The sequence below is a fragment of the Erpetoichthys calabaricus genome, chromosome 3 (assembly GCF_900747795.2).
Source record: "Erpetoichthys calabaricus chromosome 3, fErpCal1.3, whole genome shotgun sequence".
NCBI lineage: Eukaryota > Metazoa > Chordata > Cladistia > Polypteriformes > Polypteridae > Erpetoichthys > Erpetoichthys calabaricus.
This window is the reverse complement of record NC_041396.2, coordinates 183813844-184102201: the sequence shown is the minus strand read 5'-3', so window position 1 is coordinate 184102201 and position 288358 is coordinate 183813844. Positions and strand designations below refer to the sequence as shown.

General features: G+C 37.7%; 3 protein-coding genes across 5 annotated transcripts; 1 reads left to right on the top strand and 2 right to left on the bottom strand.

The window, feature by feature from the left end:
- The first annotated feature begins 42996 nt into the window (after window positions 1-42996).
- ccn6 (cellular communication network factor 6) lies at window positions 42997-80691 on the top strand. The gene is made up of 5 exons (XM_051925253.1): window positions 42997-43487; window positions 62101-62380; window positions 73975-74217; window positions 79534-79727; window positions 80143-80691. The coding sequence occupies exons 1-5, from the start codon at window positions 43440-43442 to the stop codon at window positions 80422-80424; spliced, it is 1047 nt and encodes a 348-aa protein (XP_051781213.1). The 5' UTR covers window positions 42997-43439; the 3' UTR covers window positions 80425-80691.
- Window positions 80692-80741: 50 nt separating this feature from the next.
- On the bottom strand, window positions 80742-116739 carry tube1 (tubulin, epsilon 1). 3 transcript variants are annotated; one of them, XM_028797582.2, is made up of 13 exons: window positions 116598-116739; window positions 107190-107263; window positions 104670-104722; window positions 104189-104249; window positions 103982-104097; window positions 101463-101584; window positions 96629-96816; window positions 93989-94158; window positions 88927-89067; window positions 88175-88315; window positions 86012-86186; window positions 84184-84343; window positions 80742-81255 (listed from the first exon to the last, which is right to left on the bottom strand). In XM_028797582.2, the coding sequence occupies exons 1-12, from the start codon at window positions 116620-116622 to the stop codon at window positions 84185-84187; spliced, it is 1425 nt and encodes a 474-aa protein (XP_028653415.2). In that variant the 5' UTR covers window positions 116623-116739; the 3' UTR covers window positions 80742-81255; window position 84184. The 3 variants fall into 3 exon arrangements, with proteins under 3 accessions (XP_028653415.2, XP_028653414.2, XP_051781206.1); XM_028797581.2 differs by lacking the exon at window positions 80742-81255 and adding an exon at window positions 82090-84086; XM_051925246.1 differs by lacking the exons at window positions 80742-81255; window positions 84184-84343; window positions 86012-86186 and having other exon boundaries at window positions 88215-88319.
- A 22071-nt stretch (window positions 116740-138810) lies between these two features.
- lama4 (laminin, alpha 4) lies at window positions 138811-266010 on the bottom strand. The gene is made up of 41 exons (XM_051925239.1): window positions 265887-266010; window positions 265435-265673; window positions 225271-225372; window positions 215271-215395; window positions 213577-213657; window positions 211195-211409; window positions 206099-206199; window positions 204291-204471; window positions 201465-201557; window positions 197341-197492; window positions 197126-197236; window positions 196847-196955; window positions 194015-194179; window positions 193620-193813; window positions 188187-188303; window positions 184869-185017; window positions 184595-184736; window positions 182953-183049; window positions 182089-182205; window positions 181602-181787; window positions 177419-177558; window positions 176928-177089; window positions 175137-175282; window positions 174856-175018; window positions 172755-172888; window positions 169621-169789; window positions 168427-168558; window positions 166628-166770; window positions 165785-165914; window positions 164725-164862; window positions 162487-162620; window positions 158739-158897; window positions 153738-153891; window positions 153387-153580; window positions 151637-151826; window positions 150360-150515; window positions 146499-146658; window positions 146089-146219; window positions 145728-145821; window positions 144868-144987; window positions 138811-139429 (listed from the first exon to the last, which is right to left on the bottom strand). Exons 2-41 carry the CDS (start codon window positions 265537-265539, stop codon window positions 139284-139286), a joined length of 5637 nt encoding a protein of 1878 aa, XP_051781199.1. The 5' UTR covers window positions 265540-265673; window positions 265887-266010; the 3' UTR covers window positions 138811-139283.
- Between the last annotated feature and the right edge of the window lie 22348 nt (window positions 266011-288358).

Genomic DNA, 288358 nt, shown 5'->3' with positions numbered 1-288358 from the left:
TTTTGACAAACCATCATCAGTTCTGTTTTGGACTCAGTATAGAGAACATCTCTATATTTAAAAGACTCTTTTGCAGCTAGGAATAATATACGGGTGGCTGCCCCAAACCTTTTTAAGTGTGTTGAGTCAATTCATTTTACAATATATATGTATATATATATATATATATATATATATATATATATATATATATATATATATATATATATATATATATATCATGGCATTCGTAGTCTGAATCACAATCTGACAGACTGAGGACATCGTTCCTCTCCCAAACTATTTGACTCTTCAATTCCACCCGGGGGGTTAAACGTTAACATTTAACATTATACAAAGTTATTGTCTGTTTTTTACCTGCATTATTATCAATCTTTAATTTAATGTTGTTTTTTGTATCAGTAAGGTGCTGCTGGAGTAAGTGAATTTCCCCTTGGGATAAATAAAGTATCTATCTATCTATCTATCTATCTATCTATCTATCTATCTATCTATCTATCTATCTATCTATCTATCTATCTATCTATCTATCTATCTATCTATCTATCTATCTATCTATCTATCTATCTATCTATCTATCTATCTATCTATCTATCTATCTATCTATCTATCTATCTATCTATCTATCTATCTATCAAATGCTCAGCCAACCTGTTGTTCTGCAATTAAACTGTCACCATAGTAAAAGAATGCAATCCAAGGTGCCACAACCTTCAGAAGCATGGCACCTTCAATGAATCTTATCCACCACAGTGTCTGATGTAGAAAAATGGAATCTTTGATAGCAACTATGATCTCACTCGCAGATCACTAACTCAACAAGAAGAGCAACTGTCATGATGTGGCTTTTGTTTTTCAATTTTGCAGTTATTTCTTAGTCTCATAAAAATATTTAAAACTTTTTTGAGGGTTTTAGAGGCCAAAGATTCAAGCAGTTAGGTTTATTTTTGGCTTTAATGTTTTTAATGTTGTTTATAATGAAATGCCACTCACCTATCCCCTCATCCCAGCAAGAGTCCATCCAAAGTGGTACAACTTCTTGCTGTCGTTTGATGTCCAGCATATAGCTTGCCAACTTGTAGTCCTGGCAAGAAGAAAAATGGTGTTATTGAGGATTGCGCATGCTTACTATCACCAATATCAACAACTCCATTGCACAGGGTCTTCTTCCATTCATCTGTCTCATTCTTTTTTTTGTATTAAAGACCTATGGTCATGAGCTACAGACAGAGAGAACTACCATTGGGTGATGGTGTATGTTCTTCGCATTGAACCTGCATTTATGGCAGCACTGGTGTGATGGCTGTTCAGAGTGCCTTATCCATGTCCTGCCAGTGTGACTAGGCAGTCTATTTCAAGGATGACACTGCCTACTCCTTATAGGGAAGGGACAACAAAAGGTGTCCTAAACAAAGTTTGTCTCATCTGTGCTCAGCCAGATCTGATGAGATACCCCTCTATATGCGGTTGAAAAACCTCAGAATCTCTCATCCTTGCTTCTTGGGATGTCCACACATGGACTCTGTGCTACTGACCAACCACCTCAGAGAACAGCCCTTGTAGTGTCAGGGCCTCAGATCTCCAATGTTACAGAATGGACATCTGTGACTTGTCTTGCTGATCAAGGATTTATCACTTAAACCACCAGGTTTACATTCATCTGAAATGGCTTGAACCAGTCCAAATCCAGAGAATTGGGCTTGTTGTCAAGAATAAACTCCTCCAGTTTTGTGGTGTAAAAGTGTCCAGGAAAAACACTTCAACCTCAAAGGTTCCTTTTAAATTGGTGGAGAAGTTAATACTGGAAATGTCTAAACTACTACCCTTCATTCAAATAAGTCCTGCAAAAGTTACCTGCTCAACATTACCTCAGCACAGATAAGCTCAAATATGAAGCAAGAATATCTCAACACTGGTCGTGGCTGGGGCTAAAATCCACTCCACTCACAAGGCATCCCTGCTGGGATTAGCTTACATGTCGATCCGTCTTCAGATAGCTTCCCCTGAAAGAGCTACACTTCAGAATACCTTGGCAAAAGCTAGAAATGGCTACTCATGTCGGACTTTGTATTTCAATGGCTACCTTTGAAAGGGCTACACAATCTAACAGAAGCTAAGGGATAATCACTACCCCTGATAGTATGTAACATAAATGAATACAGTTCACTTCATTAATAATCATCGGCCATTGCTAAATGTCAGTAAGCAGCAGGACACTTCAGCAAAACAATACTCAAAATATTTCAGTCATTACTTACGCTTATTTAAAGAAGAAATCAGGTGTGAATGTTAGATATCATACAACCTAAACGATTCAAATCAGGCTCACACAGTAAGCTTCGTATCAGGTGGCTATAGCTGTGGTTGTTGCAGTCTTTGTTTTCTTAAACCAGGTGTGATGCTTGGGAGTGGAGTGGTGGTCTGTATGTAGCAAAGTCTGACCGAGTTGTTTTCTCTCTCTCTCTCTCCCCCTCCTTGTCTCGGCAGTTATGACGTCTCTCTGGCAGCACCTTTTAAAATACTTTGACTTTCTAGCGTCTTGCTGACTGTCCCTTTTCACAATAAAACCCTGCCTTATGTAAGATATTGTGCATGTCAAAAAATTTGGGACATCTGATAAGTTCCCATAGTCTAGCTGATTGTTGATAAAGTTACTTCTGGCTAGACATGAAACATGTTAATCTTAAAGTCCCAAACCTCCATTTCATATATTCTTCTTACAAGCATACACACACTGGCCACTTTATCTAAGCTTAAATATATACATTCTAATAACCAATGTCACTCTTTAACAATTTATCCTCATTTTCCCAGAAGTCCTGTCTATGTCTATTTTGCATACTCCCCAGAATTTTTATGTACGTTCAAAATTTGACACTCTTGGACAACTACCTCATGAATATTAATGATATAATGAGGTTATTTGTACCTGCCTGTCATTTCAGTTACAGAACGTTCTGATTACAGAATGTCAGTTTATAAGCTCAAAGACAAAGTCTTGATCCCACAGTTTAAGAACAATTATCTAAATAATTCTAAAATAAAAGCACAGTAAAATAAAATGCACAAAGTATATAATACAAGTCATATTTAGCACACTTGTAAAAGCACAATATTCAAACAGCATTACACCTCTCAAAAATCCCAGAGTCCCCTTGTCATAATTAGCTCACACTTAATGACCATACGCGTTCCACTGGTAAAAGACTCCCATTTGAAAAAACATCAGTGCTTCCATGTTGAACTAACCAAAGAAGAAAAGGAGGACGTCTAAGTTATCCTTGACAAAGCAGTCTGGAACGTTCCTGCTTCAGACAAGATCTCCATGCACAAACTGAAAGGAGCCCTGATTTCTGGAATGATAATTGGGAATCAAGGAACAAGAAACATGAATGCTAACAGGCTCCATCTTTTGTCCTTCTGCACAGAGCACCAACTATCCATTTCCAACATGATGTTTCAGCTCCCTGACAAACTCAAGACAACATGGACGCATCCTCGATCAAAGAACTGGCACCTTCTGGACTACATCATTACCCATCACAATGATGTTCAGGATGTCCTGATCACACAAGTGACGTGAGGAGCAGAATGCTGGACATGCCATAGTTCTGTTTGGTCCATACTCTACACTGTACTCAGATCACCTACTAGAAGGCCACCTCCTAAGTTCTGGCTCAGCGTTGCCTCCCTTGTGACCAGAGACGCATTGATAACTCATCTTCACACCCTGCTGGAACACATCCCAATCCCAACCACAGATGGTGACACCATGACTACTAATCTAGATGTTGATGAACTGTAGACCTCACTGCTCACAGCCCTCCAGTCCTCCTCTAAGAAAGCCCTTGGATTCTCCAAGAGGAAAAACCTAGATTTGGTTAGGCCCCAGAAAAGAATTTCCCTTTCTGGAAGCCAATAATGCAGCATTTCAAGTTCACCTGTGAATCCATCATCAATTTCTCTCCTGCAAATGTGAAAAAAAATTAGATCAGTTACGCAAGACAGGCTCTGTGAAATCCAGAATGACTGGTAGATCAACAAGGGGACCATTTTTTTGATGGCTACTATGTTGTTGCTAGGTAAGATCAACCAGAGTTAGGCCAAAGGTATAAAGGTCAGTGTTGTGGACTTCCTGGTTTTCTAAGTTTGTGGATACAACAACCAAAAAGACACAGCATTTTGATTAGCATTTCAATCTGATGTTTGCAATAAATTCTTTTGTTAACTGATGACTCATAGGACAATTTGGCTATGGTTACGTGAAATCATTCTGGTTTTTGACTCCTTGCTCTTTGAATTACCATCTCCGTGAATTGTTCATTAGATTATTTTCTTCACAGTTTTGATCTTTGCCTGATAATAAAGCCACAAACTATCTCTGGATTCCATTCTAATTTAAATTGTGCTTACACCTATTGCAGTCAGTAAAGGAACAAGTGCTTATCTTCAATCTTCATGGTTACTAATTTAGCACAATAAAGCTGAGAGTGCATTTAATGGACCTTGCTAGAGGTAATCAATGGTTAATGTTACTGAATCTGTGAAACAGGTACCTCTGTCAGCTGCAACTGCTACATGTTGTGTTCTTGCCTTGGGATAAAATATCCAATGTCAGGTGACAGATGATATCAATCAAAATGATGATATACTGTATCAGTAGACAGATTACATTAATCAAGATGATCATATACTGTATCAGTAGCCCAACAACATAGATGTGATGCCACTTTGTGTTTATATGTGATATTTTGATGGAGCATAATTGAGTAAGGAAGAGCAAGCTCCTTGGTGGAAGGTGGGGGGGTTGTTTGAATGGGGGCTGATGAGTTGAGTTCCTGCCCCCTATGCTCTAAGTGGCACTTCTGACCCATTGGTGCCCCTTATTTTGGATGGGGAGTGTCCCTGCTCAACCCACTTCTAGACATTGACTTTTTAAATGATGCATCCTATTTCAAAAAGGTGATTATTTAACTGTACCATTGTCAATGGTATGGTGCACACACTCTGTAACAGAAGTGGCAAAAACAATGAATTATAAATTTTGATTTGAACTCTCTCCAATTCTCTGTCTCTCCTGATAACATGATTTCAGCACTTGCCCTTTTTAAACTCTCTGAATGTACCTGATTTAAAAATTGCCACATATAGATTAAAACTAATTTTAATATAGGTGAGGATGGTTTAGGGCCAGAGAAAACTTGCATGTAGGATACTAAATGATGAATTTTGGAACTATGGGGTTCTAATCTGTCCCAGTCCATTTTGTTTGTTTTACCAAAAAAAGCCAAATATATGCTGGAATGTTTATCCAACACAGAAGAATGGTACAAGGAGAGGAATCTAATTAAATGGCATACTTCATAAACCAAAAGAATTGGTTTCTAACTAAGACACTGGTTAAAACAAAAGCCTGAAGCCACTGTGAGTTTCCCCCACCACCTATGGGCATTAGAACTGATCACTGGTAACAGCCGCACCTTCATCTCAAAACTGCTTGTTTGTGTTTCCTCATGCATTGACATGGCCACAGACATTAACCATTCATCCACACCTAACTTTCTCAATGCCACCTTGCCATTATCTAACTGCCTTACCTTAACCTTTCTTGTCTCTATTTGTCTGTTTTATTCTATTCTGTCTGTTATTAGATGCAACTGAGAAGGCAAATTTCATGTTTTTTTGTCTAAACATGACTAAATAAAGAAACCTTAAACCTTAAACCCTGTCAGATGCCCACAAATGCATAATGCAGCTCCTCTGCATTTGCCAGATGCTTTCCCTGCATTTACCTGACAACAATGAATACATCTGCTGTTTTCTTCCCAGGCATAAAACCAAAGTGGATTTTAATTACTTTGACTTGATCCTTGATTATTTTCTTTAGAACACTCAATCACTTTCATTATCTGCTCAAAAACCTTTATTACGCAATATAACCCACACCCCAGTGGATTATTCTCTCCTCTTTTTATGGTCAAAATATTTATTTTGAGTATTTTGAGTTCAGTAAGCAAAATAACAATAAAAAAACAAAAAATGCAGCAACAGTAGACAATACCCCTAGCCCCCCATTCTTGTTATTAGAATGAGCACACTTCTTTTCAAATCTTCAGGAATCGTACCCACACATAATCATTATGCGTAAGTCTGTCAACCATTCAACTCTGAAACCTTCTGCTTCTTTAGCGTTTCTACATCCACTGCTACATCACCTATCTTCATTTTTTGTGGATCTTTTGTGATATCCTCTTTTGAAAACTTACAGCTTGGTCCTCATTTTTCCTCTTAATAAAAATCATTATCCCATTTGTTCTCTTCATTCAGCAACTTCTCAATGTCCATCTTCTATCCTTAATCCCATTACTATTAATCACTATACTTCCTTCAACTGCTACGTCCTGTCTTTCGTTTGCCATTTTCTTGGCGATCCTGATCACCTTTTCCTTTTGTGACACACGTGCGCTTAGGAGGCAGTCAACAAGCCCAGAGGTGAGCGATTTATTATCAGACAGAGGGTTGTATTGTGGTACTGTTGCCTCTCTCTCTACTTTTTTAGAACCAAGGAAGAAAAATAACCCACTCACAAATCTCACCATGGAAAATGGCTTCCTATTCACTTCCGATCCTATTTTGATGACGTCACTTCCGTCCAGTCCGTATGATGCCACTTTCCGGTCCCTCTGTGATGATGTCACTTCCGTCCAGTCTGAATGACGTCACTTCTGGTCCCTCAACGATGACGTCACTTTCATCCAGCCCCAATGATGTCACTTCCAGTCCCTCGATGATGACATTACTTCCAGATGACGACATTTCCACATCCACCTAAACTTCCTGCCACATCAGTTCCTGCAGCCATTTTGTCCTACTGTATAAAATGAACTGCTCAGACCCATGTTTTTTGTCGAATGTATGATTTATTTTTGAATCGTTTTGATCATCTATTACATCCAAGCAATATACGGGAAATTCCCCAACACTTCATATTCGTTTGTGATCTTATTTCATCACACTTTCCTTACTTATTCAGCGGCTGACTTGCACACTCTAATCTCTTAGCTTCTTGCACCGTTTTGCTTTTCAAATGTTTCACTTTGCTTCCTTATAGTACAACGTGTCAACTTCTGCATCTGTTTTTTGCCAATGCCTATAATATCTCTTCTTTTTCTCAATTTCAGACTGTGCCACAGCATTCCATCATCATATTTCCTTGTGTCTTGACAGACTCTTGGTCCAACCACATTCTTCATCGCTTCCCTTGCCTTTCATACCTGATCATCCTGAAACCTCATTTACTCTTGCTACATATGTTTCAGCTCATTTACTTCTTACATTCTCCTTCAGCTTCCAGACTTTCAGCCTGAAGACATCATTTATTCTAAGTTTTCATGCTGCCAATTAAAGGATTACCTGAAACCAAGCACCGCTGTGATACAAAACCTCCAGGGATCACCTTCATAAATTTCACCATGTTCTGATCAAGTTCTGGTTCTGTCACCAAGACATAGCTTATTGTGTTCCTTACACCACCAAATTTATCCTGTATTTAACCAAATTGTTTTCCTCCTCTTTAAACATGGTGTTGCACACAACTGTTTCTAATGTATCATCTTAATTCTTCAATCCTCTCACCTTCAACATTCCTAGGACTGAAGCTTAGGCCTCGTGGACTCACTCATAATCATCAGCACAGGCTTTAACATGCTCATACGAGTCAATACCCATTGCAATCACCCCACCATGACACCCCAAATATCAATTCAACGAACCTGTCCCAAAACTCATGTTTGTCTGATTGATTTTGCCAGCCTGGGAGGCATATGCCAAGACAAAATTCACCAGTCCTTTACTAACAACCATCTTAACAAATAAAACATGCTCACTCAATCCTCATCACCTCCACCACTTTGTCTTCCCATTTTCCAGTACACCAAGTGTGGCATTGTTATCACATTTTCTCTGCTGGAAAAACTTATACTTTTCAACATTCCCATTGAGCACTCTCACTCCTTTACACTTCTGACTTGACTCCAGTACCCAGCACACATCTACTTTGTATCTGTCAGGTATTTCCATTTCACTCTTTTCCCCCAGTATTCCAAGTTACAATTAATGGCGGACCTACATTTTTGGGGCCCTGAAACTTGAAATGTTATGGGGACCCTTTGCCCCTATATATTTATAGCGAAACATCCTTAATTTGAACATTTTTTGTTTACAGTTAGCCTACAAGATACTTTTATAATCTATACATTTTTATTTTAACTATTATTTTAGAAATTATTTGTATTATTACTTTTTAAAAACCCTTTTCATACAGTAGACACCCAAAATATTTAAGTAATGTAGGCTAATATGATTTCTTTGCCCCCTCTGGGATTATGGGCCCTGAATTTTCATTAGTTTCATAGTGGATTCACTGCTGGTCTCAATCCTTATAAATTTCCCTTTATACGTCTTACTAACTACATCATCCTCATCTTTACTGCAACCAAATTTCCCACACTGCATCAGGAGTAGGGCTGTTATAAACTTGGTTCCCTTCTATCTCTGGTTTGGCAGGTTCCGCAACTTTCTGCATGATGTACACGTTGGTGCTCATGCAGTACTAATGACTGTACCCTGCTCATCATCATTAAATGGGTATTGGTGCAGATATTCTAAGGACAGATACCCTTCCAGATGTCAGCCTGCTTTTCAAGATGCAAGAGGGATGGTGACCTTATTCTAAGTCACAGGGGTAAGCACTGTCTAACTAAATAACTGTAAATGAAGAGAAGATGAGTCAGATATCATTAAAAATAATCTAGATTTGACTAGATAGTGCCAACAGACTACAGGAAGACTCCATCTTTTGTAGCAACCAATGAGTACTGTTAAAGGTCCATCTACTTATATTCTGTCAAAAGTGGTTGTTCGGGCCAGCCTAACATATGCTACCTGTGGTTAGGCATGGCTTGCCATTTGCCCAGTATATTGCATTATGCAGAATAATATACAGAAATCTACTTTAGTTGCAAGGATATGTTAAAGTTTAAGACTTAAGAAAACCTCAAGTTTCCAAAAAGCTGCACGGAAAACACTGCCCAAGATTCACATTCCACTTTTATATTCCTCTTTTATAGCTGTAATGAGTATGCACAATTGACACTGAAAAGAAACGTTAGGAGTGGAGGAGGGCTTGCTCCTCCAGTGCCATACACAAACTAACAATTCAAAAGAGGCTGAGGGATTTATAGTGCAGAATTCAACACAGCATTGCAGCTTCAAATGCCTTTTTTGTCTGTTAGGCAGCCTAGCATTGAAACTAACTGTCTCCTTTGTAATGAAAGAGAAAGTATCCTTCATTGTTTCTTTTCCGCAAATGAACTGCTTCAGCTGTTTCAATTTTTTTTTGTTCTGAAATATTTGTATATTGCAGCTACTAAAAAGTTTTATTTTTAATGTAAAGTGCCACAGTTAACCAAGAATAAGTCTAATTTTGACAACATTCCAGAGAAAGAAATATGACTGGCATTTAATATAAGAGTATAAAAACTAAACTGTAACACACTGTAATTAAGGTTAGCATAGTTGCCTCACAACTCCATGGAGTTTGCATATCTTCCTTGTTTTCATGTGGGTACTCCCATTTCCTCTCCCTTCTTCAAAACACGGAGGTTGGTTGACTGGTAACTGTTAACTGGCACAGGGTTTGTGTGTGTGTCTTGTCCACAATGGACTGATTCATGCAAGTTTGTTCCTACCTTATGTCAAAATCTGCTGAAATAGGCTCTGGTTGGGTCAGAACCTAGAATGATGGTTTGATGAATTGTTGTAACTAGAAGTTTGTTTTGTTTTTGTTTCTTTTTTAAATTCATTTTCATGTGGTATTGTTACTTTTCTGAAGGGATTTTACATGTAAAGTAGATTTCCTACTAGTAACCCCGTGATTCGCCAGCGAATCGGAAATCCTAGAATGGCAATCAGTTTCTGTGCCGTCCGATATGTGGATGGATGACATATCATGGAGGGCGGGTGCGTCTGGGGAAATGTCATTTAATCCAATAAGCATATCTGTACTAAAGCGGTTTCGTTTTGTGGAGACGTGAATCTGTTGCCTTCGCTGAAACCGACTGCTTGAACAGGTTGTGTTGTTTGGGGGCCACCTACTGACTCTGGGAAGCCGCTGCGTCTGACTGTGGGGCGAGCGCCACAGCGCAATATGCGCCTTGGTGGGAAGCTGCTGCGTGAAGACATATCATGAAAGGTATATGCGGTGGTGTGGGTGGTCGCGTCCGGGCGGCTGTACAACCCGGCGTGCACGCTTTACCCCAGGTGTAGTTCACAGGTCGTAGTCTCGTTTCTGTGTTTTCTTTGGTTTGAGCCATGACTCCTTTCGCAAGCACGTTGTAGGCGCGTGCGTTGTCACAGTTGGTTTGAGCCGTGACTCCTTTCGCAAGGACCTCTGGGGTTTCCGTACTGTAATACAACCTTCGAATCCTCTCGTTTCTTTTTTTGCTCTGTGGCTGGCAGCAGTGCGCGTGCGCCTCGATGTGCCCAGTGCCCTGCGTCCATATCCGGTTTACAACCTTTGGTTAGTAAGATGGATTTCTTTTACTGTCATTGTGCTCCTCAGAGTGTCAAGTTGAAGCACATTTCAGCCATGTATTAAACAAAAGACACAAAATTAAAAAAAAGGACAGTGACAATGAGATGACAGCTATCATTACTCTGAAACTACTTTAAATATAAAAAAAATGACATCAATCAAGCCATTTATTTTTCCTTTGCAGGTTTGCAGAAGACGGCACGGTGGCGCAGTGGTAGCGCTGCTGCCTCGCAGTTAGGAGACCTGAGTTCGCTTCCCGGGTTCTCCCCGTGTCTGCATGGGTTTCCTCCCACAGTTCAAAGACATGCAGGTGAGGTGCATTGGTGATTCTAAATTGTCTCTAGTGTGTGCTTGGTGGATGGGTGTGTGTGTGTGCCCTGCGGTGGGCTGGTGCCCTGCCCAGGCTTTGTTCCTGCCTTGCGCCCTGTGTTGGCTGGGATTGGCTCTATGCAAGAATCTACTTAGGATCAAGTATCAGTCTCAGGGCACTCACGTGCACAGACACAAAGTCAATTTACTGCCACCATTTAACTACGAATGCTCAGAGAAAAAACATTGGAATACACAGAGAACTTGCCAAATGGAACATGGCAGTCCAGGCACAGAATCGAACTACTGTGCTAATGGCTACACAATGGTGCTACACATACTTTGCTTTCGAAGTGAGTTTTGTATTGAAAATTTGAATAAACATTGAAACAACCTCTGCAGATTCTTTTCAGATAGAGGGAATTTTATTTGTCCCCAGGGGAAAATTAGTTTTTTTACGTAAGCTCTTTGACTAAATAAAGATATACAGTAAAGAGGTAGATAAATAATAAATATATATATACAGACACACTTTAGTCTGAACACACACCAGAATGACTAAAAAGTGAGAAAATTAAAAGATAAAGAACACTTCTGACTTGGCATTCACAGTCCCAGTGAGGCATTATGCAGACGTATTGCTGTTGGTATAAAGGAGCCCCAGTAGCGTTTCTTAACAAATGTCTGCTGAACAATTTGTAGACTGAAAGTCTTCAGTGTTAGTGTGTCAAAGAGAGGATGCACAGCATTGTTCATAATTTCATTCAGCCCAGCACACCACAGCGTAGAAAATGACACCGGCCACCCCAGAGGTAATGATAAATTAAATAAATAAATAAGTATTTAATTCCCTAATTACCATTTGTTGCATTTTTGCAAAACAGAAAAGATGTGTAACATTCAGAAGAGGTGGTATAGGCAAAAACATTCCAAAGCATCCCTTAAAGCAAAGAATGCAATACCAGTGAAACCTACTAACTGAAGAAAGACACACCATGTAATTTTCAGAAGCAGTCAGTCAGGCTTCAAGGAAAAAGACAACATTTTTATTTTTTGTGGTGTGTTTCATGGTCGACGCCATCAGAAAGCTCTTTCAAAAAGTGTGAATAGTAATAGTCTGCATTATATTCCATGTAACCCTAAAACTGGATGCAACAAGTTGGATGGATTTTATTTGCACATTGTCACAATTTTGCATTGTAAGAATACACTCATCGACCACTTTATTACATACACCTTGTTAATTCCTCGTGGCATAAATTCAACAAGGTGCAGAAAACATTGCTCAGGGATTTTGGTCCATATCGACATAATAGCATCATGCAGTTGCTGCAGGTTTGTTGGCTGCACATCCATGATGTGAATCTCCCGTTCCACCACATCCCAATGATGTTACAGCAGAAATTGAGACTCATCAGACCAGGCAACGTTTTTCTAATCTTCAATTGTCCAATTTTGGTGATCCCGTGTGAACTGTAGCTTCATTTGCCTATTCTTATCTGACAGGAGTGGCACCCTGTATGGTCTCCTGCTGCTGTTTAAGGTTTGACATCTTGAGCATTAAGGGATACTCTTCTGCATACCTAAGTTGTAATGAGTGGTTATTTGAGTTACTGTTGCCTTTCTATCACCTCGAACCAGTCTGGCCATTCTCATCTGACTTCTGGCATCAACAAGGCATTTTTGCCCAGAGAACTGCTGCTTACAGGATATTTCCCCTTTTTCAGACCATTCTCTGTAAACCTTAGAGATGGTTGTAAATGAAAATCCCAGTAGATCAGCACTTTCTGAAATACTCAGACCAGACCGTCTGGCACCAATAACCATGCCACGTTCAAAATCACTTAAATCACCTTTTTTCCCCCATTCTGACACTTGGTTTAAACTTCAGCAGTCATTTTGTCAATGTCTACGTGCCTAAATGCATTGAGTTACTGCCATGTGATTGGCTGATTAGATATTTGTATTACCAGGTGTACCTAATAATATAGATGGCAAGTGTATATATTATATGTGATTATAATAGGCACCCAATCCAAATTTGGTTCCAGTTTCCTTTGATACCACAATTTGATTAAGCAGTTTTTTTAAATGAATGAATGGACATATTATTACACATTTTACAGTGGTACACTGTTATTTATCATAATGATGATGTTGACAGCCAAAAGAAGATATCATTCAGCATCAGTATGCACAGTAACATCAAAAGCAGATGGAAGTGATTCATTTTAAGCAAGTGCAATCCCCATGTGGGACTATGAGCTCTCTGGCTATCATGCTGTCATACTGTTAATTATATCCAATACAAATACAGTCATTTGAAAAAGTTTGGGAACTCCTCTCAGCCTGCATAATAATTGACTCTACTTTCAACAAAAAAGATCACAGTGGTATGTCTTTCATTTCCTAGGAACATCTGAGTACTGAGGTGTTTTCCGAACAAAGATTTTTAGTGAAGCAGTATTTAGTTGTATGAAATTAAATCAAATGTGAAAAACTGGCTGTGCAAAAATTTGGGTACCCTTGTAATTTTGCTGATTTGAATGCAACACCAAATTGGTTGGATTAGCTCGTTAAGCCTTGAACTTCATAGACAAGTGTGTCCAATCATGAGAAAAGGTATTTAAGGTGGTCAATTGCAAGTTGTGCTTCCCTTTGACTCTCCTCTGAAGAGTGACAGCGTGGGATCCTCAAAGCAACTCTCAAAAGATCTGAAAATGAAGATTGTTCAGTATCATGGGTTAGGGGAAGGCTACAAAAAGCTATCTCAGAGGTTTAAATTGTTTGTTTCAACTGTAAGGAATGTAATCAGGAAATGGAAGGCCACAGGCACAGTTGCTGTTAAACCCAGGTCTGGCAAGCCAAGAAAAATACAGGAGCGGCATATGCGCAGGATTGTGAGGATGGTTACAGACAACCCACAGATCACCTCCAAAGACCTGCAAGAACATCTTGCTGCAGATGGTGTATCTGTACATCGTTCTACAATTCAGTGCAATTTGCACATAGATAGAAAGATAGATAGATAGATAGATAGATAGATAGATAGATAGATAGATAGATAGATAGATAGATAGATAGATAGATAGATACTTAATTAATCCCAATGGGAAATTCACATACAAAGAACATCTGTATGGCAGGGTGATGAGAACGAAGCCCTTTCTGCACTCACGCCACAAACAGAGTCGCTTGTTGTATGCAAATGCTCATTTAGACAAGCCAGATTCATTTTGGAATAAAGTGCTTTGGACTGATGAGACAAAAATTGAGTTATTTGGTCATAAGAAAAAGTGCTTTGCATGGCGGAAGAAGAACACCACATTCCAAGAAAAACACCTGCTACCTACTGTCAAATTTGGTGGAGGTGCCATCATGCTGTGGGGCTGTGTGGCTAGTTCAGGAACCGCGGCCCTTGTTAAAGTCGAGGGTCGGATGAATTCAACCCAATATCAACAAATTCTTCAGGATAATGTTCAAGCATCAGTCACAAAGTTGAAGTTACGCAGGGGTTGGATATTCCAACAAGACAATGACCCAAAACACAGTTCGAAATCTACAAAGGCATTCATGCAGAGGGAGAAGTACAATGTTCTGGAATGGCCGTCACAGTCCCCTGACTTGAGTATCATCGAAAATCTATGGGATGATTTGAAGCAGGCTGTCCATGCTCAGCAGCCATCAAATTTAACTGAATTGGAGAGATTTTGTATGGAAGAATGGTCAAAAATACCTCCATCCAGAATCCAGACACTCATCAAAGGCTATAGGATGTGTATAGAGGATGTTATATTTGCAAAAGGAGGCTCAACTAAGCATTGATGTAATATCTCTGTTGGGGTGCCCAAATTTATGCACCTGTCTAATTTTATTATGATGCATATTGCATATTTTCTATTAATCCAATAAACTTAATGTCACTGCTGAAATACTACTGTTTCCATAAAGCATGTCATATATTAAAAGGAAGTTGCTACTTTGAAAGCTCAGCCGATGATAAACAAAAATCCAAAGAATTAAGAGGGGTTCCCAAACTTTTTCATATGACTGCATGTCAGAGTTGCTATCTTGCTTTGCCAGGCCTACAGTAGCTTGCTAAAATATCTAAAATCAAACATGGATTATTAGCACTTCACTTCGTAGCTTACAAAAGAATTGAATAAATAAACTCTTTATTTTTGTTTATTTAAATTCAGTGCTTGTAAAAAAATAATACAGTAAATGCATTATCTTTGTTTTTACCTTTCTGGTGTGTTGATGACAATTAAGTTGTATTTTTAATTATGACCTGTTAGTATATCTAATAAAACCTAATGTTCCTTCATATTTAATCCATCTTATGTTATGAGACTAGTCAACAGCATTAGGCACAGTGCAGCAACAATTGGTTTTGAAGGCTCGTGTGTATTTTTTTCTTGCTATTACTTTTTCTGGAGGGTATTTTTTCAGTAAGAGATTTTGATATGGTTCTCACTGTTTCCATTCCAACTCAATTCTGTCCTTAAGTATGTGGTGCTAAGTTTTAAAAAGGAAATATGTTTTACAGAATGATGTGTAAAACAGGCTTCAAATATGACCATCCTCAACAAAGGTTCAGACTCACTGTAATGATGTCCATTGTGTGGCTGCTTACACCTACCTAATAATGAGTTGGCTGTCCTTTGCACCCAGAACCCAAATTATTTGGAACATAAACTCAGTAATGTGTTGACACAAGAATGCTGACTTATTTGGACACCAACTGATCCACAATCTCGTCCCAGTTTGCATTCAGGTTCAGGTTCTGACAACTTAAAATGTAGTATTAGACACAGACCTCTCATTTTTATCCATAATGCCCAAAAGAACCTACTTCTCCATCAACTATTGTGCACATACCAGAGAACTAGAGCAGCAGCACTCTGGTGATTTGGTTAAAAAGAAGTGAATTCATGAAAGTTAGAATTTGGCTGAGCTGGATGTGTGTATACACTGGCTGGTGTCATTTACCTGCAATCACAGAAACAACGCTAAAGCCAAAAGACAGGAAAACATATCAATGTCACTGTGAGAGCACACAAATTATTTTTTGCAAAACATGAATTCTGTTACTTTAAGAGAGAACATAAAGCAGAATAAAGCATAAAATGCATACTACACCTCCTAGATATTCTCTCAGGGCACTTTTAATCTATTGCAATTTAATAGAAAAAAGGCAATACTAAGTAATGATTAAGATCATAAGAAAAATGGAACTTGGAAAAAAAATCTAAACATTTAATTAGTTCATTAACCTTATCACTGACAAACCTATGGAAGCTCAGGGAACAATTAGCCTTAGCTGGTTACACATAACGAAAGACAAGGAGGAAAAAGACAAATTATAAAACTGTGAAAAACACGAAAAATATGTGGATAATGAAATGAAACTCTTAAGCAATGTATTCACAACATTTATTTTCCTTGGAGTATTGTAGCAGTAGAGGCCTTTGTCCACCTCTTGAACCCTCAGGTACCACTCCAGGCACCAGGTGAAAGTACAAGACTTCTTTATTTTACTCTTGTACAGTGCACAAAGCACCCTCCACTCCACACTACTCATATAATAAATAATTCTCTCAAAACTCACACCTCCTCTCCCAGACACTTAGCCACCCTACCTCCCAGCTCAGCTCAGCTCAGTGTCTGGGCTTTCCCAGAGTCCTTTTATACACCCTGACCCGGAGGTGTTCCTGCCCAACAGTCCACAGTTCCTTATTCCTTCTGGGTCAGGGTAAACAGTCCTTCTCTTCAACCCGGGAGCATGTCGTTTCTACCCGTCATGTGACCATGATGTACTCCCGGGTTATAGGGCACATAAGAGCCCACGAGCCCCCCTACAGCGACTCCTGGTGGCCCCCAAGGTATCCAGCAGGGCTGTGTGTAGAAACTACAAAGTCCATGAGGCCCTGCTGGAACTCGGGGCACGTTCCTGCTGTCCAGAGAGCTCCTCCTGGCGGCTTGGGGGTGGCGGCCGGAATCTGCGGCCGGCCATCCATCACAGTATATAAATCATCCATTTTGTAAACCTGTTCAGGGTCATACAGAGTTATAATCTATTCGGCTGAAAATTAGGGTACAAGGCATGAACCAACTGCCAATGGGGCGCCAAACCGCCACAGAATTACACTCACTTGTACTGGGTCAATTCAGAGTCTCCATCACTCAAGTTATATTCAGAATTAACAAAATAAGGAAAAGACGATGTTCTCGACTACTTTGTCCTAGAGATTTGCATATATATAAATTAATGGGCAATTTGGCAGATGGTACTGTTCTGCTGATTATTTGTTAAATAATAAAATATCAAATTGCACTAAAGTAGCTGTGTTACCGAACTTGTCCCAGGAAATTTCCTAAGACAATAGTTATGGTGCTGCCGGTTCATCAGATGTATCAGCAGTATTATGTAACTAAGTACTTTTTTTCTATAAAATATTTGAATCACCAGAGCTGCTTAGTTTTGAACATGCTACATATAAATGCCCATGAGTGAAACATTCTTGCCTTAGATCAATTGATACTTCTCCTCTTTTGTTGATGATCAATGTGAAACACAATTTTACAGGAAGCTGTATTCTTTTGAACTGAAATGGGTTATCAGCAGTTTTAATGGGAATGTTGAGTATCTACATCTGCCTGCAATGTGCCCTGTGCTTGCTGGGATAGGTTCCAGCTTCCCTGCAACCCTACGCAGTACAAGGATGGTTTAGAAAAGGTATGGCTGGATGATGCTGATTATTATTTTGATTATTATATGTTAATGATTTTTCATTTCTTTACATAACTAACTCATCCATTACTTTTTGTGTTTTTCATCAGTTGTATATTTAAGCTTCATTTGTTTGCGATAGCTATATCCAGAGAGTACACTTATAATACTGAATTGTGTTTTAATTTAAGTTATAACAAAAAGCAATGATGCCTACAGCCTGCACATTTAGGTGGCCTATGCAATGTATTAAATGTTTTAAATGCTTATATTACATACGGAAAACTCATGCATAACATACTGAAATGCACCCACCCCAACACTTGTTAACTCCTATTATTATATTTGTCACACACATGCACACGGGAGACAGTTTACAGGCTCAAATAATGTTGTGTCTCAGCTGAACCAGGGGCTGGAGCTGTCATCTGTTGCTTTCTCCCTTTGTCCCTTTGCAGAGCGGCGGAAGAGCCCTCCTAGTAAGGTCACTTCCGGGCTACAAACCCTGCCTCCCGATGACATCACTTCCAGCTCACAGAACTCTCCTCCTGATGACCTCACTTCCGGTTCTGGTCCATCATATCCCGCCTCTTCCTGTCTACTCCATATAAATAGAACAGCCATCATAATGTTAAGAAGTTCAGTTGTGGGCTTCTACCTGTAAAGACATGTTTTTTTTTTTTTGCATATATCTCAGTATACGGGCTGGCCGTCCCAAAGCCTTTTTCTGTCTCCAGTCTACTTTATTACATATGTGTATATATGTATTATACACATCTCAAAATCAAAGCATGAATTCCTAGCCACACTGATTTGGTGAATTAATAATTAGAATCCAGCTAATTTCAGTCAATGTTAAATGTTAATAATATTATCTCTTCAAACTTGCTAAATTCAAGTCAGGGTCACAGTAGGCCACTACCCATCCTGACAGCATTGGGCACAGGCACAGGAACCAGCACTGGATGATTTGCCAGTGTATCACAGATCCTGATGTTTCGTATATTGGTTGGCTTCAAGAGGTCTGCAAATGTAAATTAACTTGGAAATAATAAAACACATTTCATTCTTAGTATACTTTAGAGCTGACAACAATGGAGGAGAAGAAAACAAATATTCCCGAGTTAATTCTTGCCTCAACAGACTAAGAAAGTTAATCAATCATGGTTTCTTTTATATCTTGCACTTTACTGTGAACGCTAATAAAGTTCTTTGCAAAGTGTAATAATACATGTAAAGCTTGTAATAACACCACTAAAATACAAAGAGGAATTACACAGACGCATGAGCGTGAAAGGTTGAATGTTTGAATTATATCAAGCAGCAGAGAAAGGATGGCTAGGATGGCTATATAGGAGCAATAATCTGTATCACTAATTGGGAAACAGCACACAAGAATTAAATCACAAGAGCAGTTCTGTAAAGCTGTAGCAGGGTGTAATGACCTGCTTCAGTCTTGAATTAGTGAGTTCCTGGTGCTAGAACACAGTTGTGAATGAGCTGGAGCTGTTTCAGTATTTTCAAGGGATTCCTGACTTCTTTTTGCTGGATTTATCTAGGATGGGCTTCATAAATACAGCAGGCCACAGCTTTGTAGTGAGCCCCCTCTACTGGACACTTCTTGGTATAAAAATGAATAAATAATGAACACTAATTATTATGATAGGTACTCGTATATCTTTATAAATTCTAGCTGGCTGGCAGGCAGTGTAGTGCAGTAGCTAGGCCATTGGACTAGCCACATATCTGCTCATTCAATCTGACTAACTATAGATCACATAATCTGCTTGTGCATTAATAGCAAAAAAAAAAAGGAACACAAGAGTAACAATGTTTTTCATTCACAGCTTTTTTTTTTTGTAAATTTAAAGTAAAATAAAAGCATCTGTACTTCATGCCTCAGTACTTAATAAATTAATCTCTTTACTAAAACTGCCTAATGCAACTTCATGAATGAGGCACACTGCAGCCAACTCCAGCACCATTAAGCACAAGGCAGGATCCAAAACCTAAACCCACACTCACACAGGGTCAGATTAGAGTTAATGGTTAACGTAACCTGTGTGTCATTAGGATGTCTCACATGAATAAGAACACCGAAAGACAAACTGACACCGTGGAAAACAAGAAAACTCCACAAAGCCTGAGATCAGACCAACTCCAGTTCCCTAGACCAATGATGCACCTGTGCTTAAGTCCATGCCAATGGCTGTCCTAAACTAGGCAAGCCTATAAAGTGTGTTTTGTCTGTTTTCCACGTGAGTATTATTGTTAGAAGTGGGTAAAAATAGCACAACGGTACATGTAGCAAGGCAACACATCTGAACTCAGGCTGTAATTACTTCATAATGCAACATGAACATTCTCCCCATTCAGACTTGGATTGTCTTTATTATCCACCAAGTGTACATTTATTTGTTCAAGTTTGGCAACATTGAATAATAGCACAAACAATGGCTCATTTCAAAGACTTGCCACTAAACAGAATGGAGAAAATTGTTTGAATATTCTCCCTATGACAGATTGGTAATCCAATTAGATTAGATTGGTTCCTGGTTTGTACCTGTTTGTAAAAAAATTCTGCTTCTGGGAACTTTAAAAGCAGTGTGCTAAAGTATTATTTTAAACTCCCATATTTTCCATAGATGTCCTATTTATATGTACATTGTGTTACAGCCATTCATTTATAGTAGATGCACCATGTTTTATCCCATTCCACATTCTTGACTTTTCTACAACTTCTTTTCTGCATGTAGTGTGCAAAGTGATCCCTCTTTTTTAGGCTAACGCTTCTATCATAAATTTTGCTCAGTTATGTGCCTCTTTTCACTGATAATTGCATCAAATTTTTTCTACTGAAACAAATGGACCTGGACAAAATCTTAAAATGTCAGAGTGTAATTAAGCAATACATACCACAAATAATGAAAATGAAACAGCTCTGGATCCTGGTTGGCAACCCCCCAACACAAACACATGGTTCAGTCCGACCCCTTGGAAATGACCATCAATCTGCTGAAACCAAGTGTTACGTGGGTGTCCCCTTGGCCTGGTCCAGCCTCTTGGGTCCTCAACACTGAATCATCCTCAGGGAATCATGCCAAATGGCTGTAGTGCCGTAATTGATGCTCCCTCACAATGCAGGTAATGTGCCTCATTCAGGACTCCATGAGCTACTGCTCATTCGACACAGTCAAATCAGCGGTACCCAAGGATTCTCCGAAGAGACACAGTACCAAAGGAGTCCAGTTTTCGTCTCAGGTCATTGGATAGCATTCATGACTTGCAACCATATAACAAAACAGGAAACACCAGGGGCCTCATGTATAAACGGTGCATACGTACAAAAATGTTGCGTACAAACTTTTCCACGCTGAAATCGTGATGCATAAAACCTAAACTTGGCATAACGCCACGCACATTTTCATGGTAGCTCCAACCCTAGCGTACGCAAGTTCTCTGCTTGGTTTTGCAAACTGGCAGCACCCAGCGTCAAAGCAGTGCTACTGTTCTCGAGTGGTTACCCTTTCTTTTTTTGATCCACATCCCGGACACGGCTTTATCATATACACTGAAACTAATTGCATATTGTTTATTAATTTAAGGCATCTGATTGTAATTAACCTGTAACAATATAATGGTCCAGGGAATAGCCAAAGTATTCCAAATACCATAGTTGCTTTAGCGTTGTTACTCTCACTGCACCTTCTTTTTCTTCTTTCAGCTGCTCCCATTAGGGGTTGCCACAGCAGATCATCTTTTTCCATATTACTCTCACTGCACCACTCGGAGTATTTATATCACTGTATCTGAGTGAGGAATCACAGCTCCACAGAAGCTGATTGGAAAGACAATTATCGGTATGCAGCATCAAGCACATGCTGCCTCAGCCATGCTGTCTATTGAACTGCTCTCACAAGGCAAACGCTTCAAAGTCTTTTCTGTATGGACTTTGCAGTTCAGAAACAGTTTCATCCCAAGAACTATAAACGCACTCAATCAGTCATCAAGTGCTCCTTGTAGAACTGTTTGTACTTATAAGTACAATCGACTCACTGTAAACTTGCACTACAGTTATAATATTGCACAACGTGAGCCACTTTATAAAGCACATATTTACATATGATGACAATATCATTTTTAAAATGAAATGCAGCAAAATATGTTTATTACATTATACAGATAAAATGTTAACTTCATTTAAATAACCTATATTGTTAATAATTAAACATGTGAGGACACGGTGCCTCAGCGCTAGCGAGGAGCTGGCGCTCCATTCATGGATTGTTCCTGCCTCGTGCTGTATTCTTGCTGGCGCTGGCGCGACACTGGAAGGATAGATGGATAGAATAATTAAACACGTACTACGAAGATATTTCAATAATCCTTAAAAGTTTTGAAGAATCGGCGTTCTAAGCTTATAGATGGCTTAACATCTATTACAGAGCTGATTGTGTGGAAACTGGGTATTTGGAGAAAGAAAAGCAAGGACAGGAATTGGGGGTTAGTACATTTGAAAGAGACAGTACTGCTACAATAAAAGTATTTCATTGAAGGTCATGCATGGTGCAGCAAGCATCTTGCGTGAGACATGAATAATCACTGTGCCACCGTGTTCCCATGTTTAAAAACATGCTTTAACTCCTATCATCATGAAAATAATATCACGTATACATCTCAGCATTTTAATTATTCAGAGAGCTGTAATATTATGAATGTAATGGATTCTGTGTCCTGTCGGAGGAAGAGAAAGCCCAGAAGCACGTAGTGATTCACACAAATAGAACACATAGAAGGTCAAATACAAAACAAAGCATTTAACGTGCTACTTTAGTTACGATGGGATTTGAGAAACTAGTAAATTAAATGATTTTAAAATGAAGTTTATGATGTTCTACTTTAATGACAAAATAAACTACATGATTAAAGTGGAAATTTCGAGATTAAAGTTGACATTTCGTGCTTTTTTCTCACTGTGTGCCTTTTTTTTCCCTGTACTCTAATAAGCATTCATATGACACTCAGACGGTGGGCTATGACTTGCCTTTTCACTGCGACTTTGATATGTGACAACTTCTTTTTTATTTCAGACACTGTGCGACTTTGTGAACTTGAGCTTTCGAGTTTCTCCGACACGCTATGTTACTGATCAACTTCCTTTTGTTGTTTATACCACTGTTTAAACCAACAAATAGTACGTTTTTCCTTGCCTCCACTTGGTATTCGCTGAAATTCTTCTATTTTTCCTTGTGCTTTTGCCATTGTCTTTTCACAGAAGGCTGAGCTTAAGGGCTATTTATATTGATTTGCATATTCAAAGAGGTGTAATTCTGGGAGGAGTTGGGGCGGGACAGCAGGCGCATGCACGTGCATTACTTTTTACGCTGACCAGGATTTATGTAGCGGAAGAACGTGGAAGTTGGCATTCGCACAGATTTTTGCATCTGGATTTTTTTGTGCGTACGAACATTTCCTCTTTTGTGCTTACGCAATGTTATAGTGTGAGTTCTACGCACGCCGTTATACATGAAGCCCCAGGACTCTACAGACTTAGACCATAATCCAAGCCCAGACACTCTGACTCTTCGCTCAGTCTCTCAAGATCCTCAATCACAGCCTCCATTGACTCCACAAAGATCACAGCATTGTTGGCAAAATCAAGATCAGTGAATTTTTCTTCACTAACAGATGTCCCACAGCCGCTTGACCTCACAACCCTACCTAACACCCAGTCCATGCAAGCCTTGAACATAGTAGGAGCAAGAACACACCACTGATGAACCCCAGAATCAACTGGGAAAAACACAAAGTTTCTGCCTCCACTCTGCACAGCACTCACAGTACCAGTGTACAGGTCAGCCATGATATCCAACAACCTTGGGGGGATACCGCAAAATCCCACAGGGCAGCTCAATGAACTGAGTCGAACGCTTTACCAAAATCGACAAACACTGCAAAGAAATTCATGTTTGCTCTCCATGAGAACCCTCAGTGTTAGGATGCAAATGGTAGACTTCTTATGTGTAAAAATCAGACTGCTCCGGTCTCTGGTAAGTGAACAAGTGTCCTATTGAGGATGACCCTAGCAAGGAACTTACCCAGCACCAAGAACAGTGTTATCCCCTGTTGTTGCCACAATCCAGGTAATAACTCTTCCTTTTCCAGATAGGGATGACAAGTCCTGTTTTCCAGTCAGTTGGGATGACACCCGTCTTCCAAATGGAAGCAAATATTGCTTGCAATGCAAGGTGGTCAGCCTTACCACCAGCCTCGAGAAGTTCACCCTGGATACCACAGATTCCTGCAGCCTTCCCTACCCTCAGCTGGTTCACCACCTCTGCATACTCAGTGAGACTGGGTGGTTCACAGCTAATTGGAGGATCAGCCTCAAGAATCATGGACCCAGAGATGTACAAGATCCTATCTGGAGGATCAGCTTTAAACAACTGCTCAAAGCAGCCAGCACAGTGGGTCACAACTGCAGCGTCATCAGTAAGCATCATTCCACCACCCACCCTGACTGCGACTCTCCAATAAACAGATGCTTCAATTCCTCTGTAAGCAGGACATAAGTCCATAGATTATAGATGGTGTGTCATTTGCTCACAGATTTCTCTAACAAACACCTCCTTATCTGCTCTCGCAGCCGTCCTTCTCAGTTCCCGGTGGCCATCAAACCGTGTGCTGCGACTACTCTTGATGATATTCAGGGTGCCCTGTGAGATAAACATCTCCTTCTGGGAACACCGGCAACACCAAGACAACCCTCAGAAACCTTCAGGGTCTTGTCACGGAAGGTCTCCCACATCACATTAGGATCGGCAGTCATACCCAAATCTGAAAGTTCCTCACACAAACTGCAAGCAAACTCATTAGAAACAGTCTGGTATTGGGGTCTGGCAAAGTCCAGTCTCATTTTCCTGGTAGGTGGTAGTCTACTGGACCTAAGCTGAATCTTCAGAGTAGCAAAAACAAGTTTGTGGTTAGAATTTACAAAAAGGGCACTTCTGTAGACTCTGTAGTTCTGTAAGAGCCTCCAACGTCTGCTCACAGGGATGTGACCAATCTCTTTCACCACACCACCAGCACTGGAGTACCAAGTCCAACAATGCAGCTCAGGGTGCTGGAACCAGGATCCAGCAATCCGCAGCACGTGACATTTTGAAAAGTCAAGGAACATTTTTTTTTTTTTTTGTTCTTTATTTCGCCTTATACAATTTCTTGTATTAGGAATTTGGTAGTATTCGCATACCCCTTGGGGTCAGAGCGCAGGGTCAGCCATTGTACAGCGCCCCTGGAGCAATTACGGGTTAAGGGCCTTGCTCAAGGGCCCAGCAGAGCAATGGCCTTTTTGGCAGTGACGGGGATTCGAACCGGCAACCTTCGGGATACCAGCACTGCTCCTTAGCCTCAGAGCCACCACTCCGCCCAACATGGAGCCCATTTCCCCATAGTCACCAATCCCATGGAGAACGACACAATCCTCATAGTTAGCCCTGTCAGTGCCAGTGAATTGCACTGAAGTCACTCATGACCAGAGAAATGTCACCACACGGGCACCCATCAAACACTGAGTGAAGCTGTGAATAAAATGTCTCCATCACTCCAAAGCGGTCGGGGAATACACTGTATAAAGTGCCTTAATCCGAGTATCATAATACACTTGCTGAAAAGAGTGGCATCGAATACCATCGGAAGGAACCAATCTCCCACAGCAACAGCTACTCCCTGAGTATGACAACCATCAGAACAACCAGACCAATAAAGGGTGCACCCTCCTACAGAGATCTGGTTGATCACAGGTCTGCACACCTCAGGGAGTGCCACCACTGAAACACAGAGTTTATGAAGCTCCTCCAACAGCAGAGGAAAATGATCATCATGCCAAAGAGACAAGATGTTCCATGTGCCTAACACTTCTGCCCCACACCAGTTCTGATTCCTGACAGGCCTGGCCCCATTGGCTTTGAAGTTTTGACTCTTCCGGGGATAAGGCTCCCAAAGGCTTTCGCACATCCCCTTCATAATGCGAAAAGCCTTCCTATGGGCTGCTGCAATAGAGCTACTCCTGCAGAGAACAGAAAGGAAAGGAGTCTTGTTTTCCATTTCAGAGCTGCGTGAAGTTTTTATCATGACTGGAGTGCCAATCCTGCCACCAACCACCAAGACTTCCCTGCGAGTTGAAGAACCACTTGCAGGGCACATATCCAAATGTGGGCATTTAAACACTTTCAAATTATTTTAGCATTTATTATGAATATGTACATCATCATGATCTCTAGTTATTTTGGATCACTTCTAGGGTTTAATTTTTTTTTTTTTTTTACTTTTTATGTCTTTTTTGATATTTATTTTATATATTTATTTTATATATTTATTTATATATTTTTGTTGTTTATAGTCTTTATTGTCTCAGTGTTGATGACAGCATTTGGTTTATGTCACACTTTGCATCTACGGATGTTTACTCATTGCTATGGCATCAGACAACATTGCATTTAAAAGCAAGAGATGCACTAATTGTTCAAAATTTACTTAAAGAAAAATATAGATGGAAACCCATCATAAAATTCTAGCCATAATGCACAACTGTAATAATTAAAGATATTTGTGAAACAAAGTAAGGAATACAAAAAAAGAAAAATTAAGACACAAGAAACAAAACCACAAAAATCAAAAGCTGAGACATAAAACTGCAAAATATAAAAATATACAAAAGAAGTACAAAGAGTATCAAAAAAAAAGCAATCAACTAATTATTGAATCAGAAAGGTTCCAAAAATCCAAAACTTTAGTTCAAAATGAAATGTTTAAAAGACTGCTAAACTTATGCTGTAATGCAACTACAAAAAGCTGCTTTCAAAAAGAACCTTACATACTCCTAGGTGTTGTTCAAAGACTGACTAAAGCACCTGGTGCCTGTAATCTAATAAAGGGTCCTGCACTTTTGCCATCAAAAATAATAAATCTAGGTACAAGACACTGTAGGAAATGAAATGGACAAATTGGACTGCACAGTTGACAATTACAAAATGATTAACAAAAAAGAATAATATTTTGGTAAAAACAAAGAAAACAAAATACAATGAAAGCAAAAACAAACCTCAAAAGAAGACCATGACAGGATAGACACCTCCTCTGCCTGCATGATCCACTGTTCTTGACTATAATAATTTCTGGTATTACCCTACTGGGGAAGTTTGCCCTATCACCTGCTTGTCTTAACCCTTTGCGGTCGTTAGGCCAGAAAACTGGCCTTAGTAAAAAGTGCGCTATAGGTCGTCAGGCCACCGCTGGTGGCCCTGCAAGTTTCTGACCGATTTGCACAGTCGCCTGGTCGAGAAAAGTGGCCTGTGTTATTCCTACGTGCTTGAAAAAAATAACTGCTGTAATTATTGGCGTTTTTTCAATAATTAATTACGACTAATGTAGCGTGACGTTGAAAATTAAATACGACTGCAAAGGGTTAAGGTTAAAATTTCATTGTGCTTGTGCTTAAAATTTGGCCAGCCGTGACTTCCTTGATGGCCACATATATATTTTATACATATATATATGTATACAGTTAGGTCCATAAATATTTGGACAGAGACAACTTTTTTCTAATTTTGGTTCTATACATTACTACAATGAATTTTAAATGAAACAACTCAGATGCAGTTGAAGTGCAGACTTTCAGCTTTAATTCAGTGGGGTGAACAAAACGATTGCATAAAAATGTAAGGCAACTAAAGCATTTTTTTAACACAATCCCTTCATTTCAGGGGCTCAAAAGTAATTGGACAAATTAAATAACTGGAAATAAAATGTTTATTTCTAATACTTGATTGAAAACCCTTTGCTGGCAATGACAGCCTGAAGTCTTGAACTCATGGACATCACCAGATGCTGGGTTTCCTCCTTTTTAATGCTCTGCCAGGCCTTTACTGCAGCAGCTTTCAGTTGCTGTTTGTATGTGGGCCTTTCTGTCTGAAGTTTAGTCTTCAACAAGTGAAATGCATGCTCAATTGGGTTAAGTTCAGGTGACTGACTTGGCCATTCAAGAATTTTCCACTTGTTTGCTTTAATAAACTCCTGGGTTGCTTTGGCTGTATGTTTTGTGTCATTATCCATCTGTATCATGAAACACAGCCCAATCAATTTGACTGCATTTAGCTGGATTTGAGCAGACAGTACGTCCCTGAACACCTCAGAATTCATTCGGCTGCTTCTGTCCTGTGTCACATCATCAATAAACACTAGTGTTCCAGTGCCACTGGCAGCAATGCACGCCCAAGCCATCACACTGCCTCCACCGTGTTTCACAGATGATGTGGTATGCTTTGGATAATGAGCTGTTCCACGCCTTCTCCATACTTTTTTCTTGCCATCATTCTGGTAGAGGTTGATCTTGGTTTCATCTGTCCAAAGAATGTTTTTCCAGAACAGTGCTGGCTTTTTTAGATGTTCTTTAGCAAAGTCCAATCTAGCCTTTCTATTCTTGAGGCTTATGAGTGGCTTGCCCCTTGCAGTGCACCCTCTGTATTTACTTTCATGCAGACTTCTCTTTATGGTAGACTTGGATATCGATACGCCTACCCCCTGGAGAGTGTTGTTCACTTGGTTGGCCGTTGTGAAGGGGTTTCTCTTCACCATGGAAATGATTCTGCGATCATCCACTCGTAATATTGTAGCAATTTCTCGGATGGGTTTTTTTCTGTTTTCGCAGCTTAAGGATGGCTTCTTTCACCTACATAGAGAGCTCCTCTGACAGCATGTTGTCTGTTCACAGCAAAATCTTCCACATGCAAGCACCACACCTCAAATCAACTCCAGGCCTTTTATCTGCTTAATTGATAATGACATAACGACGGACTTGCCCACACCTGCCCATGAAATAGCCTTTGAGTCAATTGTCCAATTACTTTTGAGCCCCTGAAATGAAGGGATTGTGTTAAAAAATGCTTTAGTTGCCTCACATTTTTATGCAATCGTTTTGTTCACCCCACTGAATTAAAGCTGAAAGTCTGCACTTCAACTGTATCTGAGCTGTTTCATTTAAAATTCATTGTGGTAATGTACAGAACCAAAATTAGAAAAAAGTTGTCTCTGTCCAAATATTTATGGACCTAACTGTATGATAGAGAATGCACATGGGTGGCATGTCCCAGCCAGGAAGAAGTATGGTTCCTTAATTAGACAGGAGGCTAGCCCTATGTCTTCACAAGAAGATGGGCGAAGATCATCCTATCTCACCCAGAACACAGGCAGAAGATGCCTATGTCAGAATGGGTACACTGGCATCCAGGCTACTGGCTGGGATTAGCAGTGCCCTTGGATTAGAATTCCCAAGCGGACTCCCAATGGGCATGCTGGAACCTGTAGTCCCGTGATGCAGCCCTGTTGGGACCTGTGTGGGCCACCAGGGGGAGCTGAGGGGATTAATAATCCCTACTTTGAGGGACTGCCGAATGACCCAGAAGTGCTTCTGTCAGGACATGCCCTCGCACTGGAAGTACTCCTGGGTCCAAGATAAAAGGAACCGCCCTACCACATCCAGGCAAGTCAGAGTCGGGTGGAAGTACCGTATATATTCGCGTTTAAGTTTCCAGTATTATTTCCGGAATTTTATAATGTTGGTCATATAAATCGAATGTGGAAAACTCACGCTATTGATCCAGGAGATTACAATATGCTAATGCCCACCTGAGAGAGTAACCACGGAGCACACTGCCTTATTTTTCTATGTATTGTGCCTATGTGACCACACAGTAACACCCAAACTATTTGCACTGTTTTGTGTTTTTTATAACGTAAGAGCATCCCTTATCTACGATGGAGTGTTCGATCAGGAAAAAATATGAAGCTGGATTTAAATTAAAAGTCGTTGAAGTTCTGAAAGAAATTGTTAACTGTGCTGCTGCAACAAAATTCGATGTATCTGAGAAACTGGAGCAAGGCTGGAGAAAGTGAGATGTAAAAAAAAAAAAAAAAATTTTAACTGTCGTATTTTTGAACGGGCATATATATATAGTCACGCATGAGCGCATGGGGAGCAGTTTAAGGACCCAACATGCACCGCGACAAGTCGTGCCAGGGGACAATGGCAGCGTACTAACCTCTCTCTTCTTATTTCCTCAGAAAGAATGAGGCACTGCCGCCGTAATACCGCCCAGACGATCCAAAAAGCCGCAGCACTTCCGGGTTCCTTTCTTCCCTCTGGTCCCAGTTTGATGACATCAACCACCCATCCATCACCACAATTTTCCCAGCATCCCACGGTTTAATTCCACGGTTTAATCCCACGGTTTATATATATACAGTACTGTGCAAAAGTTTTAGGCAGGTGTGAAAAAATGCTGTAAACAAAGAATGCTTTCAGAAATATAAATAATGATTGTTTATTGTTATCAATGTACAAAATGCAAAGTAAGCGAACAAAAGAAAAATCTAAATCAAATCAATATTTGGTGTTACTACCTTTTGTCTTCAAACCAGCATCAATTCTTATAGGTACACTTGCACAAAGTCAGGGATTTTGTAGGATTCTAGTCAGGTGTGTGATCAACCAATTATACCAAGCAGGTGCTAATGATCATCAATGTCACACGTAGGTTGAAACACAGTCATTAACTGAAACGGAAACAGCTGTGTAGGAGGCTTAAAACTGGGTGAGGAACAGCCAAACTCTGCTACCAAGGTGAGGTTGTGGAAGACAGTTTCATGTCATGGCAAGATTGAGCACAGCAACAAGACACAAGGTAGTTATACTGCATCAGCAAGGTCTCTCCCAGACAAAGATTTCAAAGCAGACTGGGGTTTCAAGATGTGCTGTTCAAGCTCTTTTGAAGAAGCACAAAGAAACGGGCAACATTGAGGATCGTAGACCCAGTGGTCAGCCAAGGAAACTTAGTGCAGCTGATGAAAGACACATCAAGCTTATTACCCTTCGAAATCGGAAGATGTCCAGCAGTGCCATCAGCTCAGAACTGGCAGAAACCGGTGGGACCCAGGTACACCCATCTACTGTCCGGAGAAGTCTGGCCAGAAGTGGTCTTCATGGAAGAGTTGCAGCCAAAAAGCCATACCTCTGACGTGGAAACAAGGCCAAGCGACTCAAGTATGAATGAAAACCTAGGAACTGGGGTGCAGAAAAATGGCAGCAGGTGCTCTGGACTGATGAATCAAAATTTGAAATATATGGCTGTAGCAGAAGGCAGTTTGTTCGTCGAAGGGATGGAGAGCGGTACAATAATGAGTGTCTGCAGGCAACAGTGAAGCATGGTGGAGGTTCCTTGAACGTTTGGGGCTGCATTTCTGCAAATGGAGTTGGAGATTTGGTCAGGATTAATGGTGTTCTGAATACTGAGAAATACAGGCAGATACTTATCCATCATGCAATACCATCAGGGAGGCATATGATTGGCCCCAAATTTATTTTGCAGCAGGACAACGACCCCAGACATACAGCCAAAGTCATTAAGAACTATCTTCAGCGTAAAGAAGAACAAGAAGTCCTGGAAGTGATGGTATGGCCCCCACAGAGCCCTGATCTCAACATCATCGAGTGTGTCTGGGATTACATGAAGAGACAGAAGGATGTGAGGAAGCCTACATCCACAGAAGATCTATGGTTAGTTCTCCAAGATGTTTGGAACAACCTACCAGCCGAGTTCCTTCAAAAACTGTATGCAAGTGTACCTAGAAGAATTGATGCTGTTTTGAAGGCAAAGGGTGGTCACACCAAATATTAATTTGATTTAGATTTCTCTGTTGTTCATTCACTGCATTTTGTTGATTGATGAAAATAAATGATCAACACTTCCATTTTTGAAAGCATTCTTTGTTTACAGCATTTTTTCACACCTGCCTAAAACTTTTGCACAGTACTGTATATATTATATATACTGTATATATATATATATATATATATATATATATATATATATATATATATATATATATATATATTGCGATAAAGACGCTGTATAGCGCCCGACCCGGCACAGACTCACACAGAGGCATGTGTAAAATCCAACAAAGACTTTATTTTTCATCAGCTGGAGGGCACGTCTTCCCCGTGAACCCTTCAGCCACAACATAGTCCAAAAGCACTTTACACAAATCACCACAACACTCCCGTTTGGCACCACCACTCCTCCTTGGCAACCTTGTCTTCTTCCTCCCGATTCTGGCCCTGAGTGGTGGTTGCCGGCCCTTTTCATAGCCCACCTGCTTCTGATTGCACTTCCGGGCGGGGCTGTAGAGTTGTCCAGGCCAGCTCAGGGACCCATGCAACACCCCCTGGTGACCACCCCAGATCCCAACAGGGCTGTGGAAAACTCCATCTCCCATGGAACCCTGCAGGAAACTGAGGCACCACCCTCAGCCAGGGAGGCTGCCACCAAGTGTCCTGGGGGAGATATTGAGCAGTTCATGATTGCTCCCCTGGAACATGTGTAAAAGGGGCATCCCGGGCCTGCCACAAAATATATATATATATATATATATATATATATATATGTATATGCAAATACAGTATATGCAGACAAAAAACTGTATACTTCTATTCCTCTCCATTTGCAAGCAATGCATATTTCTAACTGAGTTCATCAGAGTTATAGCAGAGTGTTCCATTAACATGTTTCCTAATGGGGATAAAACAGAACATTACATTATATGTGTAGCTATCCAAAGCTAACATTTAATTCTAGTTAAGCAAATAAATTATAAATTTAACATTAACTTTATTAGTTCTTACAATGAGTGTAATGCAGCAGGTATGGTGGGTCTGGGTATAAACTGCAGTCTGCTTGCCTGGCTTTAGTTTGAACTGGAATTTATCAACCTGTTCAATCTTTAAACTTCTTTCATGAATCAAATCTCCTGAGCACTGCTAAATCGTCAGGAAATTAGCAATCCAGATAAAAAAAAAAAAAAACTCAGCCATCATTCTTTTTCAACTGTTGGAGCAGAGACTTGATGATATGTTGCCTTTCTGTGTCTTAACAGCTGTTTGTTTCAAGAATTACAATTAGCATTGAAAGTTAAGCTAAGTGCAACTGTTCTCTCATGCTTTGGTGTTTTTTCCTTCTTTTGTACAGTATGTGTGGATGGATTTGTTAATCAGCAAAGACTTCAAGATGAAAGAACCTGTTTCTTAGGGAGAGTGGTCCCCCTCCAAAATTCCAAAATAAAACAACATGATCAAAGCAGCTGTATTTCCTAAAGAAAGAAATGCATATGAAAAACTTTCTCCATGACCCATTAATCTATAAAAATGCATTATCTGAACCTCATCATCTACTGTACACTCAAATAAGGTAGACCCTATCGGAAAAAAATATTAGAACTTAATTCTTTATTAAAAAATGAAAGAAACACCTCATGACAACCCGGAATTATTTTTGTTTTGCAAATGCACACAGAGAAAACCATACCTTTTACTGCTTATTTTTGCTGGAAGCAAATGTTTCCTGTCATTCTTGATTTACTTTGAAGTCTAATATGTGGCGGGAGCAATCTGTGATGAAAGTGAAATAGCTGTCATTTTTTTTGCTATTGCTGAAACCTAATTTTTAATTCGTGTAATATCAAGCAAAACCATTCTGTGTAGAATATATTCTGTATTACTGTACTTTGAACATCATTGAATTTTAAGAATAGAAATTATTTTGGTAAAACTTCTTACAATCTATTTTTATCATAAGGATTACTATTTGAATATTTGGCCGATGACTTTTTTAATCAAAAATGAATTACATCAGCAAACAATGCAAATTTTACGTGCTTTTTAAAATGATTGAAGGACACGTGGATTAACTGACTAGCTAAGGGTCACATTGTGAATCAGAGTCAGAACTGGAAACCTGCAAGCTTGTGATTTAAAGACCCAGAACTGAAAATTGGTTGGCTTCACTGCAATATACTGGTCATGGAGTCCACTACTCATTTTTTGACGTTTCTGCTGTCCACCTACATGAACAAGATCATCTATATGCCACCTAGAAAGGGGCAGTGGATCCTCAGTCTTCCACATCTGCTGAAGACAGTGTACAGGATACATATAACAGCACTTTGTTTTTACATGCTCTGGTTCCATGCAACCCATAATTGAATTATACAAGTTTAGTGGATTCTAGAAACACAAATACATCACTGGATAAAAAAAAATGAGAACGCCACCATCCATTTTCTTAAAATGTTTTTTTTTTCAATTGCAAGGTTGCATGGGTGATTTTTGGCATAGCATATTCACTCAATAATATGGGGTCAAAACCTAACAAGTATATTTTTAGGAAATGATAGAATACTGGAAAAAATGACACATGGAGAATTGGATAATTTATAGATCAATGCAGAGACTTTGAAAAGCATGATTATGAGGAGATCATAACAGACTAGTTCTTTAAATAAAATTCTGGTCAAACTCTCACTTCTAAAATTTTCTTGTCAAGTTTGATTCACTAGTAGACTAGTATCATTTTACGCTGACTCATGTTTAATGGGCAGAACCAGCAGGTCGTGTGGGCAATACACTGGGTTATTTTGGCACACTTTAGATCTAGCAGATTGGCAGAAAACAAATGTTTGGTTTATTTTGGCTTACTTGTTCACATTAGCAGAATGGAGGCAGCAGTAACCTAGTGAAAATTACTATGCACAAAATAGAAGTCAACACATTAAGGCGGCAACAGGCCAATAAAAAAAGCAAGCATCCCACATGACATATTAATTTGTATGGAGTATTATACATGTCCTGTAACACACATGGTAAAAGAAAAAGTCCAGACTATGGGACAATAACAATGTGTTAAATCTTCTGAGCTTAAGCAGAATGAAGGAATGACAAGACAGAAGTGTTTAAAATTATGAAGGAAACACATAAGCTTCATGACACTTTTAAAAAGTCCTTCAGCTAGTATGTAATGGGAAACATTGAAGATGGTTCCAAGTAAGTTTTACACAAATGCCTGAAAATAGTAGTGTGGAGAACTTTAAAAACAAGGAACACTATGTTTGGAAGCAGCACTTTGGAGATATTCAAATTTTACTTAATTTTTGGCCTGTAACCCAGCCACAGGGGATGCACAAACCAGTGTGTTTCTTTGTACCGGTCCCAAGCCTGGATAAATGGGGAGGGTTACGTCAGGAAGGGCATCCGGTGTAAAATTTTGCCAAATCAATATGCGGACAACAATACAAATTTCCATACCAGATCGGTCGAGCCCTGGGTTAACAATGACCGTCACCAGTACTGTTAGCCAACAGGGTGCTGGTGGAAATTGGGCTACTGTTGGCCGAAGAAGAAGGAGAAGAAGAGTGGGGAGACTTGTCCGGAGGCAGGAGGAGGAAGGTAAAGAGAGTGGAACTGAGGGTAGGAACTTTGAATGTTGGTAGTATGACTGGTTAGGGGAGAGAGTTAGCAGATATGATGGAGAGAAGGAAGGTCGATATATTGTGCGTGCAAGAGAGTAAATGGAAGGGGAGTAAGGCCAAGTGAATCGGAGGTGGATTCAAATTGTTCTATCATGGTGTGGATAGGAGGAAAAATGGAGTAGGGGTTATTCTGAAGGAACAGTATGTCAAGAGCATTTTGTAGGTGAAAAGAGTGTTAGGCAGAATAATGATTATGAAGCAGGAAATTGGAGTTGTGATGATGAATGTTGTTAGTGAATATGCCCTGTAAGTTGGGTGTGCAATGGATGAGAAAGACGATTTTTGGAGTGAGTTGGATGAAGTGATGAACAGTGTACCCAAGGGACAGAAAGTGGTGATTGGAGCAGATTTCAATGGTCATGTTGCTGAAGGGAACATAGGAGACGAGGGGGTGATGGGTAGGTATGGTGTCAAGGAGAGAAATGAAGAAGGTCAGAGGATAGTGGACTTTGCCAACAGGATGGACATGGATGTGGTGAATACATATTTTAAAAAGCAGGAGGAACATAGGGTTATGTACAAGAGTGGAGGAAGATGCACACAGGTAGATTACATCCTATACAGAAGAGTCAATCTGAAGGAGATTGAAGACTGCAAAGTGGTGGCAGGGGAAAGTGTAGTTAAGCAGCATAGGATGGTGGTCTGTAGGATGACATTGGAGATCAAGAAGAGGAAGAGAGTGAGGGAAGAGCCAAGGATCAAATGGTGGAAGTTGAAAAAGGAAGACTGAAAGGTTGAGTTTAGGGAGAAAGTGAGACAGGCACTGGGTGGCAGTGAAGAGTTACCAGACAGTTGGGAAACTATAGCAGATGTAGTAAAGGTGACAGTAAGAAGGGTGCTTGGCGTGACATCTGGACAGAGGAAGGAGGAAAAGGAAACCTGGTGGTGGAATGGGGAAGTACAGGAAAGTACATTGAGGAAGAGGATGGCAAAGAAGAAGTGGGATAGTCAGAGAGATGCAGAAAGTAGACAAGAGTACAAGGAGATAAGGCACAAGGTGAAGAGAGAGGTGGCGAAGGCTAAGGAAAAGGCGTATGATGAGTTGTATGAGATATTGGACACTAAGGAGGGAGAAAAGGACCTGTACCGACTGGCTAGACAGAAGGACCGAGCTGGGAAAGATGTGCAGCAGGTTAGGGTAATAAAGGATAAAGATGGAAACATACTCACAAGCGAGGAGAGTGTGTTGAGCAGATGGAAAGAGTACTTTGAGAGGCTGATGAATGAAGTATAATAAAGGCGCTATATTGCGCCCGACCCGGCACAGACTTGACACGGGAGGCACGTATAAAATGAAAAGACTTTTATTTTTCTTCAGCTGGAGGGCACGTCTTCCCCATAATCCCTCCAGCCACAACACAGTCCCAAGCACAAATAAACCACAACAGCACTATCCTCTCTTCCACCACCACACCTCCACAAGCTTAGTCCTCCTCCTCCTGACTCTGGCCGTCAAGTGGTGGTTGCTGGCTCCCTTTTATCAGGTACCTGGAAGTGCTCCAGGTGGTTGATTGCTGACATCCGGCTGCACTTCCGGGTAAGGCAAAACCAGTGCCCAAAAGGGGGCAGCCACTCCTGTTGCAGCAGCCCCTGGTGGCGCCTGCGGAACCCCACAGAGCTGCACAGAACTCCAACCCCCATGAAGCCCTGGGGGAGTCCGAGGCACCGCTGCAACCCAGGGGTGCTGCCATCTAGCGTCCAGGGGAAGATACTGGGCTTCCCACCCTTGTCCCTCTGTCAGATGTGGTGAAGAGGCGTCCCGGCCAGGCATGGGCCCCGGCCATCTGTTACAGAAGAGAACGAGAGAGAGAAGAAGTTGGATGATGTGGAGATAGTGAATCACGAAGTGCAACAGATTAGCAAGGAGGAAGTAAGGACAGCTATGAAGAGGATGAAGAATGGAAAAGTCGTTGGTCCAGATGACATACCTGTGGAAGCATGGTGGTGTTTAGTAGAGATGGCAGTGGAGTTTTTAACCAGATTGTTTAATGGAATCTTGGAAAGTGAGAGGATGCCTGAGGAGTGGAGAAGAAGTGTACTGGTGCCAACATTTAAGAATAAGGGGGATGTCCAGGACTGTAGTAACTACAGGGGGATAAAATTGATTAGCCACAGGATGAAGTCATTGGAAACAGTAGTGGAAGCTAGGTTAAGAAGTGAGATAATGATTAGTGAGCAGCAGTATGGTTTCATGCCAAGAAAGAGCACCACAGATGCGATATTTGCTCTGAGGGTGTTGATGGAGAAGTACAGAGAAGGCCAGAAGGAGTTGAATTTCATCTTAGTGGACCTGGAGAAAGAATATGACAGGGTACCTCAAGAGGAGTTGTGGTATTGTATGAGGAAGTCGGGAATGGCAGAGAAGTATGTAAGAGTTGTACAGGATATGTACAAGGGAAGTGTGACCGTGATGAGGTCTGCGGTAGGAGTGACGGATGCATTCCAGGTGGAGGTGGGATTACATCAGGGATCGGCTCTGAGCCCTTTCTTATTTGCAATGGTGATGGACAGGTTGACAGATGAGATTAGACTGGAGTCCCTGTGGATTATGATGTTTGCTGATGACATTGTGATCTGTAACTATAGTAGGGAGCAGGTTGAAGAGATCCCAGAGAGGTGGAGATATGCTCTAGAGAGGAGAGGAATGAAGGTCAGTAGGAACAAGACAGAATACATGTGTGTAAATGAGAGGGAGATCAGTGGAATGGTGAGGATGCAAGGAGTAGAGTTGGCGAAGATGGAAAAGTTTAAATACTTGGGATCAACAGTACAGAGTAATGGGGATTGTGGAAGAGAGGTGAAAAAGAGAGTGTAGGCAGGGTGGAATGGGTGGAGAAGAGTGTCAGGAGTAATTTGTGACAGATGGATATCAGCAAGAGTGAAAGGGAAGGTCTACAGGACGGTAGTGAGACCAGCTTTGTTATATGGATTGGAGACGGTCGAGATTGTGTTGGTTTGGACATGTGCAGAGGTGAGATGCTGAATATATTGGGAGAAGGATGCTAAGGATAGAGCTGCCAGGCAAGAGAATAAGAGAAAGGCCTAAGAGAAGGTTTATGGATGTGGTGAGAGAGGACATGCAGGTGATGGGTGTAACAGAACAAAATGCAGAGGACAGAAAGATATGGCAGAAGATGATCTGCTGTGGCAACCCCTAGTGGGAGCAGCTGAAAGAAGAAGATGACTTAATTTTAGAGCTGTCATTTGGTTTGATATAGGATGGACATATAGAATGAATAGCCTATGCCTTCAAAACTTCTTCATATTATCCTCTCCACCCATACAGGAGACACAAATATAGGAATGAACCAGTTCAGTTCCTCTTACCTTCAAGTTTAATCAATTGATCTATTTTCTCCATTTCTACATCACTGGGACTTGAAAGGAAATAAAATGGAACCTCGGTTCACAAGATTAATCTGTTCCAGAAAGTGACTCATGAACAGAAATACTCGTATTCTGAATCGAATTTTTCCATAAGAAGTAATACAAATTTAATTAATCCATTCCACAATCCAGAACTGTTGATAAACATACATTGTATATAGTGGCAGGTACCCCTAACTCTCGACAAACTCCTCGAACTTGCCGTGTCTCTCAGCGGCTGCTTTATCTGAGCTTGCGACTTCACCGTGCCTTATGACATTGTGAATACCACTTCTTTTTTTAAAAACCATCCCCTGCTCGCTTTAAATGATTCCAGTTCTGAATCACTTGTTCCAGGGGTTTTCTTAATGTGATCAGCATGCAACTCCCTTGCTTTTTTACTTATGATCATCTCAGATACGCTATCACCCGCTAACTGTTTCTGGTTTATCCACACAAGCAACAACTTTTCAACATCATCAGTTGCGTTAGGTCTTTGTTTCATTAACACTTTAACACCTTTTGCTACATCAGTACTCTTGAATCTATCTTTCTCTTTAAGAATGGTACATATTGTCAATGTTGCTTTACCATATTGGCGTGCCAGATCAGCCACACAAACACCGTCTTCGTGTTTTTTGATGATCTCTTTTTTTCAGTTCTATGGTTATTTTCACTAATTTTTTCATAGATACATCCTTTAATGCTTTCTTTAGCCCCATGCTGGTTGTACACTTTCGTAACTCAACAGTAAAATACACAAAAAACCGCTAATGTGTTCACAATAAAATAACTCACGTATTAATTCGGCGAAGGGCAGACTCAGACTGACTCAAGATTCCTTTGTCTAACCGACGCCGCACAAACCATACATGTTTGATCATGTTCAAAAATGCTCGGTGTTCTGAGTAACTACTCATGTATGGAGAAAAATTTAATGAAGGAAAAATGCTTGTATACTGGATTACTCTTGAAGAGAGGTGCTCATACTGTACTCCATCAAAAATCAACAATTTTTTATATGCTACTTGTACTTTGTGGTGATGGCTGAGAAAATAACAATTAATCTTGTTTTCATTCAACAGTGAGATAACAAAGGTAATGAAAATCAAATGTGCTCAGATGGACCACAGAATTTGAATTGAAGACCCACCTCCCTGCCTCATTCATTGGTCAGGAATCTCAGCAACAGCTTGTTCATTGGTTAACATTGCTCTTTATCTGATATGAACAAAAAAGTATGCACTGAGAGACATGTAAAGCTGAAGATTAAAAATTAAAGAGAGTGAAAACTTATCAGGAAGAGAATACGTCTCATACCTGTTCATTTCCAAGATGTTGTAAAAAGCAGAAGGACAGTTCCCCTGTGCAACTTCACAGACTGCCGCTAAATACTCCCAAGGTACTATGAATATAAATGTAATGTCAGGATGCAAATCTACAATTCAAATGATCAGTAACATTCAATTTTCTTTCATGAGACCCTTTTCAGGGGGTGGTTTACTAATTTTAATAAAAATGTATGCTCATGCTGATGGCTCTCCTCTCTTTCTTTTGGGCTGGGGTTGAATTCTAGTTTGTTAAGTTTGATTTGATTGATTTTATTTGAAGAAACCAACAGTCCACACAATCAATCAATCAATCAATCAATCAATCAAGAAAAATACACGTGTTTGGGACATTGTTAGCGTATCCCTGGATATCTGGACATGTGCATTATGCGAATACAAGTAATGTATACGTTTTTAATAGACTTTTTGATAGTGTTTTCTGTTCACACAGACTCTTATTATATCAGAAACTTTGTTATCTCTGTTCTACATATAAATAAGAGTTTAAACTTTTTTTTCTCAGCCATAACTACAATTTACAAGCGGTAAGTAACATATGATAAATATCATGTTAGGGTGGAGTATTCCTTTACGGTAAAACATCCCATGAATTTGGTGTCTGTCCATTGAAGAGCACACACCTGCATAGCCAATATAGAATCACCAATACATTTTCACCAAAAGCACCAGGAACTAGGCGTAGTACTGACTCTCCTCTATGCTCTTTCTCTTCTCAGTATTCTGCTGTGGCACATCTGACATTGTTTGGCATGTACTTCTACCAGTCAGTCAGTCATTGTCCAACCCGCTATATCCTAACACAGGGTCACGGGGGTCTGCTGGAGCCAATCCCAGCCAGCACATGGCGCAAGACAGGAGCAAACCCCGGGCAGGGTGCCAGCCCACCGCAGGGCACACACACACTAGGAACAATTTAGAATCGCCAATGCACCTAACCTGTATGTCTTTGGACTGTACAAGGAAACCCACACAGACACAGGGAGAACATGCAAACTCCTCGCAGGGAGGACCCGGGAAGCAAACCCACCACGCTGCCTGTACTTCTACCAAAGCTGTGATTTTGTTTTTGTGTGACATTGTCTAGTTTAACTGACTCCTCACCTCCACTGTCAACTGACCATATCTTAATTATAATGGCATTTATATTGCAATGATTTGTTTATGCTAATCTAACTGAATATTCTACTCTATTGTGCAAGTAAACTAGTTTGACATTCACGTATGTTAATATTGTAAAGTTTTACTCTTATTGCAATAGAGCCTGTACTCATTGAAGAGCGCAAATAAAAAACAGCTTACACTGAATAAAACTGAATATAAGCTTTAAGCCTTAGGGATGTGAGAGGAAGGTACTAGCGAAAATTCAGACGAACATGGAGAGAAGCTGACATGAAGACACTGACCAGGTTAGGATTAGATCACTGATCTTTAGAGGTGTTAGCCAGCATCACACTGACCCACCATCCTAAAACAGAAAGTTTGGAGCGAGGACAAGCATATCAGCAGGCTTGCTGTCAAGCTATGCTTCATTTACTCAGGGAACCAAAGGAGCAATGACAGATTGTGTCGAGTCTATCTGCAGTGACAGCAGACAGCACATACTGCTGAGTATGACCTTAGATCCAGACAATAGAAAATTGTGCTAACTATTCTACTGGGATTACCTTATCTTTTACATCTAGAAAGAGCAAATTATGTGCAGACATTCAGTAGCTACAACTGTGGGATCTCTAAAGAGATGACGCACAAAAGTCCAAAGTGAATGATGCAATTGGTGTATTTGGTTTTTATTAGGTTATTCATGTCAGGTTGGTTGGAAATATGCTTTCTATTAAATATTTTTGGTGTCTACAGTCATTGTAGACAGTTATTCTTGAGGCATGCTAAGCTTTAGAATTTCCTCAATTACTTGGCATATACAGTAACAGTGTGCGTTTTATCAAAAGAATGGGCTTAATCTTCATCCAGAACTGTGTGAACAGATAATGTGAATAAAATTGGAAAAGGGCAAACTAAAAAATGCTAGGTTGAATTTCTAACTTCTAATTTCTAAGCAAAATAGAAATGAGCGCAAGTGAGGCCGACTATACTGGAGAGGAGATGAGAAAATGATAAAGCACATTAAACTACTAAGGGGAGATCCGCAAGAAATCTGGAAGACCCTGAAAGGCACTACATAAACTACACCTACTCCTCCAAGTGTTTCATTCTTTTTTCTTCCAAACTTCTATGCTAAGGGCAAGAGGGTGAAGTAGAAGAAAGGAAGAAGCAGCAAATGTGAGGAACAGAGCTTCTTTGTTCACAGGACTGTAATTGGATAAAAAAATGATGACAACCCAAGGTACACTCTAATATTGTTATTATACGTAGATTAGTTTGTTTTCTTGATAGGCTTCATCAGGGGCAATTTATTATTGCTGGACTCGTGGATAGATTTCCATGAAACAGGCTTTTAAAAGCTTTTTGTGGCCACCACAGGCTGGCTTTTACCATCTCCTTACAGTTTTTCTTATGTATGATTTTCAAAAATGTGAATAAAAACATGCATATATATTTTCAACTCATCTATTTTCCATCTATTCATTTATTATATAATAGTCTCAGTCCTTCTTAGTCAAGCTCAGAGCAAAGCAGGAACCAGCCACAAATGTTAGTCTATCATATAGCTTACTCATATGGATAACCAATAAATTAGAAACTAAAAATTAATCTGGGGAAGTAGGGCGGGTACCTGGAGAAAAACATGAGGACAGACAACAACCGGACATGGAATTCAAATTCAGGACGCTCTTTTTGTGAGCCTGCATCCCTAATTACTGTGCCAACACTCCATATTTATTTACTGATTCTGCTTACTCCTCAGCCTCATCTAGCAGAATAAAGTACAAGGCAAGAACCAACGATGGATTAGGCATAGCTGATCCCAAGAGATGTTCATTAACACAAGGTCTTGTTAGAGTCACCTATCAACATAGCTTGCAAAGAAACACAGGCAGACACAAGGAAGGGAACTGAACCCTCATCTACTTGGAATAACCTTCTACCTAGAATCCACCACCACATTTGCTCAGACTCTCTCGCATACACACACACAACCATGCCAAACAAATATAGAGATACAAATGAATCAAATGTTAGAAGTTTACTGCAAATGTAATACAGGCACACTATTTCACCAAAAGGTCACAAAGAGCCAGAGCTTATCACAGCAGGATCCACCCTCAGAAAGTCCACTATAGCACAATCTCACTCTTACAGAGCCAATTTACAGTCACCACTTAACTTCAAACTGAATGTGTTTGGCATAAGGAAGGAAACTGGAGTATCCAGAGAAATCCTATGGAGACTCTGGCAGAATGGGCAAACTAGCAAACATTCTCTCCATTGAACACTTTTGAGAAGGGCATTACTGTGAGTATGGCATGAAAAATGTGCAGCATGGAACTAGTGGTGGTCTGCTTATGAAGAGAAATATTTCAAGTTTGAATCTGTACACTGAGGAAAGGTGTGTTTGGAGAGGAGACAGAGGAGAGCTTTGTGCAGTTCCACCTCTTTAGCAAATCACTCCCCACCCCCCACCCTCTTTTTTTTTTTTTGCTCTCAGTCAAAGAAACACACAAATCTACTCAGCCCTCAGAAGCCTAACATTTGTAGAGAGGAAAGTAACATGCCAGCCCATATCTACTTTATTTTGCTTTTCATTTGGACGCAACAGGTAAGGCACACACTTTACTTTTGACTGCTTAACCAAAAGAAGACAGACAGATCAGATTTTGAAATTCAGCTCTTCCATGTGGATGGTGGCAACCTCAGCAGATCCCTTTTTCTAGCTGTGAGGATTGCAAGTTCATTAAGATAAACAGTAAATGGTCTCAATCTGATTTTACAGACTCAAATATTAAGCAGAGTTAGAATATGCCATGATTTTTATTTGCTAAATGTTTGTATTTGTTTTTAAAATGTGCTGCCAATAATTTTCGTAGAGCATGGAACAGAATGAGACATGGCATTGATGGAAGTGAAATAAATTTTCCATAGAACAGATTTTTGTTAAGCTTAAAAGCCAAATGAATAGAGACAGAAGTGAAGGGTAATTTCAAATAAGTGAATGAATGACAGTTCTAAATAAATTGTTTTAAATGTAATGTCAATATTCAACTACAGAATACATTTATCAAACCACACCTTTTAAAAAGTCAGTCGATTACACAGATTACCCAAATATACATACGACAACAATGGCACCACACTACTCTCAGCTGGGGTTTATATGTTGGTAAAACTGTAACCATCTGACTTTAAAATTCCTTGCTCGATGTATACACTATATAATACGATGGCATGGCGGTTCAGTGTTTAACACTGCTGCCTCACAGCTTCATGAGACTGGGTTTTAACTTATAGTCTTATCAATGTGTGTGTGGACTTGATATGCTTTACACACGTCTGTATGAGATTTTCTTCTACATCTCAGAGACGCCGGTTAAGTTACTTGGTTACTCAGACTGACCGCTTCTGACTGAGATTGTGTGTGGGTGCCCTAAATGGGGTCCTGTCCGTGGTTAATTTCTCTTTTGTGTACAATACTGCTAAGATGGGCTCTGGTCTCATCCTGACTCTCAGTATATTTAAGCATGTTCGGAAATCAATGATGGATGGATGGATAGTCACACACTGTAGCAAATGTCATAAAGTGCTTTAAATGTGTTATTAAAGCTAAAGGAGAAAGCATTTTGTGGATGCTACATTTTTCCCTTTTGTTATGATTAAATTATTATAGAAATAGCCTTCGATAATGAGCTATTGTTGCTGTGTTGCAATACTAAACGTCTGAGGTGTCAGCGATTGTAGGTATGTGTCTTGAAGACTGTTGCTCTCCCCAGCACTTATTCCTGGTGATTTGTGACAAATACTGTCTGGTTACAGGTCACAGGTGGCGCAGTGGTAGTGCTGCTGCTTTGCAGTAAGGAGACTGTGGAAGATTGTGGGTTCGCTTCCCGGTTCCTCCCTGTGTGGACAGCGCTTTGAGTACTGAGAAAAGCGCTATATAAATGTAATGAATTATTATTATTATTACATTCGAGCTGTACATATCTCTGTAATAGCAAAAAGCAGCATAAAGAAATAAATAATTGCTATGGTTTACATACACCTTTGACCATAAGTGTGCATGCTGTTAACATTAAACCTGCCAATCCTAGTGAGTTAATGTTAATATTAATTTCACATAAGCATTATTATAATGAAATATAAATTTTAGCTACAAATATAATGGAAGTTGCTTTTTAATCCCCCGTAACATAATGCTAATGGAATAGTCTTAGTATTCTGCTGTTATTTCCAATGTGACAATAGACTAGAGTCAGTTTGCAAAAGGAAATGTAGACAGTTTTTTGACCATGAACCGGAGCATAAATTTAAGAATATACATACATAAAGCAATGTAACTAAGATATAAGCCTTAAACAGAAACATCATAAGCAAGAAGCTATTTTATTGTTGTCTGGGTATTATCAATATTTCTGTTCATTTTTCTGTGAAGAGCTTTATTTGAATTTCACTAGAACCTGTAAAACAAAGAAACTTCGACTGTTGAATCTTTATTTATGCTTCCCAGCACATCTCCAATAGCCACAGAATTTTGGAAACATTAAAAACATGGCTACATGGTATGAGAGATCAATATGGACTGGTGTTCAAACATACAGTTAAGTTTTCAACATTGCTATATTCAGATCTACCTCTAGAGGGTTGCACACTTAGCTTGCACAAAAAAATAAATCAAAAAATTGGTCCATATAGTACTTCAATGTAGATTTCACTTCAGTACACCACTGGAAATCACTCAGTGGAATTTTCACAATATAATACAATCAAGTGTAATGTACAATAATATACAATCAAGGACATGAGCTTATATTTATTATATTGAGAAATAAATGTAGAGTAAAATTAACAAAACATTGAACAACTCGAGTCATTTTTAACTTAAAACTGAACACATTGGGTAAAATGAAATACACATGCTGCACAGACAGTCAGATTGGTACAGGAGTGGCTTAATGCCTCTGCGCATGTCAACCTTTACAGATCATTTGTGATGTGTGTGTGTGTTTGTGTGTTCATGTCTTTCTCTTCATCATCCAGCATGTGCTCTAGTAGGACAAACAGCTGTCAGCCGTCTTCATTTATGGTATAAATTTCTTTGAGTGTGTGCATACATGTATATTTAAATAAAATAACTGCCAGTTATCCTCACTTGCATATTTCTTTGTATATGTGAGTGTGTGTGCATGTTCCTCTGTGTGTGTACATATATACACTACCAGTCACAAGTTTTAGAACACTTAAGTTTTTATGATAATTCACGCATGTCTTAATGTTTCATGAAATCAAGGCACAGAACAAATAAACAGTGGCAAATAAAATAAATAAATAAATCAAAGAATCATTAAGTGTACAAAATCTTAATGAAATTTTTGATTCATCAAAGTAGCCACCTTTTGTTGATATAACAGCTAAACTCTGGTAACCCTTTTGATTCAGAATGCCAGTCGCTCTGTGCAAGTCGCCAACTCTGCCCCCAGCAAAAGAACCCTAAACCATCACACTTCTTTCTTCATGTTTGATAGTTGATGTCACACAATGAGGAACCGTCCTTTCTCCAAGTCGACAGTGTACCAACACCCTGCATAATGAACTGAAGATTTCAAATTTTGATTCATCTGTGAGTAAGACTTTCCTCTAATCTGCAGTAGTCCACAGCTGGTATTTCAAGGCCCTGTTTTGTCCTTTAAGGGATGGCTTTCTTACTGCCAATAACCCCGTCAAACCTGCAGCACAAAGTCTCCTCTTCACAACTGAAACTGAGACTTTATTTGTTTTCGACCAATGTTAAGCTGTGCTTGAAGCTGATGTGCTGTGAGGTGCCTATCATGCAAGCTGGTGACCCTCAGAAACCTGTCTTCTGATTAAGTTGTGACTTTGGGTCTACCAAAGTTTATTCCAATTGCCTTTGTATTCTGTAGAACACCATACTCAATGACACTTCGATTTTTTCTGTTTTTTGCAATTTCTCTAAATGAAAGGCCTGTATTTCTAAGGGTAATAATGATCTGTCTCATTTCATTTGTTAGTTGCCATTTTCTTGCCATTATCACTGGAATATTGTCCAAGTAGTAACACAGTCTGTTCCAACTCTGCTTTAAGACAGTCAGAGGGCTTTTAAGTAATCAACAGAAGTTGGGACACCTGTGCAAATTGTTTACTTCTATTTTCAAGGCTTAATTTACTTTAATTGCTGCAGAACATCTGTAGGTGTAACCTATTAGTTATTCCCTGATGAAGGCCCATTTGAATTATTCTGAAATTTCCTTTTCTCAGTTTTTGGTAAGATAAACTTTAAATATAAACTCTGGAAGTTTAATGCTTACCTTTTCACTATTTTAGGTCATTCATTGTATTTCAATTGAGTCTCATGGTGAGTTGTCTAGTATGCTTTGATATGGTTGATTGTCTTTGCAGCAAACCAGTCAGATTTGGTAAATTGATGTATAATACGCAGCAAAAAAAATCTGTAAATTAAATCTATAGAAATGCTTTGGTGTCATTTTATATTATTCACATAGCAGTTCTAATACAAAAATTCACAAGTGTCTAAAGGTTTTCATAACATGCTGTTGTAATTTTATTTTTATTTTATATTCAATATTTCAGTGAATTTTGCTTTTGCTGAGCCGCAAGGCGAAGCTCTCAATTTACCAGTCGATCTATGTTCCTACCCTCACCTATGGTCATGAGCTATGGGTAGTGACCGAAAGAACGAGATCGCGAATACAAGCAGCTGAAATGAGTTTCCTCCGCAGGGCGTCTGGGCTTTCCCTTAAAGATAGGGTGAGAAGCTCAGTCATCCGGGAGGGGCTCAGAGTAGAGCCGCTGCTCCTCCGCATCGAGAGGAGTCAGATGAGGTGGCTCGGGCATCTGATCAGGATGCCTCCTGGACGCCTCCCTGGTGAGGTGTTCTGGGCACGTCCAACCGGGAGGAGGCCCCGGGGAAGACCCAGGACACGCTGGAGGGACTATGTCTCTCGACTGGCCTGGGAACGCCTTGGGATTCTCCCGGAAGAGCTAGAAGAAGTGGCCGGGGAGAGGGAAGTCTGGGCATCTCTGCTCAAGCTGCTGCCCCCGCGACCCGACCTCGGATAAGCGGGAGACAATGGATGGATGGATGGATGGATTTTGCTTTTGTGTAGCAGACAGTAGTTGGCCTTGACCGGTTGGGACGCCTTATTAATGGAAGGACCAGGGAGAAAGAGTGCTCATGGCATTATCTCCCCCGGAATGCTAGATGGCAGCCTCACGGGTTGTTGCAGTACCACTGATTCCCCAAAAGGCATGCTGACAGTTGGAGTTTGGTTGCTGAGTCCTGTTGGGTTCTGGGGGTGCTGCTGAGCCCTACTTTGTCTGGCTCCTGCCTCACTCCAAAGGCTTATGGGACACTGGAAGCACTCCCAAGTGCAGTATAAAAGAAGTTAGCTGCCACAGCTCCAGGAGTCAGAGTTGGGAGGACGAGTGATGAAGCTTGCTGGAGGAAGGAGGAGAAGGAGGAGGACAGAGAAAGAGAGAAAGAAGAAAAGAAAAAGTGCATTGCTGTGTGATTATCACTTTGCTTATTGTACTGTGCTTTGGTGGTGGGAAATGATTGGGAAGAGTTTCCCACAAGAAATAAAAGCCATGTGTTGTGCTGGATCTGTGCTTGTGTCTGCCTGTGTCAGGTTTGGGGAGCTAAAATGCCCCCTTCAGGCCACAGGTGACAAATGACAATAGTTACACCAGCATGAAGCCTATACTGGAATCAAATATTCACATAATCTTGGTACACTACACTTTTGAAATATATCCATTTTTGGATATTAAAAAAAATACTGTTCATGAGGAATAAATGACAGATTCCTTATACCAATGCTGGGTGATGGACATATGGGTGACCAGAGAATGCCCTGCTCAACCCTTGGCAGACAATTGAAAGTTACACAGTATAGCGAAGGTGCAAAGATGGAGTAAAAGAAAGAGTATCCTTATTATGTAGTGGCAACTTAAAACAGAAACATGTCAGGTTATATAATTTGCATGAAGGGAAGTTTAGGAGATGTATTATTTTAATTATTTTTGAGCAAAAGCTGGACTAAAGCTTATGTAATAAATAAGTAGCATGATTCTGTTGTATACTGATGTATAATGATGGATGGATAACTAGAAAAAAAATCTCTCTTCTGCTTCCAAAATCCTTTTCTATGTGAAAGCATGAGGTACACTGAAGAGACTGTGAGGGGCATATATACATATTTAGTGTATATTCAGAGCATTTTCTAGGCAGTTATTCTGTGCCATGGCCAGGACTTGCACAGTATCTGGAAACACGTTTTATTATGAGACGATACCTGTGTCCTCTACTAACATGGTTAACTCTTTCAAACCACTAATCCAAAAAGGTGTCTTGTAAGCTGTAAACAAAAGATTTCTATTTTGACACGGGTTCATTTCGACAAGAATTATGCAGACTAAGACAGTAATGATGATGTTATTCATGAAGATGTTGACAGTGTTTTCTGTGGAAACGTAACTCAACAGCCTGCTGTTAAGTCTGGATTTCATTGTGAAAGTAAAAAAATCTGGCAGGAGTGTGTCAGGCTGCAGTTCTCTGGATTCTCATTCCTGATGTAAAGTGCTGTTTATTCAGATGGACGACAGACTGTAGAGATAGACTAAAGTCCTCCAAATAATAGTGTATGCAGGTTTATCAGTGGATATCACCTCTGCAGATGCTTTGATATATATGATTCGTTACATTATCATAGTTACAGAAACCAAATCATATGCAGATAAATGTATGTTTCAATTAGCTACCACAAACAAATCAAGATACTTGTATATTAATGTACACTTCATCATGGTGCTGGAGAGTAACAATATTGTTTCATATTGGTTGGATATGTAAGAGAGCATTTCACTGTACATGTAAGAAGTCTACTACTTGCGATTTGTAATGTATAAACCTCAGTGTAATGGGCATTAAAGAAAAAAAAATACGTAAGATACCACAATGCCCCAATAGTTAAAAAATAAAAATCTAACTAATGCAACGCTCAAGAATTATGTTTCAATGTGATGTACAACAAATATAAATGAAACAACCTATGATTTCATCTTTGCATACATTTTAAATTGTTATAATTAATTACATTTTCATTCACATTTTATGAACATAAATTTGTTTGCCAAGAAAAAAAATAAGTTTAGTGCTTAAAGTGTTAAATAAAAGACCTTCTGTCATTGATAAATCAGTGTCCTTTAATCCAGCAACAGTAAGCAGTAATAAAGATACATATAAAAAAGTATATATAAAACTTGAGATGCTAAAAACTATGCCGTGGGAAATTACCTTGCATAGGTCAAATGACACTTTAATTAATTTTGTTAAAAAAGAAAAATGTGTCAAAACTATCACAACTATTAACACCTCCTGAAAGTAATACATTCTGATCTCACAGAAAGGAAAGGTGCTGTCATACAATACACATCTTTATCTTTCTTAGAATATCTTCTTGGTGTTGTTTTTCCATTGGGCCAGTGCCACTAAACACACAGCTCCCATCTCACTGGAATGTCTATGTGAGGTTAGCACCATCCCCCATTTCCAACAAAGCATATGTGGGACATCATTCTACAGCCATCGCAGTCCACTACAGACCTTCTGCAGGTCTTTGCTACACCGGAGGAGTGGTTACAAAATACACAGTAAGGCAAACAGAAAATAAGGCGGTCCTCCATATTGTCAACTTTCTTTCTGTCAGTAATAAAAGTGTATCAAACCAGTTTGGGGGATATTTTTGTTGTTCTCTAAAATTAGAGTAAATGTTTGCTAATTAAAAAAGAAGTGTTTCCTTGTTGGGCGGCACGGTGGCGCAGTGGGTACCGCTGCTGCCTCGCAGTTGGGAGACTTGGGGACCTGGGTTCACTTCCTGGGTCCTCCCTGTGTGGAGTTTGCATGTTCTCCCCGTGTCTGCGTGGGTTTCCTCCCACAGTCCAAAGACATGCAGGTTAGGTGGATTGGCGATTCTAAATTGGGCTTTGTGTGTGTGTGTGTGTCCTGCGCTGGGTTGGCACCCTGCCCGGGATTGGTTCCTGCCTTGTGCCCTGTGTTGGCTGGTATTGGCTCCAGCAGACCCCTGTGACCCTGTGTTCGGATTCAGCGGGTTGGAAAATGGATGGATGGATGTTTCCTTGTTTTTAATGCACCTTATATTCCACCAGGAGAAGGGTTTCCTGTACCCCACGACACCCCCTTGTTACATTTCTCCACAAATGAAAAAATTGTATCCTCACTTAACCACATGACACCAAGTGCTATTGAAATAAGCACCCAAGTACATAACGCACCATGTGAAAACCCCAGAGTTGAAAATGAACATGCTCACTAGGTGATGTGAACATCACTCCACAGTTCTGGTCTCACACAGAAGGTTCTGCGAGGGTGATATACCCTGTATTTTGAAGGCATGCACACTCTTCAGGAAGAGTACCACAGAGGTGTAGCAATTTTTGGATGAAGAAGTTTAAGTCATATTATTGACTTTCTATCTCACAGATTTAGTGTCCTGGCTTGCTATTCAACTCTGAATCCATCCATTTTCTGAGATCATATATTGCAAACATGAATGGTCAGGAGCTGGAGTCCTCAGTATGTCACCAGCATCATGCACAAGGGAGGAACTGCCGTCAATAGATTTTAAAGAGCACACACAGACATCCACAGAGGGCTAACTTACAATCATTAATTAGTCTAACACACACTGTTTGGGATTTAATGGAAACTTTCTACCCTGAGAAAACTAATGCTGGAAAAAAAACAGTTTGCATACTACACAAGTACAAGGACATGTACTAATCCCAAGTCCAGGAGTTATGAGGCAACAAAGTTATCCACTGTGCCACCATGTAGCCCACTTGTTTATTACTTAACAAGTAGCTACACTAAGCCATTTTCTTAGTGCATAAGTTCTTAAAATATATTTCTGCACTGGTAGTCAGCAGGTGAATGTCTTGTGGTACAAACAAAGGAAAACTGCACATGATAGTTGAAATTTTAAATTGACAAAGACAAGGTGATTGCTCTGCCAGATAGCACAACCACGCAATGACAGAAAAAGTTCAAAATGGACCAAAACTAGGAGAAGGAAATCAAAATACCAAAGCCAAGTACACAAATCAAAATCCTTGTCAAAAATATGTGCAAGAGTCCAAACTCCCTAAAGAGATTTTGAATAACTAAAAATCTTTTGGCAACAATTTACAAGAGGATGCTGTCATGTTTACACTGCTGGTCCAATGACATCACACACTGCAACTTCCTGTCCTAACAACAAAAAACACAAACTACAGCCAAAAATGATGAACAAAATGGTGGTGAAAAGGCAAATACGATAACATTAAAATTAATAACACTTTGAGAAACAGAACAAGATGCATATAATGTTGAACAATAAAAACTTATTATGATTGATGTTCTTTATTAATTTTTATTTGCTTTCCTTAAGAAGTTCTTGGACCATCTTGATAGCTGTTCTGGGGTTTTTGAGGTTTAGGAATTTGATAGAAATATTTATTTCGTTGTATTTTAATTCCAGACAAATTTGAACGCCTTATCGCTCTGCCATTTTGAATACTGATGAGTAGTGCGATTATAGTAAGTTTTGCATCGATCATTGCCGAGGTAACCTCCCAGAATTCTCTAGGAGCATGGTAATGTGATGTCACCTGCGTGACCGTATATAAGGTCATATTATAGGCCATTTTGTTATTCTGTGTTTGAATAATTCTATAAGACTTTAAGTGTACTTCTCGGTATTTTTGTACTTTGGCTTATGATTCTGATTCATGTCTCATGTTTCTGACTTGGCAAAAGACTGGTTTGTCTCTTTGGTTTTGACCTCAGCAAATACTCCATTTTAGAGTATAAACAAGATGCACATAGAAAAAGATTGGCAGACACAAGTGGCTTAATGCCTTTGTGCAGATCTATTATGTCATCTGTGTGTGTTTGTATGTTCATGTCTTTCTTTTCATCATTCGTAGTGTGCTCTGGTTAGACAAACAAGCTGTCAGCGATCATCAAATACAAATTTCCTTGATTATGTGAGTGTGTGCGCCTCTGTTTTTGTACATATTGTCATTAGTCAAGGGTAAGACAAGAGTCAAGATGAAACGTTGGGGTACCAATTAGGCCACTCTGTTTACTCAAAACAATAAGTAGACTTAAATTATCAGCACTCAATGACGTGGAAAAATTGGCTCTGGAAAATTGGTCAGGCTTCAGGATCGGAGTTCTGGAGCACGGGTGGGTCATCTCTGGAATGAGATGCCCTCTTCCAGGAGCGCCTTGCTTTTATGGCTTGTGGAATGGAAGAGGTGGGGTCAGTTGCCCTTAATGGGCGTCTCTTCTGAGCTGCGGGTTACAAAAGAGACAGAAGAGTCAGTGATAGCGCTCCCTGGAGTCCAGGGATGGTAGTACTTACCTCTGATGTGCATGTAGGGCAATATGTGTTTAAATAATGTATTTGAAAAATTCTGTCAACTGATCACCACCTGGTGGTGAGTTGGCTTCGATGGAGGAGGAGGATGCCGGTCAGGCCTGGTAGGACCAAACGTGTTGTGAGGGTCTGCTGGGAACGTCTGGCAGAGCCCCCTGTCAGAAGTAGCTTCAACTCCCACCTCTGGCAGAACTTTGACTACGTTCCGAGGGAGGTGGGGGACATTGAGTCCGAATGGGCCATGTTCCGTGCCTCTATTGTTGAGGCGGCTGACCAGAGCTGTGGCCGTAAGGTGGTCGGTGCATGTCGTGGTGGCAATCCCCGAACCCGTTGGTGGACACCGGCGGTGAGGGATGCTGTCAAGCTGAAGGAGTCCTACTGGTCCCTTTTGTCCTGTGGGAGGCAGCTAATAGGTACTGGCAGGCCAAGCGGAATGCGGCTTTGGTGGTTGCTGAGGCAAAAACTCGGGCATGGGAGGAGTTTGGGGAGGCCATGGAGAACGAGTTTCAGACGGCTTTGAGGAGATTCTGGTCCACCGTCCGGTGTCTCAGGAGGGGGAAGCAGTGCAGTGTCAACACTGTTTATGGTGGGGATGGTGCGCTGCTGACCTCGACTCGGGACGTTGTAGGTCGGTGGGGGGAGTACTTCAAAAACCTCCTCAATCCCACCAACATGCCTTCCAATGAGGAAGCAGAGCCTGGGGACTTGGAGGTGGGCTCCCCCATCTCTGGGACTGAGGTCACCAAGGTGGTCAAAAAACTCCTTGGTGGCAGGGCCCCGGAGGTGGATGAGATACACCCGGAGTTCCTCAAGGCTCTGGATGTTGTAGGACTGTCTTGGTTGACACGTCTCTGCAACATCGCATGGACATCGGGGACAGTGCCTCTGGATTGGCAGACCGGGATAGTGGTCCCCCTCTTTAAGAAGGGGGACCAGAGGGTGTGTTCCAACTACAGAGGGATCACACTCCTCAGCCTCCCTGGGAAAGTCTATTCGGGGGTTCTGGAGAGGAGGGTCTGTCGGATAGTCGAACCTCGGATTCAGGAGGAACAGTGTAGGTTTTCGTCCTGGTCGCGGAACAGTGGACCAGCTCTACACCCTTAGCAGAGTCCTGGAGGGTGCATGGGAGTTTGCCCAACCAGTCTACATGTGTTTTGTGGACTTGGAAAAGGTATTCGACCGTGTCCCTCGGGGAATCCTGTGGGGGGTGCTCCGGGAGTATGGGGTACCGGACCCCCTGATAAGGGCTGTTCGGTCCCTGTACAACTGGTGTCACAGTAAGTCGAACCCGTTTCCAGTGAGAGTTGGACTCCGCCAGGGCTGCCCTTTGCCTCCAATTCTGTTCAGAACTTTTATGGACAGAATTTCTAGGCGCAGCCAAGGTGTTGAGGAGGTCCGGTTTGGTGGACTCAGGATTGGGTCACTGCTTTATGCAGATGATGCTGTCCTGTTTGCTTCATCAGGCCGTGATCTTCAGCTCTCTCTGGATTGGTTCTCAGCTAAGTGTGAAGCGGCTGGGATGGGAATCAGCACCTCCAAATCTGAGACCATGGTCCTCAGTCGGAAAAGGGTGGAGTGCCCTCTCAGGGTGGGTGGCGAGATCCTGCCCCAAGTGGAGGAGTTCAAGTATCTCGGGGTCTTGTTCATGAGTGAGGGAAGAATGGAGCGTGAGGTTGACAGGCGGATCGGTGCGGTGTCCGCAGTGATGCAGGCTCTGCATCGGTGTGTCGTGGTGGAAAAGGTGCTGAGCCGTAATGCAAAGCTCTCAATTTACCAGTCGATCTATGTTCCTACCCTCACCTATGGTCATGAGCTATGGGTAGTGACCGAAAGAACGAGATTGTGAATACAAGCGGTTGAAATGAGTTTTCTCCGCAGGATGTCTGGGCTTTCCCTTAAAGATAGGGTGAGAAGCTCCGTCATCCGGGAGGGGCTCAGAGTAGAGCCGCTGCTCCTCTGCATCGAGAGGAGTCAGATGAGGTGGCTTGGGCATCTGATCAGGATGCCTCCTGGACGCCTCCCTGGTGAGGTGTTCTGGGCACGTCCAACCGGGAGGAGGCTCCGGGGAAGAACCAGGACACGTTGGTGGGACTATGTCTCCCGGCTGGCCTGGGAATGCCTTGGGATTCTCCCGGAAGAGCTAAAAATAGTGGCCGGGTAGAGGGAAATCTGGGCATCTCTGCTCAAGTTGCTGCTCCCGCGACCCAACCTCAGATAAGCGGAAGAGGATGGATGGATGTACGGATGGATATCTGAAAAATTCTGTAAATCAATTGAACTGATCCTATGATTAAAATGGAGCAGACTGCAAAACTCCTTGTTAAACAATTTCTATGTTAATTATTGTTGTAGATACTATAGGTCAGATCATTTTTGAAGACTATACAAATAAACACACTGCACAACAATTTTTTTGACAAATCTTACTTACTGAAAAGTTTTTGCTGATTGTAACAGGTACCTACTGGGTATGCACAAATATAGTTTTGGTGTTACTGCATCACGTAGGAACTCTGAGAAATAGACATTTGTATGTTTACTGACATTAACGTATTTAGTCACGTTTATGTTTCGCATAAGCTATTAAATTCAACAAAATTAAAAATGTTTTGCTCCTGATTTTCTTTTGTATTCAATGTCTGGTGCATCACATTGCAGTGTTCAACAGTAGTCAGCAAGTATTGACGAATTCCGGTTGCCCTGGTATCGTTTCTCCATCGTAGCAATGTCCTGGTGAAACCTTTCATTGTGTTCGTCACTGACAGCACCAAGATTTGCAGTTGAAGAAGTCCAAGTGTGAGTGGAGGAAATGAATCTTGAGTGACATGTTGCACTTCATTGTCTTATATGCTTTGAGAAGTTTGTCTACCAGCTGAATGTAGTTTGGGGCTCTGTAATTGCCCAGAAAATTGTCAACAATGTCTTTGAAGGCTTTCCAGGCATTTTTTTTCGGCCCAACTAACAGATCTTCAAACCGCTTGTCATTCATAACATGTCTGATCTAGGGGCCAACAAAAATGCCCACTTTGATCTTGGCGTCAGTTTCTCTTGGGAACATCTGTCTTAAATAATGAAGACCTTCACCTTCCTTGTTCAGTGCTTTCATGAAATTCTTCACGAGTCCCAGTTTTATGTGAAGAGGAGGCAAAAATATATTTGCTGGGTCGACAAGCGATTCATGTGCCACATTTTTCTGTCCTGGAACCAACTTTTTATGGAGTGGCCAGTTCTGTCAAGAATAGTGTGACTCTTTGGCATGGCTGTCCCATTCACAGACGAAACAACAGTACTTTGTATAGCCCTAGTAAAAGAGCAATGACTAAGATCTCCACAGATATTCCAGTTGTACCTGCTATACTTGATGTGCTTCAGCTACAGTTCCATATTTTCATACATTTCTTTCATGTGTGCTGCGTAGCCAAGAGGTACTGAAGGATAAACATTGCCATTGTGTAGCAGAGCAGCTTTCAGGCTTAACATTAACGAATCGATGAAGAGACGCCACTCTTCCAAGTTGTGATCACAACCCAAGGCCGAGAACAATCCTTCATTGTCTCAACAGAAACAGAGACTGTCGACTTGTGCAAAAAATTTGGTTATATGATGATGTTGGCCTCGAAACACAGAAATTTTTGTACTTTGTGACAGCAAACACCATTCCTGCAGTCTCGAACCCAGCAGCTCGGCTTTTGCTTTTGACAGACCCCAATCTCTGACCAAATCGTTCAATTCGGACTGTGTTATCAGATGTGGATCACCTGATGAGCTGGGTTCAAAATCCGGGTCAATGTCACTGTCAGTACCTTGCATTGCAGTTTCTTCATCTGGTTCGTCTAAGGTCCAATCCTCTGGTGGTTTCGGAATTGGAAGACTTCATTTGAAGTTTATATAAAGTGAGCCACCCACTTGTAATCTAAAATTCTGTACTAATATATTTCCTGGTAAAGCGATTGGCAACTGATGGAGACAGACCCAGAACGGATAGTTAGACATTTCGACTGTGGGTTTAAATATACTAATGGTATATTATAATTTAGTCCTATCTTTCCTATCTGGGCTTCATTCTGCTAAAGGTACAGAACCTTCACGACTAATTTTCTGAAGGATGATCTAGAAAAAGTGCATTAAAGGGATATACAGTAATTCATAACAGTGTGAATTCATTCACACATCTAGAAGAGTAATTATTAGAAGAAATGAGATTTGCTGAATGACTCAGTCCTTACAAATAATCCAAGTGCAGTATCAGAGGTAAAATTACTCCGGCTTTAAACCACTGCCCCATCTCGAAGTTCAGGCCCTGACTCTGACACCGTGAGAGAGTAGAGCAAAATTCCCCTCTCTAAACTTGACAGAGAGGCTTTACATTTTAAAGCAGCATATAGGTCCTTTGAAGATTTTCGGAAAGTGCAAGGCTGTGGTAGACAAGAAATCCCTCACATGTCTCCTGGTATTTCTAGTCTGTAACACTTTAACCTCTGAGCTGAGAGCCAGTCACTCAGTCATATTCAAGCAAATAAATTACACTGAGCCGATTTTGTTAGAATTGCCTGTCGTGTCATTCCTTTGAAGATGTGTTAGTAAGACGGAAGTCATTTTAAGAGAGTTCAGCAAAATATTAATTCATAATAAACTCTGCTTATTCACAATCCTTAGTGTTTGTCTTTTATTCTGTAAAGTAAAGCCAAAGAAAACCTAAAGCAGTGGCACTCGAGTCAATGGTGGTACTGAAACAACAATCTGACACTGTAGGAAGGAGGGAGAGGGAAATACTGGAGTCATCAAAGTCAATCAGCCATTAATTAAAAACAACAAATAGAATAAGCTACACTCGGATGACGGGTTATCCTTATCTTACAATAAAAAAATCCTCAAATATAAAATAATGTTCAATAAGAATTAAGAAAGGATCATATTAGTGAAAGCACATAAAAAATAAAAAGTTCTAAAAATGTATATCACATCACATAATTCTAAATTTGCCCTTTGTGTGTGTTTGACTGGGCTCTTTTCATGGATTGGTGCCTGCCTTCCACTCTGTCCTGCTGGTATAGGCTTCCTGCAACCCTGAATTGGAATAAGCAGGTAAAAGATTGTTATGCTGTGTATATATAGTTAGAGAATTACTTCATTGGGTGACATGATGGCACAGTGGTTAGTAATGCTGCCTAACAGCTTTTGCAGGCTGGGCTCAGATCTTGTGCCAGTCAGTGCCCATGTGCTTATTCTCACAGTGCTTGTATGTTCTGTTCAGGTACTCCAGTTTTCTTCTAAACCTAAATATGTCTGACTACATTGCAATGATAATTTTGTTCTAGTATGACATGGTGATCTGAGTTTCTGCCCAGACGGTCCAGTTCCCACCCATGTCTCAGAAATATGCATAATAGGATAATAGTGAATCAGATTGGCATGTGTGAATGAAAGTGGGTGTGGGCACTGCAATAGACTGGCATCCTTACCCAGTATTGCTTCCTTCCCCTGAACCTGATGCTCCTGGGAGGGGCTCTCTATGACTATGATCTCAATTAAACAGGTTTGTTAATGGATGGATGTATCCCATAGATTTCTGTACAGCAACAACTATTTATTTCTTGTATAGCCCAAAAATCACATAAGGAGTGCCACAATGGGCTTTAACAAGCCCTGAGTTTTGACAGTTCCCCCAGTCTTGAATCCCTAAGAAGACAAGAAAAAACTCCCCCAGTTTCTCCAAAATGTTGCATCCATATGGGTCAGAGTTGCCGTAAATACAAGGTATGCATGTTCTCCATCAATTTTTCTTTTATGAATCCCAATTCCAATGTTTGTGTGGGAAGTTGCATACATACACTTCGAGCCTCTTTTTGTGCATACACAAATTTAACAATATTGTTTCATTTTATGCTTAAATGAAAAAAAATCTATTTTTTTAGCTATGAAGAAGATATTGCTGCTCATTTAAAAAAATGTGTTCAAGACCACAAAGGAGCTATACATATACAGTATATGTTTATTACACACTCACTGAAAGACTGCCATGTTATAGCACACTGGCCAGAAGTCATCTTCTCTGTCTTCTCCTCCTCCTGCTCCTCCCCATCATCTGCGGCATGTACAGCATAGACTGAGTCTGTTATACCTGAAAAAACAAGAGCATCTGGTGAGGTTATTCAAGAATGAATATAATCAGAATAAAAAATTGCAAACACGAGAAGGAGGCAGGGATGCAGTCATTAAAATAGGATACACAGGTTAAATTCTTACTTACCGGTACATGTGCTAATCAACATGTTACAAATGTATAGATGACAAGGCAAAAAAAAAAATCTAAACAACAGAATAAGAGAAATCTGTGAAATACTGTAGCAAAGAAACACATGAGATGTATGAGCCAAAGATTTAAGATCAGGATCCTGTTTAAATATACCGGTAGATACTACAGAAGAAAGGCCATTCTGGGGACTACCATATAACTGCAGCTGCAATATGGGAAGTGTGACCAGCGACACAGTGCATTTGGTGGGGATGGCTGTGGGAAGCTCAGAGCATGGGGCTTAAGAATGTGTTCATATTGAACCTGTTACTGTTAGCTCTCTAGTCATCCATACATGGTGTGAACACACATTTTTCATTGTGACTGTGAGAAACCAGAACCTGTAGCAGCAACACCAGATGGAAAGCAAGAAATAATTTGGGATGGGATACCTGACCATTGAAGGGCATTCATGTGCAAACATCCATATGGACCAATTACATATATATATATATATATATATATATATATATATATATATATATATATATATATATATATATATATATATATATATATATATAGGGTGGTCCAGATCTAACTATGCAACTTTTAAAGCAATGCAATGCAATAATTTCATAATTAGATCTGCACCACCCTTACAGTATATATTTACAGTATATATATATATATATATATATATACACACACACACACACACACACACATACTGTATATATATATCTTCATTATAACAAAAAATAAAAGATTATTACAAAATCAGAACAGTTCAATTATGGTGTGTAAAATGGGGAGGAAAATCATCTTAGCCTATGATTTACACATATACACAAATTTTAAATAAAATATTCGTAGTACTAGGGTGTTGTACCGTGTTAGCCATTATGAATGTAGAGAAAAGCCAAGCAAAATGACACCTTTTATTGGCTAACTAGAAAGATTACAATATGCGCTCGGGGGTCGCATAACTATTTAGCAGGAGGGAGTCTCGTTCGTTATCGGAATTAACCAGACAAATCGCTCCACCAACTAAGAACGGCCATTCTTAGTTGGTGGAGCGATTTGTCTGGTTAATTCCGATAACGAACGAGACTCCCTCCTGCTAAATAGTTATGCGACCCCCGAGCGCATATTGTAATCTTTCTAGTTAGCCAATAAAAGGTGTCATTTTGCTTGGCTTTTCTCTAAATAAAATATTCAAAATAGACATTGTAATATTTAAAATAAACAATTGCATAGAAGCTCTTCTAATTTTCTACAAATATTCTCCCATGTAACATTACAAATTGAGCTTTAGTTATTCATCATCAACTGAGCACAGCACCACCCCATACTTTTTCAAATTCTTCAGTATTACAAAATATCTTATGATAGATAGATAGATAGATAGATAGATAGATAGATAGATAGATAGATAGATAGATAGATAGATAGATAGATAGATAGATAGATAGATAGATAGATAGATAGATAGAAGACCTGGACATTAACTTACTGTGGCATTATAGTATTGGAGGTGCTGGAATAAACTGGCAGATCTAGAAAACAAAATGACGAGGACAAAGGCAGGAAAAAGGAGACAGCACATTAATGATGATCTTCCTAGAATCAAAGCCAGGTACTTGATGCAAACAGGAAGCAATGGTGACTTGTACACAACTGTAGTTTATAACTGTTGTCACACACGTGCACATGGGAGGCAGCTAAAAGGCTCAAAAGTTGGCAATTTCTCGCATACTCTCCCTGTGGACTGTATTATACACTGAACCCTGGGTTGGAGTTTGCGCCTGGTCCCCTCGACCCGCAACCCGTGCCCAGCCAGTCAAGTTCAGCACTTTCCCATCTGTAGGGTCGGAATTCTTTTTTCAGGTCCAGATCCTGATTCTTCATGGAGTCGTTCTTCCTGCCGACTACACCACTGTAATGATCCACACAACATGGAAAGGGGTTTGGGGGCAGCCAACCATATAATTGCAATTGGCTGCGAAAATGTAGCAAAGATGTGGGTCAAATTGATATAGATTAGTCCATAAGAAAGAACAACAAGGACAGGAAAACATAGCATTTATATGTAAGGTAGACAGGAGATTATGTCATCAGGCAGGAACCGGAAGTGACGTCCTTGGGGCTGGGGCCGGAAGTAACATCATCTAACCCAAGCGGAATTTCCCATGATTGGTCTGCTAATGGAAAAAGAGCAATGATTAGTGCACTTTGCCATCCCCTGGTTTGGCGAGGAATTACTGTCTTTTGAGCCTTTTAGCTGCCTCCCATGCACACATGTGTGACACTGTTTAATTATATTGCAATAGACTCGTGACAATTAGGAAAACTATAAAGCAAATCTTCAGTAAAGATCACCTGATAATTATTTTTTAATGTTGGTCTTTGGAATTTGAGACGGAGAATAAATGTTAATGCTATAATAAAATGAGGAAAAATAAAACATTGTTTAAATGCTTAGTTTTATATTATATCTTGAGATTTTCCTCAGGGTACACAGCAATGGCCAGCAAGGAGCACTGAAGCCTGGCGTGGGAAGCAGCGAGCGACGTCAGTTTTGTCACTGGCCCTGCAAGTGCCCTCCCAAACCCTTATGTGCACCAGGAATCAGCAGGGTCAAAGATGGCTGTGGATGTTGCACAATTTGTGCCAGACAAGTTGGTGAGAGCTGCAATGAGGCGGATATCTGTGATCCCCATAAAGGGATGTACTGTGACTTCTCAGCAGATAAGCCCCGCTATGAGGTTGGCGTGTGTGCATGTAAGTGCTAACCTATGAACTACCTTCTGAGATGTTTGATCAGCTGTCTGATAAAAACAGAGGATGGACAACTTTTTCTTTTATTAAAATCCATCATGATATTCAGCACATATACACATGATCTCCTGATAATTAAGTATTATTTTAAAGTAATAATTGTTTTTAGTAAGCTAAATTATGCATTATTACAGTATATTATTTAATGCAAAGCCTGTTATGAAGGACACATTTAAAGGGACCATGTAGAAAAGCGTTATTTCCACATTCTGTGATCGAAATGTATGCAAATACCTTTAAATCAAAGGCTGCAATGTGTAATCACATCTGAATTGTTTGATTCATCATTTTAAACTGTGAAGTAGAGAGGTTCATCAAGGACAAATGTGCCTTTGTCCCATACATTATGGAGGGCACTGTAATTGCAAGGTCAGCATCATTCTAAACACTGCAGATTTATTCACCGCTTGATTGTTGGGGTAAGAACTGGAGGATCAGGCTGGTGCCCACTTATTTGTATCCTTATAAACAAAGCACCAGAAGTGGGACAAAGGTAGCAACAATCCCAGTAAATGTTGCCAGGGAGTCGCTAAGCACACTCTCTCATCCACCATTATGTGAAAACTTGTGCTGCCAGTCCAATGGCACTGGAGATTCAATGTTATTGTCAGTGTTTACTTATTTGGTTTGATACAGTTTTGTATTTACATCTGATGTTCGTAAGTAGTTTGCTTTTGATGTGTCATTCTACCATCTCTTATATATATTTCTCTTCTGGTTCATCCTGCTTCCACTTCAAAACCGGTCCCGCCCACATGCAGCCGACACGGCACTTCTCGATTCCTGTTCGTCCTCCTCCAAACCCTTCCCCACATTCTTCCGGTGCGATTCTTGCAACAAAACTTTTCAAACGCGAACCTCACTTGCTAAACACAAGAAAAGGCATTCTTCCCAACAACTATATGAGTGCCAGAAATGCAATAAGAAGTTCACTACACAGGATTGTCTGACTAAACACAACAAAACTCATTCACAACTCTTGCAATGCAACATCTGCAAAGCAACGTTTCCAAACCAACGCAGTCTCAGCAGACATACACACAATCCTCTTCCCGTTACCACAGGTACTTCTTCACCTAATTCCTGTCTTCCCGTCCAAGAATACAACATTGGGACTCCAGACCAGCAGTGCAAACACTGTCATGTACTATACTGGCCTGCTGAGCGTAATACATCCAACAAGTACTCGAGGAGCTGCCGCAACGGTAAAGTAGCTTTACCACCTTTGCGGGAGCCAACTGTGTCTTTACAACAGCTTCTTACACAGCAAACATCAGAAGCTAAAAATTATCGTGAACACATTCGAGAATACAACTCTTCTCTAGTGTTTGCTTCCATAGCTGCACAGATAACTCAACCTCCTGGCCACGGACCATACTGTTTTAAAATACACGGGCAAATTTATCACCAAATCTCTCCATTATACACTAACACTTCTACCTCTCCAGGATATGGACAGTTGTATGTTTTTGACACAGCGCAAGCTACTGAAGTATGCTTACAAAACAAAGCAAACTCTGCATGCAGCAAAAATGTACTTCTCCAGCTAGATTCCATGCTCAGAACCATCAACCCCTTCGCTAAATCATACAAACACATGCGTGAAATCTCTCAGTCCAATCCAACAGCATCTGTATGAATGGTTTTCACGGAAAACCTTAGGCAGGATTTACGATGATACAATGCCCCGACATGTCACACCGATGTTGCAGTGATTTTTGTCGGAGAAGATGGCGAAACGCCTGCCGAAAGGGAAATTTGCATCTATCCCATAGGCAACTCCTGTAAACAGATTTCCACACTCAATATGAATTGCGATCCTGTGGTTTACCCACTTTTATTCCCTTACGGAGACATTGGCTGGCACAAAGATTTACAACATGTTCTTGATAAAAGAACCGGCAAGCGAATAAAGCTTACTCAATGCCAATTTTACGCGTACAGATTAGCAATGAGGAATACATTTAGCATTTTGCACTTCAGCGGCAAACTATTCCAACAGTACGTCGTAGATGCATATGTTAAAGCAGAGGGCGCGCGTCTCAACTATCTCAGATTACATCAACAAGATCTGCACATGGAACAATACAAAGGACTATCGGACGCACTGCAAGCAAACGCTGAAAATAACAACGTACGTGTAGGCAAAATGATCATATTACCGTCCACATTTCCAGAAAGTCCAAGATACATGCAACAAAACTATCAGGATGCCATGGCCATGGTACGTAAATTTGGAAAGCCCGATTTATTTATCACTTTCACATGTAATCCTGCTTGGCCGGAAATTCTACATGCACTGTCGGATACCCAAAGACCAGAGCACAGACCTGATATTGTAGTACGAGTCTTTTGGATTAAGCTTAAGGAATTACTTAGAGACATTCTACAACAACATCTTTTTGGGGTTGTTATTGTTTTCTAGGGTTAGATCTTTCGACTCATTATCTGTCGTCTCCACCAAAACACCTATTCACAACTGCGTCTTTCAAGAAGTATTTATTTCTTCTTGATTTCTGAATTCCTTTCTCACCGTTTTCCGTTCCTATTCTTACACCACTGTATGCTACGGCGGGCTTCAGCTAGTATACTGTACTGTATTGACGTATGTGTCAGTACCAGTTCAATTAGTAACAGATGCTGCAGGGTCATAAACTGATCATAAACTGAACAGATGCATTTATTAAGGGCATACACTTGTCAATGGGGTCAGAACATATTGATGTATTATTGTCCCTGCTCAACGGAATGGAACTACTATTTCTCTACAAAGATACTTCATGTCTGGCCCTATGATTACAGCCTGGACATAGCTTTGGTACTCAGGTTCAGAAACTCAAAACCCCCCATTTTTATTCTCAAACACATGATACAATAGAAGAATGTCCCCTTTCACTTCTTTTCATCATGACCATTGAACCGCCTTCTTTCTGCTTGCTTTCCATACTGGTAGTCCAAAGCAAATGTTTTCCAGTATGTACTCTAAATGATAAGTCACTCTTAGTCAGAGCAGACCATTCATAGGTGATGACAAGTTCAAGATAAATATGAGTAAAGTTGTGTAATTTTGTGTTAATTCTACAAGTAGTGCCTGTTAGTGAGCATTTGAACAGCTTGCTTTTAACTACAAATTCACATTATTAAGAATCACAATTATGCAAAATCTGTAAAACCCCAATTAAAGAAAAATGTCAGTCTCCTTTTGGAGAATACCAAGTGAGAAACCTAATAAATACCTCTCACTGTAAGAAAAGGTTATCATCATTCACATGAAATTCTTATCTCTTTTTAGAATTTAGAAATGTACACTCACCGCAAACTTTATTAGGTACATCTTGCTAGTACCGGGTTGGACCCCCTTTTGTGTTCAGAACCTCCATTATTGTTCGTGGCATAGATTCAACAATTTTCTGGAAAGATTGCTCAGCAATTTTGGTCCATATTAACATGATAGCATCACGCAGTTGCTGCACATCCATGATGTGAATCTCTCATTCCACTACATCCCAAAGTGCTCAATTGGATTGAGATCTGGTGACTGTGGAGGATATTTCAGTACAGTGAACTCATTGTCATGTTCAAGAAACCACTTTGAGATGATTTGAGCTTTGTGATATGGCATGCTATCCTGCTTGAAGTAGCCATCAGAAGATGGTCATGGACATGGTCAACAACAATACTTAGGTAGGCTGTGGCGTTTAAACAATGCTAAATTGGTAATAAGAGGCCCAAAGTGTGCCAATAAAATATCACCCAAACCATTACACCACCACCACCACCTGCCAAAAATGTTGATACAAGGCAGGATGGATCCATGCTTTCATGTTCTAGACCTCAAATTCTGACCCTACCATCCGAATGTTGCAGCAGAAATCAAGACTCACCAGACCAGACAACGTTTTTCCAGTCTTATATTGTCCAATTTTGGTGAGCCCATGCAAAGTGTAGCCTCAGTTGCCTGTTCTTGGCTGACAGGAGTGCCACTCTGTGTGGTCTGCTGCTGCTGTAGCCCATTTGTTACAGGGTTTGATGTGTTGTGCATTCAGATATGCTCTTCTGCATACCTCAGTTGTAACATGTGGTTATTTAAGTTACTGTTGTCTTTCTATAAGCTCGAACCAGTCTGCCCATTCTCCTCTGACCTCTGGCATCAACAATGAAATTTTGCCTGGAGAACTGCCACTCACTGGATATTTTCCCTTTTTCAGACCATTCTCTGTAAACTCTAGAGATGGTTGTGCATGAAAATCCCAATAGATTAGCAGTTTCTGAAATACTCAGACCAGACCGTCTGGCACCAACAACCATGCCACGTTTAAAGTCACTTAAGTCACCTTTCTTCTGATGCTCGATTTGAACTTCACCAGGTCATCTTGACAATGTCTACATATCTAAATGCACGGAGTTGCTGCCATATGATTGGCTGATTAGATATTTGTGTTAACGAGTAGTAGAACAGGGGTACCTAATAAAGTGGCCGGTGAGTGTATGATATAGAGTGGATTCAGAGAGTACTCAGACCCCTTCAGTTTCTGCAAACATTATTATGTTGCAGATTTAGGCTACATCCATACTACTTACACTTAAAAACTGTATTTTTAAACAAAAACTAGCATTTTTACATCACTTACAAAAGTATCCATACATCACACTAAAATGACTGAAAACACATATGATGAAGATATTCACCTACACTGGATATACGTGCATTGGCGTAAACTGGAAGATGAAGTGTTCTCCACACTAGACATTCATCTTCAGTTTGTGTTTACACAGAGATGACAGCAATGGTGAATATGAAAAAACAAAAATAAAAAAAAAACCACAATGACAGTGAGTTGGAATTGGTATTGAGTGTAATGCTTTAGTATAAGGCGAGCAAAGCAGCTAAGAATAAAGACTGGGAGTCATGTCAATGCGAGTACAGTGACATTTTATGGCATTATAAGGAGCCCCAACAATCACATTCCAATCAGGGAAGGGTCGAGTAATAAGCACAGACCACTCAGAGCGTGATTAAAGAGTCTGTGTGTTCAAAACTCTCTCCATTTTCAACCAACCATGCACTGCAACGCTGAGCTGCCATTTTCAAAAACATACAGCTCTGGACAGCGGTTTCAAAAGTCTTCAGTTTCATGATAAAGAACACCAGGAAAGTGTGGATAAAAGATAAAAACAGAGACGAATGTCTGTGTTTGTTAATAAAAATGTTTGGATGTAGTCTTCATTTTAAATGAATAAACTTGAAATTTTTGGCATTCAATGTACACTCAATAACCTATAAGGGCAAAGTGAAAAGATGTTTCCAGAAAAGTTTACAAATTTATTAAAAATCAAGAATTGAAATCTCTCATTTACTCAAGTATTCAGACCCTTTGCTGCGCCACTCCTGTTTTCTTGAATTCTGCTTGAGATGTGTCCACAACTTGACTGCAGTCCAACAAACAGCAAATTCAATTGACTGGACATTGTTTAGAAAGGCACACACCTGTGTGTATAAGGTGACACAACATGTCAGGACAAAAACCAGGCCAAGCAACTCTCTGTAGACCTTCGCAATCAAATTCTGATAAAGCACAAGGGTACAAAACCATTTCTGAAGCTTGGAGTGTTCCCAGAAGCACAGTGGCCTCAAAGACTGCATTGAAAGAAGTTTGGAACCACAGGACTCTTCCTAGAACTGGCCACCCACCAAAACTGAGTAACTGGGCAAGAAGGGCCTTGGACAGGGAGGTGACAAAGAACCCAATGGTCACTCTTCCAGAACTTCAGAAGTCCTCTGCTGAAATGGGAGAATCTATCGGAAGGATGACCACCTCTACAACACTCCATCAATTAGGCAAATATGGTAGACTACTTAGATGGAAATTTGTTTTGAGTAAAATACATATGACAGTTTGAAGGACTCAGAACAGGATGAAAAAGACCCTCTGTTCTAATGAGACAAATGAATTAAACTCTTTGTGAAGAACTCCAAGCACTATGTCTGGAGAAGACCAGACTCTGCTCATCATCTGCCTAATACCACCATCTCAATTAAGCATGGTGGTGGCAACATCATGCTGTGGGAGTGATTCTCGGGGGCTGAGGCAGGAAGACTGGTCAGAACTGAGGCAAAGATGAGTGCCACCAGAATGGTCCTTGAAGAAAACCTACTCCAGAGTACACAAGGCCTCAGACTGTTCACTTTCAGCATAAGAATGACCCAAAGCATACAGCCAAGACAACACTAGAATGACTTTGAGACAAGTCTCATTGCTGTTGTTAACAATATTCACTTCTTTGCATCTTAATATAACTTGGATAAGGCTACTTCTGTGAAAATATCATACCATACCATTTTCTAAGCCGGCTTAATACTGACTAGGGTTGCAAGGGGCTGGAGACCATCTTAGTAAGCTTTGGATGCAAGGCAGGAACAATCTCAGTCTATTGCAGGGCAAAGACTCTCTCACTCACACACACGTGCCAATTTATGTTGCTAATCCACCTAACCTACATGTCTTTGGATTGTGGGAGGAAACCAGAGCATAAGAGGAGAACATGTCAACTCCACACAGGGACGATCCGGGACATGAACTCTGGTCTCCTGACTGCAAGGTAGCAGAGCTACCACTGTAACAGCGAAAATATTTTAACATATTACTTACAGATAACAGTTTAAACAGTATTTTTTTAACCAAATGCCCATTCAACCATTTTCTAAGAGTACCATATAATAGTCTGACCCCAAGTTTGCATGGGGTCATGACAACCAGCGGCTCTCTGCAACCCTTTAGCTGGATCAAGCATTTTCTACAAATTAGATCCATGGATTTGTTTGCATAATTTAATATTGTCTGATTACTCATTATATTAATTTAATGTGCTTAGTAATATTGCAAAGCAGATGAACACCAAGCATACATTATCATTTACTACAATTTTAAAAAAGATACTCGGACATAAAATTTCCCTTGTTTCGTCAAGCCAGTACAATTTATTGACTGTACATCAACTTCCATACAGTTGAAGTCAGAAGTTTACATAAAATTAGGGTGAATTCTTTAAAACTCACTTTATAGCCCCTTCACAGATTTTATATTTCTCTTCTTCTTCTTCTGGCTGTTCCCATTAGGGGTTGCCACAGCAGATCATCTTCTTCCATATCTTTCTGTAGTCTGCATTTTGTTCTGTTACACCCATCACCTGCATGTCCTCTCTCACCACATTCATAAACCTTCGCTTAGGCCTTCCTCTTTTTTCCTCTTCCCTGGCAGCTCTATCCTTAGCATCCTTCTCCCAATATACTCAGCATCTCTCCTCTGCACATGTCCAAACCAACGCAATCTCGCCTCTCTGACTTTGTCTCCCAACCGTCCAACTTGAGCTGACTCTCTAATGTACTCATTTCTAATCCTATCCATCCTCGTCACATACAGTGCAAATCTTAGCATCTTTAACTCTGCTACCTCCAGTTCTGTCTCCTGCTTTCTGGTCAGTGCCACCGGCTCCAACCCATATAAGATAGCTGGTCTCACTACCGCCCTGTAGCCCTTGCCTTTCACTCTAATAAACTATAAATTTGGCATATCGTCTAAGACATCCACTTTGTGCAGGGCAGAACTAATTTTTTCACAAATGTTCCCAGACAGACTATTTCATTTTTTATAGACTATATCACAATTCCAGTGGGTCACAAGTTTACAAGCACATTGTTAACTGTGCCTTTAAACAGCTTGGGAAATTCCAGAATATGATGTCAAACCTTTAGGCAATCAGACAATTAGCTTCTTTTAGCCAATTAACCTAATTGGAGTTAACATGTGGATGTACGTGAAGGCCTAGCATTAAATGTCACTGCCTCTTTACTTGACATAATGGAAAATCAAAAGAAATCAGCCAAGACCTCAGAAAAAAAATCCACAAATCAGATTCATCCTCATTTGTTTGTTCATTTGGGAACAATTTACAAATGGCTGAAGGTTCCACATTCACTTGTGCAAACAATAATACCCAAGTACAAACACCATGGGACCACACAGCCATCAGGAAGGAGGAGCATTTGGTCTCCTACAGAAAAAAGTGCAAATCAATCCCAGAAAAACAGCAAAGGACCTTGTGAAGATGCTGGAGGAAACAGACAAGTACTTACCCAAAAAAGTGAAATGTGTCCTATATTGACATAACCTGAAAGGCTTCTTGGCAAGGAAGAAGCCACTGCTCCAAAGCTGCCATAAAAAAAGCCAGATTGCAGTTTGCAATGGCACATGGGGACTAAGATCTTACCTTCTGGAGAAATGTTCTCTGATCTGATGAATCCAAGATTTAACTGTTTGGCCATAATGACTATTGTTGTGTTTGGAGGAAAAAGGGTGAGGGTTGCAAGCCAAAGAACACCATCCCAACCATCAAGCATGGGGGTGGGAGCATCATGTTGTGGCGGTGCTTTGCTGCAGGGGGGACTGGTGCACTTCACAAAATAGATGGCATCAAGAGGAAGTAAAATTATGTAGATATACTGCAGCAACAGCTCAAGAGTTAAGCAAGGAAGATAAAGCTCAGTTTCAAATGGGTCTTCCAAATGGACAATGACCCCAAGCATCCTCCAAAGTTGTGGCAAAATTGATTAATGTAAACAAAGTCCAGGTATTGGAGTGGCCATCACAAAGCCGTGACCTCAATCCGATAGAAAGTTTGTGGGCAGTACTGTAGTACTAGGGTGTTGTACCATGTTAGCCATTATGAATGTAGTGAGATGTCAAGCAAAATGACATCTTTTATTGGCTAACTAAAAAGATTACAGTATGCAAGCTTTCGAGGCAACTCGCACCCCTTTTACAGGCAAGATGTAATACAGAAACTGAAATTCCCTGTCCTTATATAGACACCAGGACAGATACAACATTGTAAAACCTTTAAGTAAGACATCTTAAATGTAAAAAATGAATAGACCTCTTCAGGCTAAGATTTATTAAGCAAGAGAGGAGAACAATGTATAGGCAAGATCTTTGGATAAGATAACTGTCCAATGGAGTCTTTTGAAGTTTGTGATGAGTTTTTCAATACAATGTGGGTCTGTAGACAGGCTGTCTGTGTCAGTCCAAGAGATGAAATGTGCAATGTGCATGTGCAAGCAAGGAGACTTACAAACCTGTCCCAGTTACACCAGTCCTGTCTGGAAGAACGGGACAAAATTCCAGCCACTCATTGTAAGAAGTTTGTGGAAGGCTACCAAAAATGTTTGGCTGAAGTAAAACAATTTAAAGGCAATGCTACCAAATATAACAACGTGTATATAAACTTGTGACCCACTGGAATTGTGATATCGTCAATAAAAAGTGAAATACTCTGTGAACATTGTTGGAAAAAATTACTTTTGCCCTGCACTTAAACTATCTATATATATAAAATCCCTATGTGCGTCCAGGTGTCCATGTGTGGGTGTCTTCTGGTGAAGTGCGCATGCGCGGGGCACGGTGCACGCCTGTATTACCGCCAGAGAAAATTAAAGGTATGTTACGGACGTACAAGCCAGCAGACGTACAAGACAGTATCCTTCAATAAGGGTGCGCACAAAAAGGCGAGCCTCAAAAGGGCGACCTCAATTGGGCGCAGCGAATAAAGGTGCTCGTAAATAAAGATCTGCACCTTTGTTGCTCTTCACATATTCCAGAGCCATTTGAACTAAATTATCTACGAACGGCTTTATTCGCCGCGCTCAATTGAAGTGGTATCCGTCAATAAGGGTGCGCACATAAAGGCGACTTTCAAAAGGGCGACCTCAATTGGGCGCGGCGAATAAAAGCGCACATAAATAAAAGCAATCTTCAAAAGGGCGACCTCAATTGAGCACCGAATAAAGGCGCGTGTAAAAAAAGGCGAGCTTCAAAAGGATGACCTCAATTGAGCGCCGAATAACTGCACGCATAAATAAAGGAGTGCTTCAAAAGGGTGACGTCAATTGGGCGCAGCGAATAAAGGCAAACGCAACAAAATTATTACAGAAAATTTATTAGATAAAGGCAATGATTGAACGTATAAAAAGGTGAAAGCAAGAATATTAAAACATCCAGTTAATTAATGCATGAACTTCTAACGAACTACTTCTAACGAACTATTTCTAAAGCTCTCTATATTTCGTTGTTTTCAAAATTACAGAAAATTAGATTAAGGCAATGACTGAATGTATAAAAAGGTGAAAGCAAGTTACACTTGAAGCTGTAGATTATGTGCAATGCCAAGTAGATATTCGAGATGCGGTCTATTAGCATAATCAAGGACAATTAATTTAATTTGCTCTGAAGGTCATCCTTTTGAAGCGCTCCTTTATTTGCGCGCACATTTATTCGGCGCTCAATTGAGGTTGCCCTTTTGAAGATCGCTTTTATTTATGTGCACTTTTATTCTCCGCGCCCAATTGAGGTCACCCTTTTGTGCGCGCCCTTATTGAATAGAACTAATTGAAGTCACCCTTTTGAAGCTCGCCTTTTTGTGCGCGCCCTTATTGAATAGAGCCGTACAAGACAGTATTACTGTCACAGAAAATTAAAGACACACAATACACGGCGGCAGCCCACAAAGAACGGTCAGCTCAGCAAGTAAACATCAACAAAAGAAAGGCTGAAAGAAAGAAAAATACGACCAACAAAAAGAATGAGGTCAAAGTCCCTTGCCATTTAATATAGACTGTTCCTACTAATATTTAAGCACTACTGTTCTAGCGCCCGTTATTGTAACGGGCTAAATGACTAGTATGTCATATTTGCTGTTTGTTAGTATAAAATAAGTGGAGGGGTTATGAAGCGAGTTTTAAAGAATTCACCCTAAGTGTATGTAAATAGTTGTGACTTCAGCTGCATATGCAGCCTCCTGTAATAACTGGAGGAGCTGGTCTGGTTCAGCATCAACATTCATGAGCATCAACATTCATGAGTATTCACACCTCTTAAAGACTTCGGCAGCAGCTGGCTGTCGAAATGTTTGACATCTACTCATCAGAAAATGTATGTTCCTTACCAACAGGATGAATTCTCATGGCCGCTTAAGACCTTCACACTAAATTTTCCCTCAGAGTTGCTGACACGGCCATGTAGAAACAATCATATGTTACACTGAAAGGTTGAATCAGCAGAGAAAAAAAAGCTGAAAATGAATAAAAGGCAGAACTGAAACTAGACAGCTGAGCAGCACAAAATTACAGAATTATATTTTCTTTATTTATTGCCATGCGGATAATAAAGCTTGGAAGAGTTTTTTTTTTCTTCCCCGTTATAGCTTTATAAAAAACACCTCAAAACATACAGTATGACGCGTTAAAGGATGTTGTTAGGTTCAGAATGAGAATATGAGAATGTATCTGAATGGTATGCTTTGTTACGGAAAGGTCCCACCATGTACTCCATGATACCAGAATAAAGTCTTGCCACCATGACCTACTGGATTTAAAAAAATAATGGATGGATTTTATTTTAGTCAAAAATTTAAATTAATTTTCTTTTTGTAGAATGTTAAATTGCTGTAAGATAATCATTGCAAACTTCTTCCTTGTCCCTTAGATATGATGGCAGAAGGATGTGAACTCAAAGGTGAATTTTATCTGAACGGACAGGCTTTTCAGCCCAGCCCATTGTACAAATGCATGTGTGTTGCTGGTGCTATTGGCTGTACACCTGCCTTCACTCATAAACTCGCCATGATCCAGTATAACGCTCCTAGCGAGAGTGAAAAACCTGCCCATCTAATTGCTGTAAAGCAACCAAAAAAACATCAGCAGGATACAGCCTACAGAGCCATGCCAGGTGGGTACCTTCTATTTCTTGCTTCAGTTAGCATAACTTGTAATATAAAAATTGGTGACAGAAAGTTTGGATGTCACTCTCAGTACAGAATGTACAAAGAGTGGGATCCTAGTTCATTTGTTGACTCTGTGTGCGGTGCTTCTCCAGGGACACTCCTAGGTTCACTAGCAACATGTTCCCTCTGCAAGTAAACGTGACCTGGTGCTTCACCTAGTAGTGATTCCTACCTTGTGCCGCTGGCCTAGGTTTCCTTTCGCTATGGCAGGGTTCCTCAAGTCTGGTCCTAGAGGGCCACATGGTAGTTCCTAGTTGGAATTTTCAGCTAGACCATCCCCTTAAGTCAGATTTTCAACTCAGAAACTTGGGGTTCGTTCATCAAGTCTAAGTTTGTCTGGCTTCTATGACATCACTCCAAAATGACAGCATATACTGCAATCTTTAGTGAAAGCTGCAGTACTATACCATTTATTAGCACTTCTGTCTATTTGTGTCTTATATCAGTCATAAGCACAGTATTGTCAACCTTCTTTCTATCTGTGGACATGTTGCTACAGTTTTTGGATATGGAAAATATCATGTAATGAATTGTTATCAACTGATACTTCTTCCAATGGAGCAATCACAACAAAGGATGCATCCATATTGGTTTTCCGAAATATTTCACTCGAGTCAGTTTGGGTGTGATGTCATTCCAATCTCCGACATCTGACTTCCGAGGTATATGGAACACAACAGTAATTTCAAACCGATTCCTTAATTAGAAGTCAATTCTCTTTCGATAAAATAAGTTGTTTAAATTTTATGGCTTGTTAATGTTTTCATTATGCGCTTTCAGCCATTCTTATATTGTGATTTTGTTTTTTCTGAGAATATTGTCCAAATGATTTGTGGCCTGAAAGAAGATCAGTTTTTCTTTTCCATTTCTTTCCAAATATTTTATAAAACAGATACGCCAAGATGAGCATACATGTGTAAATTGGACCAGGTTAGATGGTGCACAGTAAATGCTTCATTGGTAACTGGCAGCTGGTTACAAAAACACGCAGTTAAAACAGTGAATGCATTTCTGGAACCTTCACGAATGAGTAACTAAAACGAGCCATACAAAAATGTCACTTGAGCAATAACTGGCTTCTAATTAAGCAACTGGGTTAGAACAAAAACCTGAGGCAGCCCTCCAGGACTGGAGATGGTGACCCCATCCTAGAGTAATGAAGTCTTTTCCTGTGGCATAAGGCACATATATTTGATAGCTAAATTAAGAAATACAGAATAAAAAGATGGGCATGATTTTATGAAAGCATTATTTTCATAAATACACAGTTTTACATGTTTCTAAACCAGTTAAATAACCTTAAAGCTGTAGAAGCAGTGGCACTGCTAGACCTCTCACCTACATCTCTGGACACTTGACACTTTTCTGCAAAGAATATGGTGGTTGAATGGAGGATAGACCACTGACGGGTTAAGCATGTAACTAGAATACTACAAATGTGCAAATAATAATGCTTATCACTGCAATACTATTAGCTAATGATTACATTTATATAGTGCTTTTCTAGCTACTCAAAGTGCTCTACATAGACAGTGGGGAGCCACTTTAACCACCACCAAAGTGCAGCATCAACCTGGATGATGTGATGGTAGCCATTGTTGTGCTAGAACAGACAAAGGGGTGAGAGAGATAGTCAATATTAGTAATGATGTACACAATCTTCTGAGCAGTTTCACATGTGATAAAAGATTGTTACCGTAAATTCTCTAATTTGACAGAAATATAAAATGTGGAACTCACAGTCATCTTATTCAATAATAATGTGGTTCTGTATATTTTAATGCAGACAATTCTAGCTTATTCATTACCTGGCAATCAATATGCCACAAACTTTTATAACTTCAATAGTGGAATCTGTGTCTGAAGATGGATTTCTAGTGGCTGGCGATCTTTTCTTTTTTAAATTTATTTTCTTTTTTAAAATTTTTTTCAGGCAGGATTATAGCCAATATTAATATACTTTGCAATTTGGCTTCCGATTGTATAGGTAATGGGGTCTTAGTTTTCCTTCCTGCAGTCCATAATTTCTGGTATGTTTTTGAACACATTTTGAGGAAACTCAACATTACAAATTAACACCAATGCACCCTGACAGGACTGCATAAAAATATTTTTATATAATACTAGGGGGCTTCGCCCCCTGCTTGCCAACCCCCGTGTTTGGTTTTCCGGATATACACTTTTAAGATTTGTTTTTCTTTGAATTGTTGCTATTTCATTAGTTTCACTTTTATTTCATAACTTCTGTAAAAACAATATTTGTAATCTTGCGAGTCCCAATATGCTGAATCTTTTTAATGAGGTCAGGACAAGTTTCTCTGTTTGGAATTTCAGCACAGACAAAACAATCTATATCATCAGCAGTTAATATTTTTTTTTTTTTTACAAAGTAAAAAAGTAAGTAGAGTTCTGCATTGGACTCCTGTCTGTAAAGTCGTGCTATTTTCCTCTCACCGTTCCAAAGGTACATGGGGTTACCAAGGTGATACCCCAGCTTTTGTCTAGGTTTTTGTACAAGGGCTAGACAGAACGTTTTTGACTCTTGGGGTAAATGTAGCTTTTTAAATAAGCAGACAGATAAATAAATATACACTAACAAAGTAACCAATAAATGCATGTGCGGTAAACTCCGTTTTTGAAATTCTCAAGATTCTTTATTTGTCACATGCATAGTTATACAGGACAACACGCAGTGAAATGCATCCTGATCTGCTTATCAAAAACTGCGCAAAGTTAGAAGAATATCAGTTAGATTAACAAAAAGTCATAGATTGAAAGATAACAGTATAGTAGAACATAATAAATAAGTAAAATTACGTGAATAAAGTACAATTAAGTGTTAAGGTGCAATAGTGTAGTAATTATTGTGCAAAACCAAAGTTAGACTGGTGCATAGTTAAATGAAGCAGTTTGTTTGTTTGCGCTACTGCGATCTTTACTTTCTTTTTTTATATTTTCTAATTTTCCTACTTTCATATCCTTTAACTTTCTCCACATGTGTATAGCTCCATTTTTTTTTTTTTTTGAGCCTTTCTAATTTCACTGGTTTCATAGTCTCTAACCTGCTCTGCATGTGTTTAGCGCCAACGTTTGTAAACGTCATTATGAAGTTCTACTTTGTCATTTTACTCATTGTCTTTTAATTCTGAGCCGTACAGTACAATACATAGAACAGAATAAATCCTCAATACAGTATAAAAATAAAAATTCTAGAAGTACGGAGTAGAGTTTCACATTAGATGATATCACATAATATGATTTGGATTTGTTTTAAGTCCTGGAGACCTCACTCATCAAGCTGCCTTCCCCATTTTGCCATTCCACATCTGAAATAGCGCTAATCGGATGAAAGGACCCCTCATTCCCACGTCCCCATTCATCAGGGATGACTTTACCTTAGGCAGGCAATCTACAATTTAAAGAGATTGTTATTTTCTTGTGAATTGTTACATATGCATTATTTTCACTTTTACTTGTAAAAACAATACTTGTTTCTTTATTTCCTGCCCCGCGCGAGGTTACATCTCTTTCTTCCCAGACGTATAATACTGCTCGTGCTGTGAAGGGTGTTGCGGCTGAACGTACGCTAAGGATATTCCTTTGGATCATTTGCTGTCTTTTTGCTGCTTGCTAGCTGCCTCTTCTGCCTGTCACATGTCGTTGTTTTAAGAGCTCCGAGCACATGATGCTTTCCTGCCAAAAGCAATCCAACAACTGCTAGCATAGAGGTCTGTTGACTTGTTTTAAAATGATGGCTCACTGCCTGGTCTCACGTGACAATGTAAAAGCAATACCTGTCTTTTATTTCTGGCCACGGGCGTGGTTGAATTCTTTTTTGCAGGATGTATAACGCTGCTCGTGTTCGGTTGGGGTAGCTGCTGTCGCAGCTTTCTCCACATGTGTATAGCACCGTTTTTTGTTTTTTTTTGAGCCTTTCTAATTTCACTGGTTTCATAGTCTCTAACCTGCTCTGCATGTGTTTAGGGTCACTTTTCTCTGCGCTTTTCTTTCTTCTTCGTTTAATCGTCGACGTTTCATTTCTACCCTGTTCATTTCTACCGTATTGACCTTATACACTTTCTATCTATCTATCTATCTATATGCACCGAGAGCCCTGTGTGTGCTGCATGACTGCCTTTACACTACTGATTTGTTTTTTTTTTTTGATATTGCTTGTAAGTAGGGTGTGTCTTGCAAGACTCTCGTTCTATGTTCCCATGAGACGCACCGTGGCAGGTCTCTTTCGTCTCGCAGGTCTTTAAATTATCTTCAGAGAAGATCACGTATCTTAGACTATCAGGACAGGGGACAGGATTTCTTTTTATAATAGAGAGATGAGTAGCCCCTTGATTTGTAACCCAGAACCATGACAACACATTTTTAATGAAAAGTAAACTGAACACTCCTCATTTGTATCTGTATATGAATCTGATAACATTTCCCTGTTTACCAAAACCTTGCTCTGAATTTCATTCTAGTTTATTGAAGTACTAACTCTGATTTGCATGAACTAAAAACATGAACATTTACTTTGAAGAATATACTGATTACACATTCCCATACATGTTTTGTAGCGTTGGTATCTCATTTGTTATCTACCCAAAGCCTAAGTTCAGGCTTTTTTCAAGTCTCCATGATGATGCAATGCCAGATGTAAGGTATTTGACTCCTTCCTTTGCTTTACAGTTTATGTAGAAGTTTTCAACATGTCTCTTTCATGGTAATAGAACTGATAAGACATTTGTAACACCACAGAACTATAAGTGAAGTCACATTTTTTCTTTATGTCTCAAATTTACTCTTCTGAATTTCTAAAGGACAGCAAGATTTTCATCTCAGATTCAGTCACAAGGAAGTAACAGTCAGAACAATTCTTGACAAGTAGACCTTATAAATAAAACAAACCCAATAAAGTAGAATGTTCCACTCATATATTGCTATTTCAAGTATTTTCTCAAAGGTTAAAGCTGCTACATTCCTGATGCTGGGGGTGACATTCTGCAGGGCTACTATCCACTCATCTTGAATAACTACACTGTGATGAATGCAGCAGTCTCAGCAGTTTTAGGCTGCCTACATTTTATGGTGGCACATTTAAAGGGTACCAATATTGTTAGTGCAAATTAATCACAAGAGATTTGATTATTAATACTTACCACGGGTCTTCAACACAGAGTACACCACTTATGTTATTTGGATATTTCTGAACAGTAATATGCAATAATTACTTATCAATTCTTTTTCCACCATATTGGTGGTAGCTTACAGGGATCGCCCTGTATCATGGAAGAGGACATGTCTTCTACAGAGCACACCCTGGAGTCCCTGTTCTAAAACCTGTGGCATGGGGATATCAATTAAGGTTGACAACAACAACAGCAAATGTGAAATGAAGAAGGATCGCAGATTGTGCTTTCTCAGACCCTGTGACAACAATACACTACGGAATATTAAGGTAAATTAGGTTCCCACATTACAATTAACAAGTCATCTCAGTCACGCCAACCATCAAAATGGCACTGCACTAGAACTCAATTCTTCACTTTGTGAGTGGTGATCTGACATGGCATTACCACTCAGGATATGCTAATTTGGAAAAGGAAATGGGAAAAGAAGTTTGCTTCAGACTGCTCAGCTTGTTGTCACTGAAGAAAATTGTCAGAAATAGGACAGATGCATTTACAGTGAATGTTATAGCATCTTAGGCCTTTTGTCTGACATGTTATGTAACACAATCATTTCACTAGATGAATTCTAGACTTTACAATCACCAGTGTACATTTCAATATAGTCTATATATTGAATATAGATAATATGCATAGCATACACTGTTAAACACTTGTTAATGCAGAATTTATTTTTTTTTTCAGATACCAAAAGGAAAAACATGCCAACCTAAGTTCCAGTCAAGTAAACCGGAGAAATTTGCATTGTCTGGATGTACAAGCATCAAAAACTACAAACCCACATACTGTGGCATTTGTACTGACAAGCGCTGTTGCATTCCCAACAAGTCTAAAATGATTCCTGTTGAATTCAACTGTACAGATGGTGGAAGCGTCAGATGGGAAATGTTGTGGATTACATCCTGTGTATGCCAACGGAACTGTTATGACCCAAGTGACATGTTCTCTGAACTTAGATTCCTATAGCAAACCAAAGGAGTACTACCTCAGAAATATGTTTTACTGACAGCATACAGTACCTCCGTCACCTTTACTACTGGCATATCTTTTTTACTTGATCTGTCAGAGTTTTCCGCTTCTTCCAGTGTTTTAAATGGGTTAAAATACTGTTGTCTGCATGATCTGCACTTCAGATATACTTCATAAACTGTTTTTAATGGAGATGTTCTGCTCTGAACCTAAATATTACCTTTGAAGAATCATTTCCTTTAAATTGTATTTTACACATTAGAATTTTTTTTTTACATATTATTTTTTATTCTTGTAAATATACCATAGCTCTTCATAAACATTAGTTTCATAAAGTATTACATTTCAGTGTTTGCTGCTATTAATAAAAATAAAAATGCATTTACAATATAAAAAATATTTTTAAAAATCATGTTTAAAATAATCATTGTACAAGCAACTGTAGTAATGTAAAATAATATTAGCACTCATTTTTTAAATAAAAAAAAAAACTCAAAATATTGAAAAAAATGAAGGCAAATCTATTTCAGTTAAGACAATATTGCTATACATTGCTTTCATTATAAGCAGCTCATATAGCTCCATATTCAGCACTGCTGCCTCACCTTCCCATGGGTATGGGGCAGCCTGGGCATTTGGAGTTTGTGTTTTGTTCATTAGTGTAGATTTTCCTTAGAGAATGTGCGGCTTCTCCCACAACTGAAAGGCACACATTAGATTAACTGGCAAGTCAAAATGAGTTCATATTGAAAGAGTGTATGGGAGTTTCCATTCTCTAGTTTTTGGCTTGCTATATGAATCTAAGCAGATCCCTTCATTGGCCTCCAACTACAAAAAAAAAAAAAAAGTAAACAATTTTACTATAATTCATTAGAATTAGGTTCTATTCTGAAAGTAACTTGTATATAAAATAAGGATAGCTTGAGTTTATATTTAGGCACCAGTGAAGCAAACAAAGATTACACAGAAAATGTACAATCTATATCTTAAAAAAAAAACAAACACACACACACACACACAAATATATTACATACACACACACACACACACACACACACACACACACACACATAAATTATGCTTAGAAATGACCTAAAAATATGCTGTAGGAAGGCATCAGTTTTAGATTTGGTATCTTTGTTTTAAACATAGCAAAACAATAGTAAATGTAATATCAGTTAACTAAAGTGTAATATTATAAATAAAGAAGTGAAGCTGTATAAAACAATAAATATTAGGGAGACTTCTAGTGGTGAATAACATCTTAGTGTATATCTGGAAGTCGGTTGTTTATTAATATAATTTTTAATATCTTACACTTTGCACACATCTTGTGATTTGTTTTGTTTTTATATCCTCCAGTGTCCAAGTGTGGGTGAATGTGCACAAATAAAGCTAATTAAGCAATTAAAAAAAAGATGTAAAAGTTTAGATTTCACAAGTATGACAGAGCTACTAAGTCAATGGAACAAATTAAGCAAGATATAAAGATGCGCACGTTGGAAATATCAGTCATATGTGCCCTCGATATGCTGAAAAGTCATCTTATTTCTTCCACTAATGTATACTATAAACCTCTGTCTTCAAAATGAGCCACAAAATTACATTTATATGCAAGGACTGTAAAAACAATACCAAAAGTCACAAAGTGAAATGTGAAAAAAATGTATTTTAACATAAAAATAATTTATTTTATGTAAAAATGTAAGCATACACATCAAAGCAAAATAAGCAAACAATATTGTTAAGGTAATCACTTTTAACAGCAAGAATACACACACTCTTCTAAACAAACAACATAAAAATGGCCACAATCCAAAAAAAAAAAAAAAAAATCTCGTTCAAATTTTGGTTCATTGGTCATGTAGCATTACAAAAGTTTTGGTGTATCACAGCAAATATACTGCAGTAATGAAAAAAACACGCACTACAAAAATATCACTTTCCTGGTTACCTGTTTGCATTTTAAATATCAATAAACAGAGTGCCAAAATAATAAATTCATTCAACATTTTTTCAGCAGCTAAAGATAATCTTTATGAAAATACTTTAGTCAGATTTTTAGAATTGCATCAGGTACAAATAATTGATGACACTGTCTTGAGTAAAACATAATCCCATTACCTTTCAATCAGGAAATTCCATTAGCTTCCTTTTTAATATAAAAATCACATTCAAATACTAACATGTAAAATTCTTACACTGCAGAATACAACATACATACATACAAGCCAGGCAAGATCTCTTGATGATGATCTTTTCGTACCATTGTAAATTGAAAAATGGAAATTTCCATAGGTTGCACCTGACCTTTGAAACTTTTTTCCTATGTTTCACTTAAAATGTTGAAATTTTATCTTGAAATTGTTATCCTTTTACGTAATTATTTTAAAATAATTTTTCCTGTATATACCCCAGAATATACACTCAATTCATTTTTCCCTATACGATTTCATACCAGAATACAAATCAGTGAATAGTTCTATTGTTTAACCATTATTTGTTATGTGTTACATTGTATTAATATATCCTTTTCGAAGTGCTTTTATAATGATGATCTCTGTGAAAGGTGCTACAAGAAATAAAGACTAACTGACAATCATTTGCATCAACAGCTCCAGCTGCAAATGCATATTTGCTAAATTTTGCACTTACTCAACACAATATTTGTAGAAAATAGCACTAACAAACAACAAAGCACATCTTGCATAAGAGAATTTTGAATAAGGCCTAGACATGTCTGACAGATTCACATGGTTTATCAAAAGCTATACATTTGTAACACTAAAAAAACTGTCTAGTTTATAATTCTTAATCCCAAGTAAGATGTATTTAAATGCTATTTCTTTTCCATTTAAAAGGAAATTCACTGCAATTTACAGGTACTTGCAGACCTTGCAAATGCCATTTAACATGCTTTAAAATGTTCAACATCAATCATTTGACCACTGGGAGGCAACCTTTTTTTGGAATGTAGACTTATTCAGTTTTCTTCTTGTATCATTTTTTCATGTAATATCAAGTTCGATCTGAAGTTGTGAGAACAAACTTCACCTCTCTGTTATCGTTCACTTGATTAAAAACAATTTTTAGAAAATGGAAGGATATTAAAATGACATCCTAATCATTTCGGTCACAGATAACAATGAGATCAGTGTTGCTTGTAAGTAAAATTTTGATATTCAAATCTGAAATAATGAAACATGCAACCTTTATACTTTAGTTATTTATGTTATAGTGATTTGATTTACGTTTACAAAACCGCTTTCAATACTGGGTTAATGAAAAATAGAATCTCTTTTAAAATCAGGTGTGGTTATTGATTTAATTAACCAATTAACTTTCCATCCTTATAGCAATGTACAAAAATGATGGGCAGCTACAATAACTCTGTAATGGGGATGGTTATTGATAAATATTCAGCAGAGGCTTCTATGACAAAAATGCTTAATCTTCAGCCAAACCATTTGTTAAGGTAGTTTTGGGATAAAAGTCATTAGGAAAATACAACTATGGATTAAAGTGCCGCTTCCTCTTTTTCACTTCCTTCTAATACAATCCAACACTTCTGGTGTTCTGGTGGTTTGTGATGGTCCAATGCCTTAAAAGAATTTACATCAAGTGTTTGTTTTACTTCATCAATTGCCCATACATTTCGCCTAAGAGAAAATTACAAGGAATTGAAATATCTTTTGTCCAAACGTTGTGTGTTAAAGAACTACTAGGTTTGCAAATAATCATAATTCACTACTGTACCTTATACAGCTATATTAAGTCTAGGTGCATCTTCCATTATTAACCCCTTTGTTGCATCTAATTGATCATATTCCTGTATAAGGGACGATAGTGATGAGACAGCTTCAGTGAAACACTCTTGCTCCATTCCATCCACATCTAAGTAATGGTGTAGGTGTGCCTGAAATTAAAATATCACCTGTTTTTAGAAAAAATGAATAAATTAACCTTAATCTACTTAATTCTCAATTAATTAGTTTATTCATAATCTTTTAAATACGCAGTCACCCAATTGATATCAAATAAAAAAAAAAACAAACAAAAAAAACTGTAAATTAAAAAAAATATATTTTTAATATAGTGCTGGAAGTGTGGCAATCAGGAAACTGGGTAATTGTATCACATACATACAGCTCAGAAACAGAACCAAAACTACATATTATTCATGAAAAAAAAACAAAAAAAAAAAAAAACAAACCAAACAGTGGTGATCCATTTAACCACAGAAAGGTTTCAGTTCACAAAGTGATATTTCTGAATTATTATTATTTGTTTTTACTAAAATTGTTTTCAGTCTATGACTCAGATGCCAATGCTATTTGAATGTTTATATAAAAAAAAATCAACATTGGTTGGATTATAAATATTACTGTAAAAAGTACACAAATCAATATAATCAAAAATTAAAAGGATCTTTTCAGAATTTTCTCTGTGGTTGTCCAAATTAAGGTACCTCTGACAGAGTATATAGTTCAACAGAAAACAAAATAAAAAAAGAATTTAAATCAAACAAGTCCACTTAAGTAGAAAATTAAAAGATGAAAAAGTCTGAAGGACTTGTTCTTTTCAGTCTCCTCAGAACCCTTATGCCAGAAAAGAAATTTAGAATGCATTTAAAGGAGTAGCTTTGAATATTCTGTTGTGGCCACAGAAAAATGGACCTCATCTTTAAACATGTAAAAATAACGGAGACATCACAGAAGTTTGTCACTCTTGCCTACACCTGTTTTTGGACCTGAGAAAGTTGATGAACCTCAGCCATCTTATAAGAGGTGCTACAAAGCTATGGAGTCCTATGACAGCTGCTACACTTGGGGTTAAATTTTTTCTGCTTGCAGATAATGCCCTTTTTGTCTCCTTCAAGTGTGATTTCTGCTGGACAATGGAATAGTTTACAGCAAAGTGTGAAGCAACTAGGATGAAAATAGTCACATTCAGATCTGTGATCTCTGATGTGTTCTTGAAAACAAGATTTACTTTCTGTGAACAGAGTGGCATCTGCCCTAATGAATACATTTAAATATTGCTAGAATCTTTCCTAAGAAAAAGTGGAGGAAATTGTGTGATTGATCAACAGACTGTTGGAAGTATGGTGAGTATTTTACTGCTAGAACTGGAGGTAAAAAAAAAAATCCTCAGGAGGGAAAAAAAAAAAGTTATGGTCCAATTACAGAACATCTTTTACCAGTATTAAAGGTTTTTGTCTGTAGGCAATAAGGACAAAAATGACACTGCCATGCAATGCTCAAAGGCTCATTCTCTAATTCAATGCAACTGGCTTGCAATTCTAGTAGGATGCTAGAAACTTGAGACTGACAGTAATTAGATACAAAGGTTTGTGCATCTAGCACATTGGGGGATTAAATATATCCCAGGTAATCTGCCAGTATATGGAAATTCTTAAGTAGGTAATGGAAATTGTTGCTAATGCCAATCTAGTGTATTTAGCACTGCTTTCCATTTTACTACAGACACCAAGAAACATAAATGTTAGATAAAATTATACATCCATTATACACTTTTAACAATAAGGAAAAGCTCATAGAAAACATTGCAGAAAATAACTTGCCTTTTTCTTGTACAATTTCATGAATCTCTCTTTCAGTTCCATGAAGGTGGGCTTGACACATGTATTGTTTGCTAAGGCAAGCAAAGAATGTGAATGTCCAACAGGTGGAATGGAACACAGTCCAGTTTTCCATCCTTCTTGATTCCATGAAACAAATGACAGAGAAGGCTTGAGTCTGCAATGGAATACCACTTAGTAAGAACACTGAATTTTAAGGCACAGCTTAAATATTATTATATTTATAATAATAATAATAATAATAATAATAATAATAATAATAATAATATAATATTACATATTATAGACAAAACACTTAAAACAGTTGAAATGCAAGACTGTTTAAAAAAAACATGGAGGTGTGAGGAAGAATCCACATCAATTTCTCATAGCATATTTTTTCATGAGATCTTGATGTGATACAGAGCATGAGAAACTGGAAACAGGAGGAGACATAACCTTTGGAATTACCCAGAAATTGTCCCGTTTTGATAAATTATTACTTTTTTAAAAAAACCCAAGGTACCATTAAATTGGCTTTAGAAATATAGTCAAGACATTACGAATGTTGTAAATGGTTATTACTGCTTGAAGTGAATAATTTATAATTATTCACATTCACAAGACTGCAAAACCCCTTTCTCAGCTGCCCCACCAGTGTCCTAATGGTAAACTCTCTTAGGTCATCCTAAATTAATTGTGTTTAAATCTTAATTGGCTACTACAGAAACCTTTATAACTATGTTAGTGTGACTGAAACCTGTTATTCAGTTTAATAGTGTAAAAGTAATATCTATCCATCTTCTAAGTAAGTTACCTTTCATCAAGTTACAAGACACTAGCCTCGATCAAATATGTCCAAAACGAAACAGCTTTCTTAAGAAACACATCAACCTGCTGTAGCTGAAGGTTACTTCATTTGAGATTTAATACCCACTGTCCTGTACTGGTCCCCAAGTTTTATTCCAAAGTAGGCGAAATAAGTTTATTTTAAAAAAATCTATAAAACTTTTTTCCTGTTTATATACTACAAGCTTTCCATAAGCACAGAAAAAACATCAGGAATGTTCACAAAATCTCCAGACAGCATAATATGAACTAACAGTACAGCAAAAAAAAAAAAAAACCTCTTCACTGATCATGTACAAGTGCACTGACTGTAGAAGTGTTAAAAAAAAAAAAAAAGGGGGTCAAATAAGGTATGTTGTGCAATAATTACATTTTTAGTCAGAACAGGTGTGGATGAGAGAATCTGTACAGTAGACGGCACAAATGCATTATCAAGTGGGATATGGACTGCCATGATGAAGAAGATGTAGAAAAAAAAATAATGAGTTAAGACAGTTTACCATCAGAACACTGGGGTAATGGTTGCTGAAAATAGGCTTTTGTAGTCATATATAAATAATAAATTATAAATCTTTTCGAATAACAATAGCCGTCTGCAACATTAATATCCTATTGCCAATTTTAATAAATCAATTTACACCTTATATCAATTTCTATCAAAAACATGAAAATTTCTGGGTGATTCCAAACTTTTGGACAATAATGTACATTAGTTAAAACTGCTGCTTTTTAAACAGGAACAATTTAAATTTCTGAGACTATTAATTTGGCTGGGAATGACTTTATAAGGCAAAATTAAGAAATCTCTGAAGTGAGCAGAACAACAGTTACGTAAATATACTCCCACCCATCCCAAACCATCAGATGCCCTACAGCATTTCCTTTAATCATAGCACTGTCACTTGTCTGTGTCGAGTTTACACATTATTCCTGGTTCTGTGAGTTTTTCTTCCTTCACTAGCCCCAAAAGACATGCAAGTAGCATTATCAGTGAGTATATGCATGAGTGTGTGTTGTTTTTGGCCTTGTGCACAAAGTTAATGTGATGGGTACCAGCTCTCCATGTCCTTGAACTAGATAAACAGGTAAGAAAATAGATTTATAATTAAAATGTCCATCCCTGTAATTCCTACCAGTAAATTCATCAGTGTAAAAACTTGCACAGAATTATTTAAAATGCAGTTTTTACAGACAAACTTTTTCAGGTTTCTAATCATTAATAAACAATGCACTTCAGTGATGATCAAAAACAAAGGAAGTTGAATTCCTGCATTGATTTCAAGATAAGAGTGTGAAAATTAAAGATATGCTCCTCACCTTTCAATATTCCTTCTGAGATCTGAGACCTGAACATTTCCTCGTACCATAAGTGCACAGGCCAAATACAAGCCATGCTTTGGGTTAGCATGAATTAGCTGGTGATCTTTGCTAAAGGCATCAGAAAACATTTGATCCAGCCTATCTGACAAATAGAGAGGCACCACAAATAAAAAATAGATTAATTTTTCACACTGAAATACTACATAATATCAGTGTTAAACGAGAGACAAATAATAAATGTTTCCTCTTATTACCTATTCTTTCATACACAGAATTAACTGATAGACAACTTACCATTAAAAATTCATATTTACAATGAAACCCCGTTTTACTAATACTTACTGAAGAACTTCAACTACAATTATTACAATTAAAGGATACAATAACAATACATTATAAAAGATATTTATTTACTTAAACATATGCAAAATATGAAACTATCTTTTTTTTCTACTTAAAATCCACATATTTTTTTAAACTATTAAAAGAGGTAAGTGATTTTTCCATCCTAGTACTTAATAACAAGGTTTCAACAGTATTAATTATTTTCTTATAGTGTATGTTTTAAATGCGTTTTAGGACGGATATGGAAGGAAATTATTTAAAAAATGCATGCTCTGCTTACTACAGCTGAAAGAGATCATTATTACTACCTGTGGAAAATATCCAAAATCTACGTTAATATCCTGTACCCATGAAAAAGCAAATACACATGCACATTTTTAAAAATAGCACAAGGTATACCTTACCTCCTAGAAGGAATATTAACATCGGCCAGTGTGTATAAGGGAGTTAAACTGGATACCAGATAGTGAAGCCTTGGAAATGGGACAAGATTCATAGTAATTTCATTAAGATCCATATTTAATGAACCTTCAAATCTGGCAGAACTGTAAATAGAAATTATATTTTTTTAGGAAACTACCAAAGTGTCATTTAGAATCAGCTAAATACCTTAAATAATTTTGCTTTAAACTCTAGTAGCTACAATTTTTCAATTCAACCAAATTCTTAATTAGTAGTAAGATCCTTTGGTTTATCGATTATATTTGCGACTTTAACTTATTCTGTTGTGTCACAAATTACATTCAGCCAATAATTACATTTTCTAAAAAAAAAAAAACAACAAAATGGAATGAAATGGATTTGAATCCTTTAATGTTTCAATTTTTTTCTTTTTTATTCAGAGTACTTTATTTAAATCAGCTACTATATATGAAAATAAGCAAACAGAAATGTGTAAAATTAATTTCAGTGCAGGAAAAAAGTCATGGTAACAATGTGTCTTTGAAATCTTCAAAAAGAAGCAAATGCCTCTTTGCTGTTAATTCTAAACCACAGCCAGAGATCTAGAATTAGCAATCTCATTAAATTAGGATTTTAACTGTCAATACGATTGACATTATATCAGCTGAAACAAAAACTGTAACCACATCAGGCCAAAAAGATTACTGGAGCTGAGCACCTGTGCTATAAAACTTTCATAAAAGACTGCTAAAGTGAGAGAAAAAACTGAAGCTGCAGATTGAAGAATGCAGTTAGATCAAGGAACAGCACAAATACAGTAATGGTATGGCTTGAGAATTTTGTGTATATACTACAAAGCGCCCATATTGATGTAACACAACCTCAAGTGTGTTAAACACACACTCCCCAATGTCACTTTTCATTGAAGACAGGATTCTTAACCAATGAATGAGGGGGAGAGGCAGATCTTTAATTCAACAGTACAGTATTAAGAGAAAATGTCATTTTTATTTATCCTGTACAAAGAATATGCCAGAAATAAGAAAATATTTGGCAAAAAACAAGCAATTCTGCATGTTTTGAGCATATGACTGGATAAAGGACACGTGGACTATGCAACACAAGTTGAGAATTTTACTTTCTCGTATATATAGTATAGAGAAAGTATAGGAATTGTGAAAAAATTCGACCTCAAGATTTTGAGGAATCTTGACGTTTTAGACCTTCCGGAGTCTGAAAATACCCATAATTTTTAAAATTATGTCTTGTCTGTGTGTTTGTGTGTAAACACGGTAACTCGAAAATGCTTTGACCTAGGTTAATGAGATTTTGTACACCTGCTTTATATCATAAATTATGAATCCTATCAACGTTTGGGCCACTTCTGGTTTACTTTAGCAAATTCTCAAGTAAACTATGGTTATAATTACAGATAGATGATTCAAATTTTGAAGAGATATTTATAATGATAAAAAGCAAACAGATATGAAATTTGAAAAAAATAACTTATTAGTAATACTAATTAGTAGTATTTTATTTAAACAACCATCCAAATTTTTTGAATTCAATATACAGTAATGCATATTCATTCAATAACTTATTAATTTTATTTTAATTTATACATCATCAGTTTAACAATAACTTATAAACATTGAACATGCCATGTACATATAAAGATGTAATGGGAACAATAAGCTGTTACGTCCTCGTCATGCTCCTTGTAATACATTTCATTTTATGATTTTTTTTTTTTTTTGCCATCGTTATCATAATTAAATGTAGCTAAATGCAGTTTTTTACCTACAGCAATTTATTGCAACAAATATTATACAATTTTAGGTGACTACAACTCTTTTTACTTTGCATATAATCTAGGTAATGCATATATAAATATGAAAAAATTCCACCACCGTTTTCGACCTACCTAAGTGTGAAAATGTCATTTTAATATAAAGTTTGATTACAGAGATAAATGATTGTGTACTGATATTATCAACTAGTTATGATGAGAAACAAAAAGAAAGACATTTGAGGAATATTGAACAACTGGAAGTGGCTCTGATGACCCTTCCTCTGTCTCAGTATATGAGATAGTCGAGGGGAGCACACTCCTGATTTTTTTTTTCTTTTTTCCATGGATGTTTTTCACATCAATCGCCATTGTTCTGCACTGGTCATATACTTTTTCCAAGAAAACAGAGCAAAACTTTTTTGACCACCACTACAAAATTACAAGGGGTAAGCAACATATTAAAACATTTTATATATATTTATACTGTATATATATAATTTTTTGGGATTGAGTATTCCTTTCATACAGTCAGTGGTTCATTGGCACATGAGGTTCAATGCACTATTGTTAGTGTTGATATTATATTCATGATATGTTATTTAACAGTTACCAAAAGTTTTACAGGATTACTAAGAAACAACAAAGGAGTTTTAAATACTTGAAACATATTTAACATACATCTATAAAACATAATCAGTTTGTTCTTTATGCACAGGTTTGTTTTTAAAAATACAGGCTTAAAGTATAGCACATGGGCACTTTTACCCTCAAGTCTGGTTGACATATAATTTCTGACATTGCCCAGTGGAGTCAGAGCAAGTTATCTACTGCAATTTAGAAAGAAAAAAAAAAAACAAAATTACAAAGAGAGATGCTTTCCACTGCTAAAAATATTTATGTACTAAATGCCACAAGTTTGTAGTTAACAAACTTTGCTGATAAATATAACTAATGTTTACCAAATTTCCGCTTTCTCACCCAGATGACACAGGGTAAGAATTATCTTATCTAGCCTGTACATATTTATATATAGCTAAAATCTCAAATAACAAACTTTACCACTTGTAATTTGAACATTTATATTTTTTATAAATTGCTACCTAATGCAGAAGAGGCCAAAAATAGTTTATTGCATACTGCAAATTACAGAAACAATACAATATGGTCAAAATATGCAGCTTGAAACAGGCAAAAAACAATGTAAAAATGCATTTAATTATCTATTCAGATCAAAATAAATTATAAAGTATACATAATGTTTACATGGTTGCCAAATGTTCTTTAAAATAAAATAATTTTGAAACATACAGTAATAAAAATGGACATGCAATTTTGTATTTCTATTCCAAATGCTTAAACCAGAGTGCTGCTTTTTGAGTATTATGTAAAGCCTAATAAAACAGTACCTTGCTCATTTAAAGATTTACGATCGTAGGAATGCTGTATTTGGCAAATATGTTTCCCTAAAACTTTGGACAAGACAATTTTAACGTTTAACTACATTTAAATTTTTCAGATGTATGATGTAAGAAAGAACTATGTACTTATAAGTTTCAAATTTCTGACATATAAAGGGAATTTGAAAGTATTAGCATAAATCACATTTCAATTCATCTGGATTCTAGTGCCCTCTACTGAACTTCAATGGCTTTATCATTTTAAAACAATGTCCAGATTTCCTACATTTAGTTCTACCAGTTATATCATTTATGCAGTTTATAATGCCTGAAAACAAAACAAAACAAAAAAAAAAAGACATTTGGATAAAGACAAGGTTAGGCAGTAGGGAATTCAACAATGACAGTTCGTCATTAAACAAATGTGTACAGTCAAAGAAATGGCAAAGACATAACATATATATTTTCATAATAAACATGTTAGTGTTACAGCATGGTGACTAAAAAAAATTGTACTTAATTATGAAAAATTGTACTTAGCTGTTAAATTAATACGTTGGAGATCTGTTATCTTTTAATCATAACAACCATATAATACTGACCTGTGTAAATAAAACATCTCATCACTATTGCTTTATTGGCATTTGTTTGTTTCATATCTTTCTTTGTTTATACTAGATTCAGTATTAAAATAAACACTCCTTCAACAAATATGCTGTGAAAGTTGTCAGATGAAATTACATCAGGACCAATAAAATTGTCTAGACTCACCCTTTCAACAAGTTTGATTTGTTGCTGGGTGAAATTAACACATTACTGTACTTTCAGTTTTTTTTCTTCACTCCCAAAATAACAAGAAATGCACGAATGCTCCCTTCAACCCAAATAAATTAGAAAATAATTTCTAAATGCCATGTACAATGTATTTGCTTGATGCAAAGAAATCAATATAGCAAATGTCTGAACTTCACATTTACATAAAATGTCAGCTGTGAGTTAATCAAAGTCCATGTACTTAATGAAAATGCACACAAATACGGTTCTATTTACTTGTTTGTAATGTTTTGATAATGGTTTAAAGTAGAATATAACCCTATAGTGAAACTAAAATATTCAGCATTATACATCATCTTACAATTTAGGCCTAAAAAGTGGCATAAAGGATGGTGGTGCTCTCTTTGAGCTCCAGAGACAGAGGATTTATGGCCCTCTACACTGTCTGGAGATTTCATGTTCTAACTCTATCCTTGTGGGCATTCTCAAGTTCCCAATTTTCTCTTATATGCCAAAAGACAAAGTGGAAGGGTGACTGTGATCTTTAAGCAAGACTGCTACATTTTCATGGGTGTGTATGTGCTAAACAAGGGTCTGCTGCCCTTTCCAAGTGTGGTTCCTGACTTGTTTTCAATGCTAAAGGCATAGGCTCCCAGTTATATGCCAGAAGAAAACAGTATCACAATAAGAAAGTTAGTTCAGTGTATTTAAAAAAAAAAAATTTATTATACTTTATTAATCCCAAAGGAAATTACTTTTTTTTTTTCGCATACCCCTTGGGATCAGAGCACAGGGTCAGCCATTATACAGCACCCCTGGAACAATTGAAGGTTAAGGGCCTTGCTCAAGGGCCCAGCAGAGTAGCATCTCTTTTGGCAGTGATAGGGATTCAAACAGGCAACCTTTGGGATACCAGCGCAGATCTTTAGCCTCAGAACTATTACTCCGGGTGAATAGATGGATCTTATTATATAAAACTGTTTCTTTAGATGGTCATAAACTGAGAATCTCTTTATAAGTCATCAGATGTAATTCAACATGCAATCTTTAAGAATGTTTCATGTCAAATATGTATGCATAAAAAGAAAACAATATTCATACCTTGTTAAACTGAGCAGTAAATTAGCAACTATGTTATTCATTGCATCAAAAGGTTTTTCCTGCACACTAACACCACCCTGTCCAGAAATTATTGCTGTCTCTTGTTTTATTGCTCCAACCTTTCCAGAATGGGACATGAGCTTTATTTTGTTGGCAATATCAACTAATGCCTAAAAAAAATAAATAAATAAATAAATTATAAGAAAACCTACATTATCAATATATGGAGCCCCTAATGGGATATGGTATGATTTTTTTTTTCTGGTGAACAAACTGGTGCACACCAGATCGGTAAGGTCACACCAGGTAATATTACAGGTGTTCCACATACCTTGAGATAAGCACCAAATAACATTGCATGCATACTTCATTGTATGTGAAAAGAACATACTGCTTCAGTAACAGTCTGATATTACATACAGTATATAGTTACACTGTACAAAAATAGATATTGACAACTTTATAAATGTTCACATTCAAACCTAGGTAGTTGGATCCATGAAGCTGCACTACTGTTTAGTAAATGGTAACTGAATTAGTTAGGTAACTAACTACTCACAACTACTTACTAGTTCACAGCCAGCTTCTTATTTGAACAAGTTATAAGAGTAATTCATATTTCACATTTTGATTGCACGTAACTTTTTCCCAGTCCAATACGGGTATGCTAAGCCCTGGAAAAGTTTATAATCTCTAATATCTAAAGTACAGGTGAAACTCTGCTGTTCAATGTTCAGTCAATGATTGAATCATGCTGTGTTATTTTAAAAGAGACTTCCACATTAAACTGCATGTTAATGTAGCCTAAAACTTAATAATAATCTTATCAAAAACAGGATATTAAAAACTGTTTTCAATTCGATTCAACTCACTGCTGTGACCTGTAATTACTGCAGTTTGTTCTGTGCAGTGCAATGGAGGATCAATGTGCCAGGTTTGCCAGTGGATTAGGATATTCAAGTTTGGTCAGGCAAAAATCTTCTCATTTTAACAAGGGCATGTCTCTTGTCACAAAACAGTGACAATTTTAAGATATTTAACCTTTTAGAATGCATGTTAAATACCATAGTCCATTGGCGTAGTAAAGCGAATGTGCCAAGTTTGCCAGAGAATTAAATTAGCCTATTGCTTCACAATGAGCAATACTCACAGGCAATAAAAATGTGGAATACGAATTGCTCTTGCATCTTGTTAGATAAGAAGCTGGCGGCAAGCTAGTAAGTAGCTATGAGTAACTAGCTAACTTAATTACCTTTTACTACAGAGTAGTGCAGTGGTTTGCACAACTGCTTCACGTATCTAACAGTCTGGGTTTTAATGTAAACTTGTTATAAACTTGATAATATCTATTTTTGCAGTATGCTCTGTTCATACAAAATGATGTATAGTCACAATAGCATTTGGTGCTCATCTCAAGGTACACGGTGTGGATGTAATATTACCTGGTGTGACATTAAAGTATCTGGTGTGCATGCGAGAATATGTGGTGGACACAAGATAGTACGTGGTGCTCACCAGCTTGTTTTCCAGAAGAAAAAATAAATATATATATATATATATATATATATATATATATATATATATATATATATATATATATATATATATATATATATATATATATATATATATATACACACACACACACACACACATACATATATATATTATATATATACACACATATACTATGTCCCCTCAGTGTCTTCTTACTAATAAAACAGTTGCCTCACATGTAAAAAAATCAATTAACTAGAAAGTAATTTAAAATACAAATCATTATTATTCCAATTCTTAAAAAAATAAAATATAATACATTGACATTACAATAGACACATTATTGGGATGGAGGAAACAAGAGTATGGGCCGTAGGTCACTACTATAACCTAGACTGCTTGCTTGAATTTTTTTTCCACAAAGAGTGTTTAGTTAGTCAAAAAGGTTTTTATCTGTTGAAAATACAGATTATGCAATAAAATAGCTTTAGCAAGCCACTTGCCGGTTTTGTTGAAAGTATGCAAATTCTATTACTGAATTAACATTTTAAAGGTGTGTAGAGTTGTAGAATTCACAGTGCTTCGGACAGATCTTGCATAAAACTTTTAATTTATACAGGCATACATCATATGTATTGTCTTGTAATGCATTGTTTACATGAGGTGACAATCATCCTACTTCAGTGACAAACAGAGATGACCTAATGACAACATGAGAAACAGGGATGCATTGTACATTCTAATTCCACTTTTAGTTTACAGATGTAATATAATGTCATTACAAAATGAAGAAAAGTGTTATACTAGGATAGCAAAAGTCTAAAATGGTCAATTTTTACAACTTAATTAAGTTCATAATGATTTTAGGATTCTATAATCCGGCCCTCTATATTTTAAACTGGGATCTTCGTGGACTTTATATATTTAAAATCTCTAAATGTGTTGTGAAAAATCTTGATTTCAATTTAATTTATAACTTGGACATATACAGGTTGAACTAATGCGCACACACTCAGAAATAGCAAGTGCCACGTTTAGCATGCACAGCTGACATGTTTCAGTTTGGAAAGGCAAAATTAAGGCACAAACACAAGGTATTGTATAAGTTATCTAGATGCCTAGTTGCTAAAAATATATACTCACTTGATTTTCAATTGGTAGGACACAATCTGCATGTTCTGTCAACTCTCTCATAGCAAGAACACTATTATAGGGTGATGTAATAACATCATCTTCTGCTGACGGATAAACTGAAGTAACAATCCTATATACTTCAGGAAACTCATCTTTCAGAATGTTTAACACCAAAGTGCCCAAACCAGAACCTGTACCTAAAACACAGCACCAAAGACAAGCACATAATTATAATAGTGTTTTATAAAAAATACTGATACATACAATAATTACTCCTCAGAGCTTAGGTTTTAAAGTGCAAAACATCATTTCGTAAGATGGAATGCCCTTGGCTTATTGTGAGCGTTGTGAACATCGGAATGGAGAGTCTCTTATGGAGACCATTTTAAGTGTAAATTGGGGTAGTAGTAAGGACGAAGAATGATTATTCGCAGAGTTACCATTTACCTGGGTAAAACTGAGGAACACAACCAGTTAGGATGGAAATTTAGCATCATTTCCACCCTACCTCTGCCACTTCCAGGCAAGATACACAAATGTCCACCCACCTTGAAGGATAACATCCTTAGAGCACCAGAATTGATGGGAGGAAAAAGTCAGTCTTCTTCCACCATAGGGCACGCCAACTTTACAGTTATTTTTACAGAAGAATAACAACTGACTTGAAATTTAAATGGGGTCCTTTGGCGACAGCCAAAATGTTCTTAAATTCTTGGAGATTCATTTACAGTAGTTGGTGTAGGCAGCAGGATTTTAATAGCAAAAGATGATGGAGCTAGCAAATGTGCCCACTATGGTCTCTAGTCTGCAGCACCTTGCCGACCAATCACAGATACAGGATGCTAACCAGCAGACTATGATCATAAAGCAGAGGAAAGGAGAAAAGCAGAAAAAGCTGCCCAAGCTAAATACACAAGGTTCTGACACTGCTTTGAAATAATGAAGACACAGAGTAACATTTACTAGTTTGTTTGAAGGATCAGCCATGAAGTAACACTGACCATGACATGCACAGGTTCATTAGTTAGTGTTTCTCAAAAGCACTTCATGCCTATTATGACTCAGACAAAGAAAATACCCTGATGATTATGAAGTGCTTAAAAATAAAACCCTGGCTTATTACCTAGTGATACCCAACCAATGTGCTCAGAAGTGTAAAGAAGAAATATGGATTAACTCAAGTTACTTTCTAACTTTGCAACTTGCTCTCACAATCACCAATAAGCATTACTTTTAAGACCGAACAGAAAATTTGGTCCTTCACACTAATCTCTAGACATTTACTACTTACTGGCCCATTTAGAAGTATACCTAATATAGGCCGTCATCAGAAGTAGGAGATAATAAAGCCATGGGTTCATGTGCGTTTGCAAACAAATAGAATCAAGCTTAGAGAGCAAAGATTTAACATACTGTATTAAGATTGATCGACGAACTAGGAGGTTTTAATCTTTAAAACTGCAATATATGGTTAAAATCCTTTGAAAAAAAATCATATAGGGAAGCTAAAGATTCAAAGGTCACTTGTTTTTTGAGAAAGAAAACAAATGAATTGGCGCTAGGAGTCAACCTGTCAGTACTGCTAGGTTTAAGAAAGCCTCAACAGACACAAAGCCCAATAATGCAGTAAGCTGCTGTCTGCCATTTCAAAGACTGAAATGTGCTACACTGTTTATTTTCAAACAGAGTTAATGAACTGGTTGGAGGCTACCATGTATGAACATATAAAAACAGTAAATCAGACAGTATATCTACACTTAGAATATTAATATTTATTAAAATGATTTCATTTGCAAGTGGTTTGAAATTTGCATTGAAAGCAATTTTGCAAGCTAGATACAAAACTACAACAATAATAATAATAATAACAATAAGTAAAGGAACATCAGGTGCAAGCTAGATAATAATAATCACAGTGCTTGGAAGATACTGAATGTCCTTGCTGCTTTATAAATGCGTATAGCTGGTTAATTGTTTAAAAGTTGGAATAGGGATTTTGGATGCACAGCTCGAGTTCTGCAGATTCTGTATTTAGTCCTATATGCTTGCTCTCTTTTATGATTTTCATAATAAACCTTCCTGGTTTTACGTAGTAGTGGCAGCAGAGAGATAGGGGAACTACTGGAACAACTTACTGTATGTTTCGGATTATTTTATGTTTCCTTTTAGGCAGTGTGGATAAATCGGTAGTCTGAAAGCACAGGACTAACAGTTTTTAAATTTGGACAACCAAAACTACAGACTCACAAAGCCTGGTGGATATCAAATGTTTTGGATCATTGGCTTGTGCTTTATTTTCCTAATCAAAAATTATTTCATAAAAACAAAAGCCCCAAATCTTTATGTAGCAGCTTATCTTGTGTGTCACTTTTAAAGGCACCAGCACGCCAGACGGCTGTAACCACCATCTAAAAGCACACACATCCACTTGTGAAACAGTGTTAGCACTAAAGAAACTAAGGCAGTGAGGGCATGAATGGAAAAAGTTGACCATACCCTCCCACTGTTTGCCACAATATAAATAATGTAAGAATCCTCTTTAATAAAATCCGTGTGCGTCCAGGTGTCCGTGTGTGTGTGTGTCTTCTGGTGAAGTGCGCATGCACGGGGCACAATGCGATGCACAATATTACTGTCAGAGAAAGTTACAGGCGTTTTACGGAAATACAAACCAGTATTACTGCGAGAGGAAATTAAAGGTACACAATACAGTGACACATATTACAGCCACATACAAGCCAGTATTACTGTCAGAGGAAATTAAAGGCATGTTACCGACGCACACGCCTGTATTACCGCCAGAGAAAATTAAAGGTATATTCCGGACGTACAAGACAGTATTACTGTCACAGAAAATTAAAGACACACAATACATGGCGGCAGCCCACGAAGAACGGTCAGCTCAGCAAGTAAACATCAACAAAAGAAAGGCTGAAAGACAAAGAAAAATATGACCAACAAAAAGAATGAGGTCAAAGTCCCTTGCCATTTAATATAGACTGTTCCTACTAATGTTTATGCACTACTGTTCTAGCGCCCGTTATTGTAACGGGCTTAATGACTAGTTATAAATAAGGTAAGAATTAATGCAAACAAAGGATAGGACAAGGTGAGGCATTCCATTACTGCTCAATGCTAGTTACAAGTAGAATTAAACATAATTAAAAGCAGTACTATGACAAAAATAAATAGAGAACAACTTTTCAAATACATTGGAAGAACTTTTTCAGTGGAATGCAGAGTGTATGCTGTAAAGTAGTGAGGACTGTAGTGAGGAGACAGCATCACAACCAGTCAGAGAATGTAATCTGATAAATGCTGATAGCTTCTAGAAAAAGTGGTTCTTTTTTTCAGGCAAGACTAATTTTAGGATTGAAAAGGTGAGAAAGCACCGTAACATTAAACTGTTTACTATACTAGTCAACCTGCAAGATCGAACAAATGCTGGTACAGCATGGAGTCATTTAATGGAGTGTACAACTTGGAAACAAAAATGTACACTGTTGCAGCATGTAACTCTTCTTACGTGACAGGGCATGATACAGCTGAGAAAATGACGTAAAATATTCAGTAGCTTGGTGATAACATGGTGTGAATGTTTCAACAATGCTCACATCACAGTGTTTAGCCTTAGGAAACTGACATTAACTTTTGGAAATCAATGGGCTATACTTCATTACAAGCAGATCTTGCCTTATGCAGTCACAGAAAGGGCACAAGAGGAATCCTACTAATATAAAAATAAGATTCTCACCATTAAACGATATGTACTCTGGGATCCTTTGAGAAAATAATGGCTCCTTCTCTGGTAATACTGGAGTTTGTGAAAAACCTCTTTAATATTAGTCCAAAAACTGCTCAGTATGAATATATTTTATCAGGCCTAAAATCTCATCCTTACTAACATAAGTAAGCACTTAATGGTCCAAGCGTTACAAGTTTTAATGCAGCTGTATACATAGATCACTGACTGTGGTCATAACTTTTATGACGCTGTAAATTATATACTGCACCTCAGAATAACCCAGAAGGTCATTTAAAAGACCATGCATCAACATTACACAATCCTTTAAAAATCATCTGTTTACTGAAATATTCTACTGCAATGTAAACACAAGTGGCATCTTGAAGAGAAGATTGAATGCTATGCAGTAATGTACAGCAAAACTTTACAAATAAAAGTTGCTGTAAAAAGTTACAGTCAACCCATCACCCTGTATATAGAGAAGGGCTACCAGAAATCGTACCTAGACTACCAGGATTGCAAAGGTGGCAGCCCAGCAGACTACCATATGCATTTCCAACAAAGTTGTAATAGAAATGTTTTACTCCATTAGTTATCAACATGACACAGAATATGAATTAGATACAGTACACAGAAATGAAACTTCTACACACTGAATTGCACAGAGACTGTGCACATGAGTGCTGAGAAAAGCCATTTAAATAAAAGTTCAAATAACAGCAAGGATTAACCTAAAATGAAGAAAATGATCATAAGAAAACCTGGATCACTGTGGCACACCATCTCTAGTACTGTCCTGCACTTAGGACAAGCCCCTCATTACATTATATATTGGTCTATATGTTTGTCCTAAGCAATGATGTGACCAGAAAATAAAATGGGAGCATTATGTAGTTGGACTGAAAATACTGTTTGGACACTCAGCTTTCTTCTCACAATTTTACTGCTGTAAGACAGGCCTAACTAATAAGCAGATCTGACAAACATAATGTAAGAAAACAAAAACTTTACAACATCACTCAACTGTTACGCATATGCTTGACATGGCTCCTTAATTATCCATCATATTGGTATGTATGTTATGAAAGCAGAGCTTACCTCCTCCCATTGAATGTATGAGAAAGAAACACTGCAAGCAGTCACACTGTTCTGCAGCTTTTCTTAAGCACTCAACAATCTGCTCTCTGTATGTAGACCCATATACTTTATGCCCAACAGCCCTTTATAAAAAGAAATAACATTTGTAATCTTTTTTTAAAATAACAAAATGTTGTATGTTTGAAAACGGTAGCCTCAGAAACATACAATAGTGAGGCAGAACATCAGCACAGAACATAAATCACATTAATAGCAGAGTGTTTACCAAAAACACAATATTCGTTTGGCAAAAAAACAGTTGGTCTAGAAAGGAAAAGCAAATATATTATCAATTTATCATTTTATGAAAAAACTGAATACACCTAAGAATTTTAGTTTATGTTATACCCAGAAGCTATATCCAAAATAAGATCTTGTAAGCAGTTATATCCATCAATATAAATAAGACATATTCAGCTTAAGTTAGCTTAAAATAGTTTTGATGGTTGATTCAAAGTGACTTTTAACACAAGGGTGGCCAATATGGTTTGTTTTTATACCTTGACATTTTGTATTTTTTGAATTCAATAAATCATTAGGAATTGACATATTCTATTTGTTATGTTCTCTGTAAAGTATGAACAGTGTTAATGAAGTTTATAAACATCAAATGCAAGAGACCACTGGCTATTATGAAAGTTACCAACTCCTATGAGCTACAGAATTGCAAAGCTCTACTTTATTAAAGGATATACTATAGTACTTAATTAAACTAAAATATGAAAAGGATTGTGTGCCTTAACTGGTGACTAGGGTGTTGAATTTTAAAACACAAGGCTGCAAAGTGAACTACTTCAATATACGTCAAAGCCACATAGTCACAACACAAACACTACAAATGTACACTAAGTAGCCTGAAATTCTATGTTCTAATTATGTATTACTCTGCAATATCTCCCCTTAATCTGTCCTATTAATTACTCTCTTTTTAGGCGAGTTATCCTATAATGAGAAAACCAAGTCTATGTCTCTGTTTATCAGTTTGTCTGTCTACATGGAACAACTTAACTCCCAGAGAACAGATTTTGTTGAAATTTGGAGTTCATAGCCTTTAAGGATAGCTGGAAAGTTCAGTTTTCTTTATACTGTGAATAGAGAAAACTCTATAAATGTTTGAAATCTGAAAACCTTCTATTGAAAAGTATTGATGAATGTCTAAACTCATTTATCGTAATACACGGAAACACTCTGTGAGACTTCAATTATAGATTAGTTTATGGTTTCAAATTTACCTTGAAAATGGTTACTTCAAGGTGTATTTTTTTATATATATTTTTTCCTCCTTTACTCATCTGAAAGCCACTACTGAAGGCTATATAGATCCCTAATACAAGCTAGTCAAATGATGCAAGAGTCAGGCACCAGGTCAATTCTCTTGCTGCGTGAGGCCCTTTGAAGTTAACCTCAAATAAAAAAAAAAAAAATCAATTGTCTAGAAATGAGTATAATAATATAACAGGAAATGAATAATCTAAGCCTACCTGAGTAAGCACAAAGTAAACAGGAACACTAAAAACAACTTCACCGCTATATTATTTGCACTTTATAACTATTCAGTACTTCTCCAACACTGTGCTTTATTAGCAAAGCTCTAGATTTGCTCTTCAACATGATTCAAAACTGCCAATAGCTATACATTGAGACTTCAACAGAGATCATAACACTCCATCGGGTATGTTTTTCAAAAAAGTTGTGTGTAAGAAACTTGAATTAAAATTAGTCAGAGATACTCAACAGCTATCAAAAACAAATCAATCAATGCCATATTTACATCACTTGAATTTGACAATATTACCTATGAAAACTATTGAGACACCACTTTCCTATTTGACCTATATTTTAACTACCTGACAGATATATAATGTAGTCTTCAAACACATGTAACTTCATTCTATCAGCTCTGTAATTTTTTGACCATAACACATTATTACAAAAATACTTAAGAAAATTGGGATAGCTGACTCTTTGATGAAGTAACTAAAAAATGTAAAATTCTCCAACTTTGAGATCAGTTATCTAAGTCCCCAAATGCAACTTACAATTTCTAACATGTTTTATTCTGACTTAACACCGTAGTAACTCTCTAACCTGGGTGGTCTGCACATAGTAGGCTTACAAATGTAGCTTTAAGCACTTTCAAATTCTGCAGTGCAAGCCAGTACTAACATACCTTATGCATTAAATAAAAAAATATTAAATCATGATTGACATATATTACTTCCATATCACCTTATATTTTGTCATCACAAACTGTCCAGCCTAAAACCCAAATCCTTCAAACCCCATAAATCAGTAATGCCATTCCAGTCACTTTCTTAATTAGTAAACAATTACTGCTGCTAATCTGACATACTTTTCTGCCTTAATTATAACTGACTTCCTTCATTATGCTTTTCCTTAACAAGTTGCCCAGTTAAAAAAAAAAAAAAAAATTTATTTGAGCCATTTAAATATCTGCTTAAATATACTTAGCATCTTACCAGTTGTTTCCTGAGCCGGATACATCTGTAATGAACTGCTTACTATCAAATAATTCACCTAGGGGTCCTTTAAGCATTTCATTCACCACACCTTCTTCCATGTCAATGAGAACTGCCTGATAAAAGGAAAGCAATTATAAGAGTTCAAACAACATACATGTTTAGTACTGCAGCTATTGTGTAGCATACACCAAAATTATATTTTACTCTGGCTTTGAGAGATTGAATTTTCTTTCCAGACAAACCACTGCAGTCTTCATCACCAGCCCTAAAAAGGATGACAACAATTAAGATTTTAAATACTCTACAAAGGGGTGTCCATCAAACAAAGCAAGATTCTAGTCTAAACTTTGCTAATAGTGAGCATGAAAAGAAAAAAAAAAGGTGAAACTTAAAAAATTTAGAACAGAAGCTAGACTGTGATGAAAATGGTTGCATTTACCCTAAGAACACTAGCTCTAACATTAGCGCAATCATCATAAATAATTTCAGCTGAATATTTTTGTTAGTTCTTGGAAAATAACACTTTAACCAAACACTGTGCAACCTAAAATGTAAAGGAACAATAAATCACAGTGGTCACCTTTTTATCTCACAAGTTGACAAAATAAAATATGTAATGTCCAGAGTAAATAAAAGCATATAGATAGATTGGAAAAGAGTTGCTAAAAAGGCTGGAAAAGCATACCTTGTATCGACATTCCTGAAAAAACTGCTTAAAGCATCATCATAGATTCCTTTCTAAAAAGCAAAATAAGAAAATGTTAGGTATATTCAATGCAACAATGATTCAAAAGTCTCCTCATAAAAGTATATCTTATCTGTTTTCATTAAAACTAAAAGTCTAATAAAAAACAGCCATATAAAAATCAATTCATGTTGCATCTAAATATGGTAATTGATGTGAATCATTTTGGTTATTTTAATAGTGTGTTTAATCCCCCCCCCCCGCCGATACACAAGATATCACAAAGGAAAAAGAAGTCTAGAAATAAATGTGGTTTAATTTAAAACAGAAATTTGCTTTGCCCTGCTGAGTAATCATATCAAATTTATTTGAAAAAAGTTAAATGTACAAGGAACAGTGGTTTTCTTTACCTTGCACCAAATCCAGGATCATATTACCCTGGACACACTATCTACAGTAAGCCAAGTTATTTGTGATATCTACATCTTGCGCAAAACTTCCTGGATTAGTCTTTTCTTATTTTTGACTGGAAATGGATGACTCTCTCCTTCAAGAAAACAAATCCATTCAAAGCATTTTGGGACTGCTCTTTGTACCGGACTGCTCATCTGCTTGATCTATACTAGTACTAAGTAAATTGTAGGCCACTATTTTTTTTTTGTTAATACCTCTTCTGCACCCTTAAAATATTATTTAACTCCTGCTTCTGCCTGTTCTTTAAGTTTTGGTCTTTGTCTTACTACTGATGTGTGCTTGAACTTTTTTAAACATTCATTACAGTAAGCAAACAGCTATTTTCTTTTCTGCTCAACAACAATAGAAAATTACTGCCATATATCTTATTGAATTTTATCTGATTAATGAAGTTAAATTTGGCCACTTTTAAGATTCCTGTCAACAAATGCTTACTTTATTACAGCTAGCACACAGTTTCACATCATTCTAGGTAAATTTTCCCATATGACCAAAAATAAAATAGTAAACAGAAAATAAATTGTTTTTAAATATTTAGTTTAGTTTAACCTTGCATGCTACTTCTTCAATGCCTGCCCCTGCACACATATATGTGTAAATTAGTAGTTTAATGTTTTTATCATCATCATCATCATTTTGATTCTGATTGATATTTTGGTTTATAAAGCTGTTATTTCCAAATAAGCACTCTAGTATGTATTACTGGTACACTAAAGTAGCTGCAACCTTTCAGAACTCAGTGTCAAATGCCCTTGAGTCTACTCCACTGGCCATTCACTTCCATTATTAAGATAAAATTAAGGCAGCAAATGCCACAGAAAAGGGGTGAATTATTACAAAAATTAAAAAAAAGAGAGTTAAGTATATAAACCATGATAAAAAACAAATATTTCTTTTTTTTTTTTTTTTTTATAAATGTACATTTGAATTTATTGTCAGAAAAGCCCAGTATAGTAAAAGAAGAAAAAATAACCAGTTATTTAAGCAATGAGATCAAATAAAGATACAATGACTGATAGTTAAAATGTTTAAAACAAAAACCTGTAGTTACAGTGATTACTACAATAAATGTAATATATGTTTATTCGTGCCTTTTTATCTGCTGCTGTAACCCTGCAGATTCCTTTGGGGTTAATAAAGTTTCTATATATCTAAAACCATTTCATTAGCCTCAAACCATGCTTTTAATTATTATTATGATATACTGTAGATAGATAGATAGATAGATAGATAGATAGATAGATAGATAGATAGATAGATAGATAGATAGATAGATAGATAGATAGATACTTTATTAATCCCAAGGGGAAATTCACAATATATCTACAATACTATATGATTAATTGTAAATAAAAATAGTGTATAAAAAAAACCAAACAACTAAAACATAGGTTACATTAAACTATATCATTTATATTATTATTTTTAATATTTAAAATAAATACAAAGAATTTTCCACTATTACATAAAGGTGGTAATTCCAATGAATCTGAGCACAACCGGAGTGGACATCTTTCTGTATAATTCTCACCATGTACCCATAGCTGCTTTCTGCCATTCTGGTCAGTTTACACAGTACTATATACAGGCTAAACAGATTAGAAGTGATAACATCACTACAGTTAGGATAAAGAGAAGTTCTGCACACAATTAAATATCAGAAAATACACATTCAAGGGAAAACCATGATAACAATGATTAAGAGGATATGTTTTATGCAGAAAACTCTCATATACACTGTTGAGCTTTCTTGTTTCATCAAAAGAAACAAAAGCATTTGCTTAAGTCATTTGAAGCTGATTTTCTTATCAAAGGTATAACTTAATTTTTTTTCAAAAACTGCAATGCATTTTTTATTACTGAAATTGTAAAAAAATATTCAACTAACAAATGTATGAACTCTCTCTGAAAGATAATTGAAATGTATGATGCCATTCAAAGCATCTTGTGTTCTAAAGGTGGTTGGATTTAAAAATGTATTTTTTAATAATCTGGGCATACTATAGGGACAACAGTACAGGCAGTAATATGACATATGCTACTTACTTTATTAATACTTGAATGCTCCCTTAAGGCAAGGTCCCAAAATCTACATCCAACCTGGTTACCACACTGGCCAACTAAAAAAAAAAAAAAAGAAATGGAATGAAATATAAAGATGTTTACATCAAGGGAAATGCCCAACAGTGAATGAGAACTTGAAATCAGGAGTGGAGAGGAATCTGACAATAGAAAATGAGCACTTCATAATGAAAGAGGCGAGTTAGAAAAAGAAAATGAGATTAACTAATAATTAGTGATTAGTGGCAATCACAGAAGATCAGTTAAGATCAAAAAACACATTGCTTGTATGTAAGGGTGCACTGCTACAGTACATTCTAAAATAACAAATAGTTTGATTTATAGAGAAAGAAAGTGTATTAATCTTGAAGGAAACAACATGGTTACAGTAACCATCATAAAACACAGAGCCTTTTGTATAAAATGCAAACATTTAACCAGTATGGTATGAAAAAGATGTGTATTATTGTCCATGATGGAGGTGGTTTATGAAATGTCTCAAACACCGTTGAATCCACATAGAATTCAAGAAATTAACCAGCCTTCTTTCTTCCACATACAGTGGGTCAAAAAAGTATTTAGTCAGCCACCAATTGTGCAAGTTCTCCCACTTAAAAAGATCAGAGAGGCCTGTAATTTTCATCATAGGTATACCTCAACTATGAGAGACAAAATGAGAAAAAAAAATCCAGAAAATCACATTGTCTGATTTTTAAAGAATTTATTTGCAAATTATGGTGGAAAAAAGTATTTGGTCACCTACAAACAAGCAAGATTTCTGGCTCTCACAGACCTGTAACTTCTTCTTTAAGAGGCTCCTCTGTCCTCTACTCGTTACCTGTATTAATGGCACCTGTTTGAACTCGTTATCAATATAAAAGACACCTGTCCACAACCTCAAACAGTCACACTCCAAACTCCACTATGGCCAAGACCAAAGAGCTGTCAAAGGACACCAGAAACAAAATTGTAGACCTGCACCAGGCTGGGAAGACTGAATCTGCAATAGGTAAGCAGCTTGGTGTGAAGAAATCAACTGTGGGAGCAATTATTAGAAAATGGAAGACATACAAGACCACTGATAATCTCCCTCGATCTGGGGCTCCACGCAAGATCTCACCCCGTGGGTTCAAAATGATCACAAGAATGGTGAGCAAAAATCCCAGAACCACACGGGGGACCTAGTGAATGACCTGCAGAGAGCTGGGACCAAAGTAACAAAGGCTACCATCAGTAACACACTACGCCGCCAGGGACTCAAATTCTGCAGTACCAGACATGTCCCCCTGCTTAAGCCAGTACATGTGCAGGCCCATCTGAAGTTTGCTAGAGAGCATTTGGATGATCCAGAAGAGGAATGAAACCAAAATAGAACTGTATGGTAAAAACTCTACTCGTCGTGTTTGGAGGAGAAAGAATGCTGAGTTGCATCCAAAGAACACCATACCTACTGTAAAGCATGGGGGTGGAAACATCATGCTTTGGGGCTGTTTTTCTGCAAAGGGACCAGGACGACTGATCCGTGTAAAGGAAAGAATGAATGGGGCCATGTATCGTCAGATTTTGAGTGAAAACCTCCTTCCATCAGCAAGGGCATTGAAGATGAAACGTGGCTGGGTCTTTCAGAATGACAATGATCCCAAACACACCGCCCCGGGTAATGAAGGAGTGGCTTCGTAAGAAGCATTTCAAGGTCCTGGAGTGGCCTAGCCAGTCTCCAGATCTCAACCCCATAGAAAATCTTTGGAGGGAGTTGAAAGTCAGTGTTGCCCAGCGACAGCCCCAAACCATCACTGCTCTAGAGGAGATCTGCATGGAGGAATGGGCCAAAATACCAGCAACAGTGTGTGAAAACCTTGTGAAGACTTACAGAAAACGTTTGACCTCTGTCATTGCCAACAATGGGTATATAACAAAGTATTGAGATGAACTTTTGTTATTGACCAAATAGTTTTTTTCCACGATAATTTGCAAATAAATTCTTCAAAAATCAGACAATCTAATTTTCTGGATTTTTTTTCTCCTGGCATTGCTTTAAGCAAACAAAGTGACTCTGCAAGGAGACTCATTGATTTCATTCCACTCCAGGCTGCTATACAGATTCACCAAAAATACTTGCAGGTCCACATCACCACTACAACTTTTCTATTAATAGTGACAGATTACAGCTGGCCACCTGAAGCTGACATGTTGAGCTGCAGCTAGTTCCATCTGTACCATTCAAAACGTCCTCCACTGGTCTTGTCCTCCCTGCACTTGACTATTACTGAACTATTACTGACCAGATTCAATGCTGTATGTAAAGTCTGAAGGATAGAAGGTGAAGAGGAAGGGACCCAATATTATCTCCTGCAGGTTCCTGTACTGTATATAAATCCGGCCTCACACTACACAACTTCTAGTCAGAGATGATGAAAAACTTAATAACTGCAACTGCTGGCTGTCATCACCTTAAGGATGTCAGATTATATGACTAGGAATTACAGTGTATGACAAATTGCACGACTGCATGCAGAATGTTCAGCACAATAACATGCTGCTTGATAGCACAGGAACCTGCGCAAAGGTTTTCAAGACATGGTGAGTCCAGCCACAACCTCAGCCCTTTTATTTTCTTTTCTCGATGTTGTCATGGTATGACAAAAACAAGACATCAGAAAGACAAGATTATCTTGCGTGTAGTAAATGAATTGTATTTCAAGGTGAGTGCTCATTGGTTGGCACCTTATGCACAAGCCCACCCGTACAACTTCGGTTTTATTTTTTCAAAATGAATCAGCAGAGATATCAAAGTAAGTAATTGTTGGTCAGGTACTTTAGGACAGGCCAGGTTAAGAACTGCACATGATGAGACAAACAAATATGCATAGTACCATAAATTCTAACCCAAAGTGTAAATGCTAAAGTAAAAATGGGAAAACATTAAAAATAGCTTGCCTTATAAAAAATAAACCAAGCGAGTTAAGAGTTGTATGTAGCTGAGCATAACTATGATATTATAGCAATAACAGAAACCTAGATAAATAACAAAAATGGGGATGAGTATAACATAGAGGGATACGTATTTTTTAGGAAAGATAGACAGAACAGAAAAAGAAGGTGGAGGTGCCATTTATTTAAAGCAGAATTTAAATGCAAGTCTTCTTCAGTTGGATGATGAGCCACATCTTAGTAAGGACGCCTGGATTTGTCAGTAAAGCATTAAGGAAAGAAACCTTTTTTGGGAGTGAGCTATTGACAGTAATTTCAATAATATTAAAAAGGTATGTTTACAGGTGGATATTATAATCACAGAGGACTACCTGAATATTAATCGGGCTAACCTTGTAAATAGTGCAGAACAACAGAAGACGTTTTTAGATGTAATCAGTGACAGTTTTTTTAACACAGTAAGTTAAAGCACCAACGCAGGGGTAAAGCTTTTCTAGATTTAGTATTTTGTAATAACCAGGGGCCTCATGTATAAACGGTGTGTACGCACAGAAATGTTGCGTACACACGTTTCCATGCTCAAATCGCGATGTATAAAACCTAAACTTGGCGTAAAGCCACGCACATTTCCACGGTACCTCATACCCTGGCGTCCGCAATTTCTCCACTCGGTTTTGCAGACTGGCGGCACCCAGCGTCAAAGCACTGCTACTGTTCCTGTGTGGTCACGCTTTCTTTCTTAGACCCACATTCCTGACGCGGCTTTATAAATACACTGAAATTAACTGCATATTGTTTATTAGTGTAATGCATCTGATTGTAATTAACCTGTAGCAATATAATGGTCCAGGGAATAGCCATAGTATTACAAATACCATAACTGCTTTAGCATTGTTACGCTCACTGCATCTTCTTCTTCTTTCAGCTGCTGCCGTTAAGGGTTGCCACAGCGGATCATCTTTTTCCATATTACTCTCACTGCACCACTCGGAGTATTTATATCACTGTATCTGAGTGGGGAATCACAGCAGCAGCTGATCGAAAAGAGAATTATCGGTATACAGTTTCAAGCACACACTACCTCAACCACGGCAAAACGCGTCAAAGCCTTTCCTGTATGGACCTCACGTTTCAGAAACAGTTTCATCCCAAGAGCTATAAACGCACTCAATCAGTCCATCAAGTGCTCCTTGTAGAATTGTTAATACTTATAAGTACAATTACCCCACTGTAAACTTGCACTACATTTATAATATTGCACAACCTGCGCCACTTTATAAAGCGCGTATGATGATGATATAATTTTTAAGATGAAATGCAGCAAAATATGTTGCTTATAGTATACACATAAAACTTTAACTTTATTTAAATAATCTGTATTGTTAATAATTAAAAATGTGAGGACACGGTGCCGCAGCACTAGCTAGTTCACGGATAGCTCCTGCCTTGCGCTGTATTATTGCTGGTGCTGATGCGACACTGGAAGGATAGACGGATAGAATAATTAAACATGTACTACGAAGATATTTTAATGTTCCTTAAAAGTTTTGAAGAATCGGCGTTCTAAGCTTACAGATGGCTTAACTTCTATTACAGAGCTGATTGTGTGGCAATTGGGTATTTGGAGAAAGAAAACGTGTTCCCATGTTTAATAACATGCTTTCATTCCTATCATCATGAAAAAGATATCACGTATACATCTCAGTATTTTAATTATTCAGAGAGCTGTAATATCACGAATGCAATGGATTCTGTGTCCTGTCGGAGAAAGAGAAAGAACGGAAGCACATAGTGATTCACACACATAGAGCACATAGAAGATCAAACACAGAACAAAGCATTTAACGTGCTACTTGAGAAACTAGTAAAATAAACGATTTTAAGATGAAGTTTATGATGTTCTACTTTAATGACAAAATAACTACGTGATTAAAGTGGAAATTTCGAGATTAAAGTTGACATTTCATGCTTTTTTCCCCACTGTGTGCCTATTTTTTTTGTCTGTACCCTAATAAGCTTTCATATGACACTCAGACGGTGGGCTATGAGTCGCCTTTTCACGCCAACTTTGATATGCGACTTCTTTTTTATTTCGGGCACTGTGTGACTTTGTGAACTTGAGCTTTCGAGTTTCTCCGACACTCTATGTCACTCGATCAACTTCCTTTTGTTGATTATACCACTGTTTAAACCAACAAATGGTACGTTTTTCCTTTGCCTCCACTTGGTATTCGCTAAAAGTCTTCTATATTTCCTTGTGCTTTTGCCATTGTCTTTTCACAGAAGGCTATTTATATCGATTTGCATATTCAAAGAGGCGTAATTCTGGGAGGAGTTGGGGCGGGACAGAAGGCCTGATCGGGATTTATGTAGTGGAAGAAAGTGAAAGTTTGCGTGCGCACAGATTCCTGCATCTGGATTTTTCTGTGCATATGCACATTCCCGCTTTTGTGCTTACGCCATGTTATAGTGTGAGTTCTACGCACGGCGTTATACATGAGGCCCCTGGATAGAATTGAAGCTGAAGAGGTGATTGAACCACTAGGATCAAATGACCAAAATATAAAAAAATTCTCAGTGTTTTGTAAGAGCGCAGATGTAAAGATGACAACTGTTAAGTTTAATTTTGGAAGGGTAAATTTTGAACAGATGTGGCCAAGTCTAAAAGGGGTGTGAACCACAAGGTCAGCCACCCAAACACCTGACACAACAAACACAGACAAAAGTGCCATAAAATAGAAGACTTTTATTCCGTGAGAAATGTTTTCCAGTCGTTTCCCACTAGCACCAATCACAGTACAGCCCAGGAATACAGTATGTCCTGGCCGGGTAAAGATGCTGGCCATCCCTCACAGGGGTAAACTGGTTTAAGCTTTTAAGTGTGGAGACAGTTAGTTGAGGAGCAGTGGAATAGGTTTTAAAATGTTTTACATATAATGCAGGACAGGTAAAACCCAAAAATTGTAATTAGTAGGAATTTTTAAAAAAACTCTGCAGTGGGTAAGTAAGGAGATAAAAAAGAAGCTGCAAACAAAACATCTGTATAGGACATATAAAACTAATAACTCCAATGTAAATTGTAGGGCAGATGAGAGCAAAGGACAATGTTAGGAAGGATATTACAGAAGCTAAAAGTCAGTTAAAGAGGAAAATTGCAGATAAAGCAAAGCATGACACAAAGAGATCCTTTTAGTATTTAGAATAGTCAAGGACAAGGTGAAATGCATCGGGAATAGTGAAAGGGAATTAAAACATACAGACTGTGAAATAGCAGCTGCTGTAACCCTACATTTTTCTAATAAGTTTTCACATATGAATAAGTGGGTAACCTTCCAGCTGTAACAGGGACTACTAAGGAGGTACTGAATGTTTTGGAAATTGCAGAGGGAGAAGTACTGCTCAGATTAAATATTATGAAATCAAACAAATTGGCAAGACCAGATAACATTTATCTTTCAGTGCATAAGGAAGTTATTGAGTACATATACAGTGGTGTGAAAAACTATTTGCCCCCTTCCTGATTTCTTATTCTTTTGCATGTTTGTCACACAAAATGTTTCTGATCATCAAACACATTTAACCATTAGTCACATATAACACAAGTAAACACAAAATGCAGTTTGTAAATGGTGGTTTTTATTATTTAGGGAGAAAAAAAAATCCAAACCTACATGGCCCTGTGTGAAAAAGTAATTGCCCCCTGAACCTAATAACTGGTTGGGCCACCCTTAGCAGCAATAACTGCAATCAAGCGTTTGCGATAACTTGCAATGAGTCTTTTACAGCGCTCTGGAGGAATTTTGGCCCACTCATCTTTGCAAAACTGTTGTAATTCAGCTTTATTTGAGGGTTTTCTAGCATGAACCGCCTTTTTAAGGTCATGCCACAGCATCTCAATTGGATTCAGGTCAGGACTTTGACTAGGCCACTCCAAAGTCTTCATTTTGTTTTTCTTCAGCCATTCAGAGGTGGATTTGCTGGTGTGTTTTGGGTCATTGTCCTGTTGCAGTACCCAAGATCGCTTCAGCTTGAGTTGACGAACAGATGGCCGGACATTCTCCTTCAGGATTTTTTGGTAGACAGTAGAATTCATGGTTCCATCTATCACAGCAAGCCTTCCAGGTCCTGAAGCAGCAAAACAACCCCAGACCATCACACTACCACCACCATATTTTACTGTTGGTATGATGTTCTTTTTCTGAAATGCTGTGTTCCTTTTACGCCAGATGTAACGGGACATTTGCCTTCCAAAAAGTTCAACTTTTGTCTCATCAGTCCACAAGGTATTTTCCCAAAAGTCTTGGCAATCATTGAGATGTTTCTTAGCAAAATTGAGACGAGCCCTAATGTTCTTTTTGCTTAACAGTGGTTTGCGTCTTGGACATCTGCCATGCAGGCCGTTTTTGCCCAGTCTCTTTCTTATGGTGGAGTCGTGAACACTGACCTTAATTGAGGCAAGTGAGGCCTGCAGTTCTTTAGACGTTGTCCTGGGGTCTTTTGTGACCTCTCAGATGAGTCGTCTCTGCGCTCTTGGGGTAATTTTGGTCGGCCGGCCACTCCTGGGAAGGTTCACCACTGTTCCATGTTTTTGCCATTTGTGGATAATGGCTCTCACTGTGGTTCGCTGGAGTCCCAAAGCTTTAGAAATGGCTTTATAACCTTTACCAGACTGATAGATCTCAATTACTTCTGTTCTCATTTGTTCCTGAATTTCTTTGGATCTTGGCATGATGTCTAGCTTTTGAGGTGCTTTTGGTCTACTTCTCTGTGTCAGGCAGCTCCTATTTAAGTGATTTCTTGATTGAAACAGGTGTGGCAGTAATCAGGCCTGGGGGTGGCTACGGAAATTGAACTCAGGTGTGATACACCACAGTTAGGTTATTTTTTAACAAGGGGGCAATTACTTTTTCACACAGGGCCATGTAGGTTTGGATTTTTTTTCTCCCTAAATAATAAAAACCATCATTTAAAAACTGCATTTTGTGTTTACTTGTGTTATATTTGACTAATGGTTAAATGTGTTTGATGATCAAAAACATTTTGTGTGACAAACATGCAAAAGAATAAGAAATCAGGAAGGGGGCAAATAGTTTTTCACACCACTGTATAAACCCTTGATGCATGTTTTTAGGAAATTACTGAGCACTAAGAAAATTCCAAAGGAATTTTACCCATATTTACCCATTAGGTCAGTAAGCTTAACATTCATAGATAAATTAATGGAACGAATTATTAAGGTTAAGACTGAGCAAAACAGGGCAAGAACAGGAATTTTACTGAACAATCAGAATTAGTTCAGACGAGGGTGGTCATGTTTTACTAACATGCTGGAATTCTATGAGGAACTGACAAAAGAATATGATCTGATTGGTGCATATGATATGATTTACCTTGATTTTCAGAAAGCATTTGATAAGGTCCCACATTAGAGGTTGAGCATTAAACTAAAAGAAGTTGGAATTCAGGTTTCTTTCCACACCAAGATATTAAGCAGGTCAACAAACCGAGTTGTTCTTCAGAAAATCCACAGCAGAGTTTCCAAGTATTAATTAATGTATTATTCTAAGACAATCTATTTACTTGGCTTTGATAATCTTATATATATTTGAAAGAGTGTTTTTCGCACTTCTATACCTCCGAGAGGAATATTTTTAGTTTGAGACTTTTTGAAATTTTATAAAAGTAAAGTTGAACTTGACCTAATTATCTCTTGTTTTAGAAACATGTACGTAGTTCTATAGTACTTACAGAAACAGAACATTACCATATTCCATGATATAGTGATTCTAAAATTTTGTTTGTAACTGCATGTTTTTGTTGGAATATTTTGCAATCATTTTTACAATTTCGTAACTAATTGCTGCTTTTAATTAAATGGCATGATTTGTTACCTGTTTTATGTTCTTATTAAGTAATGATAATGGAGGTTCAGTTTTACTTTTGTAATAAGTGGAAGGCGTAAACAATAGTCCGTACCAAACTGTGACAGGTGAAGAAATCTTGAGTTCTAAAGTGAACTTGTACTGGACACTTAACTGAAATTACTGTATTTAACGTACACATTTTCTCTACAAAATACACAAATTATATAAAATTAGAACCAACATTGTTGTATATGTCTGCACTGAAACAACAAGGGCAGAAACTAGGAAACAACAGGACGTTTACTTAAAACCACCCGAGTTAAACCGGCACGTATGAGAACGAGCTTAAACACATCTACTCTAAACAGGATGATTTCATTCTGCAGGGAAAAAGAAAAAAGTATTTATTCTGGAGATTTAAAGAATGTATCGAAATTATTATTGTATTATCTACAATAATGTTTATTTATTTATTTTTTTACTTACGACTTAAAAGTATTTCCTTAACGACATTCAACTTACAACATACTCCAGCATAATTGCATTTTACTGAATCTAAGAAATTAAACGCATATATTCAATTTAGGAATTACCTCACCTTGCACCACGATAGACTGTGTCATCTTCAGCGCATAAAATTGTGTGTTAACACCAGACTCAAAGTATAACCATTGAAACGTGAGCTTCTCTTTCCTTTATGCTAGCAACACATTTGACAGACGGAACTTTCTGAAGTCGCATTCTGATGACGTTATCACCATGACGACCAACAAATTGCAACGGCTTTCCCGTTTCGTCATATGATAGGCAGGAGCGTTGTGAAGCCCCTCATTTGTTTAAGCGCCTTTAAAAGATCTGAGTACAGCGCTGTTGAAATACTGGTTCACGTATTTAATCACATACAGGCACGACGGTCTGACGGTAAATGCCCTTAAGATCTACTAGAAATATTGCATTTTGTGGTGATTATATTGCTTAAGGCGGGGTTCAACTCAGTGGATTATTTGGTTTATAAATCGGTTTACAAACAAACGAACATGTTTGCTGGGACGCATACTGTTTCCAATACAACCAGTTTGCTGGCGCTACAGGGGAATCTATTGTTCATTCTTTCCAGAATACATTGCGTACAGCTGTCAGCTTGTTGTCGATTGACAGTGAAGTCATCCGCGCTTTAAAAATGACTTGCGCGTATATACTACTTATGGGATACGGTCTTGCCTTTTTATGTTATAGTCTAATGGTATTTTGTTCTCAGTCACCGAAACACAAATAAATGACATTTTAAACGTAAAGAATGGAACTGTATACCCAAGCTCCTATACACCTGGACGTATTACCAGGGATGAGGGTTGGGGAGCATGCACTGGTACAACCCGTTGCCGCAAACACCACATGACAAAACAGCTCAGGATCCCGGTTGGCAACCCCCTAGGCAGACACACGGGCCAGTCCAACCCTTCCCAAAACGAACATCTACGGTACCTGTTTCAGCCAGGTGTTACATGGGCGTTACCTTGGCCTGGTCCAGCCGCTCAGGTCCTCAGCAATCTGAGCCACATGGCCAAAGTGCTGTACACTGATGCTCCCTGTCAATGCAGGTAAATGTGCCACATTCGGGACTCTGTGTGCAGCTGGTCATTCGACACAAGATCAAACCAATAGTACCCAAGGATTCTTTGAGGAGACACAGTACCAAAGGAGCCCTGTCTTCCTCTCATAGCAAAACAGGAAGCACCAGGACTCTAAAGACTTGGACCTTTGTCTTCTTGCAGAGATATTGGAAGCGCCACACACCTCTTTCCGGTGACCTCATGACCCCCCATGCGCTTCCAATCTGTCTACTGACTTCATAGGAAGAGTCACCAGAGACATAAATGTTGCTGCCAAAGTAAGTAAACCTCTCAACAAGGTCAACATTCTGTCCACAGACAAACACCTGTGCCCAAGAGGTCATTAAAGGCCTGTATTTTGTTTTTTATCCAGGACACTCGCAAGCCCAGACACTCATACTCCAGTTTGTAAATCTCTCGAGAGCCCTGATCAGAGCCTCCATTAGCTCCACGAAGATTACAGCATCGTTGGAAAAGTCAAGATCAGTGAATTTCTCTTCACCAACAGATGCCCCACTGCAGCTGGACCCCATGACCCTGCCCAACACCCAGTCCATGCAAGCATTGAACAGAGTAGGAGCAAGGACACACTCCTGACGAACCATAAGAATCAAATGAGAAAAACATTGAGGTCTTGCCTCCACTTTGTAGAGGCAGATTGTAGAGACGTTGTGAAGCAGCAGTGAAGGGAGAATCTCAAAGCTAGGATCCAGATCTGGAATGCGTTTTGCAGTGCCAGTTCAGTAAAGGAAAACAGCCAAGAGGCTGGTACGTCTACATCTCCACTCAAGGAAGTTTGCCTGCTTGCCTACAGCTGACCAGCATTAAACACCACTATTGCACTGCATGACATCACAGCACTTAACATCCTGGCTGTGCCCCCAGCCAGTTTAGCATGCAACATCCCTGCTGCACCATCTAACAACACAGCACTCCCAAACCCTGCTGATGTGCCCTTGTCACAGGCTGCATGACCAAAGCAGGAGAGAAGATCACTGTGCCGTTTCAACAAATATTGTGTCGTCACAAAGATTTGAAAGTGGCCGCTGGGGACAGTGGCATTGAAGGGAGGGTTATGAAACAGCATTGAACTATTTATATGAGCCAGGAATGAGTCACCAAAAGAATAAGTGGGTATTACATCATCAATAGCACAATAGCAAGAGCGCCTATAATAATGGCAACTCTGCACAGTCGAACATGCTTTTTTCAACTTGTGTGGAGAGAAAAGCCAAGCAAAATGACACCTTTTATTGGCTAACTAGAAAGATTACAATATGCAAGCTTTCGAGGCAACTCAGGCCCCTTCTTCAGGCAATAATGGCTAACACGGTACAACACCCTAGTACTTCAACTTGTGTGGCAAATGGCAAGCAGTCCTTTTAAGGATAGGAAGCCACTGCAAAGTGCCATGTAAAGTGCAGAGAATCTATCCATTGCAGCACCGGTGGAGCTGACGTTATAATATTTTGACTTTGCGGAACTATTTCTCTACATTTTCTAATAAGGGAAACTAATAACATAGAAGCTATGACTGTAAAGTCGGAGGAGTATTCACTATACAAACTAAATATGTAATACAATTACATGGCTTCAGACGTCTATGATGGAAAATACCCCTTCTCAAAAATTGCACATAATACAAAGAAATGTGTGATGTTATTGCGAATTGGATTTGGTGCGGGTGACGGACTAATGAAATTATCCTCTTATGATGACTGCTGGTGAATGGCACTGAAATGGACTAATTGGCCTCTTCAAGGCCAATTATGTCCTGCTATTAAGGTCTTCAGCGGCAACACATGCAGCCACCTGTTTTGTCCCTTTGTGCGCTAATGCATGCTGCTCCACCTCACTACACTACACTGACCTGGTGTCAGAGGCAACATGTATGTTCACCTGGTTCTCTGTGAGCTAAACCAAGTCGACCCAAATCCAGGGTCCAATTCTGAATTCAAATCTCACCACGGGAAGATATGTCTGACGTGCTCTCTAAGTGTTGTGTCTGTGGAGAAGTAGCTAGCTGCAGCAAGGACAGTTTTTAGCAAAGTGTCTCGTCTGCATGTGGAGTCTGTTGGGGCCTGCGCACCCTCTCTTACCTTGAATTGAATCTTTCTTTGTAAACAGAAGACAGACCTCTCTCTCTTTTTTCTCTTTGAATTTGAGTTTTAGAATTGCATAATTGTTATATATTTAATTGTTTTTATTGATATTGCAATGGTTGTTAACTTTTGTAGGTAACGACCATCTTGAAGTACTGTCTTAATGAGAACCTCTCCTCACCTGCTCTTCACAGGCTACTTTATTGCCAACTTCTCAAGGTATTCCCACCCTTTCAGGCAATCCCGGACAACCTTTGAGATGGATCCCTCACAGGTCCTGACCCTGGGCTTGCTACGGTATCATATAGTAAGCAAATTCTTGGGTTATTATCACTGCAAATTTGAGCAAGTTTAACTTTTTCTGTCTGTGATTAAATACAAAGTCAATTAATAAAGCATTTTGGTGGATTTATTCAATATTTCTATTGCTGACAAGCTAAACTTGGTGTGCTCTCAAAATGTGTGCAGACATTAGGAGGTACTGTATGTCAGACCTGAGAGTACTTCTGGCACATGTCTGGGTCAGGCTGAGCTCTAGGATAATGGGGGAAGTTTTTTTATTCCATTTGTCTCCCTGCAGTGACTCTGATGGACCTGAACAGAGCTGCCTGACAACACTACATCTCACTTGCAGCCCTGTCCCCATGGGAGCACTGTCAGAGGGATACTGGGATACTACACATGTCCATAGTAGACATTTCCTTCTGTCCTTCCATTATTCTGGCCTCCCAACCAGGAAAGGTACCACTAAACCAACCCAGTCTGGATGCCTCCACATCTGTGCCCTCTGTCTGATGTGGCTCAAGGGTATATGGCACCCATAGGCAGGGGAGATGGAGGGCAGGGTGTTCACATTTAAGGTAGGAGCTTGTTGATATTAGAATTACATGTCACCCATAAGCCAATGGCTACTCGGCTTTAGCCTTTCATTACATGTCTGATATTATATGGAAGAGAAAGTCCTTGCCTACACATACTACATTTTTGGAAAACCTGAACTGTCCCTTTACTAAATAAATACATTTTGTAAGAGTGATGTGTTTTAAGTGTCTTTATAACTGTCCAGTAGGTTGTTGTTCATCATTTTCCCATAATTTCCCAATAATGCATGAATGCGCATGTCTGCTACTACTGGTTGTCAGAGTTATAGTAATATTACCATGCATGTCCAACTAGCATGCAACAGCACACCACCAATACTATCTGGAAGAGCAAGTGCTTGACTAAGTGAATAATTACATAAATAATTATAATTACATAATATTTACATTCCCTATTCTGTGAAAACTGTCAGAGTAACCTATATAGTAGTAACATGGTCATATGTAAAGAGTACAGTTAATTTCTCACTTCCATGTCCAACAAAAATGCAATGTGTATTTGGGTATTATGAATGTCAGTTAACAGTATGAACAATACAGCTATTACAACAGCTCATATGTCAATCACAAATCAAAATATGGTTTTTAAATCATTCAGTGCTGCTGTGTAATTACAGTTGAATACATATAGTTTTTCAATAGGACTGTAAGATATACTGTAAATAAAATGTAGCTGCATGTATAAGAATCTACCACGCCTGTCATTGTTGTAATCACAGAGAAGTGTAACAACACCATGACAGCATACATTCATTTTTGGCTCTGATATTTGCTGATGCCATCAATGACCTAAAGGGTCTTATTTCTCAGAGTACAGCTCTACACTCGTCTCACTATAATGATGACAAAATTTGACATTGAGCCAAGGCAAAATTGTAGGGAAGAAAAAGAACCAAAGCTTACAAAAGATACAATTCCCTGTTTATGCCGCCCTGCGCACAATGGTGAAGTCATGGTGCCATGCCCAGAAGGTAAGAAGTAGTTTCAACCAATTTGTGTTTACATTCCTCAAGCCCAGACTATGTTCTCTACACATAGTAGAGCATTGGCAGTGCCCTGATTGCACGTTTGAGGAGTAGAATTAAAGTAAATTAAGCAATTGTTAAATGACAAAGAAAAATAGGAAGAAATGATGTTAACTGCCTAACATAACAATAGCCAAAGCAAAGCACAGCCTGTGTCCAAATTCTCTTTCTGTTCCTCCTTCTTCAGTGTCTAAAGATTAAAGGCATACATAATAGGGTTTTTTTTAATTCAATATTTTTTCTTTAATTATATGTTGCTATTTGTTTGCGGTGGGCTGGCGCCCTGCCCAGGGTTTGTTTCCTGTCTTGCGCCCTGTTTGGCTGGGATTGGCTCCAGCGGACCCCTGTGACCCTGTAGTTAGGATATAGCGGGTTGGATAATGGATGGATGGATGCTATTTGTTTGTTTGCTTGGACACATTATATTTTATGGGACTAATTTGTTGTAAAACCTTTAGCCCTGTCCTGCACAAAGTATTCGATCCAATAAATCTATTTTCAGTATGAAGGACTTGTTATTGGTCCTGATGAAGACACACAGGCCAGGGCTATCATCTTTTTGACTTTTGGAAAATACCAATTAAGATGGTTTACATAACTATTTTGGTGAAGTTTAGTCTACAAGGGCATTATAAAGGCCATACAAGTTGAAATAGCTGTAGTGTTATTACATAAGAGTAAAACAGAAAACAAATGATAATCTCCTGTAGAAGGGTGAATAAAGCCATCTAATTACATTAGGATCTCTGTGTGTTTTATTTTTTAATTACATTTTTTGTTCATAAAGGCAGAGATCATGGCTAGAGATTAGTTATTGCATACAACAGTGCAATCCCTCATGTGTCATTTGTTGAAGTACAGCTAATATATTATTGAATATATCTAAGCTCAAAAAAATGGATTGTGTTGAGAAGACTTGAAAATAATACATTAAATGTTGCTCACAACACCATAGAATTGTACTTCCAAAAAGCAGTGAGCATTTTCATTATATGCAGTGGCCACCAGGGGGTGCACCAGTCACCCAACCTTGACTTAGACCGACTCTAGGCACAAGTCTTTGCAACACACGTTTTATTTTTCTAGGGGAAATGCTTGTCTTTTGTTCCCCCACAGCACAGTACCATAAACAGCACACAGCTTTCTTTTCTTTTTCAGATTATTATTTACAGATTATTCATCACATAACATGGGGCATTAAGTATCAGCCTAAGTGCTTTGTTTTGAAGACAAGCAACTGGTGAATGTTACTTTCTACAACATGACCCCCACATCGGTGAGTCACACACCATTTGGAGTTTAACTGTGTAGTTTTGTTGAGCAGGATATTGTTCAGTATACTCAGTTTGCTACTGTCATTCAGTTGTGGGTATAGGTGATTAAGCGATTTCCTTGCTTTCATTGAACTATCACAGATTTGAACTATCACAGATACGGCCTCTGAGTGCAGCAGTTGTCCAAGGTGACACCCTATTTCACAATGAATAAACACAAAATGAGTCAATAAACCTTCAATATATTTTCATGTTCTTTTAAACCAGAAAAATGAGCAAAAAAAAGCGAAGAGCAGCTGTGAACAGGAGAGCAACTTGCAAACAGCTGACAACACTCTTAAAATTCATTATCATCTGCAATTTGAAATGATTTGTACCAGGAAATTGACGTAAAGCTCTCAGGAGGCATTGTAAAATGTTCTCATAAACTGAATTGACAGATATACAGATTACATGAGAATCACAAGCTTTTCCATATAGTATAATGCAGAATAATCTTCTAAACATACATGTGCAAAGAAGTAACTAATGCAAATGATTTGAGACCAAATGCCAGTTGAATCCAAGAACTTGTCATGGCCACATGTTTCCAACCACAGGACGCACAGCCTACCTTACAAAAGCTTCAGTGTTGTCCATATGTTTATTCCTTTAAATCTTTCTTTTACAAGCTATAGCCTTTTGTACACTGAATTTCAGATCCACATAATTATAACAGTCAGAAATGTGATATATAATTAACAACTGAAAAATTCATCAGAGAATTCAAACAAATAATCAGGCATATTTTTTGAGATCTTGAGAAAAATCAGAATTGTGGACTAAGGCTATTTTTCATTTGTGTTTTCTGTGATTTCACAAAAAGGGGAAAAGAAGTGCAGAAAAATCAGAATTTATTGCAATGTAAAAGTCCACCATTAAACAACTGTGCGTTCAAGAAGCTGCCTCAAGTGCATATAAGTGAGGTGTGGGGTGCAGGTAGAGACCCCCCAGCACTAGATTAAGTGATAACTCAAAATTGGTCTTGCTTGAATAAGACAAAACAAGTCTGTCCACCAGAGGGCAGCAACATCACTTCATTTTACATGGTAAAATGTTATAGAACAAGGTGGGGTGTAAGGTTACATGTTTAAGAGAATTCTGTATATTTGAGAAAAAAAAATATTTACTTGTAATATATAACATACATAATTTGTAACACATTGTTATATATATATATATATATATATATGAATGTATTTATTACAATGATTGTGCACTCCATTAAGAAGATCCATCCATCCATCAATTATCCAACCCGCTATATCCTAACTACAGGGTCACGGGGGTCTGCTGGAGCCAATCCCAGCCAACACAGGGCGCAAGGCAGGAAACAAACCCCGGGCAAGGCGCCAGCCCACCGCAGCCCATAAGAAAAACTATTATGAAAATACAGGTACATGCTAGAATATTTTTCTTTCATTATGTTAACTGGTAGTATGCCCTTAGGTTAAAAAAAATAAAAAGGTGAAAAATCAATGTTTTATTATGTGCCCAAGCTGGTATAGCTGTTATGAGCCTATTCCTCTTGACCCAAAGAAGTGTATGTAAAGGTCTTGTTACATAAGAATAAATGAGTAACAGATACATTTTTTTAGTTTTTACCTAAACTAAAGTGTTACCATTAGATAGATAGATAGATAGATAGATAGATAGATAGATAGATAGATAGATAGATAGATAGATAGATAGATACTTTATTAATCCCAATGGGAAATTCACATCAATAAATAAAAATAGAAAAATAAAAGTAGAAAAGTACACATACATATACAGTCATACACGGAGCTGCTGAAAAGGCTGCCACTCACGGCGGCGCCGGATGTATATTTTATATTTATATTTTATTTATATGTATATTTTATATTAGGGTAGTTTATTTAGTATTTATTGTTAACCAGTAATTGAACAGCACTTTTAAGACTAATGTTGATGAGATAACAACCTAGACTCAATTGTGAACAAATGCCACATAATTAATCATTGTGCACTCACTTGTTTCAATTAGTGTAGACACCTTGCACCTTGACCTACAGAGTTCCAAAATCTGAATTAAGGATAGACTTTATGTCTGTGTGTTTATTTACATGACAGGTATGTATGAGAGAAGGTAAATGGGAGTGACAACTCAAGACGCACATATAGAGGGGTGTCACACACAGCAGTGCTCCTTCCACTGAGGGACAGGTAGGGAGTGACCTTTTTTGCGGTTAAATTATATCCAGACAGACTAAATGAGAACACATCACAATCCCACAAGAACACAACTGTCTAGTCCGTTGAAGGAAAATTGAATGGGAAAATGCAGGATTGTGTGGCTATGATACAACATGGGCAAAGTCCATTTCTACAATATGTATTGCAGCTTTCTGGATTTAAGCCACCAATTTATAGGTTTTAGGCATTATTATTTATATACAAAATAGTAATACCTAAAACCTGAGCTTGAATTTCCATATTACTGTGTTGTTGTGCTTCTTTGATATTGTGTGCACTGCAGATTTGTGTCTTGATTCGGTGACCATGTAGGGTGCAGCAAGACATTTTATCCAGAGCTCCTTCCAGAAGGGAAGTTACATATCTAAGTAACCTGGTTTAAGTAAAATAAGTAAACTATTCAACAGTGAGATCTTAACCTCACATAAGACCAAGGGGCATATCATCTACTTCTACAGACTGATACCTCTTGAACTGATGGCACTTTTAAAATTGATGTTTTTATCACAAATAATAATAATAATAATTCTTTGCATTATGCAACATGATACTCAGCCACCCCAAATGATCACAATATTTCTGAATACAGGAGAGATGGGCAGCTGAGCAGTGGTTGATCAATTGCTATTAAACCTAACCCGCTCCTCATGCAATATTGGAATCAACCCAAACGCAACATGAGCTCCCAATGTTTTCAGGGGATTCCAATACTCAATGTTGCCCATAAATTTCAGCAGAAAGTGATGATGCACCCTGTCTGCACGCGGTATGCATAATTTATTTCAGTAGGTCTTGTTGGAGATTCTCTTCTTTCATAAGATTCTGCATACTGCATTGTTATACTGTCATATTGTAGATGCTAAAACTAAAAAAAAAACTTCCTTTATTTGGATTGGCTGACAGATTGCTTTATTCTTCATGTCAATTCTGCTACGTCCACACTTTTCCTCTTGCTGTCCCATGGTAATCCACTTGAAGCCAAGAATGTTTGGGCCCAGCCAGTTCTTGGATGGAAGACCATCTAGGAAAAGCTTTGGTTGTTTCTTGAAGTGGTGTTGGTGAGGCCATCATGAGACATTTACCCTGTGGTCTCTGTGTTGATCCCCATACCCCCCAGTGTAGTGACGGTGACACTGTGATGTAAAAATGGTGCTGTCCTTCAGATGAGACATAAAGCCAAGCTCCCAGTTCTCTGTGGTCATAAAAGAGACAAGCATATTTCAAAAACAGTAGGGTTTACCACAATGTCCTATCTAAATTACCCACCATAGCCTGGTCATTATAGCCCCCAATCATCCGTTGTTCCTTGTTGGCTAAATTTCTCTCTCACCCCTTCATGACCTAATAGCTAATGTATGGTGAGTGTACTGGCGCAGTAATGGCTGCCTTCACATCATCCAGGTGGATGCTACACATTGGGAGGGGTTGGAGAGGATACCCACAGTCTTTGTAAAGCACTTTAAGTATGTTAGAAAAGCTCTATATAAAGGTGATTAATTAATTATGTCCAGAAAAGAACCATTCTATGTCATCACAAGAGACAAAACTCAAAGCTTAAAACATTTTAAGGTGAAGATGATCCATTTGCTGTTTTTGTAAGTATCCACTAAGTTAAAATCCTGAACATTTCAGTTTTGTAAGAATTCTGTCAAATATGAATTAAATACCTAACAGTTAAGGGAAGGTGGTGCCTTGGATAGGAGTGCCTTTGTTTCTGTATGTTTTTATTACTATGCACTTCTCTCAGCTGCATTCTACTCTGCTTGCTTTCTACCAGTTGGTTCTATTTGATCTAGCTGAGCTCACATACAGTACAGGAGAATTTTGTAGTCAAAGAGAAGCAGAGAAATAGGTAAACCAGCATCAGTGTTGAGGAAGTGCAAAAATGCCATTTCTGGGGTTTAAATCAGACTGGAAACATTCAAGGACATAATTAATAGACTGAAGCTAAATGAGTTTAGCATCATGTTTGGCCTTTTTAGATAGAGGCTGAGTATCTGATTCTCAGATCTTTGTCATTTTTGCATTTTCTTCCTAAAGGCATGAACGTTAGTTAAAAACAGTAACTCAAAATTGGCCCATTATGTTCATGAGTGCAGTTTGTGATAGTTTGGTGTTTCATCCTGAGTTTGATTCTTGCTTTGCATTCAACAACTATTAATTAAATTAAGCTGGTTAGTAACATATGGTGGATATACAGATGAAAGGCATACACAATTTGGGCCTTCTCTGGAAGCTACTGTAACATTTGGTGAGCCAGAAATTCGCTTTGATTGCTTACCAAGAACAGGACTATGAATATACAGGGCAATGAGCATTACATTGTTTCCTTTTTTCAGTGTTTGCTTGGGTAGGAAATGCTCATTGCTTTTGATTTCACTTGGTTATTATCTTGTGGCATCCTTCATGCAGAGATGATGTTCACCTGGTCTACTTGGGTACAATAAAAAAACAAATAAACACTCAGTTTGCCTTACATATTGTCCACATCCTGGCCATATGAACAGACTGATGACTGCTGGATGTGATTAATCAACTGAACATGGGAAGAAGGTGCATAAGAGTTTGTTCAAGCTCAGATAAAATAGACACAGTACAGGTTGTCATTGACTTATGACCTATGTGTGTTACGACCATTCGAGTTATGACCAGCTACCATGCCAGCTCTATATGCTGTAACTCATTCATCACAATCTCAGCTTATTGCCTGCAGTGGTTTTAACTACATTCGTTTTTGTGTGAGATCAAATGCTGTTTCTCCTGTAATTGTAAGACAAATGTAACTGAAGGTGATCAAGCAGTTCGAAGGAGGAAAGAAAGCAAATGTTATCTCATTATAACCGGTGTTCACTGCACGCGCTATACTGCTGCGCTCTGGCTTTGAACCAGTTAACCTCTGAAGCTTCTGTGTTGTGACTTACGATGTGCCGCTTTGTGTGATCCTCCATCAATGGGTAATGAAGCCACACTGAACTCCTTCATCTGTTAATGCTTATTATTAACAGGCTGAAATGTTAAAACAGAAAACATAAAAGTGCTCAAACTCTGCTAGTATAATTCCTCCTCTCACAGTTAACACAATGAACACAGGGAGAGGCTCACACTGATGACATATCATTACACAGACAAAGAAAGGACTTGTGAAGTTATTAAAGGTTCAGGACCCATGTGAGCAACAGTAATAACAAAACAAAACAATAAAATAAATAAATAATTTACAAAAAAAAAAGAAAATCTACATAATGTGCTAAGATTGATGATAAAGAGGATATAAAACAAATGATATGATTTAAGGGACTTATTATGCAGTATTATACATACGGTTAGGTTTGAATGCATATTCTCGTCTGTCTTACATCTAGATCAGCTTACGACCTGTCCATTGGAACCGAATGTGGTCGTAAGTCGACGACTACCTGTAATCTTTTTCTTTGTCTGGAGAAATAAACCTTATATAAAAGAGATAAATGTGTTTGGAATTTATTACTTAAACATTTCTTTTAATAATGGTAGGATCTTCAAGTCTTTTCCTGAATTACAAGACTTTGACTTTTTGATATTTAATTAAATGTAATTTTGAAGCATTTATTCCCATGTGTAATTTACATAACTGTTTCTTGTTTTTTTGTGCTCCTAGTTATCTCTTTTTATTGAACAACTTTGTCTTTCATTTCTTTTGCTTACTTGCTCTTTGTTAACTAGTTTGCATTAGACAGGTACTTACACTACAGGATTAAGTGAATAAAGTAAACCATTTCAGGTTTTAATATCACACATAATTTTCTCTCAGGTTAGTACCATTATAGCCTGTTAGTAATTTTAACATCATCTTTTGTTCAGTTTGTTTTCTTTTGTTCTTTTTCTTGTTTAGCAATTCAGACAACAGAGCTGCATTTATATTCTTTTATTTTTAGTGCCAGTTGAGCTGTGAAAAAACAATTGTTTTCTAAATAGCTTACAGTCATTCCTAAGGATATGTTTAAGGATATTATGCTTTATTCTCAGTAATTGCAGATTTTTGCAGATTTTGTGCTTTTGTTCTGATTTTGTATCCCTGCTCTGCTCCCTTGGTGTTGTCTCTTGTTATTGAATTTTGGACTTGTTTGTTTTTAGGTTTAGGTTTGTTTTTGTGCCTGCCTTTTTTGAAAATCATCTTTTTTTGAATCATGAATATTTTAATATTTACGGAAGTTTGTTTGGTTTTCTTGGGGCAGATTTATTTTTATTCGAGTCATTGCTGTCAGAAGACATCGAGACTGGTGAGGTCTCAACATGGCAATGGAGATTGTTAAGGACGCACTAGTTTAAAATAATCTGACAGTGGCACCTGCTTTGTGCGCTTCTTGAGATCCTTAAGAGTCTCAGAGAATGGGAGCATAACAGAGACAAGCTGACATTTAATCTTGACGCTGCGGTCGATGATAGGATCAGTACCCTAGATGTCTCTATCTAGCTGGTCGTTTATGTCAAGCTTGAAAATTATGAGTGGCGCTATCTTGGAAGCTTTCTGTTTGTTGACTTTGCCTTCGTTGTCTTAAAAAGCTTCATGAGCCATCGCATTTTACTTCTCATTTGTCAGCTCTTGGGGTTGCTAATGCAAGATGTCAGAGACATCTTCCTCTCCCATATCCTTAAACCTTTCACTTTTGATGGCATGTGCTAGTCATATGAGTGCTTCAATATTCTGTGTCACTGCTTCATCAACACCTTTAAGCCTTCCAAATTCAGCATAAAAGCAGACCACATTTTCCAGAAGATGTTCAAGGTAGCCTGTGAAACATTTCCCCAGGTTGCATTAATGTAGTTGATAACTTGAGCCACAGTGATTGATTTCTAGAAAACCGTCATGGTGGTTTCCGAGTTCGCTATCCAAGTACTTGCAGGCATGGCAGTAGATTTCCCTGGTGTATTGGGACTTGAAGGCTTTTATGATTCCCTGATTGATAGGCTGGATCAATGATGTGGTGCTGGGTGGAATAAAAACAGTTTCTGTGTTTTTGTGGGTATTTTTCAGCTGCTCTCGGATATTAACTGGAGTGTATTCGAGTATTAAAAAACCTTGAGTGCAAAGTTCCTGCCCTGAAGTTATCATTTTGCCTCTTAAATGAAACAGTTGTTGAAGCAGTCCCATAAGACCTCTGCAGTTATCTAAGCTTTTTAATTTCAAGTGTCAATGCATTGGTATTCTGATCATGTTATTTTTTACCTTTCAAAGCCCTGGGATTTGAAGGAGGGGTTGGGCTAGGTAGATCATCAGTGGCTTGCACTTGAACTGACAACTGGCATTGGCAGATAACAGTAGGGCCAAACAATCCTAAACGTCTTGAACCCAGGGTCTATGGTAATGGCAAGTATTATTCATGTGTGCTTTCCTACCATTTTCATAAACAGACAGTCTCATTGGTGTTAAACACGTATTCTGGTAGGTAACATTTTTCCTCATTTCAAGTCAAGTTCAAGTTCAAAGTTTATTGTCATGTACAATGAAATTCTTTCTTTGCTGTCCACACCAAATGACAAAACCAACGTATAAAGATAAACATAAATAAAAAGTACTGTAGCAGATAGATAATAAGTAACAGAGGCAGCATAAAGTATAAAAACAGAATAGAAATATAAAGTGGTGTGTGATGGACAAGTCAAATACAGTTGTGTGAGGTAGATAGAATGAGATGAACCATGGTTATACACTCCAGTCAGTTATTTAGGAGTCTAATGGCCTTGGGAAATAAAGAGTTCTTTAGCCTGGAAGTCCCGCATTTCATACTTCTATACCTCCTGCCTGAGGGTTGAAGTGTGAACGGTTTGTGTTGGGGGTGGATGGGGTCCCTGAGGATCGAGGCAGTTCTCCTGCAGACTCTGCAGTTGTAGATGCTCTGCAGAGAGGGCAATGGGGACCTGGTGATCTACTCAGCAGTCTTTACTACTCTCTGCAGGCGTTTGCGGTCCATAGCAGTAGTGTTGCTATACCACACGGTGATGTACCTGGTCAAGATGCTCTCAACAATGCAGCTGTAAAAGTTGCTGAGGATCTTAGTTGACATTCCAAACTTCCTCAGCCTCCTCAGAAAGTACAGCTGCTGTTGAGCCCTCTTGACCAGCTGTGTGGTGTTATGTGTCCAAGTGAGGTCCTCACTGATGTAGACACCCAGGTATTTAATGCTGCTCACCCTCTCCACTTCAAGGTCTCGGATGAACAGTGGCCAATGAGGTCTCCTCTCCTTCCTCATGTCCACTATCATCTCCTTCGTCTTGTCTGTGTTGAGGGTGTGGTTGTGGTCCTCACACCATGACGCCAGACTGTCCACCTCCCTCCTATAGGCCGCCTCATCCCTGCCAGTGATGCGTCCAGTCACTGCAGTGTCATCTGCGAACTTTAGGATGATGTTATCTTTGTGGGAGGTGACACAGTCGTGGGTGAACAGGGTGCAGAGGATTGGGCTGAGGAAGCATCCCTGTGGGGTGCCTGTGTTTGTGATAATGGTGGCTGAAATCCTATTACCAATCCTAACAGACTGGGGCCTTTCAGTCAGAAAGTCTAGGAACCAGTCACAGAGGGTGGGGTGCAGGCCAAGTGCAGACAGTTTACAGGTGAGTTTAAGGGGGATAACCGTGTTAAAGGCGGAACTCTAGTCAACAAAGAGCATATTGATGTAGGAGTCTTTGTTCTCCAGATGGGAGAGGGAATGATGTAGTACGGCCGCGATGGCATCTGAGGTGGACCTGTTGGGCCAGTAGGCATACTGCAGGGAGTCCAGAGTGTCTGGTATGCTGTTCTGTATGTGGGCCAGCACCACTCTCTCAAAACACTTCATGATGATTGGAGTGAGTGCTACCGTCCTGTAATCATTCAGGCTGGTGGGTGGGCTTTTTTTAGCAAGGGGGACGATGACCGTAGTCTTAAAGCAGGACAGAACGATGCGCTGACCGAGGGAAAGGTTGAAGATGGAGCAGATAACATCAGCCAGCTTGTTGGCACATGCTTTGAGAGTCCGCCCAGTGATGTTGTTTGGTCCTGTTGCCTTACGGGGGTTGATCTTCCTTAGTGCTTTGTGTACCTGACCTGAAGAGACCATTTAGGAGAGGGGAGGGGGGTTGTGTGGTCCAGGTGTGTGTGAGCCTCCACTTTGTGCTGTTGCTGTATGTCTCAAAGTGGGTGTAGAAAGTGTTGAGATCATCCGGCAGACTGTCAGTGGAGCTGATTGTGCTGTTGGTGGTCCTGTAGTCTGTGATGTGCTGTAGGCCCTGCCACATACGTCCAGAGTCAGCAGTAAAATAGAAGCCCTCCAGCTTTTCCCTGCTGTGATGGCTTTTCTTAGTCCATACTTTGCATTTTTGTACTCAGTGCCTGACCTAAATTCAAGAGAGCGGGCGCGTAGCATGTGGCGTACCTGACTGTTTATCCAGGGCTTCTGGTTGGGGACCTTCCTGACTGGTATTGTGTGCATGATGTTGTCAATACAGGTGCTAATGTACTCGGTCACATACTCAGCATAGTCCTGTTAGCTGATAGAAGAGTCCTCTGGAGTGGCTGCAACCCTAAACACACCCCAGTCTGTCTGAGCAAAACAGTGCTGCAGGGTGCTCTCAGTCTCTGGGGTCCAAAGTTTAACTTGCCTAATGATAGAGTTTGTTTGTTTCAGCCTTTGTCTGTAGGCTGGGTTCAAGATGAGAGTGACATGGTCTGATTGTCCGAAGTGGGGGCGGGGTGCAGCCCTGTATGCACCACGTATGTTGCTGTAAACATGATCCAGTGTGTTCTTCTCACAGGTGGGAATGTTCATGTGTTGGTGGTATTTAGGAAGTACAGTCCATAAATTGCACTGATTAAAGTCGTCAGTTTCAATAAAAACAGCATCGGGATGAGGTGTCTCTAAGGCGCTGATGATGTCATGGAGTTTGCCGAGCGCTGTCGTGGAGTTAGCTCGTGGTGGGACATAAACAGCAGCCAAAAACACAGCAGTGAATTCTCTCGGTAGATAATAGGGTCGGCATTTCAGCAGTAAAAACTCCCCATCTTGTGAGCAGTGCTTATAAACAGTCCGTACATCTCCACACCACGAGTTGTTAATAAACATACACACACACACCCTTTGGCCTTACCGGAGGCTGCGGTGCAATCTCCTCGGTGCATGGAGTGAGTCTGTAGCTGAACGGCGCATTCTGGTCGGGTCTCGGTGAAAATTAGAGTGCAGCACTCTCTTATTTCCTGCTGCGCTGTAATCCTGGCTCTTAGCTCATTCAGTTTGTTTTCCAGAGACTTGGCTAGCAAGAGGCTGGGTAGCGGTGGTCAGCTAGCGCGGGCTTTCAGCCTAGCATGGAGCCCTCCCCTCAGGTCAGCTTGGTCACTCGGGCTCGGTGCTACGGGTTCTTCCTGGGTGTGGTTGTGGTGTTGGCTGTGGGAGCGAACAATGAACTGTAGCTCAGATGGTATAAAACCGGTAAATTCCAGGGGACTGTGTGAGTTAGCAATGTCCAGCAATGCCTGTCTGCTGTACGATAGTAGTGCAAGGCATTTGTGTGCTGTAGAGAAGGCAAAAAACAAAAACATAAAACAAAACAAAAAACAGCATGGAGTGGAGCGAGCAAGCACGTCTGCCATGAAGGGCGCCATGTTGAGAGTTTTTTTCATTTAGCATGTTCTCACACTCAGCCGCAGCTACAGCATCCGCCAAAACACCTTCACCAAAAAGTTTAACATTTTTTAAATTATACTGTATCTTCAAACTATAAAATCACCCTTGTCTAACTACATAAAAAGGGCTGTTACTTGCTTATAAATTTGCTGGGCCTTCTAGAGAATCCATCATCTCATTTAACCACAAAGTTAGCCACTTTTCCATTGTTTTTCAATTCCCTCATTGCACACTTGAGAGGTTACTTTAGCACCTTCTGAAGAGGTTTCACAAACATTTTCATGAATACTTTCTTCCTTTTTTGTGGATATAATGATACGTCACTTTATTAACACCAAACTTGTGACCGATATTCCGAGACTTACATTTATCAATTCTTGAATTATCAAGGAAAAACAAAAACTCCAGTTATCAGCTTTCTCTGGAGAAAATAAACATCTTGGGGCATCCACGGTTGATTGTTAGAGAGAAAGTCAAAGGTAAAGTTTCACCCACTCCTGGTCATTCTATAGGAGAGTTAGTGCTGGGCTGTCCATTCTGATGAAAGATCCTTTCCATCTGATGATTCCAATTCACCTAGTTTCTGAGTTGACTTTTCCAAGGTCAGGAGAACAGCTTTGCAGTACAGCTTCTTAATGCTTTGTTTCATGCACATAAGACAATACAAAAACAGTTTTCTACTTTCTCGCCCACATCCAGCTTAAAATGGTTCAATACCAGAAAAAACATCATGATGCAGTCTGGCAGTAAGGTGGCCAACTGCCTTATGTGACAGAAATGACTGGAAACTGAACCAACTGTACTGGAGCAAAGTGCATCACAGTTGCCAAGAAAGAACTTGTGAAAATAATCTCTATACCATCTGTGCTGGACACTGAAATAGATAAAACTTCAAAAACAAAACAATGGCAGTCATTATAAACTTTTCATCATCTATTCTGTTTTTCTTGTTATTCTGTGGTTGCCTTGCCAAGAAATTGCTTCTGCCTATTGGAATTAAACATGAATGATTCCATGACTTTTAACATAACATTAGACCATTTCATGTTGTGTCTACAATATTCTTAAAGGGAGTAGGAAGGAGAAGGGTACCAGATGACCTAAGTACTTAAAATGAATGGATCCCCACCAGAGGTTTATTTTTCTATTAATACTGACAAATGGAATTTTTGTTTTCTCTGCTTCAGTTTCATCTGGAGATACCCCAGTTCCTGTTAGTGGGAATTTACATTGGCATGGTTTTATTATATTTAAACACTTATATGGAAGTTGTTATAAGCAAATACTATTAGCTTTAGTACTTTAATATTCTCTTGGCTTTAGTACACTACTATATCAACAACTTGTACCACATCAACTGGAATGGCCAGCGACAAGTCCACTTCTATATTGGGTGTCCATAACTGAAGACCAAGTAAGGAGACAAATGAGGAAGCTACAGACAGGAAAAGCTGTCAGTCCTCGAGTTCTTAATGCCTGTGCTGACCAACTTTGTGGTGTCCTCTGTAACCTGTTCAGTCTGTCCCTAAGGCTCCAGAAAGGGCCACTGCTGTGAAAAGCATCCTGCATTATTCCTGTTGCAAAGAAGGTAGGCATATCTTCACCTAATGACTATGGACCAGTGGCATTTATGTCTTACATCATGAAGACCTTTGAGAGGGACTTGTCCTGGATTATATGAGTCCTCTCGTGGTAGACCACCTAGACCCAGTGCAGTCTGCCTAACGGACAATGATTGGAGTGGAAGATACAATTATCTATCTGCTCCACAAGGCTTATTCTCACCTGGACAAGGCTGGCAGCATTGTGAGGACTGTTGTTTGATTTCTTTAGTGCTTTCAATACCATCCAACCATCTCTGTTAAGGGGTAAACTCAGAAATAAGCAGGTGGATGAGTGTATGGTGTCCTGGATAAAGGACTACCTGTCAGGCAGACCACAGTTTGTGAGACTCAAGGACTGTGTTTCTGATACAAATGTGAGCAACACTGGAGCACCACAGGGAACAGTCTTGTCTCCTTTTCTCTTCACTCTGTACACCTCAAGCTATAAATAAAACATCAGGTCATGTAACCTGCAGAAATTCTCAGGTGATTCTGCACTTATGAGGTGTATTGATAAGGGGCAGGTGAAGAACTTTATTTTGTGGTGCAAACAGAATGGTCTGCATCTTAACTTTAGCAAAAGCAAGGAACTTGTTATTGACTTTCGCTGCACCATAGAGCCTCTATGTCTGGTCGCTATTCAAGTAGTGGATGTAAAGATGGTCTACTCCTACAACTACTTGGTGGTCCACATTAATGTCCAGTTGGACTGGTCTTGGAACACAGGAAAACTATATAAGAAAGGGAAGAGCAGGCTCTTTGTCCTTAGGAGACTGTGTTCCTTTAATGTGGGAAGTGACATCCTTCACATTTTCTGTAACTCTGTGATGGCCAGTGTAATTTTCTAAGCTGTGGTGTGCTGGGCTGGTAACATCAGTTCAGGAGAGTCCCACCAAATCAGCAAGCTAATTAAAAGGGCAGGCTCAGTTATGGGATGCACTCTGGACCCCCTGGAGGTCGTAGCGAAGGAGAGAATTTAAACAAAACTGAGTGCCATTATGATCAATACTACACATCCTCTCTCTGACACACAAACACTGAGTACTTTCAGCCAATGAATTGTTCAGCAGAAGTGTGTCAAGAAACACAACTGAGGCTCCTTAATACCAACAACAATATGCCTGCACTGTGACTGCGACAGCCAAGGCAGACGTTTTTCTTTTCTTTTTAAATTTTCTTTCTTTTTAGTCATTCTGAAGTCTGTTCAGATCAAAGTGTGAGTGTATGTATATTTATTTATGTATTTACTCCAGGGGACAAATAAAGTTATCTATCTATCTATCTATCTATCTATCTATCTATCTATCTATCTATCTATCTATCTATCTATCTATCTATCTATCTATCTATCTATCTATCTATCTATCTATCTATCTATCTATCTATCTATCTATCTATCATTAACACAGATGAAAAAATAAAGCATGTTATTTTTATCTGGGCATCTACCTAAGAGAAGCAGCTGAGAGTTTGTTTTCTGTGGTGTAAGAGTTAATTAAAAAATACATTTTGCTCCTACAATCTTATGTTTTGGTGGTCGCTAAAGAGCTGTGAGGGTATTTTTCAAGATGTTCTTTCCTTTAGAAAGATTTTTTGTTTTTTTTTCTGCCTGAACAGGAGCAAAAGCATCTGGGTGTTTGGGGGTAACATTTGGAAAAGTAACTTGTTATGTGTGCTTCTTCTTGTTAATTGTATTTCAACTAGCATCTGCAAGGCAGGGTAGTAAGAATCAGTAGCTGACACTAGCATTTGTAAGTAAATAACCAGTGTCATAGCAAAGTAACAGAAACAGTGATTCCTCAGTGGGAAAAGAAAAGTTGTGGCTGGCTTTAAAGCAGAAAAGGGCACAAGTAACTGTAGGAGCAGATAAGACAATAAGAAATTAACTAACATCACATATTCAGTAAGCGAGTTTTTCTAGATCGAACAGTTCTTAACAGTCAGGCAGTTAGAGCAGTTAAGAGTGCGACAGTGCAAGGGTTCATTAATACGAAGGAATACAAACGTGTGTGGAGAGCTTTTAAGTAAGGAAGAAGAGGAGCACAAAGTTAGGAGAGCAGAGAGAGAAAAGTAAAGTTAATCTCATAGAAGAACAAACAGCAGGCAGTCGAGGGGGAGAGTATTATACAAGCTTAAGGGGCCAGAGGGTGTAAAATAACTGAAGTAGTACTTTAATGTAATTTCTTTGGCTTAAATTTGTTTTACCATTTAAGTTAAAAATCATTTAGTTTTAATTAAATAAAAATAAGAGTTAAGGCAGTTTTAGTAATCAAAAGTCAAATGTTAATAATGAAGCCATTGCAATGCAAGTCCTATTGGATGGTGGACGTTTTAGTGGATGGCTTAGAGGAGCCAGTCTTCTATGAGGGCTACATCTGATGGAGATGCCAGCTAATCCAGCACCTCAAACTCAGGGTCACTGAATGAAGGGGTTGGCTGGCCTACGTTGTAGTAGAGAATTGGTAGACCTGGCCCAGGTGTCCTTTAGAGAGATAGTATGCACCTCTAAGGTGGTGAGGGAAGGGATTCCAGACAAGACAGGTAGAGATAGGTGGGTCACATTACAAGTAGCAAGGTAAAGGGTGCAAACTGATTCTGAGGTGGTAAGCAGGCATGAGGAGCCCTAACAAGCCAACTCAAGAACAGTTCCCAGAAAGAAAGAGGGTAGTGATAGTTGGGGACTCAATCATTAGAAGGACTGAAGCTCACATTTGGTCCAGAGACAGAGAGTCTCGTACTGTGTGTTGCCTTCTGGGTGCACAGGTCGGAGACCTCCCTGGAAGGATAGATAGGCTCTTGGCCAGAGCAGGGTTGGTCCAGTGGTCATTGTCCATGTTGGAACAACTCACATACATATGAGTAGTCTGTCAGTTCTGTGATTCAAATTTAAAGAGTTAGGTGTTAGGCTGAGGTGCTGAACTGACAAAGTACAGTAGTCTTCTCTGAAATTCTTCTTGTGCCATGCGCCATTTCAGGTAAGATTGAGGGGATAAGAAGGCTTAATGTGTGGCTCAAATCTTGGTGTAGGATAGAAGAGTATAGGTTTATGGTCTTACATGAACAGATGTGGAATTTAGAGGGAGTTTGTTTGGCACCCTGAAAAGATTTAATTGCATCATTCCAGGGATTCCTTACAACCCAAATTACGATTAAAAGGCCTAGGAAACAAATGCTATTGCTCAGTTGATATCACATTGTTTTGTTGTGTACAGGCGTGGTCTTAATATGTTTAGTGCTGAGACACTGTGGAGTCTTCCATTGAAGATTTCACCTAACAGTGTATGAAATGGCCTAGACATTCCCTAAAGGTAAATGTATTTAAAACAGGAAAGAGACTGGTTTTATATTTTGGTGTTCTTGCCTTCACTACACCACATGTTGATGAAATAAGACAGTTCATAAAGCAGATAGACAGATAAGTAATGCTAATATTTTATTAAATGTTTTGATAACTTCACACTGTTTGTAGTCAAAACAGTATTTCAAACATAAAGCAAGTGCTAAACATAGAGTTTCCTTCCAAGAAAAGAAATGCAACAATTGTTTCTGATTTTTGTTGTGTACTAAGCAAATCATAATGTTTTTCAGGCATAGTCAAATAATTAACATCCAGTCATAAAATTAGGACTTAATAGAAAGGGAGTGCAATTCAGAAATATACTGATGATTCATTTCCACAGCTGATATATTTTTCCTTTAATATATGTTGTAACTGGCAACCTTGATACAAACTAAAGTATCTTTAATATCTTCTTTAAGTAGATATAATTGACTCCTTCGATTGTATTTTCTTAGCTTCTTCATTAATATTATTTTTTGATTCTCCAGTATATTGCACGCATCTCTTTTGCATAACTTGACTATGGAAGGATTCCACTGGCAAAACAAATAGCTTAAGCTTCTGGACAGGAGTTGACACTTACAGCCCCACTAACTAGAGCGGCTTTACTGAAGCTCACTGGTGTTTCGTTGATTATAAAGTTTCTCATACAGCCAACATAAAAGCTCTGGACTGACAGGCTTGGAGGAGCAAGTGATGCTGAAATGAAGAAAAGAAAATATTCAAAAACATAATTTAAGTTATTTAATACATCTTACTGAGCTGGTAAAAACAGATTATTTATATTTATTAAAGAACAAGTAGTGACACTATATAAATTAAGATTAAAAATTGTGTCAAAATTTACAGATTTTTGTTAGTTTTGAGATGAGCATAATTTACTTTTCTTTGTTGTGTTCAATGATTACATTTTAAATTGTGTTGGATACGTAAAACCAAAGAAGCAAAATGGTCAGACATGCAGCAACAGACAGCTAAAACAGCGGCACCAGTGTAACACATTCTGCATACTGCTAGCAAAGAGAGTCGAACCTATAATGTCACAGTGGGTTTTGTCCACGTTTACAGCTGATTACTTTCCTTTAACATCTGGATGTTGACTAATGTCAACATCCGCCTAACCCTATGTGTCGACATAAGTTGACCCCATCCCTGAAAGAGTTAAGTTACCTGCTGTCGTAACAGTTGTTATTTATTGTTTTTTTGTGTGCTGTCTATAGTATATAATAGAAGAACAATTTTCAGGGATTTTGAATTGTTTTTATTTATTTTGACAAAGTTTGTTTCTTGTTTTGGCCGTCGTTTGTTTAATAATAATTCTTTGCATTTATATAGCGCTTTTCTCACTACTCAAAGCACTCAGCAATTGCAGGTTAAGGGCCTTGATTAAGGGCCCAACAGAGCAGAGTCCCTTTTGGCATTTACGGGATTCAAACCGGCAACCTTCCGATTGCCAGTGCTGATCCCTAGCCTCATTGTTTACATGACATGCAGAGAGATGCCACATGAGTGTGATGAGCACTTTGCTGACATCAGCAGAAATTTGCTATAAATATGTTGGCAGCACTATGTAACACAATCCCATGATTGGGTAAAATCCCCAAAAAAACATTTAGTGTACTTAGTTTCTGTGAAGTTGGCCAACAGATGGATTTCATTTTGGTCTCAACTCCTTTTGTTTCTTGACTCTGATTCTTGGTTTGCCTTCATGTCTTGCTTGCTTGTTTTGACATTCTCTCTGGTTTTTGACCTTGGTCTGTCCCTCACTACATTTGTGCCTCATGTTAATGTTAGTGATTTCTTCCCTCAGTCTAATAACACTGGCTGCCTTAACTACATTGCTGTGACATTTGCTCATAGTAGTGTCGATTTCCAGCCCCCATTAAGTCTTCCTTTCTAGTTCTTGTAGTTCTTGGAATATTTGGATGATGGATTCATCTGATTTTTTTTTCACCTGTTGGTCAGTTAATAGGCTGTTTTTACATATTTTTTATTTATTGATTTTGTTCTCATCCTTTATTAGTTTTCTAGTTTGCCTTTTTTGCTAGTTTATTGCTTTTTAATTTTTTTTGTTTTTATACTTAGTCACTTTGAACTTTGCTTTTTTAATTTTGCATTTTAATATTTGAAACTTTGAAATATGAATTTGGCATTTTAAAATATTTTTGCCTTTACTTAATAAATGTACTTAAATATAAGGCCTTCCTCCTTGAGGTTTGTGTCATTGTATAAATTTATATTACACACACACATTATATATATACCAGTAACGGTGCAACACTGCTAGCAAAGACAGTCGAACCTATAATGTCACAGCAGGTTTTGTCCATGTTTATAGCTGTACTATAATGTGCAGTGAATATACTTGACTTGAGCATTCATAGTTTTCATCCTCTTTCTCTGTACATTTAGCATTCATTTACTCAGAGGCTGATGCGCTTGCTGCTTCCTGAGCAGCTCTTCTTTTCACCACCGTAGCGGCCTGCTTCTTCTCTTCTTTCGTCTGCATCTTTCCGCGTTAAAACTGATTAAGTCAGTGTTTGTGTTGCAATTACTTAGTATGCTTTCCTTAATTATTCAGTTAAGCTGGCACTTAAGTCCTAAATCTGCCTCAAGAGTGATTTAATGTATAAAGAGGTAGGGGAAGTGACAGCGAAGGTGGTAGGGATGAGAACGCTGCCGAGAGTTGATTCTACAATAAAACAAAATAAAAATAAAAAGAGGAATAATCTTGGAGGCCAATCATCACCCCGAAAGCAGATAGTAGATGTCACGTAGTATATGTGTACCAAATTTTAGGTCAATAGGTCAAATGGTTTGCGAGCTACAGGTGATCTAAAATCCTGGACAGACAAATGAACAGCCATGGCAGTGTAATATACAAGAAGATGCATATAATGTATATGTATATATATAGTGAGATATGGCCGGCTATTTATCCCGGCCAATACCCCCAGGCTGCCAGATGGGGCCCTCCTTGCAGCATGGAGGTACCCTGAATGCCAGCAGGGAATTATGGACGGTGGACTTTTAATGCACAGCCCTGCTGGATACCACGGGGGCCGCCAGGAGTCGCTGCAGGGAGGCCCAGGGATTGTTTTTTGCGCCATAACCCGGAAGTGTGTCTTAATCACAGTGACACAAGGAATGACGTGCTTCCGGGGTGAAGAAAAAGGATTTTTATCTGACCCGAAAGTGTCCCAGGCCTTTTATCTGCTTAATTGATAATGACATAATGACGGACTTGCCTACACCTGCCCATGAAATAGCCTTTGAGTCAATTGTCCAATTACTTTTGAGCCCCTGAAATGAAGGGATTGTGTTAAAAAATGCTTTAGTTGCCTCACATTTTTATGCAATCATTTTGTTCACCCCACTGAATTAAAGCTGAAAGTCTGCACTTCAACTGCATCTGAGTTGTTTAATTTAAAATTCATTGTGGCAATGAAGCAAAATTAGAAAAAAGTTGTCTCTGTCCAAATATTTATGGACCTAACTGTATATATATATATATATATATATATATATATATATATATATATATATATATATATATATATATATATATATATATATATATACAGTAATCCCTCGCTATATCGCGCTTCACCTTTCGCGGCTTCACTCTATCGCGGATTTTATATGTAAGCATATTTAAATATATATCGCGGATTTTTTGCTGGTTCGCGGATTTCTGCGGACAATGGGTCTTTTAATTTCTGGTACATGCTTCCTCAGTTGGTTTGCCCAGTTGATTTCATACAAGGGACGCTATTGGCAGATGGCTGAGAAGCTACCCAACTTACTTTTCTCTCTCTCTCTCTTGCGCTGACTTTCTCTGATCCTGACGTAGGAGGATTGAGCAGGGGGGCTGTTCACACACCTAGACGATACGGACGCTCGTCTAAAAATGCTGAAAGATTATCTTCACGTTGCTACCTTCTGTGCAGCTGCTTCGTGAAGCGACATGCTGCACGGTGCTTCGCATGCTTAAAAGCTCGAAGGGCACGTATTGATTTTTGCTTGTTTGTTTTTCTCTGTCTCACTCTCTCTCTCTCTTTGTCTGCTCCTGACTGAGGGAGTGTGAGCTGCCGCCTTCAACAGCTTTGTGCCGCGGTGCTTCGCATACTTAAAAGCCAAACAGCTCTATTGATTTGTTTGCTTTCCTCTCTTCCTCTTGCCTGAAGAAGGGGCCTGAGTTGCCTCGAAAGCTTGCATATTGTAATCTTTTTAGTTAGCCAATAAAAGGTGTCATTTTGCTTGGCTTTTCTCTACATTCATAATGGCTAACACGGTACAACACCCTAGTACTACTCTCTCTTTCTGATAGTCTCTGCTCCTGATGCGCACTCCTTTGAAGAGGAAGATATGTTTGCTTTCTTTTAATTGTGAGACGGAACTGTCATCTCTGTCTTGTCATGGAGCACAGTTTAAACTTTTGAAAAAGAGACAAATGTTTGTTTGCAGTGTTTGAATAACGTTCCTGTCTATCTACAACCTGCTGTGTTTCTGCGCAAATCTGTGACCCAAGCATGACAATATAAAAATAACCATATAAACATATGGTTTCTACTTCGCGGATTTTCTTATTTCGCGGGTGGCTCTGGAACGCAACCCCCGCGATGGAGGAGGGATTACTGTACAGTTGAAATAGTTTACTGTCAAATAATGCAAAGAATACACAACACGTGTTTTGCCCTAATTCTGGGCTCATCAGGCGTACACACTCACTGCACCCCCCTCTCGGGGAATTGAACCTCGGACGTCAGCGCCAGAGGCGAAGCCTCTAACGTTGTGCCACAGCGTGTGGTTCATTCATTTGACAGCATGTAGATCGGGGTAATTACATTCATTGCATTCGTAGTCTGTGTCACAAAAAGGGCGAAACACGTGTCACGTACTCTTTGCATTATTTGACAGTAAACTATTTCAACCATTCTATGATCTGCTTCTTGCAACTGAAATGAGGGCACCGTGGCGGATGTTAGCTGACTTGCTGACCAACCACAAGCGTTACCTGGTAGGTAACCACCCATACAATCAGATTGTGACACAGACTACGAATGCAATGAATATATATATACAGTATATATATATATATATATATATACACACACACACACACACACATACTGTATATACATATTGAGAAAGAATAGTCATTTAGGGATGCAAATAGTCAGCACAAATGTTTAGGTACACTACAGCATTTTAATATGCACCAAAAACAATTACCTTAACTATTATAGTACCACTACCAGCTTGTGCCTTAAACATAACACAGGATAGATTCATTCTCTTTACTCTAAATTCTAATCCGACCATCTGCAATTCATAGCACAAACTAAGATCTGTCAGCTGCAGAGATATTTTTCCAATCTTCATTTCAACAGTTTTGAGGATTACATCTCTTCTTTAACCTAATTGGTAGTTTCTGAGCTTTCAAAATTGAAACCCAGTATAGTTTTCTGCTGCTGTAGACAATGCACTTCAAAGTCCTATGTGTTGGGCATTCAAAGACACCCTTCCATTCATTACTGCTGTAAAGAGCTCTTATTTGAGTCTTAATAGCCATTTTTATCTTGAATAAACCTTCCCATTCTCCTCTGACTTGTCTCATCAATAAGGTGTTTTTGCACACAGATCTCCCACTCACTACATATTTTTGTTTATCGCACAATTGTCTGTGAACTCTGGAGACTGTAGTGTAATCCCAGGAGGGAATCTGTTTCCAAGCTGTTTTAAACCACATCAGTCAAAGTCTTTTAGGTCACACACCTTACATTTTCTAACAATTGGTGGACCAATGAGTAAAATTGTTTGCATTCTATATATTTGGAGTTGCAAATACATGATTGGCTTTTAAAGAAGCAAACAAATTTCTTGAGTGAGCAGGTATATCTGGTAAAATGTACTTGGGTACTTTAGGTCAGTCTATGTTCAATTACACAGATTTTGTTTTTTTATAGTCAGAACATAACTTATGTGCTCTTGGTTTCTTAGTGAGTCAGTGACTTAGAGATCAAATACTAGACCACATCAAAATCTATGCATGTGGGTTACATTCTCTTAATATCTTTAGTATATACTCACTATATTGCTAAATTTACAGACATTTATCATAATTAAAAGCTTACCTGGCATACCACCAATAAATACTGGGGCCTTATTGTCAAGTGATCTGGGGTTCAATGGTCCCACAACATGATTCACTTCTGAATCCACATCCAGCTGAACAACATTGGCATCCCTTATAACTGCAGATGAATAAGAAATACTGTTAAAAACTAAATTATACAGGGTGTTATAAATTGCTGTCTCAAAAGGCTCATGGGTTCCAGTTCATTTCTATACTAAGACATCTATTTTTTCACACAGGTTAAATTTGGGTATTCTGGTTTACTCGCATAAGTCCAAAAAGATACTGCCAGATAACAGAGTGGGCAGCAATATTTATTTATACCCTGCAGCAAACTGGTATCCTGTTTGGGAAATGTATTTACTCTCACTCAGCACTCCTTCCAGGACTTAATTTGATTAAGTGGGTATGGTGATGGATAGAATAAGTAAATTCTACTAAGGAATTAAAAAAAAAACACTATTTAAAGTGGGAATATAAGCCTGCTGATTATGCAAATCAGTGTATGGCTCTTCATTGCTTCATAATGCACTAGATAAATACACTTTATGTAAAGTGTGTAATATAGCTTGATTGTTTGAATAGTGTCATCAATTAGTACATCAGATTTTACTTGATTATCTTAAAATGTTTACAGAGTGCTTGACATGATTACAATATTAATAAAACAAATATATTCAAAGCTCACACTTTATACTTAAATAAATTCTATTACTGTATATACACACTCCATTGAAAACTGGCTGAAGTCTTCACTTTCTCAATGTATTTCTTACATTCTCTTAATATATTGTAGTACTTAATAACCCAACAAATATACAGTACATAAGCATGTGAAGAAGAGGTCAAGATCTATACCTGCAATTCTATGCCATCTGCCATCACATATACTTTGTTTCGGATTAACCATTGTAGCAAACTCTCTGATGCCATTTCGAACTTGAACTATTACCTGCAGATAGAGGTTGAATAGTTATATTAATATGGATAATAGAGTCAGCTTTAAAATATAGACTTGCATCAGCAAATCTATACGTTTCTTCTCAAACTGTTTGCATAGATGAAATGAAAGTATTTGTAATTTAAGATAAGATGTTGTAAGGTAATGCTGCTAATATAAATAGAATTTAATCAATAATGCTTTATCAGATTGCTGATTATATCACACTCATGTCATTCAAATGAGTTAAATGCTTTTATTTTCAAAAATGTCACTTACTCTTCCATTATTCATATGCATGTTCAGGTAATCTCCCCCTGGAGTGAAAACATGCAGAAGTATTCCAGAACTGGTCCGTGGGCGAACCTCAAACACCAGTTCAAATTTCAAGCCCAGGTTAAATGAATCATCTGTATGAAATAAGCATTGAAGACTTTTTATTTTATGTTAAGTAGTTACATTTGAAATTAACTATGCTAGCTTAGAAGCTTTCATACAATTTAACAGGCATTTGTAGTAGTAGCAGTGGTAGCTATTGTAGTATTGTAATGCATTCACATGTTGTTTATAAAAAGCCCTCATCAACCTAAACTGTACATTTTGGTATATAAGAGTAAATGCAAGTACCAAGTAAAAGCTCAATGGTACAGGGAGAATGTGCGTATGCCAGGCAGGCTGCTTCATATTACCTAAAATTACATATCCGCCTTCAGTTGAGAAGTAGGTTCCAGATTCCAGAGGACTTTCAAAGCAAGGAGTGACACCAAATGTATGGGAGGCTGATGACAGCCATTGGCCATTCAGTTGTAAACTCTTTACACAGCCACTGAAACTCTGGACAGAATTGATCTGAAAAAAAATGAAAAAAATCACAATTACTGGTGCATTTAATTAATATAAAACATTAAGCCACCAACAAGAATCAAGAAGCCTCAACATAGTTTGACAATGTAAATAACACACACAATCTAAGCGTTTACAGCCTGTTTTTAAGCCTTATGTTAAAAATTATGCTTTAAAAATGTGTCAATAATACTTTATTAGAAGAACTTTCTCTACATTATTAAACACCTTGGCCCTATGTACTCAAACTGTACAATTATAAACAACCTTCTGAATTTTTTGAAATTTGCTAAAATTTATAGACAAGGGTCACTGAGCACACAATAATGTTTGTCACTCTCTGTATTCACTTCAAGCCGCTATAAATTATAATTAAACAAGATAACCCTAAATCTTAATATTGATCTCAGTTAAAATCTAAGCTACTCATACCGTGAAGTCATATGCACATGCCTCCTTTATATATATATGTATATAATTTAAGGGGTTGAATTTCAGCCTATTGTTAAGCGTAATAATAAAATATATTCTCCATGTGTACTGTACAAGAAACTTATGAGTTTTAAAGCGATCTGTATCAAACCCAAATTGGCATGGTAAGGGAAAATGTAGCAAGATCCATATATTCTGCATGTTGTTCATTACTGAATACTCTACTTAGCTGATCACAATACATTAAACTGATAATGGTATTATTAGTGCATTCCAAAGAACATCAATAAATTCTTCTTTAAAAAAAGGACCTATTTGGAATTCCTGTATAGCCAAATGTGAAGGAAGATATCTACTCTCTATATATAAAATCCTAAGTCTAAAAGTGCAACGATTTTGTGCAATGATTTTATGTGACATTTTTATGACACTTTTTTGTCATGCTATTAATCAGGCTTATTTTAAAACCTACATACAGTAAACCCTCGCTATATCGCGCTTCGCCTTTCGTGGCTTCACTCTATCGCGGATTTTATATGTAAGCATATTTAAATATATATCGCGGATTTTTTGCTGGTTCGCGGATTTCTGCGGACAATGGGTCTTTTAATTTCTGGTACATGCTTCCTCAGTTGGTTTGCCCAGTTGATTTCATACAAGGGACGCTATTGGCAGATGGCTGAGAAGCTACCCAACTTACTTTTCTTTCTCTCTCTCTTGCGCTGACATTCTCTGATCCTGACGTAGGGGGATTGAGCAGGGGGGCTGTTTGCACACGTAGACGATACGGACGCTCGTCTAAAAATGCTGAAAGATTATCTTCATGTTGCTCCCTTCTGTGCAGCTGCTTCGTGAAGCGACATGCTGCACGGTGCTTCGCATACTTAAAAGCTCGAACGGCACGTATTGATTTTTGATTGTTTGTTTTTCTCTGTCTCTCTCTCTCTCTTTGTCTGCTCCTGACGGAGGGGGTGTGAGCTGCCGCCTTCAACAGCTTTGTGCCGCGGTGCTTCGCATACTTAAAAGCCAAACAGCCCTATTGATTTGTTTGCTTTTCTCTCTCTTTCTGACATTCTGTGCTCCTGATGCGCACTCCTTTGAAAAGGAAGATATGTTTGCATTCTTTTAATTGTGAGACGGAACTGTCATCTCTGTCTTGTCATGGAGCACAGTTTAAACTTTTGAAAAAGAGACAAATGTTTGTTTGCAGTGTTTGAATAACGTTCCTGTCTCTCTACAACCTCCTGTGTTTCTGCGCAAATCTGTGACCCAAGCATGACAATATAAAAATAACCATATAAACATATGGTTTCTACTTCGCGGATTTTCACCTTTCGCGGGGGCTTTTGGAACGCAACCCCCGCGATGGAGGAGGGATTACTGTATATATGTTTGGTATCATTCTTTTCAGAATCTATCGAACATTAATGTGATGTTGTTAGATTTTCAGATTGTTATTCCATTTTTAAATTATAAACTAAAATATCAAGATGTCACGCATCGAGCATAGTGGACCTCAGTTTAACAGAAATACTCCAATCGATAAGAGAGTAAATATTTCATTCTCATTTCATGATTTTTACTCCATTAAATAATAATTAATTTTTCTTTTACATATTTATAGAATTTCGTGATTTTGACTCCAATAAATAATCATTTTTCTTTTGTACATTTACAGATTTTACTAATATTCTGGCCGCAACTGAGGGTTGGGTGCCAATGGCGCCAGGGGGACTAGCTCTCCTAGTTTTTGTGTAAATGATTGGGAGAGAGGAAACTTAGTTCAAATTCTATTACCAAAAAGTCAAAAGATCATGATAACTAGTACCAAAACACTAAACCAAAATTCTTTGTCAGGAAATATTTGTTCACCAGAAAAGCAAATAAAATAAACCAGACAGACAAGTGTTTTAAATTTCCTTCTGCAATTTTGGACATTTATAACATTGTGGTTAAGACATCAGACATCATATACTCCCAGTTACCCTGCCTAGCGATGGCATAGCAACCATTAACAGAAATTGCCCAAGATGGCAGCACCCACAGGAAAACAAAATGGCATTAACAGGGAAAAAAATTTTAACATTGTGAAAACTACATAACCACAAAAAACAAACATTGGGAAAAAATTCCTTGGGCTTTAAAACCTTAGCCCACATGTAGAACTTTTGTTAAAAGTCCAAGGAAAACTCAAGAAAAAAATTGTAAAAACTTCATTCATTTGGAATGCAAAGAGACCATAAAAAAATAAATTTCTTCAGTAATCTAAAGCAGGGGATGGAACAATAGCACTACCTAACTTTAATTTCTATTACTTGGTAATATACATACTATGGGATTATAAAAGAATGACGCAGAAATTAATTTAAATCTGCTTGGTTTCATGTCATAGAATTCTTTTTATAAAATGTTTCAAAGTCATTCTGCAAAGGGTACGATGTATATGTCTATCTATTGGAGTGCAGCAGTGAATTGTCCTATTCTATTTTTGCCACTCTAACTAGACAAAGAGATTCCTAAGCTTATATAGACAAGAAAGACAGCTTAAAAGTTGTAAATTGTCCTGTACACTGTGGAAAGTTACTAGGAAAGTTAGAAACAAGAAAGTAAGAAGTATTCTATAACAGCAATATAAAAGAGAACACATATTTATAAAACTGGTTATTTATGTAAAATAAAAAATACCTAATAACAATTTCCTTCACAGTTAGACATGGAGAGAAAACCCTGCACTAAATCCCCTCTGTATAGTTTGCTCTATGCTCCAGTGATAATCAATGACAACAAAGTCATTACTGAACTGTGGCATCAGTAATTTAAAACTGACATATAAAGTCAATGGAAGAATAGCAAAAAAAGAGAAGAAAAGAGAAAGCATTACAAAAATGTTGGAATGTTTGGAATATGATCCAGTTTAAGTGATAAAAAACACAACTTACTGCATACAATATATCTTGCATGTTTTGTACTAAATTACAAAATGAATTAACATGTTACTATAATATTTTATAGGTCCACACTTTTATGACATACATTACAAGAACTAATTCAGCCTAGACTGAAAGGTTCCCAGTCTCCTCAGACATTTGCTAGCATTGATGCGGAATAAGCACTTGCATCTATGGAAAGTTTTAGTTACACATATGCGGCATGTACAGTATTTCTGAGCTTTCATTGCTGCAAAAAGTAACTTTTTGTTTTGTAATTGAGAAAGGGTAGAATGCATTACTTGCTGTTATTAAGACATGCATGTTATATTTAGTATTTAGTTGTACCTGGATATTTTTATGAGCTTTTCCAGGAGGCACACCACCTACATAGAATGGGTCAGTGACATGCCAAGATGCATCTGCTGTAAGGATTCTGTCTTCTAGTACTTTAAGGCCATCTATTATTAAACGACCTTCATTCTTTTCCCGAATAAATATCACCTGTTAAATCAATGAAAAAATGGAAATTAGTATATCATTTTAATTATTATAAATGAATGTTTGAAAATGGAATGTAAAAGTTTCTCTGGGCATAAACACATTTGAAATTGGACATAGCAGTATAATATTTAACAAATGGAGACAAAAGAGGACTAGTGATTAAAATTGTATTGTTTTTCTGGTAATCATCAGGGATACTCTAAATAGAAAACAAATATATTTCCTGCTTACATAACCGGCAGCTAACACTAAGTGCTGGTCGCTAGGCGGAAATTGGAACCAGTCCTTTGCAGGGCCGTCTCATGCACACACCAACACTTATCTCTTACTGGACCAGCTATAAACTCTAAATTATCCTAAAACACAAACCTTTGGAGAGGTGGGGGGGGGGGGGGAAACTGAACTATCCAAAGGAAAACCCATGTAGAATTATGGAGAATATGTAAGCTCCACATAGACATTAATAGGGTGCAGGATTTGTAAGGGTTGTACTGTTAACAGCAGAAATAATATTTAAATGTATGCAAGAAAAGTAAGAAATAATCAACTATGCTATTTTGCAAAGACCTAATGGAAACCTTTTCAAAAGGCATTTTGATGTGCTCAATGACTGAGTGAAGTACTTCTACAGAAAACTAAAATCAGACATCTACTGGAAAAAGTGTTCACTGCCAATTAGGCTACAACAGTTCCTTTTCATTCATTCATTCATTTTCCAAAACCACTTTTTCTGGTACAAAAGTATGAGGACAAGAAGAACTGGAACTTATCCTGGTAGTAACTTGTGCAAGGCAGCCAGGAACCAGGTCTGGATGGCGTATTGCAGAGCATGCCCACTTCTACCCGAATCAGCTTAGATTCAACAATCTTGTCTTCGAGATGCTGTGGTTGGTGGTCATGAAGTTGGATCAACAACTATCCTGATGGAGTTTACATGGTTACCCAATTCCTACACATTTTATTTTTTCTCCTTTACTATTTTTATCCCCTTACATCCCAAATATCTACAGGATTTGAACCCACTCCATTTCCATGATCCTCCATTGTTGAAAGAAGAGAAAACTGAAAATGCTGAATCTACAGAGCACATAGTAAATTGACAAAGTCCTTAAATTACTTACACTGTGCCATAATCCATCATTATATTTCTCTGAACTTCTAATTTTTAGCTTATCACTTCCCACATTGAACATATAGACTATTCTTCCATGAGCAAGGAACAGTGCCATGAAGTTATTCTCGCCTTCATCTGACACATAGAAGATTAGTCCATGTGATGAATGTGTCTTCAGACTAAGAGAGAAATGTGACCTAAAAAACAGACAAAAAAAGAAATTAAAAAAATATAAATAATATGGTATAAGTAGCTTGTTTTGCTACCAAATTATGACTGCAACAACACTCTCAAAGCTAAAAACCTTTTTTTAATTAAAGGAAGAAACTTCTTAACATATTTTATTAAAAGATAATGCATTAAAAATGTAATTTTCACAAAATAAATTAACAATCATATAGTAGCCATTTAAATAAAAACTGTGATTCTTGTTCTTGTTTAAGACTGGTATGACAAACAGGCTGAAACACTTTTGAAAAGACCTCTGTATGGCCAAAGATTTGTGGACACATGACCATCACACCTATATGAGCTTGTTGGATATCCCATTCCAAAACCAAGGGCATTAATAGGGAGTTGCTATCCACTCCCAGCACCCACCTTCCTTTGCAGATATAATACCCTTTACTCTTCTTGGATGGTTTTTCTCAAGATTTTGGAGTGTGTCTTTGGAAATTTGTGCCCATTTAGGCAAAAGACCACTTGTATGGTCAAGTATTGATGTTGGACGAGAAGACGTTGCTCACAATCAGCGTTCTGATTTGTTCCAAAGGTATTCAGTAGTGCAGAGGCCACTTGTGTTCTTCCACATCAGACTCATCAAACCATGCATTTATTGATCTGGTGTGCCCATGGAGGCACAGTCATGCTTTAAGAGAAAAGAGCCTTTTCCAAACTTTTGGCACAAAGTTGGAAGTGCACAATTGTGTTAAATATCTTTGTATGCTGTAGCATTATCAGTTATCTTCAATGAAATCAAAGGGTCTAGCCCAAAGCCTGAAAACAGCCCCAGACCCTTATTCCTCCTCAAACGAACTTTACAGTAGGAACTATGAAGTCTGGACTGTAGCATTCTCCTGGCATCTGCCAAACACAGAATCATCCAACAGACTTGCAAGATGGTAAAGTGTGATTTATCACTCCAGAGAACATGTTTACACTGCTCCAGAGTCCAATGGTGGTGTGTTTTACACCACACCAGCTGACGCTTGGCATTGTGCAGACCACCTTTGGCTTGTGTACAGCTGCTTGTCCATAGAAACCCATTTCACAAAGCTCCTGATTCACAGTTTTTGTTGCTTCCAGAGGAAGTGTGGAAATCTGTTGTGGCTGATGAAAAAGTGTATAAACTATTTTTATGTGCTATGCGCATCAACACTTGGCAGCCCCACTCTGTGAGTTTGTGTGGTTTACCACTTTTTGGTTGAACTGCTGTTGCTCCTCAAACCTTCCTCTTCGCAATAATAACACTTACAATTGACCTGGGCAGGTCTAGCAGAGCAGAAATTTCACTAACTGACTTGTGACAAAGGTGCCATCCTATGACAGTGCCACATTTAAAATCACTGACCTCTTCACTATGGCCCATTCTACTGCCAGGTTTTGTCAATGGAGATTACATGGCTAAACTCCGTGATTTTATGCACCTATTGATGTGTGCAACTGAAACACTTGAACTCCAATAATTTGCAGGTCTATCCACAAATTTTTGGCCAAATAGTGTATACTATTAGCAGAATAAGTAAATTTGAACATACCTTTCATGGAATAATTCTGGAATATTGTTAAACTCTTGTCGGCTGTTTGCTATGCCTCCGTATTGGTATGCATACTGGGCAGCTTTTGGTTTCACAGAGAGATAACACTGAGACCCTTCTTTATCACTCAGGTCTTCTGAACTAGACTTTAGCCCTGACGGCTCCTGAGGAATGCTTAATTTGTCTCGGCTCACCTTAAAATCAATAAGAATTATTTGTATTAAAATAAAATGAACTGTCCAGCAATGAACACCAAAACACATACAGTACATGTATGTAATTGTAGAGTTATATTTCCACCCTTAATGTCACTGGCATCTTGCAACATGTTTGTTTTATAGTAGTTTTTACCTTATTAGAGCGGCTTTTCTTGATTTTGGACAGATTTCTGTCTGATTTCAAAAGCAAAGCTGCTGGAGGCTTTTCTGCAGGGCAGCCATATAGTGAGACTGAGACCTTCTCGGAATATTTCTGAAAATCCTCCACTTCAATGTCTCTGTCAGGCCTGTATAACATAAAACACATCAACAATAACTTGCTTTCTTTTCAACAAGTTTTGAAATGCTCATAAATTAAGAGCAATTTTAATTTACATATTTACACATTTTTAGTCATGTTTTACTACTGAAGAAAAGATACAGGTACTGTATGTGGTATTATTTAAAAAACTGACCAAAGAACTGAAGAAGTTTTATAAATGTGCCATTCAATTGTTTCTCAAACTAGCATTGTAGGATAAGGTGAATATGATCGTATATCATTTATTGATTTTATTATTTTTTGCTGTCTGTCTGTAGCCTCAGTATTATGATATCTGGTAAAAGAATCTGTTCAACAATGCTAACATTTACAGGGTCCTTCTGTTAGAATTTTAGGATTTAGTGCCATCCTCTGCAACTGGATTTTAGACTTCCTATCCAACAGACCTCAGCATGTGCAGAATGGCAGTATCATATCATCCATGCTGAGCTTTATCTCAGGTACTGTACAGGGCAGTGAACTGAGCTCACTTCTCTACTCCTTGTCTACCTATAATTGTATGGCCAGGCACAGCTCCAACACCATCATTAAATTTGCTGATGACACCACCACCATAGATCTGATCAGCAATAACAAGATGGCTTACAGAGAAGAAGAGGTTTGCCTGCTGACTCAGTGGTGCCTGGACAACTATCTATCAGCAAAAACAAGAAGCTGGTTATAAACAATTCAGGAAGCCAAAGGCAGGACACACTACCATCTACATCGGAGGGAATGCTATTGAAAGGTTGAGCAGCTTTAAATTTCTTGTAGCGACTGTGCACTGAAAAACTGGGTACAACATATTTTGGCTCTTGTGAAAAAGGCTCACCAGTGCCTTTACTTCTTGCATTTCACCATTTTTTCATGAAATTCTACAGGTTCACATAAGAGTCTGTCCTCACTTGTAGCATAATCATATCTGCAGAGAGTGGTGATGGCAGCACAGAATATTACTGCCACATTACTCCCTTCTGTTCAGGACATACTGTATACAATGCTCGCTGTCTTAGAAAGGTAAACAGCATAATGAAAGACCTCAGCAATACTGCACTGCTGCTTTTCTGTCAAACATTGCAGGGCTAATGTTACTCACACCATTAGATTCAGAGACAGTTTCTTTTCACAGGTAATAAGGTTGCTGAACATTGTATCATAGGAATAAATATTGTAAAATAATCAGCCAAATAAAACAAAGAGTACATGTTTTGCCCTTACTGGGATTTGTCACTGATATATATATCAGATCCCTGTGACCCTGTAGTTAGGATATAGCGGGTTGGATAATGGATGGATGGATGGACATCATGGTGCAGCAGTTAATTGGGGCATTTCAGTTAGATAATGTATGGAATTCAACCATCAGCAAACATCATCCATTCTTCTTCAATTAATATAAAGCTTGCTGCACCTACATATCTCAACTCAAATTGTTTGAAATGTATCCATGCAATATCCTAGCCTTACCTGGTCATATGTTTTTGGAATGTCTCACACTCTGACTATTTTGGAGGAAAATATTTGCTTATCTGCCAGATAGCATTGGATTTACAATTCAGTTCAACTCATCCATCCATTATCCAACCCGCTATATCCTAACTTCAGGGTCACGGGGGTCTGCTGGAGCCAATCCCAGCCAACACAGGGCACAAGGCAGGAAGCAAACCCTGGGCAGGGCACCAGCCCACCGCAGTGCGCGCACACACACACACACACACCCACACACCAAGCACACACTAGGGACAGTTTAGAATCGCCAATGCACCTAACCTGCATGTGTTTGGACTGTGGGAGGAAAAAGGAGCAGACACGGGGAGAACATGCAAACTCTACACAGGGAGGACCTGGGAAGAAAACCCTGGTCTCCTAACTGTGAGGCAGCAGTGCTACCCACTGCATGATATATACTGTATATATAGTATATATATATATAGACAAATAGATAGATAGATAGATAGATAGATAGATAGATAGATAGATAGATAGATAGATAGATAGATAGATAGATAGATAGATGTAATACTATTAAATACATATTTTAATTAATATAATGTATATACTTGTGTATATGTTGCATCCTCTATATACTGCATTCTGTTTTTAGTATGCAAGCCTTTATTTATTAATTTCATTGTATTATTGTCAACTGTTCTGAGAAGACATGCAAGTAAACATTTAATTATACAGTGTACACTATGTACTATATATAAATGACAATAAATTTGACTTAGTTGCACTATAATAAATTAAATTACATTTTTCAGTCCTATAAATGGCACTGCTGCAGAGAGTTATTTCAACATACTGTTTATTGTATAATCTTTGAGTTTATACATTAAAATATTTCAAAGGGTTTACATTCTGTTTTTAAGGATCTAAAACTGAGGTTATCAATATTTTAAACTATTATATACATACTATTTAGTGCTGTAAAGGCAAATCTATATTTAAAAAAATGTTTTCTGTCTTTACTTATTTTTATTATAACATCATTCTTTGTATTCTAAAAATATAACAGCCTAGACATTTTTTCCTTCTTTAACTATATATATTATTATTATTATTAGCTGGAGTTATTATTTGCTCTGTAGTAATTATTTACACATCACACAACATAAATTGAATAAGAAACAGCTAATAAAAATTGACATACAGTAGGGGCCTTTCTAATAATTCATGCAATGCATTTAACATCAAACCAGAAGGTTTAAAAAAAACATTAATCATAGCAAAAAAAAAAGAGTGCTGGGATTGTATTAGGTTTTTATTCAACTATTAATCTGTACCTGCCGTTCCTGTTCTGGGTTAGTAGACAGATTTACTGCTACCTTTTGATTATGTCGTGGCATGAAAAAATCACTGGCAAAGGATGTTGCATCTAAACAATATTTAAGATATCACATAGGCAGTCATACACATTTGACTCTCAACAAAATATCTGTAAGGCAAGTGTACTACAGTAATAGGTTCTCCTTTCTATCTGTACACCAATATTGTACATGTGCAGCAATAAAGAGACAGACTTTGGCGTTAACTACAGTACCAAAAACTGTGACTACCATTTTCTCTTAGCCACATGATATTAATATAATAAAATGATTATGTTTCTGAAAAACATTTATATATGACAAAATTATATATTTATTTTGTGCAATAAAGTGACACTATTTCAGAGTCCAAATCCCTTCCAAATCGTCTTGGTTCTCATTCTCCCTGTGTCAGCACAGATTTCCCTAAGAATCGTCAGGTTTCTTCCACATTCCAGAGATGTACTAGATTAATTGTCACCTCTAGATTCATCTAGTGTGTGTGTGTGAGTGTGTTTGTGTCCCATATGATGGATTGGAGTGCTTTCCAGGGTTGGAATACATTCAGGCTACCTGTAAATCTAAGAGTTTCGAAAATAAATGAGGAAATATTTCATGATAAATGCCATCCCAAACAAAAGGGTTTTGCTTTACATGTACATCTGAACTTCAAATGACACAAAATGCAGTCATGAATCACATACAAAGGCACAAACCTTCACTATAAGACGAATGATTAAGAAGGCAGAATAAGCACCAAGAGGCAAAGATAACAAGGGCAAGTGTCTACGGAAAATAAACTCTCTAATAATGGAGAGGGAGCTTCATAAAGTCAGGCATTGTGAACAAGTGGATAAGGTATTGGGCTTTAATCCATAAGGTGACTAGTGAAATCCATCCTTCTGAATTATTGTTTGAATCTTAGCAAGTCCCTTAACCTACCTTCACTTTAACTGTAAAAAAAACGGTAATGAATACTTAATTAAAAATAATAAAAGAACAGATAATAAAAGGCACTGATGACTTTCGAAAGATGTAATTAAGAAAGACACTCAAAAAGAAAGCAATTATAATAAAAGCTCTTAGCTGCGCAATACAGAAGAAAAACAATGAATTGCTTACAAAATAAAGACAATGAACGGTTTTGCAATTAAACAAAAATGGAGAAAGTGATAAAGGCATAATGGCACTGTCGAAGAGGGGGAATAAAAGTAACAGTTCAGGATACACTACTTGAAGTACACAGACTAGCTAGATGCAACCAGCAATGTGGTGCCAAACCACAATTAGAACTTCTAAAAAAATGTACTGTATCATTTTTTTTACAAAAGAGCTGCTGAAAAGGGTTGCAATCATTTTCTTAAACATACATTTTGTATTCCACTTAACCCACTTGCCAGAACCAAGCACCAGTCAATTTCATGGAACATTGATGCTAATACCCACATTCACTTAGCCATAGTCAATGTAAATAGTGAATTAAATTTACATCCTCCCGTGTCTACAGAGGTGCTCCTGTAGACAGAATCTGAAGGAAATATTGTAAATATCTAGCCAATGCCACTAGGCAACATACACACTTTGTTCAGACTATGGTTGGACCTGAATTAAGCCAAACAGCTCTGCATGAACAATATCTTGCACCCCATCTTTCCACAGATACTTTTCCTCCTCAGATGTATCCCAGTGATCAAAAAAGGCATGAAGTTATCCATTTTTGAACTTGTTCCACAGGAAGACAAAGGAAGGGCAATGGAACAAAAATAAATGCTTTGAATTGTTCATTCTTTTAATAACTGTACTGTACATCTGTTATTCTACACTGGAGGTTTGTAAAACATAACGAAGCACAACATTATAAAGCTACTTCTGGAGCTTTTCACTACTAGTGCCTTACGACAATGTACAAGAATTTAGACTATGAACCCATTTAGGTCAAATGCTTTTAAGAACCTCTGATCCAGATTAGAATTTGCAAATATTACTAATGACAGTGCTTTCAAAAGTAAGTAAAATAGTCACTTACTTGCTGAGGTATGCATTACTGATGCATCCTGTTAAATTAAGGTACTCGCTACTGGGTGATCCGCCAAAGTAAATTTTGCTGGCTGATTGAACTTGAGGCTGCTTTGCTCCCTCGTTGGGCATGCTTGTTCTGTCTTTGTCATCGATGGACAGTTGACACCTAAAAATGAGAGGTGCACATTTAAAGTAAATTTAAAATATCTGCAATTCAATCTGAAATATACTGTACAAGAGACATAACAAAAATAATGAACCATTTGGTAATCCTGGCTAAGATCCTGGATGGCTGACAAGTTTCTTGATTTTCACCAAAATAAAATGGAAGTGCTTATAGCTTGTTCCCTCTGCCAAAGCTCAAATTGGTTTAGAACTCCTTGGCTCTTTTGCAGACTTTTGCAAACCTCAAGTTCAGAATCTTGGGGTTATTTTTGATAGAACCTCTCTTTTGACAAATTCTGTAGTTAAGAGTTGTTTTTTCCATCTTCAACTTTTAACCAAGGTTAAACTATTTTTATCTCCTAGGGATATTGAGAAAGTTACTCATGCTTTTATCTTTTCTTGGCTTGATTACTAAAACTCATTGTTTTCTGGGATCAACAAATCCCTGATACGCAGGTTGAAGTTCGTCCAGAACGCTGTTGCCCATTTTATGGTCGGGGCAAGAAAGGTTGACTCTGTATCTCCAATTTTAGCCTCTTTACACTGGCTGCCTGTTAGTTTCAGAATTGATTTTAAAATTTTGCTGCTGTTTTTTTAAATCAATACATAAGTATGTTCTCATTTATTTATCAGAATTGTGTGTTATACACCAGCCATCCAGAAACTTAGATCTACCGGTCAGTTGTCTCTTGTTGCCCCTTGTACTAAAACCAAAACCAAGGGGGAATAGGGCTTTTGCAGCTGCTGCACTCGCCTGTTGAATTCTTTGCCTAAATAAATAACAGAGTAACCATCAACTGAACTGTTAAAAACTAGATTGAAGATGTATTTCTATTCTCTAGCTTTCCGTGACCTTCATTGATACTGATGGTTCCTTCCTCGTAGTCATTTGTTTGTTTTCAATATACTGCTTCTTTGTATTATGTTTTACTGAATTTAATTATATTTATTTTATTTATGTTTATTGTATATTTTATTGCAAAGCACTTTGGCTACAGCATTGCTGATGTAGTTTTAAATGTGCTCTATAAATAAATTGACATTGACACTGACAGCTGCCAAAAAGTGCTTAACAATATTGAAATGCTCATGAGCAAAATTTGCAATTATATCTATGGTAATGACATTAACAGCCTAGGTTATGTGTTGATAATTCACTGTGAGAAAATAGCTGGCAAGGACATTTCATCTCAAGAACAATCAGTAATTAGATTTTTTAATGTTCATACATGTGGAGAAGCATGCATGGGGCCAGCAGTATCAGATGACAGATAAAACACCTTAAAGTTTGGAATTATGACAGTATGAATCAATTCTAAAGTAATTGTCTATAAACTCTTTTCACAATCAAAAAAAAAAAACAAACAAAAACTGATGAGCTCATGGCAGGGCATGGATATGTGACTATCATAAAAATTAGGCTGTCCATATAATACTGTTCTACTGCAAGGAAAATGTCAGATTTAAGAATGTATGCATTAATCATGATAGGAAATTTGTAGAAAATTAAACGAGCAGGCGCCTCCACTTTCTACACACTTTACTGTGTTGTAGATTTCATTTTAAATGGATACATTTGCCATTTCTGCCCATCATTCTATAATCAATAACCCAAGTGAAAACTGGTTTTCAGAAAAATTGGCGGATCTATTAAAAATCAGAAATGGAAATCTCTCATTTATATAAGTATTCAGACCTTTACTTCAGTACTTTGTAGGAGCCCCTTTGGCATTAATTAAAGCTTTTTAGGCAAGTCTCTACAAACTTTGCACACCTCGATTTGGGCATTTTATCCTCTTTCTTCCATCTTCTAGAGCTCTGTTAGAATGAATTATAGTGCATGTAAACTCCAGTCTTCAGGTTTCTCCTGTGGGGGTTTAAGTCAGGGTTTTGGTCTGGTTACTCAAGAACAGTCAGAGACCTGTCCAGAAGCCACTACAGCACTGTATTGGCTGTATGCTTTGGGTCATTGTTGGGCTAAAAGATTAACCTTTGCCCTATTCTGCATGCATTCTGGAGCAGGGTTTCTTAAAGGATCTCCGTGTATTTAGCTGCATTCTTTCTTCCATCCCTCAATTCTAACTAGGCTCCCTGTCACTGCCATTGAGAATCACCCCACAGAATGATGCTGCCAAGACCATGCTTCAACGAAGGAATGGCATTAGGCAGGTGGTGAGCAGTGTCTGGTTTTTGCTAGACATATTCCTTTGAGTTCTGCCTAAAACATTCAATTTTTGTTTCATCAGACGAAAGAATCTTTTTTCCTCATGCTCTCAGAGTTCTTTAAGCTGTCATATGAGTACTGCTGAAATGGACATCCTTCTGACAGATTCTGTCATCTCAGGAGAGAATTTAGGAAGAACAGTTAGAGTGACCAAAAGGTTTTTGTTCACATTCCTGACTAAGGCCCTACTTGTTTACTTACTTAATTTGGCCAGACATCCAACTCTATAAGAGTCTGGGTGGTGCCAAATTTCTTTACAATTATTGAGGCCACTGTACTCCTGGACTGGACTCCTTTGGTACTGTGTCTCTCCGGAAAATCCTTGGGTACTGTTGGTTTGACTTTGTGTTGAATGAGCAGTTGCTCATGGAGTCCCGAATGAGGCACATTTCCTGCATTGTGAGGGAGCATCAGTTACAGCACTACGGCCATGTGGCGTGATTCCTCAAGGGTGATCCAGCTCGTAGGATCCTCATTGTTGGGGACCTGAGTGGCTGGACCAGGCCAAGGGGTTGCCCATGTAACACCTGGCTGCAGCAGATAGAGGGTCATTTCTGGATGGTGGAACTGGGTCGCATGTCTGCCTGGGGGGTTGCCAACTGGGATCCCGAGCTGTTTCATCGTGTGGTGGGTGCAGCAACGCACTGTACCAGTGCATGCTCCCCAACTGACTTGACTTGACTTGACTTGTGCTTCTGGGAACATTCAAATATTTAGAAATGGGCTTATACCCTTACCCTGATCTATGCTTCACCACAATTTGATTGTGAAGATCTACAGAGAGTTCATTGGACGTTATAGTTTGTTTTTTGTTCTGACAGGCAGTATAAATTTGGGACTTATATATACAGGTATGTGCCTTTCTAAACAATGTCCAGTGGATTCAATTTGCCAGTCATGTTCTGGATACATCTTAAGGATAGTTGAAGTAAACAGGATGCACTTGACCACAATATGAAGTGACGTGGCAAAGGTTTTGTATACTTATATGAGTAAGTAAAAAATTTCAGTTTTTGATTTTTAATAGATTTGTAAACCTTTCTGGAAATATGTTTCACTTTGTCATTATGAGTTATTGAGTGTAGATTTGTAAGTAAAAATTTCAAATTTATTCATTTAAAATTAAATCTGCAACACAATAAAGTATAGAGTGTGAAGAGGTCTGAATACTTTCTGAATACAATGTAGATACGATTGACAGTTAGGTCATTTCCTACTCACATCTGTACTGAATTTCAAAATGAATAAGCTCTTTTCATTTGGTAATAGTCTTTTTATTATTAGATATGTAGTATATGTGCAGAATAGCCCTAGGAGAAAAAGACATATTAATCCTTTACATATCAACAGTAGAAGATGAGTTTACCTGTCAGGTGTGACTGATGCCATAAGAAAATGTATTTGTCCATCATTATATTGATTTCCATCAGACTTTATTTTCTTTTCCTTACTGCTTAGAATAACTGCTCCATTTTCCAATGTGATTGCAAATACATTTGGCTAAAAGAAACAACCAGAGTTAGCTTAATTGCAAATTTCAGCCATGAATTCTTATTCTGGCTGCGGAGAGCTACTGTATAGCAGCTGTAGTTTTTCATTGCCATCAGTGACTGTATAGAAGCTGGTTAGTGACTTTTGCCTTCTTACTTTTAGTTTATTCATAACATAGGTGTATTTAAATGATTCTTTAGAATAGCTCAAAAATCCACAGAAAACTAGCCAAGCTTAATACATTTTGATGGTTGAACTTAGGCAAGTGCAGAAACTAGTAAAGATGACTTTAATTAAACCTAGCGTTTAATACAAAATAATGAATGCCTCTGATTAAAGATTGGCAAATGAACTAAGTTAGTAACAGTTAGTAGTAAATGTGTTTTTAGAAAGTGTTCTGGCCCCCAGCGAAATGTTACTTGGTGCTAACCCTTTCCTCTGACCTAAAACTCCATACCAGTCTTTCTAAGAATCCCTCTTAAAATTTTTGAGGCAACAGATGTTATGCCCAACAGGCATGAGACTTCAAAAGGTGCCTTGAAGACAAAGACGTAGTCAATAAAATGCAGCGAGGGTCAAAGCCAGGAGAACAACTATCAGTAACCTATGCCAAGGATCGCAAGACAAGCACCCAGAGAAGGAGGGCAGAGTGCTCAAAAACCAGAGAAACAAAACAAACAAGTAGTAGGATGGGGAAAGCATAACTCGGGATCACCTTTTATTCCGTCCACTCCAGAACGGTCCTAACAACGGGAATAGTGCCATTTGAATGGTGGTGAATTAACTGCCCAACACAAATTTAAAGCTATAAGTATATTTTGATAACAAATGAACAAAATTCATATCTTAGGATATAAAATCTCCCAAAAGAAGCAAACAATATTCACAATAAGTACAGGCATCTTCATATAGAAATGTACTCTTTGGGAGTTTTCCTTCATTAAGTTGGGGATAATGGACAGTTTTAACATGTGATGTTATTACACAGGTTTTAAGTGAAAAAGATTCAAACAATTGTGTAAATGACTTTGCTTAATTTAAGCTTACAACTGCAGTAGTGTATGAAAAAGTCAATGAAGTTAAGCATAGTACATTCAAAATGTTTTCTGTTTACTCCATTAATAGACACTTGCATGAAGCATACAGATCAATAGTGCCTTTCAAAGACATTCAGCTCTTATTAGTACTAATTTGGAGAATACAACATGACTTTTTTATGAAACAAATTCATACTATCACCATCAACCTTGCATATGCTACAATATATTCTGCAATGACAATTTAGTATACAGTTTTAGATGGCTCAGATAAGAAACAGTGTTGTGGTATAAAGTTACAAAGTGGCAGTGAGATTATTGGTATTTTACTTGCCTCCAACCATTAAATTATATTGAGCGTGCTAATCTTGTAGACACCTTTTACCAAACAACAATACCTGTCTCTTGAAGGAATGAATTAATTAGTTTCAGGTTATCTCATGTATTAATTTGCTGGAATGATTTCTTCAGAAATAATTAAAATATCCAGAATTACCCATGCCTAATGATTTAAGCTTACTGAAAGCTACGTTTTAATTCAATCACATGACATTTAAAAAAACTTTACTAGCAATCATATCTCCCTATTTATAAACAGTGACTTTATTTTACTTGTTAATTTATAGAGTTTTACATAAATGAATACAGTATAAACATTATGACATCCTAAGTTATAAAATGTGTGCAAAATTAATGCAGTTTTGTCTGGGTTTAATTTTTTAAATTTTGCATTTATCAATCAGGCTGAAATGTTTCACTTCACAAAAGACAAAAAAATAGATAGATAGATAGATAGATAGATAGATAGATAGATAGATAGATAGATAGATAGATAGATAGATAGATAGATAGATAGATAGATAGATAGATAGAGAATTTGTAAGGGGAGAAAACATCTGTCTGCTTGCAGCAGTTGTTACACAGGCAAAGCATTTCTCATAAAACTTAACATAAAATTCAGAATGTCCTAAGTTTGCTCTTTTATTACTTTCCAGTGGTTATACTCTTAACACAAAACAGTATATATGCTTACCTTCTAAAACACTTAATATAAAAAATAATAATAAACTACGTACCCCTTCAGAGTATTGGAAAAAAAGTCCATTTGACTGGATTGTTCTGAAATTAAAGCCCCCTTCAAACTTTTCAAAAGGTGAAATTTTCTGAGTTGTGGAGATAAAGCTTTCACCATTAAAATAAGCTTCTCGTGACATCTAAGTAAAGAAATTACAAGGGATTGCATAGTCATGCTCAAATGCATTAAATCTTTTATTAATTGCTAAGTCAAAATTTATGCATTGTCTAACATACTTATTCAGTTCATTATATAACATACTAATACAGTTCATAGCATTTCAAACATGTAAGATTTAATGAAATAACAATATTCTTGTAATAAGACTCAAATGTAGACGACCTAAGTGCTAATCAATCAGCAGCCTGCTGATCAATAAAATGTAATTGATAAGTTAAAAAAATAAAATAATGTTTATCTTTGAAAATGCTTCACAAATCTGCTCATGGTTTTGCAGATGTGCCTGTTGGCTGCTATAACACCCTACATAACAGGCTTTGATGGGGCTCTTTCTGTCATTAATGTTTAGAACATGATACAGGGATGTAAATACTGTCTTTTTATCTTTTTGAGGAATACGATTATTTAAATAAACAAATAAAGTAAATGAGGAAAATCTGAAATATGTTTCTACTACTTCCTAGCTACTTTCTGCATATGTCTAATTTCTGCTAGAAAAGGCTCAATTTATCCATATAACTAAGCAAGAAACTGTAGACCTGAAAGTAGTGTACAGACAGATGAGAAGATGAACAGAATGTTTAGATTCAGCTGTACTTTGATTCTACGGTGTTTAGATGCATATAACTTATTATTTGGATGATGAAATGTTGAAATCCTCATCGTCAATTTCTCCATTGCAAACAACTTCAAAGTGCAATAAGATGAGCAATCATGTTTTTGTCTAATTTTATCTCAGAATCATTATTTAATTTTCTAAATACATATTAGTTCCATTTAATTTAAAATGTGACTAATAGAAAATAGCCATATGCTTGATGGGAGGACCTGCCCGAATTTCTGCTCATCAGTAGATCCTGGACACTAACACAGGTACTTACCAATGACTCTTCTGGGCAGCCATAACCAATGCCTATTGTTCCTGTCTCCTCCAACAGGTTGAAGTCTCTCTTCTGAAATTTGAATCCTTTGACACAACCTCTAAATCCAGCAAGTGTAGTCAAATCTGGTCTGGAAGCAAATGAAATCTAAATTATTCTCAATACTAGAATTAAATGTGGAATAATCTGGAAATGTTCTTTGCTTATGGACTAAATTAAAATAGAGTAATTTCTTTGTCAAGCTGTAATCATCTGTGTCACAGTGAAAAGTTGATTTTCCTACTTTAATACTTTACAGTTTTTCAATTAAATTTTAGATAAATAATTCACTTCATGCAATGCTGCAGTTGAGTAACGTTTCATTCAGGAATTATCCTAAGGTGATATATCTGGGAAGCAGTTATACCAATAGATTTTCCTCTTTTTATTAATACAGCAGGCTGGAAATTACACATTTTTCTTGTGTTACTGTAAGCTTTTATGTTTTTTCTTTCACGCTCCAAAGGGATGCAGGTTAGGCCTACTATTGACTTTAAATTGCTAGGTGTGTGGGTTTGTCCTGTGATAGACTGGTTGGCTTCCTGCACCCCAGAATCGGGACAACACTCCATATTTATCCAGTAGAGCACAGTGGTGTCATGAGTCAAGATATGTGTGACCCTTTGCATGATCCTAAAGTTGCCTGTGTTTCTAACATATGAATATTAGACAATGTAAAACAACATCTTGTGCTATGAATGTAAATATATTCACCATGATGTATGCAAAATAAATATACAGAAAGATGTAGAAATAATAAACATATACAGTAAGTTGTTATTTTTGTGACAAAGCAAGCAGTACCTTGAATTCAGAATTTCTAAGGGCACTCCTCCAATGTAAGTAGTGGTGAAGAAGATGTCTTTTTTCTCATTCTCAACAGATTTTACATGGTTTCTATCCACCAAAAGAATTACTTTTTTCGAGTTATGATAAATAACAGATATCTGCATTCACAAAAGCAACATAAACAGACTTACAAAATGGAGAAGAAAATTTTAAGAACTGTGCAGTTTTAAAAAAATTGACAAATGCCATGTTAAAGCAGAAATTCTGTTCTATGTAATATATTTGGTATTGTACTATATACATAATTACATCTCACAACCTGAGAAACAGTCAATAAGTAGGTAAGGTATAGATGACTGATAAAATAAAGGAAACAGTCTACGTAAACTGACATATTAGGGTTATTGGGCCACCACAATGTTGACAGAACAACTTTAATACATCTTAAAATAGATTCCACATGTGTCTACAAACTGCATTGGAGGCATATATCACCATAAAAGCACAAAGTGATGGAATGATGATGGGAGAGAAACATGCCTTAATAACTGCTACAGAATCTTCCATGAGGGATCTGGTGACTGGAATGGCCATGCAATGCTATCCATACTTTGACAACATTATCATTCTGTAAGATTTCAGTGTCATCAGAAACTCTTAACAACAAGACGAAGGTAGAATATTCAGAATTGCTTTGTATTTTTTAGTATTTACTTTTCCCTCTACATGAATGAGTAAACCTAGTGTTAGCCACACCAGGTAAATGCACCACAATAGAGGCCTCCAGAACCTTTCAATGTGTGAAGTGGCTCTTGTTCAGAAAGCAGACACCACTTGGTTGTTTCACACGGACGCCACTTGGTTGTTTCACAATAATTAAGATTAGGTATATAAGTAGATTTCACATTTCTGTTATCATTTTAGCCCTAAAATAGTGACTTAACATCAGGGACCTATTTTATTGACCTTAAGGTTAGTGTTTGGGCGAGGGGAAGGCTGTCTCAAGTGGCGTCCACTTTCTGAACAAGACCTGTGTGAAGCAAGCATTGTGGCAGGAAGATGTCTTTGGGCTTGGTTGATTGTCAAGAACAACATACTGTATTGAGCAAGCACTTCTGTTATTTTCACTGCTGAAAGATTATTGTTGCTAGATTCTGCCGTAATGTTGGCTGATGCTGTGCACTGCTAGAGACAATTTTGCCATGCTCATTTTTATGTTTACTTTTACAGTTGACAGTTTGCTTGGTTTTGGTTTTCATCGTTAATTATAAGAAACGTTCACTTTTTTTTTTTTTGTTCCTTAACGTTTACACAATCACACGTGCGTGTTAATAATATCAGTTATGGGCATTGGGGCATTTTTACAAATATGAGTACAAGTACATGAGCACTGTATTGGAGCAAAATGCGATATCAGTATTGTTATAGTTGCACCCTTAATTTTGAGTTAAAACTGTACCATGTAAAAAGCATACATTGTACCCCTCATCTATTCAAGTGTCTCCTTTATTTTGTCAGATTCTTATATATTCATTTTTTGCAGTAGCATTCAGCTCTTAATTAATGTGGATTTTCAGATTGTTGTAACTAAAAAAATAGTTGCTAAACTGAGATGACAAATTTGAAGTGTAATCATTCACTCATTAGAAATATGATATTTAATTTTTGACATCTATAAAGAGAAACAATACATAGTTTAACATGCACTCTTAATTACAATAATTAAATAATGTGATGACATATTTTCTATAATTTATACCATTATAAACATAAAACATCAAAACAAATTTATATTTTTTTTATTTTAGCTGTACCTCATGATATCTTGCATCATTAATTTGCAATTTCTTAATATCATCTTCGATAGTAATAGGACCTTGGCTGAACCCAAAGTCATAAATAAGTCGCAGAAGACCATTATGAATTTCCAGTATAAAAAAATTGGTCTGCAATGAAAAAAAAACAAGAATATTCACACAAAAAAAGTAGGATCGAATATTAATTAACACTTGCAATAATAACCATTTATTTCATGTAGTCACTCCTAGCACTTTACAATTCAATTAATAAATAAATACTTTAAAACCCAAAATTCGAAAGAATAGACTGAATTAACTGCACTATAATAGTACGAAGATGAGTTTGAAAGATAAATAATGAACAGCATCAATATTTTTACAGTTAGCTTGTCTTACCCAAGCTGGATACACAGAGGAAGCCACAAGGAACAGCCTTGAGGACATCAGATACCTCAGATTCTATTCTGCTTTCTTTGCAGGAATGTATTGAAACACATCAGTGAGGACATACCCCAGACGGATGACTGGAAGCCCCAATAGAAGGTCCAATCTGAGGAGGCTAGAGGAAAGCCAAGAAAACTGCCCTTCTTGGACACATGGCCCAGCAGTTATAAAAGAGGGCCAGAGAAAGGGAAGGGAAGTTTCTGTGTACCTGCAGAAAACGGTGAACTACAGGTACAATACCAATGCTGAAGACAGCCCCACTCTGTTTACCAGGGATGGACATTATATTCTTTCCTTAGGCGTTTACTTTCTTCTAAGAGCTCTAATCTCACAACTGCTGAAAGGGATCCAACTTTAAGCTGCTTTAAAAGAACAACTGTGTACTTAAAAATGCCTTGCAAGTAGGTAGTAAAACCTTTATTGTAGGGTTGCTCACATTGGTTGTATTGGTCACAACTAATTCATACAATAAAGATATATTCTGTATAATATTTCTGGGAGAGGCTTCAGCAGACCCCCGTGACCCTATTCAGGACAAAGTGGATTAGGTAATGACTGACTGACTTATTGTACCATTATAAAACAATAATCTGTGCAAGCTAGTATCTAATCACAGTGGTTTATTGGTTACCATCATTTTCAATTATAATTAACTCCAGTTACATGACACCGAGATTAGGAAACAAATGGATGAATAGAATTAATTAACTTTATTAGTTATATTGAAAGTCACTTATCAGAAACATTTTTTAATATTAAACTTACCCCATTGACCATTAAGAGAAGTAGAGCATCGTCAACTACAGTCCGAACTTCAATATCAAACCGTGTCACCATGCTATACTTTCCTTTTTCAATAATATTAACAGCTGCAAAACCTCGGCCATCAAAGAAATAATTTGCTGCTCGGCTTTGAGTGAAGGCAAACTTGTTTCTAAAGACAAGCAAGAAAACACAATTTTGCTTTTAAAACCTTCATTTCAATAAATAAGAAAATTGAAGAAACATTTATGAAAACCTCAAAGGAAAAATATTCTTTATTTATTTCATTTTATTTTTTGTTTTTAAAAAATACTGTACATCACTAGCTCATTGTATTTTTTTTTTATTAGTACCTCCCCTGTTATTTACAGGTAAAATAGAAATTGAAATGTGTGGTAACAAGGCACCATAATATACTGAAATTTTGCTTTTAATTAGTGCCTTGGTGATTAGACTATTAGAACATTAGAACAATTGTAATAAGATCAGGCCATTCACCTCAACAAGCTTGTTCATCTTTCTCACCTAGATAATCGAAAACAAAATCAAGTTAAGATTTGTTAAGATCTCTAAAATCCTACACACTACCAAAATATTAGGTAATTTATTCCATGTGTTTATGTTTGTATTTTTTTGTGAAGAAAATGTTTCTAACATTTGCGTGAAATCTGCCCTTACCAAGTTTCCAACCATGTCCTCATGTTTTTTTTTAATCTTTAAATACTGATTAAATCCTGGTTCTTTCTTTTTTCACATTCTTCTTGTTTGTGATTTTTAAAAGTGCAGATTACAAATGTTACAGGCTGAGGAAAAATGTGACCTTTAAAGTGACTTCTGGTTTCCAAGACTGCCACACTGTAAATATTACATCCAGCTTTGTGTGTATATGAAACATTACAAGATTGTCAGCTTTTCTAATCCTTATTAGAGAACCAGCTGGTGTCATCTCAACAATTTTTTTGGCTTTTGCTTTTGAAGAGATTTATTTTGTGTGATCAACTGTACATTTTGCAAATCACAGTAGTGTTTGCTTGTGCTAAGACATCAGGTCAGGTGTGCCAATCAAGCCCTTATGGGGTCTACAGTAAGGTGTTGGTTTTTAGCTTATTTTATGACTGCTGAGTCATGAAAAATCAGCTCCTTAAATAGAAAATAGTGAACATGGGTGCAATATGTCCACAAGAATTGCCATTGTGATCTTGGGCAGGAAAATGAATGGGAATCCTGGAGTGCTACCTAATAGATATACAGTAGATTGGGCTTCAGTTGAGAGGTGACTTCGACATACACCTTGGTAAAACCATTTTCTACATAACATTAAATATTCTAGGTAAGTAAAGTGAAGTGGGAGTCAGATCAGGTACATGTGTAGAGGGTCATTAGCACAATATATTTTATTTGACTATTTCACCAAAATAAATGTTTGTATGCATGTATGCTTTATGCTCAGTGATCACAATCCTTAATGCCAGGAGTCAGTCTTGAGCACACACTTTTTAAAAATGTATAAAGGGGAACAAAGCTGATGAACAGTAATTTCAAAAAATATATTACTTGAGTTTCTACAAAGCATTAGTTACTATGCAATGAAACCTGAGATGTAATATTACGTTTATGCACACTGAGATTAACAAGGCAAAAAAAGATAAAGGTTTGACATGCAGAACTCAGCAACAATCAGGAAAAAAACAAGATACAAAGTAAAATAAGAAGCCAAACCACTTTCAGAAATTCCATTATCAAATCATACTTCAGTAATTCAGAAACAGCATACCACTTACGAGTTCACTTTTTTTTCTTGCTACATGTCTTCTTTTAATAATTGGATAAGTGGATGCAGGCTCAATGGGTATAGTAGTGCTGTGTCTCATGATGCATTGTTATAGTATTTGCAATACAAAGAATGGAAGTGACATGAAAGATTGGCATTGGTAAGCAACCAGTAATCCTTAATAGTCACAACTTATCAAATACATTTTCACTGATGAGATGCTTCAGGTTAGAGAACTCTCTGTCTTATACAGCTTGTGTAACTTGTAGAGCTTGTATATGTAAGCTGGGAAACCAGAGGTGAACACACAAGTTGGCTCAGAATGATTTAGGCAAATTCAAAAGGTAGTGTAAAGTTATTCTACCAGAGGTGTCATTGTGTAGAATGGCTGTGCAAGTGGACTAATATTTTTAATTGCAGTACACTAAACAGCAGATGAGATTCTGCTTACTGTGGAAAACAGTCTATTATTAAAACCACAGACTGAATTTAATGTATAGCTGTAATACAATTGTCCTTGTGTGTGTGTACAGTAACTTACTGGGGTTGGTCTTGTGTCTTTGAGAAGGTCAAATGATAAAATAAGCATACTTTTTATTTATGTGTTGTATTTTTTTCAACTGTTCCATGCAGAGATTCAAGTAAGAAATACACAGTACTATATACACATAACACTAAACTTGACTTGATTTAACTTGAAAAGGTCAAGGCAGCATTGAAGCCAATTAAAACAAGAGTAAGTCAGTAGCCAATTAAAACAAGAGTAAGTCAGTAGCCAATCAAAACAAGAATAAGTCAGTAGCCAATGAAAACAAGAGTAAGTCAGTTTCTTCTTAGAAATACAATGCACCCCTGAATCAGTCTCTCTCAAGCAAAAACAGAAGAGTACTCTGTGAAAAATAACGATACTACTAGAAGTATTGATTTTGTTTAAAGGACTTATTGAGATCATTAAAGGCATTTCTACCAGTCATGATAGAAATGTATTAAGAAAGTCTGTGCTCTGGTTGTCTAAGTGATTCCATTCAATCACACAATATAGGGCTGGTATCATGTTTTGCGCCTGATGCTGTCTATAATACTGTAACTGAAAAATCTTGATATATACATAGCGGCTACACATTTTTTTTAAAGATTGTGGTTACGGGGGACCTAGACTTCATAACCCTTCTCTATATTGTACATACACTTTCTATTAAAATGTTCTCTTACTCAGTGTAATGAATTATTACTTCACTGTTCACATTAAGAATTATTACTCTGTATATGCTTTAAGAATGCCATAAAATGTAGCTTGTTTTTAAATTGGTAGTTCACTTATCCTATTTTGATACAGTTCTATAAATTATGATTCAAAGAATTTCACCTGGCACATGGAATTTCTTTTTCAGTATCCATGTTGTGTTTCTGTTTGAAATTGTAGAGGCTGATTACATCATTATTCAGCGTGGCCAGTTCAATGCAGCCTTTGAAAGGTGGCAAATTCAGGCTGGCTGGAACCTGTGGACAGCAAAACCAGGGGATAAAAAACACTTCAGTCTGTAAAATGTTAAAGTCATGAGACAGCAAGAAAGTTAAATGTAATAAACGGGTGAAAGGAAAGCAAACAAACTAATAGCAGTATTTCAGTATTGGTCATTCAAAAGGTCATCACACCATTTTATGCCACATTTTTCACACTAGTGCAACATCAGCAAGCCAGAGAAAAAATGTGGTATTTAAAATGTAACTAGCTGTTAAAATAGCTCTCAGTTTGGTTGAGATATCTACAGTGCACAAATTGTATACATAATTCAGTCATTTTAATTTCATATTTTTACTCAGTGATACCCTTTACTTTGCTTAAGGCTTGATTTACCTAAACACATGAAGCTAAAGTCTGATTTATACTGTAGTATACATCATCATACTTTTTTTAACTTGCTTTGTCCAATTCACAGTCACAGCTGTCTGTGTCAGACCCAGCAGCATTGGGGGCAAGTCTATAAATAATTCTAGAAGGGATGCCAATCTATCTTAGGAGACACTCACGCACACACCCACACTCACTCACCATCACCACACGACCTGAAATGGAATGTGAGTGGTAAAATGGAGTATCTGAAGAAAAACAAAAGCAGGAAAGGGGAGAAGGTGCAAGCTTCATATAGACGGAAGACTTGGTCTCAAACTACTACCATGTCTTTGGAGTCATGAAGAAGAAGAGCTAACCACTGAATTACCAAGCCTCCCATCATGCTACAACAAACCTAATGAAATGAAGAGCAAGTCATTGAGAGTGCTTGTCCTCTTCTCTCTGTTGTTTGCTTTACCCTTGTTAGAGCTCGTTGTCCAATCAAACTGAGTAATTGTGGGAGAAGAGCCTTGACAAGAGAGGTGACTGCAAACCCAATGGTCACTCTGGCTGATCCAAGACTTCAGTCAGTATATTGTGTCTGAGGTTTGGGGGTCTGTGATGCCACACTTTGTTATACTGTATACCATTTGGTATGGGACTCATAAAATCAGTGTTAGTGTTTGTGATGCAATATCTATTGGAGGGACAAGTGCAATGCATGTAAATTATCATGGGGAATTTAGTCCATGGGAGGCATTACTACACAGAAAATCAGGCATAGAGAATTGATGGATGGTTTCAGAGCCAGCCTATCAAAGATAATGAATCTTTATGTCACTGGGTCTCGGCTGATATAATAGTAAATAAGCTTACCTTAGTCAATGGCGGCACGGTGGCACAGTGGTAGCGCTGCTGCCGCGCAGTAAGGAGACCTGGACTCGCTTCCCGGGTCCTCCCTGCTTGGTGTTTGCATGTTCTCCCCGTGGGTGCTCCAGTTTCCTCCCACAGTCCAAAGACATGCAGGTTAGGTGCATTGGCGGTACTAAATTGTCCCTAGTGTGTGCTTGGTGTGTGGGGGTGTGTGTGCTCTGTGGTTGGCTGGCCCCCTGCCCAGGGTTTGTTTCCTGCCTTGCGCCCTGTGCTGGCTGGGATTGGCTCCAGCAGACCCCCGTGACCCTGTGTTAGGATATAGCGGGTTGGAGAATGACTGACTGACCTTAGTCAATTTACATGGCTGCTTAGGATATGTCCCTTGATAGGGCTGCCCAGATGGGCCATTGGATTATAGCACTGAGGAACTATAAAAACACCTCATCTTAATAGCATTTACTAGAGATATTTTTTTAAAAGAATGTGTTGACAGTTTGCATAGGGTAATAGATACACTTGCACTGACACTAATTGTCAATTTACATGAATATCACATGTGTAATACATATGTTGCTGTTTTTAATTTTAATATTGGCCACTCACCAAATCTTCATAAACATTTTAAAGAGTTAAAAAATGTAACCACTTTTCAACTGATTGATCAGCCACACCTCATTCCATCCCTGTCCCTGACTCCCTTTCTCATAGTATAATTTAAAACTTTTCTAAAAATGACATAAATATCAATTCATTTACATACCCTGAAATCAGAAGGTACAGAACCAACAAAAAAGATGCTGTTTTCAGGATCAAGATCAAAGAGAGATTCTGCGCCTGTGGCTTCCCCTTTCTGGATAAACTTCTGTTCAGCAGTGTTACCAGAACTCGGGACTGTTAAATACACTTTGCCATGTCTTCCAAGTCTTCATACATAAAACAATAAAACACATGTGTTAAATAACATATATGCTAAGCCATTCTTATTTTACAAAGAGAAGTTCACTTGATTTTTTTTCTTTATTTAAATGAATAAACCATTACCTTTCAACTTTAACAAGATTAAACAAGTTTGGCCATGTACTGACAGGTTTTGAACTCAAAGAAATCTCAACATCTTCATCTCCCAGATTGTAAATGTACACTAAGTTGTCATTTTTGATTGCAAGGCCCATGTAATCTTTTTGTCCCTAAAACAGGAATGTGAAAGGGAACATTATGCAGATAAACAACATTGAAAAGTGAAATGAGTTTAGCTGAATACGGTCAGAGATATCATAGGATGTGTGCCTCTATATAGTGAAAATTATAGTAATAATAATAATAATAATAATAATAATAATAATACATTTTATTTATACAAGGCGCCTTTCAGAGAACTCAAGGACACCGAACAAACAATAAATAAATAAATAAAAAACACAATTATAAGCAACTTAAAATATCAGAAAATCTAAAAATTAAAACCAAACAAAACCACTGTAATCATAAAGAAAAAGAAAAAGCCATTTTAAACAGATGCATTTTAAGTTTACATTTGAAGAATGAATATGATTTGATGTTTCTCAGTTCGGTAGGTAATGAATTCCAGAGCTTGGGAGCAGAATGGCTGAATGCTCTGCTCCCTATGGTGGTTAGACGGGCGAGAGGGACGGTCAGATGGGTGGAGGAAGAGGATCTAAGGTTATGGGAGGGAATGGCAACATGAAGAAGGTCAGACAGATATGGAGGGGTGAGGTTATGAATGGCCTTAAATGTTAATAGCAGAATCTTAAAATCAGTTTGAAACTTAATCGGGAGCCAATGAAGCTGCTGCAAGACCGGAGTAATATGGTGAAAAGATGGGGTTCGAGTAATGATGCGTGCTGCAGAATTCTGGACTAACTGAAGCTTATGAAGAGATTTATTAGGGAGACCAAAGAGGAGTGAATTACAGTAGTCCAGCCGAGAAGTGACAAGACTATGAACAAGAATGGCAGTGGTATGAGGAGTGAGGGAGGGGCGAATGCGATTAATATTACGTAGGTGTAAGTAAGCAGACCAGGTGATGTTATTAATGTGAGATTGGAAAGATAGAGTACTGTCGAGGATGACACCCAGACTCTTGACCTGAGATGATGGGGAAACAACAGAGTCATCAATAACATGAGAAAGATTATTGGTTTTGGATAATGATGATTTTGAACCAATGAGGAGAACCTCAGTTTTGTCACTGTTTAATTTAAGAAAATTCAAAGAAAACCAGGATTTAATTTCAGCAATGCAGTCAATAAGCGGAGGTGGTGGAAAAGAGGAGGTGGGTTTACTAGCAAGGTAGAGCTGGGTGTCATCAGCATAAAAGTGAAAATTAATGTTATATTTATGAAAAATATTGCCAAGGGGAAGAAGGTAAATAATAAAAAGAAGAGGCCCTAGGACAGAGCCCTGGGGCACACCTGAAGTAACAGCGGTGGGTTGGGATGTGAAGGTTTTAAGCTGTATGAAATGAGTGCGGCCTGAGAGGTAGGATCTAAACCAATCAAGTGGAGTGTGAGTAATGCCAATCAAAGATAATCTATTTAGGAGAGTGGTATGACAAATAGTATCAAAGGCCGCACTCAGATCAAGGAGGATGAGAATAGATAGATAGATAGATAGATAGATAGATAGATAGATAGATAGATAGATAGATAGATAGATAGATAGATAGATAGATAGATAGATAGATAGATAGATAGATAGATAGATACTTTATTAATCCCAAGGGGAAATTCACAATTAGACCAGAGTCAGCAGCCATAAGGAGGTCATTGGTAATTTTAACAAGTATGTAATTAATAGAATGTTGAAACTTACATTTTTGTTACCAAGATACATGATCAGCCGATCCTGTGTGGGCTTTTCTGGCTCCATATGAATGTACAGACTAATTGAAGAAAATGCTTTTAGTTCTTCTAACTGGGTGTTTGGATGGACCTCAACTCCAGATTCACCATTGAATTTCATAGATATTTGGACCTAGTGGAAAAACCAAAGGTTTTGTAAATAAGGCATCTTGATGTAGTCTATGAAAAACAGACATAACAATTACACTGTTTTGTTAACTGATAATATTATCACTTTAGTTTATTATTTTATTCTTACAGACTTTTCAGCTTTACACAGAACAATGTACAACTATGTTTTCAAAATAGGGTGGCTATTTATTTTCAGATTTTAAACAAGTGATCTGATTTTGGTTAATATTTTAGTTGCAGGTTCACAAATCATTGGAAAACAACAGATGCACAATAGGATAGAACTGGTTTCAGATTTGAGGGGCAATAAAATATGACATATAGGGGTACCTTGCTGGCCACACTTCTGGTCTGTGCAATGAGCTCTCTGATTCGAAAGATATTGGCAGAAATATTGCTCATGGGCCTCTTCTGTTCCACTACTTTCAATTTATCCAAAAGCTCAGGAACAACGTCATTCAGGTTTTTTACTAGAAATTTAACAAAAAATACAAGATGTTTTAATAAATATTGATGAGTAAAAAATATCTATTCTTTTATCTCCTTACTGTCCACCCTGTTCTGAGTAGAAAATAATAATTTATGAACTGTTATCATATCAAAGACAAACTGAAGAGTCTGGTCCAATGCTTTGACTGTTAATATTAAATCCACCCACTGTAAACACATTCTGAGAATTTTAAAAACTAGGGGGCTTCGCCCCTGATCGCATCACTCACCAACCCCCCATCCCCACCAGTGCTACGCACCATTGTGAAAAGGAGGACTGAACGCACCCCAAGGAGATGCGGTCGCTCCTCGCAAACCCCCTCTTAAACGGTGATACAATGGGAGACAAATAACAGCTGTTTTTTTTGTTACCTCCTCTTTGCTCGATCAGCTCCTGGCTTGCTGTTGCTGCCGTGCCGCATGATCTGCATTTTGTGCAGCGCTTCAAACATTTAAAAGCCTGTACAGCAGCTGTCCTTTTGTCTCACTGCCTTGTCTCTCTTGTCCCCCAGACAACCTCAAACACTATGCAATCTCTTTTTGCTGTTCTGTTATTTCACCGAGTAATATTTTCCGCTTTTTTGCGCTAATGTGATCTTTACTCTCATTTTTTTGAGACTTTCAAATTTTCCTACTTCCATTATCTCTAACCTGCTCTGCATGTGTATCACGGGACTTGCTTCCAAAGGTTGTAAGTATGACATAACTTGTCCATCTCGTGGGATGTGAAAGTGTCTCTTTGTCTCTCTGTCTGTCTCCCAAAGATGACGTCTCGTCGCAAAATTTTTTTTTTATAATAGAGAGATGTTCTTGTAAGTCTTTCTGTGACTGATACATCTCAAGCAACCTCAGACTAAGTTTTTAATTTTAGATTTACAGTGTATATGAAACACTAATATGCAGATTTAATGCTGCACGCTAGTATAGTTCACAATGAAATATCAATGGATTTTTATTAATATGGATTCTGTAATAAGTAGTATTTATTACACAGTATATGCTTTTCATTCAGTTTATGCATTTGATCTTTAATGGAGTGTTTTTTCCATTTTTACAATAGACCCCTTTTGATATTCAGAGAGAGAGAGAGAGATTGGGAACATGTGCTGATAGCACATTGCCACATCCACCACACAATGAACCAGCTGGCTCGGGACACGAGTGCAGCAGGTGACACCTCAGCACCACACTGGAACAATCCTGCCACCAACCACCAAGTTTTCCCTGTAAATTGGAAGACATACCTGCAAGGGCTGAAGCAGATTACCATTATACCCAGGATGAAGCTTTTGATTTTTTATTATCTCATTATCATGTAACATACTAACCATCTAATTTTTTAATGAAGCACCAGTATATAATCATGTGAAAGATTATATATGATTATATAGAATTTAATCCTTTGGACGTGCATATAAGCCACATGACATACCTTTTTTTTGTTAATTGTGCCAAAATATTCATGCGGGCTCTTGTGTTCACTGCCAGGAAACCTTTCACACATGGAGTATGCTGTGAAAATATCTTTAAAATAAGTTTTCAGACTAATACTTCATTCATACTCCTGGCATTGAAAATCAGAGTGCTAATTTAGTGTACTATATAACTTATGCCTTTATCCAAGTGAGGAGGCTACGCAAAGGAAAAGCTTAGGGACCAGATGGAGATATACCTTAGGTTCTTAAGGCTTGTGCTGACCAAGTTTGTTGCGTCCTCTGTCACATGTTCAGTCTGTCCACTATGCTGCTGTGTAAAAATATTGTGTATTGTTCCAGGTCCATAGAAGGCACGTACTTTTTCAATTAATAAATACTGACCAGTGGTTCTTATAAGCAACATCATGAAGACCCTTGAGAGGCTAGTCCTGGACTATATGAATACGAGTCCTTCTGTAAAAGACCACTCGGCCCCACTGCAGTTTGCCCACTGGATAAAGACTGGAATGGAAGATGCAATTATCCATGTGCTTCACAAGGCAAACCGAGCAGCCCTGTGAGGATTATGTTTTTTGATTTCTCCAGAGCCTTCAGTACCATCCAGGTATCCCTGTTATGGGGTAAGCTCAGAGATATGCAGGTGGATGAGCCTATGGTGTTGTGGATAATGGACTATTTGTCTAGCAGACTGCTCTTTGTGAGACTCAATGACGTTGTCTCTGATATGGATGTGAGCAACACTGGAGCACCAAAAGGAACAGTCCTGTCTCCTTTTCTCTTCACTCTGTAAACCTCAGAGTATAAATATAATACCAGGTCATGTCACTTGCAGAAATTCTTAGATGATTCTGCACTTATGGGGTGTATTGATAAAGGAGATGAGACAGAGTATAGGAGTCTGGGGGAAAACTTTATTTCTGGTGCAAAACAATTGACTACACCTTAACATCAGCAAAACATAGAAACTAGTTATTGACTCTATTATTGCTGTGTCTCCATGCCTGGTCACTATTCAGAGACTAGATATTGAGGTAGTGCACTCCTACAAGTACTTGAATCCACATCAATGACAGGATGGAGTGGTCTCATAACACAGAGGAACAATTTAAGAAAGGAAAGAGGAAGCTCTTTTTTCTTAGTAGAATGTGTGTTTGGCCAGTGCGATTTTCTATGCTGTAGTGTAGCATCACTTTAAGTGAAGCCCACCAAATCAACAAGCTAATTAAAAGGGCATGCTCAATTAAGAGACAGATTCTGGACCTCCTTCAAGTTGTAGCGAAGGAGAGAATGAAAACAAAACTGAGTGTCATTATGAACAATGTTGCACATACTATCTCTGACACAATCCCAATAAGCTACTGGGACTCCTTAATGCCTCACTGTGACCGCGTGTTCTTTTTTTATCTTTAGCCAAGTTAGAGGTCTCCATTCTTTTTCATTATTCTGGTGTGTTTATTTATTTATTGTGCTTCTGTAAAAAGCTAAATTTCCCACTAGTTACAAATAAAATTCTATCTATCTATCTATCTATCTATCTATCTATCTATCTATCTATCTATCTATCTATCTATCTATCTATCTATCTATCTATCTATCTATCTATCTATCTATCTATCTATCTATCTATCTATCTATCTATCTATCTATAATTTTGTACAGCACCATCTATATGTCCACAGCAGGTCAAAGCAAAATTATGTTTTCATGTGTATGTTTATCATTTTATTTTTCCATCTATTGCAAAATATATCTTTTGAGACTATTTCATAAAGCATATTTTCTAGCTGTTAATACGTCTTCCCTCACTTTTATATATAGTGGCTTTGCAAACATATAATAAAGCAAACTGAACAAGTTTAAAAATAGAAATCATTTATTTTTAGTGTAGATTGCTTTTTTGTGATTACGTATAATAATATAAATTGATGTTATCCAGGTAGATATACTTGGTTAATTTCACAATGGATTCATTTTTCCAATACACCTGGTGAAGATCTTGCCCTTTATTCACCATCTGAATGACAATGGCCACTTTTGAGAATATCCCTTGTTTTCTAAATTTTGACTGGGATGAAAATGACTTTCACTAATGTAAGAGTTACACATTCAAGAACTGGAAAGCAAAGACTGTTTATCTGCTTTAGTAATATTATGTAATTCTTTTCTGAATGTGATCTCTGGTACAGTGTGACAGGAGGACAGGGCCTATACTGCATGCATGCATAACAGGAACCAACTCTGGATACTATCTGATACTGGCTAACTTAGCGTGATGAATAAAGTTAATATACTTCTGTTTAGGATTTGGGATGAAAACTGAAATGCTAAGATGGGGATGGAATAGTGTGAACATTTCTAGCAGACAGCGTCAAGGCATTTAAAACCACTTATATGACATTCTGAGGAAGAAGTCCTAACCACTGCACTACCATGACTACCATGGTTGTGAAATGAGTTGTTTGTAATTATTTCAACCTGCACTAGCTCCTTCTGTAAAAACCATTTACATTTCAGTCCACGAGATATGTATTATTATTCAAATCCTATTGACTATACTTTAATTTTAGGTTTTGTTTGATTTTTAATACCTGCTTCCCCTGCTGAGTTTACTGCACTGCTGTATGCAGATGTGTCATATTCTGAGTTATTAAGATTTTGCATCCACTCATCGGTTCTGGCAACCATTGGCTTCATTGACTCAAGAACAGATTTAGACTTTTTCAGCGTATTTTCTGCAATCTCACTTGCTTGCTGCAGACGTTGGGTAGTTTTACCTTTTAAAAAGCAATAAGAAAAGGATGAATATTATATTTCCATTAAAAAATTAAAACAAGGAAATTACAGCTTTTTAATTTCAAAATAAAATTGATTGCTATTTCTTAAAGTGTTCTTGCATTGTATTTATAAATCTGAACCTTAATGTGGAGTTGTGTTTATTACTTTTCAGAGTTTACCAAATCAGTTACATCATAATAACAAATGTACATTAGACTTGTTTAATGTTTAAATATTATGTGTCTTAATTCATTAAATATGTGTATGACATTAAAGCATGTGTGGTGATTTTTTTCTTACCTGATTCAATATTTTGTATCTGGGTCATAATTTCAGAAAGTCGTTTCTTGGCATTGTCCTTGGTACTTATTGTTTGATTAACATATTCTGTAATTTCTTTAACAGGGATTTCAAGATCTATGATGAAGAGATTAAAGATATAAAAAAGCTTAAATACTTAGCCACCATCCATCCATCCATCCATCCATCCATTTTCCAACCCGCTGAATCCGAACACAGGGTCACGGGGGTCTGCTGGAGCCAATCCCAGCCAACACAGGGCACAAGGCAGGAACCAATCCTGGGCAGGGTGCCAACCCACCGCAGTACTTAGCCACCAATAAGTGAAATGTTTAGGTTAAAAAATGGGCATACCTCTAAAAAGTGGTTTGAGAGTACTACTAAGAGATGATGTTTCATGGTCAGGGAAGGGTGGGCTGGCAGAGATGCTGCTAATGCTTAGGTGTTTTTGACAGCCTCCAAAAAGTGTACATTGAGACACTGAAATGGCAGGACCATCTCATAGGAGTCAAAAAGAGTGTAAAGAAAAGTGGCCAGTAGGATGAAATCAGTTTTCTCACATACATTATCCTTCGATTAGACATCTCCTTCTCTTTGTGTTTCTTTTATGGCACTGCAAGGATTCTCCCTCTCCCATTGTGTCTTGTCTGCGTGTGATATATTAGAACAGACATGCATTTCTATGGTGCAATATGAAAGAGAGGTGTGCTGGGAGTGGAAGAACCAACAAATTTCTAAGAGTGGACTTGTTATCAGAGTTAGTTCAGAATTAAGGCCATTTTCACTGTCTCCAGACTCATTGCTCGTGTTTAGTTACAAAAATGTTGGAAATAATCTATGAGTAGCAACATGGAGGCAATTTACCATTTCCATTTGACTGCTGTAAATCAAGGACATCCATCAAAAGATCCTCACTTTTATCTTTAACATATCCAATTTGAATGTTGATGCCAACAATAGCCTGAGAGAGAGGGAGAGGTAGGGAGAGAGAGAGAAAAAGGGAAAACAGGTAATATCAGGATACCTTTTATAAATATTTCTGAGTTTAAAATAAGTTTTACATTTTTAGGACAAGTCTGGCCCATGCCATAAAGTCAGTCAGTCTAAAGAAGGTGGAAAAGTGTCTAATATCACAAGAAAAGGTAATTTGTACACAGCATAAGAAAACAGAAATCCCTTATCCTCTCAGGCTGTTCAGCAAGGAATTCTGTTTTCTACATTGGTACACCAACAACACATGATGTGGGATATACTTCATATATTACAGTAGGTGAATACAAGACATTTGCAAAGGCTAGGGGAGAGACTGTGTCCAGACTATAGAGAAAACAGTTTTGAAACAGAATGCAAATAATACTAATACATTATATTTTATTGTCCCATAAACATAAGCTAGATCAATAACATGAAGCAGGTTAAGAAAATTTGGAAAGAAAGAACAGTGCAATTCAAAATGTTAATTGAGTATGCTCAGTACAAGAGCGATCGCAAACAATTCTTGTGGTTAAGAAAACAGAGATTTGTGGTGGGCTATTTCATTATATAAGGAGTTCAGTTTACTACAAGGATTAACATCAAATTTAGAGATTGGATGTAATAAAAGTCTGCAGCTTAAGAATGCAGTGGCAGACAGTAGACACCAAAATCATTAAAAAGACAAACATACAAAACTTCAAAATTATAGACACTAAACTGAACTCAAAGGGCTTTTACAAAGGAAAACTACACTCTTGCAGTGTACATAGCTGAAAGTGATTCTCTCTTATGTCTCCAACCATTCTGTGATTTGACTGCCCCATCTCTGTTCTTATTTCCCACACTACCATTATAAAGTGTTAGGTTTTAGGTTTTTAGATTGTTTTTCAGTTCTTATGTAGTAGTTTAGGTAACAGAATGTATTTGACAATAAAGTGTCTCACTGTGTATGATGTCACAGTGGTCATTTACAATATGAAAAGGTACCCCCAGAGACATAGCAATAGTGCCAGTTCTTCTAATTTCTGTTAAACTTTCCAGACTCTCTTATTTTGATGTTGTTTTTCATAGCTAAATGTAGTCACCTTACCTCCTTGTGCTTTTTGCAATATAACACAATTTTTACAGGTTTGTGATCAACAGAGTTTCTTTTCATATAGCTCTAGATGTGTATCGTGTACTTATTAGGAGCTAGATAATTGAGGCAGGTACTCACATTCTACTTCTAGGTTCTAGACATTTATGGACAGGTGATTAAAGCAAGCCGTTATGGCATGTGAGATGTCTAGGATAATTATAAGCAAAATGGTTGAGAGATGACAGGAAAGATGAGAATTATAGTCAAAAAATGGAAGGGAATTATGCAGCTCAGTATTGTACCAACTAGCTCTGTAAATCATTTCATCAAACAGTGGCGTATTAAGTCATAAGAAAAGCAGCTTTTAGACATAACTGTATTAGAATAACATTTGTCCTCAAGTGGCGTTCTTCTTCAACATATTTCACAGTTAAATAGCATTTTCATACTTACATCTTCTGCCCTATTCAAAGAGTTAATTGTTGTTGCTACAGTTTCATTGGCTTCCTCTACATATTTTACAATGTTTTCATACACATTGGAAGCATCAATTGCTTTCTGAACAAATCCATTTGCATCGATGTTTTTTAGATTCCTATTAAAAAATAAGATTTGCATTATAACGTGACAGTTTGTTTAATCAGCAACAAACAACATGTTGAGCCTTAACACTGCATGTCTACATGAAAACAACACAATTTTTTTAAAGAATTCTCAGCTAACTTACTCTTCCAATTCATTGGCAAGCATTTGAAGTTCTTTGGCATGTTCTGTGGAACGAAGAACCAGTTCCTTATCGTATTTTGACAAATTGGAGATCCTTTCATTGAGAAGTTTTGCAGCACCATCAACTGCAGCATGAAATTCTGAGATGTTCTGAATAAAGAGAGCAATTGAATAGTAATAACTGTACTATGCATGTAAGATTGCAACTAACTCTTTACTGTGCATCGTGCTGTAAGTTACAAAGCTGTCAGCATATTTTCCCCAGAATCCTTGTCTGTGATGCTTACTCCATACCTACCCATAGACAATCAAAATTTTCACACATTGATATTCTAGCTGTCCTGAAGTTTTACTATAAGCTCTGAATATTTAAATCTGCTTATTTTGACTTATACAGTATGGAGGTCTGACTATGCTCTATTACGTAAGTATAGTATATAAATCAAGAGTGAATACTTAAATCACCAACCCGAACTTTAAGAATTGTTCTTCAGAGCATCAAATTTACAAAATAGAGTTTGCCTTGCTATACTGTGGTACAGTTTCTTTGTGTTCAACTGGTTTTCCAATTTCCGTACTTGTATCTTCTTTGTTATTAAATATCTTTCCAATCTCCAGAGTGTCTTTTCACACTTTATTCATGTTTTGACTTGTAGAGCTACTTTATTTTTAATTACCGTATATACTTGCGTTTAAGTTCTCCCGTAGATAAGTCAGGACTTGATTTTACCGTATAATTTCTGGTATTTTATAATGTCACACGTATAAGTCGAATGCGGAAAACTCACGCTATTGGTCCAAGAGATTATGATATGCTAACGTCCACCTGAGAGAGTAACCACGGAGCAAATGCTTTTTTTTTTCTATGTATTGTGCCTACGTGACCACACGGTAATACCCAAACTATTCCAAAGCGACGTTTGCACTGTTTTGTGTTTTTTGTATCTCACACCCTTATACACCTTTATCGTAAGAACATCCCTTATCTACGATGAAGCGTTAGATCAGAAGAAAATGTGAAGTTGGTTTTAAATTAAAAGCTGTTGAAGTGGTGAAAGAAATTGGTAACTGCGCTGCCACAACAAAATTCGATGTGTCTAAGAAACTGATGTGCGACTGGAGGAGGCAAGAAGATATAAAAATAAAAAAAAATTAAGTGTCGTATTTTTGAGTGGGCGTATAAGTCGAGGTCTGATTTTTATGATGGATTCTTTGGGTTTTAAGACCCGACTTATACGTGAACATATATGGTAGATTCTTTGATTTTCAAATTTATATTGCTATTTTCATTGCTCAGTTGAGTGTTTTATGATGATTGACACTGTGATTGGCACCATAAATGAAACTCATTGTCTGAATGACATTAGCTATCCTTTCATGAACCAGCTTATTCCTTGTCTTTGAAAGTTAATAATATTGTATACCTGAGTACTATAAATTCAGACTTATACTTGTCTGCATGTTTATTGATGGTAGCAGCAGGACCTTTAAAGAACCAAAAATGAAATTATCTGAAGCACTTTATTTACTGCCTCGCAGTGGTAGTGCTGCTTCCTCGCAGTAAGGAGACCAGGGTTGGCGTCTTGCGTGGAGTTTGCCTGTTCTCCCCGTGTCTGTGTGGGTTACCTCTGAGTGCTCTGGCTTCATCCACAGACATGCAGGTTAGGGGGATTGGTGATACTAAATTGGTCCTAGTGTGTGGTTGGGGTGTGTGTTCACCCTGTGATGGACTGGCCCCCTGTCCAGAGTTTGTTCCTGCCTTGGGCCTTATGTTACCTGGGATAGACTCCTGTTCAGGACTAAGCAGGTTAAAAACTGATTGATTGGAAAAAGAAATATTTGTGCCCTTGATCGGTTTAAATTGTGACATCTTACTTAAATGTTTTTGCATTTATTTTCTGACCCTAAATATAATGCTAAAACAACATGTAGAAACAAACTGTAACTAAAATTTTTCTTGAAGAATAAGTAAAATGCTGTAAGCAGTTTGCTGTTTTAATTTCCACCTACATTCTCCAATACAAATTTACATGTATTTATTTTCCTATTTAATGAAACTGCCTAACATCAGGCACAAGGTAGGCACTAAACCTGAATGGAGTTTGCATTCATTTATTTTGGGTTAAAAGTGTTGGCATTAAGAAGTAGTGACTAAAAACCTGGACTGAAAACCACAAGTTTGCTGGTTCCATCTCTATCTATGTCTTACTCTGTGGTTCTGAGTGAGTAGCAAGTCACTAAATGTGACAGATCCACTTGTAAAATAAAGAAATGACCATGCAAACCAACCATAACGTGTGTTTGTATTTGTAAAGTGCTCACAGATGGTGTCAGCTATAGTAAGGTGTTATGTAAAATAATCTCTACATTCTTCAATTTTAATCTTTTTCTACTAATGAGTCTGCAATTTTGCCACTATAGTGCAGTTATGCTTGCTCTGTTAAATGCCAAATCATGCCACCTACTGTTAATACTACCATATGAAATACAGGTTATTTGATTTGGAAGGTGTAGTGTGCTTCATTCTACCACAGTATGAGTCTCAGTGTATTCGCATTTCTGTTGTCATCCCCTTTAAAAAAGTATGAACCATGTAAGTGCTGTCTCATTCTCATTTAGTCCTTCTTATCTGCGCAAATATGTTAACATCATATTTTAGACTTACTTAATCTAATTCAGGGTTGTAGAGTGCAGGAGGCTATTTCAGCAGCATTAAGTGCACCAGGGTGCCATTCTATAGCAGGGCCCACGCACACATAGCCACACTCACCCTCACACACACAGGGCCAGTATGGAATTACCAACTAATCTAATACACATGTGTTTGGAGATGTGGGAGAACAAACTCTCATAGACGTGGGGGGAACATGCAAACTCCACACAGAAAACACCTAACCACAACACCACCATTCACATAGTAGTTACCACTGATAATTAAGGACAATTGTACTGCACTTTGCTTAAGGACTATTCGACTGCCTCATTTATTTGTTTATATGTATTCTGTAAGTTTTATTATATTTCTATAACTTGTATTTATTATTAATTAGTTATGTTTTCTTTAATTTCTTGTAAAGCATTTTGAGCAACACATTTTGTACGAAAATAAGTTATGTAAATAAATCTTATTTTTGTTGTTTCCTATTGATGTACTTTATTGACCTATAAATAATATGTTCTTCTTTTCTGAAAGAATGATAAATTCTTAATAACATCACATAACATTTTTAGTCCTGTTTTATCTATTTTGGGTTTTTAGTGGACAAGATTATTAGGGATAAGTCTAGAACCAACCCTGGACTGGATGCCTTTTTTTTACCTTAATCATTGTTTCCACATCATCACTTGCAAGGCTCGCATCTGTTATATAATTCATAGTTAGCTTCAGTGTCAGGTTTACAGCTCCATAATCCTCCATTAACTTTTTTTGCATATTCTGTAAAAAAGATTTGTATTAAAATAACATAAACACTTAACTGTCAGAATTTTTGCTAAATCTGTTGTCATTAAAACACCGAGAGAATGAACAAGCAAATGAGTCTTTGTAATAATCATTCCTGAAATATTATTTTATATAATCACACAGCATTTTAAGTGTAACAACTCAATTTCATGCATTTATCAATCAATTTGATGAACCATTTAATCCAGTTTTAAGCTTAGAGAGCACTGCAGCCTATTGTAGTAGAACCAGGCATAAAGTAGGAACTAACTTGGGCTGGGAGGGCATTTGATTGGAATAATGAATTTAGAACAATAAAATGTTTGCTTTCATGCTGTATTTGTTTTTTTTTAAACTTTTTCATTTGTAATCATAAAGACTATATGTTTAACACGACCTATTCGTAACAATGACCACTCCCAAGAAGACAACATACTCTACTGCACAATTATAGTAAACTTCCCAATTAATACAAGAAAGAAAATAAAATTACTTAGCGGTTGTTCATCCAAGATTATTGTTCTATTGAACATGCAATGAGAATTCACCACAGTCAGACTGCCTCCCTGCAGCTCAAGAATGGATGAATGATTTTATAGCTAAGATTACAAAATACATAATAGAAAAGGATATCATAACTTTAACACTTACAATATCACTAAATAAAGCACTGCCGCCGCTCTCTGCAGTTCAATTAAGAGATGACATGAATGCTCAAAGCGACAATTTGTTAAAGGTTCTGAATTCATTGAGTACACAGTAACTGTAATGTATGCTTTCAAGTAACATGTCAAACACAAAAGAATCCTAAAAACCTAGAATGTGTTTGTATAATGTTATAGTAAATGGAATCTTTTGAATGTTTGATCAATTGGTCAAGCACAGTAAAAATGTAATACCTAGGTGCCTGGTGCTACAAAAATGTCAATGTCTTCATTTCATTCATTTTTCATGAATATTCAATATGCTATTGAACAGTGTTTATTGGTGTCATTTGCAAATTTATTAAGCGGTGTCTGACCCTATAGCCATAACCGAACAAGCAGTGCAATAGGGGGCACAGGACTCTATCCTGTGGTGGTGCCTGTGATGACAATCAACATGGAGGAAGTAATACTGCCAAGCTGCACATAATGAGCTCTGCCAATTACAAAGTCCAGTTGCAGAGAAAGGCAAAAAGTCCTAAGTATAGGAATATGGCGATCAGCTTTAATTGAATAACAGTGTTAAATATTGACCTGTAGTCTACGGATATAACTCTTTATTAAACAGATGTATTGGAAGAAAAGCTTGGTTTACAGTTTGTTAAATCAGGCTCACTGTACTTAATTTGTGTGATCTGTTAATATAGGACTAATTATGAATAAATTGTGTAAACAAACCTATAGGAACTCATAAGAGAAGGTTAGCATTGTTTTTCATTTGTGTGTATTTAAACAGGAATTTAACTGGCAACTGTTATTCTAGACAGAAGGTTTAATCAGTGGGCATATTTATGAAAATGGAAGATTGCTCATTGTAGATATGCAAATATAAAAGGAAATTTTAGTATAGTGTCAGACCATTAAATTGTACAATTTTTAAACTTTGATAAAATAACCAGTGTATTGGTGCTTGTATGAAGATATGAATTAAATACTTAGGACCTTTTAGTTAACATGTCATTGTATTTAGCTATGTGGTAATGATAAAAGTACTGTAGCTTCACTGACAAGTAACAAAACCATTGATAAGTTATTAGTTGTCTAATTTCAGTCGATGTAATTATTGTTTTGTTTTTGGCACTGTATAAAAGAGATGATTTAGACTTACTTCAAAATTATTGTCAGGCAAACCTCCTGAAATAGATTCCCAACCATGCAAAGATCAGAACTGGCCTAAGAGGAAAAACACTGCACAGCAGTGTACACTTTAAAGGGACACTTTAGCTGGGTTAAGAAGAAAGGACCCTCAATGTACACTAACATCTCCATTGATTTAAGAAAAGAGAAGCTTGCTGTATGGACTATGAATTGTTCAGGTTGCGTGTTCTCATCTATTTAACTCCTAGTATTTGATATGCCTCGTTTCTCTGCAAATAAACATAGGTTTAGATTAAAATTAAGTTTGTTACTGTCTCACTAAAACTATCCTTTGGTTTGACATGAGCAAACATTCTAACCCAGGTCCTGTAAGATAACAGAAGATTCTCATTCATTCCTTTCAAAGGTGGTACACATGGAGTAGACTGAGATTGGCTGTGGTATCTGCAATGAGACGGTCTGAAATGTCTAAGGTGTCCAGGGGTTATATCCCTTCAGTAGTGATAAACTAGAAGCATACTAAGATTGGCTGTGGTCCAGGTTTTGAGATGGCCTTCCACTGCTAAGGTATCTAAGGGGGGATATTGTGGGGTGTACAAGTAAAACAAGGTTGTTAAGCAAGAGAACAATATAAAGGCATTTCTTCTTGTCCACCAATAGAAAAGAGCCATGGAAGATAGTATAGTGCCTTTTCATGGAATATTCCATTGTAAAACATTCAGGTGTGCCACAATGGCATGAACTGCAAGGGATATGGTATCTTCTATAGACCTGTTGTGATCAAAAGTGTGAGTGGTCTGAACAATCTGAAATATTTTGTTTAATGAGTCTCAACACCAGTCTTTCAAAGAATTTAATCAGATTAAGAGTAAGTATCAATGATGTGTATACATTAAGACAGTTCTCTTTTGACTTCTTTGTTTTAGGGATACTTATGTTTCTGAGTACATGAGGATCTTTGATTCTCCCATGGAGGCATTAAAGATGTCATTAACATGCTAGCTAAACATGTTCTGAAATTCCATCCAGCTTAGGTAACTGATATATTTTTGACATGGATGTGTCATCCACAGAAACAGAGAAGAATTAAAGCAGTGCTGCAGGCAAAAAAAATGGAAGGTTGATTATTATTATGATCAAAGAGGGTATAAAAATAATTCAATTCACCTCGAGGGGGAGAAAAATGTGGATTTAATTGGATTAGGCATTAGTATATAACTATGAGCAGTTGTAAAACTTGCCATATTCCATGTGAATTAAAACTGCTGCTATGCTCAGTTTATCCTCTTATTTACATTTTGTAACTTTAATTGCTTTCCTCAGCTTTTGCTTGCTTTTTTTGTAGTTTTCCATATCGCCAACAAAGAATACATTGCTATTGATATAATATGCTATTATATTTAATTTTTTGTTGCCTCTCCTTTGAGGTCTAAGTAGGTGTTGAGCATGACATATGGGGTTTTAGACCCCAAGGATTGTACATTTCTCATTCATTTTTTACGTTATGCAATATTTACAAAGTTTAATAATGACTTAGCACAGCATAGTTCACAGTAGAGTGCCAACTTTCACCACAACTGTTGTGATTCCCAGAATCACCTGGGAGTATGCGATGTGTGACATCATTCAGAGTGCGTAAAGACCAGCATTTTTTATTCCAGAGTATCTGATTTCAGGATTACCACATGGGTGTGCATTGCAATAATAAAAAAATCCTTCAAAGTTCAAATAGTCATATTCTGTATCGATTATGTACAGTTAGGTCCATAAATATTTGGACAGAGACAACTTTTTTCTAATTTTGGTTCTGTACATTACCACAATGAATTTTAAATGAAACAACTCAGATGCACTTGAAGTGCAGACTTTCAGCTTTAATTCAGTGGGGTGAACAAAACAATTGCATAAAAATGTGAGGCAACTAAAGCATTTTTTTAACACAATCCCTTCATTTCAGGGGCTTTGTGTTTTTCTTGGCTAAATGCTAATGTTGGCTTTGGAATGACTGTACACATCAATTAGAAAAAGGTTGGAGAGCTTTCTCAGAAGATAAACTGGGAGAAACCTGCTCTAGATAATGTGAGAAGTTTGTGAGAGAATTTACCATCTATGCACCATGTCTTTTTTTATCATAAAACACACATCACTTTCTTTGCTGATTCAATCTTTTTCTTATGGTTGATCGAATACCATCTAGTTATACAGCAGTAATTATAAAATAATCTATAAAAACTGTTTTAACTTTATTCAAAGCCAATGAACACAAGTGCAAGGGCTTATTATAATGAATGGAGCACACTAGAAGTAAACTGATTACTGGGGCCATCTTTTTACTCTCCTCTTTAGATTTCTTGTTACTTTAGCAAAATTTTTAAAAATGCATTTTAAACAAAAGCTTTAGATTTAAGAATGACTGCTTTTATTTGTCTACTGTTTCCTGTCCATCAATCTTCTAAACTCACTCATGGAGGTTCTGGAGCGTATCCCTGGAAGTCAGTTCATTACACAGCACATTCATTGACTTTTTTGTATTTGGCAAGAAATCAAAGTGCCATAATGCAGTTCAGACAGACTGATGACTGACCTGGGATTCTAACCCAAGGCTAAAGCAATGAGGTGGCAGCACAGTTGGGGTTACATAGAAATAAACTCACAATGAAATGGGTGTAACAGGCCCAGGGTTCAAATCTATGCTCCAGCAGCTGTGAGGCTGCACTACTGAACAAAGGGTTACTGTGCTACCCAATATCTACTCTTTATAGAAATGTAATTATGTGAATAATAAAGTGCCAGTTAACAAATTAACATAAATTCCCGAAATGCCTCTGTGAAAAATGAAGGAAAAAGTAACAATCATTTCTAGTTTAATTTGGCTAAAAAAAAACTCACTATTGAAAGTACACGTAGAATTCACTGGCAGGGACAATGAAATGGGTTTAATTATGAAACTAAAAGGCTTCTTCTGTAGATTTTAACATGCTGCAATGCAGTAATTCACCTACTCTAAAGAAATTAAACAATGAGAGATAATGGAATCCTTTTGCTGAACTGAAAAATGAATAATTGCAATACAAGTAACTTAAAAAGAAATTATTATGCCTTTGATTTGTTGTTGTTTTTTAAAATAGGCTCAAATTATCAACTGATTTTTCAGTTATTACTTAACAATAGCAGGAAAATGCACTGAACTGAAATGCTTGTGCTGGCGTCTACTTCTAATATAATCAGAGGGAGACAGAAGACTGGTCTTGAATTAAACCATATGGAGTGCTCCAGCTGATAAGCTTCACTCTACTGGAATGTTCAATAAGCATGAAATGATAACTTAAAACATATTTCAAGTCAGTTCCTGTTGCTGTGTGAAAGTCATTTTTTTAATGCATAATGTTAAGTGGAGTCTGATGACAAAATGCGTCATGCATTCACCATCCCCACCCACCCATATATTTCTACGATGGCATGTAACAAAGTGCTTACTGTTGGCCAGGCCACAGCCTGGGAGCCTTACCTCATTCTCTTGGAATTTAACAAGGTTCTCATTGTTTTTCTTCTCAGTCTGCTGGATGTTTCTCACAGTGTCTTGGAGGAGTTCTTCCAAGTCATCTAACTTGCTGTTCACTTCTGCTAAGGTTTTCTGATTGGGATAGACCAGCTCCTCTGTAGTATTGAGCTTTTTTTGCCACTGAGCAACACGCCGCAAAACTGAAGAAAGAAAAAAGTATATTTTAGTTAAACAAATTTTGACTTTTCTCTATTTGCTTAATTCACTGTACATCTCTGCAGGCTTCCAACACCTTGATTCGAAGCAATATTGTAGAGTGCGATAGAAGTTCTGTATATTAAAGAAAGATGTAGGTGGGGACAGTGTAAAATAGTAAATAACACCTTAAAAATACAACATACCTTCTTTTGCTCGCTTAAATTCTTCGTCTGCTAAAGGCTTTTTCTTAAATAAATCAAGTTTTCTCATGTCAAGTAGCAGCAATTCGGCCCTCGACATCTTCTGGAGGATTTCAGATGGAGACAAATCTTGCTGTTTGCTGTAAATATTCTGTTCATTAATCATACCTGCCAGGGATATGAGATATTTAAAAAAGGATTAAGTGACATTAGACATGTTTGTGAACAACAAAACATCTATTTTCATTAACATTTCTATACAGTAGTTTTTTTATAAAGTATTGTGCAAAAGATGCAGCAACCTAAATTTTCCACTCTGTAAGATCACATTCGATATAAAAAACAAATTGGTCCTTTGAACAAGAGAGAAAGAAAAGGCCTCATAAGGGATATCAGCTATCAGTCACTGATCACATGTGATGCATTAAAAAAAGGACTGAGATGTAATCAAATTTGTTATAATTTAACCTGAATATTAATACTTCAATCTCAGCCTATGAAGATAATACAAAATTTGTCAATCCTCTGTCAGGATTGGATGAGAATTGTGAGTGAACAAATTCTGATTTGGATTTTGTTTTGGACTCTGACTTGGCCACTCCACGGCATTTGCATTGTTGTGTGTGGGTTTTTTTGTTTTTTTTTTTAAGCCATCTCTTTGTAGCTGTTGCTTTATGTATGGCATGGTTGTCTTACTAGAAAACAAACCTTGCAAGGTCCAAGATCTCCCTGTATTTTGCTGCACGTTTTTTACTGCGCACCATCACAAGCATTCAAGGGCTTGCTGCAGTGATGCCTCCCCACAACAAGATGGTGCCACTACCCTGCTTCATGGTGGGTATGATTTTATTTTTGATAATGTGCTGCGTTCAAACATGGTTATTAATCTGGTGGCCAAAAAGATCAATTTTGGTCTATCAGACAACAGCACTTTCTTCTAACAGACTTCATGGCCTTCCATGTGCTTTCAAACAAACTCTAGCCAAAATGTAATCTGTTTTTTTTTTTTTTTTTTTTTAAACAGTGAATGTAGCTTTGCTACTCTCCCATTATGCTGCGACTGGAGAAACATCCAGACAAGTGGTTGTATGTGTTAAAATAGCGAAAAAGAGGTCAACAAAAACAGGCCTCAATCCTCATTGGCCAGCCCCAACATAAGACTGAAGCTTGGCTAATGGGAGGCTTTTGGCTTGTCTCTGCACCAAAATAGGAAAAGATTTTTAAAATTCAAGAATAACAAAAGTCTCACAAAAGAGAAAACCATAAGTTTGGAAAAAAAATCAGGATTTACTAAAAACATAGAAAAATGCTTAAAAGAGCAAAAAAGAGTTGTCTGAAAGGCAATCCTAAGGCCAATGAGATAAGAAAACAGGCAACAATTAAAACTTAAATGTAGCTGGTAAAAACTAAAATAGGCAATTGTGGGTTCTGACTTGTAACAGGGGTGGCATGGTGGCACAGTGGGTAGCGCTGCTGCCTCGCAGTTAGGAGACCCAGGTTCGCTTCCCAGGTCCTCCCTGCGTGGAGTTTGCATGTTCTCCCCGTCTGCATTGGTTTTCTCCCACAGTCCAAAGACATGCAGGTTAGGTGCATTGGTGATCCTAAATTGTCCCTAGTGTGTGCTTGGTGTGTGTGTGTGCTCTGTGGTGGGCTGGTGCCCTGCGTGGGGGTTGTTTCCTGCCTTGTGCCCTGTGTTGGCTGGGATTGGCTCCAGCATGACCCTGTAGTTAAGATATAGCAGGTTGGATAATGGATGGATGGACTTGTAACAGGCAAGATAAGTAAAATTAAGCTCAAAAAATGCATTGCTTTAGTAGTAAATGAATGGGTTCTAATTAAGAGATTTGGTTGAAATGAAAACCTGCAGCAACTGTGAACCACCATGAGTGCAACTGAGGACCTCTGATCTATAATGTAACTAAAATATATCTTTGATGAATGAAAGTGCTAACAAGGCACAAAGTTAAATACAAAGTTTCCTTATCCGTAAGGACTGAGTTCTAATTAAAAAACTGACTGGAATGAAAATCTGTAGCCACCGCGGCCCTCCTGTACTATGACTGAGGACCCCGATATAGGACATAACAATTTTTCTAGAGAGAAATTAGGTACAAAGTCAAAATAATAGTCTGTATATTAACATACAATGTATGTAACTGATCTCGATTTGTTCCTAGATGACTGTATATGTGTACTTCTGACTTATATTTTAGGCATGTTAATGAGACAATTAGTAAAAGTACATGAAAAGCAATCAAACTTGCTTTCAAGGTTGTAGTTTAACATGGATTCAGCATCGCATGCAAGTAGCCCTAAAAAAGACAGGGTTTAGCTTGGAGAAAACTAGCACCATCTTAAATAGCCAAAAGATAAGACATTGCTTTTAAATTAGAAAAAGGGTTGTAAGGTCAAATTGCTTGAATGAGAGTAGAAAATGCAGAAAATTCAAGAGAAAGAAGCTTCATGTCTCAGAAATTAACTGCATCTGAGAGAGACTTCTAAGGCATGGGGTATTACTAAAGAACAAAATCGTGTAATACTGAAATAGAGGAACTGCATTACAAGCTTCTCTGTACAGTGCTTTACAAATCTGTATATTCAGCTATCTATCTGTTCTATAGTGTTATATATATCTATCTATAGCTGCCTCTTATCTATCAATCTATAACATTCCTTACAAATCTATCTACTGTATCTCCTTTACAGTGCCCTACATATCTGTCAATGAATGTATGTGTCCATTCATTTCTATCAATGTTAATGTTCATTATGTTTTGAAAAAATATGCCAGTTCTGCTTGCCGCTACAATTAAACACCACATTGTACATCCATACCTTCTATAAGTATGTTTAGAGAGGAGAGCTCTTGTACAAGCTTATCAGCATGATGAAATGTCTCTTGTGTTTCCTTATCAATTCTGATGCCTCTAATGGTTATATTTTCCTATGAAAGAAAAGCTGATTATAAAAAAACGATGCTATATGTCACCATAATTACAACTGTGCATTTTAATTGGTTACTATTTAGAAAAATGTAATCATTCATGTGAAAAGAAGATATAAATATGGAGTCACTGCTCAGTGTATCAGTTACCTGCTCATTTTTTAACATACCTTGTTACCCAAGATGTTAACATATGATACCAAATTTAAGACATCATCTTCAATACTTTCAGTCTGTAAAGTCTGATTCTGTTGAGTATCAATCCATTGAAAATGCCCATCCTTGAAAAAAAACACATTTAGATAGATTTGTTTAAGAACAAATAGGTAATGTGTAGGTAACAATAGCATCTCATAGATAAAAAGTACATAGGCAGGAGACAGACCTTCAATTTCTGCAACAGGGAGGTCATACGATTTAGGCGGTCGGTGCCAGCTGCTCCACTGGAAATAGTTTGTAGGCTGTCTTGGATCTCATTTATGGTTACGTTGGAAAGCATGATGTTTTCTATTAAGTCCCAGATGCACTGACCACAAGCTGCACAATAACACAAAAAGAAGAGCGTTTTAGATTTTAACCATCACAAATAAAATATTAATTTTCTTTTCCTGGTGCACTAATTTCCTAAAATGAAATATAAGAGTTCTGTAATCTGTGACCAGTAGTACAGCCTAAAGACAATAATCTCATATATTGAGATTATAAGAAGTTTGTTAAAAGAGAGGTTACTATTCAGTTCATCAAGCTGGTTAAGTAAGCTAAATAATTTAAGCTTGTCCCAATATCTCATCCAGATACATTTTACAATATACTGTATATGCTTCAACTATATGATTCAAGATTCTTATACCTCCGTGTGAAGAAGTGCCCCATGGCTTCAGTCTTAAATACATTTACCCTTTAATATCCACCACCTCATTTGATGACGTGAGTTATTTATCAAAAGAATTCTGCTTTATCTTTATATTCTGAGATATCTTTGAGAATTCTTCTCAGTTCAAGATTAAAGTTTATAAGTTTAGCACTCTAGTCCTGGGATGTACTTTCTTGCTATCCTTTAAATGGCTTTTATTGTAGCATGGTGAACAGAATTACACGTAGAACCCCAGATATGGTCTGACAAGTGCATTTTAACATTTGAACATAATATTCCTTCAATATTTTTGCCATTTGTATATTAAAAAATAACTATAATATTTATTGTGCTTGGACTCTCTGCTACTTGAGCTTTGAACAGATTTTGAACTTTTCCATTTTTAGGTGATACGTCAGTTAAGAAAAATTAATATGAACTAAACATCAAAATCTAAATGATCTTCTCTAGATATTTTTATTTTTATGGTATGTTACCATGTAATGGGGGTATGACTCCTCCTCCTCCTCCTCTTCCTTAGGTATTCCCATCAACTTTGACTAGACTTTGAAATACTAGTCATGTATTGGAGTATGAATACATGAAATAAAAAGATATCCCTCTGCTAATAGAAGAATAATTAACTCTAAATTTAATTCAATAACTAGAAAGAACCTGTTATGAGCACAACCACATTACATGGTGAAAAGGGTCTTAAAAATACCATATGAGCCAAACCAGGACGTAAGCTGGTCTGACCCCAGGCAGCTAGGTCCCAAACTCATGAAGCAGACTTTCGGAACTGCACAGGGCCAAAATGGGCACTGGCTTTAAAAAGGGAAAAATACTTTAAAAAGGACCAAATACACAAAAATGCCCTTCAGTGAAAAAGACGACCATAAAATTTCCTGTTTAAAGGACAAAAACAAAACAATGTCCTTTAAATTCAAAGAATTTTTTTAAATAAAGAAAGATCTGCAAAAATGACAGAACACAGGAAATAAAGCAAGAAAGGTTTACCTAAAAAGCAACCGAAAAAGCAAACAAGTCAAAATTTCTATCCAAAGAAAAAATCCAGCAACCAGAAGAAACCAGAAGACTGAAATTCTGTTTTTAGTAAGTAGAGGAGATTTATAGAGGCTGATTGGGATAATGTAGCGATAGGTCAGAAATTGGGAGATCAGTAATACAGACGACAAAACAGGATATTAAGCAAAATCAAAGTAAAATAAAAGATCTAAGCTGAAATCAGGAGAGCCAAAAAAGAACATGTGTTAAGCATAAAACATACAAAGGTTTATCTGTGAACTCAGATTAAGAAGTTCCAATTAATAAATTTGAGTTAGGGTTGTGATCTCCATAACCCCACCAATCAACTGCAACAGAACACAAAATGGTGATGCCCATGATATACAAAATGGTACTGGAAATGGATAAAAAAATGACAAAATCCAAAGTAAGCAATGTAGTGTCAATCTGATACGAAAAAACTGATTTCTTGACCTAAAAGACCATACAAAAGCATTCCATTGACATAATTTCACCCAATTAAAGTACCAAGAATTTATCAAAACAGGAATCCCATAACTAGTGATACTCTATCAACTCTCAGTGATGTACTGCTGGCACTACCTACTCCACCTGAATATAAAAGCTTCCTCTGCAGCAACATTGGAGTGGTCCTGCCTCTTTAAAAGCTAAAGAAATTTAGCTTACATGCAGCAATACGCAATCTATACAAATTAAATCATATTCACATAAAACACTATTTACAAACATTATATTAAAACAAAAATCACATGACAAATTATACTTAAAAATAACAGCAATGACAAAAAAGGAAAATACGCATTAGCCAGATAACAAACCCTTGCAGAAACATAACAAAAACACAGTTAAACTAAACAGCAGTTTGAGATCAGAATTCACTTTTAAAATACTTTTAAAATAATAAATGGAGTGGGAGTAGAAACCTCCCATTTTAATTTCCAAATGTTCCCTATTAATACAAAAAGTAGTAATTAAAAAAACGGATACTGTTTTTAAATTAGCTTAACACTCTGCCTGAATTGTAAATTGGATGGCAGCTTCATTTTCACTTGACATCAGTGGCGTGCTGTTCTATGCTTAAAAAAAAACTCCCTTGGATTTGTGCCAGATGCAAATGCATACCACATGAAAAGCAATGAGAGCAAAACATACAATCATGTATCATACCACATCAATAAAGTAAAGAAACTGGCGCCATTTATTCCATGACTTCTTCACTCTCAGACATGTTTACTTAGAGGCTGTTGGTGGCCACAGGAGACGTAACAACAGCAAGCATATTAACATTCTTAATCTTTATCACAGTGGCAGAACACCTAAATACAAATGCTATATGCCAGGGGTCGGCAACCTATGTTACAATGTTATTCCACGTGCCGACATAATTCTACCAATTTTGTTATATACTGTATAGTATCAAAATTGGTCTGGTTAAAATGGGCTTCAAAAGTATATACTTCTGAAGCCCATTTTAACCGGATCTTATATTATTGGTCATTCAATATTTTAAAATACATAGGATCATATGTGAAAAGAATGTTTTGTCAATTTTTTTTATAACTACATTCGGTGGTTTTATTTTTGGTTCCAATTATTTGACTAAAATAAGTAGTTTGTTTCTTAAAGCCTGAAATAGCCCTTTTTATAGCTTCACTTTTCTCATCAGAGTTTTTAAACGTGGACTGATGTTTAGTTTGATAATGTCTTTGTACACCTGACGTATGACACACAACACTTTCACACCATAACGTATACGCTGCACGATCCTTTTGTTGTACAAATCCATATTCATTCATCCAAGAGTCTTGAAAAGAGCGAACATCAAGTTTTTGTCTTTTATGAGTCATTTTAGGACAGTATATTACTTAATAATAACAAGAGGTCTGTGTTAACATACCACGGTCTATACTGAAAACATGGCTTCCCTTTACTGTGAGTTACATATGCAAAACTTAGGTGAGGGCGCAAACGTGTCCACTGTAATTAACATACAATTTTTTGCTATATTTCAATTCAATCGGCGTGCCATTGAAAATCGTTCCGCGTGCCATACTTGGCACATGTGCCGTAGGTTGCTATATGCAATCAGTCCTGGAGAGCAATACTGAATATATGCTTTCTGCTCAATAGCAGATTTAACTCTTCATTGCTTCATTGCTATTTTTCAAGTAGCTGTACATTTCCTCTATTGTGTGATTTGAATATGCCTTGTGTTTTGAGGGAAGATGTGTAGCAATAAGAATGTACCTATGGATGCAGTGTAGGAACTTGTATAGCACCATCTATTGGAGTGCAATGAAAATGCAGAATGCTTGCTAGTGAGTAAGCGCTGGTCAAATCCATTGGATAAATAGGAATCCATGAAGGAGTTAAGGAAAGACAATGCAAAAGTAAAATCAGGCAACAATTGTAACTTATCAGTAGTTTTAATTAACTGGCTTCTCCTACCTTGATATATTAGTTTTAATGTGATGATAAAAAATGGCAAAATATAACAAAATTAATTTGTAATTTTATTGAAATGGATACCATTATAGCTTTAAATGTTGTAGATAGAACCAGTGAAGTTGTTTTGTACCACCATCCTTACGGCTAAATGAACTTACTAATATTGCAGACAGTAGTAGATGGTGGCATTATTGGTTCAGGAAGACACTCTCCAGTCTTGGGGTCACATGGTCCCTTTTCACAGTTGCATTCTACATACAGAAAAAAGTTTATCTGTTAGTAACAAAAAATTACATTCTCAAGAACACTTAAACTGGTTGAAGCTATTGGCGAGGTGGAATGTATCCCAGCATGATTGGGTTGATTGGGTTGGGAGCTAGCTGTGACCAAGGCATCACTCCATTTCTCACACTAACACCCACATGAAGACAATTTAGAATCTCCTGCTAACATAACACATACACAGACAAAGGGAAAATGTATACAATTAGGGTTAGGGTGAGGGTAAGGGAAACTCATTTTTTCTTCTTCTGAAATACATTTTTTCATTTGTGCAGTTATGTTTATTGTGGTTTTGGACATTAGAGATTCAGAAATTATTGGTATTTTGAGTACATTTTTTCTGTGGATCAAAGTAGAATATATATAATTGAAGTCATGACCAGTATCATCTGGTGTGGCAACACATCCCAAGCAGAAGGCCAATCTTAACCTGCCAGAGATACAGGCAAGAGAGTCCCTTAAATTATTCAAGGGATGTAAGTATAATGGAAGAACAGTGGGGAATGCAGCATAGAAGTTCTTCTGTAACTGCTGTCAACAGGATGCTGCTAATGGGACCCCTACAGGGATGTCTGTCTGACTGTTTTTTTTTAAAAAAGGTTCAGCAGTCTGATGAGGATACTTGTGGCCACCAGAGGGAGCTCTGGGCAGACAATGCAAAGGGTTTTGTAGAGCTATGTCTGAACTGAAATTACTTGTGAGGTCCCTTCTGTGAAGCACTTTAATTCAAGATGGGCCTGTTAGCATGCCAGTGTGACTAAATCCAACAGTGGCATTGCAGTGAGTTAGGTCCTGCTTTATAACTAGTTTGTTGGAATGTTTTGGCATCCCTGCACTCTATAAAAGATGAAATAGAAAATGTGTTGATTAATTGTTTATGTTAGCTTTGATCATCAGCACTATGGAAAGAAAATTTTGTTGAAGAAATTTAAAAAAAAAACATGAATAGTCCTCACATTAAATGCATTTTCACTATTCATCTCTGTCAGGCAAATATTAAAGGTTCAAAAATAATGTTTACCCTGTTCATGGGAAGGGGGGGGGGGGGCCCTAAACTGAATGCCATAGTATGAGGTGATACCTTGGTTGTCTGTGACCATGAAGTACGTATGGTCAAATGGATGGAGGTTCAACAAAATGGACAATGTGATGGCATAGCTTGGATCCTGGTTCAGGTGGGTTTGCTTATTTTCGTCATGTTCATATTACTCTCATTGCCAATACAGTGTTATATTCATTGCCAACTCAAAATTGATCCAGTAAAGGTGACTTTGAGCATACAAAAGACAATGGACTACGATAGAATGGCATTCTGTTGATGTCCAGTTACTGATGACTGACTAATGAAGAACTGAATGCATCTCTCGTTAACCCTTTATTGTTTCAGAAAATGGAAGCTCTTCAACACAGATCTGAAAAAAGCATTTTGACTGTGTTGACATTGCAGGAAGAATAAAATTAAAATTTAAAGCTTTATTATATTAGCATATTTCAATATTTGTTTAAAAAGTTATATATCATAAACATTCATTTTTTAAATATACAGCAACATTATCAGTGTTGTCAACAACCTTTTGAAGCATCTGAAATCTCATTTTGAATTGTCTAGATCATGATTCACCAGCATTGCCGACTCGTTCTTAGAACTGCAGATGAATCCAGTCAGGATGCACCAGAGCAATGGATAACCTCACCATCTGCCTCAGCAGTTTCAACACTTGGATATATGCATAATTTTCATGCTTGAATATTTACTGTATACAGTGGAACTGCTTCTTTTGGTGTCCAGACCTCTACTTGAAAAATCAGACTGTTTCTCTATGAATTTCAAACACTTACAAACATACCATTTTAAAACCTTGTTACTTACAACAAACATTACTCTGTCTTGTCTCACATTTTCACAACCAGAAAAAATTCTTTGGTTGTAACATTCATACCTAGACTAATCTACAGCCACTTAATGACTGTGTTCTAAAGCGGGTGTCCTTACACTCAATTAGTGTCACTTTATTTTCTCCCATTTTCTTGTTGGACTGCCCAGTTAACTCTACAGCCTTTATATACTCTCATAATTTCTGCACAAACTGCTATAGCACATCAAATACATTATTTGAAATATTCAACTTTGTATTGAAAAAAACATATAATGTGCTTGGGATGCCTTGTATACATGAAGTTACTATTATTTTATTTCTACTGTATACCTTCACAGTAGGGGCTCACAAATGTGTAAGTTCACTCATTCTTATCTGTATTATTCCAATCTATTTCTGCAGGACAATGTGTGTAAAAGCAATACAGCTTGTCACATACTTGCGAACAGGAGGCAGCTATAGGGCCTGAGTAATTGTAATACCACCTCCGACCAGTGGGTGGGGAAGTGTGCTGACTGTCTTTCTCAGTTACTTGCAGACCGTTCCCAGGAAATCCTGCCAGGTTTCCAGCACCCTTGATGACATCACTTCCGAGTCCGGACCCAGAGATGATGTCACTTCTTGAACTGGCCTTTAAAGCTGTCATCTTTCTTGTCTTTGATCAGTTCTGTTTTGGACTCAGTCTTGTGAACATCTCTGTTCAATCATTTCAAATTTTAGCAGCCAGGATACATTATACGGGAGGCTGCCCCAAACCTTTATCATGTCTTTTGTCATTATTTATCACAAGCTATTGTTTATTATTATTAATAAGGCTGTACTTACTCTGGCATCCAGAAGAAGTGTAATTCCAGTATCCAAGTATACATTGTTCACAACGTAGACCTGTGACACCAGGCTGACACCGACAACCTCCATTCAGAGGATTGCAAAGGACGCTCAGGGAAGCCATGGCACACTGACATCTTTTGCATCCTTGGCACTTGTTAAAGCCATAGTAGCCAATCTGCACAAAAGGAATAGATGTTACACAAAACTTTACAATCAAAACAAACAAAAAAAAAAAAGTTAACTACCGTATGTGTGTGCTTTTCCACTTTTTTAGGTATTATGTAGTTTTATTTTTAAAAAAAAGCTTCAAGCAGCTTTGAAATGAACCGAAAAGCGAATTAGAAAATTCTTTAAATGAAGTGTCTGTCATTACAGTGTACTTTCTCCTTCAGTTACCTGGAGTTTAAATGCATAACTAAAGTGCATTTAATCATTATTACCATGTAGTTATTTTATAACTCAATAACAGTGTACTTAAATACACATCTAGTTGTAAAATAAAGATAAACAAATCAAGTTACTTATACCATTTCACAAGTTACACAATAGATGCATCATATTGCTATTATGTAGTAACTCAAATAACAGTATAAGTAAGTACTGTACTATACATGGTCAGGTATGAAAAAATATAAAAAATGTTAATATTCTTATACCATTACTCAGGTTATGCAATAACGTCCTGGTAACTGTGCCTGTTATACTGTAATTCGTGATTCTTTTGCATCTTCAGCAAAATACTGATAACAATTACTGATGAATTGTCATTTCATTTCAGCCCTAAACTAAAATAATTATTAATCCATTTTTAATGTGTAACAATATAACTTGATGTCATTGGTAGATAACTTTTCATAAATACAATCTTATATTGGAAAGTTGACTGGTGATCCCTAATTTTATTTTACAAGATGTGTCTAAAGTGCTGAATTGCCTATCTATATATATATTTTTTAGATTAACTGGAATAGATCCTTATATATTTTAAATCAACATAATTAGAGAGCTTATAAAGATATTGGAACAGGTAAGTTGAAAGAGAAAATATGGTGGAGATGTATTGAAATTGTTTACTTACACTGTAAACAAAATGTTGTGATGATCCTGTGTATCTGCAACTGAATGAATGCGTTGGAGGGACAAATTGTAAATACATGTATTGATCTCACACAAGGAAAGTTTGGTTTATAAGGCCAACAGAGGAAGAACCAAATCCTTTTTGTTTGTGCTCTTTGTTTAAATAATTATGTTTGTATGAGTAAGTCACTGCAGTAAAAGATATATAGCTAAGTACTACAAAGACACAATAGATTGCCTTGAAAAAAAACTTAAAGGCAACAAGGCAGTGTCTTGGAAAACAGACTTTGTGCTGTTTTTAATAAAACAAAATCCCAATGGAATCTGCAATTAAGGTGACTGTAAAGGAAGAAACTAAGGTTCTCTATAATAATTAGAGGAGCCAAAATAGCACTGCTGGATGATAATAAGCGAAAAAGGAACCATATCACCAAACAACTATAAAGTCCACCATTGGATGAAACTGAGTAATTGAGAGAGGAAAGTGTTAGCTCAGAAGGTCTCTACCTAAATAATTACAGCAGATGGAAGAGAAAAAGGGAGAAAATTACATAAATGGAGTTCATAGACCCCTAATTATGTAAGGTATCAGAAAGTGTTTTATGTTAAGTAATAAAGGAGATAAGGAGGTCTTACTTGCAGAATGTACAAATAAAAGCTTCATCTACATCACAAAATAAATACCCTAAAAATATTCAGTACGCACATTGATGGCCTCTTTTTACCTCACAATGGCTACATGATGGGCCAGTGACACCCGCTTTACAATGGCATTTTCCAGTCTTGTCATCACAGAAGTCTGTACCACACTTATCACAATGACATTCTATCAAAATAAAAAAAAAATTGATCTGCTTAGAAAGAGTTAACTAATAACCAGTCCAGTGGCCAAAACACACTTTAACTCATTCATTAACAGAAATATACATGTTAAAAACATAATATGTAACTTTTAATCAGTAACTATTAGTCGTTAACATTTGCAACCAGAATATTAAAAAAATTGATCTACCGGTAGTTTTAAAAGTTTTCATATTAAAGTAAAACTGTGTGAAAATAGTACTGTAAATAACTGTATTTCTAATGCAATGACTGCATTGTGTGTAGTAATGTTTCTTTCTGATATTTTAAAATCAACAAGTCTCCCGATTTGTAAAGTTTCTCATAATGTCACTTAACAGAATATTTTCAAACCCACTTAATCCATTTCACAGTTTTAGTCTTTCACAGGGCCAACTCATTTACACAGTTACTCATGGCCAGTTTAGAACTGACAATTAACCTAACCTGTATGTCTTTGTGGATATAGGTCAAAAGTCAGAATACCCGTAGAAGAACCCACACAGACATTGAAAGAAAGTGAAAACATCACTTAGAGAACTAAAGTGAAAGTCAAAACCCAGCATATTGGCTGCCAAGAGGCAGTCTCACTAACCACTGCACCACTGTGTGTGCCGTCTTCTGGTAAGACAACCTATTAAAATTTTGACAAGTTTTGCAATATTATATATGGGCAAATAAGAGAAAAATAAAATAGTTTAAATAAACACATTGACATCATGGTCACCCTGCGGTAGGCTGGTGCCCTGCCCGGGGTTTGTTTCCTGCCTTGTGCCCTCTGTTGGCTGGGATTGGCTCGAGCAGATCCCCGTGACCCTGTAGTTAGGATATAGCGGGTTGGATAATGGATGGATGGATGGACATCATGGTGCAGCAGTTAACTGGGGCATTTCAGTTAGATAATGTATGGAATTCAACCATCAGCAAACATCATCCATTCTTCTTCAATTAATATAAAGCTTGCTGCACCTACATATCTCAACTCAAATTGTTTGAAATGTATCCATGCAATATCCTAGCCTTACCTGGTCATATGTTTTTGGAATGTCTCACACTCTGACTATTTTGGAGGAAAATATGTGCTTATCTGTCAGATAGCATTGGATTTACAATTCAGTTCAACTCATCCATCCATTATCCAACCCGCTATATCCTAACTACAGGGTCACGGGGGTCTGCTCGAGTCAATACCAGCGAACACAGGGCGCAAGGCAGGAAACAAACCCTGGGCAGGGTGCCAGCCCATCGCAGGGCACACACACACACACACACACACACAAACACCAAGCACACACTAGGGAAAATTTTGGATGGCCAATGCACCTAACTTGCATGTCTTTGGACTGTGGGAGGAAACCGGAGCACCCGGAGAAAACCCACGCAGACACGGGGAGAACATGCAAACTCCATGCAAAATTCAATTTAAATCAGTTTATTTTTGTAGAGTGCTTTTCACACAGTGTAACCCCAGTGCATTTTAACAAGTTCACAGATAAAATTCAAACCTTACAATTACTTCCAAACCTTTAAAAGATGTACTTGGGTAAACATCAGATGGAATAAAATTATCAGAAATCTATTGTATTATCCTGCAGTACATTGCTCAAGTTAGTATTGGAAGGGCAAAAATACTAACTAAAAATGTGAAGAAAGAATTATAGTGAAAACTGAAAAAATATATGAGCCTTGTTTCATAACCAAAATGTAGTGTGAGTAAATTAAAAAAAAAAAAAAATTCCCAAAGCTTGGCTAATGAGTCTACATCTTAAATACCAGAGCAATGATGTTACACACAATGCCACGTGATGGCAACCAGGATGGAAATTCTAAACAATATGGCCAGTACCCCAAAGGACAATTTCCCCTTGGGGATTAAAAAAGTATATCAAAGCAAGAAAAAATCAAATCAAAATTCTCAGAGAAAAAATGAAAATATTAGACAATGAATAAATAAATTCATCAGTTCTACGTAGTTCCAAGATTTGTACCATAAAATTAAATGAAACATTCTAATCGGCAGTTAGTTTCATTTCCTTTTTTGAAATCTGAATGAAAACTCAATATTTAACAAAAATATTTTATAGTAAAGCAAAATATATGAATCAATTATGAAACATAGGTATGAAAGTCACATATATCATACCTCATTTCTGAGCCCCAAATTAACTTAATCTGCACACCTTTGCGATTAACCAGTGTCACACACGTGTGAATAGGAGGCAGCTGAAGGGCTTAACGACTGGTAGTAACATATCTACCCAGGGGGCGGCGGAGTGCACTAACTCTTTTTATAACTCTCCTGCAGATCTTTCCCGGGAAATCCCACCAGGAGCTGCTACCTCAGCATGGGACACGTCATTTCTGGTCCTGGCCCGAGGATGACATCACTTCCCCCAGACTTCCTATAAAACCTCACTCCGTTCCTCTGGATTTTAGTTCTGTTTTGGACTATGTCTTGTAAACACTACTCGCTCTAAAACCTTTTTACTTTTGCAACCAGGAACACATTATATGGGTGGCTGCCCCAAACCTTTTACACCAGAGAAATGCCGTAAGGAGATGTGGTGCAGTGGTTAAGGCTTTGGACTTCAAGCCCGGAGGCTGTGGGTTCAAATCCTGCCACTGACACTGTGTGACCATGAGCAAGTCCCTTCACCTGCCTGTGCTCCAATTGGAAAAAGAAAAGACATGTAACCAGTTGTATCATAAATGTGGTAGGTTGCTTTGGATAAAGGCATTGGGCAAAAAAAAACAGAATGTAAATATGGAGGGTGGTCACACTTCACACAGGCAGTGACTAAAGGCCTTGTCACATTAGGTAACTTTTTCAGTGGTTTTCAGTCATAGCCTTCTTTTACAGAATCTTAGCAAGTTAGAAGCAGTTGCAGTGCACTCCCATGAAGGTCAATCATCTAATCTGACACACCCATCAACTCATCCCAACTAATGCGCAACTTGGCCCAACAAAATCAAAAGATACGGGAGGGTTATGTGTGCATGAGAGCTGACAACCAATGAGCACTCATCTGGAAGTACAATTATTGAATGCAGTAATGAGGAATAAGGAACATGGGTGTTTTTGGAGCTCACAAACAGAAGAGAAGCTAGTCTGTCTGACATCTTATGGTTTACTTGCCACAACAGAATAAAAAAAAAATACAGTAAACTCATTGTACCTGTTAACCCTTTGTATAGCACTGGCTCCATCAGGCAGCTTGCTATTGGCTATCAGACAGAAGACTGGGCACAATTGTGCTGGAAAGTTAGCAGGCAGATCCTAAGTTTGAAACGGTAAGTGACTTTTCAGTCATTTCAACTAATTCGATCTTTCAACAAAATCAGTCTCATGACTAGAAGTCATGTAATGTGACATCAGCTTAAGCTAAGATATACTGTAAATACAGGTTTGTAAAGTTTGAGGGAACAAGAAGGCCGCTTTGCTATTTGAGTGAATCAGCTACGCATCTGTTCAGTTTCTGAACTTAGCTATAGTAAACATTCTAGTTAAAGGTTTTAGGTTTTTATACACCAAAAACAAATGATAACATTTTTGTCATTCCCTCAACTCACTTAATGGGGTAATTTAGGCCAAACTTAAATAATGTTCTTCTGGAGAAACATCAAAAAACCTTAAAAATTTAGCTAAAGCAGCCATCGATTTATTTTTGTACACCACTTCAAAACATTAACAAGTAAAATGAACTGAAGCAGTGAACCTGTGAATTGTGAGCATTGATTTTTGTCTGGTGGTAAATATTTGGATGCTTCAGCACTGGTGACATGGTTTAGCTTTTTGCAAGCATTTTGTTGTGCTTTTTGTGCCTTTCTGTCTTCATCAGATTTCAAATATTTCCAAGTGATTGTGGTTTGACTTTGCCAGCTTGACATTAGGCTTAGATTTACCATTGCACTTCCTTGCATATTGTTTTTTTCACAGCGTGTTGCTTTAATGCTGAGATACAATGGGTAATTTGTTATAATTATCAGCATTTTTATTATGATGAATGTTTTACAGATCAAGAAGCCACAATGAGATAAATAAAAAATCATTGTTTTTTCTTTCGACTTGAGTGTTTTTTTTTTTAATGTTATTAAACCTATCAGTTCAATGTCATGTCTTCTTTGAGCAGCACACATTATGATTATAGCAGTCTAACATCTAATGCATTGTGATGTATCTGTGTGATGCCAGTCTGCTGTCAACCATGAGCTCTTAATCACACCTCTCTCTTTTTTATTGCTTTTCTTTCCTTGACATTTCATTAAGGAAAGGACAGATTAGTTCTCCTTTGCATATCCACTAACAGTTAAAGAAATGCATTTTGTTGACCTGCATGCTTACATTAGATGTCTGAATATCTTAAACAATGCATCACTTTCAGAAATGGATTCATCCTCTTAATATTTATGTAGTGTGGGCATTGAACTGTCATTTAAAATTGTCAGAGAGTAACTCATCCTTCATCTTAATAAAATTACCTCCAGCCACTGATTAATGCAAGCTTTGTTAGTTCTTGTGTACTGTGTATGCCCCTGTATACCAATATATTTATATATGTTGTGAGCCCATTGTGTAATGCAGTTTTTCATAAATGTGATTGAAAAGATTTTAATACTTCTTTTTCTCTATATTAGGACAACCTTTACACTATTTGCTTACAGTACATTGGAGTTCTATAACACATTCAGACCACATCATTCAGACTGATGACTTTTAATTGTAATGTGAATAACCTAGCCTAGGGTCAGAAAAAGCCTACAATTCTGCCATTGGTGGAAAGTTTTTGCATGCATTTTTGTTAGCGGCACTCATGATAAAACAAGGAAAGCCCTACCATAAACCATCATGAAGGAAAAGATTTAATGTGGTATACTGTTTGTTTGAATCAACAATTAGGACTCACCTGTAATTCATTTTAAAACAATACCAATATATGGGGGGGTTCATGTTAATATGCTACTAAAAAAATATAAAAATTACCCTTGCAGTTCTTAGCAATAATGGCATCTCCATAGTAACCAGGGGCACAACGCTCACAATTGACTCCTGTGGTGTGATGCCAGCAATTCAGACAGTGGCCAGTCACATTATGACAGTCACTGAAGATGAGGTTAGGATCAGAATTTCTATTGCAGTTGCATCTCTTACAGGTATCTCCAATCACCAAAGGATTTCCATAGTAACCAGGTGCACATCTAATAAGAGAAAAATGTATAATTGACTAAAATAATTTGTCCTGGGAACCAAAAAAGGAGTACAACAAGAAGCAAACACTAAACCTCTGACTAGTGTGGCGTATGCAGCAATTCACCTCATAATGATTGTACAATACATAATGATATACTTGAAACACTCATGTCTGTATGTCGATTCACAACTATTTCATTTTCACTAACAGCATTATTCCAATATAATATAAAGCAAACACAAATACATCACGATAAAAAGTAACAACTTCTTGTACATTTTCTAAATATAGCCACAAAAGTATTTTATCATCAGAAAGGTGAGTTCAGTATATTGGTTTTGGTGGAATGATGCTTTAAAATATATGGAAAATAGTGAAAGCACATTCTTAAAAATAATTTTTTGTTTAAATAAATAAAAAATGCACTCAATGCAGCTTCAGCCGTGAGTTTCTTACTGATGAAATGTAATGAATGTTTCATCAGGCTTGAAAAGAGAAGTACTGTATATACTCGCATATAAGTCAGGTCTTGAAACTAGAAAAATCGATCATAAAATCAGACCACAACTTGTATGCCCGTTCAAAAATATGACACTTAATTTTTTTTTTTACATTTTCTTGCTTCCTCCAATCATGCATCAGTTTCTCAGACACATCAAATTTTGTTGCAGTAGCGCAGTTACCAATTTCTTTTAACACTTCAACGACTTTTAATTTAAAACCAGCTTCATATTTTCTTCCGATCGAACGCTCCATCGTAGATAAGGGATGCTCTTATGATAAAGGTGTATGAGGGTGTGAGATACAAAAAACACAAATCAGTGCAAACGTCGCTTTGGAATAGTTCGGGTATTACTGTGTGGTCATGCAGGCACAATACATAGAAGAAAAAAGATGTGTGTGCTCCGTGGTTACTCTCTCAGGTGGGCGTAAGCATAGCATAATCTCTTGGACCAATAGTGTGAATTTTCCGCATTCAACTTGTACGTCTGACATTATAAGATACAGGAAATTATACGGTAAAATCAAGTCCCAACTTACCTGCAGGAGAACATATACGCAAATATACAGGTATATGGTACTTAAAGATGGTATAAAGCAGGGGTGTCCTGGAGCACTACTGTGGCTGTAGGTTTTCATTCTAACCATCTTCTTAATTAGTGAGTTAATTAGTGCTGCTAATTAACTGTTGCCTTAATTTTAAATTACTTGTTTTTAAGTATTAATTGTTTCTTTTCTCTTTAATTAGCAGCCAAACAATAATGAGATACAAAACGAGTAAACACATGACCAGCTAACTTGTGTCCATTATACAATATCTGAAAATAAAGAAGGGTGAAGGTCTCAGTAATGTTGATCCAGTCAGGTTCTCAAAACATTTTGATGGTGCTCTTCATAAAAGAAAAACAACTGTTTTGGAAATGCCTGGTTTGGAAGAATGAGAGCAGCAACAAGCCATGGAATTAAATAACAGGATTAATTAACAATGGCTTTTAATTAAAAAACTGTTTGGACTGAAACTGAGTAGACTGTGATGCCCCAACTTAGCTGGTCATCTGTTGGCTCATTTTACGTCTTATTTTTGTTTGGCTGCCATTTAAGGGGAAAAGAAGCATTTCAAAGGAGAGAATCTTAACAAAAGAAAGGGAAACAAAGTTACTTAACAGTGGAAATTGGCAGGAAGGAAAATCTGCAACCACTGTAGCTCTCCAATATCAGAGCTGGACTCCCCAGGTATAAAGTAACACCTGCATATGTAGTATTAGGATGTTTTCAGAATTGTGGAGTTGAAATAGAATTCATTTTCTTTTTTTGTTTTTGCATACTGAAAGTCAAAGAATCCCCCACATGACCTGATTAATTGACCAAGAGAATGTCAAGACTACTGCATAAGCCTCACTTTGGGAAATGGTTTGTTATTACCCAATCAAAATGTATGTTCATAATGTGAAACATCTAAGTTTAAAATGGTTTAAACAGTGAAAAATATATGAACTAATGAAAGGTAATTAAATATTTGGATTACAGAATTATAATTCATTTATTGAACCAATAAATTAAAATGTACTATAAAATAGAAATTAAAAAGGTCCATTTTTGTTATGTTCTTTGTTATGATTATAGCATACATAGTGAACATTTTAATTGTGAATTAGAATTCTGTTCCTACTCACCTTTCACAAATGGGTCCAGCATAGCCATCCTGGCACATACAACGGTGAGTATTGCCTCTTCGCATACAGGATACTGCAAAACTGACATACAAAATTATAGTTTTATATAAAAAAAACTTTTTATGTTATTCATATTGCAATTGCTGAGCACTTTGAGTAGGAGAAAAGCACTATATAAATGCAAAGAATTATTATTATTATTATTCACTCTGGGCATTCCAGTTTTCTCCCATATCCCAAGAGAAGTGTGGAGTTAGGTTAATTGGTGACTCTAAATTGGTAGCACTGTGATGGATTGGTGCCCTGTCTTGGACTGGCTAGAATAGGTGTGGATTAAGTAGGTTTGTGAATGCAATGCTAAATCTTATCCTTGGTGGTCAGGTGGTATAGTGAGGAACCAGTCATTATGCCTGTCTCCATCATTTCCTCTTTGGATTTTGTACATTCTTCCCATGTCTACACAATTTTCACCAGTAGTCCAGTTTCCTTCCAGACGCCAAACATGGGCAGGTAAATTGACAGATGACTTAATTCTGTGAGTGAATTTGGAGTCAGTTTTTTAGTAGGGGTGTAATAGGAAGATCTCTGCAATTCTAAACTTTGGCAAAATATATTTAGGAATCCGAATGGATATGTTTGGAAAATGGACAGATTTACTGTGTAGTCTTATTATTAAATTTCTAATTTTTCAGTATTCAAATAAAATATTTGATGCTTTAACCATTTTTATTGAAATTTTATTGGATTAATTTTATGCCCTAAAAGAAAGACTATCCACAAATGTGTCTATCAACTAACTTAGAGAGCTACAGTATATGGTAATAGACTACAATTCCTTTGTTATCCAATGCAAAGATGGTTCTAGAATTTTAGAGGCTGGCTACAAAATTAAACACATTCTTTTGTATGTATTAACTGAGCTGGGGTAATTTCACAACTCTCAAACTCTTCTCAATGAAATGTCACTTGCAATAGAAAAAAAATAGATGCCTACTTAGTATTTACTGAAAAGCAGAAATTAGTCTGGGTTGATTGAATATGATATGCCCTGTGACTGACAGTTCACCATTCGCTTTCATCTTGCCTGGGTACTGCTGGGGTGACCATCAGCTTCTGGGTCCATGAATTGGGCTAGGCAATTTGGAAGATGGGTAATGATTTGACATTCTCTTTAAAATAGATTACCTAATGTTGTAGATGTGTTATTAAACATATATCTATATATCTAAGAGAAATGAGGATAACTGAACTTAGAAGATGTAGTGGGCATTATTTGGCGATTAATTTGTTAAAGTGTTTCAAAGAGGGTTTGATGTCGCCATTGTATGAGGCTCTATCAAGAGTTCTTTGTGCATGCCAGTGTTACACACTTTGTGTCCCTTTGTTCTATCTATCTATCTATCTATCTATCTATCTATCTATCTATCTATCTATCTATCTATCTATCTATCTATCTATCTATCTATCTATCTATCTATCTACTAGAATACTGTTGCCTAAACTCCTTAATGACCCTTGTGTCTCTGTGTGTTGCTGGATCCCAAGCAAGTGCCAAGCAAGGGTCAGAATCTTCACAAAACTACAACTTCTCCATTTAGCCTTCTCCATAGCTATTTATTATTTTCAGTATTTTGTTTAGTAAGTCCCAGAAAATCAGAAATGTTACTGTACATAAGAAATAAGAAGTCACTTACTTGTTTGAGCTGATTGAGAACGGGCATGCACAGGATTTACAAGTTAGTTGCCCTTGTCGGACTTCAGCAAAGTACCCTTCAAGGCATCTTTCACAATGGTATCCAGCTGTATTATTTTGGCAGTTCTACAAAATAGTGAATAAAAATTAATAACATTTGTTATTCCTTCTAAGTGCAATTACAGAAATCGTGTCATTACAGATTTATTTTTTAATGAAAATATTAAAAGCTCTAAAAACAGAAACAAAGAATAACAGGGCAGATAACTGTAGTACACCTGAGGTCAACTATGTTATCAGCTTTCTGATTATAAAGTATGATGCTTTTGAATACATTATGAACTATGACAGGTGATATTTTCATTGTATGGCTTTCTTGAACGGGGGCTAGATAATTTCTTTCTTCTTTTTCTTTATTAATTGCTTTATTAATCAAGTTCCATCCAGCCATCCTTGTTAAGGGTATAAGCTCAAGGATATGCATGTGGATAAGCCTTTGGTGTCCTGGATAATGGACTACCTGTATGGCAAACCACAGTTTGTGAGACTCGATAACAGTGTTTCTGATGCGGATGTCTTCTCGGTACTCAAATGTGGCACTTGGTGCCATGGCCCACCTGCCAAGTTGTTTTGCCTGCCTAAGGAAAAGTCATCCAAGATGGAGGATCACAGGAATCGTGGGAAAGAGGGGTCCTTTCATCGGATTGGCTGGCCCAGCACTGTTTCAGCCATGGAATGGCCAAATGGGGGAGGCAGCTTGAAAGATGAGGTCTCCAGGACTCTACACAAATCCAAATCTTATCATGGGATATATCATCTACTGTTAAATTCTGCTCTGTACTTCTAAAATTTATATTTTTTATTTCTTACTATATTGAGGAATTGCTCTGTTCTGTGAACTGCATTGTATTGTATTGACCCCCTTCTTTTGACACCCACTGCACACCCAACCTACCTGGAAAGGGGTCTCTCTTTGAACTGCCTTTCCCAAGGTTTCTTCCATTTTTTTCCCTACAAGGTTTTTTTGGGAGTTTTTCCTTGTCTTCATAGAGAGTCAAGGCTGGGGGGCTGTCAAGAGGCAGGGCCTGTTAAAGCCCATTGCGGCACTTCCTGTGTGATTTTGGGCTATACAAAAATAAACTGTATTGTATTGTATTGTAAAAGCTCTTCACTCAGTAAACCTAGGATTATAAAAGGTCATGTCACTTGTGTATTGACAAGAGGAACGAGACAGAGTATAGAAACCAGTTGGGAAGCTTTTTTGTTTCTTGCTGCAAGAGAATTGTCTGCCCCTTAACATCAACAAAACTAAGGAACTGATTATTGACTTTCACCGCACCAAAGGGCCTCAATATCCAGTCACTACTCAGGGAGTGGAGGTGGAGGTGATGCACTCCTACAAGTACTAGGAGGTCCACATGTTGGACCCGTCTCGTAACACAGAGGAACCATATAAGAAAGGGCTGAACAAACTCTTTTTTATTAAGGGGACTGTGTTCCTTTAATGTGGGAAGTGACATCCTTCACATCTTCTATCTTCACATCACATCTGTGATGACTATTGTGATATTTTACACTGTAACGTGCTGGGCTTCAGGATAGACACATCAAATCAACAGACTACTTAAAATGGCAGGCTCAGTTATGGAACACATTTTGTACCCTCTGGAGGTAGAAATGGAGGAGAGAATGAAGACAAAACTGAATGTCATTATGAACAATGCTGTACATCTTCTTTATGACACAGTAACTCTGAGTACTATCAGCCAACAGATTATTTAGCAGAAGTGTGTCAAAACGCTGCTGGCTCTCCTTCAAACCTATGGCAATATAACTTTATATAACTTTTATCTATAGCCAAGTCAGAAGTATTTCTTATGTATGTTTGTTATAATATTTCCTTCTGTTAAAGCTAAATTTCTCCTTGGGACATAAGTACTCACTCTCTCATTCTCTGTCTTTCTGTGTCAATTTATTTTATAAATGGCCACATGCAGGAGTCAAAAAGAAAAAGAAAATAATTAAGGGAAAAAAAGAATTGTCTTGTGTGGCTGGAGGCAGATTTAAGGATCTAGAAAAATCAAGGGCTTCGCTGGGGTGGCTTGAAAACATCATTTTAATACACTATAATTAAATGTACAACACATTAAAGTATGCAGAAAGTGATGGGGTCTAAATACTTTCTTAATCCACTGTTTTATGTGTATGTTTGTATGTCAGGAATGTGAAATTTCTCCTACCCTTACACTGTGCCCAAAATAAAGAGAATACAGGAATGGTACTGCCTAAAACCAGAAGTGTTTGTTAATCCCATTGCTGAGTGTGTTGCATTTTGGTTGGTTATGCAAGTAAGAATGTACTACACTCTGTACATGAGAATATTACAACTACTACTACTTTGATCGTTGAACCCTGGTCTGATTCTGCCCACTGATGTATCTTCACAAAAGTCATTGGACCAACAACTTCAGGCCTCAAGGACCAGAAAGCAGAAAGAGAAGGGGATTTTTTGGCTCAAAAGGAGTAACTGTAGAAATTAGTTAACTTTGGTCAGTTTACCAAGCACATTTCCCATAATTAAACTGGGATCTTCTGATCATGAACCTCAATTTTCTATCTTTTTTCATTTATATCACAATATATTTCATCAGCTACAGGTTATTAACCCTAGCAACACTCAAACCTAAGTATACATTTCACTGCAGAAAATCTTAATCATTTAACATGTTGAGCGTAAACAAATTTAAGATAACAAGGAATCACTATGCCTCTCTTGTAATGGGGTTTCCTTAGAAATGTTACTTTATATATTAATCAACTGGAATGCTGTACTGCGGTGGGTTGGCACCCTGCCCAGGATTGGTTTCTGCCTTGTGCCCTGTGTTGGCTGGGATTGGCTCCAGCAGACCCCCGTGACCCTGTGTTCGGATTCAGCGGGTTGGATAATGGATGGATGGATGGAATCACTATGCCTCTCTTGTAATGGGGTTTCCTTAGAAATGTTACTTTATATATTAATCAACTGGAATACTGTACTGCGGTGGGTTGGCACCCTGCCCAGGATTGGTTCCTGCCTTGTGCCCTGTGTTGGCTGGGATTGGCTCCAGCAGGCCCCCGTGACCCTGTGTTCGGATTCAGCGGGTTGGAAAATGAGTGGATGGATGGAATGCTGTATTTATTTTATTTTTTACATTTTACATTATTGGATTGAATAGGTTAAGTAAATGTATGAATTAATAAATTAAAGGTATTACTTACAATTCATGGAACATCATATATACACTGTATATTTAATTCCTGATTATTGCTAAATTGTGTAAATTCCCGTTGTTTTCCTCTTGTAGCTTGTCTATTCCTTGTTTTTAAACAATTTTCTTTAAAACAGTGGTTGCAGTCAGTGCAAATATATTATCAGTCATTACCATCTACACAGATGAGCACAGCTTGCTGACATGTGGTAGACATTTTTCAAAAGTGAGAATGAACAATTGGCACAGTTTATGCTGGCAGATGCAACTGTATGATCATAAGGTCAGAGAGCATTTTAGCTTATTGATTATATGGTAAAGAAATATACTGGGAGCTCTTACACTGCTATTTATTTCCGTATTAAGAAATTTCTGTTAGCACCTGTTTTGTATGATGTCCGCCGTCAAGGCTGCACTGTATCCACCGTAACCTCCTTCATTGTTTTGCTTTGTTCTCATTTTAATATTTATTACTTCAATTAGAATTCATAAATCCTTGTTCAGTTGTTGGCTTATTATATAGCATTTGTATGTTATCTATGTTTTCAGTACATTTCCACCAACAATCCAATGACATACTATCAGTATGACTGATGATTATTGTCAACATGAGGGGGTTTTGATTTCTCAATTAATGTGCCCTGTAATGAAATGGCATCCAATCCACTGATGGGTGTAAAGCCTATTATTTGTGGGATAAGCTTTAGGTCCTCTGTGCCAATGTACTACATTAAGAATTTTAGAAAGAAAAATGGATGAAGTAGTATTAAGCAGTTAAAAGTATTGTTCAATTAAATCTCACAGGCACTTAATCACAACAACAGCTTGTTTGCCAAGGTCATGTTTAGATCATCAGATACAATATCAGGGCTTATTATTGTGTGATTCCACCCCACGTTGGCTCCATCTCATAATGCCTCTTCTTGTTCTTCATCTTCAGATCCACAAATCCATGGCAGGAAGTGCAATAATGTCGCTTCTGGTTCTACCAACTGCCTCTGTGGCTGATATAAACAAGACATCACCACCTGCAAATTGGCATCTGAGAAGACCTTGTATGCAGAAGATGCAAACCCTGATATTTTGCTGCCACTGCCTTTGCCATTTAAACTACCATTTTTATAGGGTTCACCACTGGTGCCCCACCTATTTATGCTTGCCCTGACTTTTATATTACAATATATTAAAGTGACTTGAAAAAGTAGTATTTCCACTCAGTACATTACCCTGACATTGACTCTTGAGGTGTGAAAACCAAGCCACGGGATCAGACAGCAAAGTGCATTCCCATCAGCCATAACTGACTGCTTAGATGAAGCTGTAGGCCTGGACAAGCAAGAGGCACCTTCATAGCAAAATAAAAAGTATATCTCTCTATTATAAAAAAAAATCATTTTTCCCTGCAACAAGATGTGATCTTTTGAAGAGAGACAGAGAGACAGAGAAGAGAGACACTTTCACATCCCACGAGACGGTCAAGTCAAGCCATACTTACAACCTTTGGAAGCAAGTCCCGGTGTATGGTGACTTTTGCAAATCACGCCCTACTTAAAACCATTTTCAAGCAAGACCACAGTCATCTAATCTCTCAGTTGTTAGAATGCTTTTGGTAGACACACTTCCTGTGCTCTCTTTGTGCCAAGAGATGTAACCTTGTCCGGGGCCGGAAAAAGACAAAGTACTGTATAATGTCATAAAGAATTCAAAAACGTTGGCGTGATACATATGCAGAGCAGGTTAGAGATAATGGAAGTAGGAAGATTCGAAAGTCTCAAAAAATGATAGTAAAGATCACATTAGCGCAAACAAATTGAAAATATTACTCTGTGAAATAACGTAACAGTGAAAAGAAATTTAATAGTGTTTAAAGATGTCTGAGGGAGAAGAGATACAAGGCAGTGAGACAAAAGGACAGCTGCTGTACAGGCTTTTAAACGTTTGAAGTGCCGTACAAGATGCAGATCACGCAGAATGGCGGCAGAAGCAAGCCAGCAGCTGATCAAGCAAAGAGGAGGCAAAAAAAAAAATTGGTTTCCCATTGTTTCACGGAAAACAAAATCAAAAAAGACAGATAAACAATCAAAAACATTCAAAGCCTTGGTTATAAATATGTGCATGGAATGATCCCAAATTGGAACACATGATTATTTCCTAAACGTTCTTAAAAATAATTTATAAAAACGTTATTACACATGAATAAATGCTCCTAAATCCTTTCCACTCATTAATACATGCATATTGTTTTTGCCCAAAGAACACCCTCAAATACTGTATGTTGCAATGGTAAGATATAATTCCATACAAACAGCAAGAAATCACCCACGATGGCCTAAACAAATACTGAAAAGAAAGAGCCTGCACACAAAAACAATTCACACCTTTACTTGAAAGCAGGAATACTCTTATTAGAGGTCTCAAGCATGAGATAAAGCTGCTGGCAGATTGCTCTTGGTAGCCAATAACTGATTATAAGCCACTCATCAACATGAGGAAACCATTTTATCTGATTTCTGAGAATGCACTAAATTCCTTTATTAGAGGAAGTACAGCCAGGGTTATTTACTTTTCAAGTATACAGTTTGTAGTAAATACACTACTCCAATTAGTGATTAATGATGATAGACTAGTGAAGTCACATTTTAAGTGATATTTAAAATAATGAGACAAAAACAAGTAATGTTTCAATCTAGTTCACACATTTTAGTATTGCATACAGTTTTATTTACATAGAATTAAATTGTTCTTATGCTGTATTCTATCAGTCGTCTTTTTGCATTGCTGTTCTGCTCTCCTATAGCAATATGTCATTGTAATCTCATTTTGGTCCAGTTTGTCTTTAGTTTTTAAAATATTCACACTTGATATTAACACAACCTAATTTATTTTATATTTGTTTGTTTGTTACTAGTTTCATACTGTGGCCACCAGGAAGCACACCAGCTCCCCAAACACCTGACTCAACAGACACAAGGCACTAGTCCAGCACAGCACATTTTTTATTTAGGTGTGGGGAACGCCTTCCTTTCCTTCCCACCGCCTCAGTACAGTTACATCTAGCACAGGAGAATATACAGTACAGCACACAATGCCTTTTCTGTTTTCTTCTCTCCTTTTCTTTTTCTCCTTCTGCCTCCACTAATCCGCCACCGGTAAGCTCACTCTCACTCTTACTCACAATCTCTCACTCTCCCTGTCGACCCAGGAGGCAGCTGGCTCCTTCTAGGGACTCCAGGTGACTTTTTAAGGACATACCGGGAGTGGCGGAAGCCCAACAAGGTATGACTCTGCAGCTCCCCCTGACTGACTTAATCAGTTTTAATGTGAAAAGATGCTGACGAAAAGAGAAGAAGCGGGCCGCTAGGGTGGAGAAAAGAAGAGCTACTCAGGAAGCAGCAAGCGCATCAACCTATGAGCAAACAAATGCTAAATGTACAGAGAAAGGGGATGAAAACTATGAATGCTCAAGTCAAGTGTATTCTGCCCCATTACTGGTATTTTATAATTGAATAAAACAAATATTTAGGATTGCTAATGTGATGCAAATTCTATCTCCCTATCATTTATTCAGGCTATAATACTATGAACGCAGTAGCATTTTCAGCTCAGTACTTTATCCGAGTTTACATACACTTAATTCTGAGCAATTTGTCATAATAATTAAATAACTAGGACAGTACTGGAGGAGGCAGCACAGTGGAGCAGTGGTAGCGCTGCTGCCTTGCAGTAAGGAGACCCGGGTTCGCTTGCATGTTCTCCCCGTGTCTGCGTGGGTTTCCTCCGGGTGCTCTGGTTTCCTCTCACAGTCCAAAGACAAGCAGGTTAGGTGGAATGACAATTCTAAATTGACCCTAGTGTGTGATTGGTGTGTGTGTGTGTGTGTGTGTGTGTGTGTCATGCGGTGGGTTGGCACCCTGCCCGGGTTTGGCTCCTGCCTTGCACCCTGTGTTGGCTGGGATTGGCTCCGGCAGACCCGCGTGACCATGTGTTCGGATTCAGCAGGTTGGAAAATGGATGGATGGATGGGTACTGGAGGATAAAGTTTTCTTTTAGCATATATGTTAATGAGTGGGGTTAAAGATGAAAGTGTAAGAAGACCAAGTCATTGATTCTCCAATATTGTTGTAAACTCACACCTCTTATCTTTTTAAGTGCTGCGAGACTGAAGAGCTTATTATATTTTTAGACAACACTGTTGTGAGTCACTCATATGGTACAAGAAGAAAGTAAAGCTCCAGTCTGTAACTGAGCATTTGTATGTTTCAACCTCTGTAAATGCAATTAATGTTGTAGTATTTTGGAATTTGGATTGATAACCCATGTCTTTAGATTCTGTCTCAACCTGCCTGCTTGTGCTTTTTAATCATTGATCTATTCCTGACCTTGCAATTGTTTTATTGCAGCATTTATAATATTTTTATTTTCTTAACCCCTGTCTTAGTTATTGCCTAGGTAATAATAAAATGAGCTTTAGCCATTTAGATATAGTTCAATCAATGTTAATGTACTTTCTGACAACAACTCAGTAATTTCACAATGGACAGAGTTATGGATGGTCAAAACAGACCCATCTGTGCCATCATAGAGATTGTCAAGGGTGAAACCCTACTAAATTTGCTTTGCTAGATTTCTAGAGCTGGTTCAGTTAGAGAGACAACACAGTTTCACACAGACAGAAGTCAGAAAAATATTTGATCAACTGTGGTCATAATTTAATTTCTTACAGTAATGAAAACTTTTATAAGTGATTGACTGTGTGTTGCATTCAGCTTAACATGTCTGAGATTCTTATGTCGTACATCTTGCAGCCATGAGGTCCTCTGCAGGGGGACAGCTGCCTTTAAATTCTTTTAATTTCAGGAAGACGTGAATGGACCCAAACTCCTTTGAAAGGTAAATAAATTAGGCTTTTGTCTTGAAAGAGTCTAAGCTCAAGATTAAGGTTAGGGTTAGGGTTAGTGTTTTCTTTAAAGAACTTTTTTAGTTTAATTTGTGTAATTCTCAACCCAGTACTTGACAATTATTAACAATTCTATTTTACAATAGAATGAAATATCAGAACAGCAAAATGTATTGCGGACAGTGGCAACAGGAGCAGGAAGCAGGAATTCAAAGAGTCTTGGCCTCCACATTCCCAGTGCATATAAGAGCTACAGTAAACCAGATGGAGAGCAATAGAGAGGGACAGACAAGGGACCCATCTAGTCCCCGAAATCAGCTGCATCGGACTAGACACCTCCACTGATCAAAGACTCATTAATTTTTATTAATGTCAGTCTGTCTAAAGATTCACAGAGTAATGGTGGCTTGGGATCTGCCAGTTGGGATTGCCACAACTCATCAGCTGGTGGATGGTGGCACCTGTCTGTGCACTTATTGATAAAACAAAACAAAATTACTAGGTGATTATTTGGATGCTGGATTTAGGGATGACTGAACTATAGGTTAACAGGAGGAGTAGGGTAAGGTGTGTGGAAAAGAAAGCTACACACCATCCACCTTTAGGCTGAGCCTCTGATCTCTGTTCTGTAGATGAGGACTGGTTCCACTAGCAGACTCTGAGCCTGTGATGCAAGAGATCAGTGTCATATACTAGGGGGACTGTCCTGTCAAACATTTTCTGCTATAGTTCTATGATGTCCTAGTAGCATCATGAAGCACTGAGAAAAAAAAGTTTGCCAACTACACAGCCAATTTTCAGGGAATAGGTGACCGACAAACCTAGCAAATTCACTATGAAAAATGTTAATTCTCAAGCTATAAGTGGCTGGGTAATATCTGCTCAAATCCACAAGAACAGTTAAAACTATAGTACATCACATTTTCCATCATAAGCTAAACGCTAAGTTTGCATTTTGATTGTGTGATGACTCCAAGAATATTGACATTTTATTGAATTTATTAAAATCAAGTAACATTCCATACAAGCAAGTCAAGTTTTACAAAACTAAGTTTGAAACATCTTAATATTATACAAAAACACAGCTGTTTAAAACATTTAGCTTTCTCAAAAATATTTCTGTACGTCATCTTTTTTCCTCATTTTAGGTTATGGCATGACTCTACAGTGTTCACTGCATTGGGTTTTTTTTTCCCCAATCGACATCTGTTCTTTCTTATGGGCTGTGTATTATTCATGGGATTTTGGGTCATTTAGCAAATTCTTAAAACCATGTTGCAGAAGCAAGCAAGAAAGAAAGGTAGATGTTTAGATGATGGCAGAAATCTTTTACAATACAATTCTTCTCAGAATACCTAAGTACATAAGAGGTTATGGTCCACTAGCCTGAAACAAGGAGATTCTTGTCAAACCACTTCAGTTTCTAGAGCACTGTTTAATAGATAAGATATGAAAAACAATTGGCTCACTGTAAATGACTCTATAACAGCTGTTTCTGAATGGTTCATACTACAATTGTGGTGACATGATTTAGAACGTCATTTGGTCCGAAGACTGTATGAATGTAAATATTATTATAATAAAAAGTAGTTTTGGAACATGTGTTCCTTGCATGCTTGATATGCATTCTAATTACATCGTTACTTCATGGTAACTGTGTCGCTGAAAGCAGCTAAAGCATTTCCAAACAAGAATATCCTTGAGACCAGCTGTTAGAGCTTTTCATTCTAGTCTTGCAATAAAGAGATGAAGGATGGCATATCATGTACTGTACATGTCAATGCATTCTATGATACATGCTGTTTGTCATTTAGTAAAAATATTACAAAACTGATATTCAGTAATCACAAACTTACAATGCAGATTCCAGTTCCATCCTGACAAAATCGGGAGTATCCATTGCATTGGCAGGGTAAACACTTGTTTGAATAACTTAGATAATATCCTCTTCCACAAATCTATAAAGAAAAAAAACCAAATTAAAATTAAAGGTGTAAGGCATACAGAATACATTTACATGTATAGTTACAGAAAAGAAAAAGCATCTAACCCTTTCAGCCCACCCAAGTAATGTAATATTTATACAGCTATGTTTAATTACAGATGTACAATTGAACCCACTTGAGAATCACTTGCATTGATCTTATTGACTTTAAGAGTTGTTTTTTTATTGTTTTCCACTAAATTCATTGTAATTCTTTTCCAGCCACCAAATACAGTCGAATGATTTCAGTGAAATATGACACTGTAGTTATGAATTGGTTTCACCCTTTGTTATCATACAGATGACATGTGCCATGGTCCACCTCCACCTTCTCTCTGTTCACACACAACTGCTCTGGATATCAACACTTTTTATAATTTTTAATTATAATTCTTTTTTGCATGATACTTTTTTATACAAAATGAAGTCAGGTGAACCTTAGACAACAGTCTGTTCTGATGACAATATTCAGCAAATATTATTCAACACATTCCATTAGTATTTAGAAAAGACACATATAGATAAACTAGAGGGGGCAGAATAGAGGTGCAGTTGCTATCATAAACTACATAAACTCAAGGGGACAAAATTAAGTCTCCAAGCCAAAATGTCACTGCTTAAACTTATTATGGAGAGCAACTTTGTATATCTGTGCTAAGTCCCAAAAATGCCTGCTGTTATGTTTTAACTAGGGTTTCTCCCCTGGCTTATGTCATGCTATGCTACTGAGGTCACTCACGGACTAAGAAAGAACTGACACTGGACTGTTGGTAAGATGAAAGCAGTGGGCTCCCTTCACTTGACCTTAACAACACTACATTCAAAAGTCCAAGTTTACACAATGAATGAATTTGGAATGCAATGGAAGAGGAACAAGTGAAAGAGAATTAATAATTCACTCCAAGCCACAAATCATTTGGATGTGTAAGAGACGGCCAGCAGTTCGACCCAGCCGGGACACCCCTGAGATGGAAGGATGGGGGAAGGCAGCTTTTTTTGGGACACTGCCTCCCCCAAGACACTAGATGGCAGCTTCCCTGGACTGCAGCTATGCCCCGGATTCCCATAGGGCACTATGGGACATGGAGTTCGGCAACACAGCCCTACTGGGTACCGTGGGTGCCGCCAGGGGGTGCTGTGGGAAGATGGTGGGAGACGAAGTTCTCACCTAGCCCAGAAGTACTAGCAGATCACAAGGACAGAAACCCCAAAGTACTTCCGGGCTGTTTAAAAATTTGAATTCTCTGTCTGACCCGGAAGTGCTGGCAGGTCACATGGATGGAAGAGCAGAAGCACTTCTGGGTCAAGCATTATAAAAAGGACTGCGAAAAACCCAGCAAGCAAGCCAGAGTCGGGCAGAGGTGGAGAGAATTGTAATTATTATTGAGAATTGTGAATTACGTGCCTGTTTAGTGTGGCTGTGGTGTTTGGAGGCACTATTTATAGAAGAAAAAGAATTAAAAATACTTCTTTGTGCTTTAACCTGGTGTCTGTCTGTTGGGTTTAAAGGGGCAAGAGTGCCACCTAAAGTTCACAGATGATATTTTGGAAAAAAATGTATGATATAAAAATGACCTGACGTAGCAGAATTAAAGCATCAACATCCTGTAACATTAAATAAGCTCTGCTATCAGCAAGTATTAGCCCTTAACTGACAACTACAAGTTGGGAGAATTTTATGTTTCATGTGCCAACTACCAGTTAACTGAAATTTTAGAGAAAATACATTTTAATTGTGAGTTGCTCAATAACAAAATGCATTTAATTAGTATATTAAAATATACTAATATCAGGAACAAATTTATCTGTGACACTCAACGTGTTAAGTAATTGAGTTAGAACGAACACTTGCAGCCACAGTGGTCCTCCAGATCCAAACAGGAGAACCCCTGTGCTCATCCAACATGCCATGAACAGCCCAATAAACAGCCATTTTATTTGGACAACATAGTTCTAAGGATCATTGATGCCCACAAACCACTTCACCTTGCCAAGGTTATAATCCTTATCACTTCAGTCCACTCTAGGAAAGGTGGAGCAAAACTATGAAAATCTCAGTGATTGAGAATAAAATTTAAGCATCTAAGCAGAGGTTACAGTTAAAGCACTCCTTTGATTTCAATTCAAAGAAACCTCCATCGATTCAAATGTGCACTAACTCTTAACAACCTTACTGGACAAATCAGAAAACCGAAGTCTTATGTTCTTGTGGCAGGCAGAGGTAGTAGCTTGTGGCCCAAGATAGGAAACCATCAGAAGGTCACATGCTGATTCAGCCATACTAAGCAAATTTAGGGTCACCAGTTCACTTACCATATTTGAGATATGGGTGACGACCGGAGCGCCGTGAAGACACACATATACACCAAAGGAGAGCAAGGAAATTCCATTCTGATAGTGACCTAACTGGGAATCCATTTCTGGCCTCTGGAGCATTGCGGCAGCAACATTAACAACTGCATCACCAAGCAACTCAAGTACAGTTTACTAGTATGGCCTGTGTATGCATAACATATTAGAAGTATGAGAGAGAGCAATGCTGTAATGTCAATGGAAAAATTCCTTACATTCTCATGCCCTGAAAAGATGGATATCATTTCATGTATGCAGAATTTTTTTTAATGCTAGTTTTAAAAACTGGGACAAACACAATAGTGTAAAATTTGTGAGGTCTATAGACCATTTTTCTTTTCAGCAATTGTTGGGCTTCCAAGTGGCAAACTGAGAACTTTGAAATGTTTATTTGAAAAAACAAAAAGATAAATAATTTTGCCTAAACTGGTTCAGGCACATATGGATTGCATCTGCAAGCTGCAAATGTTTTTGTTAAAGGTTAAGAACGCATGTTCTCCTCGAGTGTGCTGGTTTTATATATCAGTAAACAGAGCTTCACAAAGCTGACAGTCATAAAAAGACATTTGGGCTGACTATGGTAGATGACAGCTAACTTTGCTGAATGTGGTGACTCAGAATACAAGTAGTAGAGGAGAAAAGTTCACATAATTCCTATCTGAGGCTGGGAATTATGGGGGAGCAAGGGAGACTATTTTTTATTACTTATTATTGTTAATTCCGTTTTTTTTCGTGTTCCTTAAATATAACGTATTTTTAATAATTCACTCAAAGGTCTTTCCTACTTCAGTAAAGGTATTAATACAGAGCAAGTTAACGGAATACTCTATCCAAAAATTATCTTTTTAAATATGTTACTTACCTCACGTACTTTGTATCTCATGGAGAGAAAACAATTCATTGATCCGCCAATCATAATCAGCTTCAAATGCTTACTTTACTTTGTTTAACATAACTTTATCATTGTTATATTTTAACTTAAAAAGTCAATAACACTTGTGGATCAACGAATGAAAAGATATGCCATATGCCACTCACAATCCATTCCACTGCAGTTGTGGCTGTGTGATAGATTTGACTTGAATACTTGTTTTTATAACCTTCATTTATTATATCCCCTCATGGAGGTGTTCCTAAGTGTAACAGGAAAAAAGGCCACAAGGAGAGCAGCAAAGGGCAATAAATTTAAACCAAAGCTTGGTACCAGGAAAGGAAACAGTTGAATACGTTGATAATTCTTGGCCTTGTGAACAGCCAACTGGTTTTTGACAAATCTCTGTAGCTAAAGCCTCACTGAATTAAGTGTGATGCTGAGCATCTGCAGCTGGTGACTAACAGATATCAGATTACTTTTGGCAACTAATTCCCAGATGCTGGACTTCCCCAAGGAACAAGTTTAAAATAAAAAAAAAATGTTAAAAAAAATGCAACTTTTTTCTCTGGGGAAAGATTAAAAATATGATGAATTTTATTTTTGGCTTCAACAAAGATTTTTAAATTCCGAAGCATTCAAGTTGTCCCTTCCTCATGTTATTTGCTTAGTTTATATTTCAATTGCTTAAAACGTCTCTAGTTTCACCACTTAATGGGCTAATCATATATTTTACAATTTAGGATGAAATGCTTTTCTTTCATCCACGCAAAGTTTACTTATGTCAGGTGTGGTGAGGGTGAGGGGATCACAGAGCTCTGCTGAAAAACATAAAATCAGTTGTTGCCAGCATGTGTTTTTATCAAGATAAGGAAAAGGAGGCTTGACGCAGACAGCATGCTGCTATTTGTAGTTGCTGTTACTGCTACACAAAGTACGGCAGAATACGCAAACAACCAATACTCTATTAAGAAATCCACTGAAAGTTGCAAAACAGACATGGCAACCCTAAAGCGTATTTTAAAATACAGGTCACCTTTGTTACAAAAAGAACCCTCTCTGGGTGGAATGATAGCTCTTATGTAGTCATAACCATCAGATAACAGGTTATTGACATACATGTAACATATCTACACATTCTACCCAGAGATTATTTTTTATGATGCTTTAGATAGATAGATAGATAGATAGATAGATAGATAGATAGATAGATAGATAGATAGATAGATAGATAGATAGATACTTTATTAATCCCAAGGGGAAATTCACATTTAATATTTTTAAAAGTAAATCTAAAAAATAATTTTATACTTAAGAACAGCAAAAGGTTAGAAATAAGTGATAAACGAAACAATCATTACTTGATTATGTTGAATTTATTTTGTTGTTCTGGATAAAAGTGTCTACCAAGCAAATAAGTGAAAATGTAAATTTCATTTTGCATGTGATTTCATGATTACAAATCTAAAATAATGTTTTTCAAGTTGTTTGGGTAGAAAGTAAGTAATATTGCCCCCTGAGGGCTGTTCTCCTTCCTCGAAAGCTCTCCAATGCTGCTGACGCTTCCCTGATTTTCCACACGGCTCCATGCACTCTCATTGGCCGCAAGCACTGCCTGCCTGCACATTCATGCAGCCATACTACCTCACACTTCTCAGGTCAGAAGTAGCACCATCTGTGCTCACTTTCCCCAATTCTAAACTAATCTAAGCAAGGATATTTCAAGAGACTTGACGGAACCCAAGCTAAAGGATTTTTAGTAGAAAAAAGCACCTTCACAGTTTTTGTTGGTACTTGCGCTCTATCTTTGTCCACATTTTCACATTCTGCACCAGAATAAATCCTCACAGACTTTTGAACATGGAGAAGAAGGTTGCAGATGACTTCAAATTATATTTAATGGTGCAAATTTTGCTGATTGTGATTTTTTGTACAGTGAAACCCAAAATGTAATTGCAAATTCAGTTTCGCTCGTTACTATTAGAAACCAACAATCCATCCATGTAGCCTTCATCTAGTATGTATGTTCTGAAGTGGATAAAACAGTAAATAAGACTCATTCAGGTAGGAGGAATATGAGAACCAATTTAAGAATGAGTACAATTTCAGCCATTTTTCTTTGAGAAGTGTAAGCTAGACCTAACACATCTGTTTGTTTTATTACAAAGTGCCAAGATAATTTAGTAGATTTAAAAGAAGGATAGAAGATTTTGGCACACAACCAGTTAAGTGATTGCTGTTAATTAATCAGATCAAAGGTTATTTTAGCCTTGTTCGGTGGTTTCAGCTTACAAAATGCCTTGCGGCTTTGGGCGGACTTCGGCATTCGTTCTGTCCTTGCCCACTCCATACAATTTTAATTCATGATACTATTTAACTTTGTTTATTTGCATTTTATTAATCATGGATAATATCTGTACCATTTTGAGTTGTTGAAGAATCACGGTAAATGGCTTCCAAAACAACAGACTAAAGACAAACAGGGTCTACACAATAAAGTCCGATTTATATTTCTGGTATTGCATGTAGACAGAGAAGCAGAACTAAATTGTTTGCAGGAGCTTTTGCTCAACTCAGTTGTACCCACAATGTCATGAATCTCCAACAATTTGTAGCTCTGCATATGCCATTTGAAAAGAAGTTTTACTATAGCATTATAGGTCTGTACTCACTTAGCTTACTATGCTCTTCATTGCCACACTTCATTTTGCTCACAGGTTCTGTAGTCTCTATCTATCTATCTATCTATCTATCTATCTATCTATCTATCTATCTATCTATCTATCTATCTATCTATCTATCTATCTATCTATCTATCTATCTATCTATCTATCTATCTATCTATCTATCTATGTTGTAATACCTCACCTGCCTGTTTCAAGTTATTCACTATTAATGAAAAAACTAAGATATCTATCAAATGCTATGTAAATGACATACAATTTTTGACACATGATGAAAAATTAATGCTTGCTTTCAACCATATCATATGAAATGCATACTAGACTCTATGGAAAATCCTGAAGTTTTGGGGATCTGCTAGCCACAACCCAAGCAATGGATCTACCCAGCAATATATACATATATATATTTATTTCTATCAATTGTTTCTAATGGCCCTGTGATAGACTGATATTTCAGCCAGGATTGGTTCTTTCCTTGTGCTGAGTGCTGCTAGGAGAGACTTTAGCCTTGGGACTTCCGAACTGGGTATGAGAATGCTACGGTATACAGTATATATGTATTTCTAATACTCTATTCTGAGCTCTACCTGTTTGAGCAGTCCCTTCATAGATATATAACATACTGCACAATGAGTTTTAAAAGTAAATTTATCATAGTGTGCATTTCTATCATTGTTCAGACTACTAGCATTTTCACTACATCTCTGTGAAAATAACCTCAGGCATTATCACCATTTCTAATACAGCATCATATCCATATGGCCCTTTATTACAGTTCTTTTCAGCATTTGAAACTTCCAATTCCCAGAAGTCAGAAATCCTTCCCACTCCCCTGTGAGCAGTTATCTGGAAAAGTGCTCAGAAATGACATCCACTCAAAGCTGGTTGAAATCACAGTGGAAATGTAAATCCCAGCTGTAGTCCTTTCTCCATGGTATCACAGGTGTCCACAATTTAAAATTAAGTTTTCACACACATTAGTAGTACAGCTGGTTGAAAATGAATTTCATCTGGATAAAATTCTTACCCTAATCTCTTATTTTTTTATAGAATTTTTGAAATTTTCCTGTGGAAGGGAAATTCATTACAATAACCTACAGCATTTATGAAGATAAAGACAATCATTTTGTCATTGGCTGCTTTAATTGAGGCTGACATTAATGACAAGACTTTAAGCTGTGGCTTTCAGAAAGCGGATTTTTTGTATTTACAGTAGAGCATAATCTATCCATGATCACAAACATTTGTTGAGCAAGCAAAGTTTAAGTAAACTATCATTAACATTTTTATAGGTCAAATTTAGAAATGTTCCTGTTACATTTTAATTTTACTGAAAGTAGAAAAATCCAACCTTTTAATATTATGAGCAGTTAAAAAAAAAGACTAGTAATTGACAGGCAGCTTAGATAACATCGATGTCTGAAACTTGAATATAATATGCAAAGAATAGACCAGAATACAATTACATAGGAAAACACATATAGTATTTGTAGAATTGTCATTCCGCATTAAAAGAAAATGACAAAATAAAATCCCTAGAAGGTAGACTTTTCTAACTGAGATGTTTGGACATATCAGTGTACTTAAACTAGCAGTGCCTTTGGACAGACATACAAGATGTGGCCAAATGTATTTGTATTCTTGCATGTTATTCAAATAATACACTATTCAGGTGTGGGAACACTTCAGGGACAAGCATAACCTGCCATGGCAGGAATACCAGGTGGAGATGCAGGCAAAAGCATCCATTCAGTTACTCAATAGATGTAAATATAGTGGAAGGTACAGTGGGGAGTGCACATTCCCCAGCCCTGTAACTGCTAGCTGTTGAGGTCCCTATAAGATTATCTGGCTATTTGGTTAGAAATGGGCCAGCGGTCTCATAGGGATACCTGGGGCCACCAGAAGGAGCTCTGGGCAGTCAACCCCTATACTTCAGAGGACACCGTAAACTGACCTCAGAATTAATCCAGAGATTGGGTGTAAAAGAGGCCACTGGCCACTTTTTCAGGAAACTTGGAATTACAGTGAGTGTGGATGAGAATTTACTTGGTATGAAGAAGAAGACGAGAGGGGCAATTAGGGAGAAGGTTAGATGTTGCAGACGGGGAGGAGTAAAGGATCTTTTCATTTTTGATTTACACATCATTCATTGTGTTTTGCTTCCAAAGCCCTGTAACCTTTTTCTGTTGTAATAAAACATCCTTTCCCTTATTTTTAGTGTCTTTGGGATTTTTTTTTTTTGTGTTTTGGGATCTACAAGAGTGTCTCAATAGGCCACAACATACATTTCTTTGGTTTGCAGTAGAACGAAACAAAAAGGCTATGAAAAAAATTATTGCTTACTCTACAAAGATTTTCCAAAATGGCCAGGGGCAAAATTACTGGAAGCGTTCAGAAGTTTCCTCTGACAACTGTTGACAATATTATCAATATGTTTAGGTGAATAGGACTGTAGTCAGCATCCCTGTATGTGTCCACAAAAGAGAATTTGATACATGACAGAAGAGATGGATTATTTGTTGGAGAAAGAACCAAGAACAACTGCAAACCTATCCCATGCTGACTTTAAAGCTCAAGGTGCAACAGTTTCAAATCACATCTCTCACAGTCTGAATCAAAATGAGCAACATGGTAAAAGACTCAGAAAAACCCTACTGCTAAGAGAAAAACACATAAAAAAGCTCAACTGGATTTTGACTAAATTAATGCTGATGAGCTCCAGTCCTTCTAGAAGAATGTGCTTTGTGTAAACAAAACAAAATTAGAGCTTTTTTCGTTAGTTACATGAAGTCTATGTTCACAGAAAGCAAAACAAAGCTTTCAAAAACAGTAGAACATCATCCCTATCATGAAAAAATGGAGGAGACTCAATGATGTTTTGTGGTTGCACTCTGGGGTTGCCTCTGACACTGGGAGCTTTAAATCCATGCAGCGCACAATGAAATCAGAAGACTATCAGTGTATTTTGAAGAAAAATGAAAAACTCCATCAGAGAGCTATGTCTCAGTTGGAGGTCATGGATCCTCTAAAAGGATACAAAGATAGATAGATAGATAGATAGATAGATAGATAGATAGATAGATAGATAGATAGATAGATAGATAGATCTTTATTTATGGGGGGATTTGGCATTTATATACACTGTAGATGCCACATGGGCTGAACGGTAATCCCAGCCAGAACAGGGGATAGCTCCTTACCCGGACAGGAGGCTCCTAACAGGTAGATAGGCATCCTGGCCAAGGAGGAGAAGTGGATCAGACCCAGAAGGAAAGACCAGAAGGGATGGATGGACAGCCCACTGAAAAGGGAAGATGTTACTGGGGGCTTTCTACTTTCCCAGCACGCAAGATGGCAGCAGCCCAGGATATCAGTGCCCAGTAGGAAGTCAGTAGGGCATGCCGGGAGATGTAGTCCGACAGAGCAGCCCTGCTGGAGTCTTTAGGTGCTGCAAGAGGGTGCTGCAGAGAGACAAGCTCCCTGTTATAATGGACTTTCAAATTGCTTCCATCCGGCCGTGGCCTTGGCACCGGAAGTACTCCTGGGTCCTTAATAAAAAGGACCACACTCCCTTACCCAGGTGAATCACAGCTGGGAGGATGTGGGGCAACACTATGTTGCAGGAGGGCAGTGCAGTGGTAGTGAGAAGTATTGTGGGGAGAAAGAAAAAGAGAATCTTGTGCTTGTGTTAACTTTGTGTTACATTTTGTTCATTTTCTTGACGAGTGTGTGTAATAAACATACTGTTATTTGAACCTGGGACTCTAAGTGTGTTTGTGTTGGGATTTGGGGCTCGCTGACACCCTGCTTAGTATCACAACACACACTCTATGATTTGACCAGAATGATTAAAAAGGAAGAAATTTTATAAAGAAAGAAAACTTCTGACTTGGCTGTCACAGTCCCAGTGTGGCATTATGCAGACATATTGGTGTTGGTATAAAGGAGCTCCAGTAGTGTTTCTTGACACACCTCTACTGAATAATTTGATAGCTGAAAGTACAGTACTCAGTGTTCATGTATCAGAGTGAGGATGTGCCACATTGTTTATAATGGCAGATAGTTTTGTTTTAAGTCCCCCCCTTTGCTACAACCTCCAGGGGGTCCAGAGAGCATCCCATACATGATTCTGCCATTTTAGTAAGCTTGTTGACTCAATGGGCCTCTCTTGAATTGATGTTACAAGCCCAGCACAGAACAGCTTACTTGTACTTGCAGGAGTGTGCCACCTCTACATTTGCTCCCCGAATATTGACTGAACATAGAAGCTCTTTGGTGCGGCGAAAGTCAATAACCAGTTAGATGGTTTTGCTGATGTTAAGTTGACGACAATTTTCATGTGCACCAAGAAACAAAGTTCTCCACCTGACTCAAATACTCTGCCTCATCCCCCATATCAATACACCCCATAAGTTCAGAGTCACCTGTGAATTATTACAAGAGACATGTCCTGGTGTTATATTTATAGTCTGAGGTGTACAAAGTGAAAAGAAGAGGAGACAGGGTTGTCGTTGTGGTGCTCCAAGGTTGCTCACACATCAGTCTCAGAAACAGAGTCATTGATTGACTCTCACAAACTGTGGTCTGCCTGACAGTCCATTATGCAGGACACCACAGACTCATCCACCTACATATCTCTGAACTTACCCTGTAACAGAGATTGTTAGATGGAAGGTACTAGACACGTTCACTAATGATCCAAACACATACCTGAAAGAGCACCCAAAAATGGAAGAGTAGAAAACATTGGACAGTGACCTCCTATGAGTCCTGAATGAAATCCCACTGAACAAACGTGGAAAGAGCTGAACCTCTCAATTGGGAGAAAGCACTCTTAAAACCTTAGAGACTAAAGGAGTTTGCTCAAGAAGAGTGGGCTAAACTACCAGTTGAGAAGTGCAGAAATCTCATTAAGAGATATTGAAAGCACTTGATTGGCTCCAAAGACTGTGCTGTGAAATAATAGACTAAGGGTACCAATGTTTTTATCCAGGTCATTTTCACTTGTGTTATTATTTAAAATAATAGGGTAAGCCATAAATCAAAAGCAGAATTTCAGTTTTATTATATGAAATGGTGGATACCTGAAATTTTGTCAGTTTAGTTTTGTTTAGAAGAATCTATGTTTTTTTAAGTGGAAGAGTACTAATATTTTCAGCCAAGTTATACCAAAATCGCTCAGTAGAATAAGTGGCAGCAGGAGTCCCTTATATTATATGTAACACCCTGACATCCATGATAGAGGACATAATCTGTAGTCTACCATGCTCTTTAAAGAAGAACTACAGTACAAGAATACAGAGCAGAGGCGGCCTTAGGGGTGTGCAGGGCCTAGGGTTGACCAACCCCACATGGGGCCAGTTATGTCAAATGCTCTCACTGGTATGTGTGGACTGCATAAACTTGCGCACAAATCTAATAAAAATTAATGTTAACATACACCGGATTTTCTCATTACAGTATTCAGCTAAGTTTTTGCAAGATAACACGTGGACTTTATCAAAATATAACTGGAGAATATAACTTGAGAAATCCGCTCGAATAGGACACGCGGACCTCAAAAGTGGGGCCCCCTTAGGTGTGGGGTCTGGGGTGGTCGCCCCACTTGCCACCCCCAAACGCTGCTCTTGCCTCAGAGACATTTGAGGCTTCCCCTGGAATTAGTCCATAGCTGATGTTTACATCTGAGCCCCTACTACCTATTAGATTATTGATTATTAAATCAGGAGGAAGTGTTTTGCAAGTGCTTGACTAACAGGATGTCATGAGGCAAGCATATGGATTGAGGAAGATTAGACAGAGGCAATTATCTTGGAGTACATTGGTGTGTAAGTGCAATAGACACAATGCCCTATAGTTTGAAATACCCCCAGGTAATTGTTAGTGCTCACTAAATGCTGAAGTCTTTCTTTAGTGCTATGGAATATAAAATAAGATCTGCAAGTCGAGTGCAAAGCAAGCTAATAGAAAAGGCAAACCCCTACAAATTACTTTCTTCTGAATTTGTACATGAGTGTATTGTAGCAAACACTAAGACGGAAACAGCCTAGCCCTGTAACTATCTTATTTATCAAAAAATATTAAATAGCAACACTGTACTCTCCAAACCTAACAAGACTATTTACTTTAGTTTCCCTTTGTTATGGGCCATGGGAAATGCCTCCAGAACAACAAATACAAGTGGAGAACAAAACACAGCTAGCCTCATATTCTCTTGCAATGTGAACACTGTCAGTATCACAGGACCATCAGTCACTCTTTAATAGTACTGAGACCAAGACAAGTACTAATATCTGCATGAACGAATGTGGCTGATACTACTCATTCAAATGCTACTGCCACACATTCCTGGACAATGAAGACACTTAAACGTCAGGTTCATCAGAGGATTCAGCTGTTAATGGTGAATTCTCTAGCAATGCCTGCTAAAAAGTTGTGTTCTTGTAGTTTCAAAATACATTATGCCATTTTTGCAAGCAGTTTTCCAGATTTTACAATCTATTGCTAGTTTCTCCAATTCTTTTGATTAGATATTACAAAACTTCGATGCTATATTCACATATTCTTTGAAACACTTTTTTTGTCCTTCTGGTGTCCTATGGTCAATTTCCATTTCTCCATACAAGAAGATACACAGGAGTCAAGATTAAGGCATCCATATGACATATCCAACCCACTGAAGCAGCCGGCAGATGATCATTGACTTCATACTCTGAGATTCTGTTCTTCAGAGAACCTCAGTATTGGGGAGTTTGTCTCATCATGTGATCCCCAGAATCTTTTGAAGGCAACAACTATGGAAGGCCTCAAGATGTTTTACATGGCAGCAATAAAGGGTTCAAGCATCATAGGCATACAGCAAGGTGGTGAGGTACACACCGCATGGTTTACTACAATCACGGTGGACAAATGAAGGTATCGATTTGAAAACACTCACGGTCAAAAACATTTTGAATCTCTTCTTTCAATAGACTATTTTCACTAATGATGCTTCCAAAGCAGGTGAAATAGTGGACATTCTCAAGCACTTAATTTCCCACCTTTATGGCAGTCAGTGAAATGCTCACAGATTGTCCAGACCCACCTATGAAAGCCTCAAGCCAGCTACTGCTTTGTTTTTTTTGAAACACCTAGTAACGGACAATGACTGATTTAAAACACAATAGCATGTTTTTAAAATTCATTTTAGGAGCTTCCCTACAATTTTGTTTTGTAGGCTTCCCAAGGGTGCAAATGATTAACCAGGGGGTTCCCAGATAATTTCACAACCTGTCTATAGTCAGAGAACTAATTATTGTTTAGCTACACTCAAAGGTGTCTTATGTATTTATTATTGTATCTATCATTTTCATACATGATTATTCCCTCATATCCTTTGTAGTATTGATTTCTCTAATATAGTACCTTTTTATTCTCTTGCAGCTTCATTGGCATTATTCTAGGATACTGCTTGACTCATGAGTTCTTGCTTCTGAACACAACATATACTTGCAAAGTAGAGTATATGTATAATATACACAAAACAGTGTTACTTTTATTCAACATAACAAACACATCTTGTATATTTAGTCATGTGTAGTGCCTACATGTGATACAAATATAAGGCAAAAGAGAAAGAAATTGTTTTCTGCATTTGAAGACTTACCTCAGGTGTTGTCAGAGTACTGGGAACAGTACTGAAATAAATATTGAGAAAATCAAGTATGGATCTAGATTTATTGTCTTTACTGACATCAATGTAAGAATCAATAACAACAGGGTTCATGATTATTGTAATATTTATGATGGTGACGGAGGTGGCAACCAAAGAGATACTGGCAAAGGACCTCTTTTTACTAAAGATCTAATAAAGAGCAAAGTGAAAAGGACTGAACAGATACTGAAATGCTGAGCTGGTAGTAAAGGAAAAGGCCTGAAGGAAAATACAAGATTGTCCAAGGTGATAGTTGAAGGTGAAGGAGCATATGGCATGAAATATCTGAGTGTATGGCCAAGCCTCAGTTTTTAAACAAATGCTTTCCACTTCATAGATTGCTGGGAATGTGTTCATAACAACTTTAGTGATTTGAGAGTTAATCTTTACACAGTGTTGTCATCTTTGTTAAAAGGTATGTGAGAGGGCAGACAGATGCTTTTGTAGCAAATGTAAAATGTTTACCTGAATTGCAAAAAAATATTGCTTTGATGTGAATGGTAAGTGTGACCACTTAGTCCATGTGGTGAATGGAGACGAAGTGGCAGATTCAGTGGTAATATGAAGCTTCAGATGTGTATAAAACAAGGCCCTCAGGCCTCCCTTTTTGCCTTTTCTGGAAAGCTTATACAAGAGGTGCGAGAAATTGTATGGTTTATGGAAGCGAGATGTGGGTGCTGAAAGAAGAACAAGCAACAATGTCAGAGATAAGAATGATCGGGGAGTGAAAGATGAATGAATAGTTAAGAGCACGAGCTGTAAGGACAAAACTGGCTAAGAATGATTAGTTGAAGTGGTGCGCTGTGATGGAGGTGGAGAGATTAGATGAAGAATTGATGATGAATGATGTGATAAGAATAGACTTTCTCTCAAATTCGTGTACCTTACCTCTGCTTAGCTACTGAATGAGAGAGCTACTTAACAGATTTAAATTGGGTTTTTTTCTATAATTTGCTTGAACATTCCAGTTGATTTTGCAACTTCTCTCATCATGCTAAGAATCATAGTTTGCTTGCAGGAGCGAAATATTTGTGCTAATCTGAGACAGAGGCACCGGGCTTGAGAGGAGGCGTAAGCGTGAAGTCGGGAGTGGGGAGCCGGGCAGGACCCTCCTCACTGTCCTTTTTCACTAATACGTGGGCAGAGCCGCGGGGCACAGCTAGTCTAATATAAAACATCTTAACAAAGTGAAAGAGCAAATGAACAATTTCCTATTTAGCTACATTAAATACCAAATGGGCTTTAATGCATTTTATGAGAAAACTTTAATTTTAAAATATTCTGTGAATGAGTCATTATGTAATTCGTTATGCTATAGCAGGGGTCCTCAATCACGGTCCTAGAGGGCCGCAGTGGCTGCAGGTTTTTGCTCCAACCCAATTGCTTAATAAGAAGCACTTATTGGTCAAGTAACACTTCTGCTTCACTTTAGTTGTCTCACTCGTTAAGATTTTGAACCCTTATTGCTTATTTTAGTCTTAAACAGCTGTATTCTTGGTTTTTAATTGCTCCTAATTAGTAATAACATGCAAATGACAAAAGAGACCAGCATTTCTCCATTTAGTTTGCTACCATTTACACCTGTGTGTATTTATCATGCACTATTGGATTTAATTAAAAAAAAGTGAATGACTGAGAATTACTCATCCATTTTAGCTTTCAAATCATTTGGATGATATCCTTAGAAAGGGGAAGAAAATCTAGGATATGAGAATAACCTGACATAGCAGAGTTAAAGCACTAACAAGCCATGAAATTAAATTATTGGCAATAATTGCTTTCTAATTAAGCGACCGGGTTAGAACAAAAACCTGTAGCCACTGTGGCCCTCCAGGACTGTGATTGAGGACCCCTGTGCTATAGTACAGAGTTTTCTGGCATTTACTTATCTTGGTAGTTTGTGAGAGATGAACACCAGACTTGACCTGTCAAAGTGGACATGTGACTTATACTGTGGATGCTGGGGTTTCAGAGAATTGGAACTGTCATGGGGATCAACTTCAGACAAAGTGGAACCATACAGGTATTCAAAAGCCAATTGAACTCCAGGAGGTTTAGTAATCTGGCATTTCTACAGTGTTGACATCTACTTAAATTAATGTTGCTACCTTCACATTTAAAAAAGTACAACAAACATTCTTGTAAGTGTATTCCTGAGTAAGTTCTAAGAAACCACAAGACCACAAAAAACACAAAACCACAGTGATGCCTCATCTACAAAGGGGTATAGTAGGCCATTATCCTGTATTAGCAACCAAGCTCCAAGATTGCCAGACATGGTAAGGAAGTTACAACAAGCCTGTTGTGTTACAAGGAAGAAGAATCTCCTGGACTGATTTGAGGCTTGGGGCAGTCTACTTTAGCCTTTACCTCTAGTTTAATTAGTCATTAAATAAATAAAGGTATTTCTTATAATTTTTTAATATGACTTTAATTAGAAGTGACCTTTTATTGGCTAACTGAATATATCACAGTATGCAAGCTTTCAAGGCAACTCAGGCCCCTCTTCAGGCAAGTTGTAGTACAGAAACTGAGGTTCCCTGTGTTTAAATAGATACTAGGAAAGAAACAGCATTAGAAAACCATTAAGTGGATCATCTTCATTGTCAAAAATTTACAGACCCTTCAGCCTAAGATTCATTTAGCAAGAGAGGAGAACAATTTATAGTCATGATCTGTTGATGAGAAAACTCTCCAACAGAGTATTTTTACATTTTTGATGAGTTTTCCTTACAATGTTGATCTGTAATCACACTGACTGGGTCAGGTGTAAATAGTTCTCATATCTGGTCAAAAAACTCTTGTCTCTATTTAAACAATGTTGTAATGTGTTAAATTTTACAATCTGTTTAACACCCAGTTCCTTTCTCTCATGCTGTGTCTTGCAGTTGCCCAAAAGCACTGTGACTTTAAAGTCCTTCTCGCAATGTTCATGGCTGAATAAGCTCCTACAGGAACATCCCTACTGCCATGTTTAATATGGGACCTGTGTAAATTCATTCTCTGGCGAAGTGTTTGTCCAGTTTCTTCCACGTAGAGTGCAGTGTCAGGACATTTCATACAAAGAGTTAGGTAGACTACATTAGATGATCTGCAGGAGAATGATCCCTTTATACGATGTTCTTGTTGGCAGTGTGGTATAACTACACGATCTATATTATAAATGTGAGCACACATTATACATCTTTCCTTTAGGCAGGGAGATGTATAATTTTCTGTTGGTTCACTCAGGGTGCTTGGGGCAATTATTTGCTGCTGGTTTGGTGGTTGTCTGTATGCCAGGAGGGGAGGTTCTGGGAATACATCTCTCAGCATGTCGTCATAATTTAGTATTGGCTGAAGTTCTTTTATTATTTTCCAAAGTGCTTCAAGATGTTGATTATAGGTGACAACAAGGGGGGGATGCAGCTCTTTTTGTCTTTGTTTTTATATGCCAGAAGGTTGTCTTCTTTGGGTATAGCAGGAGCTCTTCTTATTTGATAGTTCTTTGTTTTAGAAGTATATCCTTGTCTATTGAAATTTTGAATGAGCTCCTGCAATTGTTTATCCTGGTCTGTCAGGTTTGAGCAAATATGACTGCAACATACTGCTTTGCTGAAAATAATGAAGCACCTTATATGTTTTGGGCAGAAGCTATCATTTCTCAGGTATGTCCATCTGTCTTTTGGTTTGTGAAAAACACAGGTCATAAGGGTGTTGTTTTTGAGGTGAATGGTGATGTCAAGGAAGCTGACTTCTATTTTTGAGTAATTTAGCTTCAGTTTTATGTTGAGGTGAAAAGAATTGTACTCATTATGGAAATGGAGGAGGTCCAGATTGTAAAGACGTCATCTATGTAACGGACATAAAACATTGGTTTTAAGATGCACAGTGACATAAAATCTTCCTCCAATTTTGCCATAAGTAGGTTTGTGTAGTGAGGTGCAGTAGGGTTATGTGTCTGCTAATTATCTTGGTAGTTTTCTTCTAGGGTAATGCAATAAACAGATGCTTCCAGTCATCCTTTTTTGTTGTCAAACGCGTTATTGAATGATGATACCTTAATGTAGTGGTTCTCAAGTTTAGTCCTGGGCCCTCTGTGACCAGCTACTTTCACAATCAGTAAGTCATTTTGCCTCTAATTGATCTCATTGTTTATTCAGCTGGTATTTTTTTTCTTTACTTATTCTGCTTTCAGAAAAGTGCACTAATGTGAGATTTATATTTACAGGAAATTTGGAAATATGTACGTTTTTTTTTCAAAGTTTAACGTTCTGTACTCTCCTTTGTGTTTTTTCCTATTAATTCAGCTTTTAAATGGAGTTTGCCCCTTTAATTGTGTAATAATGACAATTAAAAATAAGTAGAGGTGGCACCAGGGCAAACTACACTGAAAGCTAGAATGCTTCTAAACAAATAACAACTTAAATATCCATAACAACTGGAAAACGGGATAAGAACCACGATGATACATCCATCCATCCATCCATTTTCCAACCCGCTGAATCCAAACACAGGGTCACGGGGGTCTGCCGGAGCCAATCCCAGCCAACACAGGGCACAAGGCAGGAACCAATCCTGGGCAGGGTGCCAACCCACCGCAGAACACACACACACAAACACACCAAGCACACACTAGGGCCAATTTAGAATTGCCAATCCACCTAACCTGCATGTCTTTGGACTGTGGGAGGAAACCAGAGTACCCGGAGGAAACCCACGCAGACACAGGGAGAACATGCAAACTCCACGCAGGGAGGACCTGGGAAGCGAACCCAGGTCTCCTTACTGTGAAGCAGCAGCGCTACCACTGTGCCACCGTGCCGCCCACGATAATACAGATAATCAAAATTTTAAAAAACACAATAAAACATCCTCATTTAACATATATAAAAACTTTCTTTATTACTGCAACTTGGATTGACACCAAAACACAGAAACAGAGGAACAGCACATAGCTTAATTAAGCTAGGAGTCCAAATAAAAGCAGACGTTGGATGGGATAGAGAACCATTGCCCTCTTTTAAATGTTATGATCCATTCACTTAGCACACATTTATCCAAAGTGACTTAACAAACAGGCCAAAATAATTGAGTAAACATCAGTCTGAGGGCCTGTTTGGGAATAAGTGCTACAGGACAAAGTTACAAAATTGATTATTACAAAACAAGGGCTCAAAACAAAATGCAAGTTAGTTAGACTTCCTTTGTTACAAGAATCTATCAAAGCCAGTATCAATTTGACAGAAATTCACAGAACAATAGAGTCTCTGAAAACTTGTTAAACACATTGAGGAAGTCAGCAAGTGGATAGCTCATTCCCCAGGGCATAACACCCTCTTTGAATTCTGTTATTTTATGAGCTCATAATTATCTAGTCTTCACCAAGTCCTAAAATTTTATAAATCAAACACTATGTGACAAAACACCACATAAGCCAATTATATTTTACAATGATATTTTCAGAAAAAAAAACGACCTCACGTGCAAAATAGTACATTGCACGAAAATGACCTACACTGCAGATGAAAAGTTAGACAATTTTATTTTCTTTCAATGGGCTCCTTAGTACTAGTGTGTTGTACTGTGTTAGCCATTATGAATGTAGTGAGAAGTCAAGTAAAAAAAGTCAAGTGTAGTTATACCACACTGCCAACAAGAACATCGTATAAAGGGATCATTCTCCTGCAGATCATCTAATGTAGTCTACCTAACTCTTTGTATGAAATGTCCTGACACTGCACTCTACGTGGAAGAAACTGGACAAACACTTCGCCAGAGAATGAATTTACACAGGTCCCATATTAAACATGGCAGTAGGGATGTTCCTGTAGGAGCTTATTCAGTTATTGGCTAACTAAAAAAAGATTACAATATGCAAGCTTTTCAGGCCCCTTCTTCAGGCAAGATGTAATACAGAGACTGGAGTTCCTTGTGTTTATACAGACACCAGGACAGATACAACATTGGAAAACCTTTAAGTGAGACATCTTAAAGTAAAAAATTAATAGACCTCTTCAGGCTAAAATTTATTAATGGGCTCCTTATGTTACAAATAAATACACTCCACTACACACATTCCTTCATAAAAGTCATAACTCCAAACTGATGACCATTAGCAGCTTTATGTCCCTTTATGCATGTCTACAGCAGCAAAAATAATGGAAGGGTAAAACATTTGAAGTATTAATCCATGCTGCTAGAACTCAATAAACTGCCTTTTGTTTGACAGTATAAACCTACTGCGTTTTTCAGGACCAACAGGGTACATGTTTGTATGTTCCTAAAATGAATGCCTACTTGCAATGCACAGTTTGTATTTAATTTATTTCCTTGGAGGCACATGTAAATGGATATCGAGTACTTCTTCTGTGATGCTAATAGGAAACATCTAGCAAAAAGTTTTTATGGTAAAAACTGTCAATGCCGGCCTGTCACATTTTCCAGAAATGCAAGTCCTAAGACTGTCTTCTACAGAGGAAATAAATGCTTATTAGATTCTTATGCCCGTGTCCCACTCCCCATTAAAATCACCAACACATTGTGACTTATGTAGCTATTGAAAAAGTGAAAAGCCTTTAGAAATTTTTTACTGATCTAAAACAAAGATATTCATTAATTTTAGGCATGCTTGGGCTGTTTATCTAAAACTTTAGCACAACCTGTAATTGTGAAGTTTGGATGTGAAATGGCACTGCTACATTTTGTAAGTGACACTGAGAAAGATGTTTGGCTCACTTGTGCTTATCAGTTCATTTTGTTCTGTACCCCTCTATGTACTGATATATTTCTTTCAAACGAAGGGTCCACTGACACTGGTAATTTATTCAGACCAGTGGGGTGATGGATTAGATTGTGATATCTGAGGTTTAAGACACGCTCCCACAGTATGTATTTCAAACTTTATACCAAAAGAGAACATAGAAAGTATTCATCCTTAGCTTCATCCTTTAATGGGTCGTGACTGATCCTTATTATAAAGGCCTAGTGCAACACAGGCATTGTTACTTACTGACGTTTCCATTTTTTATTAATAATCTGCTTAATTCCAGTTGTTAAACCTCTAAGAGAATGGGTGGGAAAACAAGAATCAATTAACTGCCTGTGAATAAAGCCATGCCAATCAAATCCACTGTATCTAACTAAATATTATATACCTGTATTGAACTTCAATCAATGTCGATGACTGCTCAAACACTTTTTCCTCTTCCCTGTACTACATGTCCTCTGTGTGGCATCTCAGAGTAAACAGATGGAGAAAAAAAGAAAAGGCGGGAATGGCAACATACTGGCTAACTGCTTAGAGCTTGGAGAGCAAAACAGACCTGCCTAGAACTCCTGCCCAGAATAGGCTTCCTAGCAAAATGCGCAGGACCATAATAGTAGTATGAAATATTTGCCATTTTGAAAAACAAACAGCACTGTTGCCGATTCAAAATGATTGGGTCCTTGTTTTCTTCCCAAGTGGGCTGCAATCTTTCAGGGGTATGTTCATTTGGGATTTGAATGTCAAATCCTCTTTTCTCTCACAGTCCAACTTTAACCTGCCAAGTGGATTATTAATTCTAAACTACTGTATGTGTAAACGTGTGGTAAGATGAGTCTGGGAGTGAATTACTGAATTCATTTATTGTTGGTTTTAATAGTTTTTAAGCATGGCCTGGTGGCTTAAGTACCAACAAGCAGGGCACACATGAATACATGTGATCACTTGGGTTTTAGTTAATTTCGGAGATGTGGTATAATTAAATGGTGTCAGCTGGGGTGCACACAGGATAAGGGAAGCGAGTTAGTTTTTCGGGGAGAGGAAAGACAATAAGAAACAACAGACAATGAGACAAAAGAGATGGAAAAGCAACAAGAACAAGAAGACGTGACATCTTTTTGTAGCTGTCTGGCTTGTTGAGTATTCTGGGGTAGCATTGGTTCTGCTGAGCTTACTAAAAGGATGAAAAACGATGGTTGCTGTGGAGGTTTCAGAACGTGGAGAAATTCAAGACTACTGAGCAGTGGAGCAAATGAGGATGACCATGGGAACATTATACCAATAGGCAGATTCAGAGAATGGCAGCATCTGTTGAGTTGCCAGGACTGGCTGAGGTGACAGTTCAGGTCTGTGGGTATCGGCTGAGGTGGTAGACCGGGAGGGTGGCAGGCTACACAATGTGGAGATAAGGTGATATCCTGATGAAGGAAAAAGTGAACACATTGGGATTTATTTATTGGACATACTTACAGAGCACCTAAGGGCATTGTTTTATTTTTTTACTTTATTAAGGGTAAAATTTTAAGGAAGAATTAATTATTGGGTTAATTTGAGCACTGTTGTACTTTGACACTTAAGTCTTTGTCAATAAACTTATGCTACTGTTTTTAAAAGAATGTCTTGTCTGTCTGCTCACTTGCCCTGGTCCATCTTGGTCCATAGCTGCAGGCACCAGGGAACCACAAGAACAGTTTGTCGTTCTGTCCTCTGTTGAACTAGCTTGTCGACCATGATTTTTTAATGCTCTATGCCCTTTGATACCAATGATGGATTTTGTTACCTGTAACCGTGAACGGGAACACTGTGTTCAGAAAATGGATTGAAGGAAAGTTGTTGTCAAATGTTCTTTATATTTTTAAACGATGGCAGGCAACTTTCTGCTTTTGTCTTATTATCATGTGTGACCTCCAGCTCCCCAAACACCCAACACAACAGACACCGGCCCCAGTCTTTGCAATACACATGTTTATTTACAGTGGGACACGCTTTTTCTGTGTTCCCCACCAATGTGCAGTACCAAAAGCACAAATGTAAAACATATGGCACATCTTTCTGTCCTTCTTCCTCCACTCCACTTCTTGCAAGCTTCGTCCTCTTCCTCCCACCTCTGGCTCTCCAGAGTGAGGAGTGAGGCAGATCCTTTTATAGAGCACTTGGAAGTGCTCCAAGTGCCCTCTGATTTCTTTCTGTCAGCACTTCCAGGTGTTATCAGGAAATGCCGGAATAAGCGGCTCAGCAGTTCTCCGCATGCCTCCCTGGCGGTGTCCACAGGACCTAACAGGGCTGAGGTTCCAAGTTCCAAGCCTGTGGTACTGTGGCAGGGGGACTGCTCTCTCCCGTTTCGGGGGAGGTAATGCCCCGTACAAGCTCTACTTCCCTAGGTCCTTCCATCACTAAGGCGTATAAACCCTAGCCGCTCCATCACACATGTAAACCTCTCTTTGTCCTGTGCTGATTTTCTGTTTTATATTTTTAATGTGCTTCCTGCTACACCTTTACCCAAACTGTGTATTTATTTTTCCCTGCATTGTTGAATTTCTTTTAATTTGTGATTGAATGGTGAGTTTTATAAGAAAGCAATGTGCCATTGACAGTGTATCACATATCACATCTCACAGGGTCACAGCAACAAAACACTTCTGATGCAAATCAGTCTTTCTTCTTACAGTGTTCTAACAGATATTTGCATCTTCAGAACATCAGCTTTAATAAACGGATAAACTCATAAAATGACACCTCTGGCTGGTGTCAATGAGACAAGAAAAACCACTATTGACATTTAAGAATGGTACTGCAAAATAACACAAACATGGTTTACCTTTAGATTTGTCTTATGAAAAAGTATGTAAAACAGGATATTAAAAATAAATAGAGAAAGATCAGAAAAAGAATAATGATAATTCTTCTTTAGCTGTTCAGAAATAATTCTGGTCCAGGGCGCACAGTAATGCTTCTTCTGTCTTGGAGTTACAGGAAGAAACTGTGGGCAGACTGACAAAGCACTTTTCATTTTACTCTTTAAATGTACTGTGAGGATTACAGAGGATAACAATTCCTTATTTTGCAAGAGGACTGAGGCCCAAAACAAACAAACTCTGAAGATCATAGGCTGAGAAACTACTCAGTCAGAGTTTCCATATACAGTGGGAAATGAGCTGCCAGATTTAAAAGCTTACAGCTGGCATCATATTTTTCTGGTATTTAGGAGTGCATTCATTTTTATTTTATCTTTAGGTGTGGCCATCCCGAGTGGAAGAATATGTAGAGCCCAATGTTCCATATTTCGTTATGAAAGAGTTTACAAAAAAACAATAACTTTAGCAAAATAAGTTTCATTTTGTTTAAACAATTTTAATGAGTTTTGTTTTGCCCAGCTAATGCATCAAGTTGTTATTATATCCATGTCACAACAAAGCACAAAAAATGCACACAAAAGACCTGCCCTATTTTCAGGTCCACAGGATTACCCACACCCAAGGCAGCCAAACCCCAAATCAACAAACAGACTTCAATCCTGCCTAGTCACAAAATGGGGAACTAGATTTAGAAGTTCAAAAATACCTTAAGAAATTATTAAGAAAGGCAGGAGGACTGACAAACTTCTGGCTCAAAATAACAGAAAAAGGTTTCTTTAAAATAAACAAATTTATGTAAAGAATTCAAATTAAAGGAGAACAAAAGGCAAGGCAGGGAAGAAGGGGCAATAATAAGTTTTACCTAAACGACAATGATCTGCAACAAACAAACCCAGCATCACAACACAAAGAAAATACCTGTGACCAGAGTAGGAGTCACAAATCCAAGAACTCCAAAGATTAAGACAAGAAGTGTAAAACCAGAACTCAAAATAAAATTGTAATGTCGAAGGTTCAGTACTGTTATGTATTAAAAAAAAAAAAGAATTGTATTGAAACTAGGAAATGAAACCAGGTTGGAAAACAACATGAAACTTGTGACTAGGAGAACTGAGAACTCGAAAGTGACTAAGACAAAACACAAAACAAACTCGAAGTGAAAAGGACACAGCAGAAAATTTGTTACCAGGAAAACAGAAAAGAGAAGCGTGAAACAAATCAAAAGTTGTTTCTTTGTTTATCCAAACAGGGATAATGAGATGAGGCTCATTCTAGTATTCATAGTGTCATACTGATGATGTCACATGTCTTGCCGTGGAAGGACAGTTCCCCAGCAAGCAGTTGGGTGTCTAGACAACCATCAACCAAAACAGTGTTGTGCGCAACACACTGCTAAAAGGTGACATACACAAAGCTATAATTAAGATGCAAACAACACAATTGCAAAATAAAGCTTCTCCATTTATACAGATGGGGTAATCCTCCAACTGTATCATCAGGTGGCCCCGCCTCCTTAGCCTCCAATTAAAGGAGACAGGGTGGATAACTAAAATTAAAACATTTAATATTAACATAAGATAATGGCAAGTTAATTAATAAATGCAATATTAATAAAACATACTGTATAATATGACATAAATACAAACAGAAGACAAAATCAAAACCAGAATTTACAACAACATATACAAAAGCGTATTCAAAAGACAACAAAAATATTAAATAGATAAAAAAACATACAGTATATGAGTTAGGGATGAGACCCTAGTTAGAACATAACAACAATGGCTTTAGTAATTGTGGCAGATGACCTCTGCTGAGGAGAGGACCGGGGGGAGAGGGACACGAGAGGGCAGCCTCCCTGGTTTGTATCGGGGCCACAGGCTTGGAGCTTAAAAGCTCAGTCCTGCTGGGGCCCGTGGCTACCGACAGGGGTTGCCTGGACAGCTCCGGAGCCTTGGGCTGCAGCACTTCTGCCATACCCGGAAGTACTGCCAGAAGAGAATCAGGGAGCACCTGGAACACTTCCAGGTGCAGTATAAAAGAGGCCGCCTGACTCTATTCAGGGAGCCGGAGTCAGGAGATAGAAGACAGAGCTTGGGGGAGAGGAGTGGAGGTGGTGGAAGAGAAGGAGAAGAAAGTAAAGTAAAAAGGATTGAACATTGTTGAGATTTGTGCACTGTGTATGAGCTGTATTGAAGAAAAGAAATTAAAACTGTGTGATTTTGGACTTGTGTCTCCTGGTATCTGTCTGTAGTCAGGCTGATCTTCCACATAATATTAATGTCATACAAATCAAACTGTTTATTTATCAGCTCAGGTCAACTGTGAATTCATAATCACACACATGCAAAACATGGTTGTTCACACACTCCTAACTCCTAAAATGTCTTCCAGATCATTTGAAACTATTCACCTTCTTTCAATAAAAGCAAGAAAAGAAATGTACAGTTGCCAATGCCTAGTATGTAATGTGTAAAAAGTAGTCATAATAATGACAGCCAGATGGGGTAGTAGCTCATGGGTAAAAATATCACTGAATATAAAATCCAATCCCTGATCACCGTGGGATTTTCTTTGGGTACTCCAAATTCCTTGTTATCCTAAAGTTTTAGATTAGTCATTGACTCTGAATTGGCTCCATATAAGTGAACACATGTGTGCACATGATTGTGTGCCATTATGTTCTGTTAAGGGTCTGCAACACCCTTTGTTAACTTAAATGTGTCATTAGTACTGAACACTAAAGTCTTATGAAATTTACAATCAGTTAACTACAAAGAATGCTAAAACTTAGTTTATGCCTACACTAAATCAGATAAATTGCATTATACACAGATATGCATTCTGCAAGTGCAGAGCTATACCACTTTGTGCTTTTGGCAGCATTGTGGAGGGCAGCCACTATTTGTAACACATATGCACTTTGATGCCATGTGTGATAGACCATAGCAGCGTCATTCTGATATGTTTCCCCTGGATATTTATTCCCTTTAAAGAAGGTCCCAAACAAGGTCCCACTCTCGTTAGTCCCTTGAAGCTGAAGTCCTCTCAGTAGCACTATCATGGGTCTATTTCAATAATGGACTTGTAAATTAGCAACGATAAACAGCAACACCATACCCTAACAGTATAACAAGACTATTACTTCACATTCCTACTTTTAAGGGCCACAGGAAACAACAAATACTAAGTGGGATACAAGAAGCAGATAGCCTCACACTGTGCCCAACCTTAACACTATACCAGTCATAAGCATCACTGAGATGATGCCCCATATATGGAAGCACTAAGGCCTGGAAGACTCTCCAATCTGCCCTCTTTCTTGAATTCTCTCGATTTAATGTATGTTGCTCTTCGTCTTTGCCAGATGGGCTTCTGCCACTCAAGCATCTAGTCTTGTCTGGCCTGTCTAGAGCCTTCTGCACTATGCTACAATATTTTCTCACAAATGCAGTAACAGGCAGTGAGTAATCATATAACACTATAACATGTTTGACAATTTTAGCAGGGATTCTCCACAATTTTGATTTTCAGGCTTTTAGCACTTTGGCTTCTATGCTCTGTTAATGTAAGGTTTCTGACTTGCACACAATGCTGCCAGGATGAAGTGTAGCCTCTACATCACTAAATTATGTTGATTCAATAATGGATGCATGAAAAGATACAAGATGTCATGCATGTGCGTTAGAGGGTTACCTACTGTGCTCATCAAAGGTAAGCACGTCCACCCCAGGACACCATGGGGCATGATCACTGACTCTGCTCTCTCTTTTTTCAACCATAGCTCTGAGAAGATGCCAATTAAGGGCAACTGACTCCATCGCTTCTGGTCCACAAGCTATAAAAGCAGGGTGCTCCCATTTAGGAAATGAGCCACCCGCCTGACGGAGCCCTGACCCTGACGTCACAGCGCTCTTTAGAGCTTACCAGCTGCAGCCAATGGCTAAGCATACCCTTCCATTCTTCATTGCGCCATTGTGCCTGTTATTTTGCCTCAACCTATTATTTCAGGTAAATAGGGGCCTGGTTGGCACCCAAACATTTCATTTGGACTCTTGCATTTTTCAAGGTCAACGACAAAGAAAATAACATATTTAAATAAAAAGAATTTATGTATTTGCATTTCTGGACTCCTAAGTGAACGTGCTTTTCATTGTGGCCTGTAATAGACCTTAGCTCAATCTAGAGTTGTTTCCCTCCTTGATCTCAATACTGCTGGCAAAGACAGTATCTCAGTGTGACCTGCAGTTGAATAAGTAGGCTAGAAATGGCTGGATGAATGAATGGTCCACTTAAAAAACTCAATACAAAAAGAGACTAAGTAATATTATGGTTCTTTTTTTCTGTGCATATGATTCTTAAAGATGAGGTAACAGATAATAAAATACAAAATATAATCCCAATAAAGAAGCAGTCATCTGTATACCTGGCTCCTATCTTAAATATTCCTACCTAATTGTTGGTAGAGCTCACTATGCAGTACAGTATATCAATTTACTGCTTGTTACTGTACTCACTGCCCAGTGGACATTTCCTTATTTTTCGCACAGCTGAAACCCATTACACTTTGGCAGTAGACTGTCTTGCACCCCTTTCCAATTACCATGGCCACAAGACAGCTTGAAAAGCTTTAAGAGAATATGACATTATCAATTTTAACACACGTACCTTCTTATTTATCATAGTGCCAAAGAGTGGTGTACATGTAATAGAACTACTATTGCTAATGCTACCTGCTGCAGTTGTCATTGCTAAATAAAACAAAGCTTTTAGTTGATCTTTTGCTACCAAAGTTCCCATGATATTGTCTGAAGACAGGACTACGACAATTAAACCAGGATGTCACTATTATCATTACAAAGGCCTTTACACGGTTACATTGTTAATGGACCCCATGATGGATTGGGGATTTTTTCTGTCAGGCGCCTGATTCTTTCTGGGATAGATTTTCACTTACCTTGACCCTCTCCCTTGAAAATAAGTTAATAGGCATTTATTCATATAGACAACTGTAGATATTTGGTAGAAGTCAATATGGGGACTTCAGCTGTCAACTTCATGGCATTTTGAATAACTTAAGTTAAAAGGGATTGACAAGATATGTTAGACTTATTGGATCATTCTCATCAAAATGTTTCTTGTGGTAAAGAGAAATGTATAACCTATGGTGTAATCCATCAGTGACTTTGCTATGTGTACCTGTGCACAGCATACATGACAGCCTGGTGTCCCTCTGAATCTGTAAGCCAGTCTTTCGAAGCTCTTTCCTTTCTCCCAGTAATGTCACTTATGGGTTTTTACAGTATGTGGTGTCACATGATGTCACTGGGCCTGTGCAGCACCATACATACAGTATATTGAGACAGTATTTACTGCTTGAGCAAGACAACAATATGCCCTGTAATCTCAGGATTTCTTTCAATTGTAGGTCACATGTAAACACATAAACAGCGAAAACATAGTTCTGAGTTCCAAACACACTGACTAACAGCAGCTTCTTGGACTGTAGCCAAAAGCTACAGGAACAACAGAACATTCCAGCTCTTTATAGAATTCCCCTGACCATAAAAAGGAATATCCTCCCACAGTCCAAAGACATGCAGGTTAGGTGGATTGGCGATTCTAAATTGGCCCTAGTGTGTGCTTGGTGTGTGGGTGTGTTTGTGTGTGTCCTGCAGTGGGTTGGCACCCTGCCCAGGATTGGTTCCCTGCCTTGTGCCCTGTGTTGGCTGGGATTGGCTCCAGCAGACCCCCGTGACCCTGTGTTCGGATTCAGCGGGTTGGAAAATGGATGTATGGATGGATAAAAAGGAACTGGAGTTCCAACTACAGACAGTCAGGGGTTGTACCTAATATGCCATTATATCACCCACTGTAATTTATTAATTTGTATTACCTGTTAGGGAGCAGAAAACTAAAGTTTGAGTCTGCATTATTGCAGCATCATTGCTAGTAGCATAATGAGTAAGACAAACAAGAATACATAACACATATAATTAACTAGTACACAAAAACAAAAAAAAATTGTACTCTCCCTGTGGCTTTTTAAAATATGAATGCCCACGGTTAAATGAAGTATCTTTGGAAACTTTTTTGTGTAAAGCAGTGTTATGGTTTTTTCCCCAGTGTTACCCCAAACAACAGAGGAGACAGAAGACTTAAATCACCTCTTAGTACATGCTAAGCATTTGAACTCACATTTTCCATTATGTTCACTGGTTAGGAGACTAAACTTGAACAATTTAGTAAAATTCATATTGTAGTTAGTGTTCATATTTTACTCTTTCTAAAATCACCCATTTATGAAATCATCACTTGTGTTATGTATATTTTATGTTTTGTTGTCAGTTTTGAATTATTGATCATATTTATGTTATTTCTGACAATATTGTTTATAATTGGTTAATTGTGTACTGTCTCTTTAAATTTGCTTATGTTCTTTGTTCTTTGTGGGAAAAGCTCCAAGGAGATGGGGTAACCCAGAAATCACCACTTTCGAGCCTTCGCTCTAGCAATTTAAGCCAGAGATGAGAAGGCTCGGGAATAGGAGATCATTTAGTTTCAGGTGGATGTTTTTGCGAGTATTGCTATTTTCTTTAGACTATTTTTCTTGTTTTGTTTTGCCTGTGTTCCTGGTGTACTCTTTAGTATTGTGGATTTGGACTTGCTTGATGTAGGAATGCATTTTAATCAATTCCTTGTGCCTGTTTTTGCTCTTTTGAACATTTTTTCCTTATTCTTCTATTTTGTTCTGAGTTAATCTGCTAATTCCCTCTCGGTTGGGGCCTGCCAGACTGGGAGCCTGCAGTACTAGTAGTAGTCACAAAGGCTGGTTAGATGGTTGCCCTGTCTTTACAGTCCTGTCTTCACTCCTAATCACAATAATTTACAAGTAAAAACAATACTTTTTAAATGCAATCATGATAAACATTTAGACGTTTGTCACTAATTATGTTATCACTAGTGTGAATGCAAAGTGTTTTCTGGTTTTCCTTATGTTTTGGTGTTGAGTGTTTGCTAACTCGGTTTAGCCTGTGGAGTACACTTCACTCATATTTGGGTTTTTTTCTATGTGTACTCTGGTTTTCCTGCCAAATCCCACAAACAGGTTCATTGATGACTCTAAATTAGTCATATGTGTAATCTACACTTATGGGTCCAGTGATGATGAAAAAAGATGACCCAGAACTAGACATGGTGATTTTCAAGATGAATGCTGACATCTCTTTGGAACATGGCTTTAAAAACAATTTAGACACTGACATATGATCAAAGTTTGGTAGCCTTAATGTTACTGGATATGGAAATAAAGTGTATTTTCCCAGGTCATTGCATTAAACCTTTATCTCTTGAATTGTAATTGGCTGTACTAATCTCTACTATTCTCTGCTGTCTTTCCAGTTATTCTTTGGTGGAGATCTGAGCCACCACCACCACATGACCTAAGCACCATGCAGCCCCATGAGATGTTGGAATGAAGACAGACATCTCAGCTGTCTACAAGACCAACTTCATAAAATCCTATCACATGAAGCATGAAAATTAAAGGGGTTTGACTTAGAAACACTTATGTTAGGGAGAATGCCCAGCCATCTTACCTTACCTTCTTGTGTTGTTAATTAACTATTTATTATTGCCTAATCTTAATTGTTTTTATTTTCTTGTAACTTTTTGTTTATCTTATAGAGCACTTTGAGTTACATTTTTGTATGAAAACATACTATATAAATAAATATTATTGTTGTTTGCTGTTTCTTAGTTTACTAAATGACTATTCTGTGCCAATTAAGCTGATTCTACACTTTTGTCATCTCATCTTCTGAAACTCCTTCCGCCCTACTAAGTTGTGTAAACCCTTCCAAGTTTGTTTAGCATTTATGTATTATGTATTGAATGATCTTGTGCTAAATTATATCATTTTATTTTGATTTTAGACACACAAGCAACAGAAAATCTAAAAAAGAAAAGTTATTTGCACAAAATAAAGAAACTCCCAATGACAGAAAAATAGTGGGTGAGAAAACTGAGAATATATATCAAAATGTATATGTCTCTGCTAAAAGAGGGTGATGTTCTACTTCCCCTTCAACATAAAGCACCATTGTTCTCTGCCCTTTAACCCTGAGTTACCATATCACTGCATGAGGGATTTTTTCTACCCCATAAAGGAGTTGCCTGTTGAGTCAATGGTTACATCCAAAGAAGTGCCTTCTTTTGGTTCCAAATAAAGGGTCAGACAACCAGGCCTGATCTGCCCTACTCTTTGCTGTAAGGTCGCAGAATGTTTTGGCACCACATATGGGGATGGGATACTGGATGGTGTTAGGATCAGTTTAAGGCAGTGGAGATGCAAACCAGCTTTAAAGATGTAAAAAGAATTAGTACTCTGAAAACATACACCAGAATGTCAACTCCATATTTCACATAGACAATAGAATACAAAATGGATGCTCGGATGGGGGAAAAAACAAAAACAAAATGGTACTATGATGATAGCACAAAAACAACAAGAAAATAAAATAAACAGAAATAAAAAGTAATTTACATGAACAATTATATAGAAAGGGTTAATCATTTTCCTAACAGATGATACAGGTGATACTCCATCCTGGAGGCATGACAGCGCATGGAAACCAATACCCTTCCAAACAATTTCTGGCAACGTCTTATTTTTGATTGCAAGGCAAATGCTTTCAGAAGTCCAGCAAAAATGACATTTATTGGCTAATTGAACAGATTACAATATGCAAGCTTTCGAGGCAGCATATTGAAATCTGTTTAGTTAGCCAATAAATGGTGTTATTTTGCTTGACTTCTAATTGTATCCATAATTGCTAACACAGTACAACACCTTACTACTAAAACCAAATGCTTATAATACTAATCTCAAGGCAATAGTACAATTCAACATATACAGTACATTGTATCCATTCAATTGTCTTTTCAATCATGCAGCTATAAGGCAATAAATGTTAATTTGGATTTATAAAACACTAGCCATGATACTTGTTAAAGACAGGTAATAGAATAATTTTAAAATATCTGCTATTGTTTGCCCTGTGTGCATCTTCTGCACCTTTTTTTGTATATTCACGTGTCTGACCATCTCATCGTCATGGCTCAAGAAAGGGGCATTCCCTTAAAGCCTGCTTCTCAAATTTTCATAGCACATTTCTCAGCTCCTGTCTGCTTTTATACACCTAAAGAAGGGGACCATTTACAAAAAATGTTGTAATTTCAACATGCTATGACCGAAATGTACGCAAATACCATTAAATTAAAGTCTGCAATGTGCACTTTAATCTCATCTGAATTGTTGGATTTGTAATTTTAAAACTGTGGAGCAAAAGGGTAAATCAAAGAAAAACATGTATTTGTCCCATACATTATGGAGGAGACTGTATGTTCCACTTTTCATATGTTTTCGGAATGTCTCACACTCTGACTATTTTGGAGGAAAATATGTGCTTATCTGTCAGATAGTATTGGATTTACAATTCAGTCCAACTCATCCATTCATCCATCCATTATCCAACCTGCTACAGTCTAACTATAGGGTCACGGGGGTCTGCTGGAGCCAATCCCAGACAACACAGGGTGCAGGGCAGGAAACAAACCCCGGGCAGGGCGCCAGCCCACTGCAGGGCACACACACACACCAAGCACACACTAGGGACAGGATCGCCAATGCACCTAACCTGCATGTCTTTGGACTGTGGGAGGAAACCGGAGCACCTGGAGGAAACCCACGCAGACACAAGGAGAACATGCAAACTCCACACAGGGAGGACCCAGGAAGTGAACCCAGGTCTCCTTACTGCGAGGCAACAGCACTACCACTGAACCACCGTGCCGCCCTATGTTAATATTATTAATCTTTTAGTTTCTGTGTGTCTATGTATTTTCTATGTTCTGTGTGTCTTGTGGGTGGTTCTCCAAGAGGCGGGGCTCAAGGCACTGCCCTCAACCCTATGAAGACTGAACAAGCAATCAGTCCCTGGCAATTTTTTGAATGTAGTCGGTAGTTTCAGTGAGTTATAGAGATTTTAGATGCCTTTTGTGTTTTCCTGGATCTGTGACCTTAATGCTCTGAGGTTTTGGGACTTATTTACTTTGGGATTGCCTTTTGCACCCCTTGGAACTTTTTGTCAAGAGGAGCATTTTTTGATCAATAAATCTTTTATTTAGAAGATCCTGTGTTTACCATTTTCCTGACTAGCTGGGGTTAGAGGATTTATTCACACTCTATTGGACATATTTTGGACTCTGCTTTCTTTAAAGGCCTAACACCACTTTTGTTCATGGAACGATCAAGAATGGAAATTCTGTGTGCTAACACAATAGAGTACTATTGATTTAAACATTTGGATCCAGCACTGGGTCACTCCTACAGCTGACTGAATTTTGCCCCCTCGTAATTCAAACGCATTAGTACGATATAAAAATCGAGAATGTAGTGCAACATATTAGAAATAATAATGCCTTTGGAGGGAGCTGCCTAATCCAGAACTTAAATATTTTCAAAAATGACTTAACATTACTTTTATTAATGATTATTTTTGATGATTCTCAGCAAATATGAAGAAGAATTCTATCTGACAAAAAGTTTGATCTCAAAGTCGAAAAAAAGTTTCAAAAATCAGGATGTGCATTAAATGGAAGCACATTGCACATATTTCTTTTTATAATTTTTTTTTTTTCTTTCAGAAAATTAAAGCAATGTGACCAACACACTAAAGTCCTCAAGGGAATGGAGCCCCAGAGGATCAGTAGGACAATAGGTTGAGCCATTTGCATGTTTAAAGTAAAATTTACAACTTTTTCTGGTACTGTTTATCTTTGATGCACTAACTGGTAAAGATTCAGCGTAATCAGTTTTCAATTTGCACATTTCTTACTAACTTGTATTTTCAAAAGTTTTATTTATTTATGAATCTGAATACAGGTACGGAAAAATAAAAAAGTGACATATTTTGAAGGAGAATGCTGGATGCAGATCTTCCGTGCATGTGGGTGGTAGACACTAAGCCTAAGCACTAAGACTGTTTTTCATTAGAGGTCTGTTCTCCTTTTAGCCTCTGTTTACTCATCATAAGAAGCCATCTGTGGCCAAAAGAGCTAAAGCCACACCTAATATCATTCAGATTCTGCTTTTTTTTTTTAATTTAAAAAGACAAGGCTAGACTTTCAGCAGATGAGACACAGTTGCTCATACAAATCTTTAGCTTAACAAAAAAAATGGCTGTTCCTCCTGTTCACACTTTGTACAGTCTTTTCTTTCTGTCCATTAATTCATGTACAGTACATAATGAACACAGGAGTATTCCTTTTGAGGCATCACAAGCTAGATAATTCTATTAATTTACATAGCTACGTCTTTGTGTTTGAGTCTTAAACAGCCTATAAGCACACACACAAATACAGTTAATAGCACCCCTACCTCATGTGTTCAAAGCTTCAAGGACTGGAATTTGACTCCTAGCCTGGTCTCTACCAACATAAAGTTTATACATTCTGCTTGCATATGCATACTCTTTCATTGGACGTCTTCTCCAGTATTATAAAGACACACATAATAATAAGTTAATGGATGATTGTAAACTGTTCCCATGTGAGTATGGGTGCATGAGTATGGCATGTGATGAAATGACATCCTTTCTGGTTGTTACTCTCAACTTTATATCTGACATTGTCCAAGAGAGACTGCAGCTCTTGCTGAAAACTGGATTTGGGTTAGCAAAGAAACAATAGACAGATTGTGTACACACACACACACATAGAGTATATATATTTAGATTTGAATACACAATGGAAGGTCTGAAACTTGAAAATACACCTTAAGAGAAGGACCTACAAGTCATAATGGATTCATCACAGTTTAAGGAAGCTATCAAGACCACTATTAGGATGTTTGGTTATATATACAATGTGTGGAGTAGGAGTCAAGGAAGGTTATGCTAAAGTTCTATAGCACACTAGTCAGGCCTCACCTGGAGTACTGTGTACAGTTTTGGTTCAAGCAGTGCAGAGAAGAGTGATTGTAGGCTGATTCAAGGACTAAGAGCTATGACCAGTTTGGAGTGATTGATGGGGTTGAACATTATTAGCTTAAGTAAACAAAGATTAAGAGGTATCATGATTGAAGTGTTTGACATTATGAAAGGAGTTAGCACAGTGAATCCCAGCTGTTACTTTAAAATGACTTCAACAGTAATACATTGACACAATTGGAAACTTGATAACGGTACATTTTACACAAATGTTAGTACAATTTTCTTCATTTAGAGAACCACAGAGACAAGGAACAAATTACCAAGTAGTATGCTAGAGAGTAGGTCTTAGGTACCTTCAAAGCCTATCTTGATGTTATTTTGGAGAAGGTGGGTGGAGTAATATGTAACAGTCAGATTCCGTAACAGGAATAGGATTTTAAACTGTGAAATTTAAACTTATAGGCCTTACTGTCTACCTGCAGTTCTTTTATTTCCAGAGTGTTTTCCATGCTGCTCTTTCAGTCAGGTAGTTTTGTTGTGAATTGCAGAATGTAACTATCAAAAACCGTCATCTCTAAGCTTTGTTAATAAACACAACTCTATAATTAATCATCTGTAGATGGCTGCATTGACATTTTTTGAAGGAATTAAGACTCCATCTTTGGAGATTTTTGGCACACTGGACTGTCCAGTTCAAAAATAATAATAATAATAATGCATTTTATTCATAGGACACTTTACATTTGTAGTAAATCTCAAAGTGCTACATAAAAAAGTTTTAACTATGGCAAAAAAAGTTAAAAACAGAGATAAAACAACAATAATTAGTAGCATTCTTGTTAATATGCTTTCCTAAATAGAAAAGTCTTTAACTGTTTTTAAAACAGCCCACAATCTGCTGCGTTCTCAGGCTCTCTGGTAAGGCATTCCAGAGCCATGGAGCAGCCACTGCAAAAGCTCGGTCACCCATTGTATGAAGTTTGGTCATAGGGGGGCGAAGGCGGATGGTATTTGCAAAATGGACGTTTGTTGTAGTGGATTGTACTATAAGGAGTTCCTTAAGATATTGTGGAGCATTTCCATGGATACACTGGTGAGTAAGCAAAGTTTGTATTCAATACGGAGGTGAACAGGGAGCCAATGAAGTGACCGAAGGATTGGTGAAATGTGGTCATATTTCCGCACCTTCATCAGGATGCTTGCAGCACTATTTTGAATTTGTTGTAGCTTTTGAAGGCTCTTGTTGGGTATCCCAATGAGGAGTCCATTACAATAGTCCAGTCTGGAGGAGACAAATGCATGAACCAGCTTTTCAGCATCACAGAGGGAGAGGCAGGGACGGAGTTTGGCTATATTTCGGAGATGAAGGAATGCAGTTTTACAAAGGTGATGGACATGTGTATCAAATGACAGATTGGAGTCTAACTTGACACCGAAATTTGTAACTGAAGGGGAGAGGGCAATGGTACGGTCAGAAAAGGAAATACAATTTATGGAGGAGCGAAGTTGATGGGGGGTACCAATTAAAAGAGCCTCAGTTTTGGTGCTGCTCAGTTTGAGGAAGTTCTCAGATATCCAAGCCTCAATCTCATCCAAGTAAGAGGAAAGAGTTAATGGAGGTGTAAGGGAGGTCGAATCCAGTCTCACATAGAGCTGCATATCATCTGCATAACAGTGGAATGAAATTCCATGCCTGCTGATGATGTGACCGAGGGGTAGCATATAGATGTTGAAAAGGGTCGGCCCAAGGGTACGAGATTTAGCATCCCCTAAGGCCACGTCTGTAAGATAGGACTCAAACCACTCCAGAGCAGTGCCAGAAAGTCCAATCATATAGTGGAGACGATGGAGGAGAATATTATGATCCACTGTATCAAATGCAGCTGTGAGATCCAGAAGGATAAGGAGTGATGGAAAGCCCTGGTCAGCAGCCATCAGGAGGTCATTGGTGACTCTGAACAGGGCTGTCTCTGTACTGTGAAAAGATTAGAAACCAGATTTAAATTTTTCAAACAGATTGAATTTTTTGAAATGATCCTGAAGATGGACCAAAACAACCTTTTCCAAAACCTTAGACAAAATTGAAAGGTTGGATAGTTTGCTATCAGTTCAGGATCCAAAAAGGATTTTTTTAAATGAGGTCTAATTTTTGCAGTTTTCAAGGCCAATGGGACTAAGCCTCTCTGGAGAGAGTTATTAATGATATCAGCAATAAGAGGGCTTAAATCCAATACATTCGCTTTTACCAGAGGAGTAGGAAAAGGGTGCAATGAACACGTTGAAGGCCTCATCCTCTGGATGATGCCCTCAACTTCTTTAACTGTGGTACAGAGGAACTGAGAGAGGCAGCCCATTGGCTTTGATATGGAAACATCCAGCGATGGAGGGCTGGAAACAGACAATGGGGAGTGGAGGGTGTCTACTTTGGTGTCTTACCTTAAAAATGATTTAGTATCAACCACATCTCATAAGCCCAGTTAAAATTGGGTTCCCAGATTGTAGGACAATATTCAATTGAACATGTCTTCCAAGTATACAGAAAAATGTTCGACAGTTCATTGATAATTACTACCATTTTATGTGTGTGGCATAGGGGTTATGAGATAAAAGGCCTGGTTACTGTCTTGCAAGTTGCAATATTAAGACTAAGATAAACCATCTGATTTCAGGGAAGGTTTTCTGCATTTCACAGCTAATGCTAATTTGTGGTGATGTAATTAAAGCTTTGGACTTCAAATCCCGAGGTTGTGGGTTTAATTCCCGCATGAGCAAGTTACTTCACCTGCCTGTGCTCTAACTGAAAATTACCAAAAAATTGCATTTCAAATGTTGTAGGTCACCTTGGATAATGACGTTAGCCAAATAAGTCAATGTAAATGAATATATGGCAAAGTGTATCAGGCAGGTTTTTGGCGTACAGATTAAACAGAACTGGGCAAGCATTGAGTTTTGTGGTAAACTGCATACGGTGAATAATGTAAAACATGAAACTTAAAAAGTACTAATGTGAATGTAACATTTTCCATACAGTATCTCTACTGCAGCCTTACTCATTGATGAAAGTTAGAAACAATGACTTAGAAAGAACTTTTGTAATGTTATGCTTAGCCGCAAGACGTTTATGAGTTGTATGTGAAAAGTTTATATTCATATTTACAAAGCATTTATATTCATCCAAAGACATGAATTGCTCAGGAATTCCAGGGAGCACCCACCTCAATTTTTCATTTCTGTATTTCAAAAAAAGATAATTTTTAATCCATGAAGATAGCATTCTGGCTCAGTGTTACCCTATCTATGTTTGCCCATTTGATGCTCTTTATTTGATATTAGTAGCTCACTTTGAACACCATTGCACAGAAAGTACAAATTATAGCTGCCTTCGTTTCTCATGTTATCTTTTGAAACCAAAATAAAATAAAACAGGAGCTAAAATCTCAGCCCTTTCATAGTCCATGTGGACTTTGAGTGTTCTCTCTGAATACTCTGGGAATTGTCCCGCATCCTATAAACATACAGGTTAGGTAAACTGAAGACTCTGAATTGGCTCAGAGTGGGTATTGATGTGAAGACTGGGTGCTGGGTGGAATGGCCTTCTGTTTGCAATAGGTTCCAGCATAGATTAATTTCCCATCTTTCTTCTATTATAATAATAGTAGGGGTACCCAGCGCTACCTGTAATTAAATATGGTGCAGGTGCTGTCACTTAATAAGTTCCTGGGAGAAAAATGTTGGAATTAAACCAAACATTCACTAACTAAACCCATCTTGAGCAACCACTTTGCATACCTGTGCCAAGACCCCTAAGGGGGCAATTTTCCACTAAAGCACAGACACAGGCACTAAATAAAGTTTGCTAGGGTAAAATGTAGGAATGGAGAACCACCTATGGTCTTCCTCTGTACATATGGGGAGTCTGTGCAAAATGTGGTTACAGAAAGATGATTAACAGTGTGAAATAATTGCATACCACACTAAAACACATTTTGCTTTATATATCTGAATATATAAATCAAATTCAATAAATGAGTGTGCAGAGACAAATACAACAAATAAATAAAAATGAGTAACAGGAGAATACTGTAGAATATTATGACTACCCTGCTTGCACCACAGATGCAAAATAGAAGACAACTAAAATTTCTTTCATTATTGTAACCAAAAGTCATGGCTGTGAATGTGCACTACTTCTGCTTACTCTGCCTTTTATAACATAAACTCTTTCAGAACTCTCTTGCATTGCTGGCAGCTTTCATTTTACCTTTTTCAACTTGCTGCACAACAGGGGACCCAGCTACATTCGCAGGTTGTTCAAAACTTAGTGAAACAAATCAAAACCATACCTTCTGTAAGATTACAACATCCAAATGCCCTAATGTAAGACTAAGCCTGCAATTAATTATTTGTTTCTCATATAGTGCCTGTCATGGTATTCCCTTATTCCCTTCAGTGTATTGCTCATTTCTATCTACTCTGCTCTCTTCTTCCTCTCCTCTGCATTTCTCAGTCCCACAAATTCTGCTGGATTCCCTGCAGATGTTTTCCATTAAGAGTTCGATGAAACTGCATCTGCAAACTCTAAGATCATTCGAGGGGCAGAGCTCTGAGCTTCAAGCCATTTTTTCCAGCTGTTTCTAGGTTATTCGACTCTCCATTTATTTTTCTGCTGATAGAAAGCAATCTTTTGATGTTCAGTGCTATTTTTGAGAGTATATAAAACTTACTATAGTGTGAGCATGATGATAGCTAGCTATCAATATATGAGAAAAAAATGATTGCTAATTCTATTTGATTATTACCCTTTAAATATTAAAATAAATTATCATTAAAAGGGCCTTACTGTGACCACATTCTGCTGCCCCTGTATTCCTGGGTCAACAACTGATGAGACAAGTCCAAGTAGTGCGTAGAAGAGCCATGCCAAAGGCCAGATCTTCCAAGACATTTCTTCTGTTTCCTAGAGTAGATCTGGACAATTTTCTCCTGGAGTCAGGTCTGAAGTTTAAAAGTTCCCCTGCTGCCTGAGCCCAGATGTGCGGCTGCTGCTGCTGCTGTTGCTGACACAGTCTGAATGAGGCTCTGTTTAGAAAAAAAATATGAAAAAAAAATGAATTTCCTTCCCTGTTTGTGGAGCTGTTTTTTTCCCCTAGAGCCTCATGCTAATTGGCATGCAGCTACATAGTCCCAAGCGGGAAAGGGAAAGAAAGCGAGCGACTAAGAAAGGAAAGAGAATAAATGTCAGGATTGCCTGTGCCTGAACACTTTGCTTGTACTCTCAACACTTTATCTCACCTTCAGCAGGATGCAGGATGAGTCTACAGCTAGGGATCTGGCTTCTTTCACAGCAGCCCTTTGCCCTCAGAGGAAAGCATGTTCCGCCCTCCTCATCTGCTGTCCAACTAGTGAGCTCTGGCTTCTGCTGTGCAGACAGCTGCCGGCCCATGCCAGCCTCCTCCCCTCGGCTTGTTTTCTCAGGCACGGTCAGGTCATTCAGTCAGAGAAGGTGCCAAATATTTTAAAACAGTACTGAAGGCCTGAGCTCACTGAGTATGTCAGCAAGGGTTACTGCAGTCAACTAGCACTACAAAAGAGGTCTTGTTTCAAAGAAGTCATCCCGCTCTTCCATCAGACTTTCACTTTTGTTAAGACAGCAGAATGATAGTTTGCCTTTTGAATGAATATCCTTGACTTTTTCATCTCGGCCTCTTTATCAACTTGTGATTTGTCAGGGCATGGAAGATATGAAATAAGAAATGGCACTAGAAACTTCTCGCCCTTTCACAATAAGGAGTTTGTCTGTAGATTTAAATGCCATGTTGTATCCTGCATGAAAAGGCTTACAGTGCTGAGCAAAACTGTAGGAAAATTCCATCATGAGCTGATCCATGCACATTTCTTTAAAAATCATTTTATAAGAAGTTTCAAAAGTCCCAAATGAAGGATATTTTAATTGGTTTTGAACTTACAATCCACTTGCAGTCCAAAATGCAATCTTAACTGTCTAATCTAAATACACCAGCTAGTAAAGTACTTTGTGATTAAATATAAAAATTTGATTTTGTTATGTATTATTTTAAATTTATTTGTATTAGTTTTATTGTTGTTTTTGTTAATTTTGAGTTATTCTTTTCATGTTTTTGCATTTTTTCTGTTAATTTTGCCTATCATGTGTTACTTCTGTTCAGTACCCTTAAATGTACCTCCATTCCCTGTGTTTTGTGGGTGGAGCCCTAGGAGGTGGGGCCACCCTGATGTCATGAATGCTGGGTCTTCCTTCTGGCTGTTTATTTGCGAAATCCAGCACTTGAGTATTGAAGATGTTTGGAATTGTCCGCAAGTGTTGTTTTTTGTGGACTTACTAGTTTTTGACATATATTTTTGCTGTGTTCTTGGATTATGCTTTGTTTTTTTTTTTACTTTTATTGATTTTATTGTCAACATTCAATACAAATAGATCAATTTTTTCAAAAAATAGGATTGAAAACAAATCAACCCCCACCTCTGAGAAAGAAAGCATAGTCAATGGAGTAAAACTGAAAGCTAGTAAAAATAAATATATTGATGAGTTTAATAGGCAGATAAAGATAAATGGAGAAGAAAAGAAATGGGAAGAGAATCTACTTCCTCAGTGCTTTAAGAACTTATTCTAAAATATTACTGATTAGATCCTGCCAGGTTTTGAAAAAGTTCTGCATAGATCCTCTAATTGATTTTTTCCAATTTCAAATAATATACAACATCAGTTACCCACTGACTTAAAAGAGGAGAGTTAGGATTCTTCCAGTTTAGCAAAATAAGTCTGCGTGCCAATAGTGTAGTGAAGGCAATCACAGTTTGTTTGTCCTTCTCCACTTTAAACCCATCTGGAAGAACACCAAACACACCTGTTAATGGGTTAGGAGGGATTGTGACACAAAGGCTGTCTGAAAGGCACTTAAACACTTTTGTCCAGAATGATGTTAATTTGGTGCAGGCCCAAAACATGTGACCCAGTGAGGCTGGAACTTGATTGCAGTGTTCGCAGGTTGGATCTTGCCCTGGAAACATTTTGGACAGTTTTAAATGAGACAGATGTGCTCGATATATAATTCTGAGTTGAATAATTGTATGCTTTGCGCACATGGAGCTTGAGTGAATTCTCTGCATTGATACCTTCCACTCCTTTTCTGATATGTTGAGTGAGAGATTGTTTTCCCATTGTCCTCTTGGATCTTTGAAAGGGAGGGACTGTAAAATGATTTTATATATTGCAGAAATGCTGTCCTCAAAACTGAGCAATATTTTTTCCAGCATATAGGAAGGTGCAAGATGAGGAAAATCGGGCAGGTTCTGTTTAACAAAGTTTCTAATTTGAAGATATTGAAAGAAATGTGTTGCTGGAAAGTTAAATTTGGAATGTAATTGTTCATAGGATGCAAAGATGTTGTCTATATAAAGATCAATAAGCAATTTAATCCCAAATGTTTTCCAGATATTAAAAACTGCGTGTTTGCGAAGGTTGAAAAAGGTGATTCTCATGCAAAGGTGCCACAGATAAAAGATTCTCCATCTTAAAATGCTTTCTACATTGGTTCCATATTCTGAGTGAGTGAAGCACTATTGGGTTATTAGTATATTGCAGATAACTTGCATTTATTGGGGCACAAAGCAGGAAATATAAAGAAGTACTGCAGGATTTTATTTCTATTGCGGACCAAGCCTGTGTATGTTCATCCATTTGTGTACAGGTTTTTATAGCTTGTATGTTTGCTGCCCAGTAATAAAACTGAAAGTTAGGTAGAGCCATGCCACCTTCTGCCTTAGGTCTTTGTAGGGTCGCTCTTTGTATACGTGTATGTTTTAAGTTTCAAATAAATGAGGTTATGGTTGAATCTAACTGCTTAAAAATTATTTATTGATGTATATTGGAATGTTTTGAAATAAAAAGAGAAGCTTAGGAAGGATATTCTTCTTAACAACATTAATTCTTCCAGCTAGAGTGAGATGAAGGGTTCACCATCTATGCAAATCTTGCTTAATTTTTTCCATACAGATGGCAAAATTTTGATGATAAAGAGCTTTATGTTTACTTGTGATATTTACACCTAGGTATTTAAACTGATCAAGGGAAAGTGTCCAATCTAATTTTGTATGCTTGAGAATTCACTGGAAAGAGCACACTTTTATTCAAATTAATTCTGAGACCAGAGATCTTTTGAAATTCTGTATGTGCTGTTAAGACTGCAGGCACAGAATTTTGTGGGTCTGATATATACAGTACCATATCATCTGCATATAGAGAAATGTTCTGTTCAAGTCCTTCTCTGATAATCCCCTTTATCTGATAAGCATTTCAACAGTGAACTGCCAGTGGTTCAATGGCGATTGCAAATAGCAGTGGTGACAAGGGGCATCCTTGTCTGGTACCACGTTCTAGTTTAAAGTAGTCTGAACAAATTGTTAATACAAACTGAAGCTTCTGGATTGGCATACAGCAGTTTGATCCATGCACAAATGTTTGGGCCAAACCCAAATTTCTCTAATGTAGTGAAAAGGCAGTTCCACTCAATCATATCAAATGCTTTTTCTGCATCCAATGATAATAATATCTCTGGGGTGTTTGACTTTGCAGGTGAATATATTACATTAAACAGGCATCGAAGATTGGAAGCTAAATGTCGGCCTTTAATAAATCCAGTTTGATCTTGTGATATTACCAAAGGCAGCACTTTCTCCATCCTTCTAGCTAGGACTTTGGAGAGTATCTTAACATCATTATTTAGAAGTGAAATTGGTCTGTATGATGCACATTGTAATAAGTCCATATTTTGTTTAGGAAAGACCGTGATTAATGCTTGGCAAAAAATTTGAGGTAGAATTTGATTATCTCTAGCTTCTGTAAATGTTGCTAATAAGAGGGGAGCTAGCTGAGTGGAGAATTTCTTATAAAATTCAACAGGGTAGCCATCAGGGCCTGCTGCTTTCCCGCTCTGAAGTAACTTTATAGCATCTTGTAATTCTGATAGCGCCAGAGGTTTATCCAGTTCCTCTGCTAGTATCTGTAATGTATCCAGAAATGCATTTGATTGTGTGTTGTCTTCTTTAAACTCAGTAGAATAAAAGGATTTATAGTAGTCTAAATGTGTGCATTATATTTTATGGCCAACGATGTTATCTCCGTTTGTGTTGGTGATTACTGGGATTGCATTGCGAACTTCTTGCTTGTGGATTTGTTGAGCTAAGAGCTTACTAGCTTTCTCTCCGTGTTCATAGTAATGATATCTTGATTTAAAAATGAGTTGTTCAGTTTCTTTGGTTGTTAAGAGGTTGAGTTCTGAATGCAGAGCCTTGCTTTTCCTATGAAGAGCCTCACTTGGACACGTGGCATGTTCTTGATCTATTCTAGTAATTTTGCTGGTTAGCTCTGATACCTTCTTGGTTTCTAATTTATTTCTATGGGAAAGATATGAAATAATCTGTCCTCTTAAGAAGGCCTTTAGAGTTTCCCAGAGTATTCCTGCAGAGACCTCTGAGGATGTGTTTGTCTCTAGGAAGAAACTGATTTGTTTTGATATAAGCTCTGTACAGTTCTCGTCTGCTAATAGAAGTGAGTTAAGATGCCATCTGCAAGATGAGTATGTGGGGCATAATGATTTTAGCTCCAAGATCAGAGGGCCATTGTTGGAAATAACAATAGTGTTGTACTTGCAAGATTTAATAGTAGGCAAGAAATTATTATGTATAAAGAAATAATCAGTTCTTGAGTAGCAATGATGCACTGGTGAGTAGAAGGAATATGTTCTTGAGTTTGGGTTTAGAAACCTCCAGGGGTCTGATAAGTTGTGGTCAATTAAAAACTGTGAAATTATCTTTGCAGTGTTAGATGTCATCCCCCCTGTGACAGGAAACCTATCTAAGAGTGGATTTAAAACACAATTAAAGTCCCAAGTCATTATAATTTTATGAGTATTCACATTGGGAATGGATGCAAATACATTTTGTATGAATTCCCTATCATCAACATTGGGTGCATAAACATTTATAAAAATGACTTTACACGTTAAATAAATTGCCCATGACAATCACATACCTCCCTTCAGGATCAGATACTACATCTGATACCACAAATGAGACTGTTCTATGTATAAGAATTCCCACCCCTCTAGTTTTCTTTGTAAAGCTAGAATGGAACATTTGGCCAGTCCAGTCTTTTTGCAGCCGGAAATGATCCTTGCTTAGTACGTGAGTCTCCTGTAAAAATACTATTTTAGCGTTTAGACCTGTTAGGTGAGAGAATACTTTCTTTCTCTTTAATTTGTGATTCAGGCCTTTAACATTCCAGCTCACAAAGTTAACTGTCCCATCATGGAGACATTGGCTCTGAATTTTTGATGTCATTTTGTAGTCTTAACTGGAAGTGAAACAGCTTTAACCTTAATTTCTAATTTTCCCACAAGTTATTGCCATGCAGCCTATTGTTACATTGGTAGTTATAATTATAAAGATTAAAAGGATAGATTAGATATAGCTTGCTCTCTTTCTCCCCCCCTTTTCCCTCCTCCTCCCATTTTGCTTCCCCACGTGAGGCTGGACCCCACTTCACAAAGTCCCAGTCCTCTGACATACCTAGAGACAGAGCACGTTCAAAACAAATCAAGCCCCCCAGCAGTGGTGTTTGAGGATTAAAAAGTAGAGATATCAATTGCTAATAAAGTCTAAATACTATAAGCATAAAATATAATCTTCAACAGTCTTGAAATATTAAGACAGTAAACCCAGGGAATGGTGTTAAAAAGTGGCCCTGGATAAGCATAGTAAAGCCTAATGCAATAACAATAACAATAAACCAAGGGTATGATGTTAAACAGTCTCCTTTAGAATATTAAAAAAAACCTACTTTAATTTAAACTTGCTATACTTGTTCTATTCTGATACATAAATCTTCCATTAATAAATTTCTATTCTGATAAATAAATCTTCCATTTATAAAGATTTTTTGGATGCCCTTTCATACATAAGCTGGGGGTTAATGTCTTCCTTGTGGGGCTTTTTTATTTATTTTTGGACATTTACTTATATTTTTAAACATTTAAGCTAGCGTCCCATTTTTGAGGCCTACTATGCCAGAAACCAGCAGCAGCTATTGTAAGCTGCATTGGGGTGGGCCTCTTCTGAGTACTCTGGTGAAGGTCCTGGCCTGCCTTTTGTGGAACATTTTGGAGGCTTCACTCCCATTTGTACCGTTTTTGGGTAATCACAACATATACTCTATAATCTTCCTTCCTTTATCATTACAGAAAGGCAAACAAATATGATTTTTAAAAACTGAGTAAACGCTTACAAGATTGACATTTATTTTACACAAAATTAATTCATATCATCTGAAGGACACCATTGTGTATGCAAACAGTTCATCTTGAAGTCAAAGCTGGCAAGGCCAACATATTAATCTGAAGCCATATACTGAGGCAGAAAGAAATAAGCAAACTGTTGTCCTTGTGCTGCATAGTAAGACAGAAGGAGAAACTGATATCTCATTGGTCTTGAATCCTGTCTTTTAGATCATCAGACTTGTCAAAATAACCGAATAGGCTTCCTTCATTCATACTTTTCCTTTGTTTCAAAGGATCAAAAATGGGCTCCATTAAAATGATTTCCAAAAAAAAAAAGCAGATCCTCATCCAAAAAATATTCAGGCACCCCTACTGGAGAAAGTCTTTTGGGTTTCCTGGTACCAACATGCTTTGCCTAGTCAGACTTAGTCCTAAGAAGCTACTAAAGTTGCAGTGGGATATGTACAATTCTCAAAGCAAACAGTAAGAGTGAGGTGCACCTCTTAGCTTTTTATCACTGGTGGGAAAAGAACTGAAGTGTTGGTCAGTGTTTCAAAAGTACAAACACTATATGGTGGGACTCAACCCTATACACACACATTGTCTCTGGGACTAGAATTCTTAATCATGATAGTCTCTCTCTTAAAGATTTCTCACAAGACAGACTGCATATATCCAAATGTATGTGGACACACAAAAATCCCTGGCTGGAGGAACTGGTTGTTGGAGATTATGCCAGTAAATGATATGTGGCGTTTGCAAAGATATCCATACTTCTCCAAAAAGAGATTTTATTGCTTATTATTTTCCTTGGTAGCTGTCATGATGGCATCTATTAGACCTATTTCTAGACATCAATTTTCCATGTGATATTCTTAGAGAATCTTTTGAATTGGCTAAGATATATCGGTTAGGGCACAAAAGTGACAAAGGCAAAGATCGTAGTTTGAAAGTTCTGTGAAGCCACAGTTAGAATGCATCAAAGAGGTTCTGCCAAAGGATTTGAAGATTTAGGTAGAGTAGGTGAGATGTTTCCAAGATTGTTTGAATAGTGATTCTAAATTGACCCTGTAAACAGGGATTGTGAGTGTGAGCATATTGTATGTCACCTGCAATGGACTTATGCCCTTCTCGGGTTGGTTGCTGCCTTGCAACTACTTCTGCAATGTTTAGATCCAGTACCTCAACATCTTGAATTTAGTTAAACAGGTTTAGTATATTTAATAGATTTTAGGAGTGTTGACCACAGCATTATATTATAAGGGACAGAAACTGATGTTGGGGTGTCAGGCATTATTCTTAGGTGTTTTAGTTCATATCTAATAAATTACTGTCAGGATGTACAGAAGGGTAAAAAAACAGTAATCCTTCATTTCAATCTGTAGTAAGACATGATGTTCAGCAGAGCTCAGAACTTGAATTGTTACTATTCTCAATGTATACTGTATGTTACATTTAGGATGTGTACTTTGAAATCATAATAATCACTTTCACACAGATGTATCTAGCAATTAGACCAAATTGTTTTTTAAATTTGTAGTGAAGAAAACAGTGGCTTATCCAAAAAAGTTTTGGTTTTGACTAGGAGATGAATGAAACATATAAAACAAACCAGAACAACTGTTAGTGAACTGACAATGTTCTGATAACAAAAAAATAACACAAGAGAAACTGATCAACAAAGTTAAAAAATAGGCATACACATGAAGAGATTTTAATAAAAATAAAGTTAGGACACTATTGAAAGTATGTTTTTTTATAGTGTTGATGTTGTGACCACACTGTCACACACATGCAGATGGGAGATGGTTTATGGGCTCATATAATATTATATCACAGCCGGACCAGTGGTTTGACACTCATATCTAATGCTATCTTCTCTTGCCCCTCTGCAGACAAGCCGAAGAACCTGCCACTCAATAATGACCTCATTTACGGTCTCCACCAATGAAGTCACTTCCTGTCTCCTGGGCACTCCTACTGGTCTATTTTGGACTCCGTTCTGTATGTGACTTGATTGATTTTGCTTTATTTCAACAGGTTTTTCAAATTTATGGGGTGGTCATCCCCAAACCTTTTTGTGACTCTTGTGTCCTTATTACAACACATATTAGTTTCGATGAATCATGTACTTAACAACTGACACTCTCAGTAAAATGAGATGGTAACAGCTATACTAACAATGCACAAAATAGCTGTCATCATATAAATAACTGGTAAGAAAATGGAAAAGCAAGAGAAGCTTCAAGCTAATGAAAAAAATTTACAAAGCCAAAGTTATAGGAGATATAATCACATAATTCTGGAGAACAATGTTTATTTCTATAGCCCATTTTCATTATTACTGTATGAGGCTTAAAGTGCTTTATAAGAAGTTAAGAAAAACATTCAACTACAGAATATGTGAAATAAATGCAAAAAATAAAAAAAACAAAAAGAAAATAATAATAAATAAACCAATACAAAATAAATAAATGCAACCATACACAATATATATAAGAAAGTAAGCAATAGAAATGGTAGTATTCTTGAATATGCCTTAAATTGCCAAACTCCCTCTAATGACTTAAAAAGATAGCTTCAGTGCCACGGTCAGATTGCTAGGCAGAACAGGAAGATAAAAATTCTGTTGGAGAAAGTAAATATGCAGGGGTTTCAAGGCCAAAAGACCACCCAGCAAACCACTAAGGCACTCCACCAAATACAAATAAGCTAAAGTAATTCATGATTGTTTCCAAGGACCGTCCTAAAAATTAAGATGTAGTAAGTATTGTCAAGAGTCGGAGTATCCACATCCCTTCAAACATCAGAGGTGGCTACAGAGCAGAACCCCAAATGTAATTATGGCATCATTGTATCTTTAATTACTGGACTAAGTTAAACATGGGAATACAGTATTAGTACTTTCCTGAAAAACAGAGAAAAAAACAGAAATTTTAGTAGTCGATAGGAATGCTACACTTAGTCCTATTCAACCTTTAAATCGGGACATGTATATGAGTTTTGCCCGATCAGTATGAAACTAATCTACAATGTACTCTCATCTCTGCATTGTCTGTCATCTATTTTTATAGCTACAAAATATGTTCAAATTAAGAAGCTTCCTTAATTTTCAAGATCACATTCATTTGAAGAAGAATGAGCTACTGCAATGCTTAATTTATTAGCTGTTCAAGGGTTTTTTTTTGCCAGACTGCAGTTAAAAACAAAAATGCTGCCACAAGGATCATACTAAGACTTGGAAGTATGATCCTGTAACTCAAATCCTACAATTACTTCCAGTCAACTTACAACAGATTTTAACATTCTCCTTCCACCTCAAAGTACAGTAGCTATTAATGCATACACTCTAAAATGTACATCACTGAGTGTACCATGCAGGCCTCGGAATAAGGTCAGGCATTTAGTGTCAGAGCCACAAATGTTGGGATGGAATGCCTAAGTAATGGAAGGAAAGTCTACTGGTTTCAGCATTTAACTCAAGAGTGGAGAGTCACTTCTTTATTAGCCTGTTGAAATTGTGACTGCCTTAATTATTGTTTTTTTTTTTAAGTGTGGCAATCAATGCTAGCTATTACTGACTCTTACTTCCTGAGAAAAAGACCATCAAATTATACTGCGGTTATGTATGTCAGCATGTGGCGTATGCTGTTGCAGCACGCCTGGAAAGAAGAGAGTGGCCAGATGGCAATAGGTCGGCTGAACTCTGACATTAAGTTTAGCAAAGGCCTGCTGATCCCCCAGAAGTTTATTTTCTCTAGGAAGGTTTTAAATTGATTTTTCCCTTCACTTCCACTGTCAACATGGCTTTTTTTTTTAACCTAAATCTTTCAGTTCACTGCCTGTACGGTCAGAGGGTTTACACTAATTTAAAAATGAAATATGGTAACAGTAAAACATACATACTCTTACAAAACTTACATACATAAACACTCTTTATTTGTACAAACCAACTATAAAAGAGAAATCAGTCTTATTAATTATAATATTAACGTACATACAGTATTAATTCCACATTAACATTAGATATGAAATACTGTATGAGATATGGCCCTTTGACTGGAATTACATTTTAATTAGTTTATAGATTTCTGTTTCACTTATATTGTCTTGCAGTAAGGAGACCTGGGTTCGCTTCCCAGGTCCTCCCTGCGTGGAGTTTGCATGTTCTCTCCATGTCTGCATGGGTTTCCTTCGGGTGCTCCAGTTTCCTCCCACAGTCCAAAGACATGCAGGTTAGGTGCATTGGTAATCCTAAATTGTCCCTAGTGTGTGCTTGGTGTGTGTGTGTGTGTGTGTGCTCTGCGGTGGGCTGGCACCCTGCCCAGGATTTGTTCCTGCCTTGCGCCCTGTGTTGGCTGGGATTGGCTGCAGCAACCCCCGTGACCCTGTAATTAGGATATAGCGGGTTGGAAAAAAATGACTGTATAATTATGGAAATTTCTGTTGCTAAATCTAGTCTGTATAAGAGCTCTAAGTTTGTTCTCAGTGAAAAGCTACAAAAGTTCTGAACAATGAAAAAAATTACGGGATAACCTCTATCCCGTACATACGTAAAAATATCATGTACATATGGGACAATTTTTTGTACGTACAAGATATTTTCAACCAGATATTTCATATACATACAAGATAAGGGTTATTCCATAATTGTTTTCATTTTGCAGTTCAGTGCTTCCGTAAAAAGATGATTTGCATTGAATTAAATTTACCATGTGCGTGTCTTATCTTCTACTCTTGACTTCAAGTCAGATTCAAAGTCTTCAGAAAATGTCTTGTAGAGCCATGAGTCTTGGACTGATGCTTGTTTCTGCACTATATCAGTCTTTTTGCCTGATCTGATTGAAAATAACTGCGGTGGACATCAGTACTTTCAAATCTGGTGTCTATTTTTCTCCAGAAATTAGGAGAATTTAAGTACCTCAGACTTTTATTCATTGACCAATGGAATGAGCAATTGGCAGTAGGATTTCAGGTGTTGTTCCAGATACTGGAGGTGAAAATGTTAATAGGTGGCAACTGAAGAACAAAGCAGCTGAATTGAGCCTTTCCTACAGTCCTATAGAACTCCATGTACATGAGCTCAACAATTTAACAAGATCTCCATAGTGGAGTCAATGTTGCTTAGAAGCTGAAGGATACCAGTAGGGTATCCATTAAGGATGGTTTCGTAGGATCTTTAATGAGAGGGGTACTGGGCAGAACCACTGTCAAGAAATTGAGAAGCCAGACTCCGGCCATACTGGGGTCATTAATGGTTTTACCTGCTCTAAAACTAGTTTTGAATCAACAAAGAAGATCAGAAGACTGATGCTAGAGATAAGGATGTCTGGTCAGGCCTGCTTGGCTGCTCACCACCATAAGAGTTCATTGGGAAAAGGGAACATAAATGAGATAAACAAAAATCTTTTTTTATATCACTTTTTTTAAAGAAAATAAAGACAGAATGAAAACCCATCCAACCTTGAATCAGTATAGAAAGTCAATCTAAACACAGGCATTGCTAATTACAAACATATTGAACAGTGCTAGAGGCCAAACTCTTTATGGCAAAGGTGGAAAGTGAAACAAAAACTTTACCACATAGTTAATTTTAAACAAAAACTCTACCATCAGGGAGTAGGGTGGAAGGGTCAAGTTAAAGATATCAACAAAGAGAGAAAAAAGTGAACGAAATAAACAAATTGTCTCAGAACACTTTAATTATACAAGTGGTGTCATACTTGGGGAAACATCTTTACTATGTTATGACAGGCTCCAGAGGGGATCCAGTTGTAAGCAAACACAACAGCAAAAAAAAAAAAAATGTGGAGCTCCCATGGTCCTTCTGTAAATTAAAAAAAAAAAAACCAAAAGAAGCAGACCCAGGCCAGCTGGCCTCCTACCCCTTCGTTTGGAATTCCGGTAGGACAAAGATAAAGCTATCTAGGCAAGTGTCCAAGAGTGCAGAGTGGCATGTGAAAGCAACAGAGCAGGTCCAACTCTAGATCAGCCTGTAATGATTGTGCTTTCCCATCTGCTGTTAAGACATGTCTGATAAAACCTTAAGGGAAACTGTTCAGCCAAAGGTTGACGTGGCAGCCAGGAGACTATGAAAATAGAAAATAAAAATAATTGTATTTATAGAGTACTATGTTGTTATTAAATGCTATTAACAACTTCACTAAGATGTATATAAGAATATTATTCAAATTAACATTAACCAGAAACAAAGAGGAATAAAACTGACACCATTTCAGAATTTTCAAAAGGCAATATTTAGTCAGAATAGAAATTTGTCTGATATTTTAATCATTTTTTTGGCTGTGGGAGAACATTTTAAATCTCTTGCTTTCTGCAGTTGTGTCAGAAGCACTGTGGTATGGCCAATTGGCAATCAGGAAAAATTATGATGTGACTGAGCTCAATGTGTGAGCTGCTTTTAGCCTGTATAGCCAAGTAAGGCAGCACAAGGCAAAAGTGACGGATATCATGAGAGAATCAAACAAGCTGTATGAGACATTAAAGGAATACTTAATCCCAAAATGATATTTTCTATGTTACTTATCCCGTGTAGTTTATAGTGATGGCTGAGAATTTTTAATTGCTTATTTACACGGGGCGGCACAGTGGCGCAGTGGTAGCGCTGCTGCCTCGCAGTTAGGAGACCCGGGTTCGCTTCCCGGGTCTTCCCTGCGTGGAGTTTGCATGTTCTCCCCGTGTCTGTGTGGGTTTCCTCCGGGTGCTCCGGTTTCCTCCCACAGTCCAAAGACATGCAGGTTAGGTGGATTGGCGATTCTAAATTGGCCCTAGTGTGTGCTTGGTGTGTGGGTGTGTTTGTGTGTGTCCTGCGGTGGGTTGGCACCCTGCCCGGGATTGGTTCCTGCCTTGTGCCCTGTGTTGGCTGGGATTGGCTCCAGCAGACCCCCGTGACCCTGAGTTTGGATTCAGTGGGTTGGAAAATGGATGGATGAATGGATATTTACATGACATAGTAAAATTTCTGATACATTAAGCATCTGTTGTGATCAACACTGGACACTATCGAAAACATCCATGAAAAAATCTCACATTATGCATGTCACATAATCTATATGTCACATCATCCAGTCATATGCTCACAATGTCCCAAACACATAGCATGGCATGGGCATGGAACATGCTTAGTGAACAACTAATTGTGCAAATGACAAGACAACAATGTCAGTACAATCACATATCCTGGCAGAGTCTAAATGTAAAGGATAGTTAAATGGCATCTCATATAATGGCTCTATTGTAGGCATGCAGCTGGGCAGTTTGACATCTGTGGCGGAGCGCTGAGCACTGAGCAGGCTCCTGTCAATCATGGAGAATCCACTGCATCCACTAAACAGTGTCATCTTCAGACAGAGGAGCAGCTTCAGCGACAGACTGCTGTCACTGTCCTGCTCCACTGACAGACTAAGGAGATCGTTCCTCCCCACACTATGCGACTCTTCAATTCCACCCGGGTTTGGTAAACGGTAACATTATACAAAGTTATTGTCTGTTTTACCTGCATTTGTTATCACTCTTTAATTTAATATTGTTTCCTTATCAGTATGCTGCTGCTGGAGTATGTGAATTTCCCCTTGGGATTAATAATCTATCTATCTATCTATCTATCTATCTATCTATCTATCTATCTATCTATCTATCTATCTATCTATCTATCTATCTATCTATCTATCTATCTATCTATATGCAATACTTGAAAACATTCCCTTGATGACATGCTAAGTTAGCTAAATATCCAATTTTAATCAGGCACAATTTAATTCAGGGGTAGGGGTACGGTTTCTCAAACTATATCATACTGGCAATAAAACAATAGAAAACTATTGGTGGCTCAAGTGTATCTCATTCCAACAGAATAATGGTAAAAATAAAAAATTTGGGAGGACAGATATTGGTCAAATCTATTTTTTTTACTTTATCTGGAACAGAAGTCAATATTTTATTTGCTTCTTCTCATTACCCTTGTCTCCTTCAATAAAGTGATATGTGGGTATCTATTTAGATATGGGCTATATTAATTGTTCACCAGTGTCATCTTCTTCCTTACCTAAAAAATGAATGGCAAAATGAAATTCTTTACAACTAGGGGGCTCTCCGTCCCCTGCTCGTTTTGCTCACCAACCCGCTGGTTTCGTGAACTGGATATACAATTTAAAGAGATTATTTTCATTTCATTCATTTTTTATTTCTTGATATTTGCCAGTAATAAAGCTGTAGTGAATGAGTTATTCCCCCTCCCCAGGGGGTGCGCTTTAAGCCAGCTGCCTCTTGTGCCGTGTTGCGTAATCTGCATGTCGCGCTTTCTCGTTGATCATTTAAAAGCCTGTACAGCAGCAGTCCTTTTGTCTCACTTCCATGTCTTGCGGGACGTTAAAGTGTCTCCGTGAAATTGTTTGTAAGTAGGGCATGACATGAAAAATTCACCGTCTCACGGGTCTTGCTTCTTAAGGTTGTAATGTCAAGTCTCACATGACGTCAAAGTGTCTCTCCGAGATGATCACGTCTCAACCCCAAATTTTTTTTATATAATAGATAGCCATCATCTCAGTTGGTTTGTGTGATACAAAGGTTTGTTGCGAGAGATTGAGAAAAGGTATGCAACAAGATTTAAAATTTAAACTGTTGCATAGTCCTTCTGGTTATTTTTTTAACATTTCAATGAAAGTAATGAATACTGTTTTAAAAATCCATCATCTCAATACATTTTTGAGAATTTTTCAGCATGGTATTGCCTTATTCTATATATAACAACAACAATAATAATTATCTTCATCATCCACTTAATGCAAGCATAATCCAGTTTATGATGACTGTGGCATTGGAGTCCATCTTGATAGTATCAGGTTGATAGTATCAGGAACACCATGGCTCTGGCTGGAGTGCCAGGGTACACAGGGTACACGTACACACATCTCCACTCGTATATTGCCATATTTTAGATTTGCCAGTTGTCCTAAGCTACACTTCTTTGAGTTGCTGGAGACAAACCTGAAGTGCCTGGAGAAAAGCCCATGTCAACATGGAGAGAATGTGCAGACTCTACACAGACACTAACTAGACCTGGGCTTTTCAGGCTGTTGGGAGACTGAGTTAGCTACTGTGCCCTCTTGCCTCCATCATATATATTGTTTATATATTTATTACTTCCAATTAAAATGTATAATATCTCAGAAATTATATTCTTTGCACATTTGGGTGATAAACCAAATGGCAACACTGGCCCTGACATATAAAGACATTGGAGCAGCAATTGTCAAATCCACATGCATATCACCTAGTACTCTAGCATCTATACTTGATCTGAGGCAAAAGGTCTCCTGGAAAACTCTTGGAATCTTAAGGGATTCTTGTTTGAATCTTTCACTTCAAATAAAATTTAGAGCAAAATTTTAAGTCTTCCACACAAACATTAAAATTGAAGGTACAAAGGTTATTTCCATGCTGAAAAAGAAAGACGTTAAGAGAAATGTTTCAGCTGTAAAAACCTTCAACAGGTGTACTTCACTAACTTTTATTAAATAAACGGGAAAAACAAAGACAAAGATCTGGCATTACAGGGGGTCACCCTGTTTAATATTTTAGTTGAAAAAAATCAATAACAGGAAAGCCGGTTTTGAAATGATGGTAAGTTAATTGTTACAACTCCTCAAGCTGTCAGAGATGCTGTCGTCAGAAAGACTTGCGTATTCTTCTGAAGCAGGTCTCAAAACGAACAGTAACTAATTGCATGGCCGGAGTCTTTACAAGGCGGAAGCAGAAGGGGCGGGTCTAATGCAAGTGGAAGAGGAAGTGATGTCATTTATTCTCCTTCATTCTAAAGGAAACAAGTGGTTAGTGATGGTCATGTCAAAACTGCTCCCATATTTTCACGTACAAACGCACCTGTGAGACATCCCCCATACTCCGGTGCTTGACACTATAAAAATGTAATATTGATTCCAATAACAGAATACATTTATTGTGCAATGATAGCCAATCCATAATGTAAAACTGGCCAGCTAAGATACACTAATCAGATTGACACACATATGTTTAGGAAGTGGAAGGAAGCAGATTTGTCTAACTTCATTTTATTTTTTTGCTTTATAATTTCAACAAGATTCTTTTAGAAAGCAGTATTTTATACTGTGCATAACCAACATTATGGTTCACATTCTAGCAAAAGAAAAAAATCTATAATAGGTCATCTTTATTTTGAGACACATTACAATGTGAGCTAGTAAGAAGATTTAACTTCATGTTATCCTTGTTTTAAGATGAAAAGTACAATTTATTGTGCTTCTTAAGAAGGAGGTTCAAGAAGGCAGAAATCTCACAAAACAGCATGGCTCAAGTGTTTGAACCTTGATGACACATAATCTTTCCATGTTGGGCTGCAATATATATGTACCACCCATACAGTGACAACCATGCATGGATGTGCACAAGGCAGTGGATGTCCAAAAGCCCCAGATCTAACTAGGGTGATCCTATGTAATAAAATGGATTTCACCAAATATAATAAATGTCTGTACAGTTCTGTCTAACTCCTGATGAACCCCAATTTGTACTGATGGAACTAATTATATTACCTGCTAGAAAAGTAAACAAGCTGTGTAAGTCGACACCCTTTAAGGGTGTAAATATGGCATTGCTCCTATTTAATGTTCAGTTAGTTATTGTGGTGAAAACTATTTCCTAGGAATTCCCACAAAAACCTTGTGTGCTTATTACTGAATATTATAAATTCCAAGCTGACATGCTTCCTGTGGCGAGCAGTTTTCTTCTTTTCCCAGATTCCAAGCACATGTCAGGTTGACTGGTGACAATTATCTTGCCTGCTGTGCATCCACCATATAAATGATGGTAAGATCCAGTAATTTGCCTGTTGCTGCTGGCATCGACTTTGGAATCTCCATAGGTCTGCATGGGATATGGTGTTATGGAAAATCAAAGTGATGCAAATTCTCCATTCTCAATGATTTTTTTTTTTATTTGATAAATTACTATTATGGAAATTACCTTTTGAAACTTAATTTATTTTATGTGTGTGCCTTTCGACTAACTGAATGGAAAACATGAAGCAGAAGGGAAAGCAAAGTGCATAAATCTTAAAAATTAGTATCACTTTAATAAACCTTCAACAGTTCCGAGTCCAAAAATAAATGACAGGAAACATACAATGCTGAAATTTCAGCCTACAAAAAACTATTATTATGGTCTTGTTACTGAAGTTTTGGGAACAAAGCAGACAGAGACTCGAGGGAGTTGAAAAGAATGTGGGAATAAAAATGACTTGACTGGATCCCAAAAATAAAATCCTGCACAAAAGAGCACTTAATCGGCCTTTTGATATTTTTTTTTTTTTTGCAAATATAACATGAACAAAATACAAAGTTTTTTGTTTACCATATTTATGAAACACATTTATAACAGATAGAAGTCTCAGAACAACAAACTCCATCCATCCATCCATTCATTCATCCTTTATTTCTACTGGCTTTGTCCTAATTAGGATCATTGGAGCCAGAGCTCATTCTAACAGTACTGGACACAAAGCAGTAACCAGCCAGGGATGGGTAACCAACACATACCACACACGTTCAATAGTTTTGAGAGTGATGACGGAAACCACTTCTATGTCTGGCCAGAGATACTGTAAATCACACATTAGGGAATCAATAGGGACAGACTGAACAGGTGACAGAGGACACCACAAAGTTGGTCAGCCCAGGCCATAAGAACTCAAGGACTCACTCCATCTGGTGCCATAGCTTTTCCTGAGTGCCGCTTCCTCAGTTGTCTCCTTACTTGGTCTTCTGTAATAGACAGTCTACAATGATGGTCAGAGGTGCACTTGACACTGTCTATTCTAGTTGATGTGGTAGGAGTTCTTGATGTATTAAGGATGGTGTAGGAAGACTGGTCATTGGAAGAAGGTGGAAGTTGAAAGGAAAAATCTATTAAAAAATGGTTCAGGGTGTTAGCTTTGTCCACATTCCCTTCTAGCACATGAGCCCTGGATTGCTTGAATCCCATAATTATGCCAAGTCCATTCCAGACATCCTTCATGTTATTCTGAGTGAGTTTGTTTTCTATATTAGCTTTGTAAGAATCCTTTCCTTCACTTAGCTTTTTCTTCAGCACTTGCCTTGTGTCCTTCAGAGCCTCCTTGTCACCGGATTTATATTCTCTCCTTTTCTCATTCAGGAGACCTAGTTGTTATTTGTTGCTGTTAATTGGTTAGTGCCAATGTTTCATGGATTCAACGCCCTATCTCCAAATCTTGCTCCTAGTCACTGTCTTTGTGACATCCACCAAATGTATGTTTCAACTTAACTCCTACAAAGACATGCAGATTAAAGTAATTGGTGACTCAAAGCTGGGCCCAGCGAGTGCTGTGTGTGACTGGATTCTGCAGTGAATTGCCTCCCTGTCCTGGGCTCTTTCTGGTGTCACATCCAATACTACCAGGATGGTCAGGCTCACATGAATCTGAAGTACATTAAGTGGATTTGAGAATTTTAGGTTATGCTATTCTGTTGGGAGTTTAAAGTACATAAAACAATAGAACAAAAGTTGTGAAGTTGTTATAGCAACAGCTGAATAAACTTTGCTAGGGCTTTCAAATCAAATGACTTAACTTATCGGTTGTTAAAATTAATCTGCACATCAAAAGTAAAATAACATTGTTAGATTCTTTAAACATGGAACGTAGACAAATGAGGCAGCCTTCCTGCTGTTGCCTGCCTTGAATTTGCTTCAGAGCTACATGCAGTAAGGAAAAGGGCTCTCTGGAAGTGTGAGGTTTACTTGATGAGGTGCAGATGGAGTTTGACAGCGGCCTTAGTTCAGCCATAGAGAAATTAACGCATCTTTTTCCACCTTTGTTGAATTTTTCTTTTAAATATTATTTTATAAGAGCAGATCCATATCCAAATGGAAAAAATAGTCAACAGAGTGAATCCCTAACCAGTATTAGTAATAATAAATGATATACTTTACACTTTTAAATGATTTTTTTTCTGTTAAAATTTTTCAAAGTAAAGCTTGTTGTAGCAGTTTACAAGTGTATACTAAACAGCACTGTTAAAGTTAATGAAGACATCACTGTGGTAACCTTTTAAATATTAGGCACCCAAGCTCCCATCAAGACTACATTACCAGTCTTTACTGGTGTTACTCATTTTAAGCGTTTTTTTCCCACGGCCCCACCCAACCAAAGATTTGTAGACAGGTTATGTTGCTTACCAGTAAGCAAAGAAAACCAGCAGGAACCGTAAAATTTCAAAGAGACTTCAATTGAAGATCATGGTTTGCATGAGAGAGAGGGGGAGAGACATAGTGTCATGATTTGACTCTCATTTTCAATTTTTTAAAGGATGCCGGGGCTCTAAAATAATTTATATATTGTTTTTGGGGGTTTTGAGACCCAGGAATCCAAATGCTCAGATTAAGTTTTGTTTCAACTGAGCTTTTCTTATGTTAGTTATTTTTGACATTATATCACGGTACCAGTTTTTTTTTCTATGAGAACCACCATTTGAGGACATTGGTGTTGATGGTTGCTATGTAGTTGTTAAGGGTGAATTCAGGAATCATGGGTGGCATGACATCACAGGTTAAGGGGGATAAAGATCTGCTGCTTGGACTTCCTGGTTGTCCAAGTTGGAATTCACTATAAAGACTCAGCATTCTGGTTGTATGTTTTAAAATTCATTTGAAAGGCTCATAGGTTTTGAAATTATTACTTAATTTTTTTATTTAAATAAAAACACACTGAAATGGTATAAGACAAAGGAGTTGTACAAAGACATATGGAGATAATTAAAGAAATACAGGTCATTCATGTGTTTTTACTTGCTGTCAATAATTTCCATAAGTTAACTTTAAAAATGTAAAAATTAATTTTTATCTTACTTAGTAAAGCAGTGTTCATTCAAAGCTTGTGGCGTTTGTATGTGAGCTTCCTCCAGTCATTCTGGTTTATCCCCAAAAGTTTGCATGTCAGGTTGTTCTCAACTGGCCAGGTGTGAGTGAGCACATCTTGCAATAGGCTGCCACTTTGGATGACTTCTACCTTGCATGCACAAAAGGCTACAGTCCCTCATGACTCAATAATGAAATAAACAGCTTTGTAAAATTGAATGATAGGTGAATGAAATCTCTCACACTTTTAGCCAGAAGGCAAAAATCATGTCATTTTTCCAAGAAGCTTTTACAAATTGAGGTAATGTTCAAACAGATTCTTGTTTTTCTCTTTGCCACTTTCCACACCAATGATAACATAAATGAAAGGAATAAATTTCAAGTCATCCATCTACCGTCTGAATCAGTGTTAATATTATAGGGTCAGATGAGAAATAAATCTTGTCTCCCTACTGAAAATTTCCATTTCTCTCAAATCATGTTATTTTTGAATAAGTACTCTCCCGAATTTGTATTCTTAGTAAAATTAATTTCCCTGTAACATAAAACTTGCTTCTCCCAGATTCCTTCTTTTCTTATTTCAGCCTAATTTCAGTCTGCAAAGAACAAAATGTAAACATTTGCTTAGAATTTCCTCGAATTGTTATCATGAGGATACTGAATATGGCCTCATCATGTTCAACTTGTTTATTATTAAACATCTAAATGTCTTGCCAAACAATGAAAAAAATGGTGGCCCTACTATACATTTTTTTATTTCTTACACTGAACAATACTTTTTCCATGGGTATTCATATTTGTTTATACTGCAATGCCTCATGTTGCCCTTAACCAGCATGACAATAACCTCTACATATTTACTATAAAATGGGACAAACATTAGAACAATCTAGACGAGAACAGGCCATTCAGCCTAACAGAGCTTGCCAGCCCTTCAAGATAAATGATGCACCACTCTGTCTTAAATTCCCTGCCCCCCCACCCCCTTTCCCAAGTTTAAACAATCTTCCACTAACTTACTCATATGCCTCCCCAACATATTGGTGCCCCTCTACTTCAAATGATTCCTGATATGGCAGAAAAGGTCCCATTTTTTCCAAAAGAAGTCCCAATGCCCCATAAACCTATACCCTTCTATCTTACACCAAGATGCGAGTCACATATTAAGCTTTCTAATCTCCTCAGTCCTACTTGGACTGGCTTTTGGCACAGTTAGAACTTTGGAGAAAACTACTTATCAGGTCTGCTCCTCAGCCTGGCACTGAACACTTTAATTTTGGTTTGCAGAATTGTTAGACTACCTTCATGTATGTCATTACCTTCATGTATGTCATTTGTTCCAACATTGGTCATGACTTCTGGTCTTTAGCCACCCCCACTCTTGGTCCCCTCTGCTCTGGCCAAGAGCCTATCCATCCTTCCAGAGAATGCAACACACTGTGTGAGATTTTCTGTGTCTGAAGCAAACTTGTGTTTTAATGACCTTAATGACTGAGTCCTCCATTATTCTCACATCTCTGTTTCTGCGGACTGGTTTTGAGGTGGTCGGTTGGGTCTCCTCATGCCTACCTACCATCTTAGATTCTTCAAAGACACCATCCAGCTCTACAAGGAGCTGAAAAACGGTTTAACTCTGGGGGTGACACTCCCGGAAATTGTGTACCCTCTTCCTGGCAACTGTGACCCACCTATCTCTACTTGTCTGATTTGTAGTCTCCTCCCACGCCACCTTAGGGGACACACTATCAATCTAAAGGACACCTGGGTCAAGTCCTCTAGTTCTCTAACACAGTGCAGGCCACTCAACTCCTCCTCTAGTTCAGTGATCCAGAGCTAGATTAGCTGGCATCTTCTGCAGTCATTGCCTTCAAGGAGGACTGACTCTTCCAAGCTATCCACGAAAAGTCCAACATCAAACAGGACTTGCATTGCACTGACCTCATTTTTAAAAAAAAATACTACTAAGCTGCTCAACCATTTTAAATAAATTGCCTCGACTGCCTTTGCCAATAAAAGGTGTCATTCTGCTTCACTTCTTAATGTATTAAGAACGGAGTGGTGTGGTGTGGTGTGGTGTGGTTTGGAGCGGAGTGGTGGCTCTGAGGCTAGGGATCTGCACTGGCAGTCGGAAGGTTGCTGGTTCAAATCCCATAAATGCCAATAGGGACTCTGCTCTGTTGGGCCCTTGAGCAAGGCCCTTAACCTGCAATTGCTGAGTGCTTTGAGTAGTGAGAAAAGCGCTATATAAATGCATTTATATATTATATAATATATTATTATTAATGAACCCTTAACGCTGTCACTGTTAATTGCGCTAGCCTTCCTGGCCACTAAAAACTGTTCTATAAAGTAAACCTTTTAATACCCTACTTCCTTCTTCTTTTACTGATATCAACTACTATTTATTTATTTTTCTGTTTCTATTGCTGCTTGTTTTTGATCATCGCTCTCTCACTTGATGCCTGTTTATGTACCATGGAGCCCCCCTCTCAACTGCTTTGTTGTCATCCCGATGCCTGTACTTAA

Excerpts from the sequence above, each read along its gene's own strand:
- ccn6 (XM_051925253.1), top strand. The coding sequence starts at position 43,440 with ATGCCAGCCCATATCTACTTTATTTTGCTTTTCATTTGGACGCAACAG. Across the intron at positions 43,488-62,100 it reads TTTTCATTTGGACGCAACAG|ATTTTCCTCAGGGTACACAG; the intron begins GTAAGGCACACA and ends TTATATCTTGAG. Across the intron at positions 62,381-73,974 it reads TGAGGTTGGCGTGTGTGCAT|ATATGATGGCAGAAGGATGT; the intron begins GTAAGTGCTAAC and ends CTTGTCCCTTAG.
- tube1 (XM_028797582.2), bottom strand. The coding sequence starts at position 116,622 with ATGACACAGTCTATCGTGGTGCAAG. Across the intron at positions 101,585-103,981 it reads TCCGGCTCAGGAAACAACTG|GGCTGTTGGGCATAAAGTAT; the intron begins GTAAGATGCTAA and ends CTTTTTATAAAG. Across the intron at positions 89,068-93,988 it reads TTACTGCTCAGTTTAACAAG|TTCTGCCAGATTTGAAGGTT; the intron begins GTATGAATATTG and ends TTCTATTTACAG.
- lama4 (XM_051925239.1), bottom strand. The coding sequence starts at position 265,539 with ATGTCTTGGAAGATCTGGCCTTTGGCATGGCTCTTCTACGCACTACTT. Across the intron at positions 175,019-175,136 it reads AATCTTGTTAAAGTTGAAAG|ACTTGGAAGACATGGCAAAG; the intron begins GTAATGGTTTAT and ends TTATGTATGAAG. Across the intron at positions 146,220-146,498 it reads AGGCGGATATGTAATTTTAG|ATGATTCATTTAACCTGGGC; the intron begins GTAATATGAAGC and ends TATTTCATACAG.